The sequence below is a fragment of the Muscardinus avellanarius genome, assembly GCF_963383645.1.
Source record: "Muscardinus avellanarius genome assembly, chromosome: 3".
Classification (NCBI taxonomy): Eukaryota; Metazoa; Chordata; class Mammalia; order Rodentia; family Gliridae; genus Muscardinus; species Muscardinus avellanarius.
In genome coordinates, this window is record NC_137788.1 from 107,036,784 (window position 1) to 107,284,534 (window position 247,751).

Here is a 247,751-nt window from a genome sequence, read left to right on the forward strand (position 1 = left end):
CCCGGTTTAATCTCCGGTATTGTTTAAAAAAAAAAAAAAAGATAAAAGTGGGGCTTCGTCATCTTTGTATTAGGTTTCACCTCCTTTGAGACAGCCAGGTGGTGCCTAGTTGATTACCCTTCTCCTTTCATATGGTATCATGGACTTGTGGAGCTGAAAGGACCCTAACAGTTACCTAGGGCAGCCTCCTTAAACTTCTTGCAAGTTGCTATATCTGTATATACTAAGACTGTAATTGTTCTTTATACTTTTCTGAGTAAAATAGTTTTCTAATTAAACAGTAGTCAAGCTATGATGCCTTGCTGGGCTTCCGATTAATCAGAACTCATTCTACACACACAGGTGTGCATAACATGGTAGGGATTTGGGGGAGACGGCTGTGTTAGAGGTAAAGAGATTGCCACAGATACCTCTGGGCCTCAGCTCTTCTTTTTGAGAAGTCTTTATATTACTTATTCAGACACCTTGTTACAGGTTATTCAGATTTTCTATATCTTTGAGATGGTTTTGTTTTTATATTTCTATGAGTTTGTCCATTTCATCTAAGTTACTATGTCGTAGTTGCTGCCATTTTTTCCCTAGTTTCAGAGTTACAAGTTTTGTAGCTTGAAGATTTGCATCACGATCTTGTGAGTTAAGCGTAACACTGCAGTGTTAAGAAGTGAAGTAAGGAATTATAATGGTGTCATTCGTTGGACAGTATAACAGTAGTGAATTTTGATATCGGGTTCCTGAAGACCTAGCTGTGAAAAAGCAGTAGAGTAAAAAAGTGATGCAGTCGGTATAGTTTCCAAACCAAAACAAGTGCTAAAAGGGTTTCCTACATGAAGATGTCATTAGTAATTGGTCTAATGTTTTAAAAAGTGCCGTCTTTTTGTAGCTTTGCCACCACCTACATTTGCTTAGAAGTAGTTAAATTAAGGGAGTCTCTGTCTGGTATGTATTATCCTAATCAAAGGGAAAGGACATCTGTAATAAAATGATGTGTCATGTGAGTAGCTGAGTTTTTTTGAGCAAAGTATTTGAAACTCCTTAACCCTAAAGGTTTGAGGTCAGCAGATACATTAAAAAGTAAATTTTAAGCCAGGCATGGTGGCACACACTTATAATCCCCATGCTTGGGAGGCTGAGACAGGAGGATCGCACAGGTTTGAAGCCAGCCTCAGCTTCTTAGTGAGGCTTTCAGCAACTTAGTGAGACCCTGTTTCCAAATAAAATATCAAAAAGGTCTGGGAGTATTTGTAGAAAGCCTCTGGGTTCCACCCCCAGTACCACCAAAAAAAAAAAAAAAAGTAAATTTTAAGTCAAATAGATTTCTAGTCATTGAACCAGAATTTATTGCTATAGCCAGCCATTGATTATATAATGCCAAGATTATTTAATAAATAATATCTCTTGTAAATGATACAGTAAATTACCTAAAATAAGCCCATAATGCCATAAAGAAAAGCCTCATGGATGGTTTACTAGGAGTATAAAAGAAAATAATTGTATTTCCAATTGGTTAGAAAAGATATGCTTAACAATTTTGAGGCTCCATTACTACAAGTGAGATGCTTTGTGTATTTGGCATTAAATTATTTCTCACTGTCAGGTTTCATAGGTCATATCTCATGCCAAAGAAATCTAGCAAATCTCTAGCTGAGAACCTAGGACCTTGCCCAAGAGAGCAGTAGTGCCTGCCCCTGGGCTCAGGACTATCTACGGGGGTATACTCACCATCAGGTATAATTGAGAGGCTGTGAACAGGCTGGTGGAGACACCACCTGGGCTCCATACACCACCCACAGCCCATCCCCCTTTCTTCACAATTTGAGATGGAACTACATTTTTTACGGGATTTCTAACCAAAAAATAGTCCTGTATTTTTGGGATTTGGGGGGATCTGAGCAGCCCTGGTGTGGTTTTAGAATATAGCACATACGGGCTCAGCGGCAGCGACGGCCACGGTCACCAGGAAGGGGATGGGCCGGGTGCGATGGTGGCTGCCGCAGCGGTGTGTGCACCCCAACAGATTGCTGCACTGACCCCGGAGTCCTGCGACCTGGGCCCCGGGTGGGGATCAGGTGGGGCATGCCGGACCCCCTGATAAACCGGGTCTCTGGTCGCAGGACCCTGGGCCCCGCTGGACCCCTAGAAGAGCTGGGGCCCGGGTCGCAGGACTCTGGGCCCCGGGCAGAGTCGTGCGGGGCACGCCGGATCCCTGGAGAAACCAGGCCCAGGTCGCAAGGCCCTGGGCCCCTGGCGGGGGTCAGGCGGGGCACACTGGACCCCCGGAAGAACCGGGGCCCAGGCCACAGGACCCTGGGTCCTGGGTGGGGGTTGCACGGGGCACGCAAGACCCCCAGAAGAACCGGGGCCCAGACCGCAGTGCTACTGAATGCCTGATCCCACAACTTCCTCAAACCACACATACGGTCTTCTCTTATTTAAAAAAAGCAAAAAAAAATCGGAGAGGGGTCAAGAAGGTCAAGGCAGATGCCAGGATACTGGAGATGCAGACAAAACTTATCCAAATGAACTGGAACTTTTGGAAAAATTCCCCACGAAGGAGGACTGCTGCTTCTCTACATTCTCTGGAATCCTGGACATTACCTGTAAGGATAGAGTTTAGCGGAGACTTAGGAGGAAGGCGGTGTTGGAAGCAGTCACCATGATGGCGGTGGAGACTTGTATTCAGGAGAGGCAGAAATCTGATCCTACCAACCTTATTTTTTGGAGAAATTACACCAAATGTTGAATGCTACCATCACACATGCTTAGGAACGCTGGATAACATTCAGAGTGGAAAAAGAGCTTGGGAAAGATTTGAAATGGTGGAGGCACTGGCAATGGCAGTGGCCAGTCCTCAGGGGAGACAGAGATCTGATGCATTACACCTGGGACTTTTGAAGTAATAACCCCAGAGGCAGAATGCTACCACCACGCACCCTCGGGAACGTGGGACAACCTGCTGGGCAAAGAGGGTGCTCGGATTGGAGCCTGCCAAGGGGTGAGGCCGGCAATGGGGACAGTGAAGCTGGGATTGGAGCCTGCTGTGAGGCAAGGCCGGTGCTGGGCCTCTTAGGCCGGGATCAGAGCCTGCCGAGGGTTTAAGCTGTGTGCCAGGGCCAGTGAGGCCAGGGTCGGAGCCTGCCGTGAGGCAAGACCGCTACTGAGGTCCCCGAGGCCGGGATCGGAGCCTGCCCGAGGGGTTAGGCCGGTGCTGGGGCCAGCGGCCAGCATTGGAGCCTGCCGTGAGACAAGGCTGCTACTGAGGCCTCCGAGGCCAGGATCAGAGCCTGCCGAGGGGTTAGGCCGGTGCCGGGGCCAGTGAGGCCAGGATCGGAGTCTGCCATGATGCAAGGCCAGTGCCGGGGCCAGTGAGGCCAGGATCGGAGTCTGCCATGATGCAAGGCTGGTGCTGGGGCCCTCGAGGCCTGGATCGGAGCCTGCCATTAGGCAAGGCCGGTGCTGGGGGCCTCCGAGGCCGGGATTGGAGCCTGCCGAGGGGTAAGGCCGGTAGCAGGGCCAGTGAGGCGCGATCAGGGCCTGCTGTGAGGCACAGCCGCTACTAAGGCCTCTGAGGCCAGGATCAGAGCCTACCGAGAGGGTAGGCCGGTGCTGGGGCCAGCGAGGCTGGGATCAGAGCCTGCCATGAGGCAAGGCTGGTGCTGGGGCCTCCGAGGCTGGGATTGGACCCTGCTGAAGGGTTAGGCTGGTGCTGGGGTCAGCAAGGTCAGGATCGGAGCCTGCCGTGAGGCAAGGCCTGTGCTGGGGCTTCCAAGGCCAGGATTGGAGCCTGCAGAGGGGTAGGCCGGTACCCTGGCCAGTGGCCGGCATCGTAGCCTGCCTTGAGGCAAGGCCAGTGCTGGGGCCACTGAGGCCGGGATTGGAGCCTGCTGAGGGGTTAGGCCGGTGCCAGGGCCATCGAGGCCGGTATCGGAGTCTGCCGTGAGGCAAGGCTGGTGCTGGGGCCCTTGAGGCCTGGATTGGAGTCTACCGTGAGGCATGGCTGCTATTAGGCCTCCAAGGCCAGGATTGGAGCCTGCTGAGAATGTAGGTCGGGGCCAGCGAGGCCGGGATCGGAGCCTGCCATGAGGCAAGGCCGGTGCTGGGGCCTCCGAGGCCAGGATAGGAGACTGCCGAGGGGTTAGGCTGGTGCCAGGGTCAGCGAGGCTGGGATGGAGCCTGCCTTGAGGCAAGGCCAGTGCTGGGGCCCTTGAGGCCGGGATCGGAGCCAGCCAAGGGGTTAGGCCAGTGCAGGGGCCAGCGAGGCTAGAATCGGGGTCTCCCATGAGGCAAGGCCACTGCTGGAGCCAGTGAGGTCTGGATCAGTCCACCCGGTAGCCAGGCCACTAGTGGGGCCGTCAAGAGTGGTATCGGTACTTGCAATGTGGCATGCACATAGAAATAGCACAGAAAATAAAAACCTGATGCTTCCCCTAATCAGCAATAACTAGGAGGAAAGGGGTAACAGGAAGAGGTCGAGTTATAGAAAGGGCCCTATAGCGAAGTAATTAAGGTGACCAATTAGAGGGTATGGGATAGGGGAGGATGGAACCTCTTTAAAACTCAGGAGGTATGTAAACAAATGTATCAAAGTTAATCACCAAAGAAGCATGGGATAGAGGGAGGGGGAGGGAATGGGATGGGGAATGGATGAGGGCTAATTGGATGATGTGTACTTATATATCCTCTCAAGTCTTGTATTCCAATGTGATGTATGATTACAGTGCACCAATTAAAATAAATTAAAAAAAAAATATAGAGCCGGGCATGGTGGTGCATGCTTGTAATCCCCACTCTTGGGAGGCTGAGACAGGAGGATCGCGCAGGTTCGAAGCCAGCCTCAGCTACTTAGTGAGGCTCTCAGCAACTTAGTGAGATCCTGTTTCCAAATAAAATATAAAAGATGGATCTGGGAGTATAGCCCGGAGGTAGAAAAGCCCCTGGGTTCCACCCCCAGTACCACACACAAAAAAAGGAAAGAATATAGCACATACAACCTAATGTCACTGACATAGGGCCTGGCCATAGTTCCTCTCATTTAGTCCCTTACGTTGAGTGTGAGTTCGGCCCAGTGAACTGTTTCTAATGAACAGTACAGCAAGCATAATGGAAGTCTCGTCCAAGATCTGGTGATAAGACACTGAATTCCACTCTCCCCACTCAGGCTCTGTTTGCTTGCTTGTGTTATGAGCCACAAGGCCCTTAAGAGAGGCCCAGGAATTGAGCACAGTCTCCAGACATAGCCAGTGAGGAACTGAGGCTCTCAGTCCTAACAGCATGCAAGGAGTTGCATAAGGAAGCTTGGGGTCAGATTCACCCCCTCTTGGGTTTCTCACCCATAGATGTTGTGAGACAAATGTTTCCTGTTTTAATCAATAAGGTTTTACAATTTTGGAGTAATCTTACATAGCAGCAGGTAACTAACACAGTGTCTATAGAACAAACTCCTAACCTAGTTATGGTTCAGATTTCTCATCTATAAAGCAGATATAATAGTACCAGCTCTCAGAGTTGCTGTGAAGTACTTAAAGGAAATACAGAATATGTCATTGTTATTATATCTTAATCTTAGCTGCAATAAAATGCACAAAGGGACATAAAAGCAATATTAAGACATTTCTTTTGTTAGGTGGATTCCATGAAGTCACTTTAGATTGGTGCCAATAAGAACAATGAATTTTTATTTGAAAACTATTCCATAGTTTTCAGAATTGTCCAACTAGGCATGCAGATCACTGCATCTTGGTCTCAGATGACTTCTAAAAGTCATGGAACAAAGTCATCCTCAGAGCCAACCCTGCCATAATCTTGGTTTCAAACCTCTGGCCTTCCTGAACTGCAAAAGAATGTCTGTTTTAAGTCACCCAGTTTGTGGTAAATTGTTAGGGCAACCCCGGGAAATTAATACAACTTTTGCAATCAGTAAAGTGCTGCTGTAAAAAGACCTAAAAACATAGAAATATCTTTGTAATTTGTTAGTGGGTCAGGTTGGAACAATTTTGAGTCACATGATGGACAAAGTCTAGATTGCCTCAAAGAGGCTGTTGGTAAAATATAGACCTCAGGGCAGTTCCGGTGAGGTCTCCAAAGGAAGTGGCAGAAGAGTACAGCAAACTGGCATAAGAACTGTATTCTCATGAATGGAGTATTGGTAAAATAATAACATTCAAGAAGCTTCAGCTAAAGCCTCAGAAAGGACTGTGTTACTGGATGCTACAGGAAAAGTGATTCTTGCTATAAAGCAGCACAGAACTTGGCTGACTTCAGTTATGCTCTTGGTTGGAAAGTAGAACTTAAAAACAACGACATTGAATATTTAGCCAAAGTTTCCAAGCAAGGCAGAGGTGTGGCCTGGTTTCTTGCCTCTTGTAATAAAATGCAAGAGAGGAAGGAAATGCTCAGTAAAAAGAACCAGAATATGAGTATTTAGAAACAGCCTGTCCACATCCATATGGTGAAAGGAGCTAAGGCATGAGCCAGAGAAATCAAGCACGGAGCTAAAAAATCTGCTGTCATCTCATCAGTATCCATGAATAGGAACTAGGAATGGAGGTCATCTGGGGATCTGTGGAGAACCCTAGTGTCTAATGGCATGGATCCCTTGGACATCCACAGGAGACTGATTGGTTTGGAGGAGTGCTATGTCAGTAGAAACACTGCCAACTTCCCCTGAAAGAGACAGGACAAAGTGAAAGCAGGCTGTCAGACTTCTGCATTTTATAAGAAGGAAGGAGTCTACCTAGCCGGTGGGAATGTGTCCAGGACCAAGAGGGTGGAGCCAATAGCTTTAGGGCCTGGAGGATGGCATTGGAACCTCGATTGGCAAAGAGGGCACAGAACCACAGGTCTTCTTTCTCTGTCCTTGAAACCTCATGGAATTTACTCTGCTTAGTTGCAAACTGATGTATAGATTGGTTGGCACTTTTATTCCTTCTAATTTCTCTCTTGGAATAAGAAGATCTGCCTTACATTTGTCCCACCATTGTGTTATGGACGCTGACAGCTTGTTTTCTAGTTTCAGTGGTTCATAGGTTGAGAGGAGGCCAAGATGGGTCATACCTAGAGTCTCACCCACACTTAGATTAAGAAGTCTGAAGCTTTTTGAGTTCATGATATTTAGATATTTTGCATTTAGAGTTAATACTAGAACGGTTAAGACCTTTGGGGGACTTTGGGATATGAGAGTGTATTTTTTTTTCTTTTTCTTTTTTTTTTTTTATGGGTCTGGGGATGGACCCCAGGGGCATTCAACCTTTGAGCTACGCCCCCTGCCTTATTTTTTTATTCTTTATTTTGAAACAGGGTCTCACTAAGTTGCGGAGGGCCTCACTAAGTAGCTGAGTCTGTCCGCGAACCGTGATCCTCTGGTCTCAGCCTCCCAAATGCTGGGATTACAAGTGTGTGCCACCATGCCTGACTTGAGAGTGTATTTGAAATGTGAATTTTGAAGAATCAGAGAGCAGACTACTGAGTTTGTCCCTCCTAAATTCATGTATAATGTAACCTGTGAATGTGCCATTATCTGTAATAAATCTAAACAGGTGTAATCATATAAAGGTGAGGTTACTCGGGACTAGGCTAGCCACTAAGTAAATCCTTAAGGAGAGACACAGGGAAATACTCTGTGAGAATGCCATGTGAAGACATAGGAGTGATGGTAGGACTGCTGGCAGGCAACCAGAAGGCAGAGAGGCACAGGAGCAATCCCTCAGAGCCTCCAGAGAACCAGCCCTGCTGACACCGTGCTTTTAGACATTTGACCCCTCAGGATTGAGAATAAATAATTTTGTAATTGTAGCCCCAGAAAACTACTACAAGATGTTAGGCCTTTTTCTTGTTTTCTCACAGGCATGGAGTATTTTCCAAGAGCTGTACAGTATGTGAAATGGCTGTTGCAACTAAACGGCGCAGATGAGAGAATCTAGCTATGTTCTCTTATACCAGATGCTAATAAGATGTGCAAGATTGTAAAGCAGTTCTACTCTTAGTAAAGTTTTGTTTTAGCAGAACAGTTATTTTTGTAAAAAAAAATGGTATTTAATATACTGGGTTTTTTTTCTAATAGGTTTTAAATGTTTCCAGTTTTCCAATTTGGCAAATATTGGTAAGATATTCACCCACATAAAAGCCCTTTGGGATCTCCAGTAGTTTTTGGAAAATATAAAAGAACTCCTGAGCACAAAAAGTTTAAAAACTACTGGCTTAAATGTAAACTCTCAAGTCCAAAAGGAAAAATTATCTGTTTGTGTTTGTGCTAATGCTTTGGGGATTAGGACATTTTATTTTATTTTATTTTATTGTATTTTTTGGTACTGGGGATGGAACCCAGGGACATTCTACCTCTGAGCGACACCCCTTGCCCTATTTTTTTATTCTTCATTTTGAAACAGGGTCTCACTGAGTTGCAAAGGGCCTCACTAAGTAGCTGAGGCTGGCTTCAAACCTGCGCAATCCTCCTGCCTCAGCCTCCCAAATGCTGGGATTACAAGCATGTGCCACCATTGCTAGCTAAGACATTTTACTTTTGCAGTGAAGATCAGGCTCAAAAGAATGAATTTGAAATCATGTTAAGTAGGTTAGATTTTAGTTTCCACTTAAAATCATCTGGCCTCTGTTTTTTTTAATTTATAAAGAAGGAAAAGGAAAAAAATCTATTTTATATGTACGGTGAAGTAGATAACATATAAATGGGTTAACTATTACAGTTATTGAAACATTATTTAATCAGGCTAAGTGATTTATTGATTTGGGGTCATAAGAAGGGGGGGGGGGAATCCAAGGTCTGAGGCCTCATATGTGAATGGCTGACAATCAAATTCCCACTTACTACTTACTTACTGCACCTACCTAATGTGAAGAAACTTTACGGGACATGAAGACTCCAAGAGTAGAGGAAGAAATTGTAGAAATCCTCTGGACCATGGGATTTTCTTTTCCTTGGGGAAAATCTTCTGGTCTATTATCATACTGCCTGCCTGCTAAAACTGGTAAGATAATTATTAAGGACTCTGATTTTCAAGTCTAAATGATTTTTGTATACAAACCCAAGCAGCAGCCAGGTGTGGTGGCTCAGGCTTATAATCCCAGCACTTGGGAGGCTGAGACAGGAGGATTGCGCAGGTTCGAAGCCAGCCTCAGCTACCTAGTGAGGCTCTCAGCAACTTAGTGAGACCCTGTTTCCGAACAAAGTATAAAATAGGTTTGAGAGTATAGCCCGGAGGCAGAAAAGCCCCTTGGTTTCACCCCCAGTACCACACACACACACACACACACACAAAAAAAAAAAAAAAAAAAACAAGCAGCATTTGAGAATCAGAATCTTATCTCTGGCAACATTAGCTCAATTTTAGGTACCCTTCTGTCTAATGTAAATCCTACATACACAGGCTTAGGGGTTAAAGAGTGGATGTCAGTGTTTTGGAATCTCTTCTCTTCTCAGCAGTGTATGTTTCTCTCCTCCTGACTGTGACTGAGCTTTCTACAAAGAGCCATGACCATAACCAGGTTCCAAACCACAACAACATCCAGATTTCATGCTTTATTTGATGGGGAGAAGGATAGATAATATATTATATTATATAGCCAATGGTAAATGGGCTATAAATGATCATTGATATCAGAAATAGATTTTTTTTTTTTTTTGGTACTGGGGTTCCTGGAAGCCCTTCTACCTCCGGGCTACACTCCCAGACCTATTTTATATTTCTGAAACAGGGTCTCTTAAATCAGCACGGCTGGCTACAAACCTGCACGATCCTCCTGTCTCCGCCTCCCAAGCGCAGGGGTTACAAGCATGCGCCACCACGCCCGGCCTAGAAATAGATTAAAAAAAAAAAATCTAGTGAAACTCCCATTTTCCCATCTACCTCTGCCTGAGAGCCTATTAAATAGCAAGAAAACAGAACATGCATTTGCAGGATGCAAAATGATGTCACTACTATGATCAGCAGCAGCAGTTCTGGATCCGCACCTGTCTGGGCAGGTAAAAGAGCTTGATTTAACTCCCAGGAGAAAAGCAGGTTCTTTGGCAAGCTTTCTTCCATCACAGTGAAAGAACCCTGTCATCATTGCTCAAAACAAAAAGACAACAAAAAAGCTGTGCATTTGTCTAATTAAAAATCCCTCCTATCTTTGGTTATGGATACCATATTCTTTCATTCTTTCCTTTGATGATAAATTTTCTTGGAAGATTACCCATGCCTGTTGTTTCTGAATTTTTAAGACCCAGTCATTTTCTCCCAACCAAATCTTAACATTTTTATTTAAATCTGAATTCGTGAGCCAAGTGTGGTAGTGCATGCTTGTAATTCCAGTACTTGGGAGGCTGAGACAGGAGGATTACAGGTTTGCCACCAGCCTCAGATACTTTATGAAGCCCTCCATGATTTAGCAAGACCCTGCTTCAAAATAAAGAGTAAAAAAAAAAAAATAGGGCTGAGGTGTAGCTGGGAAGTAGAATTTCCCTGGATTCTATTCTTAGTTCAGTAAAAAATAAAAATAAAAATAAAAATAATTTGCTTTGGCAAATTTTTTCATCTGTGTCCATTTTTTCCTTGAAATTCTTTCAGGACTAGGCTAGCCACTAAGTAAATCCTTAAGGAAAGGCACAGGGAAATACTCTGGGAGATTCATGTCCTCCTGTAAATGGGTTCCACTTCGGATTTTCCAGTGTTTTCCTCACCCCCACATCTTTCATCCATGTCCCTCATTCACACCTATTGCTGCTACCCTGTAGTTCTTGTCCTTAGAACTGGCCTAATGAAGTAGACTTCTAAATGGTTCTTATACATATCAGTTCTTCTCCTTCAACGCGTCCTGCACAGTAACAGGGGGCTTATTTTATAGGGATATGCCCAGCATATCCACCCACTGGATCAAGAATCTTCGGTTAGACTCACTGGTGCTTAATAATGAAGTCTAAGCCAAGGATTTAAGATCTTCCATAATTTGACTCCAACCCACTTTCCCACTACATTTCTAATGTCCCTTACATTCTCAGCAAATTGAATCCCCTGCTAACCCTCCCACACATCTGGAACTTTCCTATTGTGATGGTTTTGTAAAATAGTATAGCAGTCAAGTGCAAAGACTTTATCCCACTACTACATTACATATGTCTTTTAGGATAGGGCCCAAGTTTTTATTTGTACAGATAATAAAATATTTCACATGGTATTTTGCAAATAATGGATATTAGCTATCTGTATAGTATATATGTGGCTAGAGACACCAATATGAAGGAATAAATGTGTAATTTAGCGAATAGAATATCCAATCTCTTTTTTTCTTTCTTCCCCCCTTAGATACTGGAAATTGAACCAAGGAACATTCTATCCTGAGCCATACCTGCAGCCCTATTTTATTTTTTATTTTGAAATAGGTTCTCATGAGGCTGCTGGGTATCTCGCTGAAGTTCTGAAGCTGGCCTCAAACCAGCAATCCTCTTATCTCAACTTTCCAAGTATTGGGATTACAAACCTGCTCCACCATGCCAGGCTTCTCAAACCTTTATAGTAAGATATTTCCTAATCCCCCATGAAATTACATTATTTTAGATGAGAAATTTGCTTTTTTATTATTTGATTAACGTTATTTTGATAGTGAATAAATATTGACATTTATTCAACCCCTAGTCACTCCTAATGTATCATATACCAGTTATCTTTCAGATTTAGTTGGATGCTTTAAATAATGAAGACACAGTCTTTATCCTAAGAAATGTACCTCCTATGGTTTTATATGGAGAACTAATGAAGATATAGAGATGCATTTGCCTCCATGTTCCCCTTCCTCATGTAGTTCCTGCATTCCTTGTGTTTGCTCAAACTGAACTTTAAAGGATATTTGCCTCCACGGGTAAGAACAGGACATCATGCTCAGTCATAATTTCAATACTGTGAGAGATATGTGCCGATCCCTTGGCGCTGTCCTCTCCAACAACCATGGCAAACAACTCCACCTTCAGCTCTGCCTGCAAACCAGCTGCCACCTGTAAGACACAACCTAGCCTTAGCATCAGGCAGATGCAAGTCCAAATCCCGATTTTCATACCAATTTGAGCAGGTTATTTAATGCTCAATAACCTTCAGTTTTCTAGTGTCCGTAAGTATTTGGCAGAATTATTTCATCTATTAGTTATATTGAATTTCATTGAGTAAATGGGACCCAAAACAAACCTTGAAGAAGCAAATCAGGGGCCATCTTGGAAAACCACAGGGAAACGAAATGCCAGGGTATTAGAAATGGCATTGGAAAAATGCAATACCCACAGCTATGCTGTCCTGAATGTCAGTTGTGAATTTCTATTCATGCAGATAAAGATTAATCTCATCTAAAATATATATATATTTTTTGCGGGTCTGGGGATGGAACCCAGGGGCATTCAACTTCCGAGATCTCACTAAGTTGCAGAGGACCTCACTGAGTAGCTGAGGCTGTTCGTGAACTGCGATCCTCTGGTCTCAGTCTCCTGAATGCTGGGATTACAAGCGTGCATCACCACGCCCGGCTTAAAATATAAATTTAATCTTAAAAAGAATCTAAGAGTCTAGATGAATCCCCTAATTTCCCTGCCCTGCCCCTTGGTCTGTAGTTGTAGTTGTTTTGGTATTGAGAATTAAACCCAGAGTTATTCTACCTCTCAACTATACCCCTGGTCCTATTTTATTTTCAAACAGGGTCTTGCTAAGTTGCTGAGACTGGCTTCGAACCTGTGATCCTTCTGTCTCAGCCTCCCAAATACTGGGATTACAGGCATGCAACCCAATGCCTGGCTGGTCTGTGATATTCTTAATGTACAGTGTGTAGCGACGCCAGTAGAGGGAGACAAAATTGGTTTAAATGCCAAAATTCTTAGGTCTGAAAGCCATAGGGAAAAGGCTTGTACCAACAAAGAGGAAACCCGATCTCTAATGAAGAAGAAGCACAGCAAGGCATGGGCTTCTTGCCTTGTTTCTTGGAAAGAACACAAGTCAGGAAAGCAAGAGCTGTTTATGTTTCTGAGCTGCCTCTCCAGGAGGTGGGTTGCAAAGCAGGCTTGGGAACAGTTATCTGGGCGGAAAAATAAATCAGAAACTACCACATGGAAAGCAATTAGATACAAATGGATTTTTTTTCCAATAGTTTTATAAATAATTGAACTTAAAAATGGTTCAAGTTTTTCAACCATGTGTATGTATGCATTCTGGAGAAGATCCAACAGCTCTGTTTCTGAGAACCAGAGCCTTCGTCCTCCAAGCCCAACAAGCCAAACAGGGCTGGGTAATGACGAAATCCAGCCTGAGGCGAGCTGGAATGCGGCATCATGCAGGTTTACCCAGACCCTGAGCAGATTCATTTAATGTTGGCAACTAACCAAGCTGAACAGTGGTTGGATTTACATATGGAGAAGCCTATAGATTATATATATATATATATATATATATATATATATATATATATATATTTGCTAGAGCCAAAACCTACTGTCAAAAAGAAAGGAAGAATAAAAAATAAAATAAAACACCCTAACAGTATAGAGTGAGCTTCAAAGAATACACACTGGGTTTTTAGTACTTACAAAGGCTGATCCAATGGTCATTTCAGCTTTTGGCATAATTTCCACTTTAGATTAAAATGAGATTTACTAACATCCCAGAACAGTGGAAGAAGATCTTGCTTTTATTTTTGTATTTTGCTTTATATTGTGAGGATTCTGAAGTATTGACATAAGACAGTGATGAATTATATCAGAAAGGTACTTGTGAATTTGTGGGCTTAATTCCAATATGTGTTTCTGTTTATAGTTCCAGCCTGTGTACTACTCTTTCCACTAGATCATGAGATATTAGAGTCAGTAGTACCCTAAGATGATCTGGTCTAAACTTTTCTCATTGACAGGTGGAAAATAAAGGCTCAGAGAATTAACTACCAGCATCAGGCTGTTTGGTGGCAGAGTCTCAATAAGAAGCCAAGGGCCTGTGCACTATACCCTGGTGATGGTCTTCTGTGTGAGAGTGTAACAACTGTGCAGCTTTAAGAGCCTGAGGCCCAGGAAGCACCGGGTACATGTTACTGGACCAGACACTCTGTAACTTCTCCCGGGAGCCCATGCACATTCCCATCAGTGATGAATGGCTCCTGGGCCCCCAGGCTTCCTACTTCACTCTGTTTCTCAATCACATGCATCTGGAGTACCTGCTGTGTGCCTGCTGTGTAAGCTCTCTGTGTCTTTTTTGTTTTTAGCATCCTCTGTACACTGACACTATCAGGATCATATGGAGGAACTTAGTGTGCTGAGTAAGAGAAAAGGGGTGCTAAGGCAGCCAATCGTGATTTTATTATGAGATGAACTTTTATTTACATCATCTTATATTTCTGAAACTATAAAGTAAGAATATATATAAGAATATATATTACACATAATATATATTAAATGTTTATATATTATATTATATATTCTTATATATAAAAATACACATATAGAAGACTTCCAGGAAGATGGCAACTGAGAAAAGCAGCATTTACAAGCCCTGCTAAAACTCGATCTCTATTGCCACAAAATCAGCACTTTTCATAGCCAGAAAACGCCATCAGCAGAGAAATAAAAAATGTAAACACAAGGGACAGAGAAAAAAAAGACTAGAAGAACAACCAGAGACCAGAAATCAAGCCCGCAATGCAGCAGCAGGGCCGCGCCGGCACCATCTTCCCTCATAGCACCAGGATCCAGAGAGGAAAGGTAAGCAAGGACCTGAAGTGAGCAGCTGTGGATCATTCGGGTGTAATTCAGAAGTTCTTCCAGCACAAAGAACGTCAAAAACTCCCAGTGGTCAAGCTCATCACGCATTCCAGAGACTCAGAATAGAGCTCAAAACCAGAAAAGAATTATGCCAGCCTCACAGCCGAGGGCATGGCAGTGGCACCATATTGCCAGCAGCTCCAGCCTCATGGCCAAGGGCGTGGCAGCGGTGCCATACTGCCAGCAGTGACAGCGAGTTCACCGCGCCCTTGACAGCTCCTGATCAACACGCACAATAACCATGAGTGAAATTGTAGCCCCTAAAGGAGAAATCCCTGTACTGCATGCCCAGGGACTTTGATAATCTCCCTGGGTCTAAGATTTTGTAGTCCAACCCAGTGAAGGAGTAGCGGTGGCAGAGATTACCACAGACTCGAGATACAGAGCACCCTAAGTGAAATCGTAGTGATCCAGGGAAGGCACAAACTTCTGAAATCATGGGAAAGAGGAACAACAAGAGCAATGAATGCCCATAACCCCATATTATCAGAACCTGATAACACAGAAATTCAGAGATCTCCAGAAGATGAAATCAGGACTATAACTGTTGAAATAATACAGGACTTTCGAAAAGAATTTAGAGAGAGTCTAAAAGACATAAAGGATGCAATCATTGAGGTAAAGGCCTCAATTCAAAGTATAAACAATTAGACCACATGGAGAATAGAATCTCGCTTCTAGAAGATGATCACTCCAAAAATGAATGCATAATTTATAACTTAGAAAAACAAATCAGAGAGCAGGAATCTGTCTGATTGAAGAAATATGGGCCCATTTTAAGAGAACTAACCTAAGAATAATCGGAATAGAGGAGGGAAAAGAAGGTGAAACCAAAGGTATCAACAATATCTTCAAAGAAATAATAGCAGAAAATTTTCCAAAAATAGAGCAAGAGATTTATACACAGGTCCAGGAAACTTATAGAACTCCCTTTAGACAGGATCGGAGAAGAGGATCCCCACGCCACATAATTGTCAAAATGGCCAATGTGGAAGCCAAGCAGAGAATCTTAAAGGCAAACAAAAACCCAAAAGGCCAAGTGACATTCAGAGGCAAACCAATTAGAATCACTCCAGACTTCCCAAACCGAGTCATGAGAGCCAGAAGGGCTTGGAGTAACATATTCCAAACTCTGAAAGAAAACAACTTCCAGCCAATAATTTCCTACCCAGCAAAACTTTCTGTCAAATTAGATGGGGGAAATATGAAGCTTCCATGACAAACAGAAACTGAAGGAATTTATGTCTTCAAAACCAGTGCTAGAGAAAATACTCAGAGATGAACTACAAAGAAGAAATAGGTAATACACACCAGAACCAGAGAAACAAGATTTTCCATCCAGCAGACAACTAAGCAAAGAAGAATATATTCATGTGTTTATTGGTTAAAATCTTTGCAGATTCATTATTTATTTTAGTCTTTTACCTATTTCTAAATTGTATTGTTTGCTTTTATTGTTGCTAATTTTTAGGATTTCTATTTGGAATATTAATATACCTTCAAATATAGCGTTTGGAAATATTTTAGCCCATTCTATCAGTAACTTTTAACTCCGTTTACATTGTCTCTGGATGTACAATATTTTTTTTTATTTTTAGGAAGTTTGTTTATTTTGTTGTTGCTTGTACCTTTGAAATCATATCCAAGAAATCACTGCCAATTTCAATTTTGTGAAGTGTTATGACCCAGGTTTTCTTCTAAAAGTTTATAGTCTTAAGATTTACACTTAGGTCTTTTATCTATTTTGAGTTAATATTTGTATATGGTGTTAGGTAAAGGTCCAACTTTCTTCTTTTTTATGTAATTATTATTTTTCAACAATATTTAGTGAAAGGATCATTATTTCCCTCACCAAATGTTCTTGGAAACTTTGTCAAAAATAACTTGACCATATATGGGAGAATTTATTTCTAGGCTTTTTATTTTACTCCACTGGTTTATATATTTGCCTTTATAGCAGTACTACACTGTTTCAATTAATATAGCTTTCTAAGGTTTGAAACCAGAAAATGTACATCTTCTAGCTTTGTTCTTTTTTGAGATTGTTTTGGGTATTTAGAGTTCATATTTCATGTTAAGATAGATTTTAGCCGGGCGTGGTGGCGCACGCTTGTAATTCCCGCGCTTGGGAGGCAGAGACAGGAGGATCGCGCAGGTTCGAAGCCAGCCGCGCACGCTGGCTTAGGAGACCCTGTTTCCAAATAAAAATGTAAAAATAGGTCTGGGAGTGTAGCCCGGAGATAGAAGGGCTTCCAGGAACCCCAGTACCACAAAAAAAAAAAAAGATAGATTTTTTCAGGAAAAAAAAGTATGATAGTTTCACCGTAAAAAAAAAAAAAGGAAAAAAAATCCTCTGGTAAGAAAGAAAGCAAAAAGAAATATTGACATGTCATCTCTAAGTGATCAAAAGTTTGATATTAAACAAATGAATCTGTTATGTGAGATCATCATTGATAATTTTGGATAAATTGCTATAATATTAGATGTCAACCACTAAGCCAAGCATGGGAAGGAGGGAGGGGGAGGGAATGGTTTGGGGTAGGGGCTAATTGGGTGATGTGTGCACGTATATCTACACAAGTTTTTTTTAATCTCATTATGATGTATGAATACAGTGCACCAATAAAAAATAATAAAAAAGAAAAAAATACACACACATATATTTGTATATAAATACACACACACACATACACACACACACATATGCACACACACACACACACCCCTAAACACCCCACTTAGTGCTAATGTATCAAATTCAGAACAGGGTTTTTGTTTCACTTTGTTTTTGTGGTACTGGTGATTTAAACAAAGGGCAAAGAGGTGTTCTAACTCTAAACCACATCCACAGCCCTATTTTATTTTTTATTTTGAAAGAGTCTCACGAAGTTGCTGAAGGTCTTGCCAAATTGCCGAGGCTGGCCTCCAACCTGTGTGATCTTCCTATCTTAGCCTCCTGAGTACTGGGATTATAGGCATGCACCACCATGCCTGGCTTAGAATATGTTATCATGTTATTTTTAAATGTGTGTGTTTTAGAGACCATTGGAAAAATGAAGCAGCTGATGAATAAATGCACTATTATTTCATAGTATGGCATTAAATACTATTCTCTAGCACATGCCAAAAGAGAAAAACAGATTTATATAAAATATAATGACTAGAATAATTGTTTGGTTTTTGGAAGGATGTTTTAGTTTTCAAAAAGAACTTACTTTATATTTATAAAGTCTCCATACATAGCTGCACATAACTATTGGAGCAAGTGAGGTGAGCTTCAGAAATGTTTCCATAGCTAGAAGTTTAACTTTGTTTATAGGATTTTTCCCATTGTTCTTTCAGGAAATGAGTTACTCAAACCATATATTTTACCCATACTGGGAGTCTTTTGCTTATGATAACAGGAAAAACTGGATTTACACATGGTTTTAAACTGAATGGGATGAGTGATTTAAAAGCTCACTTTTCTGAAAACATAAACACATTTACATGTGCAGGCTCGCGCACACACACACACACACACACACACACACACACACGCACACATCCCATGCCCCACACCCCAGATGGGACTTACAGGTCCAGGTTTATAAGTGACCTTCAGGCCAGTACTTGATGGGGGCTGCTTCACTCTAAACCTGTCAGGAAGAAAGATGGAAATAAATTTATTTCATAATGAAAAATCTGAGTAATTAGCTGGGTTATTGGAACTAGGGGTCTGAACCATAAGAAACTACCTTAATATTCAGCTGGGAGAAGAATTTGGGGCCCATTTTACAATTGCTTTCCCAACAGATTTCTTAAGCATAAAACAGGCTCCATCCTGGCTCCTGCCCTTGGTCGTTGGTTGCTGAGGGGCCGCTCGGGCCTGGGCAGAGTGTCCTGAGGATTTGGCTGGTGCACACGGTTCAGTGCAGTCGCCAACGTGAGCGCAGATGCTGGCAGCCAGATCATTAAGCTGGTGAATAAAGACTTTTGCAAAGCAGAGGAGCATGGGAGCCAGTCTTACTCTGTCTTGGAAAGGGGTTTGCATGCTCCGGGAGAGGAGAAACAGAAAGGGCTCAGAACTTGGAGAGCCTGGTGCTCACACATAGCACTTGTTGGTCTCTTTCCCTTCCTGTGGTTTGTGGGTTCCGCATGAGGGAGTAAATCGAAATGCTAAGGACAGCCTACCTCTACCCTGACCCAACCCCTCTCTTTGTAACACCCACTTGCTGTCTGTCCTGTCAGGTCTGAATTTAATAAGCTATGGGTGAAATTTCTAAAACTAGAATTCTCTATTGGAGGGATAGGGTAGGTCTGCATGAGTGAGTTTTATTAGTTTGAGCTTAATTATGCCTCTATGTCCACTTTATTGGAAATGACCTAACAACAACAACAACAACAACAACAACAACAACAACAACAACAACAACAATGTCTGAACTAGTGGCTTAAGTCTTTCAATAGGTTGTTGATTAGGAAGAAAACAAACATTATTCTTGAACTTGGGGATTTGCCTCAACTCAAAGGTGACAGTGATCTTTCAAATTCAATGACACTGCCATTTTGCTTGATCCGATTTCTAATCCTAAGACCAAAATAAAAAAGAGCTTGTCATATAATACTTTAAGATACTTAAAGAGCTTGCCATCATAATAGCTCTGCAGTTGAAATACTTATTCCCTTTTTATGGGAACTTCTTCCCCATACACATTATGCTCAAGTTTAATTCAAAACAGAAGACATTTTGTGACTGGGGCTGATCTTGGTATAGATATATTATATATTGATACAGTGGAAAGGACTGGAATCCCACGTGAAACTGGGACATCTTTGTTAATATAGTGGAATACTTCCATGTTGGCAAAGACAGACAAGCAGATGCTCAGGAAATCTGAGGTCCAGCCTTACTTTAACCTACAAGACCCTAAAACAAGTTAATCTATTCCTTCCTCCATAGTAGTCTTTAAAGTCTTTTCAAGCTCTAAAGTTTCACTGGTTTTTATCTAGAAATGACTTATATTTTGTCATCAAATTCCAGGTATAGTATCAGCTGCTTGATGTAGACTGTTTGTTATAATTTTTAAGTCAGATCTTCATAGCTAAAATGCTCCCAATGATTCTGAGGGTGTTTTTCCCCTTTTTTGCCTCAATTACATAGAAATAATATAATTAAAAGCACTTTCCAAGTCAAAGACAAAAATAATTTTAAGAGGCAGGAAGAGAAAATCATCAAGTCACATATTAAGGAATCCCTATTAGGCTATTAGCAGATGTCTCAGCAGAAAACCTGCAGGCAAAGAAATAATGGAATATTATGTTTAAAGTGCTGAAAGAAAAAAAATCTGCCAGCCAATAATACCATACCCAGGAAAGCTGTCCTTGAAAAATAACTGAGAAAGTATTTTAAGGACAAGCAAAAGCTGAGGGAATTACCACTAGACCTTCTTTAAAAGAAATGCTTAAGAAAAAATTTCAAATAAACACAAAAGGATAAAAATTACTATCACGAATACATACGAAAATATAAAACTTATTGATAGAAGAAAATACATAGTTAAATCCAGAATACTCCAATACCATAATGGTGGTATCTAAATCATACATGTTTCTGATATGAAGGTAAAAAATAAAATGGTAAGAAAATAAAGCTATAAAATTTGTAAAGAAATATACAACTTAAAAATATAAAATTTAGCCGGCCGGGCGTGGTGGCGCACGCTTGTAATCCCCGCGCTTGGGAGGCTGAGACAGGAGGATCACACAGGTTCGAAGCCAGCCTCAGCTACTTAGTGAGGCTCTCAGCAACTTAGTGAGACCCTGTTTCCAAATAAAATATAAAATAGGTCTGGGAGTATAGCCCGGAGGTAGAAAGTCTCTGGGTTCCACCCCCAGTACCACCAAAAAAAAAAATATAATAATAATAATAATAAAATAAAATAAAATAAAATTTAATATAAAACACATTTTGGGGAGAAAGGTAAGAGTGTAGTTTACAGTTTTCATATATGACAGAAGTTAAGTTGATATTAGCTTAAAATAATAGGTTATAAGATATTTTATGAAAGCCTCAAAATAACCACAAAACTAAAACTATAGCAGGTATAGAATGAATAAAGGGAATGAAATCAAAGCTTAATACTATAAAACTCATCAAATCTCAAAGGCAGGTAAAGGAGAATGGGGAGATGATATGTGGGATGAACAAATCTAGAGACCTAATGCACAACACGAGGATTATAAACAATAAAATTGTGTTGTGTATAGGATTCATGCTAAATCAATAGATGTTTGCTGCTCTTGCAAGCCCAAATGGGTAACTATGAGATGACGGATATGATAATTTGTGTCACTAAAGTAACATTTTTATTATTTATAGGTACCTCATAAAATCATTTCTTATATTTCTTAACTATACACATTTTTTAATGGCACTTTTCATATCAAGTACAAACAAATTGTCAAATGGTATTCCAGTTGGTGATTAATGTAAGAAATACAGTTTCAATTTTGGGTATTTGGAGCATTCGTATGACTCTTCCATTTTTTTGTTAGAGTATATTTGGACTTAAGTTGCTTCTACCAAGCATGAATAATGATTAACAGAGGACAAAGAAGCACTTCACATGTAGCTGGGGGTTGGTATATACTGGTTTGTTGAAAACAAATGAATGAATGAGTGAGTGATTGAATAAGGTAAAGATTCAAGGCATAGTTATAGCTTAATCAGTGTTCACAGATGGAGGCAGACAGGTCACAGGTAAGGGCCTGGAGCCCGCACAGGCTCTTGGTGGCTTGGCCTCACCTGCAGAAGTCCACTCCAATGTTCTTGAGCTTTACAGTGGTGGCATAGGTGTGTCCTTCTTTAAGCACCCCAAAGTTCACCGATGACGGGAGGAGATGGAACCCAAAGGGAGATGACTTTGCATTATTAATGGCAGCAGCTGCAACAGAGGATGTGTTCACTTTTCCTCCAACACAGTCTTGCACCTTTGCAGTAAGAAAAAAAATTAAAATAAAATGGTTCTCTTTGGGGTTCCCAAACTAGAGGATAATAACTGCTTAGCTAGGCAAAAATAAATAAATAAAGATGAATGGTTTCATAATTCTTTTAACATCTTATAAGAATAGGCATTTTGAGTTTTGTTTTAAGATTAGGAAGCTTGAGTTCAGAAAACTGAAAGAGAATTTGTTGAGTAGTAAGTGCGAAAGTTTAAAACCCAGATTTACTTGATGCTGTCAAACATCAGCTCCCCTCAGAATCTCCTGGAAGACTCCTTAAGGTTCAACTGCTGCCCCCACTGCCATAGCTTCTCATGCTGTGTGTCTGAGGGGGCTGAGAGTTTGCTTTACACAAGCCCTCGGATGTTGCTAATGCTGCTGGCTTGGTAATCACCTCAAAAACACTGCCTGGTCCCTTGTGAGTCCCCTAATCAGCAGCTCCGACATCACCTGGGGGTTTGTTAGAAGTGCACAACCTCAGGCCCCATATGACACCTAGTGAGTCAGGATCTGAGTCTTTACCAAGGGTTCCTGGTGAGAAGCACTCCTACCATGTATCAGTCATATACATTATAATAAATTCTGTGAAGGCAATGATCATGGTGTAGCATGGAAGTAAAAAGAGGATCATTATCAAAACTTGACAGTGAGCTTAAGGAAGCCTTCCTCTCAGAGCTGGGGGAAAACTTAATCTTAGAGGCTCTGAGGAAGAGGGGCTTGGTGCTTTTAAAGAACGAAGAGAAACCTACAATGACCAAGGATGAGTGAGTCTGAGGCAGAGTAAGGATGAAGGAGCAAATGGGGCTGTACTTGTGAGGTGGGGAGCCAATCATCCACTCATCACCAGTAATAAGGTGGTAAACTGGTTCTCCCAAAAGAGAGGACTTCCAGCATAGCTGATTTTAGCTGTCAATAATTTAACAACGGAGTCAGAAAATTCATCCCATGAGCCTATATGAACCAGATGCAGAAAATACTGCCTTGCTCTCCTAGCATGTATGAGGCCCCAGGCTTGATCCCTAGCATCACCAAAGCAAAGGAACAAACACACTACCTTAGTTTATGTATATGACTACAAGACCTCGTGGCGAGATAGTATATTCAGTAAATAGCAGGACCCAGGAGCTCAGTCTAATAACTTCAGGGAAGCCGACTTGCACACAGTGCTGACTGGCCCAGGAAAACCCATTCCCATCTGCTTACCTTTGCAAGAGGTTGAGACTTGGGCTTTGAACTCAGCAAATAGTGAGGCAACTTCACTTTTTCTTTCCTTGCTTGTCCTGCTACATCCTGCAGCAGTGACTGCGTTGGGATTTTTATGGTCAGACAAGATTCCGATTCTGTTGGGGATTAAGATTAAATGATGCAGCATGGACATTTCTAAGGCGTTTGCTGCAAAACCAGAGTCTATAAGAGCACAAACCAGCTTTGAAACTTTTCTTCTTTGCTTTTTAAAAAGAACTTATTTAGAGAAGTAAAGGCTTTCTATTAATTCTCATTTTACATTTTACAAAGTGATTTTACACATTACCTAATATTGATCCTCACTACAACCCTAGGACATGGGCATGGAAGATGTGGCTAGTATCACTTTCTAAAAACAAAATGTTAGGAAGTCAAGCAACTTGCCTCTGATGAACTAAGCTAACCTTAGGCCTCCAGAGTCCTTACCATTAAACCAACAAGATGGAGCACAAAAAAGCATTGACTCTGAAAGAATTCTTAAGACAAATGAGTGAGAAGTCTTAAGAATTAGATTTGCTATGATATTTTTAGTTCTAAAATGTGGTGTAGTACTTATAGATGAGTTAAGCCAGGAAATCAAACCTCTGGTCACTAAATTTGTTAACTCGCTCTTTTCCTCAGTTACATGAAGGAGTGAGCTGCAGTAGACGATTCATACAGCTGAGACTATTTGTATTGGCTCCAACCATTCAGGAGGTTGAATAAGAATTGTCTTTTAAAGCATTACATTTTAAAACCCTTCTCTGCATTCAAATCATGAAGAGAGAAAAAGAAAGGAACGTGATACTGCAGTGTCCATGAGCTGCAGGTGAGTTCACAGGCTTCTAGATCCTCATAAAACCTTCAGTGAGGGGTCCTGAGGGGATACGGATCTCAGCATGCGCAGCTCTCACCATTCCTTCCTCCACACGCACTCTAGTGGGTACTAGTTAATTGCTCATACTATTGCTATTAATGATAAATACTAATATGAAGTTTATCATGAGCTATACAGTGTTCTAAGCTTTTACATATCTTAACCAATTTAATCCTCACAACCCTCTCATGTATATACCAACGAGTATATCATTATTTTCCCTTTACAGAAAAAGATATGGAGGAGCTAGAGCAGTCAAATGGCATGCTCAGTACTGCACAGCTCTCACATAGTGAAACAGGATTTGATTTGCATGTAGGTAGAGGCTATACCTTAACTCTGCTCTATAACATACTCTATACTGCCTCCTATAATAACAGACAAATTATTATCCTATCGAGCCTACCCAAGAATTCAACAGAGAGAAAATATTGAAGGTCTTAGAGCAGTGGCTGGCCATTGGCTAATATAGAGGTTTTATTATGTGAACAATTGATATAGTTCTACTGGTTGGGCATATCATCTGAATATTCCTGCTGGGGATGAGTCACTTGAAGAACCTGTAGGGCTCCTCATTGCCATGCTAAGGCAGATTATGTTACTTATTTAAAATTACACACTTTCTTCTGAGCATGGTTTCCCCATAGGTGTTATATATTTCTGTACCCCCTATTGACTTTGAACATGGCCACAGGACTTGCTTTGACCAACAGATATGTATGTTGGGCATACACATCAACTGTTAGTGTCAGTTCTGAGCAGAGGCTGTGCTATGGTTTGGATTCACATGTGGTAGATGAAGCAGCCATGTTACAGGTAGGACTTGGTGGCTTGGGAAGAATCTTTGTAGAGTGGCCTTGGGGACTATATCTATCCCTTGCCCCCTCCTCGATTTCTTTCTGCTCCCTGCCAGAATGTCCCAGGGAAGTGCAACTGTAGCAAAAGCCATCCTCTAAATGGACTATCACCCCTGAGTCCCTCCAGAATCATGAGCAAATAAATCTTCCTTCCTCTAAAGCTGTGCATGTCAGGTGTAAGGGTCACAGCAGTGAGTGGCAGTATGCATTTCTCCTCGCCTCTCTGAGCTTTTACCCTCTGCAGTGAGAACGGTTCTTCCAGATGGTGATCACTTTGTCAGCGAGGTACCCTTGGAACACACCTGAACTTCACCAGCAGCTGGTGATGTGCTGGTATATGTTTTACAACTGCCTCTCCAGGGAACATCTGCCCTGGCTTGTATGACTTCCTAACTTTGTAGCATTTGCTGATTGCTCACCATGGTTGACTCAAGCTCTCAACTTCATGTCCCGTCGAGAGGGTGTTGGGAAGAGATGACACAGTCAGTTCTCAGGAGCCAAGGAGTCACCTCCAGCATGTCCTGCCTACTTGCTGGAGCAGAGCTGCCTCTGTGGCTCACAGGCCCCCCAGATGGTTGTATTAGGCTGCCTCAGAATTTGGGATGCTTGCATGCAGTATCATCATAGCAAGCACTGATAAACACACATTTTATTTTGCAAATCCAAACCTTCTCTAGTTGATTTTGGTATATTATCCAAACATTTTTTGTACTGTTACCAAATAAAACCTCTGATCTAGGTATACTACCTGCCTGTAATTTTTTCCCTCAATCTTCTGGATACACTCGTTTACTTGTAATATAATACATATTGGGCATCCTTAATCCAAAAATCTAAAATTTGAAATGCTGCAAAATCTGAACCTTTTTGAGTGCTGGCATGAGGCTCTTTTTAAAAATTTTCTATTCTTTATATTTGTAGTATAGTATAATCAAATCAGAGAATGAAGAGTCACAAAACTCATTTTCTAGCCCCGAATCAGTGTCAAATTTGCCATGTAGTTTTAGGTGTCACTTGACTTGTATAGGTTTCAGTTTCCTCAAGTAAAATGAGGGTTGCCATATGTTTAACCTCTTAAATATTAAAACACATAAAATTCTATTTATTCTTCAAGGCCACTTCGATGAAGCTTTTCCCACTGCTTGCATTAATTTATTCTTTCTCTGAACTTTATGATTAATATCACAAATTAATTTTCATTTATAGTAGAATCATATTTTTGTCCCTTTCCTTAATTTCTTCAGTGCTTGAGGGTATAGTGTCTTTTTGTTTTCAGTTATTTCTTTTTACTCATTCAAAGCTCCCCATTCTTTGACAGTTTGGACCATCAGGCTGGATTAGCTCCTCCCCTGAGTAGTTGTCACCTCTGCCCTCTCCATCATTCTCTATTCATTGGAGACTTTAACACCTGGTTTGGTCTTCTACCTCATCTTTCCTAGTGACATCACCAGGTGATCCAGTCAACATTCCATCATCTCTACTTCTCCATCCCTCTAGTTCTTCATCTTTCTCACCTCAAAAATTTCATGAGTTGTGTTTTTGACCTTGCTAACACCAATTACTTTGCTATGTTCCAAATCTTGGTTCCAGGCACCTCTTTCTAGATAGACCACCCTGTACTTCCAGCTTACTACTCTATCAGATCTAGTAGGTGATTATTTGACCTCACTGAGCCCTCTAATCAACACACTATCACCTTCCACAATTAGGCACTCCTTTCTTGTTTTGCTTTCCTGTTTATCCAGAAAAATGCTCGTACTTTATTAATATCTCCACTCCTCTGCAGTCATACAGGAACTCTCACCTTCCCAGTACCAGATCTATCAAGCCACCTGAAAATGCATCCAGAGTCTCCCTTCTCTTGTCACTATGGGTAAGGTGACCCAATTCCTATTTAAAGTCAACTATGCCCCTCATGTTCTCTCACCTTCTTTCAGACTTTGCTCTCCTACCTTTGGGTACCCCACTCTCCTACATCATTAAGTTCTCTTTTGCTATGGAGTTATCATTTGGAAATAAACATGTCCAAGTATGCCTAATCTTTAAAAAAATCATTTCCCCTTGATTATATATTTCTTTTCCATCTGTAGTCCTATTTCTTGAGTGCTGCTGTCATTCGTCCTAGGCCATTCTTCCCATCACCCACTTTGATTGGGTTTCCATCTCCTCTATGTCCTGAAACAGTTCTTGTCAAGGTCACCAATGATCGCCATCTTGTGCAATCCCATGGACGTTCTTTATCCTATGTGATCTTTCAGGTACACATAATCACTTGTAGCAATTTTTGATTTCCATACTTGCTATTTTTCTCTTTTTTAAAAAAAAATTTTATTGGTGCACTGTATTCATACATCATAGTGGGATACAAAAAACTTTTGTAGACATACATGCACACATCGCCCAGTCAGCCCCCATCTGATCCCCACCCCATTCCCTCCCCATCCCTCCTTCCCATGCTTGGTTTAGTGGTTGACATCTAGTATTATAGCAATTTATCCAAAATTAAAAATGATAATCTCACATAACAGTTTTATTTGTCTGATACCAAGCTTTTGATAACTTAAAGATAATATTTTAATATTTTTTTGCTTTCTTTCTTACCAGAGAATATTTTTTTCTTTTTTTTAGGTGAAACTATCATATATTTATATATTTATTTTTTAGAAAAAATCTATCCTAATATGTAATATGGACTCTAGATACCCAAAACGATCTCTAAAAAGAACAAAGCTAGAAGATATATATTTTCTAATTTCAAACCATATAAAGCTACAATAATTGAAACAGTGTAGTATTGTTCTAAAGGCAGATATATAAAACATTGGAGTTAAAAGCCTAGAGATACATTCTTCCATATATTGTCAAGTTATTTTTGACAAGGTTTCCACGAACATTTGGTGGAGGAAATAATAATCTTTTAACTAAATATTGTTGAAAAATAATAATTACATGAAAAAGAATAAAATTGGACCCTTACCTAATCCCATATACAAATATTAACTCAAAATAGATAAAAGACCTAAATATAAATCTTAAGACTATAAACTTTTAGAAGAAAATCTGGGTCATAAAACCTCACAACATTGAAATTGGCAGTGATTTCTTGGATATGATTTCAATGGCACAGGCAACAGAAGGGTATACAAACTCCCTAAAACATAAAATATTGTATATCCAAAGACAATGCAAACAGAGTTAAAAGTTACTGATAGAATGGGATAAAATATTTCCAAATGCTATATGTGAAGGTATATTAATATTCCAACTAGAAATCCTAAAAATTAACAATAAAAGCAAACAATACAATTTAGAGATAGGTATAAGACTAACATAAATAATGAATCTCCACAGATAACTAATCTTAGTTGTCTGTTGGATGGAAAATCTTGTTTCTCTGGTTCTGGTGTGTGTTACCTATTTCTTCTTTGTAGTTAATCTCTTTGAGTATTTTCTCTAGCGCTGGTTTTGAAGACATAAATTCCTTCAGTTTCTGTTTGTCATGGAAACTTCTTATTTCTCCATCTAATTTGATAGAAAGTTTTGCTGGGTAGGAAATTTTTGGCTGGAAGTTGTTTTCTTTCAGAGTTTGGAATATGTCACTCCAAGCCCTTCTGGCTCTCATGACTCGGTTTGGGAAGTCTGGAGTGATTCTAATTGGTTTGCCTCTGAATATCACTTGGCCCTTTGTTTTTGTTGCCTTTAAGATTCTCTGCTTGGCTTCCACATTGGTCATTTTGACAATTATGTAGCATGGGGATCCTCTTCTCTGATCCTGTCTAAAGGGAGTTCTATAAGTTTCCTGGACCTGTGTATCGACCTCTTGGTCTATGTTTGGAAAATTTTCTGCTATTACTTCCTTGAAGATATTGTTGATCCCTTTGGTTTCACTTTCTTTTCCCTCCTCTATTCCAATTATTTTTAGGTTAGCTCTCTTAAAATGGGCCCATATTTCTTCAATATCAGATTCCTGCTGTCGGATATTTTTTCCTAGATTAGAAACTATGCGTTCATTTTTGGAATGATCATCTTCTAAGAGCAAGATTCTGTTCTCCATGTGGTCTAATCAGTTGTTTGTGCTTTGAATTGAGGCCTTTACTTCATTAATTGCATCCTTTATCTCTTTTTGGCTCTCTCTGAGTTCTTTTCGAAGCACCTCTATTATTTCTACAGTTATTTTCCTTATTTGATCTTCTAGAAATCTCTGATTTTCTGTTTTATCGGGTTCTGATGTTGTGGGGTTGTGGGCATTCATTGCTCCAGTGTTATTCCTCTTTCCCATGATTTCGGAAGTTTGTGCCTTCTCTGGGTTCTTCCCTTGGGTCACTATGACTTTGCTTAAGGTGCTCTGGATCTCGAGTCTGTGGTATCTCAGTCACTACTACTCCTTTACTGGGTTGTATCGCAAAGTCTCAGACCCAGGGAGTCAATAGAGGCTGCTTTAGACTATGGGGGGGTGCCAGGTTGCACGTTCTCCTATGGTGTGATATCTCTGCCACCGCCACTCCCCCACTGGGTCAAGTCCCTGGGAGTCAGTACTGGGATTTCTCCTCTGGGGCCTGCAATTTGACTCACTGTTGTTGAATACGCAGATGGAGCTGTAGTGGACTCGGTGAATTCGCTGCTGCTGCCGCTGCCGCCGGTGGCAATATGGCACCGCTGCCACGCCCTCGGCCGTGAGGCTGGTGTATTTCTTCTCTGTTTTTGAACTCCGCTCTGAGTCCCTGCAGCGTGTGCTGAGCCCAGCCACTGGGAGCTTTAGATGCTCCCTGCGCCGAAAAATCTGCCGAATCCCGCCAGGCTCTTCTGCAGCGGCTCACCTCGGCTTGCTGTCCACCGCTCCTCTCTGGAGCCTGGTGGGCTGTTGAGTGCGTTTATCTGTAGCCATAGCTGTCCGGTGTGTTCGCCGCTGCCGCCGGCAGTAAGGCGCTGCTGCCACGTTCTCGGCCATGAGGCTGGCGTATCTCCTCTGTGGCTCTGAGCTCTGTTATGAGACCCCCTCCTCTCTGGGGCTGGTGATTTTTTTGTTTCTCTGGTGATGGTGTTTTCTGGCTATGAAAGGCGCTGATTTTGTGGTAATAGAGATAGGTTGTTAGCAGGGCTCTTAAGCCCCGCTTTTCTCGGTCACCATCTTCCCGGAAGTCCTCCGTATTGCTATTTTTCTCTTGCATCACTGGTTTCTTAACTGCCTTTATTGGCTCCTCCTCTGTCTAATGCTTTCATAATAGAGTTTTTCTAAGTGTTATGGTTCTCAAAAAGTAAAACAGGATCCTCTACCAGTAGCATCAACACTAACTGGGAACTCACCACAATTATAAATTCTTGGCTTCTCTTATGGCTTGGAAGTGAAGTGTACCCCAAAGGCACATGTGTTGAAGGCCTGATTCCAGTGTAGCAATGCTCAGAGGTAGCTTTGGGGAAGTAATTGGATCATGAGGGCTCTGACCTCATCAGTGACTTAATCCATTGATAGCTGAATACAAGGCAGCAGAAACTAGGCGGTGGGACCTGGTTGAAGGAAGTAGGTCACTGGGGGTATGCCCTGGAAGGGTACTTTTTGTCTCTAAGCTCTTTCTTCTCTCTCTTTTTCTTCACTGGCTGCCACAAGCTGGGCAGTTTTCCTCCATTGTATCCTTCAGCCATGATATTCTGTCTCACCTCAGGCTAAAGCAATTGAGCCAGCCAACCATGTTTTCAGAACTCTGAATTTGTTATCTTATAAATGCCTGTTTCCTCCTTTTAAGTTGCTTCTGTCAGGTATTTTGGTCACATTTGATGAAAAGCTGACTAACATCCTCACAACTGATTACATAAGCTGACTTAGGAATCAGCCTTGATGCTATTTTTTTTCTCACACCCACATCAATACCAGAAATCCTGTTGGCTCCACCCACACAATATTTCCAATTAACTTGCTTCTTGCTATCTCCATCTTGACGACCTTAGTCCAGGTCTTTGGCAACTCTCACCTGTACCACTTCTGCGGCTTTCTTCTGCTTCCACTTTCCCTTCTTTCCTTTCCTTGCCCTGGGCTTCCTACTTGGAACTGAACCCAGGGCTTTGCCCGTGCTATGCAAGAGCATTACCTACCTACATCCTCAGTTCTCCTTTTTGTTTTGATACTACACATTGAACCTAGAGGCATTCTATCTCTGAGCTACACCCCCAACCCTATTTTGTTTTTATTTGGAAACAAAGTCTTGAAAAGTTGCTGAAGGTCTTGCTTTAATCGCTAAGGCTGGCCTCAAATCTGTGATCTCCAATCTCACGTTCTTAAGAAGTGGGATTAAAGGCATGCACCACCATGCCCAGCTTCCCTCCTTCTTATTCTTGTCTCTGCTCAAATATCCCTCCCAGAGAGGCCTTCTAATCCACTAGTAGAATGATGCTCCTCTTCCCAAGTCACCCAGGTTATGTCATAACATTTATTATAATATGACTTTATCTAACTTGTTTGCTTATTTATTGTCTAGGTTTTCTCGTAGTGTGTACAACTTCATCAGAAGTCAGCCTCTTAACTGTTTTTTATTTTTATACCTAGGCACAGGCACAGGAGACATTTGAGTATTATTCACAGAATGAGTAAAACTCATGGAAGTTTAAAGTCAGGAAGGCAAAAGTTTTGTGTAGATCTCTCTTAATTCACTTATAAATGTAGCAAGATCCTGCTCTGTAAGAGATAACTGAGACACATCAGCAGATACTGGCATTCAGATAGAAGCATGCCCAGGGGGATCATGTTAGCAAACTAATCAATGCAAATTGCTTTCCCTCCCTCTTTTGAGCAACCATATTTAGTTAAATTAACTTCAGTGAAATCAGTATAACATGACTTCATTTGGTTTGACAATTTCTGCTATTCCAGTAAGGTTATATACTGTTTAGCCAGCTGCAGTGGTGCACACCTATAATCCAATTACTTGGAAGGCTGAGTCAGGAGGATCACCAGCCAGTGCATGGCTAGTTCATAACAAAATCATAACAAGATTTTGTTTTAAATAAAACAAAACAAAGGAGCTGGGGTAATAGCTTAGAGGAATAATGCCCCTGGGTTCAATTCCTAGTACCATGGGGAAAATATTATATGCTGTGTAAGAGAGAGTCCACATCTATTTCTTGTTTAGCACCAGAAAAAACAAAAGAATACAGAAATATGGGGAAAACTAAGACCAGTCACCATATTACTTGGCTGCTCAATAAAAGCTATCAGGTACCTGACTTCAACAAACTACATAAAGGCTCAGAACCACCAGAGATAAAATGAAATAATATGATAAAATAAAATAACAAATCTAATGGTATTTGTAACTTCTTCCCTTCAATTTGAGACTCAGTTACTCTCAAACTATTTTTTGAGATTTTTTTTTTTTATTGGTGGTACTGGGGTTCCTGGAAGCCCTTCTACCTCCGGGCTACACTCCCAGACCTATTTTTAATTTTTATTTGGAAACAGGGTCTCCTAAGCCAGCGACACGCGGCTGGCTTCGAACCTGCGCGATCCTCCTGTCTCTGCCTCCCAAGCGTAGGGATTACAAGCGTGCACCACCACACCCGGCTTATTTTTTGAGATATTTTACAAGTCTCCATCGCCCCAGGGTCTGTGATCCTCTGGACTTTTTCCTGGATCCGCTAACTACCTCAAGCTTCTAGTGCCATCTCCCATACTCCAGAAAGATATAATGTTTGGTTTTGAGAAACAATAAGATGAAGCAAATGACTGACATACCTTCAGCAGATTTTGTTATATTTTCACTTTGGTTCTGGCTAGTGGATTTCATGGTATCCTCTGGCTTTGAAAGACTAGGCATATTTGTGGATTCCTTTTCTGAAACTGGAGGTGGCTTGGAATCTAAAAACAAATATTATAAAATAGTATGTCAATGGCATGATGACTACTAATGCTTTTAAGAACAAACATTGAACAACATATTTTACAACATACAAGGTGATTTTCCCCATCTTCTTGAACAAGGCTAATGAAGAAGCTGTCAGGAGGCAGATTAGCATCATATGATAAAAAGCTTCCATTCACTAACAGGATGGTATCTGCAAAGTTCAATATGATTAAATAAAATTGCTTCCTTGTTATATTATAAAAAGGCTGAGTAAGTTGTCTTGACTTTCCCTGGTAATAGCAACTGAGATATGTTTCTGTTAAAAATATATTTTCATCTTAAATACATTCACTGATTTAGTTCTTTATTAAAAATATGTCTCTCTGAAATAGGTGTAATATGAAGCAAATTTGAAAGAAATGTATGTAAGATTGGGGAGACAAAACATTTTACTGTGTGTGTTCATGCATGCATACGTGTGTGTGTGTGTGTGTGTGTGTGTGTGTGTGTGTGTGTGTGTCCACTGCCTAGAGTTTTATGCTAAGGGTACTCCAAAGTCTCTCCTGTTTTCAAGGGGAATAGGCTGTGATTGATCACCAGTGTCTGCCCAGGATGCAGCAGGTCTGACTGGCAACACAAGGGCCTTTGATATGCAATCCTGATTTCTCCTCATATTTGCAAGTCATTGCTCTAGACTTAATCTTGGGTTTACAAACCCTGTTTGCAATTAGATGTTTTCTTTGGCTGTCTGCATTAAAGACAGCTGAACTTGCAGTATTGTATTATATACCAGAGACTTCCTCTATTTGGATATCTTGTTACTTATAGTTTATTAAGTAGACACACTAAATTTAATTTAATCTCTAAAGTTTTTACTGTATATCTCTGAAGAAGATAGACATTCTCCTGCATATCCATGACGCTGTCATCAGATAAGAAACTAACAATCATTTCATAAGGTTCCCTAATATATATTCCCCTAATAAAACTTGTATACTGTCTGTAAAATGCAGCTGTTTTTCTCAGTCTAGTATCCAATCAAATTTTACATGTTATATTTAGTTTTATGCCTTTTAAAGCTAGAAAAATGTGTATTCCTCTCTCTTCTCCCTTCCTCTTTTCCTTCCTTCCTTCCTTCCTTCCTTCCTTCCTTCCTTCCTTTCTTCTTTGAGGTACCAGGGATGAAACCTAGGGACCTTGTACCTCTGAGCTACGCCCCCAGCCCTATATTTTAGTTTATTTATTTATTTATTTATTTATTTATTTATTTATTTATTTTAATTTTATTTTATTTTGCGGGTCTGGGGATGGAACCCAGGGGCATTCGACCTCCGAGCTACAGCCCCTGCCCTATTTTTTATTCATTATTTTGAAACTGGGTCTCAATGAGTTGCAGAGGGCCTCACTAAGTAGCTGAGGCTGTCTGCGAACTGCGATCCTCCGGTCTCAGCCTCCCGAATGCTGGGATTACAAGTGTGCGCCACCACGCCCGGCTAGTCTTTTTATTTTTGAAACGGGGTGTCACTGAGTTGCAAAGGGCCTTGCTAAGTACCTGAGGCTTTCTGCGAATCGAGATCCTCAGGTCTCTGCCTCCCAGATGCTGGGATGATGAGCATGTGCCACCACGCCTGGCTTATGATGTGTTTTTATTTTAGTAACATTTACCTTTGTGAAGAGAATAGGCCCTGGTGCTGCTAGGAATTATTCAGTCAAGTGCAGTCAAGAAGACTAAGGACCATGCTAACAATCACCTGGGTGCAGATCAGATGACTCATCGACCGTTGTTCTGCTTGAGTCTTCATCTCTTTTTGCAAAATTAGGCAGCTCTTTAGAAAGCTTGTTCAGATAATCATACTTTAAGGGAAAAACAAAGGACTTAATTTAGACTCACACACAGTTACTAAAAGGCAACTGCCAAGAATATGTTCAATTGATGAGGGATGATGAAGCCATATTTCTGAAGATTATGAAAACAAAATTTTACAAACCTAAAGTTCTTTAAGAGACTGTTTAAATCTATAGTACACTTTGAAGGTGGTTTTAAGAGAAAATTTTATATATAGCACTGAGTGCCCACATAGGAAAAACAGAAAGTCACCAAATAACCTAATGACACACCTTAAAGATTTAGAAAAAGAGGAGCAGCCTAAATCTAAAGCCAGTAGAAGGCAAGAGATAATAAAAACTAGAATAGAAATCAATGACATAGAGAACAAAAAATACAAAGGATCAACAAAACGAAAAGCTGGTTCTTTGACAATATTGATAAGATTGACAGACCCTTAGGCAACCTATCCAAGAATAAAGAGAATTAATCCAGGTTATTAAAATAAAAAATGAAAATGAAGACATTACAACAGACAGCAGGAAAATCCATAGGCTCACTAGAAACTATTTTGACAATTTATGTTGCAATAAACTGGAAAACATGGAAGAAACTGACATATTTCTAGACACATTAACCCTACCTAAATTGAACCAAGAAGATATAGAAAACTAAACCAACCAATATCAAGCAAAGAGATAGAAACAGCAATAAAAAGTCTTTCACCATAGCAAAACCCAGGTCTATATGGATTCCCAGCTGAATTCTATAAAACCTTTACAGAAGAACTAAATCCAATGCTTCACAAGTTATTTCATGAAATTGAAAGAGATAGAACTCTCCTAAACTCCTTCTGTGAGGCCAGTATCACTTTTTTTTGGTGGTGGTACTGGGGTTCCTGGAAGCCCTTCTACCTCTGGGCTACACTCCCAGACCTATTTTTACATTTTTTATTTGGAAACAGGTTCTCCTAAGCCAGCGTGTGTGGCTGGCTTCGAACCTGCGTGATCCTCCTGTCTCTGCCTCCCAAGCACGGGGATTACAAGCGTATACCACCACGCCCGGCTCCAGTATCACCTTAATAACCAAAACCAAATAAAGATTTCTCATGTAAGGAAAATTACAGATCAATTTAATTGATGAATATAGATATAAAAATTCTTTTTTTATTAATTTATTTTTTAAATTGGTGCATTGTAGTCATATATCAATCACATTGGAGTACAAGACTTGAGAGGATATACAAGCACAAATCATCCAATTAGCCCTCCTCCAGCCCCCATCCCATCCATCCCATTCCCTCCCCCTCCCTCCATCCCACGCTTCTTTGGTGATTTACTTTGATACATTTGTTTATGTACCTCCTGCGTTTTAAAGAGGCTCCATCCTCCAGTATTGCATACCCTCTGATTGGTCACATTAGTTGCTTCACTATAGGGTCCTTTCTATAGCTCAACCTCTTCCTGTTGCCCTTTTCCTCGTAGTTATTGCTGATTAAGAGAAGCGTCTGATTTATATTTTCTGCGATATTTCTCTGTGCATGCTGCGTTGCAAGTACCGATCCCACTCTTCATGGTCCCAGTAGTGGCCTGGCTACTCAATGGACTGATCCAGACCTCGCTGGCTCAAGCAGCGGCCTTGCCTCATGGGAGGCCCCAGTTCTGGTCTCGCTGGCCCCTGAACCGGTCTAACCACTAAGCTGGCTTTGGTCCCGGCCTTGGAGGCCGCAGGAGTGAACTGGCCTCACGCCTGGCTCCAATGCTGGCCATTGGCCCCTGCACCGGCCTAACCCCTTGGCAGGATTCCAATCCCGGCCTTGGAGACCCCAGCACCGGCATAGCCTCATGGCAGGCTCCAATGCCGGCCTTGTTGGCCCCAGCACCAGCCTAACCCCTCGGCAGGTTCCGTTCCCGGTCTAGGAGGTCCCAGCACTGGCCATGTCTCACGGCAGGCTCCGATGCTGGCCTTGCCTCACGGCAGGCTCCGATGCCGGCCTCGCTGGCCCCAGCACTGGTCTAGCCCTTCGGCAGGTTGTTATCCTGGCCTCGGAGGCCCCAAACCAGCCTTGCCTCACAGCAGGCTCCGATGCCGGCCTCACTAGCCCCAGCACCGGCCTAACCCCTCAGCAGGCTCCGATCCTGGCCTCGGAGACCCCAGCACCGGCCATGCCTCACGGCAGGCTCCGATGCCGGCCTCGCTGGCCCCAGCATCGGCCTCACCCCTCGGCAGGCTCCAACCCCGGCCTCAGAGGCCCCAGTACCGGCCTTGCCTCATGGCAGGCTCCGGTGCCGGCCTCGCTGGCCCCAGCACCGGCCTAACCCCTCAGCAGGCTCCGATCCTGGCCTTGAGACCCCAGCACTGGCCATGCCTCACGGCAGGCTCCGATGCCAGCCTCGCTGGCCCCAGCACTGGCCTAACCCCTCGGCAGGCTCTTATCCCGGCCTCGGAGGTCCCAGTACCGGCCTTGCGTCATGGCAGGCTCCAGTGCCGGCCTTGCTGGCCCCAGCACCAGCCTAACCCCTCAGCAGGCTCCGATCCTGGCCTCGGAGACCCCAGCACCAGCCATGCCTCACGGCAGGCTCCGATGCCGGCCTCGCTGGCCCCAGCATCGGCCTCACCCCTCGGCAGGCTCCAATCCCGGCCTCGGAGGCCCCAGTACCGGCCTTGCCTCATGGCAGGCTCCGGTGCCGGCCTCGCTGGCCCCAGTACCGGCCTAATCCCTCGGCAGGCTCTTATCCTGGCCTTGGAGGCCCCAGTACCGGCCTTGCCTCAAGGCAGGCTCCAATCCCGGCCTCGGAGGCCTCAGCACCGGCCTTGCCTCACGGCAGGCTCCAATGCCGGCCTCGCTGGCCCCAGCATCGGCCTCACCCCTTGGCAGGCTCCAATCCCGGCCTTGGAGGCCCCAGTACTGGCCTTGCGTCATGGTAGGCTCCGGTGCCGGCCTCGCTGGCCCCAGCACCGGCATAACCCCTCAGCAGGCTCCGATCCTGGCCTCGGAGGCCCCAGCACCGGCCATGCCACACGGCAGGCTCCGATGCCGGCCTCGCTGGCCCCAGCACCGGTCTAGCCCTTTGGCAGGTTGTTATCCTGGCCTCGGAGGCCCCAAACCGGCCTTGCCTCACGGCAGGCTCCGATGCTGGCCTCGCTGGCCCCAGCACTGGCCTAACCCCTCGGCAGGCTCTTATCCTGGCCTCTGAGGCCCCAGTATAGGCCTTGCCTTATGGCAGGCTCCGATGCCGGCCTCACTGGCCCAGCACCAGCCTAACCCCTCGGCCGGCTCCGATACTGGCCTCGGAGGTCCCAGCACCGGCCATGCCTCATGGCAGGCTGCCATGCCGGCCTCACGGGCTCCAGCACCGGCCTAACCCCTCAGCAGGCTTTTATCCTGGCCTCGCTGGCCCCAGTACCGGCCTAACCCCTCGGCAGGCTCTTATCCTGGCCTCGGAGGCCCCAGTACCGGCCTTGCCTCAAGGCAGGCTTTGATGCCAGCCTCACTGGCCCCAGCACCGGCCTAACCCCTCAGCAGGCTCCGATCCCGGCCTTGGAGGCCCCAGCACTGGTCATGCCTCACAGCAGGCTGCGATGCCGGCCTCACTGGCCCCAGCACCGGCCTAACCCCTCGGCAGGCTCTTATCCTAACCGCGGAGGCCCCAGTATCGGCCCTGCCTCACGGCAGGCTCCGATGCCGGCCTTGCTGGCCCCAGCACCGGCCTAACCCCTCAGCAGGCTCTTATCCTGGCCTTGGAGGCCCCAGTACCGGCCTTGCCTCAAGGCAGGCTCTGATGCCAGCCTCGCTGGCCCCAACACCGACTTAACCCCTCAGCAGGCTCCGATCCCGGCCTTGGAGGCCCCAGCACTGGTCATGCCTCACGGCAGGCTCCGATGCCGGCCTCGCTGGCCCCAGCACCGGCCTAACCCCTCGGCAGGCTTTTATCCTGGCCTCGGAGGCCCCAGTACCGGCCTTGCCTCAAGGCGGGCTCCAATCCCGGCCTCGGAGGCCCCAGCACCGGCCTTGCCTCACGGCAGGCTCTGACGCAGGCCTCACTGGCCGCAGCACCGGCCTAACCCCTCGGCAGGCTCTTATCCTGGCCTCGGAGGCCCCAGTACCGGCCTTGCCTCAAGGCAGGATCCGATCCTGGCCTCGGAGGCCCCAGCACCAGCCTTGCCTCACGACAGGCTCCAATGCCGGCCTCGCTGGCCCCAGCACCGGCCTAACCCTTCGGCAGGCTCTTATCCTGGCCTCGGAGGCCCCAGTACCGGCCTTGCCTCAAGGCAGGCTCCGATCCCGGCCTAGGAGGCCCCAGTGCCGACCTTGCCTCACGGCAGGCTCCGATGCCGGCCTCGCTGGCCCCAGCACCGGCCTAACCCCTCAGCAGGCTCTTATCCCGGCCTTGGAGGCCCCAGCACCGGCATTGCCTCATGGCAGGCTCCGATGCCGGCCTCGCTGGCCCCAGCACTGGCCTAACCCCTCGGCAGGCTCTTATCCTGGCCTCGGAGGTCCCAGTACCGGCCTTGCCTCATGGCAGGCTCCGATGCCGGCCTCGCTGGCCCCAGCACCGGCCTAACCCCTCAGCAGGTTCTGGACCCGACCTCGGAGGCCCCAGCACAAGCCTTGCCTCATGGCAGGCTCCAATGCCAGCCTCGCTGGCCCCAGCATTGGTCAAACCCCTCGGCAGGTTCCAATCCCGGCCACGGAGGCCTCAGTAGTGGCCTTGCCTCACAGCAGCTCCGATGTTGGCCACTGGCCCCGGCACCCGCCTAATCCCTCAGCAGGTTCTGATCACTGTCTCTGTGGTTATTATTTCTAGGGTTCCAGGTGTAATGTATCAGATCTCTGCCAACCCTGAGTATTGGCCACTGGCATTGCCACTGCCTCCACCGTTTCAAATCCTTCCTAGGCTCTTTTACCACTCTGAATGTTGTCCAGTGTTCCTAAGCATGCGTGATGGTAGCATTCGACATTTGGTGTAATTTCTCCAAAAAAATAAAGTTGGTAGGATCCGGTTTCTGCTTCTCCAGAATACAAGTCTCCACCACCATCGTGGAGAACTCTTTCAACACCGCATTTCTCCTTGGTCTCCACTAAACTCTCTCCTTACAGGTGATGTCTGAGATTCTTAACAATATAGAGAAATAGCAGTCCTCTTTCACGGCGAATTTTTCTATAAGTTCCAGTGCATTTAGATAAGTTTTGTCTGCATCTCCAGTGTCCTGGCATCCATAAGGGCTTTCTTACCTCCTCTCCGATATTTTTCTTTATCTTTTTCTGTTCTGGGCCCGGTTTCTCCAGGGGTCTGGCGTGCTACTCGCAGTTCGGCCCGGGGCCCAGAGTCCCGCGACCTGGGCCCCGGCTGGTGTGCCCCGCACGCGACCCCTGCCCAGAACCCAGCGTCTTACTGGGCCCGGTTTCTCCAGGGGTCTGGCGTGCTACGCGCAGTTCGGCCTGGGGCCCAGGGTCCCGCGACCTGGGCCCTGGCTGGTGTGCGCCGCGCGCGACCCCTGCCCAGCTAGATATAAAAATTCTAAACAAAATAGTAGCCATGCACATTCAAAACCACATTAAGAAAATTATACACCACGACCAAGTTGGCTTCATCCCAGGCATGCAAGGTTGGTTCAGCATATGCAAATCAACACGTTATTCACCACATAAATAGAATAAAGGACAAAGATCACATGACCATCACAAGAGATGCTGAAAAGCATTTGACAAAATCTGACACCCATTTATGTTAAAAACACTGCAGAAAATCAGAATTGAAAGAACATATCTCAACATCATTAAGGCAATATACAATAGACCCAAAGCCAACATCATATTAAATATGGAAAAACTGTGGGAATTCTCTTTAAAATCAGGGACAAAACAAAGATGCCCACAATCACTATTCTTTTCAGTATAGTCCTTAATATTCTTGCCAAAGTAATAAAATAAGAAAGATTTCAAAGGAACTCAAATAGAGAAAGAAAAAATAAAATTATCTCTATTCACAGATGACATAATCCTATATTTAGAAGACACAAAAATTTCAACCAAAAGACTACTAGGGCTGACTAACAAATTTAGAAAGTAGCATGATACAAAATCAATCTAAAAACACCTTTAGCTTCTTTACATGCAAAATATAAATCTACTGAGAAAAAATCCAGAAAACAAGTCCATTTACCATAACCTCAAAACCAATAAAATATCTAGGAATAAACCTTACCAAGGAGTTTGCAAAAGAGCTCTACAATGAAAATTATAAAACAATAAAAGAAAGTAAAGAAGATCTTAGAAGATGTGAAGATGTCCCTTGCTCTTGGATAGGCAGAATAAATATTATCAAAATGGTTGTTCTACCAAAAGTGATCTACAGAGTCAATGTAGTCCCTATCAAAATACCAATGTCATTCTTCACAGACCAAAAAAAAATCAGCCACAAATTTCATAAGGATAAACAAAAGACCCAGGCTAGCCAAGGCAATTCTCAGCAATAAAAACCATGCAGGAAGCATCACAGTTTTTTATTTCAAATTATACTACAGAAATATAGTAACAAAAATAGTATAGTATTGGCACAGAAACAGATACATAGACCAATAGAACAGAATAGAAGATACAGAAACAAATTCACACACTTACAGCCAAATGATTTTTAACAAAGGCGTCAAACACATATGTTGGAGAAAAGACAGCCTTTCCAACAAATGATGTTGGGAAAACGGATCATCCCGTTGTAGAAAAATGGAACTAACACCTTACTTCTGACCCTGCATAGGAGTCAACTCAAAATGGATCAAAGATCTTAAAATTAGACCAGAGGCTTTACAACTACTAGAGGAAGGCAAAGGTGCAACACGCCAATATATAGGCACAGGTAGAAACTTCCTCAACATGACCCACATAACTCAGTAATCCCTATGATGGAGGGTATATCTAGCATATAAAAAGAACTTAAAAGACTTTACACTAAAAAAAAATCAAGAAATGAGCAATTGATCTAAATAGACACTTCACAAAAAAAGAGATACAGATGAGCAATAAATAAATGAAAAAATGTTCAACATCATTAGCAATCAGGGAAATGCAAATCAAAACTACCCTGAGATTCCATCTAACCTCAATCATAATGACAGTTATCAAGAAATCAAAAAACAATAAATGTTGGCCAGGATGTGGGGAAACAGAAACTCTTCTACACTGTTGGTGGGACTGCAAACTAGTTCAGCTGTTATAGAGACTCCTTAGAAAACTGGGAATGCATCCACCAGATTATCTGATTATATCACTCCTGGGTAGAGGAGGATACAAAGGGGCTGAAATCAGAGAACTACAGTAATATATGCATATCCAAGTTCATAGCAGCACAATTTGCAATAGTCAAATTATGGCACCAACCTAGGAGTTCAACAGATGAATGAATTAAATATTATGGAATATCCACACAAATAATTTTACTCAGCAATAAAATACAACAAAATTATGTAATTTTCAGGAAAATGGAAGGCCCTGGAGAACATTATGAAGTGAGATTAGCTAGTCACAGAAAGTAAGGGGTCAAGCCAGGCGTGGTGGCGCACGCTTGTAATCCCCGCGCTTGGGAGGCTGAGACAGGAAGATCACACGGGTTCAAAGCCAGCCTCAGCTACTTAGTGAGGCTCTCAGCAACTTAGTGAAACTCTGTTTCCAAATAAAATATAAAAAAAGTCTGGGAGTATAGCCCAGAGGTAGAAAGCCTCTGGGTTCCACCCCTAGTACCACCAAAAAAAAAAAAAAAAAAGAAAGTAAGGGGTCATATATTTCCCTAATATGCAGAAGCTAGGGAGTAATTAGGATACCAGAGGAACTACAGATAATGGAGAAGAAGCCTCAGTGGAGCCAAGTAGGTGGTCTGAGGAAAGAGTGAGGACCAATAAAATACCAATTGGCTTTGTGTACATATATACAAATATATATATATATGCAAATATATACATATATATTTATTTATATATATGGTATTTATATATTATATATAAATATTATATATAATGTTTATTTATATATTTATATATGGTATATATATTATATTTATATTTATATTATATTTATAATATATATACCAATGTCAATCTCAGTACTCTGTATGGGGAATGGGGGGATGAAGATTGGAGCAGGAAGGGAGAAACCAAGTACTATGTGTATATATGTCACTGTCAACATGATTTACATTATGATGTGAGACTACAACGTACCAATAAAGGCATTTTTTTAAAAAAGAGAGACTGATTAGCTGAATTTAGCTTTGGTTAATTGGTCATTATTTTTTATAATTTCTTCTTGGGACACCTATGGATACTTATAGCATCTGAAATTTTTGGACAATTCAGGGCATTTTCAACACATGAACATATTCACTCTGTTTCAGGGTTTTAGTGAACTCCCAGGAAGTAAGGGTGAGTTTGGATCTGGGGCTTCGGTGTGGGCTCCCATGGAAGAGGACAGCACTCTGCCCCTGGGGACTTCTAGGAACTCACCAAATCTCTGTGCTATCTTGGCAGGTGATGGGTGGGGAAACTTTAATGGAACAAAAATTCCAAAATGGATTTATCAAATAATGATCATTGATAGAAATTCACCTCCCCTCAAAGAGTTTAAAATACATGTTAGAGGATAATTAATGGTTATAATTCAAGATGGTGGTGGGGCAAGGAGGGGGAGAGAACAGTAATACATTGGTAGAGAGCGGTCACATTGGAGGAAGACCTGAAAATTAATTTTTCCTATCCTGTTCTTGTGTAAATGTGGATTTGAAGAGCATATATTAGTCAGATCCATACATTAAAGAATTGTACAACATTAGAAAAGACAGATTGCATATTAACATATGCAATCTATCAACTTTTATAAAGGGCCTAATTCAGTTGCTAATAATTACATTCACTTACCTGAGACTGATACAACTGGCTCATCTCAGATTTGAAGTAGGGTGGTATTACTCTGTTCCTAATTTCCTTTAGATAAATTTTTGTTTGCTCAATTTCCTCCCTGGATGATGTTTCCATAATGATGCAAGAAAAGACATAGAACATTCAAAACTGTTATTTGTGTGTACATTAACTCTAAATGCTATGGAAAATCAGTGCAATCATTGACAGGAAAACGGACCAAAACTATCTCACCGGATGCCTTTTTGGTCCACTGGTTTGGGTTCACTTTGTACTTCTTTTGCAATCCATCATAATTCCTACTTTGAAAATCAGACCCTCATCCAAGATAGGTAACACTGATGCCAGATGCTAATTTGATTTTACAGCTGGTCTCAAATGACTAAACACCTGACAATTGTTGTAGCCCTACGACCTTTGAACTTTTGGAGGTCCTTCAACTCTCTGAAACTTGAATGACAGCTGAAGTCTATTAGTTTGTATTAGTTCAGTAGTGGTGGCAACAACAACAACAAAAACAACAACAACAACAACAGCAACAACAACAACATAAAAATAAAAGAAACCTATGGGATAGCTTATGAATAATGCAGTCAGCAGTTACAAAATAAAATTAAAGCATTTATGATAATCCTGCTGGTTTTCTTTTTCAGTACCATATTCCATCTCCTGAGGAGGTGATACAGAGTGAAGGCCAATATACATTGAAGTCTCGGGGTAAGACTTATTACCCTATTTTACAGGCAATGCAATCAAGGCACAGAGAGGCAAAGTTACCTGTTCAAAACCATATAACTAATAGAGGGGAGACTGAATTTAAACCCATGTTTCTTGCCCCTAAGCCTGTGATCTCAGCAGTTGCACACACTGGCCAGCCATCAGTCACCCAACGTGAGAGCTGAAAGAAACTTTAGGTATTTGGCAGTCTACGCATCCTCATGTTTTATAGATAAGCCAGATGAATTCCTGAGTAAATTTTTCTGATGGGAAGCAACTGGCCAGCATAATACAATCTGTAAATAATCAGATTCTAACTGACTCCAGATACACTTCCTTTAAGACCAGTGCTCTTCTACACGATGGCATGTCTGGAAATCCTGGACAGGTGTGGACAACATATCATCTTATTTAAACAACTTTATATTCTTTTTATAAATATATTATTTCTCCTGCATTACTGGCTCCATTTATCAATCTGCAGCAGTCTGGCTATTGCTCACCACTTCCTTAAAACTGTTCTCAGAAAAGAATCAATAAACCTCCTAACTGATATGCACAAGTTCCCTCTTTCCTTCACATTTTCTGATTCTTCCACAGCTTTTGATATTCATTGACCACCTTCTATTCCTTGAAACACTCTCTTTCCTACACCCAATCCATTTTCCACATGGCTAACATTTTTCTTTCTTTCTGTTTTTAATTGGTGAATTGTAATCATACACCTTAATGAGGCACAGGATGGTGGAGGCATACATGCACACATCACTCATTTAGCCCTTTCCCAATTCCCACCCCATTCCCTCCCACTCCCTCCTTCTCATGTTTGGCTTAGTGATGACTTTAATATGTTTGTGAATGCCCATCATGTGCATTAGGGTGTTTCCCTCTTCTTTCTCCCATCTCCCTCAGTGAGGTCACCTTCTTTACTCATCTAAAGTTTCTCCTTTTTTTGTCTAGAGTCCCTCCTATGTCCCATTTTTCCCCTGACTTCCACATATAAACATTTTTCTTTCAATGACACACATCTACTCATTCATTTTACTTTCACTGGCTTGCCAGTTAATACTGTCTATAAATTAAATCTAAAATCATTAATGTTTCAAACATTTCAAAACTTGGATAACACGAGAATATGTACATATACAATTCGAAAGATATGATAGGACACAAAATAAAAAAAAGAAGTTTGCATCTCATATTGTTCCCTGACTTTCCTCATAGCCATAGATATGGTTTCCAGGTCACAAAAACTAGAAAAGATTTTCTGATCTTCTCCTGAATCAGGCCATCAGATCCTCATGGGAAAGGTCCCTTCTTTGTACCCAGAGGAAAGAAGCTTGCTTATCTCTGAAGACAGTGACGCAGAAGATCTGAATAAATAGGTCTTGCTAAGTGACTCCCAAATTGATACCACTAGCTTACCCTCTTTGTCCTATCAATCTCCATGGTTCTCTATTTTTCATAAACTTAGTACAAAAATATTCAGGTTTAATCTTTTCCTTGTGTCTTCATTTCCTTATGAGGCTGCCCATATCATGTAGAACTCAAATTTGTGTTTTTCTCTGATTAACTTGTTTTTTGTTTGTTATAGTGTCCTCAGCAATGAACCTGGAATGGGTAGACCAAAAGGTAGTTTTCCCCCAGTATGGATAGGATATTTTAGTTGGCCTTATACATGGGTGTGAGTCCTGAGAATTAAAGTTGTGTCTTGCTACTTCCACAACATATTTCACAAGTAACCTTGATACCTTACAGAAGAAGCATCTTCATCCTGGAATCATTCTGAAGGACCTTGCAAGCATATGCAACACTTTATGTCCTACTCTTTACAGAACAAATATATATGTGGCCTCCTTTATTTTTGGCAAGAGAGCTGGAGTTGGAATCCTCAGCCAGGACTGAAGGGAAAACAGATCCTCTGAAGCTTATAGCACATTCCTCTTGCCAGCGACAAGAATCATGGTTAACTACCATGTTGTGTAGACCAGAAACTTTGCAATTACTAGAAGAAAACTTTGGACCAACTCTCCAACATATAGGCCCTGGTAGAGACTTCCCCAACAAGACCCCCAAAGCACAGAAAATAAAACCAAGATCCAACAAATGGGACAGCATCAAAAAGTTACTTCTCAGCAAAGGAAACAAACAAGAGTCTAAAGAGAGAGCCTATAGAATGGGAGAAGATCTTTGCTAGACACTCCTCTGATAGAGGACTATTATCTAGAATATGTGAATACTATAAAAAATCTTAACACTAAAAAAAAAAAACTCAAGCAATACTGGGCAAATGAACTGAATAGCCATTTCTAAAAAGAAGAAATACAAATGGTCAATCAATAAATATTAAAAAATGCTCAACATCATTGGCAATCAGGGAAATACAAATCAAATCTACCCAGAAATTCCATCTAATCCCAGTTAAAATGGCATCCATCAATACTACAAATAATTCCCGGCATTTGGGAGGCTGATACAGTAGGACTGAGGCTTGCAGACAGCTTCAGCAACTTAGTGAGGCCCTTTGTAACTCAGTAAGACCCTGTTTCAAAAATAAAGTATAATAAATAGGGCTAGGGGTGTGCCTCAGAAGTAGAATACCTCTGGGTTCCATTTTCAGTACCACAAAAAAAGAATACAAATAATAAAAATCCTGACAGTGTTGTAGGGAAATAGAAATTCCCATACACTGTATAGAGGAGTGTAATTTAGTATGGATGCTATGGAGATCAGTGTAGTGGTTTCTCAAAAGACTAGGAACAAAAAGAGTAGTAAAGTCAGAATACTATAGTGATACATGCATATCGTGTTCATAGCAGCTCAATTCACCATAGTCAAACTATGGAACCCATTTTGGTGTCCATCAACAGATGACCAATGAAAAAATGTGATAAATGTGGACGGTGGAATTTTACTAAACCATAAAGAAGAACAAAATAATGCAATTTGCAAGAAAATGGATGAAACTCGAGAATATTAAGCTAAGCGAGATCAACCAGTCTCAGAAAGTGAAGGGTCTTATGTTTTCTCTAATTTAGGGAGGCTAGAGAGAAAATAGAAAAGAAAAAAAAAAGGATTTCAGATAAATGAGGAAAGAGAATAGTAGAGCAGTGGGAGGATATTGGGGAAGGGAGGTGGGGAGGAGAAAAGGTAGAACTGATAAAGCAAACAGTTCAAACAGTGCTATGTCCATATATGAAGGTATCACAACCAACATCACTAAAATATATGAGGTGGGCTTGGTTAGGAGGGCAGGATCCAGAGGGAAACACATCAAATGTGTGCATGTGTGATTATATAATTTTGTTCTTCACTATAATGTGTCATTTGCAATACACCAAGTTTTTTACGTGTAAAAAACAACTAGGTTCTGCATTAAGTCTCAGAATATTTATTAGTATATTAGAATTGCCAAATGTGTAAGGGTGCCTCCAATGCTTTCTTGCTTAGAAGTGAGGATGGCTCTTCCCACTGGCCAAATGGACTTCCTTAAAAGATAGAGATGTCATCACCAGAAAGCTCTTGAGAACCTGGACAGTAGGACCTCATAGACTAGTGAGCTCTTAAGATTCTACGGCTCGGGGATTTTCCCATGCTTCGGTATATATCAGGGTATAATTACCTCTTTTGCTCTAATTTTTCTTTCCAGAGCTTTGATGGGGCTGTGTTCCTATGTGAAAAGGGAGGAGGAAGAGAATGATGAAGAATGGCAATGCTTATAAACAACCAAAGAAAAGCCAGCTCTATGTGAATAATTGCTAGCACTTTGGGTAAGGGAGGCTGTGATCTACCCAGGTAGTCACTCATGGATCTGACCCTTGCACATTTCCATTTCCTTCATTGCTGCATGCCTAATACCAATTAAAGCATATTATTGGTTTAGCTTACCTCCATTTCTTTTCAAAGAAATCTTTAGCAAATGTATCCGGTGGATATCTTGGAGTGGCGGCCAAAGATTGGTTGAATAAATTGGTTAGGTGGGCTGCAACTTAAAAAAAAAAAACATACATTTTACATTTATCCCTACTTCTTTACAGCAGAGCATAATTATTCATCTATTCATCTAAGGTTTATTTTGTTTTTGTTTTTAGTACTTGAGATTGAACTCAGAGACATTCTACTTCCACTGAGCCCCTTTTTTTGGTAACAGTTTCTGGCTAAGTAGTTTAGCATCTCACTAAGTTGCTGAGGCTGGCCTGGAACTTGCAATCCTCCTGCCTCGGCCTCCCAAGTATTGGCATTACAAGTGTGTACCACTGCTCTGGTGTCATTTGAGATTTTTTTAAAAGAGCCTACATTGAATCTGTCAACTCTTTACCAGAATCTCCATAACTTCACTGTAACCACAACAGTGAACCAGACTACTTTTGTGACATGTCCTGAGAGCAAATACCCATCTAACAGTCAAAATGTGAAATACAGGGACACCTCACTTATTTCACATCATTAGAGAAGCTGTGCTCCACTTAACTGAATTCCCTCATATCTAAAACAGGAGATCTTAAAACAAATCAGTTATCACACTGAAATTGTTTTCCTAAGCATGTACTTGTTCCCTGACTTTAAGGGTCTTCACATAATACCATGGCTGTTTGGTAATTTGAGCGATGACTCTTAGAGTTTATTCAAAGAATGTGGTCTTGGAGGAAGTCAACAGGAGATTTTTAAAAAGTTGAAAGAAAGATATAAATAAAAACAGGAAGATAGAAAGAAAGAAAGAAGGAAGGAAGAAAAGAAAGAAGGAAAGAAAGAAGAAAAAGAAAGAGAAAAAGGTTCCACGCTCCATAATTATATGAGCTTAGGAAACATGGTTAACTTTATGCAAGGTTAAATATGTTTTATTACAGTAGGAGTTTTCTGTTCCCTTAATGTGCATCGTGACTCTGTAAGAAAATAAGACAATATGCAGCATTATCCAAACTTATTTGATCATAAAACCTGTTTTGGTGGAGCTACCTTATAGACTAGCATTTCAGGAAAGATTTGGGGGAATGTTGACCATATGACCATAACTACAATTATGAATATGTCAGGGACAGCTGCAAGTTTATACAAGGCTGTTTGCCTCTTGGGTCAGTTTAAGAAATATGTTTAGTTTGTCCCTCAGTACTGGGAAAGCTGTGCATTTACCTCTGTTGTACCTCAGCCTAGGCCAAAGGTTACAGGCTTGACTGCTACAGGGTAGGCTTGTCAGATAAAGTACAGAGCACATAGTTAAATTTGAATTTCAGATAAACAATTTTTTTAAGAGTAAGTGCGTCCCATTTTGTGGACATACTCCTACTAAAAAACTATTTATTGTTTATCTTAAATTTAGTTTTAACTAGGCCCTTCATATTTGTATTTGCTAAAGCTGGCAACTCCACCACAGGGCCACTCAGCCAAAGAGCCACCACAGAGCGTAAGGGCAGGAAGACAGGAGTGGTTGTGATGGACTCTTCTGTGATGCTCATTTTGAAAGGACAGTGGCCAATCACTTTCAACCAAATGTCATGTTGTGATAATGTGACATTTCAAGAGAAAAACTAGAAAAGCAACAACAAAAAATAGGTGGACAAGTCAACACTATGGAGAACACACAAAACATGTCTATGGCTGAATGAGCCCATCCTACCAGGTCATGACTTTCACCGTGTGGCTGAAAACAAAACAAAACAAAAAACAATACCATCAAATCTTCTACTGCTTGTTTGCTGTGAACTAGACAAACCATAAAACCAAGTTTGTTGTAACAATTTTCTAAAATGAAATCATTTCTGCTACATATAGAGTAGAACAGTGTAAGGTGGTTTTTTGTTCGTTTTTGCAGGTCTGGGGATGGAACCCAGGGGCATTCGACCTCCACACTATACCCCCCGCCCTATTTTTTTATTCTTTATTTTGAAACAGGGTCTCACTAAGTTGCGGAGGGCCTCAGTAAGTAGCTGAAGCTGTCCGTGAACTGCGATCCTCTGGTGTCAGCCTCCCAAATGCTGGGATGACAAGCGTGCTCCACCACGCCCGGCTCAGTGTAAGGTTATGATAATAGCTGTGTAGCTGCTCAAAAGTTCTGTGCTTGTGTATGGAGAGGTGTTGGTTGATTGTTTCCCTTGTATATCTAAGTTCTGTTCTAAAGAGTTAGTTTAATATAAAAGTCAAACGCTAGTGTTTTTCATTCAACATTTGAATGAAAGACACAGTAAGTTGAGAGGCAATCCGTGTTTTTCTTTTTTCTTTTGGTGGTACTGGGGTTCCTAGAAACCCTTCTACCTCTGGGTTACACTCCCAGACTTATTTTTATATTTAAAAAAAAATTTGAAAACAGGGTCTCTCAAGCCAGTGCTGCTGGCTTCGAACCTGCGCCATCCTCCTGCCTCCGCCTCCCAAGTGCGGGGATTACAAGCGTGCACCACTACGCCCGACTGCAATCCGTGGTTTTTAAGACTATTTTAATCTAGCAGAATGAAACACATAATTAAACTCTCACAGCACAACAGGACCAATATGGAAGCAGAGGCGTATATACAGAAGACTTAGCTATCTGATAAGAGAACGATTAATCAATGACTTTAAGATTCTTTTAAACTTTGTAAATATATTGCAGAAAAATATTAAATAACAGTTACCGTCAGTCATGTGACTTTTTGTAGTTTCCTCCATTTTAGGGAAAGACTGAAAAAAAAGATATAATTACTTGATGATTATATTACATGCAAAATTCACTTTGTTTGGAAGCATCATTTATGAGCTGAAATTGGCTTTATATGAAAACTTCTGTAAAGCTTTTTAGCACTAATATAACATTTGTTTGATTTTTTTTAGTCATTTACCTAATTAATTTCCAAAAAATAAAATTTCTTTTTTTCTTTTGTGGTACTAGGAATTGAACACAGAAGCATTCTACCTCTGAACTATACCCTATGACTTTTTACTTTTTGTTTTGAAATAGGGTTTCCCTAGGTTGCTGAGAATCTCACTACATTGCCAAACTCATGATCCTCATGCCTCACCCTTCCGAGTACTGGGCTTAACAGGCGTGTGCCACTACACCTGGCTTTTTTCTTCATCTTTTACATTTCATGTGTTTATTCATTCAACATTTTAATGAACGTTACTTTCTTTGAAAGACTAAATCCCCTTAGAATCTCCAGAAATCTTGATAATCAAAAGAAAATCCTGAAATGTATCTGAAAAATTAATTATGTAAAAGATTAAATTGCCACAGATATAAGGAATCAGGAGGAAGAAAATGCTTATGGAAGTGACAGAAATATCATCCAGCGGTCCTTATGGTGTTTTTTTCTGGAAGAATCTAATAACACAGTAGCCCACGTTCTAGTCTGTGGAACACTTCCTCACCATGACCAGCTTGAGGAGGTCTGCCGCATTGCCTCTCTCCTCCTCAGTTCTGGAATCCTTGACTGTCATTTCCTGTAATTCATCTTCTTTCTTTAGAATGTGGTTTATATAATCCTGGGTGGGTAGAATAAAATAAGTGGATAAAAATTCAGGAATAAGGTAAAAAAGCATCAACTCAGCCAACATCAATTTGAAATGTTACAAAAAGATGAAGAGTAAGTAAAATACTGCTCAATCAGCAGTTCTGCTCAATCAGCAGTTCCTAGTTAAGCAATCTGAAAAGCCTTTTTTTCTTAGTAGATTAATAAGAAAGGCCTGAAAAGTCTATAAGCAAAGCTTTAAGATCACAAGATAGAGCTGGCGGGGGGACCTCGGAGAGGCCCTGCATCTGTCTACACTGTGTTATAGTGACCTCCTCAATTAACCGGGCAGATTGATTGAGCCCTTTATCTATGAATGCAAGTTGTCTAATCTAAGCCCTTGCTTCTAAGAGAAATAGAATTTATTTTTTACTTGAATATCTGATCTATAAATAATGATCTTCTGCTGTATTGCTGGTGTTAGACACATAACCATAAACAAAACACATTTAATCTCTATTCTGAATTTCAGTTGAAAGTGAAATGTTATAGACATAATTGTATTAGTAATTCAGTAGGGGTTGTAATAGCCTCTTCTGTGATGGTCATTCTGAAGGGGCAGTGGCTGATCATCTTCAGCCGAATGTCACTTTATAAAAAATGTGATATTTCAAGAAGAGAAAAAGCTGGATCAGAGATAAGAGAAAAGCTGGAAATTGTGTGTGTGTGTGTGTGTGTGTGTGTGTGTGTGTGTGTGTGTTTTACTGAAAATTGAACCCAGGGGCATTCTACCTCTGAGCTATACTCCCAGCCATATTTTATTTTTAAATTTTGAAATAAAGTCTCACTAAATTGCTTAGGGGCTTCCTAAGTTGTTGAGGCTGGATTTGAATCTGTGATCCTCTTGTCTCAGTCTCCCAAGTACTGAGATAATAGATATGTGCCAGCATACTCTGCTAATTATATATATTATATTTTCTTAGACAACTTCCAAAACAACAACCATTTGCATCTATAAATAAGCATCAGATTAATATGTGGCTCTATCTTCTTTCCAAAGGTTACAAACCTAGCTTTTTGTATAGTAAGAAAGGAGGACTCTTTATAGCAATCATATATAAAAGTCTCAAATGTCTTTGGGGCCTCCTAATGATTCCGACACCTTCTGGGAATCATTAAGCATTTTCTACATCTCAAATTTCTACTGTGGAAGATTGACACTTGTGATGTTGCACTAGATAAATATTGGTAGAATTAGAGAATTTCTGGCCCCTTAGGAAATTGAGAAGAATAATTGCCCTATTCCTGATTCTTTTGGGGTCAGGTTACCTGGATTCTATTACCTTCAGGGAAACCTGCAGCCTCAGTTTCACCTCATTCTTTATGACCTCATGCTGGATAAACTGGCGCATCTGCAGTACTTTGGGGCCTTTCAGTATGGGGGCCGGGGTGCTCATTAGCTGTTTGGACCCAATGCAGAGGCCCTTCCAAATCTGAGTGCCAAATGGAGGTCCTGGAGTCTTTTTCTGTCAACAAAATAAAGCAAAAGTTTCACCAAAGCAATCAGAATGTTTAACAATAGACTATTCTGCTTTTTAACTGAGTACTTATGTCACTAGTATACCAGGAACCATCTGTTAGGAATATATTTATTTTTTAAAAGATCCTTGCCCTCAAAAAGTTCTGCGAGATAAGAAAAACTGACAATAAAACTGGGCAAGGTATCCTCTTTATGTGTGCTTCCAGGACTATGTATATTTTAAAATTATGTTACCTGGGGGTCCTACTGTATAGCAGTAGCCTAGTCATGGCAAATGTGTGTGATTGGTCCATTACATCTAAAGAAAGACTTAAGGCTTTGGAAGTGAGCTGTCTTTAACTTCCTGGTTCTGTGCTCATCTTGTACTAGAAAGATTCTTTGAGAAAGAAATCATCCTATAGGTTGGGAGATTTTTGAACTCACTCTAGACTGAGAATGCCTTTAGAGCCTTCCTAGGATTTATTGAGAAGAAATCTTTGTCTTAGAGTAAACTCATCCTTACACTGGATTTTTAGAAGTGGCAGGCTTTGTTGCCTTAGGTCCTGGAATGTGTCTTTTGTGCTTCATTTTGAAAGGTCTGGTTAGTGGTGACCACTCAAGAGGCTGAAGTTCATAGCATACACAGAATTTCAGAAGAAGAAAATGAACTTCATTTATTAATCCCAGACACTGCATATTTTTAATCATCACGCAGTTCTTTCAACTTGGATATAGTCTTGGATATAGTGAGCCATGTGGTCTGACCTTTTTGTTTTAAGCAAAGGAAGGAAATTGAGGTGCAGTGTGACTTGTCTCAAGTCCTACATTAATAAGTAGTAGGATCAGAGCATAAGTTTACGATTATTGCCACATCATCTTGTTGATTATAGTCATTAAATTAAAACATAGAGCTGGGCGTGGTGGCGCACGCTTGTAATCCCCACGCTTGGGAGGTGGAGACAGGAGGATCGCGCAGGTTCGAAGCCAGCCTCACTGGCTTAAGAGACTCTGTTTCCAAAAATAAAAAGGTATAAAATAGGTCTGGGAGTGTAGCCCAGAGGTAGAAGGGCTTCTAGGAACCCCAGTACCACAATAAAAACAATTAAAACATATACATAGATGGTCTTCATTATTGCTCTTGCTATTGTAAGATTTAGTGCAGGGCAGCAAAAATCATATTCTCAAAATATTATCCTCCTCACTTAACACCAGTACCCCTCTTTGATCATATCATCAATGGCTTTGTTGACTTAATAATTGAACACCTTATAATACACTGGGCACATTACATAAATTGCTCATAAAATAAACTGACAAATCTTGAAGATGCAGGAATTCATGATTCTTGGCCAAGATATATTCTTTTATTCTTTAAAAAACTAGGTGAGCTTCTCTACTTTGACACAGTCACAATATTTACTTTCTAACAATGCAGTTGCAAAACCTGTGTGTAATCCTTCTCATTACTTTTATATGCTCAGCTTGTGCATTTTTAACATACGAAGGGAAGAAGTCAGAGATGACAAGAGAGAATGGCATAATAATTGCAGATACCAGCAAAAGCCATGCTCTCCCGGCATCTGCATTTTCGCAGTTAAATAGGCAAAATCTCAAAGTGAGAAATAAGCCCCGAGAGAAGGTGTGCTCGCTGGCCAAAAGCATCTTTCCACTTTTAGATATTCTTGCATAACTATTATTCTTCTAGTATTCTTTTAACTCTCTACACGAATTGCTCCGGTGATGTGAGAACAGGACTATGAAAGAAATTGAGTCTGAGGAAATAAATTCTCTAATAATTTGTCTAAACTCCTTGGCTCTGCTCAATAATAATAAAAACTGGCCAGAACTCAGATGCTGTGATAAGCACTCCAGCTGCAGCAATCACAAATGGCCTCCGACCCTCATTCCAATCACTAATTTAGGTTAAGCTATTAACTCCGGTAAGGTAGCTCAGTTTAAGGTAACTCTGTTTACCCATGAGATCCTGCCTAGAGACAGAGAAGATAAAAACCTTGTGTGTGACCGTAAAGCAATTTAGTTGATAAACAACTTAGTTGCCCAAATACAATAGACTCAAGGAGAAAGATTGTTGACTTTTACCTCAGTATGAGCATTCATGGAGACAGAGAAATGGATTATTAAAGATGAGTAGGCTTTTAATAGGCTTGTTGTCTAAAGAAGAGTGCTCAGCAGTTAAGGAAATACATCTGACAATTAAAACCAAGAACTTTGTGGTGTTGTTTGTGGTATTTTGTCTGCAAAACTGTGTTGTGAGTTTGCTTAAGCTTTCAGATTTAGAAGATAAGATGCCAACACCTGAAGAAACTCCATCACATCCACCTGAATCACCACATCTCCCCACACTTGCTATATGAACTGAGCCCAAAAAGATGGAAAGTTCCAAGAAAGTTAAAGAAGATTCCCCGAGAAGCCCCCAAGCCTTGGGCATGCCTGTTTGGAACTGCTTATCTGCAAAACCTGAGAAAGAATCCGGAGGGAGTTAATCTCTCGAAGATCAACAGCCAGCTGAAGGACTAGTTTTATTACCTTTGTTTACATGTCATTAATTATTATTTCACAGTGATTACACCCACCCCCTTCTTCTCTTATTATTAACTTTACTGGTGAAGGGTATAAATTTTGGGGTTTTTTGTAATAAAGTGTCATTGGCTCAAGAAGCCTTTGTCCATCTCAGGTTCTTTTCCAAAGCATCGTACCTAAAAACTTAAGGAATTCATAGAGGGTAAAGAACCACTGCAGATAAGATTCTGCAGAATTTCACCTGCCTTTTGCCCCATCTTTCTGAAGCTTCCGACCGCGAGTGGACTTGCCCCCCACAGGACTGAGCCCGTCGGCAACAAATAATCAGTAGGCAAGTTCTAACATGATGAGGCTAACACGGGCTATGTATGAAGGACATTTTAATAGTATGGGAAGGTGGCCCAGCTTGAAATATAAAGCAAATAAATAAAATTGAAGTTAGCTATCTGAGTATATCTTCTAAAATTCTATTTCCACATCCATAAATGTTAGAAATCTTCAAATATAAAACTTCTTGAAGACATTAATCATTTACAGAAAGCTAAAAATATATAAACATGTGGGTAAAGACCTGAGTCTCTGGCCCATTGATAGATGGATATGCAAATGAAGTGATTTGTAGCTGAAATGTTTACCTCCACGGAAGGAAATGTCTCCCACGACCTTGACTGGAGATTGGGAGGAACAATTGTTTCCAATTCCTTCTTCATTAGCCACGGTGATGCTTCATGAAAAGGGCGAAGGACGGTGATGCTCAGGGCACCTGGTGCGAAGAGAGTTAGCAGGTGGTTGTTCCATAACATTACACCGATGAATTCAACAGGCATTAACAACTCAACAAATGCTTTTGAACTGCCTTCTACAGAAAAAGGATATCAAGACACCAATTATGTGTAAGAGCTTTACAATCCAATGGGAAGTTAGAGGCTGGTAGTCACCTTAACACCTGGAAACTGGATTTAAATCACCTAGAAGTACTCACTGACATTCACCATCCCTCTACAGCCACATCCAAGGCCTGGCAGCTCTACCAAGCAACTTTCTTGAGTAAATCTGCTTCCGTCCTCTCCACAGATTCTTCATTACAACATGTACTTCAAAAGGATCCTGTTCTCCTCCAGGGTAACAATGAGCCTTTCTGCCCTTGCCTGCTCCGTGAATGAACCTTCTGGCTATGTCTGTCCATGATTAACACTCTTCTTTGAGTTCCATTGCTCTTGGCTTTTTCTCTCCCCTCTGCCTCAACTTGCACTGTCTTCCTTCTCTGTACTTTGGCTCTGTTGGACTTTTTATCCCTCTGTTTTCTAATGCTTCATGATTTTTCCTTTGTGTTCTCCTTTCAAAGAAAGTTTTCCCTCCTACCTAAATAAATCCTACGTGTCCACTAGCTCTTGGTTCAAAGGTCTTCAAGGAAGTGTTAGAGAGTCTATCAGGTTTCTTGGTTATATATTGGCATAGAACAATTTTTCTTCAGAACCCTTAGCCTAAATTACAACCATATAACTGTAATTACATATAACTGTAATTACATATAACTGTAATTACAGTTATATGGTTGTAATTTAGGCTATGTATAGATGTATAATTATTGCCTGCTTCTCCCATTAAGCTATAAGCTTTATTAAGATAGGGCTTATGCCCCTTTTTGCTCACTACTGTATTCCTAACACCACACTAGTATTTGGCACAAAATGGATTGCCAAGTGATGCCAGTTAAATGAATGGTTAGCAGCAATTTGAGATGAATTCTCTGTATAACCTGCCAGAGCCTCCTACTCTCCATGTTCACAATGAACAAGGTGTATTACACTGTGCACATGTATACACCAAAATATTTAAGCACACAGAGATGTAGATATACTAATATTGCACACTAAAAAATCCCACCAAACAAAAAGATAAAAAATAGACACATACATAAACTTAGGCACAGCACAGCAGTGATACATGTCCCTAATCTCTAGTCACATCAAAGTTTTGAAATTCCTAAAAATAATATAAATTCCCAATAAATATAGCTTCTATAACTTATATATCTCAGATTGACATTCTAACTCACATATAAAATATATTTTCTTATTGGCTTTAATTTCACCAAGACAACGCCTTCAAAATGACCTCCCCAAATAAAAAGAACTTTTCATTTTTTTGTATTTTCTTACTAAAATTAAATAAACTCATAAATAAGAATGTAAGTATATAACTGAACAAAAATACTGCTATGGTTTAGATTTAGAATATCCCTTAAGACTCAAAAAGACAAGACAGCTATGTTGGGGGCAGGGCTTGATTGCTGAGAAGGACCCTCTGGGGGTATGGCCTGAGGACCTTTTTTTCTCTCCTATCTATCTATCATCTATCTATCTATCTATCTATCTATCTATCTATCTATCTATCTATCTATCTTCTAACCTCTATGATAGGAGAGCAGAACCCGTGCTCTCCCTCTGTGTCTCAATGCTTTGAGCTCCACTGATATAACCTGACAGAGACTGAACCTCTGTAATCTTCAGAACTGTAATCAAATCACTCTTCCTTCCTCTGAGTTGTGGTGGCCAGCTGTTGTATTTCAGCCAACATTTAGCAGTGACAATGTTGGCTAAAGTAGATACAAACCTGCATATGGTAGAACAATTCATACTCCAACAGTGTGCACAGGTTGCTGCTCATATATGGCGTGATAGCAACATAAATTCAAGCAGCAGTGTAAGTAGGTTGATGTGGAAGGTGGAATAGAAAGTGACCAAAGTGAAAACAATCAGGAAACTGGCATGGGGATAGGCTTTGTAGGAAGGGCATGGGAGCTGGAAAAGGGAGTTCCAGACAGCACAGATCTCTACCTGGCTGCTCCTGCACTGGCTCTTGGAGGACTACGGTTGTTGACTCTCCATAGGCCAAGGATAAGTATTCTTCTATGTCACTGTCTCGGAGGAGTTCCATTCCTGACCCATCAGTATAGATGACAAAAAACCTGTTTGAAGAAAAAAAAAAAAACATGTAATCACTTGAAGTCTTTAGCTTCCTCCACTTGGAATTGAGAATGAAAGTCATGGATTATTAGCATTTGCTTTTCACCTGGGGGCATGTTCACCGTAGATTTGGAGGTGGCTCTTTTCAAGGTGTATAGATGATAAACTATCGTAGCCCACGGTTTTTACATAGGCATCATCTTCCAGTATTTTTTCAGGTAGCGTAGTTGAGACACTACCATCAGCCATGACCTATGAGAGAAGTCATATAAGCAACTGAGAGAGGTAAAAAGGCTAGAACATATACATTTCTCTTATTTAATCTGGTTTTCATTCTGGTCAGAAAAGTGGGGATGTTTATGTGCAAGGCTGTGTTCACTTCAGCAGAAATTACATGATTAACAACAAAAACCAAGCAGAACAATTTTAATTAAACACACACCTAGAATGTGAAAACAAAGTGCAACATATTCAGAAGAAAGTTACTAGGATGGGAAGGGGGCTAAACATGTCATTTTATGAAGACTGGTTCAAAGAATGGGTGTTATAGTTAGACATAAAATGTCCCCTAAAGAGCTCATTTGTTAATATTCAAGGTTGATATAGTGGAGTCATGAGGGTTGTAATCCCAGCAGTGGATAAATTTATTGTAATAGATTTGCCTGGGTAATCTCGGTAGGCTGGTAGGGTGTGACTGAGGGGTGGGTTCTTGGGGGGCTGGCCTTGGGGATTATAAATGGTTTCTTTCCCTGCACTTCCTATTTCTTGCTCCCGGCCTCCATGATATGAGGAGCCCAGCCCACGTGCTCTTCCTCTCTCAATCTCCTGCCACCATTCCCTGAGATCCATGGTCCCTGGCCTCACATGGAATGAACCCCAAACCATAAGAAAATAAATCTTCTTCCCTCTAAGTTTTGTGGTTAGGTCCTCTTAGATTATGCTGAGTGGAACAATGGGGAATTTATAAAAATAAAAGGGTATTCATGTGATCATTGCCTTGAAATATTAAAAAGGCCATCACGTGGGAGAAGCTTACGTTCTAAATGGCAAGCACAGAGTCAGGGTTCATAGGCAAAACACACAGTGAAGCATGTTTAGCATCACCATGAGACGCAGTGTTCTAGCCTTGCTGCTGTCTACATCTGACACGCATCTCTCCAAGAAGGAGTGTGGTTCAGGCTGACAACACTGTAGGGGATGCCCAGGAGGAGCATCAACGCCTAGAAAAATGCTTGGCCTGGAGAACCCAGACATTTCAATCTGGTGGGGATCAGCTTTGTGTTTCCACTTTAAAAAAATCTGGATTAAGGCTTGTCTGCATACCAAAACAAAGTTAGGGATTCTGTGGTATGAGTCCAAATCTAAAAGAAATAAATTTATGCCCGTGAAAAAATGGAGGAAATACCAGTGTTGGGTGAGGAGAAAAAAAAAACAGCCAAATGCCTAGAAGAGAGGTGGTTGGCAAGCATTTTTGGTTAAGGGCCAGAAGTGAATACATCAGAATTTATAGACCATACATATTCTACTGCAGCTACTCAATTCTTCCATTATTGAGCAAAAACAGCCAAAGACAAATAAAGTACATTATTGTGTCCCAGTATTACTTTATGTATCTACACTGAAATTTGGATTTTTTATAATTTTGTGTCACAAACTATTTTTCTCTTTTGGATTCTTTTAACCATTTAAAATGTAAAACAAATGAACAAACACACAAACAATATTAGGTCATGGGCCACAAACAACAAGTGGCCATGTTTTGCCAATGCCTGAACTAGGGGTGAGGAGACTGGTTGTTTCCAAAGAGAGAAACAGAAGCCAGGCACAGTGGTGCATGCCTGTAATCCCAGTACTTGAGGGGCTGAGAGAGGAGGACTGAAGGTTCCAGAACAGCCTCAGCTACTTGTTAAGACTCATAGCAACTTAGCAAGTCCCTGTTTCAAGACAAGAAATAAAAAGAAGTGACTTCCAGGAAGATGGAGTCCTGCTGACACTCAATCTATATCACTGTGGAATCAGCATTTTGACAAATGAAAGAAGTCAGCATAAATCTGTACAGAGCACAGACAATTGAAAAGCGGCAAAAAAAAAAAAAAAAAAAAAAAGCTAGAAAGCAGATCAGAGAGCAGAAAAATACTCCACCTGCTTCCAAAGGCTGTGGCCAAGGGTGCCACCTCCCTGCGCCAGGACTGTGGGAACTACCAGAGACTTATGCCTTGAAGTGAAGTAAGTGGCTGTTGTAAGCCTTCAGCTCTTCCTGAGCAGACCCAGGCTATGACTGCAGCAGTGATGGCTGAGTTCACAGTGCCCTCCAGAGATCCAGAGCTGAGCTCAACAGCACCGTAAGTGAGCCAGACAGTCTTTAGGGAGACCCTTCCCACAGGAGACCACCCAGCCCGGCCACTGGAACTCACAAAGCAAGTGATAGTCTCCCAGGGTCTGATGCTTTGCAATTCGCCCTGATGAGAATGGGGAAGGAGTTTGCTATTGGACATAGCAGAGGTGTGGATTGAAAGAAACCCCTGGGGCCAATCAGGCAAAAAGGCCTAGAGTCCCCAGGGCTCAGGGCCCTAGGAGATCCTCCAGAGATCACCAAAGACCACACAATTGTGGTGAGAAGTCAGACCAAGCCAGCCTTAGCTGGGGATACTGGCTGTCTTCATAGACTGAAAGAGTCTAAAAGGAAGACCCATTCTGAGAGTTCAGAGACCCAGGTTTTGTAAGAAAGGTTTTGGTAGCCCTCGGCCGCCTGCACAGACAGAGACTGCAGAGGACAAGTCTGCTCAGTATTCATATATTTGTAGGGTTGCATTATTCTGTTGTTGTCTTGTTTTGCTATTTTTTGTGTGTATGCATGTTTGGTCTCTTCCCTACCCATTGCACAAGCCTCCTCCATTGTACATATCTACTCTCTTCTCTTTGTTCCTTTTCTATATTTTTCTTCTTTTCTCTTCTTTGTCTTGTATTAAATCCACTTCATATCACTATACTAAATACTCAACATTGGTTACTAGAATCCTACTATATATTCACTATCTCTAATCTCTATTATATACTACCTTACGAGACTTGTACTCTCATTCTTTTTGATCCTGTGACTTTACCTTTTTTTCTTTTCTTTTTCTTTTTTTTCAGTACTGGTAATGAAACCCAGGGGCATTCTACCTCTGAGCGACATCCCTATCCCATTTTTTTTTTTATTCTTTAATTTAGAACAGGGTCTCACTGAGTTGCAAAGGGCCTCTCTAAATACCTGAGGCTGGCCACAAACCTGGATCCTCCTGTCTCAGCCTCCCAAATGCTGGGATTACAGGTGTGCACCACCACACCCATCTAGCTTTTACATCATCATCACTTTCCTCCTCACTCAACATTTACCACTAAATACAAAACAACTCACCCTTGTGTATACCAGCTGGCACCTACAGATTGAGAGAGATCTATCAAAAGCTACAAAGATGCAAACTTCTGAAATCATGAGAAGGAGTAATAACTAGGAAGCAATGAGCTCTCACAACCCCACAATAACAGAACCTAACAACACAGAATTGCAGAGATTGCCAGAAGGACAAATCAGAAATTTAACAGTAGAAATTATACAGGACTTCTAAAAAGAATTAAGAGAAAGCCTGAAAGAAATAAAGGATGAAATAATTGAAGTGAAGGCATCAATATAAACTATAAGCAATAGATTAGATCACACGGAGAATAGAATCTCACTCTTAGAATATGATCACTCCTGCCGGGCGTGGTGGCACACGCTTGTAATCCCCGCACTTGGGAGGCAGAGACAGGAGGATCGCGCAGGTTCGAAGCCAGCCGCGTCCACTGGCTTAGGAGACCCTGTTTCCAAATAAAAATGTAAAAAATAGGTCTGGGAGTGTAGCCTGGAGGTAGAAGGGCTTCCAGGAACCCCAGTACCACAAAAAAAAATATATATATATGATCACTCCAAAAATGAATGCATGGTATATAATTTATAAAAAACAAATTGACAATATGAATTGGACATCAAAGAAATATGGGCCTATCTCAAATGACCTAACCTAAGAATAATAGGAATAGAAGAGGGAATAGAATGTGAAACCAAAGGGATCAACAATATTTTCAATGAAGTAATGTCAGAAAAATTTCCAAACATAGAGTAAGAGGTCGATACACAGGTACAGAAAACTTTTATAACCTGCTTTAGATAACATCTGAGAAAAGGTTCATCATGCCACACAATAGTCAAACTGACCAATGTAGAAGCCAAGGAGAGAAACTTAAAAGACAACAAAAGCAAAAGACCAAGTGACATTCAGAGGTAAACCAATTAAATTCACTCCAGACTTCCCAAACCAAGTCAGAAAAGCCAGGGAGCCCTGGAGTAACAAATTTCAAACTATGAAAGAAAACAACCTGCAGCCCAAAATTTCCTACCCAGGAAAGCTCTCTCTCAAATTAGACAGGGAAATAAAAAAGATTAACTGCAAAGAAGAAATAAGTAATACATGCCAGAGCCAGAGAAACAATAATTTCCATCAAGTAAACAACTAAGCAAAGAAAAACACTACCTTAAACAGAAGTTAAAACTCAAAATATGTGGAATTAAAAATCATCTCTCAATAACTGCACTGAACATAAGTGGCCTAAACTCAATAAAAAGACAAAAGGTAGCTGGGCATGGTGGCACATGCTTGTAATCTCAGCATTTGGGATTTTTGGGAGGTTGAGACTGGAGGATCATGTTTTGTGGACAGACTCAACTACTTAGTGAGGTCCTCTGCAACTTAGTCAGACCCTGTTTCAAAATAAAAATACATTTTTCCAAAAGTGATCTATAGATTCAATGCAATAACCATTAAATTACCACGGTCATTTGTCACAGACAGAGAAAAATCAGTTCTTAAATTCATATGGAACAACAACAACAAAAACCCAGAATATCAAAAGTGGTTCTCAGCAACAAAAACCAAGCAGAAGGCATCACAATACTTGACTTCAAACTACACTACAAAGCCAAAGTAATAAAAAAAAGGCATGGTACTGGCACAAAAACAGATACACAGATCAATGGAAAAGAAAAGAAGACTCAAACTTACAGTCAATTGATTTTTGACAAAGGGGCCAAAAATATACACTGGAAAAAAAAGCCTTTCCAACAAATGCTATTGGTAAAACTGGTTAACCATATGAGAAAAATGGAAATAAACCCCACTTTCTCACCCTGCACAAGAGTCAATTCAAGATGGATCAAAAACTTGGAAATCAGACTACAGACCTTGAAGCTCTCTAGGTCCAACACTTCAACACATAGGCACAGATAAAAACTTTCTCAACAAGACCCCAAAGCACAAGAAACTAAAAGGCAGATCAATACATTTGATTGCACTAAACTGCACAGCAAAGGAAACTGTCAAGAACCTCAACCGAGAGCCAACAGAATGGGAGAGGATTTTTGACACCCACTCCTCTGACAGAGGACTAATATCTAGAATATACAATGAACTCAAGAAACTCACCACTAGAAAAACAAATAACCCAGTTAAAAAAATGGGCAAGTGAACTAAATAAACACTTCATGAAAGAAGAAATTCAAATGGCCAATAAATGTATAAAAATGTTCAATATCATTAACAATCAGAGATGCACATAAAAACTACCACGATTTCACCTAATTCCAACTAGAATGTCAATCATTCAAAACACAACAACAAATGCTGGCGAGAATGTGGAAAAGTGGGAACTCGAATACACTGTTGGTGAGATTACAAATTAGTGCAACTACTTTGAAAAACAGTATGGAGGATCCTAAGAATGTGAATGAACTTACCATATGATCCAGGAATACCACTTCTGGGTACCTTCCCAAAAGAATAGAAAACGAGCTACCAAACTAATGCATGCGAATCTATGTTCATAGCTGCACAATTCACCATTGGCAAACTATGGAACCAGCCAAGATATCCATCAACAGATGAATGGATTACAAAACTATGGGATATGCACACAATGGAATTTTACTCACCCATAAAGAAAAGCACAATTACGTCATTTACAGGGAAATGGACAGAACTGGAGAACATTATGCTAATTGAGATTAGTTAGTCACAAAAAATAAGAAATCGTATGCACTTCCTAATATGTGGAATCTAAGGAGAAAAAGGGTCATAGTAATAACTCTAGATGAAGGAGGAGAAACCAAAGATGAGCAAATAAGGAAGCCTAACTGGGGATGGTGGGAGAGGGGAAGAGGGAAACTCCCTAATGTCAGTCATTAAGCTAAACATGAAAAGAAGAAAAGGGGATGGGAAAGGGGTGGGAATTGGGTAAGGGCTAAAGTGTTATGTGCATATATGCCTCTAATACCTTGTACTCCATTAAGACCACAATGCACCAATAAAAAAAAAAGTAAAAAGAAATAAGAACAAAAGGGCTGGGGGTGTAGCTTGGGGTAGAATGCCTTTGCATTCCATCTCCAAAATAAATAAATGAAGGAAGGAAGGAAGGGAAAAAGGAAGGTAAAGAGGTAGGGAAGGAGGAAGAAAGGAAGGAAGGAGAAAGAAAAGAAAGACAGAAACAGAAGAGAGAGAGAGCATCACTATAGAATAGCAGAGCACCTATCCAAACTCCCTGCCTCCCTGTCCTTGGCCTTACCCATACGTCTCACCACAGACATACTTGTGCCTAGTCATACACATTCGCTTGCTACCTGGTACTGGCTCTCACTTTAACCTTGGAACATACCATTCTTATGTCATTCTTTGTGGTGGCATTTTTATTTAGATGCATGCTAATATTTCTTTCCTTCTATTCTTTTAGGCTTAAACATTTCTACTATCCCAGTTGTTGGCTTGCCTTCTCTTTGGAAGGTAAAGATACAGAATCAAGGTACAGATACAGACATTCATGATTGCTTGCCAAAAGTATTGGCAGAAAGTGGACAACTCGTCCCAAGGCTAGAAAAGTCCACAGGGGTAGTGGCCAGTACCAAATATCTCAAAAGTAGAGTCACAAGTTCGCCCTCCATACTGACGATGCACTTTACCTGAAAAGAGTTTCCCTCAGGGTCCAGGACCTTACAGACAACCTCTGAGGTGTGCTTCATGATGTACCTGCTGGCTCTCAGCTGCTCCCGCTTTTGGAAGGGCTGGTAGATACTGCTGCTGGACTCATGGCAGTACGTAGCTGAACAATCCCTATCTATATAAAGACAGCCTGTGTTTGGAGGTAGCACCTGGAAGGGGAGAGACACAGTAGAGGAAACTTTTAAATTTCTTGTTCAACTTGAAAGACTTGGAAAATCATTTTAGGAAAACTGGTATCAGTAGGTCCTAGTCACAGACAGTGTTTCCAGGAAGAAGACGTTATCCAAAAAAGGACTCAAGGTTTGGGAAGGACTGCTCAAGAAGGAGGCAAACTGAATACTTGAGATATAATTTTTTTTTCTGTATCCTTATATTTATCTGCTCACTTTAATTGTCATGTCTAAGTAATTGCCCTGTGCTTTTTATTTCAGGTATTTAATACATTTTAACTGAGATAAACACACTTGGCCTTTTTCAAAATGTTTGGAATCTGAGCCAGTTGTGGTGGCTCACACTTATAATACTTGGGAAGCCGAGTCAGGAGAATTGCAGGTTTACAACCAGCCTCAGCTGAGACCCTGTTAGTGAAGTCCTGTTACAAAATAAAAAATAAAATAGGACTAGGGGTCTAGGTAAGAAGGAGAATGGCTCCGGCTCACCGTCATTAGTCACTAGGGAGATACAAATCAAACCACAGTCAGATATCACTTCACACTCACAGTTAAAAAGACAATCACAGGTGTTAGCAAGGATGTACAAAAATTGAAATCCTCACACAGTGGATTATTTGCCATCTGTTGTTTTCTTGGAGAAATTAAAACCCTTTGCTCATTTTTTTTTTTTTTTTGGTGGTACTGGTATTTTTTTTATTTGGAAACAGGGTCTCTTAAGCCAGCGCGGCTGGCTTCGAACCTGCGCAATCCTGTCTCTGCCTCCCAAGCCCGGGGATTATAAGCGTGCGCCACCACGCCAGGCCCCTTTGCTCATTTTAAATTTGGATTGTTAGTCATTTTATTCTTGAGTAGAGTTCTTTGTTTATCCTGTATACTAGACTATCAACTGCCATATGATACATGAATAATATATTCTGCAGTATATTTTTTTACTTTCTTGGTGTCCTTTGAAACACAAGCTTTTTGTTTTTTTAATTTTGTGAGGCTTATGTTTTGGGTATGGTATGTAAGAGATCATTGCTTACCAAGGACAAAACCATTTATACCTATGTTTTCATTCAGCATTTTCCTTCCCCACAACAATCTACGCTAGATGGAAAAAAAGAAGGGTTTTTACTCCCAGGGAGATTGGAGGAATAAATTGGCCTCAGCAACTTTCATAGTCCTATGTATTTGTCAGAGTGCAATCTTTGCCTGGCACTTTCTGACTTTGGATTTTCAGTGTCTGGGGACAGCCTGGTTCAATCTCCAACAAGTAAAATGCTGAAGGTAAATCATTCTCAGAGTAAAGGGCTGTAGGCTGATGCCGGGTGGTCAGGTATTTGTGCTTTGCAAGAAGGCAGGAGGAGGTATTAACCTTTGACATTCCAAGCACCAAGCTTTGCTTCAGCTGGGCCAACTGGCCTGCCAGGACCACACAGACCATAAGCCCTGAGATGTTAGGAGTGCACTGCAGGTGGGAAGGAGGGAGAGTTAAGAATGAGCCTAGAAATGGCAGGAGGTGCAGTGAGGCAGGTGGGGCTTGGCCAGGTCATCTAGATATTTCCAACACTCACAGCACCAGCACGTAGGAGAGCCTTAGTGAAAGCATTTTCCTTTATAAGCAGGGCAATGTTTTTCTGGAATAGGTTTTTTAAAAGAAGGTGAAATAGCCGGGAGTGGTGGGGTACGCTTGTAATCCCAGCATTCGGGAGGCTGAGAACGGAGGACTGCGGTTCGCCGACAGCCTCAGCTACTACTTAGTGAGGCCCTCTGCAACTTAATGAGACCCTATTTCAAAATAAAGAATAAAAAATAGGGCAGGGGGTGTAGCTCGGAGGTCAAATGCCCCTGGGTTCCATCCCCAGACCCACAAAAAAAAAAAAAAAAAAAAAAGGTGAATAAATTCAAGTCTAAGAAGTAGATTCTAAAATCAGGTGAGAAAAGAGAGCCATTTTTTTTTTTTAATTTAGTACTACCCAGGGGCATTCCCAGCCTTTTAATTTTTTGTTTGTTTGTTTTGAAACAAGGTCTTACTAGGTTACCGAAAGTCTCACTAAGTTGCTGAGGCTGCTTTCACACCTGTGGCCCTCCTGTCTCAGACTCTGAAGTACTGAAATTACAGGCACGTGTCACCATCCCAGACTTCCATCTTCTTTATTGCGGATATGTTCACTGCCCTGAAGCTGTGGGTTTTCTTAGCAGAATGGACACTTATCTTTAGCACTCCTCATCTTGCAGCTGGACCTACCTGGTAGGTTCCCTGTGGTTTTGCGATAATAGACGTTCCATCCCCCAAGGTGGCGCAGCAGCTACTGTCCTCACAGTTGGTGATGACAGTGGCGTGGTGTGAGCTTTCTATCCGCATGCACTTCACTTGTCTGGTGATAGTCCGAGGACCTTCGACTATAAGCAAAGCAAGGTAAGCAGATCGGATGGGATGCACACACTGAAAAATAGATCTCAGCCTGTGGATTTTGTGCTGGCTATCTGGGTTACCCATGGAAAAGCACAACTGGAAAATAGACCAGGAGCTGAGACCTCTGTTGGACTGGAGTGTAGCCTACTTTCTTTATCAATTTAGAATAATTTTCCCAGATAAATCTTAATATTTAATTTACATTATTGTTTGTCATTAGCCTTTTTATTTTGAAAGATTTTCAATTTCAAAAATTGGAAAGCATAACATTTGATTTAACCACCCACGTACTCACTACTCAAAATGTATACTTGATACTATTTTTGTCATATGTTTAAACTTTTATAATATGTGTATAAGAGAAAATTGCAAAAGTTGAAGTTTCTCTTTATGTCTAGATTTATTTCCTTCTTGCACTTTTACACTTTTATGTAAATACATGTGTCAAAAACAATATATAATATTTGTGTGGTTTACATTTATATGAATTATCTATTAGTCTATGTAATTAAATAATTATATGATTATGTACATGCTTCTTTTTAAAATATTGTTTTGAGGCCTCTAGTAATATTGATGTGTGTATGTATATTTATGTGTGTATGTGGTTTCTTATATCCACTATGTAATGTTCTTTTGTAGAAATTTACCACATTTTATTTTTCTGTTGTGTTATTGATGGATATTTATGTTTCCCCAATATTTTAATATAATATTAATTGTTGAAAGTAACACCCTTGTACCTATTTTCTTGTGGAAATATATGGGTACTTTTCTCTGTCCCCTAGATGTATGTACAAAAACATCAAAATTAGTGCATCACATGATACACATGATTTTATAGGGAGGAGATGGGAGATGTAACATCTCAGGAGATGGGAGTTGTACTTATGATGATGAATAAGTCTAGAGACTTAATGTGTATCAGGAATACTATAGTCAATAATATATCATATGATGAAAATACTCTAAAAAGTAGATTTTAGATGTTCTTAACATGATGGGCATATTACTTTGCTTGACTATAGTAATAATTGCACTCTATCAGAATATCATTTTGCATACCTTAGATATATACAATAATGAAAAGCCAGGGTTTCTGGCACTAAAGGAGTCATTGTTGAAAAGGAGGTCAGGGAATAACTTTTTATTCAAAATACTTTTTAACTGTGGGCAGGGCAGCTGGCAGGCGCTTTGGGTTTTTGTGCAGGTTCCAGTTAGTGCGCACCCACAGCTTCCTTTCTTTTTATGCTGCCTTTCTGATAATGAGAAATATGTTTGGACTTGAAGGAAAACCAATTCTAGGTCACCTGTTTATGCAAATCAGATGCCTTAAGGATCAAGGGCAACAGGCCAAATGGCTCATATCCAGGATGACTGAGTCATCATGTTTAGCTTTTAGTTTCCACCAATCCTGGCCATAGATCTTCAGTGGTAAAAATAAGAAGCACTATGACCATCCATCAGCCAACTATAGCTATTACCACTCCTATCTCTGTGGAGATGTACAGCGCAATAAAGGTAGTAATGTGCTTCCATTTTAATTGCAGCCATTATTTATGATGGCCAAGACTGGGAATCAATCTAAGTGTCCATCAGAGATGGATGGATAAAAAATATGGTAAAGATACACAATGCAATACTATTCAGCCTCAAAAAAGAAGACACCCTGTCATTTGTGGTAACATGAATGACACGGGATGACATTCTGGTAAGTGAAAAAGCTAGGAATGGAAAGATAAACACTGCATGATTTCACTGATATGTGGAGAATCATAGCTGTTAGGGGTCATAAGGGCAAAGGGTTGAGAAGATGTTGGTAAAAGAACACAAACTTTGAGTGAGATGGGAGGAATACATTTAAGAGCTCCATCATACCATGTAGTGACTATAGTAAATAATAGTATTCTGCATTTTAAAAATTACTAAGAAAATAAAATTATTTCATTGGTTGACTTCATTAAAATTATTTTTAGCTGGGCATAGTGGTATATAATTGTAATACCAACACTTTGGAGGCTGAGACAGGAGGATTCCAGTGCGAGGATAGTCTCAGCAATGAAGCAAGATACTCTGCAACCTAGTAAAGCACTATTTTAAAACAAAAAAGATAAAAAGGACTGGGGATATAGCTTGGAGGTAGAATGTCCCTGAGTTTAATGCCCAGTACAAACCAACCAACCAACCAACCAACCAATAAATTACTTTTTAATGTGTCTATTCAGTAGTCAACAATAATTCTATTTATATTATGCTAAAGAATTTTACAGTATTGCTATGTGCCTGTACAACAAAACTCACTTGTTTCTGGGTCATCTGGTGGAGCAATCCGATCTTCATAGACTTGGTAGAAGGTCGTGATTCTAGTCCCATCTGCATGGTCCACTATCCGCGTGCCATCTTTCTTTTCAACAATGACTACTTTGTCTTCTCGAGTTGTCATAACCTGAAGGCAGGGGCAGAAGGTCATCACAGGGACAAGTGCTGATCCCCAGTGCACTCATTTTTATGCTCCACTGAAGACAAAGATGGTACCATCAAAATCCTAGTTATTTATTTACAAGTGAAAAATTTACCTAATCTATTCAATGCACTGCTTTCAACAATCATTAAAGCAGGTGACACCCATATTTTATAGATGGGGATGTTTAGGCTTAGAGAAGTTTGAGACTTGCTTAAGGTCACTCAATAAGCAAGCACCAGAGTATAGTTGTAAATAAAAAGTTAGCATTAGAGCCCAGTGTGGTGGTGAAAACCTGTAATCCCAGTACATGGTAGGCTGAGGCAGGAAGATCAAAGGTTAGAGGACAGCCTCAGCAATGAGCAACCTAGTGAGACCTTGTTTCAACATAAAAAATAAAATAGGGCTGGGGATGTGGCTCAGAGTTAGAATGCCCCTAGGAGTCCCCACTATCCTCAACCCTACAAACACATAAAGTTAGAATCAGGACTGGGTTAACCCAGACCTGTCTGGGAAAATGCCTATGATTCTGTTTCCTTGGAAACCACAGAGATAAACGTGGTGTGCGGTAGCCTTTCATGCTGTGGAACCCCTGCTCTACATGACTGCCCAGGTGGGGTGAGCTGCAGGTTGGTTGTAGGTGCCAGGGGTTATATCATCAGGACAGTACTTGGAGGCTGCTTGGGGACAGAGGCTGAAGCATCTCTATATTATATTAACCTGCACAAACATGTGCTCCTATCTGTGCCACCGCTATGCCTGCCCTGAGTGGAGTTGAGTATTCAGGGAGTCAGGCATGTGGTTTGCTGCCCGGCCTCCCGGTGGACAAAGATGCTGACCAATCATGCTGTATTTTCTGTCTTGTACCCTCCCCTAAAGCTGAGTAGATATAGTTGTAGATGAAAGTCTATTATATAATCCTTCTGTTCAGGTGGAGAGTATTATTTTGGAAAGTGGACAGAGGGTCTGAGAAGGAAAACCACTGGATCATTTTGGACAAAAAAAACAAAGAGTAGTCACTTTGTCAACCCATTATCTTCAGATCTATTCCACTGCAGTCCAAATGAGCCCAAAATTTCAGAGTGCTGACCATGTGCTGGGTACTATGACAGGTGATGAGTACAGTGAGGAAGAAGATTAAAGTTTAACTCCTGGTTCTTTACAAGCTACAGACCAGAAGGAGGCTAGTCATTACTGAAGTTACTGAAAAGAATGGCCTTGGAGGAGATGCTGGGTTTTGCAGCGAAAGTTTTGATCTGGTCCAGCTTCCTGCCTAAGGAAACGATGCTGAGCTGGAGCCTGGTGTGCAGAGTCACAGCAGGAGCCAGAGGTGCTAGAACAGAGGACCCAGGATGGAGCAAGGAGAAGACAAAAGGCCAGGGACCACATCAGGAAGGAATATGAGCCATATTAATGGATTACACCTTTCTTCTGAGGGGTTTTAGTTATATGGATTAGACTTGAAACCATAGAAAATACAGTCAGACCCTGGTATACTATAGCAGAGTCACTAGTCAGCCGTTATGAAATCAAAGTTTGTGCCTCTTCCAAAATTTGTATGTTGAAACCCTAGACCCCAAGGTGATGGTACTAGGAGGTAGACCCTCGAAAGATGGTGGGAATGGGGTTAGCACCCTTAGAAAAGGGACTTCAGAGAGCTCCTGTTCTCTTTCCACCATGCACTGCTGCCACTCTAGAGAATCCTGCAGCCCAGAAGAGGGTGCTCACCAGACAAGGCCATGCTGACAAACACACACACCCTTGTCTCATGCTTCCAACTTCCAGAACTGCCAAAAATAAATTTCTGTTATAGAAGCCTTGTGAAATTCTAAACTCCTCTGAGTGTGTGTGTGTGTGTGTGTGTGTGTGTGTGTGTGTGTGTTCAAATCCTGGCACCCCGGATGTCTGGGTGACTCAGGCATGTCACTTAACTTCTCTGTGCTCCTGGATTCTCATTTACAAAATGGAGCCAGTACTAGTATTTTCTGAGGAAGAATTTATGTGGACTGCATGAGCTGTAGCTGCTTCACACTCAGCTGACCATCAAGTTAGTAATTATAACACTTGCTCTCTACTTAGTAGATATATTGGCATATTATTATTTAGACATTCTCTGGTCACCACAGGGAGGGATAACTGGGATAAAGTAACAAGGGTGTTTCTGAATAGCTAATAGTTCTGGATATTCATCTTCCCAGCTGTTGCATGATTGTCAGCTCCTGTGTGTGAATAAGGGTGTTCATAGTAGGGCTGGTCCTCTGAATAGTGGCTGGGACACATGTCGGGGCCCGCTCAGCTAGACCGGGATGGGGCGGTGGCTCAAGATGGCACCTAGGCATGTTGCCAAGTCAGAAGGCTCACGAGGCTGGCGGTGCCCTGAGCCCGCGCAGTGTGCCCTATCAGGCGCCCTACGGATGATCAGTGATGCAGTGCCTCGTGCTACCACCAGCCCGCCTATGAGAGGGTTAGAAATGTGCATGCCCTAGCTGTGGGAAGCTTGGGGTTGGTGGGGTGATGAGGGAGGGGTTATGATACCAATATATATTTGCTTGCTGTGCGCATTAAAGGAAGGAAGCATCATCAATAGACTCGGCGTTTGTGTGTTCTTTCCCAGGGCTCTGCAGGACAGAGCCTTAGGGACACAACAGACACAGATCCAGGCCTTACTAGGGCAGTGCTCATGCTCACTCCTCTGTAGCATGCGTCTATGGCAGGGATTGGAAAGAACACATCTGTTTTCAATTTTCTTTCATGTGACCATATCGATTTCTTGCATAGTGAGGTATGGGGGATCTGACATGCAATCTTGGGGTCCACAACCTCACTCTACCATTTGCTGTGTCATCTTGGGCAAATGACTTAACTTCTCTAGTTTAGTTGCCTCGTCTATAAGACACAAGCAATAAGAATCTTCTGTGAAAGTTGGAAGAATTGGTATGTGGAAAGTGCCATGAATAGGGCCTGGCCCAGTGAGCCCTGACTGAATATTGCCATTGCTACAAGCCTCTTACTCACTTACTGCTTAATTCAAGCTTTCATGTTAATCAGATTTGCATGGTAAATCATATAATTGGCTCTAGGGCTAAATTAAATATGAGTTATTTGAAATAACTACAACAAATAAACAAAATCACAAAAGGAAAACAACCTTCTTCAGATGATTTTGTTTTTTGAGTCTTAGAGAGAGAGAGAGAGAGAGAGAGAGAGAGAGAGAGAGAGAGAGAGAGAGAGAGCTGATAAAGTAAGAAATTATCAGATTATGAGTTGTTTGAAATAACCCAAAACAAAAAATCTCCTGAGATGATTTTGTACTTTAGATTCTACAAAACAACAACAAACAACAAAAACAAAAATTCTAAAAAGACAACTAACAAACAAAGTAAGAAATTTTGAAGTGTGTGGTGTGTGTGTATTGCTGGGGATTGAACCCAGGGGCATTCTCCACCCAAGATACACCACCAGCTCTCTTTAAAAATAGTTGTGCAACAGGATCTTGTTATTGGACTGAGTGTTTTAGTTGCTAAGGCTGTCCTTGAACCTCCTGTGATCCTCCTGTCTCAGAGCCCCTGGGATCCTGGGATGAAATTGTTTCAGAAGTAAGCAGAATAATAAAGGAGAAGATGTTTGGCTAGACAATGTAACTCATCTCAACAGAAAGCAGGCATTTTGCTTTTACTGCGGGGTGTGGTGGTAACCAGAGACGCCACCTAGGACAGTTTTCACTTTGTTTAGATTGTGCAGGTGCTGCAGAGCTCCACAGGAGATGTTGGAGGAGTGAAAATGGAAGCTGAAGAATGGAAGGTGTCCAGTTCTTAGTCACCAACAAGGGGCTATGATCTGGTCCCAGGACCTCATGGATGTGTCCTCTGGACCACTTACCTAACTTGCTGAGGCTCAGCTTCTACATCTGTGTATTAATACACAAGAGTATGGGACTTAATGAGATGATGTACATAAAAATCTAACAGAAAGCCTGGCACACAGAAAGTGCTATTGTTCATCCCAAGAGTTGTGACTTTAGACCATAAGCAAATCCATTATTTTCCACATTGTTAATTTGCCACTTAGTCTTATGGTACAAATAAAATCTTTTGCATAGCTGCCCTTGGGTGTTGACTTCCTGAGCTATTCATGAGCATGTCTTACCTTATATACTACAGGTTTTTTTTTTTTTTTTTTTTGGTACTGGGGGTAAAACCAAGGGGCATTGTACCTCCAAGCTACACCCCCAGCCTTAGTTTTTAGTCTATATTTTTGAAACAGGGTCTCACTGAGTTGTGAAGGGACTCACTAAGTAGCCGAGGCCATCTGCAAACTGCAGTCCTCTGGTCTCTACCTCCTGAATGCTGGGATTACAAGCATGCACCACTAGACCCGGCTTACTACAGGAACTTTGAATCAAGGATCATGGACACATTCCTTCCCCTTACTGTGAAGGACACAAAGTAGGGATAGAGCAAATAGCCACTCACAAATCTACACATCATAAGGAAACATGTGACATCACTAATAAGATTATATTTTAAAGTGGTATAGACAATTCATAACCTGCTTCTCACTTCAAAAATGAATATTTTGTTCTGACCCCATCGTACCCATGCACACATGCAAAACAAAGTTAGCATTTTATGATACAGTATGTTTGTCAAAAATACTACACAATAAGTTTAGATTTGGGAAGATGGACCCATCAATCCACCCATCCACAACAAATACTTATTTAAAATTTATAATTTTCTAGACACTTCTAAGTTTTTAAAAAATTTTTTATATCTCACTATGTTTTTTTCAGGACTCGAGTGGTTTAGACAATTGTGCACTAAGCAATTGCTTTCCATACCGTTCCATTGACAGGATCTGTGGCCTGAAAGGATAAAAACGGGGCCAAGTCTGCTATTCTTTCTAGTCCTTTGGTGCCAATGCGATTTCCTTTGGGCGTGGTTGTGAACCAGGTGCCTATGTGAACCTCCACTGGAGTCACTGTCTGGACTACCTCTGGGGGAGGGTCATGGATTTCACTCTTGTGTGCCATGGATGTTTGATTTTTGTGTCCTTTTCCTGTGGAAGTTCAAGTAAAATAACACACAATGTAACTTTACTACCATTTATGTACATCGTTCATATAAAGTTTTGATACAAGGCAAACTTATGGCATAGATAATACTAAGTGGTATTCATAGATTAGTATTATTTCTCAACAGGGAAAATATCATGTTATGAATATAACCTTAATTTGGGCACTCGAGCCTTTGGCTGGATCTCCATTACTTATAAACACACACACACACACACACACACACACACACACACACACACTCCCCTACCTCACTGCTGCTATTCTGTTAATTTCTGTGTACATTCTGTATCTTTCTATACCTTCCTGGCTTTTGGATTTGGGGCTCTGCATTCTGGCTTTAGAGCCTATCTCGTCTCCTGCACATCTGTCAAGCTTTAAGATTCCTCCTTTTGCCACTGAACTCTAGAACTGTTGTAAACTCATTTGCCATTTTGCCAATCATTTGTAGGCAACGTCTTTCTTCAAACTCGTCCTGGGGATCCTCACCAGCCAAGCATATCTATAGCTTCTTATTGAATTTGTCATGCAGTTTAATTACTACACTGACAATTGCCTGATTCCCCCCACCCCATTTCCATTCTCCCCTAACATCCATTGGGAAAAGGAAAATAGAACAGAAGATATCCTCATGTATATTTCAATCCCTCTGTCTATCAGCATAGATTTACTCCATTATTCATGAATAGCAGTGAGTAATTGGTAGATGAGATTTGCCAGATTTATTAAGCCTCAGGGATGACATAAACTCACACCTAGAAAGGAGGTGTAGGAAAGAGAGGAAAGAATCGTTAACTCCAAACTACCAAAATAATGCATGTGTATCTATGTTCATAGCTGCACAATTCACCATAGCCAAATTATGGAGCCAGCCAAGATGTCCATCAACAGATGAATGGATTACAAAATTGTGGGATATGTACACAATGGAATTTTACTCAGCCATCAAAAAAAACTCAATTACATCATTTTCAGGGAAATGGATGGAACTGGAGGACATTATGCTAAGTGAGATTAGTGAGTCACAAAAAATAAGAAATCAGATGCTTTCCCTAATATGTGAGAGTTAGGGAGAAGTGGGTCATAGGAGGAACTCTAGATGAAAAAAGAAATCCTATAGAGGAGCAAACAAGACAACCTAAAGGAGGAGAAAGGAGGGGGAAGAGGAAAATCTCTAAAACACACAATGTACTTAAACATATCGAAGTCAACCACTAAGCCGAGTAAGGGAGGGAGGGACGGGGAGGGAATGGGGTGGGAATTGGGTAGGGGTTAAATCAGTGATGTGTACATGTCTGTACACACAAGTTTTTCACCCCAATATGATGTATGAATATAATGCACCAATAAAAATTTAAAAAAAAGATTTCCAAGTTCAGGTCAGGAAATGTGCATCAGCCTATTTAATTGAAACTCAGTTAATAGAGGGAAACCAAAAAAGACAGACACATTAAGTTAAGCCTTTCCATTGTTCTAAGCTGTCACTGTGACATATTCACACTTCTAGAACACTGTAGTGAAAATGGTATCACTTTTAGAAAGGGCAGAGAGACGGTCCTCTAGACATGGTAGCAAACACTTTACGTCTTGGTTTTTCTTCTACTTCCTCCATTCTCCTCTTCTTCCTCTGCCTTGCCCTTGTCTTCTCATTCTTTTATCACCGAAAGATCCGGGGTACAGGATTGTCACCCCCGCAAAAGGATGCAAAAAAGACAGCATATTGAGGCATGCCAAGGTAGGTTTAGACGACTACTAGCTATGTAGCTGGAGGATGAATTCCAAGCAGATTTTGATTGTGAGAGCTACTGTTTTGGTAAAGTCCATCTTCACAGTATGTTAGAGATCTTGAGGTTTTCCTTTAGGTGGATATTTTCTAACACTCTGTATCCCAATATGATCTATAATTACAATGTACTCAATTAAAAAACAAAACAAATAGTTTTAAGAGGGATAGTGATATGGTCAAAAGACTAGGTGATTTTTTCAGGAAGGTGGAGAAGTAGTAGTAATAAAACAAGAGCAGCAGTTAGGAGGTTTTAAGGAGTTAGAAATTAAAAATGGTAGTAGAGACGAAGAAGCACATTTTGGTACCAATGAAAACTGGAGGGAGCAGATTTGGGTATGAAAGGATGAGGATGGAAATGAGGTGAGACAATATGAAGAAGAAATCAGCTCATATTCTGAAATATTAATCAATGGTCTTCAATGATTAAGTCTACAGGTCTGTAAAGTGAAGAAAACTGGCCAAGGATCAGGACAGAGGCAAGGGGACAGAAACAGGCTGAGCTGGGCTTTTGTTTTCAGTGATATCATAGACAAGATACCAAGAATTCCACTGAAAATAACTAAAGCTACTGGAAAACATCTTTTAATTGAAAGTATCTGTGAGGTAGGAACTGGAAGTAAAGTCAGCATATGCTAGGGTCTGGGTAAAAGTGGAACCCAAGAAGGCAAAAATAGCACTGAGCTTGGCTTTTGTCCTGAGGGTCTTTGTCCAGCTGGGAGACTGAGTGTTTTCTCTGTGCTATAGGACTCAGGAAAAGAAGCTGGAGTCTACTGGGTGTGGAGTTGGGGAACAATAACATGGGATCCTTCTAAAAGTCTGAGAATGCAAAGGGCTACATGTTCAGACTGTGTTAATAATAAACAGAAATAAACTCATGCTTTTTCCTACTTACCCAAGCACTGCCAGTCAAATGGTGCTGAGCTGAGAAGACAAAAGTGTCTAAAAGTTTATAACCACAAGCAGATTCTTATATATTATGTATAATATATAATATATAGGGCTTAATTGAAATTTTATATTGGTTTGGTGACATATACAGAAATCCTTTATATTAATAATTTAAAATGACTCAAAAAATTGGTTCCCCTATCACCTGCTAAAATCCTTTCTGAAACAAAAACCCTTTCTAAAGAAGTGCACTTTTATGCTACCTTTATTCAGAGCTACACAGTGAGAAAAAAATGGTCATCTCATAGTCAAAAGGACAAAATGAAGCAAGGAACTTATTTCAAATGAAAGACAGAATAAACAACAGGAAGCAGAATTAGACCCACAACATCTTAGATATTAGAATAGACACAGAATATCTAATGTATCCATAGTTTTGCTATTATGAATTGTTTGGCTATGAGCATGGGTATGAATATATTACTGTACTTCCATCAATAGATGAATGGATTACAAAATTATGGGAAATACATGCAATGGAATTCTACTCAGCAATAAAGAAGAACAAAGTTATATCATTCATAAAAAGATGGAAAGACCTGGAGAATATTATGTTAAGTGAGATGAGCCAAGTAAACAAAGAGAAAGAGAAAAGACATATTTTCTTGAATATGCTCAAGTTAGGGAGTATTTGGAGATTCCAGATGATGGAGGAGATCCTCGATGGAGCTAGGGAGGAAGGGTAGGGGAGAAAGAAGGCTGAGGTTCACTAATGAAAATGCTACCAGTGACTATGTATATACATATAAATATAACATTGTTAACCTGGACACTTGGTATTGGAAGGAAGGGAAATGGGGAGGCAGGGCGGGGGTGGTGGTGCACCAGGTACTGTGTGAACGTATGCCATTGTCAACATGATCTACATTATAATGAGATTATAATGCACCGATAAAAAGTAAATAGATTCCAGGAGTAAAAAGGAACCAGAAAAAATGAGTAAAGAGAAGGAAAGCAAAGCAATGAGAAGTCTTATGTTAAAAATGGAACAGGATGATCCAAGGTTCAAGGCCAGCCTCAGCAACTTAGTGAGGTCCTCACCAACATAGAAGACTCTGTTTCAAAATAAAAATAAAAAATAAAAAGGGCTGTATGACTCAGTGGTAGAGTGCCCATGGGTTCAATCCTGAGTAAAACACACACACACACACACACACACTCACACACAAACACACATACTGTAATAACTGAAGCTTTAAAAATTAGGATGCATATTTAATAAGAGAAAAAAATTTAAAAGACAGTTGAGGGATCTAAAATAATTATTTAGAATGAAGCAGAGAGATCCAAAGCAATAGAAGTAATAAGAGAGATTAAAAGGCCTTTAAATATGTTCAATGGGAAGCACAGAAGAAAAGGAGAAAGGGATGAATAGGAAATGATATTTTAAGAGATACTTCTTGAGAAATTTTCAGAATCAATGAAAGATGCTAATCTATAGGTTCCAGAAGCCCAACATATTCACCTTGGATAAATAAACAAATCTACACACACATAGTCAAATCATATTGAAATTATAATAAAATAAAATAAAAGTAGTTAGATTATCTTTAAAGCAATTACAATTAGACTGACAGCCAACTTTTTAACAGTAACATTGGAAATAAGGAATATAGGGGATCATTGTCAATATACTAGGAGGAAAATACCTGCAGACTTAGAATTCTACACTCGGAAATTATCCTTCAAGAATGAAGATAGCATAAAGACTTTTTCAGGGAAAAATAGGTTATACATTTAGTGGATTAAAACCTCTAAAAACAAAAGGCTTGAATTTAACTTTTAAAATATCCATCTGCATGCTGTTTGTAAGGGAAAAATTTAAACATAAGCCACAGAAAATAAATATAAACATGGAAAAGTTATGTTGGTTAAGTACTAAACAATAGCTCATGAAGTAATAGCTAAGCAAAATAGATTTGGGGAAAAAAGAGTCCTAGAATAAAATGCCACTACAAAATGATGAAAAGTTAAATTTACCATGAAGATATAATAGTTCTAAAGTTGTGAATTAAAAATGTTAGTGTCCATAAGTAATTTTATTGGAGCACAACCTAGCCAAAGCTTATAGTTATGTATTGCCCATGGCTACATTTATGCTCCAACGGCAGAGTTACGTAATTGTGACAGAGACCATATGGCTCACAAAGTCTAAGACATTTACTATTTTTTTCTTTAGAGAAAAGTTGGCCAAACTCAGATATAGATCTGGACAACATAACTAACAAGTTTTACCTAATGAGTATAGAAAACACTGTACCAAATAACTGTAGGATGCTTTTATATTTTCCAGTTCAGAATTTTTTTAATGAACTTGACCATATATGAGGTTATAAATCATGTTTCAATAACTTTTGGGCAGTTAAAAGTCAATTATAAAAACAAACAAAAAGTGCCATAGGTTTGGAAATATAGAAAAGTTTAAATAATTCAAGGGTCAAAGAAAAAATTACATGGAAATTATATAACATTTAGCACTAAAATACTAAATATTTTTTGTGAAAATTCACAAAATGAATGAAAACTCAATACATTACTACTACTACTACTACTACTACTACTACTACTACTACTATTTTTTTAGGTATTGAGGATTATATCGAGCGTTTTGCCCATGCTTGGCAAGTGCTCTACCACTGAGCTACATCCTCAGCCTGCCATAAATATCTTTAAGTGTTTAACCTTACCAGTAATCAGATAAATTTAAATTAACATAATAATACATCAGTTGTCAAACTGAATAAGAACCATAATATCTGGTATTGGTAAGTGTCTGAGAAAGTAGACATTTTAATTCTGTGCTCATGGTGGTGTATACATGGAAAAACCTCAGGAGAGCAAGCAGTCTTGCCATTTCAGTTATGGAAGTCATTGCTGATTGCTTACTAAACTGTTACCCACATTCCTTTTCCCCTAAAAGTTATAAGAACAGAAGCCAAAAATGTCAGATACTTGTTTTTCCAGCCAAGTCTGACCAATAAGATAGATATAAGAGGAGGTATACTGAGGGTTAGGAGATCTGAAAATATTTTTCCTTAAGAAAGAAAAACAATTGAAGAAGTGCATGTATTCACCCTATGCTTTCTGCTTTGGAAGTTGCAGAATTATGACCTCCTTCCTGGAGCTGATGTACCTTCTTGCAATTCTGAGAAAAAAGACCAAAAGAATTCCAGAGCTGTCTACTTAGAATCTCAACCTTCCAGTCTGCTCAATCAACCCTATGACAGCAGCCCAAGCTGTACAGTTAATGTTGTGTAAGAATATATAATGACACAGGGAAATGTTCATTATTTGTTACGAAGAGAAAGACTGTACAAAACCATATGTAGTTCTGGTATTGCAAGCATATATGTATATAAATATATCTGAACATATTCCCAGAAAAAGTGAGAAGTATTATTATAGTGATATTGAACACTTATTAAACACCTAAAGACAATATTAAACCAGTCTCAACCGAGAGGCTTCCATGGCTACCTTTCTTTGTGATGACAATCTCAGATGGTACTGTTTCTGATTTTTGCTGAGAAGCTGTGTCCCCCAAATCTCCATTATGAGGGCTTGCTGACGTTTCTGGAGAAGGATAGACAGGGCCTGAGTCGGGACTATGGCTCACAGTACCATCTGCAAAGAGAATCTAAAGAAATAACACAAGTTCTCAGCACGTTCAGAAGCAAGAAAGAGGCAGGATAACAATACACACTGTGTGTCAAACTGATATAAGTTAAAAATACTCCAATAAGGAAGGCTGACAGCTGAACTCCAGACTCGGCATGACAAAGTGTGTCACAGAAGAGGAGATTTGAGCTCAGAGACGTAGCATAACAACCAGCACAGTAATATGACTTGAGATTGTCCATTTACCTTCTGATTTGTGTCTTTTCTTTATTTCCTATCCTTTGCTGGGTTGAGTTTTTCCTCATGGCTCATAGTTATGCAGTTGGAAAATATACTTAGAATCTCAGTTTTTCAAATGACCATATTTAAATTTTATCATCTATTCAAATATCTCATTTCATTTATATCTATCTCTAGATATAAATCTCTAGATTTTGCAGATACATGTAACAGGCTGACTACGTACAGCTTCCTAATCAACTCAAAGAAATCAAATGTGTATTTGATTCTTATTCTTTTATAGGTAACTGGATCCCTTCAGAGAGTTTTTGGGATCTTCTGTCTGTGCAGTCCTAAGATTGCACGATGACATATTTATATGATCTTTAAAAGATAAATTATGTCAGACCTGATTGGTACTTGGTTGCCCTATTTAATCTAAAATAATTTGAAGTGTTGGAAAAATGTAATGTTTATTACTATTTGCATCCTATTTTCTTCTTCTGGAGATTTTAGTATATTTTTCCCACATCTCTAAACTTCTCTCTCCCTCATAATTTACCTGTCTCAGCCTGGCATGGTGGCACAGGCTCAGGAGTACTTGGGAGGCTGAGACAGGAAGATCATAGCCAGCTTCAGCTACTTTGTGAGACCCTGTTCCAAAATAAAGAATAAAAAATAGGGCTGAGGGTGTAGCTTAGAGGTAGAAAGCCTCCGAGTTAAATCTCCAGTGCTGCAAAAAAAAGAAAAAAGAAAAAAGAAAAAAGAAAAATCTGTCTTGTCTCACTCCTAGATCTTTCACATTTTTTTTTGGGGGGGGGACCTGGGGATGGAACCCAGAGGCATTTGACCTCTGAGCTACACCCTCTGACCTATTTTTTTTATTCTTTATTTTGAAACAGCATCTCACTAAGTTGCGGAGGGCTTCACTAAGTAGCTGAGGCTGTCCGCAAACTGTGATCCTCCAGTCTCAGCCTCCCGAATGCTGAGATTACAAGCGTGCGCCACCACACCTGGCTTTTTCACAATTATTTTAACTTCTTCTATGCACTCTTGATTTTGCCCCCTCTAGGATTTTTACTTTTTAAAATTTATTTATTTATTTATTTATTTATTTATTTATATTTTTAATTTTGGTGATACTGGGGTTCCTGGAAACCCTTCTACCTCCGGGCTATAAATAAAAAATATATTTTGATTTGGAAACAGGGTCTCTTAAGCCAGCGCGGCTGGCTTCGAACATGCACCATTCTCTTGTCTCCACCTCCCAAGTGCGGGGATTACAAGCGTGCGCCACCATGCCCGGCTTCATCCTTTATATTGAAACAGGGTCTCACTAAGTTGCGGAGGGCCTCACTAAGTAGCTGATGCTGTCTATGAACGCTGATTCTCCAGTCTCACCCTCCCGAATGCTGGGATTACAAGCGTGCGCCACCACGCCCGACTGTCATTTCATTTGCTTCTCTTTCCTTCTATTGTGATGCTCCTTACACATAGTTCATCTGCTTTTTCTTTGCAGCAAAGGAATATCCTTGCAGCCCCAGGGAATGCCCCCGTCACTCACACACTTTTTAAGTAGTTTACAGGATGTATCCTTTTACCTGTGTGGATCCATCCAACATGTACTTGATGACAGTGCCTTGACTAGTGATAACTCTGGAGGCCTCCTGCTCCATGGGTGGCATCACTGTCTTATAGAACTCATAGTGCTTCATCCTCTGGGGGTAGCTTTGACGGACCATGATGTTCCAGGTGGGTTCCTCATCTACAACATGGTGACCTTAAAATAACATCAAGGACAAAAATTAAACCTGTGACCCGGACAATGCTACGGGGCTGGGATTTTTATCTTCTTGCCTAATTATTGTCATCTTTTTCTGCATCTGAATCATAGTGTGGTTTCTACATCATGATAGAAGATACTATACTTAGCTCATGTCAGGGCCAGCTCTGGAACTCAAGTCCTAGTTTGGTGCCTTCTATTTTTGCATTTCCTTGGAGGTCTTCATTTAAGTGATATTTGAAGTCAATTACCAGTATCGATACTTCATAAATTTAATTTAAGAAGATCTACTTATATGTATTTATGAATCTGAATAGGTTAGAAGCCATGCATATAACCCACAGAAATAATAGACTATATAAAGTTATATACTGTTGATGGGAATCGAGGCTGGTTTTCTTCACTCATTAACTGCACATGTCTCGATCTACTTTGTGCTCACCGTCCTTTGTTTTGGTCAGCCAGCAAAGCAATGTACCTGTGGCCATCTGGGACAGTTGTTAAGGGCCCCAGATTTGCATCATGGAGCCACGAATGGCATCATAGCTCCACATAGGAGCTGGGTGACCTTGGGCAAGGTACAGAACCTCCTGAAACCTCTATTTATTTATTTTGTAAAATGGAGTAATTAGAACCTCCATCATAACATTTGAGTTTTTCACATATATTAAGTATTCAGCATTTGGTCATTAGTTTTGTTTGAAAATAGTTTGTGTTCATTTTCTAAAAGACATTTGCTTTATTGGTGGGAAAAAAAAAAACAATTTTCAATAATGGTCCCACTATTTTCTGTATGGCTGTTTGTTACTGCCTGGCTGCTCAATCCCAGCTCGCACTCACCTGTAGACTCCTGCCCGATGAAGGTCAACAGGAGCCCATTGGGGCAAGACACATTTAGACTTTGGAAGGTAGGAATGTATGGAGTCTCTTGTACAACAGGTTCTGGTTCTACTTCTTCCTGTAAATAATTTTACATGTGAATAATTGCTTGTTATTTCCTAAATGAACTATTGTTTACTTTGACTAAGCAAGGACTTGGTGAATTCTTGTGGTGTAACTTGTGAAGAGCTAAATGGGCCGTGCAAGAAAGCCTGAAAGGATGCACGGCTCCTTGGGGTTGTATAGTTTATATTGTGCTTGTAGGATGGTAAATGGACAAGTGAGACAGTTAAATGGTAGTACCAAACAAGTGACATATTTTTTTTTATTAAAGTGAATAGAAATAACTGGGCATGAATTTGCTCTGGATTAGATCTGGACGGTCCTCCAAAGGCTGATGTGTTGATGCCATGGTCCCTGTGCAGCTGAGTCCCAAGGTGGGGCTTTGGGAAGTGAGTGGATCAGGAGGGCTCTGGACTCTTCGTGGAGCAATCTATTGATAGCAGAATGAGCTATGGGAAGGGGGTGGAAACTACAGACATGTAGCATGGTTGGAGGAATTAGGTCACCAGGGTGCCTTGGAAAGACAGGTCTTGTCTCTGGCCTCTTTCTCCCTCCATCACTCTTTCTCTACACTTCTTGACTACCACAATGTGAACAGCTTCTCTCTGTCATGCCCTTCTGCTCTGCTTCATACCCAAAGCAATGGTGCTAGGCGACTATGGCTAAAGCCTTTGAAATATATATATATATATGAAATCATATATCTTTCTTCCTTTAACTTGTTTTTCTCTGGTATTTTGTCACAGTAATGAAAAGCTTACTAACACAGGATTCATGGAGGAATTAGAGCTGGACATAGGCCTTCAATAATGCACCTCCATCTAGATTTGTTTGGTGTAAGGGCAATGCTATAGTCTAAATACTGGTGTCCCCCAAGGGACCTTTCCCCACAATCCCTGGATTGGACATAATACCCACAGTGATAGTACTAAGAAGTAAGCCTTTGGGAAGTTATTAAGTCATCAGGGATCTGCCTTCATTACTGGATTAGTAGTGCTCTTATAAAAGAGGTTGAACACAGCTATCTGGTTATGGTGGTGCTAGCTCATAATCCCAGTACATGGGAGGCTGAGACAGGAAGATCACAGGTTTGTGGACAGCCTCAGCTACTTAGTGAGGTCTTCTGCGACTTAGTGAGACCCTGTTTCAAATTAAGAATAAAAAATAGGGCTGGAGGTACAGCTTGGTGGTAGAATGCCCCTGGGTTCCATTTCTAGTATTACAAAATAAAATAAAAGATAAGAAAAGAGAAAAGAAAAAAAGAAAAAGCCCAGCTGTGAGATACAGGTTCCTGAACACCGTGTGTGTGTGTGTGTGTGTGTGTGTGTATGTGTGTTACTAGGATGGAACACAGATGCTTTCTACCTCCAGGATACACTCCCAGCACTATTTTATATTTTATTTGGAAACAGGGTCTCACTGAGTTGCTGAGAGCCTCACTAAGTAGCTGAGGCTGGCTTCGAACCTGCGTGATCCTCCTGTCTCAGCTTCCCAAGTGCTGGGATTACAAACATGCACCCCCACCATGCCTGGCTCCTGAACACTTTTTAACCTACTTTTTTCTTTTAACAAGTTGAGAACTTATACATTGTACTTTAGTAGTAAATACCAAGAGTCATGACTTAACACTTTTTAACCTACTTTTTTTTTAACAAGTTGAGAACTTATACATTATACTTTAGTAGTCAATACCAAGAGTCATGACTTAACAGATTTTCCTCTATAGAAACTCTGTTTTGATCTGTGTTGTATTAGGAAATGTTTAAAGTCAAAGACACACACATTCTCCTTCTCTCTTTCTCCCTCCCTCCCCCCCCCACCCTACAGTGGGACATTCTTCAACCAGCAGTGGGCTATTCCTTAGTTTTAGTGAATTTTTAGCATAACAGTATCTATGTCTGAGTTTAACAATTTGGGTTGTTTTCATTGCATAGCTACAGATATTTGTCTTCCAGTTGTTATTTATCTCAATAGAACTTAATAAATTAATAAAAATAATGAATATCCAGGGGTGGTGGTGAAAGCCTATAATCCCAGTGACCAGAGAGGATAAAGCATGAGGATTGCCAACTTCAAACCCAGCCTGAGCAAGTTAACAACGCCCTGTCTCAACATAAAAAATAAAAAGGGCTGGGGTGTGGCTCAGTGGTAGACACCTTTGGGTTTGATCCCAGTACCAAAGAAAGAGAAACTTACCTAACCAAAAACAAAGACAGCCCAAAAAACAAAATGGGAAAAAGAGTAAACTAGTGCTCAGAGCTTAGAATTAAAATCTGAGTAATTTGTGTATGATAATGTCTACTGCAGTGGAAGTCTAACTTTTACGGAAAATTCTTGCCCATTCCAAGATGAAACAACAAAGAATGATAACACATCTGTATGAAAAAAATGTACATACTATGCTAACGTTGTTGGCATAAATTTTGATTTTTAAAAAAAGAACATTGAGGTAGAAGCAGAATTTGGGAATCTGTGGCAAGGTTCATTTATTTACCTTTATCTCTTCTTCTTTTGGGTGCTCTTCTTCTTTAAGGGATTCTTTGGGTTTTTCTTTGCCTTTTAATTTTCCTTTTGTTTTTCCTTGAGGAACAGTCACTATGACAGGAATCACTGTTGGGTTAAGTGCTGAAGGGATATTCAACATTGTATCCAAATTGGGATCCCTGTCGTCTATAACCAGGACAAAGGAAAAAAAAACAAGTAAATTAAGCATTCATACTTGATATGTTTGCTAAATAAAACATCTCAAAAGTTGATACAGGCTGGAAACAATTTTTCCCTTGCCAACTATGGTTTCTCAGTTGTATATATTTCAGGCAGTAATGTACTGCATTTGACAGGCTCCTAGTTCATCAATTTGAGAGGCTTAATATTTTAGTATGCTTGATCATCGAGTCATTATTTCACATGGACTTGCCTTCCTGTCTATGCTCTAAACTCCTTAATGATAGAGCAGCAAACTTCCCTTCATTTATTTGAGAAACGGACCATATAAAAAAAGCAAATAAAGGTCTGATGGACCATATAAAAATGCAAATAAAAGTCAAACTAATCTAAGTTCTGGACTCAAATAGTAGAATATAGGGACAAATTAAATGGGAATACCATAAATGGTAAAAAGTAAGAAAATAGACTATTTCTGGCTGAGATAATAAGCAGTTTTCTTGTAGAAGTTCTATTTTCTCCTGTGTTTTGAAGGATGGGTGAGGCGAGCTGGTGAGGGAAGAAGCTTATGGAGATCTCCAGTGTGTTCCATTTGTCTTGAATTCAATTCTTTTCTGGGTTCCAAGACACTACATCTCTGGCCAGCTTTTTTCTTAGTCTCCTTTATTGACTCTTTCTTTCTTGTTAATACTCTTAAATGTGTTTAGGTCCTAGGGTTTATTATGTTCTCAACTCTAGCTGTCCGTAATGATTACTCATGAAATTTGAAAAAAGACATTCTGGCCCCACCTTGACCTACTGGATCACACCAGTTCCAAGAAGTAATATTTGTGAAACACTCCACAGGACTGTGATACACAGCCAGGATGAGCACCTTTATTATATTTATTTTAGGTCTGGATGATCTTATTCATTGCTGGGGCTCCAAATGCCATCTATGTGCAATAGATGTTTATATCTTAAGGCATGTGTCATGGTTTGGATTTATAATGTCCCCCTACCCCTTGTGGAAATAAGGGAGCAATGTTGGAGGTGGGGCTTGGTGGCTAAGGAGGGGTCGCTAGGGGTGTGACCTTGGGGATTATATAAGATCTTTCCTTGCCCTGCTGGCTCCAGCCCTAGGATATGAGAGCAGAATGTCTCCCTCTCTCTTCTCCTCCTCTTTCTCTTCCCCCTCCCGCTTTCTGTTGCCATTCCCTGATTCATCTCATATGGACCGAGCTTCTAAAAATCTCTAAAAACTGAGCAAATAAATCTCCCTTCCTCTAAGCCATGTGGTCAGTTGTTTTGTATTACAGCAGTCAGAATGTTGGCCAAGGTGGTATGACCTTCCCTCCACTCTCAGCTCCAGATTCGTGTTTCTACTAACAGTGTTTAGCTATTTCCTGCTGTGGTCACTATAAATGCCTAGAAGAACTTAAAACTCTAGTAATATAGCTAGGCATGGTGGCACATGCCTATAATCCCAGATTATAGGGAGATTAAGGCAGGAGGATCACAGGCTTACAACCAGTGTGTAGTAACTTCGCGAAATTCTGTTTCAAAATGAAAAGTAAAATAGGTTTGGGGGTAGAGCTCAGAGGTAGAACAGCCCAGGGATCAATCCCCAGTACCAACAAGTAAATAAATAAGTAAATAAATAAATAAATAAATAAATAAGACATAAAACAATATTAATAACGATCCATGGGAATATTGTCTCTGCACAGTAAGGCAGATAACTGGAGACCCAGGAGCTTCATTAACACAGTTTTAAGGCCAAGTAGCATAGATGTTACTTTTTGGTTCTATAATGCTTTTTAAAAAAATACAGTGTGGTTAAATTCCCTTAAAATGCGTGAGATCCTATAGATTTCCTAATTGGTTTTTGGTAAAATGACATACTATTTTGTAGTTTGAAAGAAAATAGCTTCCAGTTGGAGAATTTGTTTATAGAAAACAGGGTAGGGAAATCCTTCAAGATATCCAGTGTATGGCTCCTTTAAGACTAATGTCCTGAAACACACACTGAGCAATTCCACAAGCCCAGGAGTCATACAAATATTATTCTGCAGAAAACCAAGAATATTCCCTGGAAAATAATGCTTTCTTTGGCACCAACAAACAGAATTATTTTCATGGGCTATTTAACAAAGACAATTGGAGTGTGTGTGTGTGTGTGTGTGTGTGTGTGTGTGTGTGTATGTGTGTGTGTGTGTGTGTTTATGGGTACATATATGATCTTACATGTATAGGTGATTACATAAAATATACAAATTATAAATGGCATTTAAAATTCAAAGCATTATTTTCTTTATATAGATTATATATGTACATGTATTGCATATGATATATATGTATGTATATGTATAAGGCACACACACATACACTCACACCCTTTTATCTACACCTTGTAGAAATATCTTTGAGGGACAAAACGAGAACACTCTTATTGACAAGTGTGCAGACCAAGGCTGGAGGTTGGGGCTCCCCAGCCTTGGGCGTACACCCTTTCTGTTGTGTATATTTTACCTGGTGCCAACCCGCTTGATCCGTAGTAACTTATTGAGAGGCAGATTCCATTTTCTAAGGTGGCAGAAAAAGATCCAAATTTGCTGACAACTTTATTCTCTTCATGTGTTTCTTCTAAAAGACAAAATCAAATAGAGAAAATTTCCATTCAATTCAAAAGAAATGGAAACAAAATGCTTTGGGAAGGTTGGAAATAAGGTCTTAGCTATTGTACTACAATAATTTTAAAATAATTGACTTAGCTCTTATCATGTACTAAGGATGTCAAAGGCAGGGAAGAGTTATAAAGATGAGAACACAAGACTCTTGTTTTAAGGGTTCTTGAAATGAAGAGAGTGTATATGGTCTAGCCAGAAGCAGATCGTTTATTTGGAAGATTATCCACATGGCTTTTTTTATTTTGTGGTCATGAGAACTGGACCTAGGGGCATTCTATCTCCGAGCTACACCCCCAGCCATTTGTTTGTTTTGTTTTGTAATAGGGTCTCACTAAGATTTTGAGAATCTCCCTAAGTTGCTGAAGTTGCCCTTAAACCTGTGATGCTCTTGTCTCAGCCTCCCCAAATACTGGGATTACAGACTCCACCATGCCTGGATATTTACATAACTTTTAAAACGAAAACCATTGAATCAGTCTCAGTTTCTCCACATTATAAACACATTCTTAAATCCCTACTTTTAAAATACCTTACTTCCTAAAACACATTTCATATAATGATAATGTACCAATAAAAAAGAAGAAAATGAAACATTTAAAAATTGCTCCAAATATAATTTTATTTTTTTTATTTTTTGTGGTACTGGGGTTCCTGGAAACCCTTCTACCTCCAGGCTACACTCCCCGACCTACTTTTTATATTTTTAATTGGAAACAGGGTCTCTTAATCCAGCAAGGCTGGCTTCGAACCTGCGCGATCCTCCTGTCTCCGCCTCCCAAGTGCGGGGATTACAAGTGTGCGCCACCACGCCCAGCTTCCAAATATAATTTTAAAGAAAATTTTTTACAACACATATTTTAAGGCATATGTGAAGAATTTATACATTTTAACCTGTTTTATTTATAGTTCACCATTTTCTCTATCATCATACTATGAATATGAGACAGTATTAACTTAAAATGTTCTAACCCCTGATGAGATAATTTATAGATTGTAAAACTCAAATAATCAATACAATAAAAAGATAATGTTTCATGAAAATGAAAATATAAGCTACATACTGAGAGAAAATGCTTGCAAAAGAATCATTTGATGAAAGATGTTTATATGAAGCATGCAAAGAATCTTAAAACTCGACAATAAGAGAACAAATAAGAGAACAAACATCCCAATTAAGAAACAGGCTAAAGACCTCTGCAGATACGTCACTGAAGAAAACATAAAAATGGCAAATATAAAAGTAGTTCAACATTGTATGTCATGAGTCAAGGGCAAATTTAAACAATGAGACACCACTGCACACCTATTTGAATGGGAGAAATCCAAAACATTGAGAATACCAAATGCTGGTGAGGACGCAGAGCAACAGAAACTCCTTCACTGCTGGGGAAAGTGAAAAATCCCTGTGGAAGACAGTTTGGTAGATTCTTACAAAATAATGTACTGTTATCATATGATCCAGGAATCTCACTCCTTAGTACTTGCCTAAGTGAAAGAAAAACTTTTGTGTATACAAAACGTGCACACAGATGTTTGGAAGCATCTTTATTAAAGATTTCTAATTCTTAGAAACAACCAAGTTGCTTCTCAGTGGGTTGAAGGACAAGTAAACTATCCAGAGAATGAACAATGTTTAAAAAATGAATTACAAGCCATGAAAAGGCATGGTGGAAACTTAACGTGCATAGCACGAAGTGAAAGAAGCCAGCTACAAAGGCTGAATATCATATGATTCCAAGTATATGACATAGGACATTCTACAAAAGGCAAAACTGTGGGCACAGTAAAGAAATTAGTGGTTGCCAAGAGTTGGGGTGAGGTTGAGGGGTGAATGAAAAGGCAGAGCGCAGAGAATTTGGGGCAGGAAAATGTCTGTATGAGGCTGTAATAGCGGATACCTTGGTACACAGAATGTACTATGCCAAGAGGAAACTCTAATGTAAACTATTACCTTTGGGTGACAGGTGGCAGTGATGTGTAGGTTCACCAACTAGCAAATATAATAAAAACTCAACTTCAAGTTCTCATTCATTGTTAATTCTCTGTTTAAAATAAACTGACGCCTCTGGGCATAGTGTCACACACCTGTAATCTCAGTACTTGAGAGGCTGAGACAGGAGGATCGCGTTTGAGACAAGCCTCAGCAACTCAGTGAGACTCTCAGCAACTTAGCAAAACCCTGTTTCAAAACAAAAAAAAAATTAAAATGGGGCCTGAGAGTGTTGCTCAGAGGTAAAATCCCCCTGGCTTGAATCCTCTGTACTACAATCAATCAACCAATCAATTGATACACGGAGGAATTGAAACAGAAGGCAATCAAGAAGACTGTAAGAGTTATAGAAAATAAACTTTTGTGAATTGAATGCTACCAAAAGGTAAAAGGAACAAATGAAGGAGAGCAAACAAATTTTAAAAATATCTCTGAGCTGAGCCTTGATTCTTATATTACAGGGGCTCATCAAATACTAATTCAGAAGTTATAACGCAATGCAATAGCAACTGCGAATCATAAAGAGAAAGGGATGATAGCACAAGATTCTGTAACCAACAGAGATGTCATCAGATATGCCCAGAGATACAAACACTGAGAGGACCTACTATCATACTATCATATGATGCAAATACTGAGAGGGCCTACTAGCATATGAGGGGGAAACTGAGCAAAACTAGCCAAACAATAAATAAACTAGAACAAAACCCTTTATAAAACAGAAGAGAGGAAAGCAAGCAGTGCCAAGCAATTATCACGACGTATTGCCGCCGTCTTCCCAGTTTATCTCTCCATGTTTTAGGTTTTATAGATCACATAGGCTTCATCCTGTATTCTTTGCTTTTGCTTTTTTTTTGTAGCAACATATTACAAGTGTGAAAACTATTCTCAGTTCATGGGTTATATGAAAACAGATCGTGGGTTAAATTTAGGGAAAAGTTTGCAGGCTCTGAAGAAAATTGTAGCTGAAATGAAAAAAGATAATCATAGAATAGAATGTTTAATACTAGTGATAACAATTGGATGTTTAACACTAGCGATACTTTTTTAATTGTGCAAAAAAGAAATGATTAGATATATATGATGATACATAATACACATACGTATATGTCATGGTTAGATAAAGAATGCACCCAATGAAAGCATGTATTAACTCAGGGTTGATCTAGTTAAATCATATTTAAAAAATTAATAGCAATGTATTTTCATATCAGAAAAGTCATTTAAAATTATAATTAATTCTTATCAAACATTGTCTTCTTAGCCTGGGTTGGAAAGTGTCACCATAACTAAAGTTATAAGCAAGATTTAGTTATTGATCTCATTACTAATTGGACTTGAAAACATTTTAATAATTCTTCATCTCCTTTCACAGCCATAACCCACACCACTTTGGCCAAGAAGCCTTGTGGGGCAGGCCAGAGATGGCAAGCGATGTTTCATGGTGTTTAACTAGTGGCTCTGCACTTGTAACTCTTATCTCTAAGTAGATGATGGCTCTCATGGCCAAATGTATGGTTGATTCCTTGTCTTTGACACCTAAGCTATTTGGTGCTACAGACAGAGCTAGGTGATGCTGAGAGCATAAGAAGAAAATCCCATCATTTGCAGGGAATTTTAGGGAGGAGTCAACTTCACTAAGAATCAATTAATGAGGACTGGGGTCCTAGAGACTATACTTGTGCAACTGCATAAACCAAAATTAAGAAAAGAGTGGCCATCACAAACTCAATGTTGCTACATAAAGGTAGCCGGCCTGGGTAGATCCTAGGATAAATGATCAGGACCTGGCTGCCCAAAGGCAGCAGGACCCAGTAGGAGGCCCACTACTGAGGGGCTGTGTATACAATGTATGTGCACCTTAACTTAGGGAAAATGTATATAAGCAAATGAGAATATTCCTCAGGTACCATTAGGCAGGGGATGCACATGTTTTGGCCAGGGGAGAGGTCTGGCCCGCTGTTTACGTACTTACCTGCCCTGCCACAGAGAGGCAACTGCTTATTTGTTTCAAGATTTTGTTTCTCATCTGTTTCTTCTTTCTCTTCTTCTGAAGAATAATCCTCTTCTTTCTTTTGCTCTTTCACAATTGCCTTTGGGTCTTTTAAATGGATTAGAAAATTGTGTTTGTCCTTTTTCACTTTCACTTTGATAAAAGTTGAGCCTAAGGAAGAACCATGGGATAGAGGTGGGCTGAAGTAGGAAGCCAAATGGGGCTTCTTGACTACAGGGTCATGTAAAGCCACAGAGGAGTCGAACCAGGGAGTAGAAATGCCTAGCAATGTCAGCATCAAATCTCAGACCAAATCAGAGAAGAGCAAGCAAACTGGCTGAAGCAACATACACCTATAACCAAATTTGTAATTCAATGAACATGAAAGGGATTTGTAACTTACGCAAATTATATTTGTATTAGTTACAGTTTTTGTTATACTAACTGTGAAATTTTTCTAATAAACCTTTCTCTCTTTTGCTGTTCTTTACAGCTCTGTCTTTTGTAATCCAGCCTTCTATTTTCAATTTTGATTAAGTTAATTTTTAAAATCGATAGGATTAGGAAGAAAATACTGTATTTACTATGAGCCCTCAAAAATCTATATGCATTGTACCTATATGCAAATCTTAATAAGAGCTAAAATATCAGCAGCAGACTTCTCCACGCTGTGCTCCAGAGGCTAGACCAGAAAAATGTGGCAGACTTGTAGCATGTGCTTGGTTTTAGAGATAACAGCATGTGTTGTAATTGACACTATTTGTTACCTATTATATCAATATTATATGAATAGAAATATATTAGTAACTGCTTGTTACAGTTAGAAGTATTTATTATTCTATTTTAATATGTGAATTTTAATATGTGAATAACTGAAATGGTCAAAATCAAGGTGTCTGAGCCAAACTAGGCTGGCCTATGCCTTGCATAGTCACTGACAATAAAGGAATGTGAATATTTTAAACGTGATGCATTAGGAATTGCAGTGGATATGCCAACTCTTTCTTCTGTCATACTCAGTAGTGCGAGGACCCATGATTATCTCAAATGTATTAATATCTATGAAGGCATTTACCAGTTGCTTTCAAAATGTACCTTTTTGAAATGTTGTCTTTTCTACTTCAATCTGCCCCCCATCAGAAGGATACAGGTAGTAGTTTATCCCTGAGATTTGGGTAGGTATATCTCCCATATTGTATCCTCGGAACTAGAAGAGAAAACATCATGCTTTGAGCATGGAACTGCTATTTACAAAAGTCAGCTTACTGGTGTTAGCTAACTAGAGTTGCTTGTGAGCTTAATTTCTTTGAAGCAAGATAGCTCTCACTGGTAAGCTCAAAGGCCAGAGTGCATATAATCTTCAGACATTTCTATGGTGTTATGACTGACAAAATTTAAAGAGGAATCTATGATTTTAAACTCCATTCATTAAAGCATCCTCATAACCTAGTCGAAGACAAATCATTGCACCATTACCAAGGCAGTAAGAAAAGAAATCAAGTTCTCATTTACCAGCGAATGTTCCCTTTAAAGTTAACTGATATGTTGAGGAATGCTAATGTGTTAGGGGATCATATATAAAACCCAGGTGGCCACCAGAGCTCTCTAGGTGATGCTGATGCATGCTAAAACTCTGCAGCAATTGCTGCAAAGGCTGTTACATTTCTTTTCACTTATTCTCACTAGGTTTTCCTCATAAACAGCCATCAGAAGGAGAATTAGCAAAAAGAAGGTTTTAGGAGGGTCTACCAGCAGGAAGGCAACTACGGGTGTGAGCAAATTCTACTATGGGAGACAAAGACAACCTGTGTCTGGCCCATCACAATTGTTTTACCTTTTTTTACCTACAGGAAACTTGTATGTCAAATCTCTATCTTTTTGCCCTAGTAATTTAGCTTTATGACAGTCAATAAAAAAACGAGCCTGAGAGTGTTCCTGTCTTGGTGACTGACTACAAAGAAGGCTCTAGATAGGAGAAAATGGAATCCGAGTTTAAGCTCACGGATATGGACAACTGGAGACAGCCTGCAGACACCTTTTAGAGAGTTGTCTTTACCGGGTAAACTCTCCTGGGTTGTGGTGGCAGGAGGGGCTCCTCTGATTCTTCTGGGATCTTTGCTGGTTCCTCTTTAATTTTATCCTTGAGAGAAAATTTTTTTCTTAAAGATCTACTATCTTCTTTCTCGACTTTATCCTTTCCTTTCTTTTTACCCGTCTCTTTACTCTTCTTCTCTGCTTTCTTTTCTTCCCTTAAGCGTTCCTCTTCTGCTAACCGCTCCTGCTCTTCTTTCCATGCCTGTAAATACATTTTTAAAGTTTAACAGGATTTTTAACAAAAACAGATTAACATAGGTTGCATTAAAGTTCACTTTGGAAACAAATTTAACATGTTTTTTTTTTTTTAATAGTGGTATCTCTGGCAAATCAAAATATTGAGCTGGAAACCTTGGCGTCATCCTCGAATCTCTATTTCTCTCATCTGACTCCTTCACACTAAATCCTGTCGGTTTTCCTCAGGGATCTCTCTTTGCTTCTGTTTTTTCCTTGCCCTTTGTTGCAGTTTCCTCAGTTCAGGTTTTATTCTTTTTAGCTTAAACCACTGAAGCAGCCTCATAGCTGGTCTCCTGTCTCCTTTTTCACACAAGACCGACCCTCACTTTACACCCTGAAGATGGTCTAGCAGCAGTATGGTAGACCAGATATTCAGAGAAATATTCCTGGCATAAAATATTCCAAAAATATGGGCACAACTTTTAAAAATAAATATTGTAATGCATAAAAAGGCTGATAGAAAGACGAGGCTATGAGAGAGCACTAATCCAAGGAGGTAGGTGATCACTGAAAACAGAATTTCCCAACCTTAATGGCCTAGAATCTGGATTTTATCCAATCATAGATCATATATATCATATATCATAGATCATTATATTTCATAGATCAGATAAAACTTGGGAGACCAGGTCAGAGACCTCTGAATAAAGCTGGGATTTTTGTTTTGAATAAAGGTCACCTCCACTGGATACACTAAGGAAAAAAACTACCTTTATAGAGGAGACTATGAGAATTCTTAGTCCTGGGCCCAAGTGCTCATCAGGGTGTGGGGTGAGAATCTTCCCTGAGAATTCCCTAGCCCTAATCCTGTCTTCAAACAGATCTTTGAGTAAAATACATATTCCTTTAAATTTTTATTTTAAAAAAGTTATGAGTTGATATAAACACCAAATGTACCCCTAAAGCATGAGAAAACAAGCCACTTTGAGCAAGAAGACTGGGGAAATATGATAAAAGTGTATCTGCAGAGACTACAGATATGGGAATTATGAAATAGAAAATATAAAATTAAGTTTGTAATATGAATAAGTGAATGAAAAAAGTACCAAAATTATAAGCAAGAAAAATGGAGTATTCAAAGTGGTGAAGTGAGAGCCAAGTGTGGTGGCGCATGCTTGTAATTCCAGAATTTGGGAGGCTGAGATTCAGGAGGATCGTGGTTCGTGGACAGCCTCAGCTACTACTTAGCGAGGTCCTTTGCAACTAAGTGAGATTCTGTTTCAAAATAAAAAATAAAAAATAGGGGTGTAGCTCGGGGGTAGAATGCCCCTGGGTTTCATCTCCAATACTGGAGAAAAAAAGAAAGAAAAGAAACAAACCCCCCCAAAACCAAAATGTTGAGGTGAGTGTGATTGTGGTTTTGGAAATGGAGTGGAACTTCTGAGAAGGCAGTCTTTGAGCAGATAATTCAGGAAGGTCAATGTATCAAAATCAGGAGTTATATATATTAAACCTGGCTCATATTGACTTGAAACATATTATTGTTAAATTTTTAGAAATTTTATAAGCCAGCTGTGAGCCATCATCAACTTACAAAAATTATTTCTCTTTTCTATGCATTAATCATGAATCCACTGAGAAATACAGAAAACAATTTCATTTGCAATAGCCACCAAAATAAATAACATACTTAGGAATAAATCTAGACTCTACAATAAAAATTACAGAACATTAAAGAAAGGAATTAAAGAATATCTTAGAAAATGGAAAGTCATCCCATGCTCTTGGATAGGCAGAATAAATATCAAAATAGCCATACTAGCAAAAGCAATCTGCAGATTTAATATGATCCCTATTAAAATACCAATGTCACTCTTCAACAAGATAGAAAAAGCTCCTAAAATTCATATGGAAAAACATAAAGCCTTCCTGACTAATAAATAAGAATTTGAAGATGTTGCCCCATGTGATCTTAAATCATACTACAAAGCTGTAGTAATTAAAAAAGCATGGTGAGCCAGACATGGTGGCACACACTTGTAATCCCAGCATTTGGAAGGCTGAGACAGGAGGATCACGGCTCATAGACAGCTTCAGCTATTAGTGAGACCCTTTGCAATTCAGGGAGACCCCGTTTCAAAATAAAGTATAAAAAAATAGGGCTGGGGGTATAGCTTGGAGTATAATGCCCTGGGTTCTATCTCTAGTACCGGAAAAAAAATTAATAAAAAGCCTGCATAGCAATTTGCACAAAACAGACACATAGGCCAATTAAAAAGAATAGAAGATACAGAAATAAATATCTCACACTTACTGCTAGTTGATTTTTGACAAAGATGCCAAAATATATGCTGGAGAAAAGATAATCTTTTGAAAAAATGGTGCTCGGAAAACTCTTTATCCATATGTGGAAAGACGGAATTAGACCTTAATTTCTCATCCTGCATGAGAGTCAACTCAAGATGGATGAGAGGCCTAGAGGTTAGACCAGAGTCTTTGCAAATACTAGAAAAGGGCATACAACCAACTCTCCAACATATAGGTACTGATAGAGACATTCTCAATAAGACCTCCAATGCTCAGGAAGTAAGAAAGGAGAATAAAAGCTCTGTGCAGCAAAGGAAAAAACCGAGAGTCTGAAGAGAGTACCTACAGAATGGAAGAAGATATCTGCTAGCTACTCCTCTGATAAAGGGTTAATATCTAGAATATTCAAAGAACTTAACACTAAAATTTCAGTCAAAATTAAGCAATTGAACTGAATAGACACTTCTCAAAAGGAAAAATACAATTTTCAACAGATATGTGAAAAAATATTCAAATTATCAATCAGAGAAATGCAAATAAAAACTATACTGAAATTACATTTAACCCCAGTTAGAATGGCAATCATCAAGAACAAACAATAATAAATGAAGATGTGGGGAAATAAAAATTCTCAGACGCTGTTGGTGGGATTGCAAATTAGTGTGGTCACTATGGAGATCAATATGGAGTTTTCTCAGATATACCACCCCCAGGTATCTTTCCAAAGGAACGTAAGTTAGAATACTATCATGATACATCACATTTATGTTTATAGCAGCACAATTCACAATAGCTAAATTATGCAACCAGCCTGGGTGTCCATCCACAGATGAATGGGTTATAAAAGTGTGGTATATATACACAATGGAATTTTACCCAGCCATAAAGAACAAAATTATTTTATTTGCAAGAAAGTAGATGGAACTTGAAAATATCATGCTAAGTGAGATTAGCTAGTCTCAGAAAGTGAAGGGTCATACGCTTTCTCATATGTGGAATCACAAGGGAAATTGGAAAACAAAAACAACTTCAGATCAGAGAGGAGAGAGTCCAGAAGAATAGTGGAAGGGGCTGTGGGGGCGGGGAGGCAGGGATGGGCAAGAGGATACTTCATGAAGGAACAGTTCCATTAATGCTATGTTCTTATTGAAGTTACTAATACTAGTCTCAATAAAATGTGCAAGGAGGTGAAAGGAGTGGGATCTAGTGGGATCCAGAGGGAAACACACCAAGTGCTGTGTGCATGTATGATTTTATCAATCCAAACCTGACTATGATGTATAATTACAATGTAGCAATGTAATTACATTAAATTATATAAATGCACAATGAAATAAAATATAAAAACAAAGGTAATAATACTCAAAGCTCACCCCTTCACAGTTTTTTTTTTTTACATTTCACTTGATTTGTGCCATTGAAATTACTTATGTCAATGGCATCTGTATTGTGGAGACTAGATTATACAATGGTGTGCACACAGCGCCTCCAACTCTATAGTCCACGGTGCCACACTAGCAACTTGAAATCAGCCACTGTGGGATTCCCTCCCTACATGACAGATGTCAGCAACTGCTACAAGTCAATGTTTGATTGATTTATTGCTGATTACATTAAAGGAAATGATGGAGAAAATGTTAATAGTGCAGAGTAAATGTGCAAATATGTTGTGTTTATAGCTGTTATACTATAACACAAAATCCAGGGAAATGTTCCTTCAGGATTCAAAAGCTATTACTTGATTCATCCAAGAAGTTTCTCCTGTCATTGACAAATGAGTGAGACATGCCCCTTAGTTATTTAACTTTTGTTAACACAAATGAAAATATGAATCAACATTCACATTGGAATTCTATTTGTCAATTGTAGCCACAGCTTGGCTAAGGATACAAAAAATTAACAAAAAAAAAACAATAAAAGCATATTGTAAGAATCAATTAGCTACATAGGACTTACAATAAAGAGTATTGTACACTTTATTATGGCTTTAAATTATGTGCTATACATATATCAGCCACATTTGTAATAAACTTATGTATGAATATGAATGTGTACCTTTATTTTTCTAGAAAGTGACTGTTAAACATTTACCATCATACTCTTAAGTGCTTCAAGGTAGTTACAGAGAAAAGATGAACTGTCTACAACTGAATGTCAAATTAGATGGACAGCCACAAGGTCAGTAAGGAAAATGTAGAACAATGTCTCGAGAGTGCTAAGAGTAAATTAAAAAGTCAACCAAGAATTTCATAAATGAAAACCATGGTTAGCGAATAGGGGCAAAACAAAGCCATTTTTCAGGTAAGTGAAAGCTGAGTTTAATAGAAACTATGATATTATGCTACAATAAAAACCAGATATTCGGTCTTCGTTCCTTGATCCTGGCACTGAGATCTTAAGTTTCTTTGAATTTCCTAAGTGACAGGAGCATTTTTGTTTTAATGAGGCAACTCTTGGCCCACTCTGAGACAGCTTCAGGATAGAGTGGGGGCAGAGAGAGAGGTCAGAAATTAAATTAATAATTGATTATACCTATATGAGGAACCCTCCATACCCTCCCCTAAACCACAGTGTTGGGGAGCTTCTTGGTTGGTTAATACAGCCACTTTCCAAAAGGACCACGCATCACAACGCTGCAGGACAGAAGCCCCAAACCTAACCCAGAGCAAACCAAACCAAACCACAGACAAGCACAAACCCTTGGCATATTTTCACATATGTGCTTGCATGAGAATACAATATGACTGAACTTTCTTATCTTGGGGGCTTAGGATATAGCCCAGGATAATTTTGAATTCTTATAAAAGCGTTTATTACTGTTATAATTTAAAATACAAATACAAAACCAAAAATCTCCAACAAAAATAAAGACTATACCATTTGTGAACAGGGCACTTCCCTGGATTGTAGTTATGTAAATATAAACAAGACACAGTTTCTCACAGAATTATCATCTGCTGGAGGAGATAGCTTCGTGGTGCTACAGTCCTTTCATTTTTGTTTCATTTGTGTCTGAGGGTTTAGCAAAAAAGGTCATTCCTGATTATTTCACACTAACTCCCCATCATGAGATAATATTGGATTAATGATTCATTTATATCACTTGTCTTTCCTTTGGATTACCTTGAGTGAGCCTTCTAAAATGAAAGGAATCTTTTCCTTCTCTTTTTCTTTTTCTTTTTCTCTTTCTTTTTCTTGTTCTGCTATTTCTGTCTTGCTCATTGTTTTGTTACCTATAATCAGAGAAAATAAAACTTCTTAGCAACTCCCTTACATAATTATAAAATAACCAACTCTCAGGGTTGGAGGGATCTGAAAGAATACCAAGTTCAATCCCCATCCATCCATCTCTAATTTCTCTCTTTCCACCCCCACAGTGGACATCTCACGTGGTCTAGACCACTTTGGTGATGTGGTCCTCAGTCTCTGGAGACAGTATATTCCACTCTCAATGTGGTGACATGTCACATCTCTGATTGAACTGAATTTCTCTTCCTAAAGCTATTGCCTCATCAATCTTAGTTACCTCAGCACCACACACTGCATCTCTACTTTTCCTTCCATATGGGAGCTATTCCTTCTCTTGCCATGGTAGGCATTCTCTTTTGAAGTTTTCTGTCCATTCTGATTTTAGAGGACTATAACTGCATGTGATGCCTACCGTGTGCACTGGATTCCCACATGAACATCTTCGGGATTTACAGAAGCATCTAGATATTAAGTTTGGGTTTTGTTCAGTAGTGTGTGTGTGTGTGTGTGTGTGTGTGTGTGTGTGTGTGTGTGCATGTGTGTGGTGCTGGGAATTGAACCCAGAGGCAGTCTATCTCTAAGCCATGCCCCTAGCCTTCTTTCTATTTTTTATTTGGAAACAGAGTCTTGATTAGCTGATGCAAGCCCCATTGAGTTGCTGAGGCTGGTTTTGAACCTGTGATCCTCCTGTCTCAGCCTCCCAAGTACTGGGTTTACAGGAGTGCACCACCACACCCAGCTTCTTCAGTAGTGTTATAGAGAAGAGGCAGTTAACTTAGCATTTTTCATGATAATAGGCAAATATTGCCCCAGATCTAAGCTCTAGAGGGTAGCTTTATATTTATTTCTTATAGAGTCTCATCCATTTTTTTCTAGTGTTTAGAACTTTCCTGGGGGCTGCTCCCAATTGGAGGTAGCTGAGTTATGAATTATACATTTAATTGTAAAAGAGTCATCAACTTGGTTTAGGTTTTACTTTAGAATCAAGCGATGTACAAAATCCTTTGATAATTAAAAGAGGTTGCAAAAGTTTAGGAAATTATATAGCTTTATTCTTTTATGAAAATCACTCTCAACTTTCATAACTAATGAATATTATTGACATGAAGTCCATTTCTTTTGCAAAACCCAGTGAAATGTCTTTATTTTCCAGATGAACTGCTTTACTGGTTCATTTCTTTCATTTATTAATTATCTTTCTAAGATTATATTTCATTTCTCTGTTACTCTTCCCCCCACCCCCCATAGGCTTAAAGCCATGGGAATTGACGATGACAAAAACAAATATATGTATTGATCCAAGATCATGTCAAGTCCCTGCTAAAGGTCTTCAGGAATCCCCTTTCCTTTTATTGGTAGATTTCTACTCCTAGGTAGTCTTGGAATTCTTTTGTTAGCCCTTATAAGGAAGGCCTTGACTTAATCTTGCTGTTGAAATCTCTAATTATTCCAACTAACTCTGAATTTATCACTTATTTTGTCAACAAATTTTAGATATCTGAACCCACTAATCCTACCAATAGAGACATTTGGGATTTCCATAACACAAACCATTTGAGCTCTATAACAGATCAAATCTAGATTTGACCGGGAGTAGGGTCAATATAAGGACTGTGTTATCTTACACAAACATTTCAATATCTTATCATATCTGGGAGACAGCCATTCTATTTATTAGAAAAAGTGAAGATTCTCAGGAATTTCATGGATGACTTTTTAATCTTGATGTATTTCTTTTTGATTGAAATTGGAAAAATTAGAATGCCTTTGGAGTATGTTTTAGGTATAAATGGAACTGACTACTTACTTTTAGATTTTTTGAGGGAAAGAATTTTGCTAGAAGAAGCAGTTTTGCCACCAGTGGAAGATTTCAATTCTACATCAGCTTTGGCCCTATTGATTTCTTCAGCCATTTTAAGTTCCTGATATTTAGCTTCTTCTCTTGTGATCCAATCTTGAATGGATTTTGCAACAAGTTCCAAATAATTCCTAAACAAATAAAAGGAGAGTAGATGGCAACAGAATTAACATTAGAGTAAATAAATACTTAAGATATGACCCTGTACATAAACGTTTCAAAACCTACCCAATACCTTACGCAACGGAATTCAATATACTCCAGATCTATTTTACTCAAAGTGGTTGAATACAAATATCCAGTGGGTGTATGAAAAAAATGCCCAACTTTATTCATTATTGACCACATATAAATTTAGAAATGAAGTGTTTACATTCAAGGATTAAATAGCTTGCTAACACCAGGAATTGAGAATTTGGAAAAATGGTCACTCTTGACACTGTTAGTTGGTATGTAATATGGTATTAATGTCTTTTTAGGAAAATTCTTATGGCACATTGGAAACTATGTGTGTGTGCGCGCACATTACTTGGGATTGAATCCAAGGACATTCTACCGCTGAGCTACACCCCCAGTCCTTGTTATTTTTTCACCATTGAATATGATGTTAGTAATGGGTTTGTCACATATGGCATTTGCTATGTTGGCTTAGATTTTTTTTTTGGGGGGTGGTACTGGGGTTCCTGGAAACCCTTCTACCTCTGGGCTACACTCCCAGACCTATTTTATATTTTTATATTTTTATTTGGAAACAGGGTCTCTTAAGCCAGCACGGCTGGCTTCAAACCTGTGCAATCCTCCTGTCTCCGCCTCCCAAGCGAGGGGATTACAAGTGTGTGCCACCATGCTCAGCATGGCTTAGATTCTTTCTACATCTATTTTTTTGAGATGATCCTGTAATTTTTCATCTTTGTTTGATAGTTTTTTTCTTTTTCTGGTAGTGGGGATTGAACTCAGGGGCATCCTACACTCAAGCTACACCCCCAGCCCTATTTTATATTATTTATTTTGAAACAGGGTTTCACTAAGTTGCAGAGGGCTTCACTAAGTAGCTGAGGCTGGCTGAGAACCTGTGATCCTCCTGTTTCAGATTCCCAAGGACTGGGATTACACGCGTGCACCACCATGCCCAGCTGGTTTGATGGTATTTTGTTAAAGATTTTTGCATCTATGTTCACCATGAATATGGCACATCATGTTCTTTTCTTTGATTAAGATTGGTATTGTTATTATGTTTGGTAGAGTTCACTAACAAATCCATGAGTCTTGTCTTTATTTGTTGGGAGGTTTTTGAATATTAATTCAATCTTTTTACTTTCTGTTAAGATTTTCTATTTCTGTGACTCAGTCTTGGTAGACTGTAAGTTTATAGAATTTGTTTATTTTTATTAGGTTATTCAATTTGTCTGTTCCTAATGATTCACAGTAATCTCTTATAAGTTTTATATTTTTATTGTGTCTATTTTAATGTCTTCTCTTTCATTTCTGATTGAATATAATTTTTCTGGTCTAACTAAAAGTTAACATATTTTATCTTTTCAAAAAACCTTTTAATTTCATTGCCTTTTGTTTTTCTAGTTTCTTTTCACTTATTTTATTTATACTTTAATTTTTGCTTTCTTTATTTGCTGATTTCAGCCTTACTTTGTTATTTTTAGGTTCCTTAGGTATAAAACTGGAATGCTTTTTGAGAGCTTTTCCTTCAAGCTAATGTTTATTCCTTTTTAAATTTTTTTTTGCTACATTCTATAGGATTTGATATGTTGTGTTTCCATTTTTGTTTGTCTCAAACTACTTTTTTTTGTTGTTCAAAAGTGTGTTTTAATTTACAAATAATGTAAATTTTCCAAGTTTTCTCTTATTGATTTATATTATCAATAATTTATATTATGGTGGATGAAGAAAATGTTTGATATGATTTTAATCTTAAATTTGTTAAGACATGTCTATCACATGATCTATGGTGGAAAATGTTCCATGGACACTTAAGAAAAAACATGTAGGTGGAGATTCAAAATGGCGATTGCGGGACGCAGCACATCTCAGTAGCTGAAACAAATAAAGTTCAACTACTGAGAAGGCAGCATCTTAATAAAGAAAACAAATATATAGCTCATGACCCAAAACAGATCCAGAAATCATGGTGGAAGGAATCCAGTAACTCTGAACTGTGAGATGCACTGCAAAAAAGCCCAAGTGGGTGACAGACCTGGTGAAGATGCAGTCAGCCACTGGCACCATCATGGGCCCCGGGCCCAAACTGTGTGTCCCAGCTTGGCAGCCCCAAGAAATTAAAATAAAAATCCAAGAGTTTGAAAGCTGCCATAGAACCCCAACATCTCAAGCGGCGACTGCACCCAAGCACTTGAACGACACCGTTTGCTCATTAGAGGCAGCACCCACGGTGGCACAGCAAGACCTTCAGAGACCCAGAACGGGACCAGATAACCTTGTGTGCCAGAGAAGCCACAGGACCTAGCGGCACAGTGAGCTCTCCGGAGCCCCAGACCAGGGCAGCCAGGTAACAGTGTGCACCCTGATGAGCCAGAGGAACCTGCATGTACCCAGTGTGTGCCATGGAACACAGTGGTAACCGTGTGCACCAAGTATGCACCACAGGACCTGGAGGGCTAGTCCAGTTAGAACCTCCAAGACACAGGAAAGATGCTCAAGGCATGATACCTGCACAGGGCCACAGGAGGTCGCTCCAAGACTACATTGGACACCCTCTGCCCCTGCGGGTAGGGAAGCACAGGCCTGAGCTCTAGGAGGAGAGTTCAGAGGTGCAGACTACAGGCTGGAAATACACAGAATCTGGGACTTGTACAGAACTCATTAACAGTGACTCCAGATGCCCTAACACCTAAACACAAAGCTGTCAGAGGCGAGAGAGGGGTCCAAATACTCAGAGAGTGGGTTCAGAGGCTGACAATAGGGTACAGAGCAAATAAGAGTCATTGGAAAATACCTCAGAAGCTACCACAGCAATCAGACATTCAGATATTATACGGGCCCGCCCCATACTCATAAATTAGTAGGACTTGGTTTTTTTTTGTTGTTGTTGTTTGGTTTTTTGTTTTACTTTGTTGTTTCACATGTTTGCTAGTTCTTTTTCTTTTCTTTTTGTCCTTTTTTTCTTTTTCTTACTCTTTTTTTCTCTTGTTTTTTGTCTTTGATGTATAATAGCTAGCTTTTGTATCTTGTTTTGTTACTTTGTGTTTGTTTGTTCCTCCCTCCCACTCCTTTACAAACTTCTTCACTCCATAGCTTATCTATTCTCTTCTCTCAAAACTATTTTTTCCTTTACTTTATCTCCTTGTTTAATACTCAAGGTATTTTACATCTCCATACTTAAATATTCTAACTACAAGAGTCCTACTATCTAACCTCCCATTCTCAACCAGATACTACCTTATTATACTTAAATTCTTCCTCAATCTAATCATATCCTCTACCTTATCTGACTCCTGCACCCATCACCCCAGCTTCTCCACCATCACCCAACCCTCACCATTGGAAAAAGTACTGCTTACCTGCTGACACTTCTACTTCATGATTTCAAAGCCAACACTAGGGAAAATACTTAAAGAAATAAACAATAAAGAAGAAAAAAGAAGTAAGTTATAGAACTAGAGAAGAGATGAAGTTGATCAGCAGGGCATCTAAGTAAAGAAGAAATAATATTATACAAAGCAAGCACCAGCAAATTCAAAAGATGTAATATAGCTCCCTGCATCTTTTCAGATCATAATGGAATGAAAGTAGAAATCAACAACAAGAAACTTAAACTATTTAAATACATAGAGATTAAATGATACACTATTTAAGGACAAGTGGGTAAGATTGGAAATTAGGTGAGAAATAAAGAAATTTCTGGAAATAAATGAAAATAGAGAAATAACTTACCAAAATCTATGAGACACTTTTAAGGCAGTGTTAAGAGGAAAGTATATAGCATTGAGTGCCCACATAAGAAGGACAGAGAGTCACCAAGTAAACAACCTAAAGGCACAACTCAAGGACCTAGAAAGACTGCAACATCTAATCCCAAAGCCAGCAGAAGCCAGAAAATTATTAAAATCAGAGCAGAAATAAATGAAATAGAGAACAAAAAAAATTTAAAAATCAACAAAACAAAAATCTGGTTCTTTGAAATCACTGCCAATTTCAATGTTGTGAAATTTTATGACCCTGGTTTTCTTCTAAAAGTTTATACTTTTAAGATTTACATTTAGATCTTTTATCTATTTTGAGTTAATATTTATATATGGTGTTAGGTAAGGGCCCAATTTTATTTTTTTCATGTAGTTATTATTCTTGAACAATATTTAGTGAAAAGATTATTATTTCCTTCACCAAATGTTCTTGGAAAACTTTTCAAAAATAACTTGGCAATATATGGAAGATAAAAACAAACAAACATATCAAAGTTAATCAGGAAACCAAGCATGGGAAGGAGGGAGGGGGAGGGAAGGGTTAGGGATTGTTTAGGGGCTGATTGGGTGATGTGTGCATGTATAGCTCCACAAGTTTTTTTTTTTTTTTTTTATCCCATTAAGATGTATGACTACAATGCACCAATAAAAATATTTATTTATTTATTTATTTATTTATTTATTTATTTATTTATTTATGGTGGTACTGGGGTTCCTGGAAGTCCATCTACCTCTGGGCTACACTCCCAGACCTATTTTATAGGTTTTATTTGGAAACAGGGTCTCTTAAGCCAGCGCGGCTGGCTTCAAACCTGCGCGATCCTCCTGTCTCTGCCTCCCAAGCACGGGGATTACAAGCGTGCGTCACCATGCCCGGCTTAAAAATTTTATTAAAAAAAAGGAAAAGATTAATTGGATTGACAACCAACCTACCCCAAAGAAAGAATCATCTCAAATTATTAAAATCAAAAATTAAAAAGAAGACATCTACACGGACAGTAGGGAAATTGAAAGGTTATCAGAAACTATTTTGAAAATTTATACTCCAGTAGACTGGAAAACATTGAAGAAAGCGATAGATTTCTAAGCACATACAACCTACCTAAACTGAACCAAGAGATATAGCAAGCCTAAACCAATAGCAAGCAAAGAAATAGAAACAGTAATAAAAATTCTCCCATCAAAGAAAATCCCAGGCCCTGATGGGTTTCCAGCTGAATTTTACAACTTTTACTGAAGAACTAATACCAATACTTCACAACTTGTTCTGGGAAATTGAAAGAAATGGAATTCTCCCAAAGTCTTTCTATGAGGACAGTATCACATTAATCCTCAAGCCAAATAAATATACCTCAAGAAAGGAAAATACAGACCAATATCCTTAATGACCATAGATACAAAAATTCTAAATAAAATACCAGCTATATGCATTCAAAACCATATCAAAAGAATTGTACACCACAACCAAGTTGTGTCCATTCCAGAAAAGCAAGGCTGGTTCAGCATATGCAAATCAATGCACGTTATTCACCACATAAATAGAACAGAGAACAAAACCCACATGATCATATCAATAGATGCTGAAAAAGCTTTCATCAAAATCCAATATCTATGTATGTTAAAAACACTGCAGAAATTTGAATAGAAGGAATGCATTTAAACATTGTTAAGGCAATATACAATAAACCCAAAGTCAACATCATATTGAATGGGGAAAAACTGCAAGAATTTCCTCTAAAATCAGACAAAGATGCCCACTATCTCCATTCCTTTTCAATATAGTCCTTGAGACTCTTGTCACAGCAATAAGACAAGAGAAGGAAATCAAAGGAATTCAAATAGAAAGAGAGGAATTAAAACTATCCTTATATGTAGATGACATGATCCTTTATCTAGAAGACCCAGAGAACTCAACCAAAAGACTACTGGAACTGATTAACCAATTCAGCAAAGTTGAAGAATACAAAATCAACCTAAAGAAATCAATTGCTTTTCTTTACGCCAACAACAAATCCACAATGAAAGAAATAAAGAAAACAACTCCATTCACTATAACCTCAAAACCAATAAAATACCTAGGAATAAACCTAACCAGAGATGTAAAAGACCTCTACAAAGAAAATTATAAAACATTAAAGAAAGAAATTGAAGACGACCTTGGAAGATGGAAAGATCTCCCATGCTCATGGACAGGCAGAATAAATATTATCAAAATGGCCATTCTGCCAAAAAATGATCTATAGATTCAATGCAATTCCCATTAAAATACCAACAACATTCTTCATAGACCTAGAAAAATTAGTCATGAATTTTATATGGAGAAAGAAAAGACCCAGAATAGCCAAAGAAATTCTCAGCAATAAGAACCATGCAGGAAGCATCACAATCCATAACTTCAAATTATACTATAGAGCAATAGTAGTAAAAACAGCATGGTATTGGCACAACAACAGGCATACTGACAAGTGGCACAGAATAAAAGATATAGAAACAAACCCCCACACCTATAGTCAATTAATTTTTGAGAAAGGGGCCAAAATCATACACTGGAGAAAAGACATTCTTTTCAACAAATGGTGCTGGGAGAACTGGCTATCCATTTGTAGAAAGATGGAACTAAATCCTTACCTCTCACCATGCACAGGAATCAACTTGAGATGGAGGAAAGACTTAGAAATTAGACCAGAGACTGTGAAGTTATTAGAGGAGGGCATAGGCTCAACATTCCAAAATATAGGCACAGGCAGTAACTTAACAAGACCTCCAAAGCTCAGGAAATTAAAGCAAGAATTAACAAATGGGATGACATCAAACTAAAAAGTTTCTTCTCATCAAAGGAAACCACCAAAAACCTAAAGAGAAAGCCTATAGAATGGGAGATCTTTACCAGCCACCACTCTGAAAGAGGGCTAATATCCAGAATATACAACATTCTCAAAAGACTCTACACTAGCAAAACAAATAACCCAATCAAGAAATGGGCAACTGAACCCAATAGACACTTCACGGAAGATATAAAAATGGCCAATAGATACATGAAAAGATGTTCTATATCATTCGCCATCAGGGAGATGCAAATCAAAACTATACTAAGATTCCATCTGACCCCAATCAGAGTGGCAAGCATAAAGAAATAAAATAACAACAAATGCTGGTTAGGATGTGGGGAAAGAGAAACTCTTTTACACTGTTGGTGGGAGTGCAAATTAGTTCAGCTGCTATGGAGATCAGTGTGGAGATTCCTTAGCAAACTGGGAATAGATCCACCATATGATCCAGATCTACCACTCCTGGGCATTTTTCCAAAGGGGTTGAAATCAGAGAATTATAGTAACATATGCATACCTATGTTCATAGCAGCACAATTTGTAATAGCCAAAATATGGAACCAACCTAGGTCTCCATCAACAGATGAATGAATTGCAAAATTATGGGAAATACACACAATGGAATTCTATTCAGCTCTAAAGAAGAACAAAATCATGCCATTCACAAGAAGGTGAAAAGATCTGGAGAAATTTATGTTAAGTGAGATCAGTCAACCACAGAAAGAGAAGGGACATATGTTTTCTCTAACATGCCCAAACTAGGGAGCACTGGGGATACCAGAGGGATTCCAGATAATGGAAGGGAAATCTCAGCAAACCTAGAATGGAAGGATAGGAGAAGAAGGCTGTGGTTGATTAATAAAGGAGTTACATCCAAATATGTGTAAAAGTATGAATATAGCATGGTTAACCTAGACATTCATTGTTGGGAGGGGGAAAGGGAAACCAGAGGGGGAGAGGGCACCAAACACTGTCTAAATGTATCATTTTCAATATGTTCCACATATAAATAACATTTTAAAAAAGGAAAAAAAGATGTATAATGTTGCTGTTGCATAGACTATTCTGTATGTATTATTTAGTCTATAGTTTTGCTAAAGTATGCCGTTTCCCTATTGATTTTCTAACCAGATGACCTTTTCAATGTTGAAAATGAAGTCTTCTAAGAGTACTTGTAGTATTGCCCACTTCTCTTTCAGTTTTGTTAAGATTTTTGTGCTCTGATATAACAACCATTTACACTTGTTATATTCTCTTGGTGAATCGACCTTGTTATCACTATATAATGTCCTTCTCTGTCACTTGTGAAAGTTTTTGAATTAGAATCTATTTTGTCTGACAAAAATATAGAAAATGTTATCTGACTGGATAGCATGTCTTAGAAGTATAAACTATAGGAAAAATGTGAGTCACAGTTAAATAAAGTTAAAACTCACATTACTATATAATTTGTGGGTTACATAGGAAAGCATGATGGAAATTAGAAATTAAAGATAATAAAAATTACTATCAACATCCTATGGGATAGTTGTAAGGGGTAATTTAGGGAGAGATTTTGCCATAAGTTCTTATAAGGCAAAAAACAAACCAAAAGCACTTCAAAAATAATGGAATAATTTTCTACTATAAGAAGCTGGATAAAGATCATAAGAATAGTACAAGGAAGTTAAAAAGATGAAATAAAATAGTTGAGAGCAAAATTAAATGAAATAAAAAGAAAGAAAAGATAAGTAACATTTGATTTCTTAAAAAATATTAATAACATTGGCAAACTTTTGGCAAGATTGATCCAGAAAAATACATGGGAATCACAGATTAAAAACATAGGAAATAAATATAAAATAAAATATAAATCCACTTTATAACAATAACCTTGAAAATAGATGAAATGGTCAAATTCCTAGAAAAATATAAATTGAAACTTAATCTAAAATAAATAAGAAAATCTAAAGAATCTATTGATCATGGAAGAAGTTGAGTTAGTAAACATCTCTACCGGCTTTGGTGTTTTTATTTGCAAGTTGTATCAAACATTAAGAAAAATATATCTTAATCTTCCACGAATGTTTTCAGCAGATAAAATATAGAAATAAAAGAGAGAACATTTCCCGATTAATTTATTAGAACTCTATAATCTCATTATAAAACCAGGCATGAACACTTAAAGAAGGGAGAATTATAGCTGTATCTTGTCTATGAATATAGACACAAAAATCCTAAACAAATATATTAATGAAGCAAAATCAGCAATTTCTAAATATAATATAATGGATATATTTGGTTTACCACAGGAAAGCAAATATTGCTCAACATTAGAATATCTCTTAATAAAATTTAGCAATTTCACAGATTAAAGGAAAAACATAAACATTTAATTTGATGAAGAAAAAAATAAGTTAATATTACTTCACAATCCCATACAATAAGCTCATAAAAAACTAGTAACAGTTTAACCTGATAAGAAATCTATGTAAATCCTAATTATAGAATGTTCCAGATACTTCCTTATCTGTTAGAAGATAATAACTCTCTCTCAAAATTATATCAAAAATTTTATCCATTAAGTCAAAACAGGAAAGAAGAAAGTTATAATTTGGGGCAACAAAAAATAAAACAAAGTAACCCACAAATTAATAGTTTGAGTTATTGGCGCAGTTATTGGCAAAGCTAATACACATATTAATTTTTAAAAAATCTGTTGGTGACTTTAAAATATGTGTGTTTTGTATATATACAACTGCTACTGCATATCATGCAGATCTTGAGAGAGCTCGATCAGGGGATCCACAACGACATAGATCCCCCATGAAGTATGTCTAGCATTCCTTTCTTCATAAAATTATTTTAGGATTATTTGGATTAATATGTATAATTGGAATTTTATGTATAAACATTATAACTAAAACTGATGGGCAACGGCTTGTGAGAGACTCAGACAGCAAGGATATTTTCCCAAGGATGAAGGTATTGGTCAAACAAATAATTTAAACTGACCTTAGTTAGAGCCACTGTATAAGATTAAGTTTGAGACAGCCTTGTGAAGTGAGACAAAATATACTATGTCCAGCACCCTTGCCCTAAACTTTATAGAAAATAATAATTTCTACTGTCCTTGGCAATCCTGCTTGCATGACTATGCTCTTGCTTTTCTGCCAAAAAATAAAGTATAAAAACTGTAACAAATCCTGAATAAAAGGGAGAAAGATTTGATCTCATGTGTCATTCTTCTCTCATTGGCCTCAGTTTCCCCCTCATCAACACACAAACCCCCACTCTGCTAGGGCTGGACCCCGGCACACAACCTGTTGCCTCATTAGGTTGTAAGCCCATTTTGTATTTTTTAATCCCTTAGGACTAAACTAGTAATATACAAATAGTAAATACCAAATATACATAACAAGTATTGAAAAAAATAACAAAATGCCCTTGTAGTTAATGAGGAGAGAGAAAAGTTCTAAGAGAGCAAAAAAATAACTAAAAACTGATCATTAAAAAGAAATCCACTGATTTCTAGAGTTGTGTTGGCTGGAAACCTGACTGCTTGCTTTGGAGATCGCTCAGTTGCCCAGCATTTGAATTTTCCCAATGGGGTGGTATTTGGGTAGGGGTTAAATCAGCGATGAGTACATGTTTATACACACAAGTTTTTTTACCCCAATAAGTTGTATGAATATAATGCACCAATAAAAAAAATAAATTAAAAAAAAAGAATTTTCCCCAGATGAAGTGAAATTACTCAGACCAACAGGCACAATGTTATATTGTGTAGTTATTATTTGAAATCTTTCAGAGATGTCATATTAGAGTCTAAATAAATCAAATTTAACTTAATAACATTGCCACTAGACTCCATGAAGGCAAGAATAATATTTGTCTTCTTTAGTGCTATAATTTCCACACCTATCACAGGGCATGGTCTCAGACAAGAAACTGAATTAAATCCATGAGATTACATAAATGTTTTCAGTGAACGGGCCCATCTAATTAGGCTTAGAGACTAAAATCTAAGTAACAAAATAACTAAGAAGCTAACTGAACTCAACTATCTAACTCAACTAACTCAATTGGTTACCTGAATCCAACATTGGAGTGAAGAGCAATACTCCAGTGTTCACAATGCAGGCGTTGTGTATTCATTGGATTATGAAAAACTAGAAGTAAGGAGTTGTCTTGGGTATGGTAGTAGGAATCAACACACCGATATTGTTGATGAGCTTCTTGAAGAACCTGAAAGTCAAAATAATTGCATTGTTGAGATTTTTCCCCCTCCAAAAGCAGCATCTTCTGCTGGGAAATATCTTTGCCCTTCTTCTCTTCCTCTAAGTTCTATGTTGTCAGTCAAATTAGGACTTCCAGAGGATTCTTTCCTAACTGTGAGAGCAAAAAGATACATGGTTTGTGAGGTATTTCAGCAACTCACAATTTCCAGGCATAAAGGCATTTTCTAGAAGTATTCCTTATTAGGTTACTAGACAATACATCTAGCAGTTACTGATTTTGTATTTTCTGTACCTTCGTCTAGATATTTAACTTTATCACCAGTAAAACCTCCAGATAATTAGGGGCTGCATTACAAGTTTAGATATCTCTGCTCTAAACTTATATGTTGAAGCTCTAACCCCTAATGTGATGGTATTTGGGGTGGGATCATTGGGAAATGATTACATTTACATAGTGTCAAAAGGCTGGGGCTCTCATAGGGGGAATAAGTTCCCTTATAAAAAGAAATACTGAAGGGTTTGTTTTTTTTCCTCTCTCTCTCTCTCACCTCTCTCCCATATCTGTCTTTCCTCTCTTTCCTCCTCCTCCTCCTCCTCCTCCTCCTCCTCCTCCTCCTCCTCCTCCTTATCCATCTATATCTCTATCTATCTCTGTGCCATATGAAAATTTAGAGAGCAGGAGACATTTGGAAGCCTGGAAGTGAACCCTGACAAGAATACAACCATGCTGGCATCTACATCTTAATCTCTTAGCTAAGAGAATGCTGAGAAAATAGGCTTCTCTTGTTAAAGCCAGGTATTCTGTGACAGTCTTTTATGGTAGCCGGAGAATACTAAGACTATTTAGCATAGCTAAGATTATTTTTTTCTACCTCAAAATATTAGAGCTTTCTTCTTTTTTTTTTTTAGCATAATTGGGGCTGACAACACAGAATTTGTAAGCTCTGGTGCCAGAGCTCATACCAGTCTTTTGGCTCTAACTTTTACCATTTCACCCTCCAACCATCGTATCATGCTGTATTTCGCCCTCAGCAGACACTTCGATAGTAGCCACCAGCAGAGGGGCACAGTGGGCAACTGCTTATCTTGTTTCCTTTTTACTGCCAACCAACAATAAAATAAATTGACTTTTCCACAATAAAATAAGTTGGCAGCTGTGGGCAGCTTTGGCTTCCTTACCAGTTGATCTGAAGACACGGGATTGCATATTATGTTAGGAGAAAGCTGTTTTGCTTTCATTCCAACACAGGTAGCATCACTAAAATAACACATTTTTTTTCCTCCAATTTAGATCCTTTTATGGGTGCTTTTAGAGTGGCACTTAAATTTTTGTATCTGTTTGCTGAGAGTCAATACAAGATGCCTACATGTGGCAACTATTTTTACAACTAAAAAATAAGATATTTAGGGTACCATATATTATTTTTTGAGAAGTGAATTACTCTAAGAATATAATCCCAGAAAACAAATGTGTTTATGATGAATATATGTAATTTCTTCTGTCAAATAAGAACTCTACAATCTTTCTGTTCTCATATTCTCAGAATTATAGCTGCTGTCAGTCTATGTTTGAAAAATGTTCATAACATATCTTCTCCTTTTTACTCACTGATTTTTGTCTTTTAATATGTACTGATAGAACTGGTTTCATTAAATTGTTAATTTCACTAAGAATGAGGACCCCCAAAGTGCCAGGCATGGTGTATTGGGAAAACAAAAATGAACAAGAAAGATAAAAATTTCCATTTAATTTTCATTATGATTTTGATAGATTATTCTGGAGTTCAGAAAAAATGATAGAACATCTGATATACAGAGAATTACAGTAGGGCAAAAGACTGAGAGCAGACTGACAGGAGGATGCTGCAAGCAGGAGGGGATGGTAGTTGGAAGAAAGTAGAGAAAATGGGCAGATTAATTTAAGGTCTTTTAAAGAAGTGGTTACTCCTAGAAAACATACCCCCTTGACCATTCAGAGTAGCTAGGCCATTGTCCCTCCTCTGCCCTAGCAGGAGGGAGGATGGTTATTTATAGAAGGTGAACCAATGGGATTTCAAGAACAGATAACCATAGCATGTATGTGTTTAACACATTGAACATCACTATGATATATAATTGCAATGAACCTAAAGCACCCAAAATAACCCCAAAACACAATACACAAAAAACACCAGAAACAGGGGACTCTGTGGGAGAAGTACATTCAAGAAAAGAAAAGGAAATTATAGAAAAGCCTAAGTCAGTTTTGCCCAATAGCAATATAAAGCGAGCCACAAATGTGAACTATGTAATTCTAAACTTTATAGTGGCTACACTTTAAAAAGTGAAAACAACTGTTAAAATTAATGTTAATAATATGCTTTAATTAACACATAAATGATAGCATTCAACATATAATCAGTATAAAATTATTAATGATTATATATAAATTTTATTTAGTGTGTATAGCACTTATAGAGCTACAAGTATATAGTACATAGAAAACTCGTAGCACACCTCATTTTATTATTTTTTTATTGGTGCACTGTATTAATACATCATAATGGGATAAAACTTGTGTAGACATACATGCACACATCGCCCAGTTAGCCCCTACCCAATCCCCACCCCATTCCCTTCCCATCCCTCCTTGCCATGCTTGGTTTAGTGGTTGACATCTAATATTATAGCAATTTATCCAAAATTAACAATGATAATCTTACATAATAGATTCATCTGTCTGATATCAAACTTTTGATCACTTAGAGATAACATTTCAGTATTTCTTTTTGCTTTCTTTCTTACCAGAGGATATTTTTTTTTAAGGTAAAACTATCGTACATTTTTTTTCAGAAAAAGTCTATCCTAACACAAAATATGAACTCTAAATACCCAAAACACTCTCAAAAAAGAATAAAGCTAGTAGATGTACATTTTCTGATTTCAAACCTTATAGAGTTACAATAATTGAAATAGTGTAGTACTGCTATAAAGGCAGATATATAAACCAGTGGAGTAAAATAAAAAGCCTAGAAATAAATTCTTCCATATATGGTCAAGTTATTTTTGACAAAGTTTCCAAGAACATTTGGTGAAGGAAATAGTAATCTTTTCACTAAATAGTTAAAAGATAATAATTACATGAAAAATAATAAGATTGGACCCTTACCTAACACCATATAGAAATATTAACTCAAACTAGATAAAAGACCTAAATGTAAATCTTAAGACTATAAACTTTTAGAAGAAAACCTGGGTCATAACACTTTATAACACTGAAGTTGGCAGTGATTTCTTGGATATGATTTCAAAGGCACAGGCAACAAAAGAATAAACAAACTTCCTAAAAAATAAAAAATATTGTACAATGTAAACAGAGTTAAAAGTTACTGATAGAATGGGATAAATATTTCCAAATGCTATATCTGAAGGTATATTAATATTCCAAAGAGAAATGCTAAAAATCAGCAACAATAAAAGCAAACAATACAATTTAGAAATACAATTTATTGCTGATTAGGGGAAGCATCTGGTTTTTATTTTCTGCGATATTTCTCTGTGCATGCCATGTTGCAAATACCGATCCCACTCTTGATGGCCCCAGTAGTGGCCTGGCTACCCGGTGGACTGAGGAAGAGGTCGAGTTATAGAAATGGCCCTATAGTGAAGCAATTAAGGTGACCAATCAGAGGGTATGGAATAGGGGAAGATGGAGCCTCTTTGAAACGTAGGAGGTACATAAACAAATGTATCAAAGTTAATCACCAAGCAAGCATGGGATCGAGGGAGGGGGGAGGGAATGGGATGGGGACTGGATGAGGGCTAATTGGATGATATGTGCTTGTATATCCTCTCAAGTCTTGTATTCCAATGTGATATATGATTACAATGCACCAATAAAAATAAATAAAAAGAAATACAATTTAGAAATAGGTAAAAGACTGAAATAAATAATGAATCTCCAAAGATTTTAACCTATAAACACATGAATATATTCTTCTTTGCTTAGATGTCTGCTGGATGGAAAATCTTGTTTCTCTGGTTCTGGTGTGTATTACCTATTCTTTGTAGTTCACCTCTTTGAGTATTTTCTCTAGCACTGGTTTTGAAGACATGAATTCCTTCAGTTTCTGTTTGTCATGGAAGCTTCTTATTTCCCCCATCTAATTTGATAGATAATTTTGCTGGGTAGGAAATTTTTTGGCTCGAAGTTGTTTTCTTTCAGAGTTTGGAATATGTTACTCCAAGCCCTTCTGGCTTTCATGACTCGGTTTGGGAAGTCTGGAGTGATTCTAATTGGTTTGCCTCTGAATGTCACTTGGCCTTTTGGGTTTTTGTTTGCCTTTAAGATTCTCTGCTTGGCTTCCACATTGGCCATTTTGACAATTATGTGGCGTGGGGATCCTCTTCTCCGATCCTGTCTAAAGGGAGTTCTATAAGTTTCCTGGACCTGTGTATAGATCTCTTGCTCTATTTTTGGAAAATTTTCTGCTATTATTTCTTTGAAGAGATTATTGATCCCTTTGGTTTCACCTTCTTTTCCCTCCTCTATGTTGATTATTCTTAGGTTAGGTCTCTTAAAATGGGCCCATATTTCTTCAATGTCAGATTCCTGCTGTCGGACTTTTTTTTCTAAGTTATAAATTATGTGTTCGTTTTTGGAGTGATCATCTTCTAGGAGAGAGATTCTATTCTCCATGTGATCTAATTGATTGTTTATACTTTGAATTGAGGCCTTTACTTCAATGATTGCATCCTTTATCTCTTTTTGACTCTCTCTGAATTCTTTTAGAAAGTCCTCTATTATTTCTACAGTTATTTTCCTGATTTGATCTTCTAGAGATCTCTGAATTTCTGTGTTATCAGGTTCTGATGTTGTGGGGTTGTGGGCATTCATTGCTCTATTGTTGTTCCTCTTTCCCATGATTTCAGAATTTTGTGCCTTCCCTGGGTCACTACGACTTCACTTGGGGTGCTCTATATCTCGAGTCTGTTGTAATCTCTGCTGCCTCTACTCCTTTACTGGGTTGTATCTCAAAATCTCATACCCAGGAAGTTAATTGAGGCTGCACGAGATTTTGGGGGTGCTGGGCTGGGCGTTTTACCACAGGGAGCTGTGGTTAGGGTGTGGTATCTCTGCCACTGCTACTCATTCACTGGGTTGGACTGCAAAATATCTGACCCAATGAGATTATCAAAGTCCCTGGGAGTGCAGTACAGGGATTTCTCCTTTAGGGGCAACAGTTACACTCACAGTTATTGTGCACACAGATCTGGAGCTGTGGCAGGGCACGGTGAACTCGCTGTAGCTGCTGGCAATATAGCGCCGCTGCCATGCCCTCGGCCATGAGGCTGGTGTATTTCTTTTCTGGTTTTGAGCTTTCTTCTGAGTCCCTGGAAGTCGTGATGAGCTTGACCACTAGGAGTTTTAGGCGTTCTTTGCGCTGAAAGAACTGCTGAATTACACCCAAATGATCCGCAGCTGCTCACTTCAGCTCCTTGTTTACCTTTCCTCTCTGGAGCCTGGTGCTGTGAGGAAAGATGGTGCCGGCTTGCTCTGCTGCCGCATTGCGGGCTTGATTTCTGGTCTCTGGTTGTTCTTCTAGTCTTTTTCTTCTCTGTCCCTTGTGTTTACATTTTTTATTTCTCTGCTGATGGTGTTTTCTGGCTATGAAAAGTGCTGATTTTGTGGCAACAGAGATTGAGTTTTAGCAGGACTCTAAAACGCTGCTTTTCTCCATTGCCATCTTCCCAGACGTCCACACACCTCATTTTAGACTATTTACCTTTTTCATTCTCTGAAGCTTCTTGTGACTAGTGGTTACTGCAGTGGATGATGCCAGCTGAGACAGTGAAGAGAAGAAGCTTTCTTCCCTTACCACTCATCTCACAAAACCAAGGCAGGCAGGCTTATGTCTTGCAGACAGATTAGATTCTCCCCCTACAGAATCTAAACAGACCAAGAGTACAGACCTAATACTCCAACAGTGATGGGTCTCCCAAGGAAATCATCAGCCAATCACCCAACAATGAAGTCATTTAGCGACATTCATGCAGCACTTAGTGACTCCCCCTACAACATGTACATTTTTAGCTCTCATTATTAATAAGCTAAAAATATTAAGTGTTATACTTTAACATGAAAAATGGGGACAAAAAACTAAAGCCCCTTTCCTAACAATGACAGAGAGAGAAGAAGAAGAAGAAGAAGAAGAAGAAGAAGAAGAAGAAGAAGAAGAAGAAGAAGAAGAGGAGGAGAGGAAGAGGACGAGGAGAAAAAGAGGAGGAAGAGATGAAGAGGAGGAGGAGGAGAGGGGATGGGGTGGAGAGGTGAGGGGAGGGGAGGGGAGGAAAGGACAGGAGAGGAGAGGAAAAAAGAGGAGAGAAGAGGAGAGGAAGCTGGGGAAAAACAGAGCCAATTCAGGAGGAACGCAACTTCAAGGGATTTTAATATACTCATAGAGGCAAGAGAAGATATTGTATCAGAAATGTGAAAATTATCTAATAAAAAGGTAACTTGGAATTGTAAATAGAGCCTTAGGAATTTAAAATGTCTTGATATATGAACTGTATGGAAGCTGAGCAATATTTCCAGATAAAAAAGACAAAGTGTTGGAGATGGAAGGAAAAGATAAAGGAATTGAAAGCTCAGTCTAGGAAGTTCAGCACCTGAATAATAGAAGTTCAGGGAAGAAAGAAGAGACAATGGAAAGGGGTAGGTATCAAAGAAATAATTGTAGAAATTTCCCAGAATATAAAAAGGAGTTTCTAGGTTTTACTGGGCTCATTAAAACAATACATACAAGAAGAATTATGCCAAGATGAAATCAGTAGGAAATCTAGAGCACTGAAACAAATCTTACAACCTCCCAGAGAGAAAGAAAAAAAGTCAAACAATGCATCCGAAATAAAAATAACTTCATTTTTCCTCTTCTAGATCAGACTTGGAAGCCATAAGACTTTTGAGGAACATATTTAAAATTTTAAAGAAAAATTCTTTTTAATTCAGCATTTTATGCAAAGCCAAACTTTCAGTCACTGCAAGGGTAGAATTAAGATGTTTGCAAATACCCAATGCTGCAAAAATTTGCTTGCTACATATCTTAATTAAGGAAGCTAGTGGAAAAGGTGGTCCTTCACACAAAAGAGGGTAACCAAAGAGAAAAGAAGACATGTGGGTAAGGAAGCAGAGTATGTAACTGGAAAGAGGGGCGATGGATGCGATGGTAAAGGGAGGCTGTAGGACCACAGGTGCAGCAAGGCTGGTGTGTATGGGCAAAATATCATTAAGACAACAAAATGGATAGGTATCTATCTATTATACTTGAATGTAGTAAGAGGAAAGTTTAGGGCTGAATTAATGGTAAATGCATAGTAAATTACATAAATGGGAGAAAAGGCAATTACTAATGTCAAGGACAATACAGGGAAATATAACCATAGAATAATACACAGCTGTGAACAACTTTTATATAACAAATAACATAAATATTGAATATCCACACAACCAAAAATTATGATATAGTTAATAGTATCAGGGAGTGGAGATGTGCTAGATTGGAGTAAGAGAGAGAGTGAGTGAGTGTGTGTGTGTGTGTGTGTGTGTGTGTGTGTGTGTATGAGAGAGAGAGAGAGGAAGGGAGAGAGAATATGAATGTGTGTATATGTGTTAAGACGGGTGGACAGAGCTTGTTCCCAATGAAAGTTAATTGATAATGATGGGGCAAAATTAAAAATAAAACTAAAGTAAATCTACTCGTTTGGAGATAACAGAGCTAGGTATCAAAAGAACCAGGCGAATGCTCTGAAGATTTTTGCCTCTGGGAGTTGAATCATGGTCGGGTAGCAGGCAGGAGGCTGCTATTTTTTTATACTGAAATTTTGTAGAACTTTCTGGCTTTAAAAATACATCCTGTGTATATGCATGTTTGTCTCATTTTGAGTCTCACTGGCATATAATTACTATGTATGAATTAAAATATAAAAATGTGACTGTAAAACTTTGATAGAAAATAAAATACGAGTTAAAAAAGCAATACGAAAGGAGTAGAGGTTTTGTACAAAACCTAAAAAACAACCAAAAAGGTTAGTTTTAGGATTCCTTGTTATTTTGTGTTGAAAACACAAGTTCTCCAGCCAGATTTCCTGGGATTTTTATCCTTCTCAATTTAGCAGTCACATCAACTCAGCAAAATCTGCTGTTTGATCAAGAGGCTTCAGTTTCTACATTTTAAATAGTTTCTACATGATAGGATTATTATGAAGAATAAATGAGCTAAATAATCGATATTGGCCATTGCCTACCACACGACAAATGCTTACTCAGTGTTAACTATCATTGTTTCTCTTGACCTATTAAAACTGAAAATACTGTGAAATGTAATGAAAGCTAAATGAAATGGAGAGATAACATGGGAAACATGAGGTTGATTCCTGGTAAAGCTTTATTTTTATTTCTAGAAAATATATGCCTCAGTCATGTATATTTATTTATTTTTAATAAAGGTTTTTACACCTCCTTTGTAACTATTAAATACTTTGTAAAGTATTTTAAATTACTTTGGAGATTTCCTGGGAATGCATACTTCCATCTGGGAATAAACTCATTTTGTAGTTGAAATAAGTGGAAATATTGATCTGAGAGGGTGACCTAGGAGTGAGCTGTTCTAAATCACAGCCGATCCCCAAGACCTGTCTGACCATCTCCTGGTGAATCACAGCCCATAAATACCTGAAGCAGTACTTTCGGCTTAAAATGTTCAGTAAAACTCCAGTCCATTAGACTGCGTTGCTGTGTTTTCTTTATGTCCTCTAAATTTGCTTCCACCACCATCTTCTTGGGTTTCTAAAAGGAAAAAAAAAAAAATAGAAACATAGTTTCAGCTAAATTTACATCCAAATGGAGCCCTCTTGGACTCTGTCAACAAACCAGCATGCACTCCATCTAATTGGGGGAAATCTGCATATGTATAAATCCATATGGCAACATTTTAGGAGAGCTGCTGCCAGAAAGAGTATGCCTTTGGCTTTTTTCTATGGGCAACATAATCTAAATATTTTTATTGTTAGGTTATACTCTTCTGAGTCCTGTTAGCAATTACAGGAAGGTTTTCTGAACTCACTTCAAGACGACGTTAGTTCTACATAGCTGTATGGTCAGCAGGTGTTTGTGAGGTTGCCAAGCCACGCTGTCTAGAGAGGAGCAAGGAGCTGGGAAGTTTTGCTTAATCTGGTGAGCAAAATTAACTCCTTTCTCTCCAGTTGCAGCTGATCTGGGGATGCCTGAACAATCATTCTCCTCTAGCATCAATATTTCCCTTTTAAGTCTCTTTCTCTCTTTCTCCTCAGTCTGGGTCACAGTTTTCTCAGATCATCTGACTTGTCACCCACACGCCTAGGAAAATAATTCCTTACCTTCTCCAGAGAGTCAGCCTTTGTGACTGCTCCATCTTTGATCTCATGGCTCGTTGTCTGCTCTGTAAATCAAAGACACCAACAGCCAGTTGTGTTGTGTCCGGGCTTTGTTCTTGCTTTTGGTCAGTGATGGGCCCTTTTGTTGCCCATATGATCTATGTTTTTGTGCTGAAAAGGTAATTCCTGAAAGGCATGTTTCCTGCCTCCAAAAGGGTGTTTGTGTCAATAATTCTAAATCCAGGCTACTAAGAAAAGTTATATTAAACTCCATGAAAAGAGCACAGCTTCTTATCTGTTGTTACTAAATCATATCAGATACTCTGCTTTAAGGTCATATATCATTCACTTCTAACAAGGTAGAATGTCTTTAAAACTGCAAGTATTTACTGATTAAACTAATGCAATTGCTAGCTGGACATGATAGTAGTGTAAGCCTATAATCCCAGTATTTGGGAGGCTGACACAGGAGAATCACAGATTTGAGGCCAGCCTCAGCAACTTAGTGAAAACTTGTTTCCAAATTAAAAAAAAAAAAGATTTGAGAGTATAGCTTGAAGGTAGGAACCTTGAGAAAGCTCAATTTCCAGCTTGACAAAATATGAAAACAAAAACAACTAAGTAAATTCCGTAGTAGACATCATTCATTTTATGCTGGTGACCATCACAAAGCCTTCCCAAATTCCTATGGGTTTTATCTGACAGATGACAATTAGGTCAGGGGCAGGGGATGTGTGGACAGGAAAACTACCAGACCAATGCACCTCTTATTAGAAATTGATATGCGGAGCATGGTGGCACATACTTGTGAATCCCAGCATTCAGGAGGCTGAGACAGGAGGATCACTGTTCACAGGCAGCCTCAGCTACTTAGTGAGGCCCTCTGTAACTTAGTGAGACCCTGTTTCAAAATAAGAATAAAAAATCGGGCTGGGGGTGTAGTTCAGAGGTAGAATGTCCTTGGGTTCAATCGCCAGCACTACAAAAAGAAAAAAGAAAAGAAAAGAAAAGAAAAGAAGAGAAATTGATACCATTTTGCCATTTTGCAGGGCTTTTCTTCCACTCATCAATCTTTTAGTTAAAAATATACTTCTATTGATGCACTGCAGCCTCACATCATGGTGCAGTTCCGAGTGAGAGTGACATATGTGCACACAGCACTTGGTGAGCCTCCCCGGACTCCCTCCCTGTTCCCTTCTCTTCCCCATACAGGATATTAAAATTGGCATTGATAATTTCACATATGTCCATAACGTCAATAGAAGTGTTTCCGTCATTAATTTTCCTTCCCCCCTTCCCTCGGTTCCCTCCACCTCTCCACTGGGGCTTCTCCTTCATTACTTAAAGTCCCTCTGGCATCCCCATCACTCTCTGACCTCCGCATATGCATCACTTTCTGTGACTGGCTGATCTCACTTAACATAATGTTCTCCAGGTCCATCCATTTTCCTGCAAATGACATAATTTGTTCTTTACAGCTGAGTAGAATCCCTTTGTGTCTATAGCCCATTGTTTTGTAATCCATTCATCTGTTAATGGACACTTATGTTGGTTTTATGATTTAGCTATTGTGACTTGTGCTGCTATAAGCATGTATATGCATGTATCACTATAATATTCTGATTTTTTCCCTTTGGAAAGATACTCATGAGTGGGATAGTTGGATTGTATGACGGACCCATTCATTAATTTAAAAACCATTTAATGAGCACCTACAGATTTGCAGATGGAGTTTAAGATAAGTCAGATGATTGAATAGATGGACTTTGGGATGCCATACCATGGGCTGATATGACTCATGAACATTAGTGTTCCTTGTGGCCAAGTATACTTATATGATGATTGGGATTGTGATATCACTTTTGGTTATGAAGCAAACAGGCATCTGAGAAGTCTGGAAGGGAACAGATTTATGCATCACCAGAAGAAAAGAGTCCCATGACAAATAAGTTTAACAGATAAGCAGACGTTTTTACCGTGAATGTCTCAGAAGCTGTAATTTGCTCTTGTGATTGTGGATGTCTACTAAAGATATGGCTAAAACATACACTGTAGATTTTTCCAAATTTGACCAAAGAAATGGAGTATGTGTGGCAGAGTCGGTCTCATGGAAACACACTTGATACTGCTGAATGGCAGAGACAAGCTGACTTCTCGTTCCCCTTAGAACAAGCAAGAGCATGGTGTCCTACAAAGCTGTATATCTAAGTGCTGGGCTGTCTATCCACCTGCTTCCCATCCGCTCCTCCTGGCTCTTCCCACTTCCCACCTGCTGTTTTGCTCTGTCCTGAAGAATTTTCACTGTTTTCTCCCTGCCAGTCAGGCTTTGTTTTTAGATATTTACCGGTTTCAAAAACTCTTGCCACTCTCTCAAGAGCATTATGCTTCTTACTCCACTGTATTTTATTTTTGTGGGTGGCACTGGGGATTGAGCTCAAGGACATTCTACCTTCAAGCTATATACCCAGCTCTATTATATTTTTATTTTGAAACAGGGTCTTGCTAGGTTGATAAAAGTCTCACTATTTGCTGAGGCTGTCCACGAACCATGATCCTCTGGCCTCAGCCTCCCGAATGCTGGGGTTACAAGCGCGCGGCACCATACCCGACCACCCTACTTTATTTTTAACCATGGCACTCATCGGTGTCTAACACTATTTATTTGCTTATGGTCTGTCTCTCCACTTCAAATGTAAATTCCTAGAGAAAGAAAGCTATTTTTCTTTTTTTGTACTAGAGATTGAACCCAGGGGTATTCAGTCTTCAAATTATGTCTCCAGCCACCCCTACCTCCTTTTTAAATGTATCTTGAAACAGAATCTTGCTAAGCTGCAGAGGGTTTCACTAAATTGCTGAGAAAGGCTTCAAACCTGTGATCTTCTCATCTCAGCCTCCCAAGTCCTGAGATTACAGGTGTGGGGCACAACACACACCCAGAACTTTATTTCATTTTTCTCTTTTACATTTTTTATTGGCACATCGTAGTCATACGTCTTAATGGGGTACAAGATGGTAGGGGCATCCATGCATACATCACTCATTTAGCCCTTTCCCAATTTCCCCCACCCATTCTCTCTCTCTTCCCTCCTGCTCATGTTTGGAAATTCTCTAATGTACATGATGTTCATCATAAACATATCAAAGTCAATCAGTAAGCCAAATATTTTACTTTTCTCATTGCACCCTGAGCACCAAACCTGGGGAGAATTCAGTAATTTTTTTCTTTTGCTTGAATGAGAGAAACTATATCTCATATTAAAATTAGAAATAAATGGAGAGAGAGAGAGAGAGAGAGAGAGAGAGAGAGAGAGAGAGAGAGAGAGAGAGAGAGAGAACTCAGAAATATAGAAGAAAAACCAGGAACAAAGGTTTATTTGGCTGTATTCATAAAAGCTAACCTTTCATTCTGTGGCAAAGAGGTCCATATTTGGGCTTCTGGAAGGAACACTTGATTATGCCCACCAAGGATGGGACCATGTTTTTCTTTCTTTCAGGAACACAGCTACTTACATTTTTACTACTAGTGCCATCTTGCCTTTGGCTGGTGAAAGTGACATCAATAACGTTCCATTTTGATTTAGAGGAAAACTATAAAGCCAATTCAGTCCAGCATTTATATAAATATATCCATTTAAGAGAAAACTCAGGCCAACTATAACTCTAAATAGACCATGATGTCCCTTGTGTCCTTAAAGCAATTGATATGAAATCTGTGGAATAAAAATTATTCTATTCTGTGGTCTGCCAGATTTCTGAGAGATTTGATATTCCCTCTTGTGTCTAAGGGTCCAGCAGAAAAAGTCTCTGGTTTAGAAAGTATGTTCTAAAAAATTATGCATCTGTTATTTTGTCAAAGGAAAGAACACTCTAATACTAATCTGAACTCTTTATTTAATAGTGAAAATAATTTTTTTCCTTTCTGTCTGACTTCTGCCTTCAACCGCATAATCCTTTGACAGTGTGATTCAGTAGTTTTTGACACATCTGGAAATGGATGCTTTCTTATCCCTTTGAAAAACAGCTTTCCTAATCTGTTTTACTTTAGCGATAACAAGATCCCTCTGCAAAGCAGTTACTTTATTAAAAAAACACCCAACAAGCATAAAGGGCACATCTAAGCCTATAGCCTCACGGTTATCAACGCTCAGGTTTTTCATAAATATCCAATAGGCCCTGTCAAGTTCAAAAACAGTCTCAGATGAAAATTCAGTGTTTGTTAAGAGAAGCACAAATATTCAGCCCTTCATGTTCAGAAACAGGCGTATAAATGCATTTGATGCTCAAGTGGTTGTGTAGGAAATACATGAATGATTTCTGCTTTGTTTAAGGAGAAATAAAGTGGCTGCTTTTGAAGTACAATTCAGACTTAGGAGAAAAAAAAAACCATAAGATTGACAACAACAAGAACAAATCCTCACACAGAGAACAGCTGCAGCGAAACACCAAGGCCCAGTGGCCCTGCTCCTTGCAGAGGGCTCTGGGGCTCCAGGTCCAGGTCAACCTTCACCACAGAGTGGCGCTTAGGCTCTGAGGGTCTGCCCTCAAACTGCTTGGTCTCTAGAATCCACTACCCACTGTGGCATTTTAGCCCCGAGGATTTAGGAAGTTACAGTGGTCATCTGTTTTCCAGCAGCACACAGAACACCAATTTATGTCCTTTGACCACCAGATGGCAAAAGTTGCTTGAGGAAAACTCTACACCAGCTGCTCCGAAGGGGAACAAGACAGAACAACACAGAAATAACGTGAGGCCTTACGTCTCCCCTGGCTGCTGCTGATTCCTATGAACTCAAAGTGGCTTCTTGGTTGTATGTTTGTATTTCCCGGGGTGTACTAATGCCATGACAGCTCCTGTGAGCTTGTTTTGGCTTTCAAAAAACATTTTTTAGTTTTTGAGATCTAGGTTAACAGATGAGGCAAACATACTGATGACAGAGAAATAAGAAATCTGCTGGGAAAAAAGGGACAGAAGGCAACAAAATCAGATGGAGAACCACTATGGAGGAAATATTATGAATGGTTCATAACTATTAGTTAATAATTAAGTGATTAGATGCATCACAAAGAGTGTCTGGGTACGAGGGAGCACTAGTTCAAGGTTAGGCAGCCCTCCTGCCCTGACTGCCCACGTGGACAAGTTGCACAAGTTTTTACTTGTCTGTAGAACTGAGACAACAGTATCTTACCATCTTATCATAAACCAGCATAGTGTTTGTAATATAGCAGGGCGACTATTAAATCAGTTCAATTAGCTTCTTCCCTTTTCTATCAGCCTCAGACATCTACAGATAGGCCCCTGCTTTTCTAATTCTATTCCACTGATTACTTCCTCCTCCACCCTCATCTAGATGAAGGAAAATGGTAAGATGAGCGTTAACCAAAACTGATGTAATGCCTATTCTCTTGTGGATACTCACCACTTATTTTCAAATGATTTTTAAGATTAGAATAAACAACACAGAGAGAAAATTGCATAAGACAATGTTTGGTCTAATGAAAGAAAAGCCCCAAGCCAGGCGTGGTGGTGTACGCTTGTAATCCCAGTACTTGGGAGGCTGAGATAGGAGGATCCAGGCTCGCAGCCATCTTCAGCTACTTAGTGAGGCTCTCCACAACGTAATGAGACCTTTTTATTTTTTAAATAAAGAATAAAAAAATTGGGCTGGGGGGTGTAGCTTGGAGGTAGAATACCCCTGGGTTTGACCCCCAGAACTACAAAAAAAAAAAAAGAAAGAAAAGCCCCAGCACCTCAGGCATCTGATGTGTCTCCTTTAGTAAGCATAACCTCCAATTTTAATTTTTTGTGGATTGTTTGGGTTTTCTACATAGACGATATTTACAAATATGATCGTTTGATTTTTTTTCCTCTTCAAATCTGACACTTTTATCTCCTTTTCTTGCCTGAGTGGGATATGATCTCCGACACAGCACGGAGCGTGGGTATTTATGGTGACATCCTTCTGACCACAAAGGAAAAATCTCCACCTTTTCATCTTGATGCGTCACACTTATCATCATAAGTTTTAAGGGATTGAATCAATGTCCTCGTGTTGCTAGCTTGCTTATTCCCCCACTTTACAAACTGTAAATTTAAGTACTTCTGTCTCTATTCAATTAATTATATGATTTTTCTCACTAATGTGTTAATTAATAAACTATATTGATTTTACAGCATACATATTTTTCCTTCTATTCCTGTTAGAAATACAACCTGTTAGTGAGATATTATTGCTTACTATATTTTGGGCCAGTTTTCTTACATTTTACTTAGACGTTTTGCATCTCTATTCATGAGTGAGCTTGTCTTATACTTTGTATGTTGCACTATCCTTGAGAACTTTATTATGACCTTTAAATTTGCTTCATCTAATTTCAAAGACAGGAGATCTTATTGTTCTATTTTCTAAAATAATTTTAAGACTAGAATTATTTCTTTTCCGAGTGATCTAGTAATTTGCCCGTTTCAAATTTCGTAAAATAAAGTTGTATTTATCCTCTTTTTTAGTTTTGGTGATATGATTATTTGTGTCTTCTTTTTTGTGATTAGCCTTGCATAAAAGATTCATAAATTATATTAATCCTTTCAGCTAATTAAACTTTGTTTTTGTTCTTATTGTATCTATATCTTCCATTTCATTAATTTGCTCTTATTTTTATTCATTTCTTTCTTCAATCTTATTTGTTTTTATTTTGTTCATCTTTATATAACTTGAGATTGATGTTATGTAGTCATTATTTGGGCTTCTATTTATATTTGTTAAAAGCTACCAACTTCTCTTGGAGTTATTTTGCTTTAGATATGCTCTAAATTATTTGATGCTCAGTATTTTCATTATTATTAGTTTGAAATATTTTCTAATTCCACTGTAACTTTTTCTTTGACTTAGGTATTACATATATGTACTTTTCTTAGTTTTAAGACATTCAGTGATTTTTTTCATTATCTTTTTATAATTGATGCCTACCATAATTTCACTGTGATAGGAGAACATATCCTATAGAGTTCTCATTTGTAGAGATTGACTTTATGATTCTGTATACAGTTAATTTTTAAAAAGTAAATATATTTGTGACCTCCAAGAAGCTATGGCATTACCTAGGCTTTAGGCATATAAATAATTGCAATGAATTGCAAGAGATGATAACTAAGGCCATAAAGGAAGTGCAGAGAGGCATTTCCACATGGACATACCTAACGAGGCTCCACAGAGAGGCCACTGAAGCCTAATCATAATAAAAAAGAGGACTCTGGGTGAAGCGTGTTGTGGGTGGAAAGGCTCAGGGATTGAAAAGCCCAGGAACTTGGAGGAAGTAGCACAGAACAAGTGAGGAAAAGGGAAATGTTGGAAAGAGGGTTTGGGAAGCAGTTATTTGGTACTACTGGAGAAGCATGTAAGACAGACCAGGGGGTTAGTTCTATCAGACAGTAGCAACTACTGAAGGTCGTAAGCAGGGAAATAAAAGGAGTAAATGTTAGGTAGGTTGACAGCTGAGCATATGGTAGCTCAGGATACATTTAGCCAGATATCCTTTTATACTTCTATACCTCCTAATATACACAATTCGTAATGCTGTATTCTAAGCCAAGTATTGTGGCACATGCCTGTAATCACAGTACTTGGAAGACTGAGACAGGAGGATTGTAGGTTCGAGACCAATCTCAGCAAGTTAGTGAGACCTTCAAAATTTAGTGAGACCCTGTTTCAAAATTAAAAAATAAAAAAGGTCTGGGGATACACATCAGAAACATAATGCCCCTGGGTTCAACCCCCAATACTAAATTGACGATAATGGTAAGAATAAATAATAATAATAATAATAATAATAATAATGATATACTTTATAATTAGAGTAATGAATGACCTGAGCCTGCAAGGGAGAGAAGAAGGGAAAAGATATTCATTGAACATTGATTTTTGTACCAAAATCTGTACTAAGCTTTTTATTACGTTATCACAGGTAATTTTTTCATACAGTAATGATGACTGAAATGCTAATGATGAAAGTTTCCATTACATTCTTTGCACCAAATTTACTAAAATATTAGTAATCTAATAGACATTAGGATGTTTCAAAAACAGAGATTGAAGATGATAACTTACTGAATGTCAGCAAAAGCTTAATTAACCAAATAACTTAGATACTAGTTTTCTAACGGATATAAACAGGCATTTAAAGTTAAATGGCACATTTTGAATCCTATTATTTTCTTCCTTCTTTGTGTATACCTTTTACAATAGAGTCTTCACAAGAATTTTTACTTACCCAAAGGCTCTGCTTGGGACTGAGTCCTCATGCTGGTTTCCTGCTCTGACCGCTCTTGATTATCCATGTCTGAGGATTTCACAGCGCTGGAGTTGGAAGGCTTCGCTATGCTAGCATCAGGCTGAGAAGGAGATGAAGAATCTCTGTGCGTCTCATTACTGTTCACAGATGTGGCCCAGTTCTGATCCATAAATAGTATTTTGTCTTTGCTGTTAGTACCTAGCCAGTGTAAAGAGCACAGTTAGATAGAACACTAGGCAAGTGGACAGTCACAGAATCTGAGAATCCGTCTCATCCCTTCCATGAAGTATACCTGTCTTCTGTGTGGCCTGCTGGGTGCTTATCTTCAAGACGTATTGCTGCCTTATCTGTTTAGCAAATCTGGCAGGGTTGTCCCATGGTATGTGGGACTTCTCGGCACTGGTGCCACACATCATCCCAGAAGGCTCTAGATGCCCAGCTTCGTCCACCTCAGAGAGCTTCAGGCTCTCAAAAGTAAACACTTTGAAGGCTCGTTCTACTTCATTCCAGCTCAAGGATTCTGTAAGAAAGCAGGATCAGTGCTTCTAGAGATGCCCTTTTGAGTGTGTGATATGGGGGCAAAAGAGAAGCAGTTCAGGGATCTATCCACTAGCATGACAAGGGAGTTGTGCCAAGATGGTTGTTGACCTGACTTTAAAGTGGGCCCCACAAGTCTGCAACCACTGTCAAAGGTACCTAAATACAAGCAAACTACAGTCAAGTGGCAACTGACCAAGGGAATGCTCCCAAACCGCTTTGCAGTTTAGTCAACACGAGGTGTCCATAAGCGTGGACTTTTCAGGGACTTAACCATACTGATAAAAGCATTTACAACTTAGTTTTGAAGAAAGTATTTTTTGATGCTATTTTAATTTAAGACAGGGAAATGATTCACCTGTGTCGAAACTGGACTATTATATTCAGTAGGTTTCTCTGTTCATTCCAATTTATTTTATATGATGGCAATTAAAATACTAACTGAAACAGGAGTAAAGGAGAGTTTTCCTCTCACCTACGTCAACTGCCACTTTCCAGGATTGCACTTCATACTTGATCAGCTTTCATTTGGCTTTAGTCAATGATATATTCTTTATGGCCTGCGTTTGGTCCATTTACTCACTGGTTACTGTACGAGTGAGCATTGGGGTTAGTCAGGTGCCTAAATTTCAAAGACGAGCAAGATTGCATTCTGACACTTGAAAATCTCAAGACAGAGGGTTGGGAAGTAGGGACTAACCCATGAACATAGAAGTCAATGAGGAGAAATAAAAACAATTGTGCCAGAACAGTGACTCAGGGGTTGCCTTCATTTTCTCCCCAACAGAGATGAAGAAAGCAGCACAGGTTTTTTTTTTTTTTTTTGACAAAACAGGGGGTTCAAGAGACAAGGAAGAGGCAAAAGCCTCTCTGAATTGTTAGGGTTTGGATTTGGAATGCCTGGAACCTCCTATGGTATACAAGGTAGCCATGTCGGAAGTGGGGCTCAGTTCCTGGGAAAGGGCCCCTGGGGGCACAGCTCTCTCCTCTCCTCTTCTCTTCTCTTCTCTTCTCTTCTCTTCTCTTCTCTTCTCTTCTCTTCTCTTCTCTTCTCTTCTCTTCTTCCTCTTTCCCTCTCTCTCCCTCTCTCTCCTCTCCCTGCTGCCATGCGCTGACACAAGCTCCCTGCTTCTCTTCCCATCATTATGCCCCAAGAACCTGCAGTCTCGGTTCTTGCTTGGAAGCTAGTCTAACATGGACTGAACAAAATCTCCAGAACCAGGGGCAAATAAAGCTTTCTTCCTCTCAGTTGTGGTTGTCAGGTATTTTAGATTGTGGTAGTTAGAATACTGACTGAAGCAGGAGTAAAGGAGAGTTTTCCCAGACATTCATTATTTTTGCAAATATTGTTGGAGCCCCTTCTAGATGTCAGTAACTATAATGAAAGCTGGGATCAAAGCAGCAATCTCCCTGCTGTCATAGAATAACATCCATACATATGTGTAAAGTAGATCAGAGATGACAAGAAAATAAACCAATTTAGGGGGTAAAAAGTGATAATGGAGAAGAAGAGCTTCTATTTTATATGAGATATTTAGAGAAAAATCCTTGGAACAATTAAGCAAAATTCTGAAAGAAATGGAGGACCAAGCCCTATGGAAGTCTGGGAGAACAGTGATTAGAACAGGAGAAATAGGAGGTGCAAAGATCCTGAGGCAGAAGTGTAACCGACACGTTCAAGGAGGTACCCTGAGCTCAGCATAGGTGGAGCACAGTAGAACAAAGCAAGTGTAGTGGACAGGGTGGATTTTAGTCTAAGTGAAATGATGGATTGCTGCTACAGGATTTTATGCTAAGAAGGTATATAATAATATTTTAGAAGGGCTGTTATAGTTGTATAGATAAAAATGTGAAAATTTGCTGGGCATAGTGGTATTCCCAGTACGTGGGAGGCTGAGACAAAAAGATCACAGGTTTGAGGTCAGCTTCAGTAACTATTGAGACTCTCAGCAACTTTGTCAGACCCTGTCTTAAAAGAAACAAAATAGGGCTGGGAGTGTGGCTCAGAGGCAGAATACCCCTGGGATCGATACCCGGTACCAATAAACAAACAAAGAAACAAACAAATAAATAAATAAATACAATACAAAGGTGAACACCTATGAACCTATGAATCAGGTGGCAAGCTGTTGAAACAGTCCATACGAGAGGTGATGGATACTGACCTATGTGCTCATGAAGTTTGTGTTGGATTGATTGCAGGGTGTGGATAAGAAAGGGGATCACTCCAAAATTCCAGTAGGAAATAGTTGCCATTTAGTGAAATAGGGGTATTATGGAGGAAAAGATTTGGGGGTCAAGATTTTTATTTTTGGAGTGTGTGGTGATGAGAACTGAACCCACGGCCTTGTGCATGCTAGATAGGTGCTGTACCACTGAGCTACAGCTGCAGCCCAAGAGTTTTATTATGAACCTGTGAAGTATGAGGTGCTGAAAGAAAAAAGGGGAAAGAAGGACAGGCAGGAGGCCCAAGGGTCTGAGGTAGGGCAGGTAAGCAGCAGACCTGTGAGGTTTCAGCAGTGGCCGCAGAAAGGAGAATCCTGAGCTGAAGGTAGAACTGAACTGCAGAGAAAGAGGATCATATCACAGGGCAGAGAAATGAGGTGTGGCAGGGTACAAGCAAAGGACAGCTGTTCCCAGAAACATCAGGCAGGGAGTGGTTTTGTAAACAACAGACATGGCATACCCTGGCCCACGAGGCTGTGCCCTGCATGTAGTGTGATGGTATGCTAGTGTTCCAAAAGTCTTGACTTCTTATATTACTAAGACCTACTAAAAAACTGAAAATGGAATAAGCAAAACATCTGGTAACTTGGTTGAGATTAGAAATGAGATGGGAAGGAAGAATATGCACATGCTTTTAATTTTTTCTAAAATCAAATGTTTTCCTACCTAAGAAAGATGTCCCTGTAATATAATATGCCTTCTTGTAAGCAGAGATGGAGCTGCATATTATCACAAATGAGAAATAGAATTTGCTTTGGGAACTGATTGCCTATCACAAAATCCCAATGAACTCTGAGATGAGAAGTGATTCTAGATATTCTTAATGACGCCTCTCCCCACTGTCCTCAGAGAGCAATGACATGGCCCTTTCTCAACCGGCACTCTCTGCAGCAAGCTCACAAGGGGCGCTGTTCATCTCAGAATCCCCAGGGCTAGGGCTGATTTGTGCCATGAGAAGAAGCTCATAAGCGCACATGATCGATCCCCTCACATCTCTGCTATGGTTTCCATCCTGTCTTCTGCTCAGTCCTGCAGTGGAGGGTGTTCTGCTGGGGTCAACTGGCCAGAATTTAGTTTTGACTCTGCCACTGCTGTTACAATCCTGGAACAAATGATTTAACCTGCCTGGATCTCAGTTTTGTTTGAAAATAGAGGTAGACTAGATTTGCTCTGAGGTCTTTCAGTTAGAACATGTGATGGTTCTAGGATTTCTTTTTCTTCATGGAAACTCAATTTCTGGATATGAATATTGCTCTCAGATTCCATCTGAGGATGGGATTAGATAAGAGCTTTCTCCTAAATCACGCTTTCTTTTTATGCATAGCAATCCAAGAAAGTGTGCCCATTAGCTTCAATATGGTGAATATTCCTGCCAAATTCAGATGCTCTACACCTCTTTCTCTCTTCTCTAATTATAAAATATAGAACTATGGAGGGAAACAAAGGGAAGAGATAGAAGAAAAATTCCTCAATATAACATTTCTTCACAAAGAAGAAAGCTACTAAAGAATCGTGGTTGTTGTTGTTGTTATTATTATTATTATTATTATTATTATTTTTGCAGTACTGGGGATGAAACCCAGGGACATTCTACCTCTAAACTACACCCCCAGGCCTGTTTTTTATTCTTTATTTTGAAACAGGGTCTCACTGAGTTGCAAAGGGCCTCATTAAGTAGCTGAGGCTGTTCTCGAACCACGATCCTCCTGTCTCAGCCTCCCAAATGCTGGGATTACAAGCATGCGCCACCATGCCCTGCTAGTCGCGGTTATTTTGGTAAAAACACTTTGTAAAGAGGTAGAAGGACAGAGTGTCACTTTATAAATACTCTAAAATGGATTTGGAAAGTAAATAAATACGGGGAGAAATGGACAAGAAATTCAGATAAATCAAACTACTGAGAAGAAAAATCTGCTGTCAAAAGAGCCTCTCCTATCCTCTGGGTTTTCCTTCTCTGATCCAAGGCACCATTTAACCTTTCAATTAGTGAGAAAGTAGCCAGTTTCTGATTCGAATATCAAATCTCTAATATGTGACCAGCTACAGCCACACGATAGTATGAATATCTATTATCAGTCAAATGGGAGCAAAACCAATTTCCCACTTAAGAGGTAGGAATCTGATTGAAGCTGTGTTTCTTCCTCTTTGTTCTTTGTTTACTTAAAAATTTAAAAAATATATGAACCATTACTCCTCTTAAGTGGGATGAAGTTCCCTTGTCACCTCCAATGATGTCTGGGAGGATTATACTGGGAGGAAGAAACGAAGGGGGTTGTTCAGTGTAAACAAAACCCAGAGCACTTAATCACAGCATGTTCTGTATCACAGCTGTCATCACAGCTGATTCTTTGCACCAGGTAAGGAAGTCATAGTCCAAATACCCACCTTCGCCTCTGAAAGGTCTTTCAGCCATCATATTTCAATTGCAAATAACAGTGCAATTGAAAGAGACTCCTGTGACCATTAATTAAGATGAATTTTTGAGACAGGAGGATTGCAGGTTCCAGGATAGCCTTGGTAATGCAGCAAGACTCTCAGCAACCTAGCAGGACCCTGTTTCAAAACAAAAAAGGAAAAAAGTAAAAGGGCTGGGAGTGTAGCTTGGAGGTAGAATGACCCTAGGTTCAGCCTCTAGTACCACAATAAGTAAACAAACAAACAAACAAACAAAAGCAGCATACTCACCACTGGTACAGAAGTGCATGAGCTCGTGAATGGTGGCTAGACGTTTAGTGCTGTTCCACGGTGGGGGCAGAGGGAACTGAAGGAATTCCCACAGTGGCAGCTTGGACTGCATCTCCTCCTCAATTTGAACTGGGTCAAAACTCTTTTGGTCCTGACCAAAGGAAAAAAGAAAAAAAGAGCAACATGACAGGAGACATTAAAGTAAGCTGTCAAGTGCCTTATGCATATGGAGAAGGCTAAACTTGATACCTTCACTCTCCTTGTTGGGGAACAAGGGAAATCAGTGGTAATTGAGGAAGACAAACCTGGTATTTTGCTGAAGGTCAAAAAAGCTAGTTCTCACTTTGCCAGAAGTTCCCGGTGCACCCAAATGACTGATCTTTCATTCACAGTGACAGACTGCCAAAGCCTCATCTATATTCCTCTCTCCCTTCTGAGAGCCTTTTCTGGCCTCCACTAGTTTCTTTTATACCAGCAGATATTTAAGGCAAATAACTCTAAGGTTGTAATGTAAACTAGTGGTTGTCACAAGCAATTCAAAGATTAATTGGACCATTACACGTTTTCTCTGATGACATGACATGATTTCACTGATACCCATCTCTATTTTCTGAGATGCCGCATAGGAAAGGGGCACGCATTTCATGTGTAATATTTTACTAGCTTGGTAGAGTTATCTCACTGAGATGAGATTCCTTCGATGGATGTGTTACAAATGCTCTTCCTCACATCGTTGATCCTTGGGTGCCCTGACTGTTACCTTTAGTGCGTACTTCTTGTGGGCGTGAGCATCATGGTAGTTGAGGAGGAGAGGGCCTGTGGGCACCGCTTTGTATTCCCTTTCTTCTTCGGGCAAGAATATGTCATGGAGATTCTATTTAAATTAAAAATGTGGATTTAAAGAGAGAACATATTCCTTCGCAAAGTATGAAAATTCTTTGGTTATCTCATGCCAACTGACCTTTTTCTCCCTCTCTGAGAGGCACAGAGAGGGAAGGATAGACACGATGTGAGCTGCGATCCTGTTGTCCAACCCATCTGCCCTGGGACACGGTTCCACCAGACTGGGGGGCACAAGATCCTCTTCAGTTGCCACAACCTATTGAGAAAAACAGCCAGTTTCTTATTGTTCCTCATGTATTTCCATTGTTCTTAATAACAAGATGTTCCTACCACTAAAGTACCAGTGATCATAGGGAATGCCAGAGAAGTATCAGTGAACACCCCAATAAAAGAAAAAAATGTTCAGTCATAATCCATGCAGTAAAGTAGGAATCATTAAACTAGATAACACAAATTCAAATGGTAAGCAATCACCTTCACTATGGAAAACATCAAAATAATAACTTAAAATAAATATTCTTTCTCTTAGAGTACTGAAGACAGTGTTCATAGATATCTGCCTTCCACATGCCAGATGCTATTTAGGGCAACCTCACACATGCCCTCATTTAGGCGTCATAGCAATCTTGGGTAGACATTATTTCCCATTTTATGGAAAAGAAAAATAGGGTGAGTGGAGTTAGATGCCTGGTGCAGGTCTTGAGGCTGTTGAGTAGAGGAACTGGGGTCTAGGCCAAGTCCTCATTCTTTCTTCAAGAACAGAAAAGTGTAAGAAAATGAGACCAGCAATGATAATTGTCTCCTTTCTGTGGGGAAAGAGAGGTCTGAAAAGTTTAAATGCCTTGTTCACTTTTACATGGTCAACAAGTGAGAGACATTGAAATATAATCAAGGTGGGTGCCCGATTTATAGCTCTTCCTTTTTACTTTAAGTCTTATAATCACCCTCATGATCTTATGTCTTGTGACAAGGCTTCTAGACCTGCACTAATGGCACTTTGGATGGGTAGTCGTTGGCCACGGGCATCATCTGGGGCACTGTAGGATGTTCTGAGGTGACCTTGGCCTCTACACATTAGAAGAAAATAGCCCCCCTCCAGTTGTGACAAACAATCTCCAGACATTTCTGAGTGTTCCCTGAGAGGCCAAGTAACTACCTGTTGACCTTTTTTATTCTACTCTAGGATAACAAAATACTCTTAATTTTCTTTCACAAATTATAGAACCCGACTATCAAAAACGTCACTGTTTCCACTTTCTATCTTCACATCTCATGGGCCCACACTCATCACAACTAGCATCTTTAGGAAATGTTAAACTCTAATGTCCTGTCCTGTAAACGGCCATCTCAGTGCTCCTATGCTTTAATTGTCCATCCCTTTACTATGAAGTCTTTATTCATTCTACACACATATATTGGATGCCTTTCCTAAGCCAGCCACCAAGCTCTTCAACTGTCCTAACGTAGTAGATGGCCAGTAAATGTTTGCCTTGAGTTGAATAAATCAAGAGTGACTAAGACAAACACAATTATACTACAAACTCTACATGGGTTTTGAGCTTTGACAAATATATTGACATAATAAATTATGACAAAATAAATGAATTGTTGTGTCTGGTCTCACAAAAATCTTATGGAATTAAAAAAGGCAAATATTAGTGAGATTGGTTAGAATGAAAGGCAGTCAATAAAAAGAAAACATTTGCCAGGCGTGGTGGCGCACGCTTGTAATCCCCGCACTTGGGAGGCGGAGACAGGAGGATCGCGCAGGTTCGAAGCCAGCTGTGCTGGCTTAAGAGACCCTGTTTCTAAATAAATTTTTTAAAAGTATAAAAACAGGTCTGGGAGTATAGCCTAGAGGTAGAAGGGTCTCCAGGAACCCCAGTACCACCAAAACATAAAAAATAAAATTAAAAAATTTTCTCAGGTTACTGAGATGATAGATTCTGAAAAGAACTTTAAAATAAACACTTATGAACAAAGAACAAGAATTTACTACATTTATGAATAAAGAAAAGAATAGGCAATTTTGAAGAGCATTTACAAATTAGAAATATTATTGCTAAAACAAAATTTCAATAATAGACTAGACTCCACTAAATAAAGAATTGGTAGGAAATTAAGCTATAATTTCCAAATGGACAAAATTATAGAACATTTAAAGAGAAGGAGGAAAACCCCAAAGTTCCAACACCCATCCAATCACAACGAGGGTCAATTTGATAAATATACATGGAGTGTCTCCTATAGATTAGCTATGGATATTGTGTGTTAGCCATTCAGCAGCGAATAAGAGCTTAATTAAGTTCCTGCTTCCATGGAGCTTATGTTCTGCCAAGAGGAAAAAGGCAAGAAATAATGCCAATAAATACATTTCAAAACAAACTTTTGATAAGGAAATGCAACAAAGAGGTCATAGGGAGTGCTTTGCGCCTATTGTGAAGCTTTTTTAAATCAGGTGCCACACTGTGACTGCCATGGGAGGTTGGATCATAAGATGAGTCCACCAGGCAGATCTAGGGAAAGCAAGATTACTAGAGAGAGAAGGGGAAGTTCAAGTTAAAGGTAGAATTAAGTAATGGGCATGAACAAGAAAACAGAGGCCTTTTGTTACGGATTGAAAGTGAAACGTCCCTTGGACCTCAGACCCTGGAGGCAGCAGAGCTGGGTCCCTGGGTGTGTGGCCTTGGGGACTGCATGTCCCTCCCCTTCCCCTAGCTCTCCCTGCTTCCTGCCATCACGCCCTGAGCACCTACAGCCCTGGCTCCTGCTTGACAGCTGGCATATAGACTATATAGAGACGCTGAAATTCCCAGACCTGTAAACAAATACACCTTTCTTCCTTTTAGTTCTGTGTGTTTTGGGTATAAGAAGATCACAGCAGCAAATAATGCTGAAACACTTCTGTAAATGACAAGTGTGTGTGTGTCTGTGTGTGTGTGTGTGTGTGTGTGTGTGTGTGTGTGTGTGTGTGTGTGTGAAAGAGGAGAGATAGAGACAGACAGAGAGAGGGAGACTGAGCCAGCAGATCAACGGGCATGTCTGATATTTTTGACTTTCAACATCCAGGATTGTGAGTGCAGTAAATTTCTTTATAAAGTCATCCAACCTCCAATATTTTTGTTATAGAAACAGAAAATAGACTCTTACATATAGACATAGCCTTGCACTGTCAGTTTTAAAGAGAAAGTCTTAATGACTGCAAAAACAGGAAATAAAAGATTTTAGACCTGCATCAGATTTCTTATCAGCAATATTAGAAGGAAAAAGAAAACGGAGCAGCCGGGCGTGGTGGCGCACGCTTGTAATCCCCGCGCTTGGGAGGCGGAGACAGGAGGATCGCGCAGGTTCGAAGCCGGCCGCGCTGGCGTAAGAGACCCTGTTCAAAAATATAAAATAGGTCTGGGAGCGTAGCCCGGAGGTAGAAGGGCTTCCAGGAACCCCAGTACCACCAAAAAAAAAAAAAAGAAAACGGAGCAAAATAACCAAAGTCCTTTTCCACACAGGTGGACTAGGTTCAAAAGTCATTTGTACCACCCAGGAGCATTCTACCTCTGAGCTCCACCCCCACCCCCACCTCTATTTTTCATTATTTATTTTATTTTATTTTATTTTTTGTGGTACTGGGGTTCCTGGAAGCCCTTCTACCTCCGGGCTACACTCCCAGACCTATTTTTATATTTTTATTTGGAAACAGGGTCTCTTAAGCCAGTGAGGCTGGCTTTGAACCTGAGCGATCCTCCTGTCTCCGCCTCCCAAACGCGGGGATTATAAGCGTGCACCACCACGCCCGGCTTCTTCTTTATTTTGAAACAAAGTCTCACTAGGTTGCAGAGGACCTAACTAAGTAGTAGAGGCAGGCCTCAAACCTGGGATAGTTCTGTCTCAGCCTCCCAAGCACCAGGATTAAAAGCATGTGCTATCATGCCCGCTAGAAAGGATATTTAAAACTGCATTTAAGTGAATAATATAAAGAGCTTTGTATCATATTGAAAACCCAAATAAAGTGGACACATTTATATAAAAAACTCATGATTAAAATTAGTTTTAAGAAGCTTGGAATGGTGGCACATGTTCGTAATCTCAGTACTTGGGAGGCTGAGACAGAAAGATTGCAGGTTTGAAGCCAGTCTCAACTACTTAGTGAGGCCCTTTGCAAATTTGTGAGACCCTGTTTCAAAATAAAGAATACAAATAGGGTTGGTGGTATATCTCAGAGAAGGTAGAATGTCTGTGGGTTCAATCTCTAGTAACACACACACACACACACACACACACGCAGACACACAAAAACACACAGTAGTCTTATGAGCAGAAAAATCGAATTAAATCTGTAAGTACAAATTACACTTTACAGATAGTTGAAGGTCATTCACCACTCCACCAAAACATCCCTGTCCTATTCTGTTTCCATTAAAATACTACTAGATAGTTTTAAGAATATGCTCTATCAGAACTTCAAGAAATGTTAAATGCTCATAGGAAAAACAAGAATGGAAGCTGATGATAATAGCAAACTTTAATCTGTTTTTTTTTGGTGGTACTGGGGATGGAACCCTTCTACCTCCAGGCTACACATCAAGACCTATTTTATATTTTTATTTGGAAACAGGGTCTCTTAAGCCAGCATGGCTGGCTTCGAACCTGCGCGATCCTCCTGTCTCCGCCTCCCAAGCGCGGGGATTACAAGCGTGCGCCACCACGCCCGGCCAAACTTTAATTTTATCTGAACTATTCTAATTTTCTTTTGCTGGTGCATTGTAATTGTACATGATAGTGAGACTCATAATGCCACATCCATATATGCATGCGCCATTATTCGGTCTGTTTTCTTCTTCTTGCCTCCCTTTCCCCTGCCTCCTCCCTCCCCTGGTCCCCTTTCACTACTTTACTAATCTTTTTCCTAGTTTTCATGAGGTCCCTTTTCTTACTTCTCCCTAGCTTCCAAATGTAAAAAGAAAAATGTGGCCCTTGATTATCTGAGTCTGGCTAACCTCATTTAGTATGCCATTATCCAGTTCTATCCATTTTCCTTCAAATGACATATTTTTTATTCTTCTTTATAGCTGAGTAAAATTCTATGATGTGTATATAGCACATTTTTTTACCCAGTCATCTGTCGATGGACATCTAGGTTGGTTCCAAAACTTAGCTATTGTTAATTGTGCTGCTATAAACATGAGTATAAACGTATCACCATGGGAATTCCTATTTAATTCTTTTAAATGCCTATTTAATTCTTCTAATTCTCAGAAGATACTGAGGAGTGGTATAACTAGATTTTATGGCGGGTCCATGAAATCTTCTAATCTTTATAAATGAGAATGTTTTCAGGTATTACGATTTTAAAGTAGTGTTAAAAATGGAAGCAGAGACGGAGTGGCTTACAGTTGCCATCTGGGAAAAGCCTTGGTGGCGGTGACACCCACCTGCTCCAGCATGCAGTGCAGTATAAGGGGGACAGAAACGAATTCCTCCGGAATCGGATTCAGCAGGTCATTGTAAAATCGCATGTCTACTTCCGTGGTGGTGATGAAGGCCACTATAATACAGAAAGCATTATTGCCCAATTAAGATGTATTTTCCATTTTCTTCCATCAAGATTTCATGCATGAATTTAAACCCTGACCACACATTAATAAATGTAGAAACTGCAGGTGGAGAAGGAGGTGAAAGCGATGCCAAGGACAGCCATTATTCCTTAAAGTGCCAGCTCCGGATACTGGCCCCCTTCCCCCGGGCAACATTTTGCACATGCCTGGTGGTGGAGCCTGTGGCTCTTCACTTTGTGCTTTCTTCTTTCCAGGAGTTGGAGGAACATGTAAGGCCTAAAAAAATAATAATTAAAAAGAAACAACTGACATGTCCAGCTGAGAAGCGCTTTCATCCAATCTGATATGAGTCTGAACAGGATTCTGAGACGGTATAATCATGTTCACAACACAAAATCACTTGCTAACTTCAGGTTTTTGTGTGGAAGGAGAGAAGGGACTGGGTGTGGACACCATTCAGTTTTTCCTAACACAGCCATGGAGCAACTGTGGGCGATGGGAGATGGTGCACCCATCCTTTGATGGCACAAACATTCCTTTTTTTTCTGGATGACTAAGGGTCAGACCTCTCTCCCCCTTACAATTTTTCAATGGTTCTCCATGGCCTTTAGGATAAAACCCAATCAAACTCATTAACTTGGCACCAGAGGGCATTCCTGGTCCGCCATCCATGCCTCCCCCTGTCTCACTTGGCACACGAGTCTGGGAGCACCGAACTCCATCATGCTCCTGGCTTGTGTCTTAACACTTTGTTCCTTCAACCTCCACATCTTTGTTCCTTTCTTGAGAGTAACAACGTGCCCCTTTCCTCCATCAGTTTTTCCCTGGGGCAATTCGTACTTAGCCTTCAGCGCATCACTAATCCTGGTGTATTTTCCTGACTCTTCTCTACACTCTATACCTCCTCAAAGCAGGCAAGGCACCATTTAGCACTGCTGCTATTGCAGCCTGAGCTGACCACCCTCCTGGCATTTAGCATGCTATGTTGAAACTGCCGTCTACCTGACCACGCTCCTCTTTAAAAAAAAAGTTACCCTTGGCTTTTCCAGCACCTTGCACCATACGAGCACAGAATAGGCACTGCATAAATGCTGTGGTTACTTTACCAATATCCCCTGTGGCTGTTATTCAAGACACCATGTGCTGACGTGTGGCTTCCACCCCTACCTTTGCAGATGTCGTTTGCAGAGTAGGTTCATAAAGTCCCCACCACACAGCCCTTTAAGGCTCTGCTTGGGGCTCTTTTCCAGGTTCCCACTCTCACATATTACATCCTAGAAGGCTGTGCTACCTCCATAGAAGTATTTATGTATTTTTCTTCATGTACTTTATAAACATGAAAACCAAGTTGTTCAGTTAATCATCCAGTTTTCTAGAGACATGTGAGCCTGTGCCTACCTCAGAGATCGATAAGGATTCTAAGATATATTTGTCACTAAACACTTGTGGGACATTAATAAGCTGCATGCTTTCCAAATAGTGCTGGTGCTGCCTCTTCCAATCCAGGGTGTCGTACATCAAGCAGGCAATATTTTCAAAAATATCGGTGCCCAATTCCAGCTACAGGTGAGAGAATTAATGGTAATGGTTGTTAGTTCCATACTTTCAGAAACAGATACATGGTTTCTGTCTACCTTACCAGCTAAGCTTCTCAACTATTTTATTATTTATTTACTTATTTATTTATTTAGTGGCACTAGGGTTTGAACCCAGGGATATTCTACTTCCAAGTGACACCCCAGCCATTTTTAAAATTTTTATTTTGAAACAAGGTCTCACTAGGTTGATGAGAGCCTCACTACTTGCTGAAGCTGTAATCAAACCTGCAATCCTCCTGTCTCAGCCTCCCAAGAATTGGGATTACAAGCATGCACCACCATGGCTGGCTTCTTAACTTTTTAAAGGAAAGCCAATCTCTGAATCCCTGAGCCTCGGGATTTCAGCTATCGTGACCAGGTCTCCATCCATCAACCATTCTCATCCACCACAAGGCAGACTGTCCCACCTCAGAGGCCTTATGTCTGCCCTAGTAGTGGAAGAAGCTAAGTAATGCTTCATCTAAATAAAAATAACTTAGCCATAGTTTCTGCAGTGTGATCTATATGTTTGGTATCTCAGTTCCTGAAACAGGTTAAGTAATCTTGGTTTCTTAGTCAAAGACAAGCATTTCAGGACTTCTTGCCTGGCTCTGCAAGGAGCAGAATGGAATAACTCTGTGTCATCCATCCACGTATGCCACCGGCACATGCAATCAATAGTTCTTTCTTTCCTTCATTTTTTCCTTCCACCTGTGCTACTTTTAGGGGAAACCACTAAGAAACCCCAATGGGCCATTGCTCCCCTACTACCCACATTTTATGACCTGGCAAGCAAGTTATAGATCAGATGATACCTTTATAATTGGAGCTTTCATTTCCAGCAGTGGGAAAGCACTATGATTGTTGTGTCTGTCAATTTTGGAAGCAAAGACGGATTAAATAGGCTCAACCAGTGTCTGAGTTGAAGAGGTAAGGTGGAATGGGAGAGCTGCTTGTGGGGCCAATGAATCATAACCTGGCAGAAGTCCAGCAAAGTGCACCGGCTCTGCCTATCACACCACACCTGTCCATCTGGCTTCACTTGGTATTCCTTGCCTAAATTCCGGCAGAAAAATGCATTTTTGTTTATATTTCTAGGAAATGCAGTAAAGCTTCTGCCCAATGATCCCTCAGCTTAACCTAGCTAATTCGTTTTAAGATCGAGCAGCAAATGATATACCAAAGGCTGGCAAATTATTTCAGCAACCAGGGTTTAACTTGAAGCATTGCAGATGTCTTGTGTGAGCAGTTAGCACATCTCAGTGGGCATTTATTTGATGTAAAGCTTTCATTACCTTACTTCAGCAGAAATACAGCATGCTTGTTTGCAGCCAAGGTTGTGAAAGCTTTCCTCCTTCCAGAGGGGAAGGATGCTTTGGCCGGCTTCTAATCTGGTGATGAGGCCATTATCCACATAAAGAGAGGAGAGTGCACCGCCACGCGGTTGCTCTGCTTCCACTTGAAGTAGCTTTATCCATTTTTATGTTTATTATGTGACTCTAATCTTAAAATGAACATTCATCTTTAGTACTAAATCCAGTGGCCTTTTCTTTGGGGATTCAGCTTTATCACTGAGCCATTTTTGAGGCCCTCATCCTCGGTGGTGGGTCCTACGCCATACCTTGCAGAGGCGCCCCTTGGCTCTAGGGTCCGTGTTACTGCGGTTGGACTCACACCCAAATACTGACATGGCTACGAGGCTCAGTGCTGACTCGCAAATTGACTGGCAGGAGATCGCTGCCAGCTGGGCACAGCCCAACCAGCTCTCTAGAGAGCGGAATACTTCCACTGGTGCAAGCTGTCCTCATGGCCCAACTGGACAATGGACAGTAATCTACTTCCGAAGCAGGAATGTTCTGCCATAATTAGTATTTCAACTAAGGTTGGTCATATTTTTAACACAAGAAAATTTATTTATTTACTTTTTTGTACTACTGGGATGGAACCCAGGGGCATTCTACCAGGAGCTACACTCTCAGCCCTATTTTTTAATTCTTTAGTTAGAAACAGGGTCTCACTGAGTTGCTAAGAGCCTCAGTAAGTAGCCAAAGTTGGCTTCAAACCTATGAAATCCTCCTGTCTCAGCCTCCCAAGTACTGGGATTATAAGCATGCACCACCATGCCTGGCTGATAATTTTTATTTTTGTACTGGGGATTGAACCTAAGGGCATTCTACCTCTAAGCTAGTTTCCCTGTTTATTTTGAAACAGGGTCTTGTTAAGCTGTACTTTTTTGTTTTGAAACAGGTTCAGGCTAAGTCGCCGAGACTCTAAGTTTCTGAGACTGGCACTAGGACATATGGCACCTCTATCACTGCTTCTCTGTTTCATGGTTTTGGTCTTGTCTGTCTGCAAGCTTCTTGATAGCCAAGGACAGTGAATTCTCTGAGGAAATCCCTGCCAGTTGTTGGGCCAGGTTCAAATCATCCTCTTAGGATGTAGCTTATTGGCCAAATGTACTAAAAATAAGATTTCTTTTGGTACTGGAGATGGAACCCAGGGACATTCTAACTCTGAGTTACACATCCAGACCTATTTTACTTTTTATTTGGAAACAGAGTCTCACTAAGTTGCTGATAGCCTCACTAAGTTGCTGAAGAAGCTGTCTTTGAACTTTTAATCCTCCTGTCTCAGCCTGCCAAGCACTAAGGATACAAGTGTGCACAACCACACCCAGCTTAAAAATAATATTTTGACAATAAAAGCAAGACCTTATGAAAACAATACTTAGCCGGGCATGGTGGCACATGCTTGTAATCCCAGCATTTGGGAGGCTGAGACTGGAGGATCGCAGTTTGCGAACAGCCTCACCTACTTAGTGAGGCCCTTTGTAACTCAGTGAGACCCTGTTTCAAACTAAAATATAAAAAAAATACGACTGGGGTGGGTGTCGCTTGAAGGTAGAATGCCCCCTGGGTTCCAGTCCCAGTACTGCAAAAAATGCATTTACATATACATGTGTAATAATATGTATGCATGCATGTAATAAAATTAAACTCAATAAAATTTACTATTTTACAAGTAATGTATGTTAATGTTCTAATTATTGCTTTGAACACTGTTAAGGTATGAAACAAAGCTATGTGTCACTAGACAAAGGAATGACTACTATTTATCTTCCTATGTTATATCCTCTCTCTCTCTCTCTCTCTCTCTCTCTCTCTCTCTCTCTCTCTCATACTGGTGAGTGAAATCCATCCCCCTTTTAATTTTTTTTTTAAACGGAATCTCACTAAGTTACTGTGCACTGGCCTGGAAGCTACAAACCCATCTCAACCTCCCAAGTACTGAGATTACAGATGTATACACCCCTCCCATCTTACTCTTTATTATTAATTCATACTCTAAAGGCTGCAGAACCAGACTGTCACCATCACTGGGCATGCAGTGTTATCACTGACTCAAAGACAAAAAAGCCTAGCACGAAATGTTGTAGTGATTGCTCAGTACATATCATGCAAGGAATGAACAGCATATTGGACTCATGTCACCTAAAAGCCGCACACTCTCACTCACACCTGTACTTACCAGCATCTCGTTGTCTGACCAGTCAGAGGGAAAGTCAGCTGCTTTGACCATGTACTCAAGCCGGGCAACGTCAAAGAGGTTTGTTTCGGGTTTCTCATTATTCAGGATTGGTTCCAAGTACTTCCAGAAAACTTCAAGTTCTTTTATGGCAGTCTCTTTCTTCAGTTTTTCAGCTTCTATCTCTAATAATAGCAACATATTTAACTACAAAATGAGAGAATTCAATCTCTTTCCACTTTAACTGGATATAGTGATGCATATTCATTGCAAAATGTCTGTATAATACCAGAAAATGTAAGTAAATTTAATTTTTAGAAGTTTTAGAAACCACACAATTATGAAATAAGATTTTACTTCTGAAGTTGATATTAAATATGAGCTCATCTTATACCTTTATTTTATAGTTGAGGACCAGAAAAATGCTAAGATCTTGGCAGTTAAATCTGCTCAAGATTTCCATCACCCCTAGGATGCATAGGACCAATTTTTTTCCCAAATCATTTTTTGACCACATTTGTATTTGCTGCATAATTGATTAAAATATAGTTAATTATCTTCTTCTTACATTGCTAAAACCAGACTTGGTGGATGACTTATTCTTCTGTTAATTTGTGGTCACATTAAAATAGCTACGGTCTTCTCTGGGAATTTGCACTCCGACTAGAAAATAATGACATGTTTCCATATAGTTACACTTAAAAGTTTGCTTGAAATATTTGTTTAGTACATCTACAAGTAAATAGCTTCTATCATTAAGATCTCATTATTTTATTATAAAGCCTATTTTTATAGTAATTTACTTTTGTCCATTACATATTTCCTACTTGAAAAAAAAACTATGCAACATTTTCTCACCAGTTTCAATAATACATTTTTTAATGATATTCTCAATGGTCAGGAGTAGCTTGGGTTAGAATCTCCACTCTTTTACTTGACAGCTGCCTCTGGTCTGAGAGTCCTTTTTGGCAAGATGGAAATAATAAAGATATTTCCTAGGGTTTTTGCAAAAACTACATGAATCAGTGTCCTTAGGGCCCTCAGTGCCGAGCCTGGTCCTGATACATGTGCCCAGTTAATGGCAGCTATTACTATTGTCAAGGGTAGTGATTTCTAACTGGAAAGCAATTTCATAAAATGTGGTGTTACAGAAATTGGAGTGCGGCAGCGTAAGTTACAAAGCACAGTGGCAGCATTATTTTTTTAATTAGTGCATTGTAGCCATACATCTCAGTAGCAAACCTTATTAATAAACAACATAAAAGCAACACATATGGCAGGAAGAGCTGGGATTTCTGGAAACAAAGGCTTACACTGAATCCCCATTGAGCCACTTAAAGTGCATAGTAGATTTTGTTTCTTTCTTGCAGAGGTATATCTAGCACAATTCCCTGAGACAAAGACCCAAGGCTCAAGATACCTGCATGGCAATGTGTTTGGGACTTCATCTTACATCTTTGTAGGCAAAGGCCAGTAAAATAAAGCACCACCTATGACTTATCACAATATTTCAGTAGCAGAGTGGGGCAAGAATCCAGGGCTAGCTAGATTCATTTGGTGGCTTGTGGTTTTTCTAAGAACTGATTATCAACAGTGATCTAACTAGCCCATGCATTGGGTAAAAGTAACAGATCAAAAGTTTCTGAGAAGCCGGGCGTGGTAGCTTGTAATCCCCGCATTTGGGAGGCTGAGACCGGAGGATCGTGGTTCGTGGACAGCCTCAGCTACTTAGTGAGGCTCTCCGCAACTCAGTGAGACCCTGTTTCAAAATAAATAATAAAAAATTGGGCAGGGGTTATAGCTCGGAGGTCAAATGCCTTTGGGTTCCATCCCCAGACCCACAAAAAAAAAAAAAAAAAGTCTCTGAGAAATGTGCTTGGATAACCAAGTCTTCTGACTTGCAGTTTGTTTTCTGTGGCTACACAGGGATATAAACACAGAGTATGATTTTAATTTGCAAAATTTATGACTCTTGGCTGATACAAGCAGAATACATGGCAAATCAAAGTCTTGAAAGGATTTAATAGTGTATGTAGTATGTGACTCTGTTTTGGACAGCAGATTGTATTTGGATTTTAAGGACAAGCAGTTAATATTGAAAGACTTGGTAAGTTGTGAGGCCGACTGCATACCTTCTGGCTGAAGAGAAACTTCCTGCTGCTGGCTAACTGCTGCCAGGTGTGTCTGCAGAGGTGTGTAATTCTCTGAAGATATTTTAATCACGCTGGCTATGGGAATTCCAAGCTCGGTCATAATGGCTAATAGCTGAGGATTGTTGAAGCCGACAACAATAATGTAATGCTGGGCACCATCGTCTGGCTCATCATCTGTTCAAAATACCATAAAGAAGAGCAGCCATCATTGTGAGAGAGAACAGGTTGCACTCAGCCAGTTCTGTGGCCATATACATTATGTATGCATTTATAATCCCTCTGGCTTGCCAAAAAATGGTCCAGTTGGCTGAAATGCAGTAGTGTTGACTGTTTTTCATTATTGCCCTTCCAGAGGACTGTGGCCATTTTACAAAATATTAAATCACTTTCGCAAATGAGACAAAGGAGTAACAGGAGGACAAGCATGCATGGGGCCTGTGGTCATGGAAAATGTGTGCTTGGGTTTTGTCAGAGTTTAGCCTGTTAACTTTTTTTTTTTGGTTCTAATCTCTTTTGAGCAACATCTGGCTTTACTCCTGAATTACAAGTAGCTGCAGCTTTGTGGTATTTTATAGGTAGAGGTGTTTACAGGAGAGGGAAATATTGAATATGGCCATGATCTCTACCAAAGTCGATGGATATAATGCACTTATGTCAATGGATGTGAATACTGAGTACCGATGATGCAGCAATTATGTATTTATTACATTAAAATTTAAAAAATGCATATTGTGAATTTTCCTAAAATTTCTTTCTCCTATTTTACCCTGGTTATACTATTTTATTAATATTAAATAATTAGCATATCTTAGAATGTGATAATCTGGGAGATGAGGACCAATGCTAAACTTCAATATTTACAGTGCATGGTACATAAAAATATTACATTTTATAATAGCCAATTGTAGTACATTTGCAAATTGTAGAACAAGTCCACAACCTCTCATATTTTAGGTAATTATTTTTATGCTGTTACTGATCTAATCAGTGTTGATGCCACTTATGGAATCTGCATAATTGCTTTTAAATCTAATGTATTTAGAAATTTATAAATCAAATAATAAGGAATATGAAAGCTCACTACTATCTCATTTAAATATGATGTAGACCTAGAACTGCTAAAAGAGGCTATTAATTAAAATAATTAATAAGATACAGATAATAACAGGTGGTTTCATTTGGATTCAAGAAAAGGCAGCAATGAATTACTTGTCATTGCCTTTGGTCAATCATTTTCATGCCAATAATCTACAATTAAAGAAAATTCTAGCTGCTCTTTTTAGGACAAAATGATAATGGGAGAAGTTGGAGTCAGAAACTTCTGTGCTCTGGAGGGGTCTCAAATTAAGTGGCCTGATTTTATTACCACTGCATTTCACTGGCGACAATAACCCCTTTTTACTTTGCTTTATAATTACCTCCGATTATCCTTTATGTTCCTCAAAACATAGCAAGTGCCTCAGTTGCCCAATCGGCTCACTATCTCATCTTCCATTTGCACTATGTAAATGTGCCTCGTGAGACACATGGTACATAAATATTTGCTAAAAACACAAATAAACTACAAATAGAAATATTTTCCTCTTAGAGTAGCATGAAGAGTGATTTGTGGTTTTATGAGGAATGAAAAGGCTGGGGAAAGTTGAGCATAATATTCTAGGAAGGGTTTCTTGCGTTTTGTCATGGGAGGTAGGGGGAGACGGGCAAAGCCAGCACTGGCAGCGGGCCCACTGACCAATGTAGCGCTTGGTCTCGTCCTCTTCTCCCCTGCGTTTCAACTCCGTGGTCTTCTTCACTGTGGTGCTGGCCTCGGGCTGGTCCTTTCCCTTTCCTTTCGGGGCCTTGGCATTTGGGGCCTTCTTCTCCTTGGGGGATTTTGGTTTCCCTTTATCCTTTTCTAATTTAAGTTTGTCTTCTATCACCTGGGAAGAGAAAGTACTTTCTTTTTCTCAAATCATACCATGAGCAAACAATGGCTTTTCTATTGTCAGGTAAAATAATTCTTTATTCTTTATTTCATTACATCACTCAGTCTTTCTTTCTTTCTTTCTTTCTTTCTTTCTTTCTTTCTTTCTTTCTCTCTTTCTTTCTTTCTTCCTTTCTCTTTATTTTTTGTTGTACTGGGGTTCCTGGAAGCCCTTCTACCTTCGGGCTACACTCCCAGGCCTATTTTATATTTTTATTTGGAAACAGGGTCTCCTAAGCCAGTGCATGCAGCTGGCTTCAAACCTGTGTGATCCTCCTGTCTCCGCCTCCCAAGCATGGGGATTACAAGCATGTGCCACGCCCGGCCATCACTCAGTCTTTTAATTATTTATTTTTTTCACATAATTTTTCAAGCCAGGTTAGTGGAGATTCCAGCCTGAATCTAAGTTGTGATAAGGTCCACCTATGCATGAGGACTGGAGGAGTAGATACCAGGAACTGTTTGCACAAAGACCCTTACGGAGAGAATTCATCTTAAAGGAAAGCCCAATTTGGCCTACTAAGCCATTTCAGTTGTTTAGAGGTAGGGCAGGAGGATAGTTCTGAGTACTTTGGGGTGTCAGGTGTTAGTTCATCTTTTAGATGAATACTGGAGAATCTCTGAGTTTCAGAGAGAGAGAGAGAGAGAGAGAGAGAGAGAGAGAGAGAGAGAGAGAGAGAGAGAGTTGGTGTTGATCATTAAAAAAAAAGCTATAAGTAAAACAGAGAAATAGAAAAGGGAAGAACAGTTTTATCTTTCTTAAAATCACCCTGAGAACCGGGCGTGGTGGTGCACGCTTGTAATCCCCGCGCTTGGGAGGCGGAGACAGGAGGATCGCACAGGTTTGAAGTCAGCTGCGTTGGCTAAGACACCCTGTTTCCAAATAAAAATATAAAAAAAAAATAGGTCTGGGAGTGTAGCCCGGAAGTAGAGGGGTTTCCAGAAACCCCAGTACCACCAAAATCACCCTGATATTGCTTTTTATAGTTTAAGTAATATATTGATCATTTTAAAGTGTAAGAGATTCTTTTGGGTACCTAACCCTGTTTTTATTATAATCCCACTTAAAAATGTACAGACATAGCCAATGGCGGGATCAGCAAAATACACTAGTTGGTGAGAAGAATTCTTTACTCATGGCTCTGGGGCCTGGCTAGATCATCATGTACCATGTAAAGACCCAATATTCCTACCATCTTTTTTCTTTCCAATCACTGAAGTCGATGTATGACATTTCATAATGTAATTATGTTTTTAATTCATGTGTTCATAAATACAAATTGGTTATGCTTATTAAAATAATATGGCAATACTAGATCATAAGATGGCCATACGGAAGATCTTGAATACACATATCTTAATATTTTTCCATACTCGACAAAAACAAAAATAAAAAATAATTACAACTATTGTACCAACATCTTGGACTCTGATGTCTAATTCCCTAAGGTCTTGAAAATTAACATTGAAAAACGTTAGGAATAGGAATAGTAGAAGACATGATGTTTTGGCAGTCTGCTAACAAATGTCACACAGAGGGAAGAGGAGTGTCTCTCCCATCCGCTCTACATGATTTCTGGCTGTTTGAGGCTCCACAAGCCCCAGTTCAGCCCTGGCGCCAGAGGATGTGTTCCCAGTGCCCATAGACTCTCTCTGTGTGTCTAGCACCTATGGATCCCCTGGTGGCCCAACCTGCCACCCCAGCACCTGGTCCTCAGCAGCAGAGGGAAACACCTTTGGAGGCTGTGGTGCACTCCCAGCTGTAGGTAGAGAGAGGTACAGGCTATGCGAAGGCTCCATTATTTCTATGAAACAGAGAAGTTAAGTGTGTACAGAGCATAGGCGAGTGGTAAAATAATACCTTAGAAAGTCTAGAGGCAAAGACAAAGAGGATACATTCCAGGGGAAGAAGTTCAGGAAACCAGCTCCATGACAGAAGGGAAAAGGATAGTTAGAAGGGAAGGAAGGCATCGCCTAAGTCAAGCTTGCCAGACTTGGCATGTGTATCCAAGTCCATCCTTTGTGATGCAAATGAGGTTCTCTTAATAATATAATATTAGTTAGATCAGAAGTTTCAGAAATTTATGGGATACCAGAACACATTACTCATCTATTTGTTTAATGAATACTTTTATGAGCTTCTATTTCGGCCCCAGGTTTCCTCAAAAGCAGAGGCTGCAGGTGTCACTCCCAGCCTCTGGTGTGGTGGAGGCAGCAAAGAAAGCACAGGTGGGGTAGACAGTGTGAAAGGGCCGAGTACTGCCACTTCCCTTTGCACCAGATGCAAATTGGTCTCTAAAACAGGACTGGGCTCTGCCCCCGTGAGCTCACAGCCTATGGAAGAAGAAAGATAGGAAGACACAACAATAAATAGGTAAAAGGATAACACATTTTTAAGGGATGCTATGAAGGATAAAACTGTAGTGATACAAACAACACCGAGGAGCGCTCTCTCCTAAGCTGACACAGGAAGGTCTTCTTGGAGGAGGTAGTGTTAGAGCCAAGACCTGAAACGTAAGTCATCATTCAAGAGAAAAATGGGAACAGGTGAAACGTGTGTGAAGTCCTCAGGCATAAAGGAGCTGAGTATGCTCAAAGAACTGAAAGGAGAGAGAAGGGCAGAGGGGAGAGAGTCCAGAGTGAGTGTGAGAAAGAGACCATGGGCCAGGTCACCCAGAGTTTGGAAGGTGGGGGTGCCAAGCTGCTATTTTATTAAAAATGCAATGAGAGAAGGCTTAAAGGGCTTCAGGTGGGGCAGAATTGAATTTGCAAGACTAGAAACCAGAAGACCCAAAATAAAACTCTAGTAATAGTCCAGAAAAGCCCAATACTGGCTCCTGTTAAGGTGTTGTCAGAGTGGAGGGCAGAAGATGGACTCGAGATCTGCTTGGATGCTGAAACTGCAGGAGTTGAAGGGTTAGAGAAGAGCTACGAACCCAGAGGCACATCCAAGTCCATGCCCTGGAGTTTGGTTTGAGCAACTGGGTGCTTGATCATGCCACTTACAGAGCTAGAAAAGATCGGACGAGAAATGGTTTCTTTTTAAGGTGGGCTGACTATGAAGAGGGATCATGTTACCTGTGAGATGACCTTGTGACGTCGAGGAACAGCTGAATATACAGTCTCTTCTCCAAAGAGATATGTGGCTGGAGTTACAAATTCAAGTGTGGGCAACACGCAGGCAGTAATTAACTGGATGGAGAGTGGTGAGTCACCTCGGGTGACAGGTCTTGAGAAATACTAGAGCTGAGCCCGGGGTCACACCACGAGATTAACACTTATTGATTGGTATAGGAGAAAATGCCAGAAGAAGAAAAAAAAGAAGTCGCTAAAAGGTAGGAAAAATATATATAGTGTGAAGCCAGAGAACTGAAGGGCGACAAACCAAATGTCAGCAGTGGTGGGTGACAGTAATAAGAGGTTATGGTAGGGTGTGGAGGTAGTAAAAAGGGAGGAATTCATGGCAAGCAGACCATTTATAGGGGGACCTGAGAAGTTGGTTGTGAAGGGGAAGTAGAGCTCTGAGTCATTTAGATGAGTGGACAGGAAGGAGTGTGAGGTCAGGTACGTGTGCAATGTATGTGTATAAAGTCACACAAAGGAGACATATTTGAGGACTGATGGAAGGATCCAGGGCAGAGGGGACACTGAAGATGTGAGAAGGGAATATCTTGAGGTGGACGGTTGGGATGAAATTGAGGAAATGTGTCAATGACTAAACATTGGTAGCAATTTTCCAGTTAATAAGAGCTGCAAGGAGAGGATGGCTGGCTAGCTGTGGATGCGATAAAAAGAAGGTCTTATTGCTACGGAAAGAATGTTTCAATTTTTCAAGTGAGGCAAAGTCAGCAACTGAGATTGGACAGGTAGGAGGTAGGAGATCTGAATAAGGGAAATAAGGGAAGAGTCATCTTGGAGAGTGGGGAAGCAGATATGTTAAAGAAATGTAGCAGAACTTTGCCAGTATTGAGCTTTCTTGGAAATATTGGATGTTACCTTAAAAATAAGATCAGTCAGCCAGGTGTGGTGGTATGCTTGTAATCCCAGTACTTGAGAGACTCAGACAGAAGGATCACAGGTTTGAGGCCAGTCTCAGCATTTATTGAGGACCTCAGCAAGTTGTTGAGACCCTTTCAAAGTTAAAATAATATATATATATATATATATATATATATATATATATATATGTATATATAACATAGGGCTGGGGATGTAGCTCAGAGGTAGAACACTCCTAGGTTCAATTCCCATTAACACACACACACACACACACACACACACACACACAGTCTGTTGCATTGTGTGAATGCCTCCAGTTATCTTGTGGATTGCTGAGTTCATCCTGGGAGTGTTTTGGTTGACATTTTTATCAATATATTCCAAAAGAATGACCACACAACTTTGAAGAAGGAAGATTTATTTGCTCAGTTTTTGGAGATTTTGGTTTCAGTCTATTTGAAGACAGAGTCTGAAATTCAGGGCATGGTAACAGAAAGTGTGTGTGTGTGTGTGTGTGTGTGTGTGTGTGTGTGTGTGTGTGTGTAAGAGAGAAAGGGAGAGAGAGAGAGAGAGAGAGAGAGAAGAGAGAAATATGAATGAGAAAGTGTACAGGGGAAACAGGGACCACATATAATCCCAAAACCACATCCCAGGGCCCCCTTTTTGAGCAACCAAGGTCTGTTTCCAACATTGTTACCTTGTTTCTATTGGGGGGTGTCATTCTACATCCAATACATGGAGGGAGAGGAAAGCAAGGGACTTGAAGGCCTGTAGAGGAATCACTGTAAGCATCTGGACTTGGGAGTCTCACCCAGATAAATAGCAGGGAGGGCACTGAAAAGAATCCGGTGGGAACCATGGATTGGAAGTTCTGATATAGTTGAAGAAATGTTATGGTGCAGATATTAGATTATAAGTAAGAGGAAAGGAGAAGACATTCCCAGGATTAGAGAACTGGAGCTTCAAGAGATTGGTGATGACCGGATTCACAATAGGATCAGGAGAGTTAGTGGCCTAGGTAAAGTGAAGAAAACGACCATCAGAGAGCTAAGAGCCAGAGAGAAGAGCACTGGTCACAGCAAAAGGACAGCCAGAGAGGAAGGGAATGGGGTAGAGGATGTCCTGAGAGACCGACAGGAGGGTCTGGGTAACTGAGAAGGTTCCCTGTGGTCAGGTGGCCGCATCGGGGTGTCAGGGTTATGGATCATTAAACTGACTGTTCTAATTTAGAGTTGAGGTTGTCTACATAACTCTCTGATCCCTTGACTTCTTATATGTTTTAGCCAAGGTTAATGGGTCTGTCCTATCAAACTGACAATCATATTTACAGAAGTGAATTAGCAAAAGGCTATTCGAACCATGGCTATCATTACCATCATATTATTGTATCATTATATTCCTATTTGCCGAGTTTCAAATAACAGATAATACATCTTCTTACGTCTCCACAATCAGTTTCAATGGGGAGAGCATTATTCTCATTTTTATGGAGGAGGAAACTGAGGCTGGGGGGAGGACAGTTTAATCGAGAGGCTAGTTAGTAAATGGCACAGCTAGCCCAGTCTTGCCATATCACTCCTACTCTTCAATGGGTCCACTGAGCCCAGGTCAGTGCCCCGGAGTCTGATGAGCCTGTAGGGCCTGGAAAGCTTCACACAGGGTGCTCCAAAAGCCAAGCCTGGGCCGTGGCACATTCATATACAGTGCCCACGCAGCTTCTCAGTGCACAGCTGGCCTCGCCCCACAGAAGCCCCAGCTTCACTAGTGACATTCAGCAGGAACTTTCACAATTGCAATTTTAAGTAAAATCACAAGGCAATTTTATGATCTGTAAAAGGAAACCAGGTTAGATTCAATTGTTCAAAGGTTTACCTAGAAGAATAAACATCTATTTGTGGTATACACTCATTGATATACCTTGTTATTCCATAGATACTTGCTGAGTATCATAGAAATTTCCCCCTATGAGCTTTCCTGAGATCCGAGATAGAGGAGGGCTGATCATGACTAAATAGTCAGAGTAAGCGATAAACTCCAGTGGCAAAAGCTAGTCATGCCTATGAGAGATGCTTTTAGACATCGTGTGTGTGTGTGTGTGTGTGTGTGTGTGTGTGTGTGTGTGTCTGTGTGTGTGTATGTGTAGGGGCATTTTACCCCCGAGCTATATCCCAGCCCTATTTCTATTTTTATTTTTGAAACAGAATCTCTCGAGGTTAATGAGAGTCTCACTACTTTCTGAGGCTATCACTGAACCGGTGATCCTCCTGTCTCAGCCTCCCAAGCACTGAGATTACAGGCATATGTCACCATGCCTAGATAGACATCATCTTTGAAATTCAACCTTATAAAAATCTATAAGATGGATACTTTTATTCTCAGCATATAAATTAAGACACACATTTTGTCCTAAGCCAGTCGCTATGGTAGATAGACAAAAGCTGGTTTGATTCCAAACGCTAAACTCTTCTTCTGGCTTTCTCCCTGGCCTTGGCCCCCGCCTCCAGTACTCCCTCTCAGCCTTTGCACACCTGTCCGCCCTCTGGCTCCTCTGGTATCTCCAGAGGACTCTCTTCCCTCAGCTGGTATTTCTGCTCCCCGTCCTCTTTTCCCACTCTCTTTCTGCCTTTGTATTCTTTAGCAAGGCCAAACTTGGGAGACAGGAGAAAAGTATCTTTAAACTATACCCATTAACACTGATAATGTGAACTGACAATGTTAATTTTCATTAACATTAATTGCCACTGTTTACCTACCTCACCTTCACAAAAAGTATATTTTGCGCCCTCTCCCTCACAAAAATAAATTTTAAAATTATCCTTATGAATTGTGGTTCATGTCTTTAAGTATCATTTTTTGGGGGTGGTACTGGGTTCCTGGAAGCCCTTCTACCTCCGGGCTACACTCCCAGACCTATTTTTAAAATACTTTTTATTTGGAAACAGGGTCTCTTAAGCCAGCACGGCTGGCTTCGAACCTGCGTGATCCTCCTGTCTCCACCTCCCAAGCACAGGGATTACAAGCGTGCGCCACCACGCCCAGCTAAGTATCATTTTTTATTAAAAGAATAGTAGTCAATATTGAAAATCTTAAGAAATATGAAAGATTATGCAAATCACCATAGTTCTGTCACCTAGAAAAAATAAGTAAAGGTATTTGAGGCATTCTTTCAAGTTAATTTTATGCATCATTTTATAAACATAATTTCCATCGTTCTCTCTATGTGACTTGAGTCTCGCATTTCCTTTGTACAGTAACGAGTCTCCAATCATTAGAATTTCAAGAAGTCTTTCTATGTAAAGAATTTTCCAGGTTGAGAAAGGATTCACTAGCTCACAAAAGCTGTATGGAAGAGAACGGAAACTCCTGGGTCCTCCTTGGCTCCAGGTGCAGGTGGGGATGCAGGTAGTATTATTTATGCTCCTTGCCCTAACAAGTCCTCTTTCTTCCCATGCTGAGCTAGGTGGTGGTCTACCTACTCCTCTTCCATGTCCGGTCTGTTACCACTCCTCTCAGCCTCATTTGAGCTGACCCAGGAGGTCTCTCTGCACTCACTCTCTGGACAGTGATTGACTGCTTGACCCCTATGATTCTATTTTGGTCCAGAAGTGAAACCTTTCCTATCAAGCCACAGTTATGAGGAAATTGCCTCCTATCTTTCTTCCCTTTTTCTCTCATTCTGAACGAGCCCCTCCCACTTTTGGTTCTATGTCTTGAGATTAGAGGTAGGAAGGGAGTGAACCAGATCAGGCCAACTATTTTCCAGGCTGACTGTCTAAATCATAAACTACAGTCTGTCCACAAAACCTCCGTCTCTGGCCTTTCTTGCTTCTGGATAACATAGCATGTATACTTCCATCCTACAGTCATCTGCTCACAACATAAAAATCTCAAAGGAAGGCCCTGCCAACCGAAGACAAAAATTTTGGAGTCGAGTATGCCAAAAGTCCTCTCTACTATGTTGGGAAACACATGTTCCCCAGCATATGAAGGGAGAGTCAAGTTCATTACTGAATACATTTTCTTTAAAATGCACTATGCACAGAAGCATCTGGATACCTCCTACTGTGAGAAGGTTTTGGAGAGGCACAGGCATTCTTAACCAGTCAAACTAAATAGCAGATGTGGGGGCTTGTCCTGGCAATAACTAAAAGTAGGGTTAGCATTCCATATGCTTAGTCGAGTATCAGGGGACATCTACCTAGAATCGTTAATTCCAAGTTGTTTTCTTTTTAAAGGGAGGGAAAAAAAATCTCCTTCTCTGTAACAAGGTAATCTAGTTATTTGGTACTTCAAAACATTTTAGATTATATTTTATTTCTAAATGACTTCTTGATGTCAAAATTCATATGCAATCAATAGATATTCATTTTTCTAGTCTTCCCTATGAAGGGGGGTCTAATGGTAAAAGTCAGTGGAAATGATGGTAAAAAGCTGAACTTCATTTTATTAATTTTTTTATTGCGGTACTAGGGATGGAACTGAGGAGCATTCTACCTCTGAACTATATTCCCATCCCTATTTTTCATTCTTTATTTTGAAACAAGGCCTCACTAAGTTTCAGAAGGCCTCAGTAAGTAGCTGAGGCAGTTATGAGCCTTGTGATCCTCCTGTCTCAGCCTCCCAATTACTGGGATTGCAAGCATGTGGCACTACGCCCAGCTCATCTTATTCTTATAGTTAGTGATTGATCTACATATTTAAGGTCCTTACAATGTTATTATTGAGATGGGAGAGGGAGGAAGACTTAAAGAGGGAAATACTTAGATGGACATGATGTACATACACAAAGTTATCAATGCCAATCACAGGGTCAGGCACGGGGAAGGTTGGGGGGAGAGCGAATGGGGTGGGAACCGGGGGAGAACTCAGTGAGTGCTGTGTGCATGTGTGCCTCCGTCACCCTGAACGTCCATCAAGATATATGATTATACTGCACTTAAAAAACTCAAAAAAAGCATACAAATAAGAAAACATGCTCATGGATATCCTAACTAACTCGATTACTATGGTTTGTGAAAACCGGGGTCTTTTCTGAGCACTCTTTTGGTTCTCTTTCAAGATATCACTCTTTCTCATAAACAGCCTAGTTTACTGGCCTCAGATGGTGAGAACCCAAGAGGTGGGCTGCGAGAAAATGTATGGGGTTAAATAAAATTGAGAGACAGGTTAAACAATATTAAGCAGATTTCTTTTCACAAAAATTTTTAATCTTTAATCAGCCACTGGGGCTGTTAAATCTCAAAGATTGTATGTAACACACAATGATTTCCAAGTTCATTTGACTAGGGGCCGGGTCTAAACAATCATAGTGATCACAGAACTTGCTTTGGAAGCAAAAGGTTATTTTTTTTAGGTCAAAGTAATTTGTTATTATAAATCTATGCTAAGGAAGTTATTCAAAATATGAAAAATTCCATATGACAGAGTATATAATTTATTCTATATATATATGAATAGCTTAATGTTCAACAATAAATGAATTATTGAAAAAATTACAGTAATCAAGAAACTCACATAACGAATAATGATAGAGGTAGAGAGTATGAATAGATAAAAATTATGATATATTTTAACTAAAAAAAGCTGGATTAAAATATTTTATAATGATTATAACTATGTAAAAAATAAATCCATAGAAATAAAGGAAACATTAAAATATTAACATTGATTGTAATAGGGTTATGATATTCTGAATGGTATGTTTTTCCTTCTCTATACTTTTTTAAATTACCTTTTACCTTACCCCACTCCTTCTCTTTTCCATACCTCCACTGCATAGAAAATATAATGTATGAAGTTTAATTAAGAACTTGCTTCTCTAAAGATGTGCTGTGTAAAGAATATAAGCTTCAAAAGTTATTGGTTTCTAGTAGTAAACAATTCAATCTTTAAGCCCCTGCACAATGTTCTGAGGTGCTTCACTGTCATCTTTAGCATCTTTAGGGTGCACTTGCTAGTTCAAGGAATCAAAGCATGGCCATGCCTGTGCACGGTGGTGTTGCAAGGGGGCTGGTCTGGTATGTGCCTCCTGCAGGACCCTGTGCGTCTCTGAGAGATCTTAGCACCAGATCAGGCAATGCAATCCTACCTCGCTATCCAGAACAACAGAAAAAAAGCACAAGCATTCTTGGGATAATCTCAGAAAATTTCATTCAAAGTGATCCCTCAGAACTGGGTTATTTCTAGGCAAGGCAGGTAGATGTTAAGTTAGGGTCCACCTTGGGCATCGGTAGCTCCTTAGCTCGAAGGCCTTCATTGATGGTGAGTTTTTTCCTGTCCTTGACAGCTATCCCCACATTTAACCTCAGGATGTTGTAAGCAAAGTAGTTAGCAGGACCGGGTGGCTGTCAGTAGATCACTGGGCAAAGCCATCAGTCCTATAAGGAAGCATCTCTAGGCAGCACCGTACTGTTTGTGAACCCAGAGTGCCATGTCTTGAATTTTGAAACCCACTTTGGAGAGGTATGTGCAATAACGAAAAGTTCAGCCTTCGGAGTCTGACAAGTTTGGATTTGAACTCCAGCTCCATCACTGAGAGTAGCTGTTTACCTTTGGGAATACTTTCACTTTTCATACCCTCAGTTTCCCCATCTGCATATTGGGAATGATTCTCCATAACTCATCAAATCATTTAAAGGATTAAACAATATACCATGTGTCAAGAGTTTAATAAAGTGCCAGCCGGTGGTAGCAAACAATTATTACTGGCCACGGCAACTATTTGAAAATACTACTCTATTCTAAATATCTGTGTCTCTTTAAAGTTTTCTATCAGTCCATAAAAAGCTTTCACTAATGAAAATCAAACCTGTCAGGAAAGCACAACTCTGTTTTACGCATAAACCAGCCAGGGAGCCTTTTATTTCCCCCTGAATTGCTGGGTTTCGAAGCTCCTTAGATCCAACATTCATGCTGGTAGTATCTGCATGTCGATAACCCAGCCTTCAAGCATTCCATCCAGTTAGTGAGGCAAGTTATCCCTTTCCTGAAACCACACGGGTCCCTCTACACTGAGTTCCTGATCTTCCTCTGTTTGATTTCTTAAAATAGTTTCTGAAGATTTAAACCACAACCGAATCAGAACTAACCAGTCTGTAATTTCCTGGTATGTCCCTATGGCCTTTCTTTTCAAACAAAACACACACACAAAGTGGCATAGCATTGGCCGACTTCCAGTGTTTTGGGGTTTAGACTGGAGTGAGCTGGAAACTGTGCAAGTCGCTCCAATTTCTCTTTGTTTTTCTTCTGGAGGAGGCCCTGGGCTGTTTGTAGCTCCATTATATTCCATTATCAGGTACTTTTTCTGTGTGGTACTGGGGATGGAACCCAAGGACATTCTACCTCAGTTCTATTCTTTAGTCTTTTTTTTTTTTTTTTTTTTTTGAAACAGGGTCTCACTGAGTTGCAGAGGGCCTCACTAAGTAGCTGAGGTTGTCCGTGAACCGCGATCCTCTGGTCTCCTCCGCCTCCCGAATGCTGGGTTCACAAGCGTGCGCCACCACGCCTGGCTTATCAGGTACTTTTAATTTTTAGTTGTTTTAAGAAAAGTTTACCAAGTACTATCTGTCCATAGTTCTTCATATCTTCCTTCTCTTGTCTTAATAAATTGTTACGGATTTTAGTAAAAAAGAATGTAAGGCAATTCATACTATGTACTTAACCTAGAAAGAGGAAGAACTGTCCTTTTATATAAAAGACATGCAAAATCAAAGGAAATATGGACTGCTTTTTTGAATTCATAAATTAGAGACATAATATATTCAAATTTGTAGTAATACCTATGTGAATGTTCTGATTTCTCTTAACTCAGAGGCAACTAACTCTAGTTTGGTCAGTCATTTAAATAACTAATAATTTTTTTGTATTGTAGCTGTTTTCCATCTATTTTTATGATCAAATATTTTCTTTTAGGCAAATTGTTCATATTATTGAAATATTTTGTTTCACAGTGAAGTGTTTTGCTTTTAAGTATGTGTTCATATTTAATATGTAACGTAAAAGTTGGAGGGAAAAAAGAAAAAATATTGGTGAAAATAAAAATTCATTAAAGTATGGTTGAGAGCAGAAACCAAGCAATTTATCTTCAAATCGTAAGGAATATTAAGAGAATACATGTGCCTAGTATATTGTTTCTATAAATGTTTGTTTCAAAAAATGTTTGTTGGATTGATGAATTAAGAACAATACTAAACTAAAAAATGAAAAATACATGTTAAGAGTGATGTAAGGAAAAGTTATTTCTCAACAAAATGCCCTCTTAATTAAAATTGTATAATAAAATTTTACGTATAATAAAATCTAATTTGGAATCATTTGGGGAGAGATAGATTCAGAAGTTCTGAAATGCTGAAAAATATTTATAGAAATAGAGTATATTTCTCCATATTATATATATATATATATTTGGAAGTTATTGACAAGGTGTTTCCAAATAAGTGTTTTTAAACAGATTCAACTTATTTGCAATTAGAGATCAGAATTTGTGTCTCAGAAATTCACATGCTAAAAGCTTTAAAACTGTTCTTAAAACATTTTTGTATTTTGTATATTAATTAGCCAGCCACCTTTCTCCTAAAGCAGAAAGCAAAGCAATTTTCAACATAGCCCAGACTAAAATGTTTTAAGTTATTAACATAATTAGAGTCTAAAGTAATGTTTTTCCTGTATTTGGCCAGAGAAAGTATTATTTATCATTTATTTTTAAGAAAACATTTATTGGATGGAACAGGATCGAATATGTAATGGCACATCACATTTGTTCCATTGGAGAAAAAGGATAAGAACCTAATTATACTAGATACTTTGGCTCTCATTTTTGCCTAATGTTTTCTGTTATTACTACTGAGGGTATTTTTAAAGCATCCTTAAAATTCAAATTAAAAAATTAAAGACAGAAGATATAGAACATGCTTTGCGTTGTACAGATGCAAGCAGTATATTGAAATTAGCATTTGAAAGAAAACAGCTATTGTAAACTTTATGCTGAAAGTGAGAAGCTGCAGATACAGTCATTCCCCGTGGAGCAACCGCAGAAATCTCATCGGGGCTCAGGGAAGAGAACGTGGCTGAGGAACGTCCTCTTTTCTTTTCTTTATTCATTGTCTAATGCACAGCATGGCGTGGGTTTTACTACACACTTGCACTTCCTGTTTATTTTTCTTTCTACCCGACTTCTGGCTGACAGGCATTAACCTCCATTGTTCCAACTGACCTCGGGCAGTGCTGTTGAAATGAACACAGATTACATCATTCTGCAAACAACTCCTTTCATCTCACTTTTACCAATTACATTTTCTGGAGAATATTCTATTTCCAATCAGTTTTCATCAATTTATTTAGCACCTACTCATATGCTTTTAACTCAGGGGATTTGGGGCTGGTGCTTTGGGAACCCCAAAAATAAAGAAGATATTAAATTAGATTATGTAATTTTTGGCTCCTCATTGCTCAAATTGTTCTCTTACATTTTTATTTGCCATTTAGCATTTATGCCCCAATTTCCTAGGACACTAAAATATCAATAAATTAGTTAAGATTCTTCTACCTCTTTATAATCTCATAGCATTATCATTATAGTTCACAATTCAAAGAATTACAGAGAAAAATGATAGTGTGAGAATATTTTATATCATTGTACACTTTAAAAAATGTTTCTAAGTTACCAGGATATTTACTTATTTTTACTTAAAGTCTGTAAATCAAATCAACAAACTATTCCTATAATAAACAATTACTGATTTATAATAGGTGACAAAGACTCTTTAACATGCCATTTATAGGTGCTGTGGGAAAATACAAAACACACAGAAGCTGCTAGTATTTTTGCAACACTCATAACCTATTTTTTTTAATAATCTGGACTCCTATAAGATACTGGAATTTAAACAGGCAAGGTGTTTCTATACTAGTTTCAAATTTTTTCTTTTTTCTTTTCCAGGTCTCAATTTCCCTGAGTATTGCTCCAGGTACACAGCTCCTGTGCATGATGGGAACATCTTCAATGGATGTAAACTATATCATCAACTGTATCTATAAGAGAAGAATTTCCTGTGAATAATATGTGCCACTCTATTAAGATACTATATGTGGAATTTCTTTGAAAACCATAATGCCATTGCAAACATTGCAAACATTAATACAAAGAGGTATTAATACTATTATTTTCTATACTCATTCTGTCCAGAACACAATTCCAATAGACGCCCTACATTTGGGAGTCTTGCAAAGGTAAGTTAATATATTGGATATGTTTACTTGTTTCTTCTTCCATTAGTTGATTTTGCATCGTCTCCTTAAAATAACAAAGAAGCCACTTATGTACAAATCCAATTCCTACACACATGTGTATTCATGTCCCTGCATGCACACACACACACACACACACACACACACACACACACACACACACTACACAGAAGCATTTGATGTTCCAAAAAATTTTCCGTGTGATTTGGAAAATAAGAGAAGCAATTTTTTTAAAGTAACGATCATGAGCTGGGCGTGGTGGTGCACGCTTGTAATCCCCGCGCTTGGGAGGCTGAGACAGGAGGATCCCACAGGTTCAAAGCCAGCCTCAGCTACTTAGTGAGGCTCTCAGCAACTTAGTGAGACCCTGTTTGCAAATAAAGTATATATAAAAAAGTGAAGTAACGATCATAGCAAATGGCTTGAACCTGGCAACACTTGGCTAAAAGTATTTAAAATATTTTTTCTGATGCAAATGTGAATTTTTTTTATTGATCTCTACAGGCAAATTAAATGAAAAACCCACATATGAAAAAATAATCAGATGTACGACATGAAAACAGGAGTGATGAATTGCTATTCAAATGGTCGCTTTATTATTGAGGTGCAGATGTGCCTACTATTTTAATATACACTCCTACTGAATATCATAAACTAACTTGCACAGAGTCTGACCTGAAGAGTCCCTTCCCCACTTTAATATTTCCTTCTTCTGACTCCCTGTCTCTTTCCTGGGTCCCTTGCTTATTACAGATGTATAAATATACTACCATAAAGACAATCTTGAGTGCATGCCCTTAATTTTGTCATTTTCATATGTAGGAGGATTTACGCTGAGTGGAGTCATTGTAATTCTTCTTTGATCTTTGGCTGAGAAGCTGCGGTTGAAGCTACCTGCCGTAGGTAACACTTAATGCGAGCTTAAGGAAAGAGAAGAACTCCTGGAGAACCGGCTCTGATTTATGCACCACACGCCCGCCTTTAAAATGGCCACATCATACAGTACCTTCTTTTCATTTTCCCGCCGCTGTTGGTCCTTAAGTTTAACTTGGAGAAGTTGAAATTTTAAGAGTTTCCCGATCAGTGGTAAGGGTAATTTCTCTCCATTATCCATAATTGATTTTGCTGCCACTAACACCTATGAAGAAACACAAGTGTTAGGAAAAGTGACATTTTTGTAACCTTTGGCACGGTCTGTCAGTGATGAAAAGAGGAAAGCACACTCTTTATGTTTTGAACAATTCATCTTAAAAAACTGCAAAGATGCATGCCCCCAAATGCTCCAATCCAGGGAGCATTTACTCTTTGCTCTCAGTAGCTTAGGTTGTCTGAGTATCAGCTGCATTTTCCAGTAGGGCAGAGTGTACTTACACAGTGGCCTTAGACGCAGACTCCCAAGGAAGGGCAGAAGGAAGATGACCAGGTTCCATCTGGGGATGACTGACAGGCCACTTGCATGGTACAGAAGGTCTTTTGTTGTTCAGCATAGCTAGTAGTCCAAACTGTCAAACTTTGACTTACTAGGACATTATACATTAAAGAGGGTTTTATAATAGTGGAAATGACTATGTTAGCAGTCTTTTATTTCTTGGTGACCAAATTCAAGTGAAAGATAAAAAAGCTGCTTGACACAAAGGGGCTACATGAATGTTCCCCCCCAACAACTTAATGTTGATCCCGTAGGTATGCAGCCTAATTGGGGTGAAATAAGGTTATTGAGTTTTCTTTGGGTGACGACAGCCACTAGGCACATACAGCTGTATTGTCCAGATGTGTGGCACTGACAGCCTGCTTTATGACTGCACTTTTTACAACTTGTTTCCCCTAAATTTCACACAACTCCCTAACATCTGGGCCCTTTCCCTTGGAGCCCCATAACCACTTTATTTACTGCAAAAAAATAAAATCACGTAAAATATACTATAAAAGTTGTTATGTGTTTCTCTTTATTCGTGTTGTCTCCCTAATAAAGTTCACCTCTGCCTGAAGGACTGTCATAGGAGTAATCTAGTTACAGTATTTTTCAGCTTTCGTTTTTTAAGCGAGCATCATATTTATTTATAACCTTGAGATGAATTAGGTGTTACTAAAATGTTCTGACATGTTGCTATGTTGCTTTTCTCCCCTCACCCCCTTGAAGCAATCACTCCTCAGGCACATATGGTGTCAATTTCTGGCCGGCGGTCTCAGACAATGACCGCTCGCACTGCATCCCTGGGCTGGTGTCTTGTCTGAGGTTTGCCCCAGTTTTTAGTCAGGGCTCACATGGCTGGTCCAGTTCCTTCTACTTTCTCCTTTGCCAAGGGAAATAGCTGAAGGAGAGAGAGGTGTGTATTTGGTTTCTAGCTGCAGAAGGCCCTGAGGATTATTAGGTGCCAAAATGTAACTGGACCTCTTAGAGACCACATCGGGGTTTCCCAAGTTGCATCGCAGAACAGCAAAGCAGAGGAAAATGTTTCTTTAAAGGGGTTCTTTTTTTTTTTTTTTTTTTTGTCTTAAAGTTTCTTTAAAGCCGCCTTTGCTAAAAGCCAAAGGAACAAGCCACATGTGGAAGGTTCTGTGTGTGTCTCAGTGAACGGTTTTTGGGAAGCAGGATCCTCTGCATTTTATGGCAGTCTGCTGCTGCTAAAGGGATTTCTGGAAAGGGACATGATCGCTATGACTGCTGGGAGCAGAGAGACTGACGGCACACCTGTGAAACCTCACCGTTTAATGCTGACCAGATCCAAGATGGAAGGGAATCCTAAGGGGACCACAGGTCAGAAGCGTATCATAAGATGAAGGCTCTGCCCTGGGTGCAGCCCAACAGTAGATGTCAATGCATGGCTTGAGGTGGATCTTTTCAGTACAGCTAGGGTGTGCCGACAATCAGGCTGCTTTGTGATATCTGACCCCAAATATTCAAAAGCAGGTTTTTAAAGCTCACAGCAGCCTCGAGTGTAGTGATTCCCTGTACCACAAAATAATGACAGCATTGAAGGAAAATCAGCGGTGGAATGGGTTACCCAACAGCAGAGTACACATGGAGTCTTTTTTTCTTCTTTTTTCTGATAATCTGTAAGAACCAGATGTTCCTGTGCCAGGGAGGGGGGGTTGACTGAAGCCTGCAGGAAGTCAGGTGATGGATGGGACATTTCCAGAGATGCCTTCTAGACTTCAAGAGTCTCTGAATGTTACTCTACCATGGAAAAATGTTCTCAAGGCACACAGAATGTCCCCACAGATGAGTATTTTGCAGGCCTTAAAGGATAATTGTCTAAAACTGTGTGTAGAGTTCTGGATCCAAACAAAAATCGGATACAGCTTCAAAGGGCTGTCCTTTTTTTATCTGGAGAGACGGCTGAGGGAATTGTCACTGGTACGGGGCACCTGTGTCACAGAGTGAGTGCAGGGAGCCCATGTGGAGGTAGACTCAGTGCCACACAGGTCCAGGCACAGTCTGAGCCGGCACATCGCACCACCAGCCAGGGCAGAGCCCAGGGGCTCCTGTCCTCCCCGGGGCTGCTCCAGAGAGACTTGCCTTCCACAAATGCCACTTTTGAATGCTACTGTGAGTCCTTGGGATAATTAGTAAAAATGAAAATCTAACTTAAACTCAAAATCCAAGACATTCATGGTATGTGGGTCATCTCCAGAGAGGCGAACAGAGGAAGATGTTTTCAAGTTAACTTCTGTTAAAAGTGCTTTAATCTAATAGCCTATAATTCATAATTTCACCCAGTCTACAGCCAGTAGTTGGGTTTTGGATGAAAGGCAAATTCTCAGAGGACCTTTGTGTGCAGGAGGTTTTTAAGGGCATTAAGAACTGAACGAGAGGAGCCAGGTGTGGTGGCGCACGCTTGTAATCCCAGCATTTGGGAGGCTGAGACAGGAGGATTGCGCAGGTTCGAAGCCTGCCTCAGCTACTTAGTGAGGCACTTTGCAGCTCAGTGAGACCCTGTTTCAAAATAAAGAATATTAAAATAATAGGGCCAGGGTGTTGCTTGGAGGTAGAATGCCCCTAGGTTCCATCTCCAGTACCAAAAAAACAACACCCATCCCTTTCCTTACTTGTATTAATTTAAATAAAAAATCAATTCTTCACCCTGCCACCATTACAAAGGCTATTTGTCCACATATCTGTGGTCAATATGTGTGTATATTCTTGCGTGTGTGTGTGTGTGTGTGTGTGTGTGTGTGTGTGTGTGTATGTGTGTAGAAGGCAAGCTAACAAGGGCCATAGGCATTGAGAGAAGGAAGGGATGGGAGAAAATGTCAGTGGGAGCTGGCAGTGGATGGGGAGAAATTAGACAAAAAGTTAAGCTTGCAGAACTAGGCAGAAGAACAGTCCTAAGTGGGTTAAAGCTTGAGTACTCATCAGGCCAAAATATCAAGTATGTGTGCTGGGCATGAGTCAGAAACTCAGAAAAACATGAGGTTTATGGGAAAATGAGATTCATTAAGAGGGAGAACACTGTTGCTGGATGAGGCCCACGGGTCCCCAGCTCTCTGCAGGTCAGGGCTCCAGGCAGAGGGGTTCGCTAGGACAGGAGGGGTTCCAACCCTAGTGATCAAAGTTGTTCTGTTTGTTCAGTCTCAAAGAGTGTGATTGAGGCAGAAAGACATGTTTATTGTGTGAAGATATTTGCTTTGGGGGTGTAGTTGCTCTTTTCTGTTAGAAAGTTTGTGATTCTGAACACACTAAAAATATGATATAGCTCAAAGACTTACATTATATTTACCATTTAAAGATTCAATCCAGTACAAATAAAACAAAGGAGCCAAATTCTTTCCTTGCCTGATCAGGCCAACACACAGAATTAGTGCTCTTCCTCCCTCTTAACCATTGCTTTTCACTGTAGTACCTGTCCACATTAGTGAGCACAAGCGTCTGCCTGCCTGGAACTTAGAAGTCCTCCACACAATCCCATGAAAACCAGACAAATGGATGCATGATGGATAGATGGATGGATGGATAACAGATGGATGGATGATGAATGGGTAGATGGATAGATGGGGGTGGATGGATGAATGCTGGATAGGTGAGTACATGGCTGAATGGATGAGAGGTGAATGGATGAGGGATGGGTGGATGATGCAAAAATGGTGGATGGGTAGATGGATAAATGAGTAGGTGGATGGATAGATGGGGGATGGATGGGGAATGGATGAATGCATGTATGAATAAATGAGTGGATGGATGGATGGATGGATGGATGGATTGGTGGATGGGTGAATGGATGGATGGATGGATGGATGGATGAGTGGGAGATGGGTGAATGATGGACACATGTATGCATAATGGATTGGTAGATGAATGAATGGGTGTAAGGATGGAAGGATAGATGGATAGGTGGTGAGTGGGTGGATGAAATGGACTCCCATGAGGTTTTCTGGCTGTTTTCCCTGGTAGATTTCTAAATAAGCATTGCAGAAGCTTGAAGTATTGTTCAACTTGCTGCACATTTAATTCCAGGCAAGTTCTCATGACATGCAAAGATTCTGAATCTGCATTTCTCTTGCCTAGAACAGGCTTTGCAAATGTAATGGTGGAAGAGAGGGCAAAGTGTGGCTGTGTGAGGCAGAGAGGGAGGGTGATAGAAGAGCAGTCATCTTGGGTGGGGAGCCGTTCCCTCTGGAAGCTTCCAACAGCCACCAACCAATTCCCCTAAAATAATGTTTTGGTTTCAGAGCCTTCCTTGGAGATCCATGGTTTGTTGCAGTAACTGTAATAATTCAAAAGCACAATTCAGTTTGTTTGGATAAGTAAAGATCTCAATTAAGAGGGGCAGACTTCATTACCTAGAGCTGATTCAGTCCAGACTAGCACAGAGCTCTACAAACGGGCTCTCCGATATCTATTTTAGGGGAAGAAAGGGTATTGTACTTTTTGTGTGACTCATTTTTTAACATATGATTGGTTCAATAAAGGAAGAGTATTATCATTTTTCATCATAGTAAATGTCTCAGTGGTACAGAAGGAAGCACTGTGAAGGGAAAATGTCCCTCCACCCTGGCCAACCTCAGCAACTTAACAAATTCATGTTTCAAAATAAAAGGCAGGGGTTAGGGTATATAGCCTGGAGGTAGAATGCCCCTAGGTTCAATCCCCAGTACCAATACTCCCCCAAAATACAACATTTAAGGGACACACACACACACACACACACACACACACGTATATATTTTTTACATTACTGGGGATAGAACCCAGGGGCATTCGACCTCTGAGCTATACCCCCAGTCCTATTTTTTATTCTTTATTTTGAAACAGAGTCTCACTGAGTTGCAAAGGACCTCACTAAGTAGCTGAGGCTGTCTATGAACCTCGATCTCAATTCTTCTGTCTCAGCCTCCCAAATGCTGGAATTACAAGTGTACACCATCATGCCTGGCTCACACGCATATATACATATATATACATATATACATATATATACACACACACATACGTACATACATATATATACATATATGTATATATATATATATTTAAACACAAATAGGAAATTATGGAAGGATACACAAGAATTGGTTGGTAATGATTATCTCTAGAAAGAGGGACGGTAGAGGGGTTGATTCATTTCATTGCCTGGAGCTGCTGTGATACCCCAGAGACAGGCTCTGGATGGAGCATGGATGGCAGGAGCAAATGTAGGCCAGTGGGTGGGTGGGAGGCCGAGGCAGCCTCTCCTGGGGCAGAGGCTAAGGAAGCCCTGCTTTGTGGAGTAAGATCTGGGACCTGCCTGTGCAAGCACGTGGAGGCACGTCGTGTGTGATTATTGTGTGTAGGTTTGCACATATCTACACATATATGTGAGCACAAAATATACGTGTTCCTGTGCACAGCTGCCTACGGGATGATTAGGATTACTAAAAATGCCCCGAATCTAAAAATCACTGTCAGTAACTGATATTTATGCCAACTGAAGATTTAATAAAAAGAGAAGACTAACTTTCTACTGGCACTTTAAAATGATATTGATGACTAGCATTTCTATCAATCTTCAGAACAAGGTATAATGTTTATCATTAAATATTCATCAAATGAAATATGTCCAATTTATCTCATCATCATTAACTGTGTGACTCTATGTTCCATCTGCAACATTCGTTTTTAGTTAGCATGACTATTTGCTTATGCATTCTGATTTTATCTTTTATCTCTTTTTTGGGGGGCATGTGGGGATGGAACCCAGGGGCATTCGACCTCTGAGCTACATCCCCAGCCCTATTTTTTTATTTTTTATTTTGAAACTGGGTCTCACTGAGTTGCAGAGGGCCTCACTAAGTAGCCGAGTCTGGCCACGAACTGCGATCTTCCAGTCTCAGCCTTCCGAATGCTGGGATTACAAGTGTATGCCACCACGCCTATCTTTTGTGTCTTATTTCTGCTAATAACATCTAAAAGTAGAGAAACTGTTGCCCCATTGTGTGTGTGTGTGTGTGTGTGTGTGTGTGTGTGTGTGTGTGCATGTACAAAATTGCCAGTGATTAGAGTGAAAGGCTGCTTCCCGTAGGTGTTTTCTGATTCTGCTCACTTTATGGAAAGATAGGAGAAGCAAATAATTGAAAAATGTTCTTATTTGAAAATTCCTTCCATGAAACGCTTTTCATTGGGAATTTGACGAGACAGTTGCTGAGGACGTTAAACGATGCACAGTGCAATGCAAAGGTGCATCTGCATCTGTTCCCAGTCTCCCTGGACATCACCAGGTAGCTTTGGACGGATTCTTTAGCCTCTTTAAATTTCAGAATTTTAAAACTTGCCTTTAATGGTACATTGTATTTAGAGATCATAATGAGGTTCAAAGTGATACAAACATCCGTGCACACAGGTTTGGTGTGTTTCCCTTCAAATCCCATCCCGCTACCCCACCCCTCCCCATACAGATGAATGAGATTGTTAGTGATACTCTCATGGGTGGACATAACATGTGAACCGTTTCCTCCCTCAACCCTCCTTTTGCCCCTCTCCACCTGCCTCCCCTAAACCCCTTCTACTATTTTACTGCTCTTTCTCCTCGATTATCTAAAGTGCCTTTGCTTACTATTTTCTCTCTAGCTTCTACAACGAAAAAAAAAAAAAAAACAAACACATTCTACCCTTGACTTTCTGAGGCTGGCCTATCTCACTTAGAGTGATGTTATATACAGAGAGTCTTCTCCGCAGGGCTGCTATTGATGTTTTGTCCAGGTAATTATTTGCTATTGGAGGTTTTCCTATGCCTTCCAAGATATTTATTGCATCCCTAATACTGGCCCAGCTGAGACTCAATGAAGGAAATGCTTCAATGGACTTGAGATACATACACAAATGTATCAATGCCAATCTCAATGCCTTGCCACGGGAGGCTGAAGGAAAGGGAACTGGTGGAGTGCTCACCGAGTATTACGTACACGTATGTCTCTGTCACTCTGGACTTCATTATGATGTATGATCATGATTACAATGGAAGCTAAAAATATATATATTTGGACAGTACCAAATGTTCCCTGGGGGGCAAAATTGTCCCTTGTTGAGAACAGAAAGATCTACAGAAAAAGCATGTGAAAGGTGCTGATCTCCTAAGATGGTATTAAGAATCAAATGAGATGGCCTGCATGGTCGGGCCTTACTGAAGTTAGCTCTTACTGTTACCCGGACATTCAGGACAGAATTGGAATTCTTGAAAGCCTTATGGCTGAGGGCAGGAGAGAAGAGGAAAGGACTGAGGAGCATTGTGGCAAATGAGACAGTGACCTGGTTTATCACCAGCTGGTGGTAGCCTGGATGCTCTGCTCTCCGATTCTTTGTCTAACCTGATGGGGACAAATCAAAATCCATTTATAGAAAGGCGGAGCTTAAAAAGAGAAGGTGAAAAATGTATTTTGTTGCAGTGCACTATAAAATGCAGAGGAAGTTAGCAGTAAAAATCATTCTACTCTTAATTTCTTCCAAAAGGGAGGAAGGAGGAATCTGGGGAGCGCGTTCACACTTTGATGGCCTCCTCTCTGACTCTCCCTTCTCTCTCCCCTTCTTCATTCCTTATGCATTTATTAAGTGCCAACTGTATTTTAGTCATTGCACTGCTTGATCCTTTATGTGTCTAGTCTATCCAAATCACATTCTTTAAATAATGAATAATTTCCAATGAGGCCTAATTGGAAAAGCAGCTGGAAGGATCAGGGCAGCTGTGAGAGAAGGTAACAGACAGAAATAGAAAAAAGAGTGAAGAAAAACCACAAGTGATGGAAGCGTGTTTTCTCACTCAGAGTGGAGGAAAAGAAAATAATCAAGCAATATTACACTGTCCATACATAAATTCAAAGGTGACAGAGACACAGGTTCCATATAGATCAGGCTGTCTGTTAACGCACATGGAACGATATGAAAGTGTTCAGACTACAGCCTGGCGAGAAGTCTGTAATGATGATAAATACCCATAGCAGGTGACTCCTAGATCATTTTCAGCTGTCCATAATTAAACTGGTATCCATCTCTCGGCAATGTCAAGGCTGTAAAACAATTCCAGTCATTGGACCCCTTACATCTGCGCTGAAATGAAATAATATTTGGCAGTAACAAGGAGTCACTGAAACTAAATAAACAACTCCTTTCAAGACTACATAAAAGTTGGTAACATAATAACGTTTGACAGGGATTAAGACCTCTTTGGGGCTATAAGGAAGTTTCAGAAGCAGCAATAACAAATACATGGAAGGTAGAACAGATCTATGCTTTAACAGACGTGCATAATTTGAAATGTAATGAATCTCCCGAGGGAGACGTGTATTTGGAACATCTAGTGTATGTACTACACGTCAAAAGGCACTCTGCTATTTTGGAAACATTTGTTAGGCTTACCCTTTAAGGGAGGGAAAAAAAAGCAAAGCTTCCTGCTTATTAAGGACCAGTGTATACCTGCAAAATGTATAAAGGCATATAAAAATGCTATAATAAAATATGAAAAAATAGCATACAAAGAGCTTTAGATATGAAGGGTTTAGATAATAATTAGCAATGCATGATTCTATTACCATGGCTATATATTACATACACATACAGAGAGAGCTATCTATATATTTACTATATATATTGATGTATATATATAACATTATTATACATGTCACTATTGATATATAGATCTCTATACACATACATAGATCTATATGTATTTATATATTGAGATCTATCTATAGACATGTGCACTGAGATCAGTATATGTGTTTCTATGCCTGGATCCGTATAGAGCAATCTACCCTTTGTCTTCTGTGTCGAGTTCATTTCCGTGGGTCCCCAGCTGCTCTTGCCTTTCGGAAGCCACCCTTGGTCTGCAGCGGCCGGGACCAAGTTCCTTCCTCTGAACAACCCACCACTTTTTCCTGTTTCCCAAGGATTTAGTTCTCTCTTGATTGGATTCGTGTACAGAGTCTGTCTCCTGCACCAGCTTGGAGGGTCAAGTTCTTCACTGCGTCACCTTCTGAAATCCCTTCACAGAAATGTGCACATATGCAGACAGAGTCTAATCACTCATGAAGTAAATATCAATATGGAATCTAGAGCCACTTGTTGCTTGGCTTGAAGGCAGGTATTTTTCACATTCACGGCTGCAGTGGCAAAGCTCTGGGGGTGGATTAAGTAGTCGTGGATTCTCAGACTAAGTAACACAAAAATGGCTACACAGCTTGTACTAGACAAGGACAGTTTGAAGCACTTTACTTTAACTTATTGAACCCTCACCTGGTCTTCCAGGTGGATACTCTCATCACTCTAGTTTATTAGATCAGAAGCCATAGAGGCCTGGCAAACACACAGATAGTAATTGGTAGAGGTGGGACTTATTTATTTATTTATTATGCCGTACTAGGGGTTGACTCAGGGGCTTTCTACACCTTCAGTCCTATTTTTATTTTTTATTTTGAAATAGGACCTCACTACTTTGTAGAGTGTTTCACTAAATAACCAAGGCTGGCCTCAAACCTGTGATCCTCCTGTCTCAGCCTCCCAAGTACTGGGATTACAAGAGTGCACTACCATGCCTGTCTACATTGGGAATTTTCATTCCTTAGTTGGAGCAACTAAATTCTCATCTTGTGATCCTGTCCCTTCCCAGTCTTCAAACCCAATATTCAGCCTAGCAGCAAGGATTGAAGCGTTTTAGCCTATGTTTTTGTATTTAAATATTCTTGCTACTCTTACCAGTTTTCCCCTATCTAGTGCCTCAAATGCCTAAGCTGCTTCTATCGGGGACCTGAGACTCGGACCCCCAGTTCTGATAGCTCCATCTGTCTCTGTCTCTCAACTTCCATCTTGGAAGCTACCCAGACTGACATCACCGCCATCTTGTAGGCTATTTCTCCTTAAAATCTGCCTTCAGGCTGAGACCAGTGCCTGATGCCCAGCTGTCACTGAGATGTCCAAATGTAGCTGGTCCCTGAACCCCTGCCCCCAACACTGGAGGGCTGGAGGTATCATTTGCCATTTGGTTTGGATACTATTAGGGTTTGGATCTGGAATTCCCCAACAGCTCATGTTCTCAATGTGTTAGGATTCAGCGGTGGGGCTTCCAGACAGTGGTTGAATCATGAGGACTCACCAATGGGTTAATCCATTCTATGGGTTAATCTGGCTATCAGCCTGGAAATGAACAGATTTTTTTAAAAAATTAATCAGTGATTACCAAGATGTGTTTCCCAGACAAACTGCTTCAGAATCACCTGGTAACTTGTTAGAAATGCAAATTCTGGGCTCCAACCCAGAAGTGCTGAATCCCAAACTCCAGGGGTGGGGCGCAGCAGACTTTAACCACTCCTTCAGTGATTTTGATGTACTCAAGATTGGAGAACCACTGCTCTTCGTACCTGGTTTCTTTTGTGGCCTTTAATCCACCCAAGTTACCAGTGTAACTGGCATTCCTTATTAACTCTCAGTTATGTACATCTGTATTACATCATCATTATTATTATTATCATCATTATCATCATCATCATCATCATCATCACCACCATCATCATCATCATCATCAGAATAACCAAGCTATTCACTGCAGAGAACAGCTTGAGGGTGGAATTTCTACCTTTGTTCTGCTAGGTAAAGAAAGTGTTTAGTGTGCCAGTCCCAATTTCTCTTTCTCTTAAGTACTGCCTTTCTCTACAAGTAGCAAGCAGTTGCTGGGTTCTCCATATTGATTATAGATGGTGTTTTTCCAGCATGTTGTTGCCACTAAATTTTTCATCTAAACTTAATACGCCCATAAAGAGGACTTGTTCTTTGTTTTTCGGTCCTCCCCTGATGTCTTTGATACATGCGGGATCTGCCTCATGACTGACTTCTGGGATACCCTTTATGAGCACATGTATGCCGCAGTTTCCTGTAGGACGAGGGGTGTGTTCAGGGACTTGGTACTTTCCTAATGGTGATAAAACTGGGAAGTCTCTGGCATTCAGCACAATGGTTCACCCTAAGTAAGTTCAAGATAAGCCATACCAAGGTTTCAGATTGACGGTGAGAATGTCATTGGCCCAACTCCATCCCCTTGGTCTGCTTTCCCCATTCCCTCCAGCTCACCCACAGATGGCCTCCCCAGAGCCTGATGTTCACCCCAGTTTTTGAGCTAATCCTATTAGAAACACAGTGATACTAATCTTCTTGCCAGATGCTTGATGTCATTATTCTCTGATTCAGTACCCAGTAACCTACTAATATTCTAGTATGGCATACATTATTTTGTATATGCTCCATGATAGACCCTGTGCTAAATACGTTTTTCCTGGGAGTCCAGGATGAATGTATTTGCCCAGAGACGAGGTGTTAAAATAGTGGTATTGATCTTTACATATAGCACCATGATTCTAGAATCTGCTTCTCTAACCAATGAAATGTTTGCTTCTCCTAAATTCTAGAACTGACTAATAGTTTGATTATCTCCTTTCTAACTTCTAGAATTGACTATTCTCTGAACTGCTTTCCTATGAGTCATGAGCTGGGCCATCATCCTAGACCCTTCCCTAGGCTCTGAATCCCTTCTGCGCAGACACTGAGCCCAGCATTCCCGCCGCTGGCTCAGGCTTCTCGCCAGGGCTTTCGATGCCATCGAATCAGCTCTTCTGTGGCTCAACCACATCTCCAGTCGCTTTCCTTTCCTACTGCTGCTTTTCAGATGCAGATCCTTCTTGGTGTGCACAAGTGTGGTTCTAGCCTTTGCACACATTATTTCCCCAGCTTGGGGTCTTCCCCACATGAACACACAGTCCCTTCTTCTCCTTCAGATTGTGAACTAAAATTTACCTTCTCTGTTTTGCCTCCACCAAGCATTCTACTTACTTTAGTAACTTTCTTTTCGTTTTCCACCTGTGTCTCCCTTTTCTCCTGAGCCCCATTCCCAATAAACATAATGTATCCATCATCTTTTCTGATGCAGTTAAAAACTAGACCACACAAAGGCATTTGCTTTTATCTAACACTTTTAATTCATCTGAATCCCAAGCTTAAAACACAGTAGATGCTTAGTAAATAATTACGGACTGAATTCAGACACATGGCGGTTATGTAGCACGGTTCGCACTGCCTAATTGCAAATTTTACCAGTCCTTGGATTCCCTCCTGTTATGAGTCACCCACACTTGGACTTCCTGGTTGGCCTGGATCAAATCCCAGCCAACCAGGGTGCGCTACAGCATCCATTCACTCTTACACAGAGACTTGTTCTCTAGTTGGACTACCTTGGTGGTGACATCTTGGCTATATTCTTTTTACCTCCAGTTGTTAAGCCATTCTTAGTTATGTATTAACTTGGCTCATAGTTGAATGGTCGTTTACACAGACTTTTACAGAGCACCCACTGCACTCCCAGTACTGGAGATTCAGAGACAAAAGTGGCAGGCAGCTGGCAACGAGCTCTCAGTTGATGGGGAAAATGACCCCAAGGTACACGGGCCACTCATGGCAACAGACTTTGCTGATGAGTGGGGTGCCCTGGCCCACAGGGGCCTCGTCCTCACTGAGTGAGCCTGCATGTGTTGCCTTGAAGGTGAGTCCCGCAGGTCCAATAGTGTAGCTGTGACTGAGGTGAGGTGCTGTGAGGAGGTGGTGTGAGGCCAGAGATGATCTATTTAGGAGACTGGAAAGTGGTTGGGATGGGGATGGGGATGGGGTGTGGAGTGGAGATGAAACAGATGCTGGAGGGAGGCAACCAACAGCTGTCTCTAAGGGCTTGAATAACATACTACAGCCGGGCGTGGTGGCGCATGCTTGTAATCCCAGCATTTGGGAGGCTGAGACTGGAGGATCTCGGTTTGCAGACAGCCTCAGCTACTTAGTGAGGTCCTTCGCAACTTAGTAAGATCCCGTTTCAAAATAAAGAATAAAAAATAGGGCATGGGGTGCCCTATTAGCTCAGAGGTAGAATGCCCCTGGGTTCCATCCCCAGGTCCACAAAAAACAAACAAACAAACAACACAAAAAAATCATACTAAAGAAATTTGGATTTTATCTTGAGAGTAATGGGGAGAACTTAGGGTTTTAAGTAGATAAGCAACATGATCGGGTACATAAAAATCTCCTTATGAATTTGTGTATTTTAGTTATTTTTGGTGATTATTCATACATAACAAAAAGCCTGACTTTCTTAGACTTCCCAGTAGCCTATGGCAAATCTCAAAACCTTTGAATATAGCTGGGTGTGGTGGTGCACCCTTGTAATCCCCGCGCTTGGGAGGTGGAGACAGGAGGATGGTGTTGGTTCGAAGCCAGCCATGCTGGCTTAAGAGACCCTGTTTCCAAATAAAAATATAAAATAGATCTGGGGGTGTAGCCTGGAAGTAGAAGGGTTGCCAGGAACCCCACTACCACCAAAAAACAAACAAAAAAACAAAAAAAATCCTTGAATATAAAGTTCAGAGCTGCCGCCCTGGACCTTCCTCGCCAGCTCTGAGTGGCTGTGAATGCCTCCTGGCACCAGAGGCCTGTGTGCTTATCAGGAGTGTTCTGCTGTGTCCAGAGGCTGCAAGACAAAGGTGGCAGGTCCCTGTGGGCAGTGGGCAGGCAGTGCCCGCCTGGATAAGTAGGGGGTGAGCAAAGCAGGACAACCTTCTGGCTACTTCTGGGTGGAGGCAAGGGGGAGAGGGGTGTACGTGGAGAGTTTGTGGCAGGGAGGGTAGTCCTTTTTCTGGCCCTTTGAGCAGCCTGTGGACAAAGGGAGGCTGCTTTTCTCTGAGGGCTCAAATGGGTCCATGTGCTTTTTCAGAACATGCATCCTTGGGCTCTCCTAAAGACACTCCTGCTTCCCATTACTGGGGTAAGGGGCTGAAATTGGCACTTTTTTCAGTACTGGGGATAGAACCCAGGGGCATTCTACATTCGAGCTACACCCTCAGCCTTATTTATTATTCTTTATTTTGAAACAAGGTCTCACTGACTTGCAAAGGGCCTCACTTAGTAGTAGCTGAGGCTGTCCTCGAAACGTGATTCCCCCGTTCTCAGCCTCCCAGATACTGGGATTACAAGTGTGTGCCACCACACCTGGCTAAATCAGAACTTTTAACAAACTCTCCAGATGGTTTTGAGACATGCCACTCAGAAACATTGGCACAAGAAAGTTACAAGAGGTTAGAAATGGAAATGGAGGAGCCACCTGGAGGAGCTCCCTCCAGCATCCCTTCCCTGACTCCCTGCCCCCACCGCCACGGGCCTGCAAAATGTCCCTTGAGGCCTCTCCCACGGTTGAGCCTTTACTGCGTAGCTGTCCTTCTCTGGACAAAGGCTCTAAGCTCGTGCAGGCCTCAAGGGATGGCTTGATCTTTTGGTATTAGCCCTCTCCAGGACCGAAAATCAGTTTTGAAATAACTTAAAGCAAATATTCTTCATCCTGAATTTCGATAGTAGAGAGTCCCTGCGATTATTGCAGAGTCTGAAAACAAAATTACATAATCATTTCGCTTTAATGGATTCCATACTCACAAAACATCGCCAATAAAAATAGGATTAAATGTCCGGCCTTACAACTGTTGCTTATCAAATTGAATAGGATTGCCAGTACAGTGTTGAGGAAGGTGTGGCTAAACTGGAACCGCTAGAAGGAATGTGAACTGGCACATGTTGTCTCCAGTGCATTTTGACGATATGTGCGGAGAGCTTTAGAGAGATTTATATACTTTGACCCAGCTATTCCATTTTATGACATTTTTCATAAGGAAACAATCAGGGTCATAACTATTGGTAAACAGTCTAAATTTAGCAAAAGGGGGAGTGGTTAAGTACATCATTGAATAGAAACATGCTTTCTATTATCACTGAATATGGATTTGGGAAAATGCTAACATCATAATATGTGGAAAGAATATGACATAAAACGTATAGAATTTCTATTTTATAAAAGGGGTGGGATATTCCGCAGACACCACTGAAGTATCTACTTACCACATGAGCTAGGCTTTGTCTGTATTTTCCAAATTTTTCTACAATTAACATGCATTGCTGTTAAAGTAGCTAATGAGTTCAATACATAACTTAAATGCTAGAAATTCTTCCTGCACTCTATTTCTAATACCTACACCTTCCTGTTCAGAATTCTTCAGTGTTCTCCAGGCCTCCTTAGCAGGTCTTCTTATGGCCTGGCCTTGACCCGCCTGCCAAGCCTTCTCCCTGGCTACTCCATTCACTCTCCTTCCTTGCACAACAGGGATGCCCACTATTTGGCATTTCCTGTTCATACTATGCCTGGTTCTGTCTGCCTGATTTTGGGTGAGCTGAGTCTTTTGACTAGAATTCCTCTCCTTCCTTACTTCATAAAACTATTCATTCAGCTTAACACCTGGAAATTGTTCATTTTCTTAACACTTTTCCCTCAAAACTTGAGAAAGATCTAGGCACTGCTCTGTGCACTCCTGGTACCTGTTAAAACTTTGCCATGATACAGTAATATGTATGCTATTTCCTTCTCTTTCTCTTGTTTTTTATTAGACCAAAAGCAGATAGAAGACTGGAATTAACTTCATGATTTATACATGGTAAATGACCAGTTAAAATATGTGCTGGATAAAAGAACTGGTATACAAATTGCACAGACTTCAGCAATGTTACGCCTTGTAAAAAGGCACCATATGATGGGCAGGTGGGCTGATATCCAGCCAACCCTCCTGTCCCAAGCCAGGCTTGCTGAACGGCTGGGAGAGGGACCAGTGCTGGTTCACTAATTTAGCAAATGACTGGCGTCATGGAAGTGTCTACTGTGCCAACGCTAAAGGAGAGCTGGAGTTACCAAGAAACTGGCTCATCGTCTTGAGAAATGAAGCTGATGTGCTCAGTTATGGAGCAAGGTAGCTATGCTTTGATACAGAAACCCAAGATAGTAACTTCTTAAAGTTCCATCTAGCTCTACCCTGAGTTTTTGTGTTTTCTTAAAATAACCCTAGGTCTCACGTGTTTCTAGAGAATGTAGTAAGTTAATTTCTGCCCATTCATGATTCTATTTTTCCTATCTAATTTGGTTTGTAACTTTATGCCAAGTGGTCAGTATTCTAAATAAGGATGATGATTTCGCATGAGGAATCGCATGCATGGCTAGTGAAACCTAATCCAAACTTCTGAGGCCAGATACCTGCAAACAGAGCCTGCATTTGGTACTGTGCTTTAGAAATCCTAAGACAAGCCGGGCGTGGTGGTGCACGCTTGTAATATCCGCACTTGGGAGGCAGAGACAGGAGGATCACGCAGGTTCGAAGCCAGCCATGCTGGCTTAAGAGACCCTGTTTCCAAAAAAAAAAAAAAAAAAGCATAAAATAGGTCTGGGAGTGTAGCCCAGAGGTAGAAGGGCTTCAGGGAACCCCAGTACCACCAAAAAAACAAACAAACAAAAAACATGAAAAAGAAACTGTAAGACATTGTTCAGTGAGTCTGAATAACAGTCTGAAGCTGGTTTAAGTTAATTGTCAGCTTCTTGACTGCAGGGACTGGGTAGTGGAGAGTTTGATGTGATGGAGTGAGCTGGGGATTTGTAGTCAGAGTGAGTGGGATCTGCCATTGGTAGCTACGGGCAGTGGGCCATGTTTAAAAAAAAAAAAAACAAGACAGGCAAAATAAATCACTTAATTATAATACTGACTACTTTGCAGAAAGTTATAAAGCAATAAGTCAAATTAGGTAAAGAAAAAAATATGAATGGGCAGGAATTAACGTAGGGTATTCTCTAGAAGCACATGGGACGTAGGGTATTTTGAGAAAAGAGACACGGCCAGGGTGAGACTTGATGGAGCATTTGGAAGTGACTGACACCTTGGACTTCTATGTCAAAGCAGATCTGCCTGGCTCTGAACACTTTGGCCTCCACTTCTCAAGCTTCTGAGCCACAGTTTTGCAGTAACTCCAGCTCTGTCCCCCTTTAGCTTGGCACTAGAGCCTGTTGGAGACTCTTCTCATTTGCTGCATGAGAAGAGTAACCCTCAATTCTGCCTCACAGGGCTGTGGTTGGGATCACAATTTGACACTGGATATTTATTTTGTACTAAAAATAAATGTTCCAAATATGAAATATTATTATTATTGTAGTTTTACGAGTCCCAGCAAAGATCATTGCCTGTTTGAGGAAATAATCATGTTCCAGAAAATATTGACTCCGAAAGGACTGACGGAATGGACATGGAAGCAGTTCAGTTTTAACAAACTTGCTCGCAGTTAACAGAGGTTGCTCCCAGTGACTCCCCTCACCACCCTAAGCCCTGGGTCTTGCTAATCTCGGCCCCACTCTCTCTGTATACATGCACATTCCTTCAACTTTCTGCTTTTATCTCTGGTAAATAAATGCAAGTTGAGAGCATAGTGGATATAATGGGCTAACATTCTGAAAATGCAATTTCATTTGAATTAAACCTGGGTTTTATGGACATGGTGTCTGAATGCAACAGGCGGGTGCAGGCTATTTTTGGACAGGCAGAACTTCCAGCACCTCTTAAATCACATCACATGGCAATTGCCTGCCCCACCTACACACGGGCGGGTCTGCATTCATAAAGCAGGACACTGGCCCAGGGAAAGACTCAGAGACTCTTTTCTCCAACTGATGACGAATACTTGTCTCTGCTTTCAGAAAGCAAAAGTGCCACATACAAATACAAATCTTAGCAAATATCTTTTCCTTTGCTTACTCCAATATAAGGGAAAAGTGTGTGTGTGTGTGTGTGTGTGTGTGTGTGTGTGTGTGTGTCCCTCCAGTGACTGAAGAATCCTGAAATGAACCTCTATAGGAAAGCCCTGCTGATGTTCCGTGGATGGTTCTGTATGGGAAATTGAAACAAGTTGGCAGGAAGAAGGATTTTTTCTGCTTAATTCAAAGCAGACATTTTACTAGAAGAAAAGCAAATCAAAAATTTGCTGTCAATCCTTGAAATTTTATTAGTTACAAAGAGTAATATATTAGCCCTCATGCATTAAATCCAGAGAGAACCTGTCTTTTCTTTCCGTCCGCCTCAGTGGTGAGTACTTGAGCAGACGAGGTGGCGGCAGGCCCTTATGTCACTTGTTACTGCGCTCTGCTCTGCTTCTCTGCAGTTCCAGGGATAATTCAAATGATAATAATAAGACTTGGAAATAATCTAAATAATTAGATACTTCTTTTTTGTGTGTGGTGCTGGAGCTTGAACCCAGGGGCATTCTATCCCTGAGCTACACCCCTACCCTGATTTTTTATTCTTTATTTTGAAACAGGGTCTTACCATTTTGGAGAGGGCCTCACTAAGTAGCTAAGTGGCCATATCTGGGATCCTCCTGTCTCAGCCTCCCAAGTACTAAAAGGATCATCTAATTAAATATTTCCTGATGTGAGAGCATAAATCCAGATAGATGTTCTTCTTTTATTTTAGTAAAGAGAATTGAACCCAGAGGCATTCTCCAAGCTACATCCCAGCCCTTTTTATGTTTTTCTTTTAATTTTGAAATACAGTCGTGCTAGATTTCTGAGGCTGGTCTTGAACCTGTAATCCTCCTGTCTCAGACCCCCAAGTACTGGGATTTCAAGCATGTGCTATCATGCCTGGATTCCTATGAGTTTTGGGTAAATGCTGCATGAGGACAACAATACTCTTATTAACTTGGGGGTGCTTGGTACGGCACAGTGTCCTGCAGGGAGACCTCCTTGCTCACCATCAGAGTTCTATAGATTTCAAACAGAATGTGATCCAAATAATTAGGAATTTAAAATATATACTTTAAAGGAGAAGGCTGTTGAAAATATTCAGGTTTTCACTGTAAGAATTTTTATAGGATTGTTTTCCTATGTTTCTAACTACTCAATGTATAATTATATTTTTGTGTATTTTTCTGAATGTAAGATAAAGATCATGTTTTAGATCCCTTACATTATTGTGCTACTCTATATGGTTTGAGGATGTTTATGACCAATCAATATTTATGAAACACAAGAATGAATGATACATGATAATATGATAGATGATAAATAAATATATTTATATCTATCTGAAATTCATTTGTTCAGATTAATATTGATCAAATGCCTCACAGTAGTTTTCAATAAATATAAATTAATTTCTGTCTAATAGTTAACTCTCCCAGCCTGTCCCCACATTTAGCTGGTTATTTTGTCTTCCTTTCCTTGTAACCAAAAATCAAGGAAAGAGTTAGAATTTCATGAATAGAGGTCATACTAGAAACATGTAGAAGCACGAAAATTGTTACCATACTTCAATTTCAGCTATGTTTTCCCTCCTTCTAAGGAAACAAGGCCTTCTATATCTCTGCTGCATCTCTGAGTGTTTTGGTACGTGTTCTCCCCTCCCTCCCTCCTCTTCAACATACCCTGTCTGGGGACCATTATCCTTTTGGCTGAAAGTTGTGAACAATAATGAGGTCAGCCACAAAGCTCAATGAAGAACAGACTCAATTATAACCCATGGCTTAAATGCGTACCTTTTACATCAGGATTCCTACAAGGTATCGAGATGTCACAGAATAACATGAAACAGGTATATTGTTTGCAAAACTTAGGGACTATGGGCTCTTGAGGAGAGAGACTATGCCTAAGTCAATTCGGTGCCCGTTATTTGGCATGTAACAGAAACTTAATAAACACGCTGAAAGAGCTGGAATGATTACCTGCTAATATTCTTCAGCTCAGGGTTACTTGAGAGACAGAGAGGGAAATACAAAAGGTAGATAGTACAGAATAGTTACAGGACAGTGGGTTTGGCAAACAATTGTAACCTGTGTTTAGAGCAAAAATATATTTACAATGTAAACCATACATGTACATACACAGTTGAAATCAAGTAAATTTCTTTGCAAACCACTGGGTTATCACCAGTGATTTAAAAAAAAAACATTGTATAAAATATGTAACCAATGAAGAAAAAATGGTAAGGACCCAAACTTCTAGTAATCTGCAAAGTACTACTGAGTTACTATTATAAAAAAAAAAAAAAAACGGTTCACTATTTACTGTTTGTAGTCATTAACAATGATTTTCATTAGTACATAATTAATAGGTTACTTTTCTGGGATGACAAAAATTTCTACAATACTTTGTATGACAGCACAGAGTTAGGCAAATGAGAATTCAAAAAATGAAAAAGATACACATAAAAAAGGACTTTTCCATGGGTCTTCAGCACCTCTCAGCTATATTAGTCTAGTCCAAACTAGACTTTCAAACTCCCCCGGAATTTAGTCTTCCTTCAATTGTCTCTGGGTCTGGAGACAATTTTATTCAGTGTCTGGAGGCAGAACTGTGAGAGTCACCCCTGGTTTCCCTCCCTCAGCCTTCCCCTACCTGTTGGTACCAATCTGGCAATTCTTCTTCTAGCTATTCCCTGGACCTGTATGCTCTTCTCGTCTCCATCTGGATACCCCATGGCCTCCTAGCTGGTATCCTGTCCCCTTCTTAACTTATTCCTCATTTGGCAATCAGAAAACATTTTTTAAAGAGTATAGATTATATCGCTCTTCCTTTATTTACTTTGATTGTGTAAGACCCCCGCAGAGGGGAGACCCTCAACCAGCCTCGGGATAAGCGACGACAGCAAGAACACACGAGAAATTTTAACCCTTGATGCAAAAGCAAAAGGCAAGAGTTTATTAAGGAGCCAGTGCACTGGGGCCGACTCGTAAAGGAGTTCGACCCCGAGCACCTGAAAGTGTGGATATTTATAGGGAAAAGACCATCAGTTAGGGGGGTTTGGGCCAAGTTACTTGCATTTACAAAATGTTACAAAATCATTTGAAAAAGTACATTTTGTTAGATAAAACACTAGGTGTAGTGAGCAGGTTCCCGGCACAGGGCGCGCGCTGACCCGGTCAGTATAGATAAGATGCTAGGTACGTTCCTGGAATGGGGTGGGCTTATTGCATATTTCTCATTCTTAAGCTATGCTTCTTAAGCTGCAAGCTGCAGTAATATACACTTTTTCTTTTTAACTATTAGCTGGCTGTTTTAACTATTAGCTGGCTGCTAGGGCTTGTGATTTTTCTTCTAAATGGGGCCTTTCAATTGCACTATAATCACAAATAAAAGTGGATTGATTTCATTGCCCAGGACCTCCTCTTCACTCTCTGTACCTATTTAGCCAGGTGTGATGGTGCATGCCTATAATCCCAGCAGTTGGGAGGTTGAGACAAGAGGATTTGAGGTTCAAGACAAGCCTCAGCAGCTTAGTGATTCCCTATTTAAAAACTATAAAGGCAGCCAGGTGTGGTGGCCTGTGCTTGTAATCCCAGCATTTGTGAGGCTGAGACAGGAGGCTTGTGGTTCGCGGACAGCCTCAGCTACTCCTTAGTGAAGCCGTTTGCAAGTCAGTGAGACCCTGTTTCAAAATAGAGAATTAAAAATAGGGCAAGGGGTGTAGCTCAGAGGTAGAATGCCCCTGGGTTCCATCCTCAGTACAAAAAAAAAAAAAAAAAAAAAGCTTCTTTTTTTTCTTTTTTTCTATGCTTTCCTATAAAGTAAAAATGCAAATTCCTTTCTGTAAATCGGGCACTGACCTAGCTCTCTCTCTTCTCTTTGTGACTTTTCACTCCTTTTTCACTACTCGGTCAGGCAATACTCTTCCCATTCCTGCCTCAGGGTTTTTGCACATGACGCTCACCTGAATATTCTCCCCCCACACACATTCTTTCCTCTTTTCATTTGGATGTTTCATGTAGTTCGTCCCGCTATGGTTTAGATACAGTTTGCCTCCAAAGTCCATGTACTGGAAGCTTAGTCTCAGTGGGGCAATGCTGAGAGGTGGTGGAACCTTCCAGAGGTGGATCTTTGGGAGGTGCTCAGCTCTTTAAGAGGGACTGACCCGCATCTCCTGCTGTCTTGTGGTGTGGTCTCTCGCCAGGATAACTGCCTGCACCAGGCTGTTTGGAGCCTCCAGCCACCAGGCAGGAGTCAAATAAACTTTATAAAGTCCCTGGCCGCAAATATCTTAATACAGCAATATGTTAAATAGAATAACATAATATGCCAATACTCCTTTGTCTACAGTATTTTCTCCTGTAATTCTCTCTAAACTGATTACAGCAATTTACAGTTATATAAGCATTTTTTATATTGCTTGTTTGATTCTTTTCTTTTTGCTTGTTTGATTTCTGCTTGGTGCCTGCCTTCTCCATTCAAATGTAAACTCCGTGAGGGTAGAGGGTTATATCTGTTTTATTCACCAAGATAAATCTTGGTGAATAAATTGAATTGGTATTTAATAGATCATCAAATATTTATGGAGTTCATGAAAATTAAACATATTTTAAGCCTTAGTCACTGAGTGTCATTTGATGAGTTGGCTAAAATTGTGTATCACCTGCACTATGAATCTAATATTTTTGTATAAGTTGATTATAAACAAAGTCTAAGAAAATAATGTATGCCTGTTTCAAGATATAGAATTAGAAAAGTTACAAATTAGTATACTTTTATTTTTAGATGCATGTTGAAATAAGTATATATTTAATGAAGTAAAACATTTTATTCAAAACACTCCCAAAATAATTTTGTGGGGCTAGGCATGGTGGTGGATACCTATAGCCCCAGTACTTGAAAAGTTGAAGCCGGGCATGGGGGCACATGCTTGTAATCCCAGCACTTGGGAAGCTGAGACAGGAGGATCACACAGGTTCAAAGCCAGCCTCAGCTACTTAGTGAGGCTCTCAGCAACTTAGTGAGACCCTGTTTCCAAATAAAATATAAAATAGGTCTGGGAGTATAGCCCAGAGGTAGAAAGCCTCCAGGTTCCACCCTCAGTACCACCAAAAACAAAAACAAAAACAAAAACAAAAGAAAAAAAGTTGAGGTAGGAGTATGGCAGCCTCAGCAACTCAGTGAGACCCTGTTTAAAAATAACAAATAAAAAGCACTGGGGGTATAGCTCAGAGGGACAATGCCCCTAGCTTCAATCTCCAGTATTATTCCCACCAAAATACACACACACACACACACACACACACACACACACACACAAATAATCTTGTGATAAATGAATGAAAGAACAAGAACTTTTAAACGAATGTGACCTGCCTTTTGCGAGGGTTAGAGTAAAGCAAGTCTTCAGCTATTAGGAGAATTAACACTGATTTCACTGGTGACTATAAACAAATCATTCACATTTCTTGGGTTTCCATTTCTCCATTTATACTATGGAGATAAAGCTAGGTATTCTTTTTCTTTTTTCTTTTTTTTTTTTTTTTTGGTACTTGCGATTGGGGATTGAACCCAGAGGCATTCTACCTCCAAGCTATACCCCCAGCCTTATTTTATTTTTTATTTGGAAACAAGGTCTCACAGAGTTGCTGAGGATCTAACTAGATTGCCGAGGCTGGCTTCAAACATGCGCTCTCCCTGTCTCAGACTCCCAAGTAGCTATTTTCCTCTATTCACATGAAGATTTAATGGGAGGGTCGGGGATATAATTGGTGCTATAGTACTTGCCTACCATGTGTGAAGGCTGGATTTGATTCCCCAGCAGAGAAAGAGGGAGGGAGGGAGAGAGGGAGGGAGGGAGGGAGGGAGAGAGAGAGAGAGAGAGAGAGAGAGAGAGAGAGAGAGAGAGAGAGGATATTTAATGAGATAGTGGTTAATTATGCTTTTATTTTTAGGGTGTTAAGTCATATCCCCTATGTGACTCAACAAAGAAAAAGGATGTGCATTTTCTTCATCATGTTCATAAAATCTAGTATCACAGAATAGTGTAAATTCCATTTGACCATTGACTAAACTTTTTTTTCTCCCCTTACTCAAACACTGACCCAAACATATGGGCCAAAGCCACTCATCAAAGTGGCTCAAAAATACCAACTGCAATGACCTGGTCCCTTCAGGGTCCACAGAGGAGCCTTCTTGGCTTTTTACTTCAACTTGAGTTGAAGTAAAAGAAAGAAGCATATCATGGTTCTCCTGGGAGACTTAAAGCTTAATTCTAGTTAGCAGCAGTAACTTGTTTGAGACACGTTAAACCACAACAACTTCTAGGATGTAAATTATTTATCCTCAATGTGTGTGTGATGCAAGTAGAAGGAAGAGAGATGTGTGAGTCCATGAGTTACTCAGCCTGTCTGAGCTCCAGGTCCATCGTGTCTCAGTGCCTCCTAGCAGACTGAGAAGAAGATCCAATTAGCATATTTATGTCACATATACATCTATATGCATAAGTATGTATATCCACCGCTCAAGACTTGGAATAAACAAAGTGTTCGGTAAATAGTAATTGATATTGTCACTGCATGTAAACATGCATTATTCACAGTCTTAACTACAGGAATAAAACGATAGTGTTTTTTTTTACTCCTTCCCCAGCATCCTTCTGATCATGGTGGGTATAGAGTATTAAGAGAGGCCAGGACCTGGAGGAGAAGCTGTGGTGGTCACACTTCATGAGCTGAACCTTGTTTACTCTTGTGGCTGGTCCTCCACTGATATGTCCTTGAATTCTTGACTGGATTCCTGCCTTGCCCACTGCCCAAACATTCTACTCAGGAACCCAGCCCCTGTGTGCTGTGAGTTTCCTGCGGCTGAATCCCAGTCTCCTTGGCATCAGACACCACACCTCCTGTGTCTACCCCTCAACCCCTCCCTGAACTGCAGACTATTTATCATGTGCACTTGGTCAGCTGCCCACGCCCCAGGGTAGAAAGAGCTGGGATGTGAGTGAGATTTTTTTTTTTAATGCCTTTGTTAGAATTGTACTTTTCTTTGAAAATAGAGATCTGGGTTACCCATCCGAGAGGCAAACATACTTGTGCCCTGGGAGCCCATTCCTAAAGCAGTGGAGTGCTGACCTGGTGCCCCTTTCTGACTAGCTGGGGCTGACTTTCTCTGCTGGCCTCTTCCAGCCTCCTCCAGGACTTGGAGGCTTAGGTTGTTAACGAATCTGACTGTGCTTTCTCCCAACTTGACAAAATTCACTTAGTTGGGGCTCTTCGTAACCCCTTTCTTTATAACATTGTCTAGCATGGTTATTTCCCTGCATCTCCCCTTCTTTGGGTGAAAACAGCCTCCAAAGCCCATATTTTGGCACAATAACTCCTAGATTGTTTTTATAGTCCCAGAGTAGCACTTCTTTGTTACAGCTCAATATTCCTAAATTGTGTTCCAAGGCTCGTTACTTTACATTTATAAATATCAGGTTGTATTAATTGGTTCCAGCTTTAAAAATGTTCCATGGGAGGTTATTTTCTGCTATTTTGATAGCGGTTTCCAAACCTGGAGGGCCAAGACCCCAATGTGGGCCATGTCCCCTGGCCATCCCTGAAGGACTGATGTGCAACAGAAAAGATACTCAGACTCTCTGGACCTCGCTGTAGTCTTTGAAGACTGCGCTGTCCATAATAGCTTCAAAGAATTTCAACAAGTTCCTAAGACATGACCTTCCCTTTCCGAAAACCACGTTGGCCAGGCTTGCCTTAATCAAGCTGTGCTTTTCTAAGCATCCTTTCACTTGATCTCCTGCAGCAGTTTTTAATACTTTCCCTACAAGTGAAGTTAAACTAACTGGCCTGTAATTTCCTGGTGTGTCCCTAAGCTCCATGAAATAACGGCATTAGGTTGGCTACCTTCCAGTTCTTCCAGAATTTTTTTGTTTTGTTTTAAAATGCAGGATTGAAAAGGCCAGAGAACGCTTCCTGTCTCCCTTCTCCTTCCTTTCTTCCATGACATGCTGCTCTTTCTGGTCCCCATAGATCTGCCATTTTAATAACTTCAAACCTCTTAAATGTTTTCACATATTATTTGTTCCTATCTCTGAAGTATGAGTTTTCCATTTTTCATTTTGACAAGGGCCACCCTCGAAAATCGGGGCTTACTATTTTATTGAGTAGACTGTTAATTTGAGGCACTGTTTAAGAAATGAGCTTCATATTAGGAAACTGGAAACGAGCCGCAAACTAGACTATAATTAAATCGGTGTTCTTGTGAGTTATTAGCAGTACATGTTGGGAAAATATGTCTGGATAGCCAGGAACTGGGAACTAAAAAAACGAAATGAATACATCTAGGCATACAAATACGAAACACTGCAAAGTGTCTTAGAATATGATGAAATGAATAAGACTGGGATTCGTGTGCTCCCTGTATCTTTTAAAGAACCATTTGGTCTATTTTTTCAAATCTCATAATGGAAAAGTCTTTTCATATTTAGTGGTCTCCCAGTTGCAATAGGAATGATTTTATCAAGACATAATCATTGAAATGTAAGTTCCTATTTTTGCTGATATGAATAAACAGGAAAATTAATAATCATTTGTATTTGTAAATTGTAGCATATTGCATAATTTCTTTGTCCAAGTTCTTTATTCTATCAAAACTTTGAGAACTGACTCTTTTAAAAATAAGTTAGCCATGGACTATGGTATAAAATTCCTTTTTCTTTATAGAAATGTTAAAGGTCACTCAGAACCAACTGGAATGTCCTGATGAGATATCTCAGCATACCACAGATCCCACAATTCTCCCACCTGTGGTGAAATCTGATGCGTAGTAGGTGAACGTTCTAAGCTGGGTGTGCAAAGTTCAGCCTTGACATTGTGATTTTGAAATTTAAATTAGAAAGAATAAGCTCCTAGTGGGTCAGATGCTCGCTTCTTCAACCCAGGTGACATCAGAGGTACTGGGGCTAGAGATTTTCAGGCTCCACTCCATGCTTCTCCCCATTTTCTGGCCTTTGTGCCCCCTACTTGGAAATGAGCTTCCGTCCATAGGTGGGTTGAGGCCAGGTAGGCCTCAGAATTTAGTACATACTCATTCCATCTTCTCCTGTCCCAGGACTTTACTTGATCTGCTCCTTTTTCTTAGAATACCCTTTCCTACACTTGAATGTCAAAATCTACCTGTCCAGGGCGGACAGCTTTGAGATGGTGAAGAGTGCTGGGGTTGTGGAAAAGTAGACAAACTTGAGATTATGTGTTTAGGTTCTTTTAATCTCTATTTTAATAATTTCTAGTTAGAAGCTGGGCATTGTGGCATATGCTTGTCATCTCAGCATTTGGGAGGCTGAGACAGGAGGATCGTGGTTCGCAGACAGCCTCAGCTACTAGTGAGGCCCTTCGCAACCCAGCGAGACTCTGTTTCAAAAACAAAGAATAAAAAATAGGGCTGGGGGTGTAGCTCAGAGGTAGAATGCCCCTGGGTTCTATCCCCAGTACCACAAAAAAATTTGAATTAGAAAACCTCCTACCTTCTCTGTGCCTCCATTCCCCTACGTATAAAATTGGCGTCTTTATATTTACCTTTAGATTTGTGATATGGGCTAGTGGGGACAATATTTTTAAAAGATCAAAATTATCAGGCCCCTTTCTTTACCCTTGAAATGCCATCTTCTCCATGAAAACTCTGTATCCCAGCCTTCCTTCCACCATGCCCAGAAAACAATTTTACTTTCCTTTAAATTTCCCCCAATGCTTTGCTGGCCCTCAGGTATTTCACTAGTTTTGCATTGAGTTATTCACTCATTCAACAAAAATTTAGCAAATACTATGTACCAGGATTGTGTGCATATAGCTTTTTCTGTTTTGTCTCTAATTCTTGAGTTTCTTAAAGTTCAAGTCTTTAACATAGTCATATTTCCTCCTCTCTTTCCATTGTACAGATAGTGCTTGAGCTAGAATGTACTTGTTCATCTTTGGTGAAATGGGTCAATATGAAACATCAGTATACCCATTTATATTCTCTTCCCATTACTACCCAATCCCTCAGAGTAGTTCCTGCTAGAGAAAAACATTTCCAAAAAGAGGAGGTGAATGAGGCAATGAGATGCCTCGGTGTCTCTGTGGAATTGCATTAGCACAAACCTAAGCAGGTTTTCAAAGAACTGTGGTTTATAAAGCCAGAATCTCTTGTATATACAATATCATGGCTAGATGAAATTCTAAGGTTTCAGGGGAAATTACCCAATTTCAAATGAGGCTGTGTATACGCGACACCAAGCCATCCAAATGAAACCTTTAGCGAACTGCTTAGGAATGCGGTCTTTGCTGGCCCACACTGTTCCAGCCATCACTGGAAACATGGAATGTGGTGGTTCTGACATTATTTTACTACTCATGGATGCACTGCACTGCAGCAAAGTCTCCTTTTAATTGGCGGTTCCTAATCAACCACAGGCTGGGAAACGTGGAAGCCAAGTTGGTTAATTGTGTTTAAAGTAAGAACAACCAGGCTCTGATTTAAAGCCAACAAGAGCATCCTACAAGCAGAAGTAAATATAAGCATGCAAGTGCATGGCCCTTACAACATTCTGAGTACAATATTCTGAGTAATCTCTCCCCAAACAGAGGTCAAAAATGAAACAGGACTCCATAAATCTCCACATAACAAGCAATTTGTGTTAGATTTTCTCTTTGCCCCTATGGTAGAGTTTCCTTGAGAAGGAAAATGTAAGATTTCCCAAATAGGCTTCTAAGGCATGTACCTGTGCCAGGTGTGCTGGTTGGCTAAAGGCCATGCAAGACTTTGAATAGAAATAGACTCATGAGAAGGCTGTGCACATGGCTTGGAGGTTCAGAAGTTCCAAAAGATCCTGGCTCTTGGGTCTTCTTGTCTGTGGCCACCAATCCCAACTAGCTTGGTGCTCTGTGAGCATTACCGGTACCATGCAAATCCACTTGGGATTAGGTACCAAGTGATGGAGTTCCTGCAAAGGTCCCAGTATGGAGGAACGGAGCCCGGGAACATGCTCCTCTTCTCCAGATGTGCGATCCGTGCTCGTCTGATGCTGACCAGGAGCCTATGCCATCGGTTTTGCGTTATCATTTTTGCTTCAGCGATTGATGTTAATGAGTGTCTGGTACACCCACAATCCCATCGCAGTGGTGCTCCACCCTGCTTTCCTTTCCTTCTGGAACCATTCAGAAAAGGGTGTGTGAGCGGGTGTGGGAGGTTTAGTGGCCAAATGCTCCACTGGAAGAATGTGGGAGAGCCAGATGTTCAAGGGACCTCCCCAGAGTGAAAAATAAGCAACCAGGAGTCCCCGCACATGTTGGAGAGGAATGGGAAAAAATGGCTTTCTAACTGAACTCTGGGTTTGCAGCATCGTGCTAGCCCACATCCAAGCCCAAATGCCTGTCCAGATTAGACGTCAAAACGAGCCTGTTATCATCTCTGATTTTTACTGAGCATCTTTGAAGAAGAAAGAATTCTTTGGGGGGCTAATTGATCCCAGGCCTGAGAATTGAACAAGAATTTCTATGGTCACTTCAGAAGAAAAATTCCAATACTTTAAGTCCAGGTATCACAATATGTTTCAACTGAAGTGCACACTTTCAGAACATCATGGCAAAAGATCGAAAGTATGTTGCTCAACTCCAGTGGTGCAGAGTAAGTTTGCATGGTGCTGAGAGCAGTACAGCAAGAGTTAATGCCATAAAATTCACAGTACTGTCAAGTGTGAACAAATCCAATGAAACTCCTTCAGATAGGGCTGGAGCGATGCTAAAGAGATCACTACAGAATCCTCCCAGAGCTGAGGCACATTAAATGCTTTACTAGACGTCAATGAAAGAAAGTGCAAAGTTGACTCAGAAAGATCCAAAAACTTTTATGATTCAGGTCCCCAGAGCCATAAAACAGTGCTTGACAAATTGTGATATTCTAATTAATCAATCACTCAATTTTTATAGTTTCTTGTAAACTGCAAGTTAGATATCGACAAAGCTGGGTGAGAAATCCTGTACTGAATGTGAGTTTGAAGTCCTTTGCACAAGCCAGACTTTGGTATCCAGCAACTGCTAGAAATGGACAATGTAAATCTAAAGAAACTCTGTTTTCACATTGATTAAATTAGGATGCATCCGGGTATGGTGACCCATGCTTGTAATCCCAGGACTTGGGAGGCTGAGACAGGAGAATTACAGGTTCAAGGACAGCCTTAGCAAGTAGTGAGACTCTTAACAACCCAACCTAGCCAGACTCTATTTCAAAATAAACATAAGATAGGACTGGGAATGTAGCTTGGAGGTTAGAATGCTCCCAAATTCAATCCCCAGTAACACACACACACACACACACACGATTGTAAAGTGTGCACATAATTCACAAACTGACAGAAAATCATTACAGCTGAGGCTCTGTCTTATACAAGAAACACTCTCATGTTCCTTTGGTGAAACCAACACTTTGGGGTACCCTAATAATAACTCCCATTAATACCATCACATACTTAGTAATTATCGTAAAAAAGTATGAACCACACTTTTGTATGTAACAGTTTCTAACTTCTATTTTTAATTGAATGCGGTGATGATATAAACAATCTGGTATCATTTTATTCAAAAGGATAATTTTCGTTTAAAAGTAGGCAGATGTGTATGCGTGTGTGTGTGTGTGTGTGTGTGTGTGTGTGTGTGTCTCCACCAATGGGAATGAATATCCTCAGTGAGGAGCAGAAAATTAGCTTAAAAATTGAATTAAACACACAAAGTTCTGTGTGCGTGTACGCTCGTATCACTTTGAACCTCACTCATGTTATCTAACTACATTGTACCAATAAAAGTATATTAAAATGAAGTAAGCACATAAAAGTGTATCATGTTACTGCTTCAATTCTCATTTTCTAAAAATTACTAAAAATGTTGATGCACATTTTTACCTACCTCATAAAATAATGGAGCATTAGTCCCTGCAAGTTTTTTGCCTCTTTTAGGTAAAATACTTTCAAGAAGTGCATGTACTTCATTAATCTGTAAGAAAGTTAAATTTATTCATAATGAAAAAGAGAGGCTGACTTACCAAATACTAAAGTAACTTTCAAATACCCTGGTGACTTAAGCAGTTGGGGAATTCGGCAGATAGGATGTACTAATCAATTAATTGGGATACTTAGAGCTACCTAGGTAAGCTGTCAGTGATTGTGTGGGCATATGTCACCTGACAGACTCTATTATTATTCTCCTCTGACCTCTGACAGCTGTGATGCACTGTAGACCTAATTTTCCAATTAGGTATATACTTCCCAGGAACCTTATTTAGTCTAGTCTTTTGTTATTATTCAATCTTTTATTAAATAATTCCTCACAGGGTGCCTGGCATGACCTCAGAAATCTTTCCAAATGAATGAGTATTGATGGGTGACATTAATGAGCAAAAAAAAAAAAAAGAAAAAGAAAAAAAAAAAAGAAAAGAAAAGAAAAGAAAATGACTTCTTCCAGATTAAACAATGTGAATCTATTCTAGCTGGATATTTATTGAAAATAATTCATCAACATTTCCAAAATGGTTCGAGAATTTGATCATTGGATTTATTTTGTAATTTTAACCTGTTATTTTAGTCAAAAGGCCTTTGGTTTGTGGGGGATATTGGTGTTGAGGTAGAAAGAGCCATGTACCTGGTGGAGAATGTCTTGCCATGATACTATGCTGAAGAGTTTCCTCTGAGGGACCTGGACCGCGAGGCTGAGGGCTCCAATGAGAAGGTTGTCCTCAATCTGGTTCCCAACCACAAAAGCGATGGAGGCCTTCCAATCGTTCTGTTACAGAATCAGACAGAATTAGAGGCTAAATGTTGCCGACTGGGTAATTTTGTGTTAAAGGTTTCTGCTGAAACACAAGATACTTTTCCTATAAATCTTACCTTAAAGACAAGGTGGTGTGTGTGGGTATCTGACTGAAGTGGCCACAAAGCGGCAGTATTGGGCCAAGTTTCATGCAACTAGACCAAAAATAGTGTTCTTGACAAACCAAATCGTTTTTTTTTTTTTTTTTTTTTTTTTAGGAAGAATTTTTTTAAGTGTCAGTTTTATAAGAATGCGTTCCAAGAATAATCTAGTGCTGGAAATCAATAGTTCCTTCCTATGTCACAAATAAGTATTAAGATTTAGTCTTAAAAGCAGGAATCTGTTTTGTTCCCTGGTTCATCCTAAGAACCAAATAGGACTAGGAATATAGAAGGCGCTCAAATAATAATTGTTAACTGCTGGGTAATGTTGGATGAGTTGCCAAATGAGAACTGGAACACAGATTTTCCTCCAAATGTAACACAAGAATATTATTGCTAATTCGCAAAGGGGGTTCTTTCCACTTCTAAGAAAAAAGCCAAAATATTAGACTTGGACATGAAATTTCGCATCAAACAATTTCAAGAAATAAGTTGCTAAAGACAATGATCTCATGCAGTAATTCTTTGCTCTGTGTTTATTATAATTACAATGTCTGTTGGGAAGAAGCAATTCCCAACAGACATTATTATAATATTGAGACTGAATTCGGTGAACTATCCATTGTGTGGTGTGAAAAGGAGGCCTACTTATGCTTTTAGACGATGTCAATCTTATGGGGAGATGGAGCATACATGACGTAGACATTTGGAAAGAAAGAAAGATCATAATAAGGAAGGGCAGGCCATAGTCACATGATCTCTCTGGGCCTTGGTTTCCCCCATTTAAACAAATAAAATAGAAGGTTTGGATGAGGACAACAGCTAAGCTTCCCTCTGACACCACTACAGATCATATTTAAAGCTTATTCTTGGTGGATGCCAAAGCAATGTCTAAAAAGATTTGAAAAGGTCACATAAATTTAGTGAAATGCATAATTCTGTGTTGTTCCCTCTGGTTTCAGTCCAGCTCGTAATCAGGCCTTTGACAGAACGAGGTTCTATCTAGGTGGGAGAAAAGACCTAGTGCAAATGCCTTCTCACCACCAGACACTGATTGTCCATAAATGCTTCTTGGTTTTCTCCATGGAAACCCATTACCTAACAAGACCCATGTAGTTTTCAGTGCTATCACCAAAACAGAACCACATGTGAAAGCATAAAATGGCTATTTTACTTACAAAGTGTGTGTTGGGTACACATTTGTGCATGCAGCCAGGTGTGACTCCATACTTCTTAAACTCTATTGTTTAGTTTAAGATTTTTTTTGGTCTTTTAATTTGCCATAGGATGACAAGTGTCTGTCTTTTAAATATTCTGGTTCTGGAAGGTAAGTATGATGTTTCTAATATATTATTTATAAAAATGTCTGTGATCCCACTGCCTTCGGATCTATCATCTGCTCCCTTGTCAAAGTGACATCTCTAGACATCATTGAAGGAGGGAACCCCTTTCCTTCCCACAGTACAGTACACATGGTTCCTGGACAGGCGATACCGTAAGTTCTTGGCAGTTACACTCTCCATTGCTAAACAATTTAATGACCTCCTTTATCCCCTTAGCCCATTCCTCACTCAAGTTTCTCTGTCAATATTGAAAACTAACGGTGATAAGAAAAGGCTGCCCTTTGGCTTTTTAAACAATTCAGAAAGAGGGCAGTGTAGACTGCCACATACCCAACTATTTCAGACAAGGAAAAAAAAAAAAGAATGGAGGAGGAGGAGGAGGAGCAGGAAGAGGAGGAGAAGGAAGAGGAGGGGAAAGAGGAGGAGGAGGAAGGGAAAGATAATGAAGACAATGACTAACAACTACTGCTATGAGCCTGGCATCTGTTATATCCTCAAATCCCTAAGTAACCTCACGAAATAGGTGCACTGATTTTTCATAGATGGAAAAAACAGGCTGGATGAATATTTAAATAAACCAACTTCTTCAAGGTCATCTAAGTAGCATCTTATGGATACTATATACAAGGTTTAAAACTCTGTGATCATTTCAGGACAGTTTTGAGAGTAAGTCATGGAATCAGAATGCCTTTTCTTCCTTTATCTTTTGCTTACCTGCCTGCCTTTCTTCCTTCCTTCCTTCTTCCCTTTTTTCCTTTCCTTTTTATTTTTTTTAGGCACTGGGTATTTAATTCAGATGCATTTTGCCTCTGAGCTATATTCCATCACTATTTTATTTTTATTTTAAATCAGGGTCCCATTAAGTCACTGAGGGTCTCTCTAACTTGCTGAGGCTGGCCTCGAAACTGTGATTCTTCTGTCTCAGACTAAGTACTGGGATGACAGGTGTATTCCACTGCATCTGGCTAAGAATGCCTTTCTATAATCCTTAACTTGTATCTAATAGACTTCAGCCATATTATCACTATCCTATATTACTAATAGATGAAGATGTATAGTACCTGTTAAAAAATATGTTGAGTCTTCAAAAGTAGATTAAGTCCTTAAAACATTATAACTTTTGAAGGATCAGAGGTTAAAGAATGTCTCAAGGTTCTTTCTTAAGAAGCCCAGTGCTCTTGTTTATTCATTTCAAGATGCATTTTAAAACAAGATTGATTGTTCCTCCAATTCCTGGCACTGAACTGAAGGTTGTAGAGCCCCCCCCCTCCCAAGGCCATCTTGAAACAATTCTCCTGAGCTGGAGCAGGTCCAGATTTTCTCAGAGCTTTCTATGACATCCACTGGCCACATGTCTACCTGTGAAGGATGCCAAAGAGTCCAGAGAGGGCCCTGTTACCCATCCACACTTTCTTGTCCACAATACCCTTGCTCCCGAAATTGGGTATATTTGGCAAAACAGAATTCATGGAGGAGTTTGTCATGGTTACAGTTTGGTCTTGAGCACCTCTCCAGACCCCAAGTTCCCATGAACTAGACAGGTAAAAACAAGAATGATGCCAACTGAGAACACCTGCAGGGAAGGAGGCAGGCACTGCAGTGTGCAGCAGGGGGCAGCCACGTGCCAGGGAACACGTCTGGCTCCTCTAAGGAAGAACAAGTCATTTCCCTGGTCTAATTAGAAAGAATTGCTTAATAAATGATGCTTTGCAAACATAATCTTTGAATCCTTCTTTTACTGTCCCAGATTAACTATAGGTTCCAAGTTCCTACCAAATGATAACAGTTGTAAAAATAGGAAATTGCTTTGGGAAAAAGCAGACAAATTAGATTCAGTAAAGTATTGTTTAAAAACACCCCTCCATGCATATCATCCCAGCACACACACTTTTTTTTGTGGTAGTGAGGATGTAATCTAGGGGTATTCTACTTCTGAGCTACACCCCACCCCTATTTTTTATTCTTTATTTTGAAACAGAGTCTCACTGAGTTGCAAAGGGCCTCAATAGCTGAGGCTGTCCACCAACCTCGATCTTCCTGTCGCAGCCTTCCAAATGCTGCGAGTACAAGTGTGTGCCACCACGCCTAGCCCCAACACACAATTTAAGAGTCCTTAAACTTAAAGCTAGAAAGAGAATTGAGCGCAGAGGAAATCAGTGCTGACCTTGGGGAGGAGAAATGAAAGCACCGTGTGCGTGAGCCTAAGAAACGCACCTGTGAAAAGAAACTGCACTGGGTGTAGTCAGTGGTAAAGGAAGAGGGTTTTAGTCTGACCTACTTCAAACAACTTAGGAAATAGAGTCGGTCCTCTATAACTGGGAGGCATGTATCTCACACGATTACTGCCGAGTCTTGCCCCTTGGAGTTATTGATAAAGTCATTTGAAGGGTGGAATGAAGTCATGTATGGACACAATCCATTACCTTTTATTTGCTTTACCAGTCTCACCTAATTTGAAGCCTGGCAGGAGGGCGTCTTAACCCAAACACTTCCATAGTTGTCTCCTAAGGCAAGCAAGTATTGGCGTAAAAGCAGAGAACCTGGCCCTCTCACACAAACCTCCTGTCCCAGAGACACAAGGGAGATTGAGAATTATTTTTCTTTCATATCTTGCAAATTCTCTAAATTTTACTTCGACATTCCATATTCTAATGTAATTACAGAAACCCTTTCAAAAACAAGTGAAAAGTTGCTTTTGGACAATGGGGTTGTGATCGCTTCCTTCTGTTAGCACAAGTAATCGGCCCATAGAGGAAATGGGGACGGCAGGGTACGCATGCTCTTTTCTGCTGCCTGGCAGGCCCTGTGGCCTGAGGGCTGAGAGGAGAGTCCCACAGGCCTCTGCCAGGCTCTGGCCCCGGGGCTGAGGAGCACCTTCATTAGGACAAGGTGTGTAAAAGCCTCAAGTAAAATCCATGTGACACTTAAGAAGTTGGGTTTTCTTAAGAGCCATTTAACACTGTGCAGATATGCAAACCTGCCCTGCATGTCAATACTCTACTGAAAGGATAACCTTTTTGTTAAGTAGATTTACTGCCAAATGGATAGGGATTTGTGAATGTCTTTCTCATACTGGGTTTTTCCTTCCAAAAGAGGCTTGGATCTCCATCAGCAAAGGAGTGTTAGCATGGGCTTCTGGCCAGCAGAAGAAATATTTTTATTACATAGAACTGGCTGCTACAGTTGTATCTGTTATAAAAGGAGTCTCATTTAAACTAAGCTGAAAATATTAGCTACATTAAGGGCACATGTTGTCATATAATGAAGAACAATAGCTAGGTGTGGTGCTGCACAGTGTAATCCTGGTACTCCAGAGGTTGAGAGAGGAGGCTCCCAGGTTCCAGATTAGCCTCAGCAATTTAGCAAGACCCTCAGCAATTTTGTGAGACACTGTTTCAAAATTAAAAAAAATAATAAAACAGGGCTGGGGTTGAGGCTTGGAGTTAGAATGCTCCTGTATTCAACCCCCAGTACCACAGAAAAAGATAGCTAGAGGGGAGGGAGGGTGGGAGGGAAAGAGAGAGAGAGAGAGAGGGAGAGGGAGAGGGAGAGGGAGAGGGAGAGAGAGAGAGAGAGAGAGAGGGAGCATAGAGATGTGCACTTTCTAATACCCTTTGTTAAACAGTACTTGTTATGGATTCTAATTATAAATTCCCCAGAACTTATCATAAAAATTGGTTTAATCTATTATAATCATGCTGTTAAAAGTAATTCTTATTTAGGATTGGTTCTTGTGGCTGTTACACTTTTTCAACAAGATTGTAAGCTCTTAGGTCAGCGATTACATTTTCTTTGCTTCTGTACCTTGTGACACACAGCCGTGACTGACCAGGACACAGAGTAGGGCTCTGTACGGGAAGGCCTGGCGACTGGCATCTTCAGGTCTCAGAGTGCACTTGGACACTGAAGATTCTGTTCATCAGGATCCCTAACACTAGCCTGGAGCCGGTCAGGGCACTGAGCACAGTTTGTTTATTTATTTATTTATTTATTTATTTATTTATTTATTTATTTATTTATTTTAGCAGGGGAGCACACTGTATCTGACCAGTCAAGATTCACACCAGGGTCAAGGATTTGGGAAACTGGATACTGTAATCAATCTTTTACTTAGACAAGTTTTCCAGAGTTTCTCAGACAAGCAATCAGATGGGAAAGAAGGAAAGGAGGTGGCTGGTCCAGGTAGGAGAGCGAGACTCACACACAGCGTCACTACAGGGCCACTCCCTCCTTTCTCCTTTTTCCCACTCTCCTGTCTCCCATCAAACCAGGCTTTGATGACCTGCTCCCTCTTCCCTTCTACTGGCTAGTGCTCGGCCATGACTTCTGTGATTCCTTTCTCTTCAAGGTACCTTTGGCATTCTCATGAGCTTCATTTATGGTGGAAGAATACCAGAGTGTGGTGGGGACAGGAGAGAGAAAGGACTGAGCTGTGTGTAGCGTGCTCTGTCTAGGTCCAGAACTCGGGGAAGGGCTGTGGGCCTGAAACTGCCAACAGCCTAGCCTTCCCCAGTCTTCAGGCTTCCATCCAGGGATGTGCTGCTGCTCTTCCTAAGTCTGTTAAAGGAGAATGCCTTAATGACTGCATGTCAGCCGCCATGGGACTATTTAGGGCAATGGCAAATTCTACCAATCAGAGCTCTCTACCTGGAAGACAGGTTATTAAGCACCAATCAGCACCACCCAGGAAGAGCTGCATATTTAACAAGCACTCAGAGATGATTTTGATTGCAAAGGCCAGGGCTATCTCTGAGAAAATACTGAGGGGGACAAAGGAGATTCTCTCCATCTATTTGTCCACTCTCCCCACCCCCACCCCAAAACATACACCCTGCATCAGTGTGCTGTGTGAACTGGTGTTTAAACGTCTGCTAACTTGCCTCACGTGTAACTCCAGCTTCAGTGTTATTCTTCAGATTGAAAAACAGCCTATGAAAAGCAGTTGACAACTGGGCATGGTGGTACACTCCTGTAATCCCAGTACTTGTGAGGCTGAGGCAGGAGGATCACAGGTTCAAGGACAGCCTCAGCAACTTAGTGAGACCCTGTTAGAAAAAAAAAATAGGGCTGGGGGTGTAGCCCAGAGGTAGAACACCCCTGGGTTCAATCCCCAGTACTGCAAATAATAATAATAATAATAATAATAATAACAATAATAATAATAATAATAATAATAATAATGATAATAATGACAGAAGCAGCTGACATGGTAAGTCAGAGGGACCACTCTGAGAGAAGCAAGGCAGCCTACTCCAGGGCTCACCATCCCTCCTGGTCATTCCTCTACATTCCCACTGAGACATTTGCACTCAGGGATCTGGAGGCAGCCGCTGTCTACAGGTGACAAGGCCCTTCACACTGCAGTGGTCCTGTGGAGGAGCATAGTGAATGAGAGCCTGGGCGCACAGGGCAGACTGCCTGGATTCCAATCTCAGTAGACCAGCTGTGAGTTCCCCCAGCCTCAGGTATGAATGAAGATGGTGACGATACCTCCTTCTAGAGGACTGTTGTGAAGAGTGAATAAGGAAACCTACAGAATGCACTCTGAGTTCAGCGCTATGAATAATAATAATAATAATAATAATAATAATAATAATAATAAATAATACCACCACAGCTGCACCCTGGCTATTATTTGGAGGGGTGGTGTTTCTGCTCTTGTAATTATTCCTTACAGACTGATTCAAGTGTGGACATAGCTGATGGGCGAGCCAAGAAATAACACCAAACAGAATATCCATAGCCATACTGTTAAAAAACCAACAATATAAATGACTCTCAATGTGTAAAATAATGTCCTCTTTGATAATAATAAACTTGTTAATGGACATGTTTCTAAAATAGTTGAGGTCCTTGGAAGAGAGGACTGAAATCATGAATGCACAACACCTGAAGTTCCGTTTTCAGGAGCTGTGGGGAGAATGTGAAAACGCCCTGTGTACGTGTCAGAGACATTGACATGGCCATAATAACCAGCCTAATGACAACCGCACCAACCACGAGGTCAGTGAGAGGAGGCGACACCGGCTGCCCAGGATGGTGGTAGGCAGGGGATCATTTAGGAGACTGAAGAAAGAAAGCAGCTCTAACTAACTTCCATTTGAGACAGGGATCTGCTATGTGCTTAAAAGCACAAAAATGGGTCACTTGTTTACTAGTTGAATTGCAAGTATAAATCTGTTTAATATTGTGGATCTAGACCTAAAACAGAGATGCCACACAAGCTTAGTTCTTAAAATAAGAACACCAGAAAAAGAATAAAAGTTAAATTTTAATTACATCCTAGGTGTACCCCTTTCTCCATTTAAAACAAGCTCCCTGGCCTGCAGTTGTATACTATCTCTCCAGGGCCCTCGTAGACCTTTCAAAGTCAACCAGCCCCTTCTCTTGGGGAGAATAAAATGTACTCACAGCACTATCTATTCAACTCAGGATCCTAACAGTTGATTCACTAATTAGATAAGTAAATGTACCCCAAAGATTTAGTACCTTGGACCATTTTAAAATGCTTCTCTCCAGCCATCTGCATTTCCAAAAAGGAATCCTAGCAATTCCTGGGCCAATTCAAAGGAATGTTTGGCTAATGGTGGTATTTTAGGCAGTGAGCTGGGACTATGGAAAAGGTTCTCCTAGAATTGTACACCACCTACACAACTTCCTCCTTCACCCATGTGTCTGGCATCAAGTAGCATCCAATAAACGTTTCTTGAACATAGCAGCCAAAACCACACACTAATGAGAATTTTTATACATGTTTAGCAGGGGAAGGTCCACTGAGTACGTGGCATTTTATCAGCCCCGCTCAGCACTATAGAAGAAACTCTGCTCTGTATCACGGAGCATCTGAATTAGAGAAAGAGTTCATTCCCTTGACGTTTAGACAACACTGCACATGTCTGATAGTGAATGATGAAAACCCAGTAGTCCAGAAACAGCTTTCCTCTGTATTCATATATGATCTGGCTGGTTTTTCTTCATTTTCATAAATATCAAAAGTGATTTACTAATAAAATTATTGAAGTTCAGGCATAAAGGTGCAGGTCTCTGAAATAGTGTCAAATTCTGCCTCTGTTAGTTTCTTAACGAAATGACCCTGGATTCACCTTTGCAATTCTTATAATGTCTTAAAAAGTGCACCTGATAATACAGATTTCAAAAGAAATTGTAGGCCTTAATGGACAAATATACCTAGGATTGTTTTGTAAGTTGTAAAGTTCCATGGGAAAGTAAGGTATTAATATAGACAAGAGAAGTATTTGAATTTCCCATAGAAAGTTCTGTAAAATTATGGGTTACAAGAGGTGATGACTTCTATAATTTCAAATTTGGATATGTCCATGTGATCTTCCTTGGACCCCTCCAGCCTCTGGCGTGGGCTATTTGGTTGTTTTTCTTTCATTTTTTTGGAGAGTCCTTGGCCCATCCCACCAACCTAGCACATGAGCCTAATTCAGTTTTGCTCCATGCATCAGAGAGTTTTAAGACAGCTATTAAAACACCACATGGAAAAGCTTTGCAGGGAATTCTACTCCACAGAGAAACCACAGAAACCACTACACACCTTAACTATCTCCCCACCCCCAACTGTTGGCTAAAATTACAGCTCCATTATGTTTGTATGATCCAACCAGTTTTATTGCTTGGAGCAAAATCTGAGGTCCAAAATGAACTTCAGAACATAAAAAGTAAGGCAAACCTCAAAAGGAAACAAGCTTCTTTGGGTTTTCAAACAAATATTACATATCAGAGACATTCTTCTAACAGAGGAGACCAAGAAAAGCCAAGAGGAGTCCTGCTAATTGCTCCACAAATGTAAAATTGGAATCAGGGACTCTCCCCAAAGAAAGGGGCTCTCTTTTCATCATCGTCTATTAAAAGCTATAACTTTCATCAACTTCATCCTCAAACATGAGGCCTTCTTTGACTTTCCACAAGTCCCCTCAACGTTGAGTCACTATCTTCCACATTAAAAATTAGGACAGATTTTAAAGCCTCAGTCTTAGCTTTTTACTCACCCTACAGTAGACCTTCTTTCTATTTGTTTTGTTACCTTTCTTCATTTAATATGTCATTTCTCATCTTAGCATTGTGGTATACTCCATGAATTTGTTTTCTCTTGGCACTGGCTACACAAAGAAAACCAAATAACCTACTGATTCTCTTTATAATGATCCATCCATGCCATGTGGCTGCTGCTTGGTTAATTAAGTCACATGAACACCTCATTTTCTTGTAGTCAGTGCAAGTGTCCTCATTTATCATTTATTTACTTCAATTCCACTGAGTTTAACTTCTGCATCTACAAAGGATACAAAATGCAAAGGAAACAAAATACCCAAAACTACTTCTGACTAGCACAGGGTGCAAGAGTGTTCTGGTTACAAACTCTATCCAATTGGCCCCCAAGTTCAATAAAATGTCCAATAAATAATAATATTCTAGCAATAAAATTACAACTCACATATTCTCAGTAATAACTGGAAACAGTACAAAAAGTTCTTTGTCTGACTACCTGTTCTGGTTTTTATATCTGAAAAGATGATCACCAAATTATGGTGCAAAACCCAAGACCTAAACAAAGATGATCCAGGCAATGCCAGATCTTCTAAAAAGTTGACCTAGAAAATGGAGGATGCAAAGATGGATAACATGACAGACATAAAGTGAACTAAGTATGTATATTTCAACTCAAACAGATCTTAAAACACATGTTGAAAAAAATGGCAGAATTGGTTAGTATGTGGAACCTTGTGTGGTCTTATTTTTGCATTCTCCATTTTGAGAGCATTGCATGCATCATAGTTATTAACTCAATATATCTAGGATGAGGTTTGAGAACTTTCATTTCTTGTATGTTTCCAAGTGCTGTTGGATGTTCCTGGTCACGGGAGCATACTTTAGAACCACTGGTGTCATGTCTGTGGTCTCATACTATCAAGTTGTAGATGATAGGAATACTGTGTCATTGTTCCTTTTTCACTAATGCACCCTCTCTTTTCTATATACTCTAAGCAGTTCATAGGACCTTAGCTTGATATGGAAGAAAATGATGTTTTTCAATTGAATTTGATTACCTGAAGCCACAATCCAGCCAATATGAACAATTTTTCCTACTGGATTAATTTAAAACATGATGTCAAACACAATTGCTCATTATGTCAAACACAACTGGTTTCTAATTGTGTGCTCATGTGAATAAACTTTCACTTAAGCACATTAAGTTAGAAGACTTTAACAACTTTTCCTGGAGGCTAAAATTCAACACAGAGAGGAAACTTTTAGCCTCTTTATTTTTTCTGGACTACAGCCTCCTATAAAATAATAGTGGTTAGAGAGGGGGATGATGTAAATATACAGATAAAGCAAGGAAAATTTGTGGCTTAAGAAGCTGAGACAAACATTCAGCAAAACCATTCTTTAAGAAGTAAAAGTAACTCTACAAAATTTATGTCCTGAAGGATAAGCTGAGGTCCTCTGAAAATAGGACTATGGAGGGCACAAAGGGACTTCATGTCCCCCTAAATTCTGCTCCACATGACCTAAATATTTGGTCTCTAGATTTGAATGTTCTTAATTACTGAATAAAAAAGGGACTCAATAAAAAAATGTCTCTAGCAAAACAGTTACCATTCCTTTAAATTGAAAGAATACATCCTACTGGGCCAAAGAGTCATTGTTACCTAAAGTAATAGATCCACAATTGTTCCATACAAAGGTTGACAATATGACTGGAATTAACCATTTTCTTTCACAAACATTTCCTTAGGTTGGTGCCAAATTAATAAGATATGCTTGATGAGTTGAACAATAAGCATTTTAATGCTCTTTTATGCTTTAAAATAATAAGTAAAATAGTATCTTTATATTTGTTCAGGATCCTAAATATTTGATGTGAAGACAGAGGTGGTTGAACTCAATTTTCTTAACCTCAACTAAGGAAGGAATTGGGAGGTTTCCTTCCTATTTCTATTCAACATATCCTGCCTGAGACATTGTTAGAGTGTGCCACCCAAGGCCACATACTATAATCCCATTTATCAGGAAATGAATTAAAAAAGCAAAAAGAAAAATGAGAGTGAGGGTTGAAGACAAGAGGAAGTTGGATCATAATCTATTTAAACATTTATAAAGCATTTAACAAGTTTCTGTACCAAAAATATTGAGTTACCATAGAAACTGAGGAAATATTTGTCATGGTTAGGATCTACCTTAAAGACAAAGGTGAGTTAATTGGGCACTGCTCTGTATGGAGAAGAGTTAGCAAGCAGTGGGGCATCCTGAAGATCATTTTTGGGTGGGGCTCATTAACTGCTCTTACATAAGATAAAACAATGAACTACACAGCAAAACCTTCAAGGACAGGGTTTAGTGCTTAGAGATTTTGTTGTTGTTGTTGCCATTTTTATCATTTTTTTTGAAGATAGAAAAATAAAATATGTGACAGGAATCCTTGATCAAGATGACATAAATAGCAAAAGATTTGCCTGACTCACAGGCCAGTTGGTTTCTACTCCCCCCTTCTCACCTGCCTTCCTAAGGAGATGTGAGGATGATACAGTTTTGAGACCACAGGTAAGCAAGGCAAGGAGATTTCACAAAGACTTTGAGAAAGCATCTATAAAAACCAGAGTGTCAAGCCAGGCATGGTGATGCACACTTGTAATCCCAGTACTTGGGAGGCTAAAACTAGAGGATCACAGGTTCACAGCCAGCTTCAGTAACTTAGCGAGGTCCTCTACAGCTTAGTGAGACCCTGTTTCAAAACAACGAATAAAAGAAGGTTGGTGTGTGCATCAGAGGTAGAATGCCCCTGGGTTCAACCTCCAATACCATATATATCTTTATACCTGGAAAAAGCTGTGCCAGTTTTACCCAAAAACCTAAAAAAAATCCAATGGCTGTAAATATTCACAAAATGGCAACTTAACTTGTGACGGAGACAAAGAAACTTTAGTTGTAGATTAACTACAACAAATTTAGGAGGGGGGAAATATACTAGAATTAAAAAGACTGATGAGTGAACATCTTCACCAACATTAGTAAGAAAAACAAATTGGTACAATCCTTGGAAAATTCTAAGGTAGTAGTTAGTAAATCTAAACTATAGCTGACCTGTGACCTAGCATTACTAGTCTTTAGTACCTGCCTAAGAGAAATGAATGTGTGCTCAAAGAAAAACATTTACAAGCATTTTATAACAGAATTATGTGTAATATCTCAAAATGAGAATGACTCAAATGTCAATCTGTAGAAAAATGCATCAAAAATTCATGGTGCATTCCTATGATGGACTAGTATTAAAATGGCATAAAAATAACATGCTATGCATATGTGCTACAACATGCTTGAATCTCACAGGCTTTGTGTTGACCAAAATGAGTTCATTGAACAGGTAAAATATGTGATAATCTTAAAAGTCAATAGTTTTAATTCTTAGGCAGATAGTTATAAACTGGAAAAGGCATAAGGAATCTTACAGTAGATTCTATATCTTAGGTAGATTCTTTATGAAATGGTCCATATCTTCATCATGGTGCTAGTGGATTACAGATTGTATACATATATCAATATTCATACTTCCGGGAAGATGGCGACGGAGAAAAGTGACATTTACAACTCCTGCTAACAATCAATCTCTATTACCACAAAATCAGCACTTTTCATAGCCAGGAAACACCATCAGCAGAGAAATAAAAACTGTAAATATAAAGGAGAGAGAGAAAAAGAAGGCTAGAAGAACAACCAGACACCAGAAAAGAAACCAGCCCACATTGCCATGGCAGAGCCACACTGTCGCCATCTTCCCTCGCAGCACCAGGCTCCAGAGAGGAGGGGGACTCAGAAGAGAGCTCAAAACCAGAGAGGAGATAAGCAGGCCTCAAGGCCAAGGGCGCGACAGCAGCAGCATACTGCCGGCGCCGCGGCCGCGGCGAGTTCACCAGACCCATGATGGCTCCAGATCAGCGCACTCAACAACCCACCAGGCTCCAGAGATAGGGAGCTGAGGTGAGCAGGTACGGACCAACCAGGTGTAATTCAGCAGTTTTTTCAGCGCAGGGAGCATCTAAAGCTCCCAGGGGCCGGGCTCAGCATGCCCTCCAGGGACTCAGAACAGTTCTCAAAAGCAGAAAAGAAATATGCCAGCCTCTGGGACACTTTGAAGGCAGTATTAAGAAGAAAATTTATAGCACTGAGTGTTCACATAAGAAAAACAGAAAATCTTCAAATCAGTAACCCTACGACACACCTCAAAGCCCTTGAAAAGCAGGAACAATCAAACCCCAAAGCCAGTAGAAGACAGGAAATTATTTAAATTAGAGCAGAAATTAATGAAATATAGTATAAAAATACAGAAAATCAACAAAACCAAAAGCTGGTTTCTCGAAAAAATAAACAAGATAGATAAACCACTAGCCAACCTAACTAAAAAAAAGAGAGAATCAACCTCAATTATGAAGATATGAGATGAAAAAGGAGACATTACTATTGACAGTGTAGAGATCCAGAGGATTTTTAGAAACTACTTTGAAAAACTATACTCCAACAAAATGGAAAATCTGGAGGAAATCGACAACTTCCTAGATAAATACAACCTTCCTAAACTGAGTCAAGAAGATATGGAACACTTAAAACAACCAATAACAATGAAAGAAATTGAAACAGCAACAAAGAGCTTACCATCAAAGAAAAGCCCAGTACCAGATGGTTTCCCAAGTGAATTCTATAAAACCTTTATAGAAGAGCTAACCCCAATACTCCTCAAACTATTTTGTGAAATAGAAAAAACCGGGACTCTCCCAAATGCATTCTATGAAGCCATCATCACACTAATACCCAAACCGAATAAAGACAGTTCAAGGAAGGAAAACTACAGGCCTATATCTTTGATGAACTTGGATGCAAAACTATTAAATGAAATACTAGCAACACGCATTCAAAACAACATAAAGAAAACCATACACCATGACCAGGTAGGGTTCATCCCAGGGTTGCAAGGCTGGTTCAACATATGAAAATCAATCCATGTAATTCACCATATAAACAGAATCAAAGACAAAAATCACATGATCATTTCAATAGACGCTGAAAAAGTATTTGATAAAATTCAACATCCATTTATGATAAAAAAAAACACTGCAGAGAATTGGAATAGAAGGAACATATCTCAACATCATAAAGGCAATCTACAATAAGCCCACCACCAACATCATATTAAATGGGGAAAAACTTAGAGAATTACCCCTAAAAACAGGAATGAGACAAGGATGTCCATTATCCCCACTTCTCTTCAATATGGTACTAGAGACTCTAGCAAGAGCAATAAGGCAAGAAAAGGAAATCAAAGGAGTACAAATAGGAAAAGAAGAACTCAGACTTTCACTATTTGCAGATGACATGATACTATATTTAGAAAACCCAACAAATTCAACCAAAAGGCTTATAGAACTGATCAAAAAATTCAGCAAAGTATCTGGATACAAAATCAATCTTAAAAAATTAGAAGCTTTCCTGTACACCAACCACAAATCCATTGAAAAAGAAATTCAGAAAACACTTCCACTCAGGAGCTCCCACAAAAAAATAAAATACTTAGGAATAGACTTAACCAAGGACGTAAAAAATCTCTACAATGAAAATTATAAAACATTGAAAAAAGAAATCGAAGAAGATCATCAATGTTTATGGATTGGCAGAATAAATATCATTAAAATGGCCATCCTTCCAAAAGTGATCTACAGATTTAACACAATGCCCATTAAACTACCAAGATCATTCCTCACAGACATAGAAAAATCAGTCCTTAAATTTATCTGGAATAACAAAACCCCCAGAATAGCCAAAGTAGTTCTCAGCAACAAAAACTATGCAGGGGGAATCACAATATCTGACTTTAAACTATACTACAAAGCCATTGTAATAAAAACAACATGGTACTGGCAAAAAAACATACATAGACCAATGGAGCAGAATAGAAGACCCAGAAACAAATCCACACACTTTCAGACAATTGATTTTTGACAAAGGGGCCAAAAACATCACTAGAAAAAAGATAGCCTCTTCAACAAATGGTGTTGGCAAAACTGGTTAATTCTATGCAGAAAATTAAAAATGAATCCCACTTTCTCATGCTGTACAAGAGTCAATTCAAGATGGATCAAAGACTTGGAAATCAAACCAGAGACCTTGAAGCTCCTTGAAGAGGGCATAGGTCCAACACTGCAACACATAGGCACAGATAAACACTTTCTCCACAAGACCCCACAGGCACAACAAATTAAAAGGTGAATCAATACATGGGATTGCATGAAACTGAAAAGCTTCTGTTCAGCAAAGGAAACCGTCAAGAAGCTCAATTGAGAGCCAACAGAATGGGAGAAGATTTTTGCTACCTACACCACCGATAGAGGACTAATATCTAGAATATACAGAGAACTCAAGAAACTCAACACTAGGAAAACAAAGTATCCAATAACAAAATGGGCAAGCAAACTAAATAGACATTTCACAAAAGAAGAAATTCAAATGGCCAATAAATGCATGAAAAAATGCTCAACATCATTGGCAATCAGAGAGATGCAAATCAAAACTACCCTGAGATTTCACCTAACTCCAACTAGAATGGCAATCATTCAAAACACAAACAACAACAGATGCTGGCGAGGATGTGGAGACGTGGGGACTCTAAGACATTGTTGGTGGGATTGAAAATTAGTGCAACTACTTTGGGAAACAGTATGGAGAATCCTCAGAAGAATGGGAATAAATCTACCATTTGATCCAGCAATACCACTTCTGAGTATCTACCCAAAATAAAGGAAACCAAACTACCAAACTAATGCATGCATATCTAGGTTCATAGCTGCACAATTCACCATAGCCAAACTATGGAACCAGCCAAGATGTCCATAACAGATGAATGGATTACAAAACTCTGGGATATGTACACAATGGAATTTTATTCAGCCAATAAAAAAAACACAATTACATCATTTTCAGGGAAATGGATGGAACTGGAGGACATTATGCTAAGTGAGATTAGTCAGTCACAAAAAATAAGAAATCAGATGCTTTCCCTAATATGTGAGAGCTAAGAAGAAATGGGTCATAGGAGGAACTCTAGATGAAAAAGGAAATCCTATAGAGGAGCAAACAAGACAACCTAAAGGAGGAGAAAGGAGGGGTGAAGAAGAAAAATCTCTAAAACACACAATGTACTTAAACATATCTAAGTCAACCACTAAGCCGAGCAAGGGAGGGAGGGATGGGAAGGGAATGGGGTGGGAATTGGGTAGGGGTTAAATCAGTGATGTATACATGTCTGTACACACAAGTCCAAGCCCCCCCCCCCAATTTGATGTATGAATATAATGCACCAATAAAGTATTTTAAAAAATTCATTAGACTGTACATTTAAGAGTTCTGCACAATTCACCATAGCCAAACTATGGAACCAGCCAAGATGTCCATCAACAGATGAATGGATTACAAAACTGTGGGATATGTACACAATGGAATTTTACTCAGCCATCAAAAAAAAAACTCAATTACATCATTTTCAGGGAAATGGATGGAACTGGAGGACATTATGCTAAGTGAGATTAGTCAGGCACAAAAAATAAGAAATCAGATGCTTTCCCTAATATGTGAGAGTTAGGGAGAAAAGAGGAGCAAACAAGACAACCTAAAGGAGGAGAAAGGAGGGGGGAAGAGGAAAATCTCTAAAGCTCACAATGTACTTAAACATATCGAAGTCAATCACTAAGCCAAGCAAGGGAGGGAGGGACGGAGAGGGAATGGGGTGGGATTTGGGTAGGGGTTAAATCAGCGATGAGTACATGTTTGTACACACAAGTCTTTTACCCCAATAAGTTGTATGAATGTAATGAACCAAAAAAGAAAAGAGTTCTATTTGTTTGCCTTACCTCAATAAAAATAAAAAACGATGAAGGCAGAAAAATAAAGGAGGGTGATTTGGGTACAGGTAATTTGAAATAGTACTGCAATTGCTTTGTTATTCCTCCAATTGAGTGTATTCCTGGTAGTAAGTTCCAAAGAGAGTACTCTTTACGTCTTGACCATGAGGAGTTTACACTTAAGAAGACAAACCCAGTAAGACTTTTAATAAACATGTTAATTGCGGTCACCGAGTTATATTAAATCTCATGGGTGAATGACAAATTGATCATAGGAAAAGGAAAGTCAGTTTCATGGAGTACTTTAAGAATGGTAAGAGGACCAATAAGTGGCATCAGGGAAGAAAGGATATGCCAAATAAAAGGTCTTGTACATCTCAAAGCACAAAACTGCCTAGCAGGTCTGATTTGTGTAGTTGTCTGGAGAGATGAGCTTCCGGGCAGAGGAGAGCTGAGGAGGCAAGGATGGAACCAGGGAAATTGTGAAGGGCCAAGAAAAACACTAGGACTTGAGACTGAAGCAGGAAATGACAAGGCCATATTAGTGTTATAGGAAGACGACCCGGGTGGTCATGTAGAGGGTATATAGAGAGAAGAGAAGGTGGTACTATACATAGTTGCTGGGCAGGCAGGCATAGGTCGTACCAAGCTGGTGGAGACCTGAAATGCATACTGGTTGGTGAATGGTATAAAAGTAACTGTGCTAAGTGATAAAAATAAGAATGTAAAATGTAATATACACTTGTTAGTACAAGCTGATTATGGTAAGATACCGCTGTGGTTGTTGACAACTGGGCTCCCCAGCCTTGTGACTTCTGTGGGTCTTGTCTATGCCATGGTAGCACCTATTGTGTATTCTCACCTTCTGAAGAATCACTATTAATCATCCCTCTCATCTATTGCTTCTGACTTGTTTAGTTTTTACTTTTAATTATAGTTCAATCCAATATTTGTCTGAGTAATTTTTAGTATATATGATATGTAATACTGAAGGACAGGTGGCAATGACTCATGTGACCATCTCAGGAAGGATTATTCCAGGCAGAGCAAGAGCAAAGATTTTCAAGTGGCAAGATGCTTCCTGTTGGGTATACGGATCAGCAGAAAAGCCAGGGCAGGCTGAGTTCAAGGGTACACCACAGGAGGCAAAAGGTGAAGTCCAGTGTCCTAAGAGGCTGAGGGCACAGAGTCTTTTTGACCACAGTAGAGTATTTGAAATAGGACAAAGATATCTCAAGAACCACTGCTGCTGCTTATGGAAACTAGATTTCAAGGCCAAACAAATGGGAGTAAGAGACAAAGTTCTAAATCTCTTGAGCTATTTGGTAGCTTGGGCAAGACACAGCTGTGGGGCTTGGATTAGGGTGTAGCAGTGGGGCGGTTCTAAGAGGGTAGAACTTAGCTACATTTTTGGAGGTAGAGCCAACCGAGGATATACTGAAGGGTTGAATGTGCAACGTGGATATGGAGGACAAGACAATGCATGTGAGGTTTGGGGCCCTAGTTATAGTATTGGTGAATGGTAACACCTCTCAAAGAGAGGGTAAAGACTTGTTGCAAAGTAAGACTGATGGGGAAATTCAGAATTTGCATCTGAATGTGTGAAATTTCAGTTACTATGTGCTGGCTGCCTTTCGGTCCTCTTAACAAAGTTTTTAATATCTTCAAGGGAGGCATGATCAATGTTATGATTTAGAAATAAAATGTCCCTCAGAGAAGCTCATGTATTGTCAATGCAACAATATTCAGAGGTGAAATCATTGAATCAGGGCTCTAATTTCATTAGTGGATAAATCCACTGAAGGATTAGTAATTTGAATGGATTTACTGGGTGGTAACTTAGGCAGGTGGGGTGTGGCTAGTGGGTGTGGGGTGTGGCTAGAGATCCCTGGGGGCGTGGCCTCGGCAACTATATATATTTATGCCACGGGCCTCTTCCTGTTGTTTGGGCTCTGCTTTTTGGCTGCCATGGGATGAGTTGCTGCTCTTTGCCACACATCAGGCTGCCACACTGTCTGTCTTGGAGTTGGCAGTTCATGGACTGAGCCTCTGAAACCATGAGTCCAGATAAACCTCTATGCTGTTCATGCCAGGTGTTTTGGTCACAGCAATGGGAAAACTAAAACAATTACCCACTTTGTTTTATAGGTGGAAAAGTTAAGATTTTCAGGTCATCTTCAACTTATTACCATGACCAATAGGTTTGGAGCTCTGAAGTGAAAACAGGCCAGGGGGCTAAGGCAGTGACACATTACTGCGTGGGCTTGATCCAGTCAGTATTTGTCAATGACCACTACATGCTTACCATTATTAGATACTATAGCGAGGAGGAAGGAAACTTGAAATCAACTTTTGCTCCCTTCCAGGCATTTGCATTGCTCATGATGTAGATACAGTAGATGACATTGATATTAAAATTGTTTGGCAACAACTCACAGTAGGTAAAAATTGACTTTAATAATCACTGTAGCAGTTTAGGGAGAAGACAATAGTCATTGAGGATCATAATGGTGTCTTTTGAGCTGTTTTCTGGAAGATATAGGGGAAGATTTTAATGAGGAGTTTAGTGGAGGCAGGGAACACTTCAGGCTAGGACATTGCATGGATATAGTCAGTATATACCTGAGGGTATCACTGAGACCTCTGGACTGGAGTAGAGGAGGGTCAAGATGAAAGGGCAGAGAAGGCCACACTGGGCAGGGCTGAGAAAGCTGGGCAGAACACCTTGAATTTTATGCTGTTGGAACTGGGAGCCAGTGATGGTTTCTATGGCTAGGGCTGAGCCATGCAACATTCACCATCTCCTAACTAACATTTTCCTAGAATGTTGCCAGGCTCATGTTGGCAATACTTTCATTTTACTTATGTTTAATATTTTTCACTTGCAATAAAAATGATCACATATAACATTGAGGTGGATATTTTGACATACTAATTCCCTTCAGTTCCAAACTCATTCAAATAATATATTTTTGTCCAAGAAGAGAGAAATTATAATGTGAGGTTATGAAAAGTCCATTTCCCTCTTAACATTCTTCCTAGCAACTGAGTTGTTTACATTGGCTTTTATTAAAACAACCTTTGTGTGAACTGGCAATTTGTTTTGTAAATATCAATGAAAGCATATTTCAGAAAATATAGTAATAAAAACCAACCCAATTTCAGAAATATGCTTGCTGCCAGACATCAGTCTTCAGCTCATATTATGAGTATTTCCAGTAAGTCTTAAATACACATTAACATGAGAAATAGCTTACTGTTTAAGATCAAAAAAGTTGAAAAACCCTTCACTGCCTCTCAAAAATTGCTCAAGGGTTCTAGCCAATAAAATGCATTTCCCTCTTTGATAAACTACACTTAAAATGATTTCAAGCACTTCAATTCAACTGAACATTTTTTTTTCTTCAAAACCTACTTGGATTCAGCTTATCATCATTCTAGTATCTCTAGATTTTATAACTTTGTGGATTTAAGAGGTCTGGGATATTATATACATAATATTAACCTTAATATACCCATGTCCACTTTCCAAACCTTTATAAGAATTATAAGCTTTGTTCGAGGTTCTAGGAACTTTCGTTGCTATTTTCCATGCTGCACAGCTCAACTATTGTCACCAAGCTGCATTTAATAAGAGAAAAATATTATTCTTCAACTAAAGGAGAGACTGCAAACTAAACTAAATGTTCTAGAAAACCTGGATGCCTCGGTTGGCAGATGAGATACCTCTGCTAAGTGAAGCAGAAGCATCCGCAGCTCTTCTCAGGGAACCAGCACCATCTTAAACAGCTGCTATGATGCTTCTCTTATGTAATGCTTTCTGCCCTCTCCTCTTCTCTTAGAAATTATTTCCTCATTCTACTAGCTGTCTTGGTTTCTAAAATGCAGGTTACTTCATGTTTCAGGTAAATCAGTGAATTAATTTAATATATGGCTTACATGCATACCATGAACCTACAACCAGTCTCGTTATGGTGGGGGTATATATAAAGAGTATAATAAGTGATTTACAGAAGTTTCTTCTCTGCAAAATATGAAATGAAAGCAGATAGTTCAAGGCACTGTGTAACTGTATAACTAAATTATAAGATGGAGCCCTGGTGAAGGCTAAACATGGGTTAGGGTCCTAGGAAAGCTTGCTGCAAAGCATGCTTATTAAGGACCTAAAGAATCCACAGAATAAAGATCAGAGAGGTGGAACCCCATTCCAGCAAGGAGCCTAATATGAGTGAAAGCAAGAGGAAACTCATTTCCTGAAGGCCTACTAGATGCCAAATGCTACAGACTGATCTAGAAGGAAACATAACTGCTGTGTTCATGTAAGTTTGTATCACTCTGAACCTCATTGTGACATATAATTAGAATGTATCTATAAAAGTACATAAAATATCATCTTACATTAACAGCAAGCCTTTAAAGTGGACATTATTATTATCTCCATCTGACAAAAGGAGAGAATGGCTCAGAGAGAATATGAAAGTTGCTCTAGTTCAGCAGTTCTACAGCTGAGAATCAGGATTCAATACCTCTATCTGGCTGGCCCCAGCAGCTTTCTGGCATTCTTCTGCAGCTCACAAGCCTTCCAAGGTATAAGTGATACAAGGGGACTGCCTTGCTTGTAGCAATTCAGTTTGATGACTAGATAGAATCTTAGCAAGTTCCAAAGAAGGCAGTCTGATTACTTTGTTGAAAGTGATTATAGATGGTTGCTGTCAGTTTTTGAGCTGGGATTTAACATAGTGTAAATAGTGCTTAAGAAAGAGAAACTCAGAAAATGTAGGTGATTTGACAAAAGGAATTAGGCAATTCTATAGAGAGTAGAAACAAGGGTCTCTAAAGATTCAGGGTTTGATCTCTAAAAAAGAAAAGGAGATTAGGGAGGAAGAGACAAAATGAGAAATGTTAAAGAAAAAATCAAGAGGACTTAGATGCAGGCTGGATATGGGAAAAGAACAAGACCGGTAATGTACAGATGAGGTTTTTTTTTTTTTTTTTTTTTTTTTTTGTGTGTGTGTGTGTGTGTGTGTGTGTCTTTTTTTTTAATTGGTGCATTGTAATCATATATCACATTGGAATACAAGACTTGAGAGGATATACAAGCACACATCATCCAATTAGCCCTCATCCAGCCCCTATCCCATTCCCTCCCCCTCCCTTGATCCCATGCTTGTTTGGTGATTAACTTTGACACATTTGTTTATGTACCTCCTGCTTCTTAAAGAGGCTCCATCCTACCCTATTCCATACCCTCTGATTGATCACCTTAGTTGCTTCACTATAGGGCCCTCTGATTGATCACCTTAGTTGCTTCACTATAGGGCCCTTTCTATAGCTTGACCTCTTCCTGTTGCCCCTTTCCTCCTAGTTTTTGCTGATTAGGGGAAGCATCTGATTTTTATTTTCTGCGATATTTCTCTGTGCATGCTGCGTTGCAAGTACCAATCCCACTCTTGGCGACGCCAGTAGTGGCCTGGCTACCTGGTGGACTGATCCAGACCTCGCTGGCTCAAGCAGCGGCCTTGCCTCATGGGAGGCCCCGATTCTGGTCTCGCTGGCCCCGACACCAGCCTAACCCCTCAGCTGGCTCCAATCCCGGCCTTGGAGGCCCCAGTAGCGGCCTTGCCTCACGGCAGGCTCCGATGCCAGCCATTGGCCCCGGCACTGGCCTAACCCCTCGGCAGGCTCTGATCCCACCTTCAGAGGCCCCAACACTGGCCTAGCCTCATGGCAGGCTCCAATCCTAGCCTCGCTGGCCCCAGAACCGGCCTAACCCCTCAGCAGGCTCCAAAATGGCCTCGGGGGCCTCAGTAGTGGCCTTGCCTCACGGAAGGCTCCAATGCTGGCCACTGGCCCCGACACCGGCCTAACCCCTCGGCAGGCTCTAATCCCAGCCTCGGAGGCCCCAGCACTGGCCTTGCCTCACGGTGAGCTCTGATCCCGGCCACGCTGGCCCTAGCACTGGTCTAACCCTTCAGCAGGCTCCGATCCCAGGCTCGGAGGCCCCAGCACCGGCCTTGCCTCACGGCAGGCTCCGATGCCAGCTTCGCTGGCCCCAGCACTGGTCTAACCCCTCGGCAGGCTCCGATCCTGGCCTCGGAGGCCCCAGCACCGGCCTTGCCTCACAGCAGGCTCTGATTCCAGCCACGCTGGCACTGGAACTGGCCTAACCCCTCGGCAGGCTCCAATCTCGGCCTTGGAGGCCCCAGCACCTGCCTTGCCTCATGGCAGGCTCCGATGCCAGCCTCGCTGGCCCCAGCATCAGTCTAACCCCTCCGCAGGCTCCGATCCTGGCCTTAGAGGCCTCAGTAGCGGCCTTGCCTCACGGAAGGCTCCGATGCTGACCACTAGACCCAGCACTGGCCTAACCCCTTGGCAGGCTCTGATCCCAGCCTCGGGGGCCCCAGCACTGGCCTTGCCTCACTGCAGGCTCCAATGCCAGCCATTGGCCCTGGCACCGGCCTAACCCCTCGGCAGGCTCTTATCCTGGCCTCGGAGGCCCCAGCACCAGCCTTGCCTCATGGCAGGCTCCAATCCTGGCCTTGCTGGCCCCGGCACTGGCCTAACCCCTCATCAGGTTCTGATCCTGGTCTTGGAGGCTCCAGCACCGGCCTTGCCTCAAGGCAGGCTCCAATCCCAGCTTTGCTGTGTCCGTCGCCGGCCTCACCCCTCGGCAGGTTCCAAACCTAGCTCCCTCTTCGCCCAACCAATTGTCCCACATTCTCGAGGGTGCATGGTGGTAGCATTCTGCCTCTGGGGATATTATTTTAAAGGTTCCAGGTGTAATGCATCAGTTCTCTGCCTCCCCTGAGTACTGGCCACTGCCATTGCCACTGCCTCCACCATTTCAAATCTTTCCCAAGCTCTTTTTCCAACATTCTTTTTCTGAATGTTGTCCAATGTTCCTAAGCATGCGTGACGGTAGCATTCGACATTTGGTGTAATTTCTCCAAAAAAATAAGGTTGGTAGGATCCGATTTCTGCTTCTCCTGAATACAAGTCTCCACTGCCATTGCGGAGACCGCTTTCAACACCACCTTTCTCCTTGGTCTCCGCTAAACTCTCTGCTTACAGGTGATGTCCAAGATTCTTAACAATATAGAGAAACAGCAGTCCTCCTTCACGGGGAATTTTTCCATAAGTTCCAGTGCATTTGGATAAGTTTTGTCTGCATCTCCAGTATCCTGGCATTCTCCACAGCCTTCTTAACCCCTCTCCGATATTTTTCTTTTTCTTTTTTTTTTCAATAATAGAAGACAGTATGTGTGGTTTGAGGAGGTAGTGGGATCAGGCACTTAGTAGCACTGTGATCCGGCCCGGTTTCCCCATGGGTCCAGCGTGCTCCACATTACTCCGCCCAAGGCCAAGAGTCCCGCGACCCGGGACCCGACTGGCATGCCCCGCACGACCCCTGCCCGGGACCCAGGGTCTTACTGGGTCCGGTTTCTCCAGGGGTCTGGCATGCTATGCACGGTCCGGCCCAGGGCCCAGAGTCCCGTGACCCAGGCCCTGGCTGTTCCAGGGTTCCGGTGTGCCCTACGTGATCCCTGCCTGGGACCCAGGGTCTTACCATGCCCGGTTTCTCCAGGGGTCTGGCGTGCTTCACGCGGTCTGGCCCAGGGCCCAGAGTCCCCCGACCGGGCCCCGACTGGTGTGTCCCATGCGACCCCTGCCCGGGACCCAGGGTCTCACTGCGCCCGGTTTCTCCAGGGGTCTGGCGTGCTATGCATGGTCCGGCCCGGGGCCCAGAGTCCTGTGACCCGGGCCTCCTACAGATGAGTTTTAGTGACTGAAAATTATAGTGTCAGAGACGGACATAGGAAATTTGAGAGATGGTGGTAGTCTGAGACTTCAGTGAATTAGGATTTTTTTTGATGTTGTTGTTCTGGTACTTTTTTTTTCTGGTACAATCAAGGAATGTGGCATACTTCAAGGCAGCAGAAGAAATGATATTTCTATACTCTTTTGGAAAATAGGAAATAATTTTTCCTAATCAGGAATGTATATATTTTACTGGTAGAATATTGAGCTACAAACTCAAATATTTCTATTTATCCTATTTAGATGATCTCAGATAAAAGCCTAAGAACTGAATGTATATGTTATTGTCTCTCTATCCTCCAAATGTAAAAGTCAGAGGATAAGAGATTTATCTAAAATGAAGGCTGATCACACACCTTTAATTTTAGTATTTGAGAAGGTGAGGTAGGACGACTGCAAGTTTGAGGATAGACTCAGCAACTTAATGAGATCCTGTTTCAAAATAAAAGAAAAAAAAATAAAATGGCTGCTGTGTAGCTTGGAGGTAGACTGCTTCTGGGTTCAATTCCCTGTAGCCCCCAAAACGATGAAGCTTGATATTTCAGATAAACACTCTTTATGTATTTATTTATTGGTTTTAAAAAATTTGATCTTAAGTTTAAGTATAAATCAAATAACTTTCAATAAATATTTCTATTCTAATAATACCTACCTCATAGCACTGTTGAAGGTTCACATAAGGAATTAAACATGTAAAATGCTGTTTAAAATTGGAAGGTCTACATAAAATGCTGTAATTGTCACCCTTATACTAAGGGGAAAGTATGAACTCCTAAAAAAATCTAGGGTTTAATTTTTTTTCTTTTATGGTACTGGGAATTAGACTGGGGAGTATTCTACCTCCAAGCTATAACCCTTGCCCTTTTTATTTTTTGTTTTGAAACAGGGTCTCACTAGGTTGCTGAAAGTCTTGCTATGTTGCCACAGCTGGTTTTGAACCTGCAATCCTATTTCAGCCTCCCAAGTACCATGCTTGGTGGGCCTATTTCTTAATTTGCCAAATCACTACATGTCATTGTGCCAGACCTTGATACTCTTTGGTCCTTAGTTTTGTAAAAGGGGCTGAGAATCCTAGACTCCCTGAGAGTGTCCATCTCTGAATGAGCACTACTGCAAAGAACAGTACTGTCATGCATCACACTCGTGTGTGCTTGGCAGTCTCTAGAAGTTAATGGTATGCAAATGTTATTCCTTATTTGAAAAGAGGGAAGCATACACTGAGAACTAATCGTAGAAAGTAGGTACAAGATCTATGTGTCTCAGTAAGGACTTCAATATATCACAGCAGATGTTTTCCAATATTTCAAATATGTAGCTCTATTTGTTAAGGAAGAGTTAGAGGCTTAATGAAGGAGTGAAACCTTGATAGACATTAGACAATGACAATGAGGGTATCTGACCATTGAAGTTGGATACTGGAGGCCCGAGATCATCATCACAAAGTGAAATTAATGAATACTGTAGCCATGAGTTGAGCTGGGTTCAGGGGCATTTGGGTTGCCACAAATGTTTTACTATGCTTCTAATGTTTTCTGTGGTGAGTCACAGTAAGAAACTAAATACCTGACCATGTCAATAGTTAGTCTCACAAGGTACAGCTGCCTTTTTGCTATAACATAAAAGTGAGGCTTGAGGAACAAATGAAAATAAATACTGTTATCAGTCTGAAAATATGAAAGCATTTAATGATTAAAATTAACAAAACTCCAAACCAAACGCTACTATTGAGATACCTAAAACAACCCCAATAAACTTCCAGGGAATCTTAGTATTCTGGAAAACACATTTGGGGACATGAATTATATAATATCTTAAAGGAAAGAAGAAAAACTTTATCTCTGGTTTGTGAATATTCTCTATACTAATATGAAATATTTTCCCCTTGTATTGATAAAGAAATTTTGACCATTACACAGAATTCCAATTGAAACATATATAAGCCTGGCATTTTGAAGCCATAAGACATTATTGGATGATATTATTTGTGAAATCTGTACACTCCTGGAAGGAATGGCTATGCAGTTTGAAAAATTATGAATTTTTTAATAAATTGCCATGAAGGAATTGTCATTGCTCTTCTCCCAGCATCAACTGTCATACACCAATCTCAATATCCTCTCTGGGGAAGTGGAGGGAGGGGAAGATCACCCACCTGTGAGTACTGTGTGCATATGTGTCCCAATCACTCTGAACTACATTATGGTGTGAGACTGCAATGCACCAATAAAAGCACACACACACATATTTGTATAATATATACAATACGCTATATACATAATATATATTTAAAAAATCAGAAGTGACTAAAAAGTATCTTAGATCAGAGTAACACCAGCAAAACTTATTTAAGGTATATACTGTGCTCCTTATCTAAAATAATTGTTTTCCTTTATCTTACCTGTCCAAATTCTACCAATATTTAGGGCCCAGATAAGTTTTTGCAAAGTTATCTCCTGATTTCCCTAGCCCACATTCATCTTCCTGACCTCATCAATTACTGCATAGTAATAGATGACCTTGTATTATTTGTTGTCATTTTACGATTTAGAACCAACAAAGATATACTTAAAAACTGACAATTATTCAAGAAAGGACAGCCCAAATAGTGATATAAGATAAATTTAATAAAATCAAATTATGCACCTATTTATTCATGTTAAAGACTAATGCAGACCAGCATAAACCTACGTTTAAAGCTGTGGCTGATCTGCCCTCCTCGATGAGTTAATTCTAAAAACCGAGCTTGTGGGTGACTGGATGCATTATTTTCTTGGCTTCTGTCCTCAACCACATATACCTGGGCAGGAGTAAAAACTGTATGGAAAAAATGTTTTTCTAAGAACTAAAATGGTAACATTTTTGAGCATACACTCTATGCAGAGAACTTTGCTAATGCTATTAATAAGGACTTTAGCACCCATAGTCATCTTTAACCCAAATTTAGAGTCTATTACACCTGAGGTTATGGCATTTTTCTGAGCATTGAACTATTTGGGTATTCTGGAAATTTTCTTTTTGTATCAGACACAAAACCAAATTGAGAAAAAAAATCAAAGGTTACAGAGGGCAGTTACATTCCTCTTGCAATAAGAAAACATGTATTCCAAAAAAAAAAAAAAAATGAAGAAAATTGACTTCTCTCTTTGTAATAAAGACTACATATTGCCTTGAGTTCAAATTCTTTCTTTTAGTCCCTAAGATTTATTGAAATTATATTGTTTGAGTAGGATCAAGAGAGCTGAATATTATTTCAGGTTTTCAAGCCATAAGAAAAAAAAAAGCAGTGCCTTTAGGTTTTCCGTCAACTAGGAAAATTATAGCTTCATATTTGCAACACTAAGGCTAATGCAGTGTCAGCACCTCCATCAAACTCCGTTGTTCAGCAGTTTATAATTCAAGCAGAAATGTGTGCTCCAAGCTCAACTTGGCCCACATAATCTCAAAGAAAATGGGAAAAATTATTTTGGCTGGTCCTGGCTTATAAAAGCAAAAGAGAGGAGTGCTTTTACAAAGTGCTTTCAAAAACAGCTTTTGAGAATTTGAGACTGTAACTGGGAATTACTGAGTTGACATCCTTCATTCCTAAAGTTATAGAAACGACCCCAAATTCCATGATGTCACACCGGCCTCTGTAGTATCATAGCTATTTTGGTGAAATTCTTCATCGGGACTAATTTCATCGGGACTAATAGTAACAGGGTTACTATTCACAGAGAAAATCAGTTATACTGGAAAATAAGGATAAACAGATAAAAAAAAAAATTCTCATGAGCACAGTACACGACCTTTAATCCATTTTTTCCTTTAAGTACTAGCTCTCTGGTGCAGCATATATACTTATAACGTGGAAAACGTTTTTCAATTTTTTAAAAAGTAATTCATAACAGGAGGGGGAACTTTCCAAACGCACCCATTCTCTTCTCAAGTGCTTCGCTGGACTTAGAAGCAGCAGAGCGTCCATGTGGATTTCCAGCTGCAAGTGGCAGAAGCCTGGGCTCTCACTGGCTGAAGGTGGGTGGGGGTGAGAGGGGGACTCTTCCAGGTCTGGGGACCAGGAAATCCCATGAGGCCAGTGGGCCGTAGATAGCCCAGTGCCTTTGCAGCACCCCTTGTATGAGCAACCCTGTTACTCTGGTCTCCTACACCTTCAAAATGTATTAAAACTTGCCAGGCGTGGTGGCGCACGCTTGTAATCCCCGTGCTTGGGAGGCTGAGACAGGAGGATCACGCAGGTTCGAAGCCAGCCTCAGCTACTTAGTGAGGCTCTCAGCACCTTAGTAAGACCCTGTTTCCAAATAAAATATAAAATAGGTCTGGGAGTATAGCCCGGAGGAGTAGGAAGACTCTGGGTTCCACCCCCAGTACAATATATATATATATAATTAAAACTTTAAGAAAGTCAGCCTTTTCTACCTGTAGAAGACTCACTTTACATAGGTGATTGTCTGAGGCGTGTTTTCCCTGGCGTTTATTAACTGGGCCAGCCCACAGAAGAGATGACAAGTCCTGCCCTTCAGGAGATGTCAAGAGGAAGCCAAGAGTCCCCGAGGACAACTCAACAGGACCGCGGAGTGACCTCTGGACTCTGCTGAAAAGGGCCCTCCTCCCCTCCCCTGGACGCACCTGTTTCCACCTTTTGAAATTGCACTCACCTGCCTTCCCTCCCTCCTCCTAACATGTACTCTTTTATTGTGCACGGTCTACACTTTAGAGCCTGGGTGGTTTAGCAAAGTCGACCAGGAAGAGCGGGGTTAAGTGCGACCGAGTTTGCGGTGGCTTTTGGAGCCGAGGCCAGGAGGACCGGCCTGGCCTGGCCTGCGCGGGGTCTGACCCGGCTTCGGGCTGTGTCGGGGCATGGAGGACTTAAAGGGCTCCGGGCTCACCTGATTCAAGTGTGCGGCTATGAGCGAGGGTTCCCATATCTTAGAATTGGTGCCTGCAGTCCCGACTTTCTCTTTCTTGGGTGCCATGCAAAGGATCAGAGGAGCGTGGCCTTTGAAACCCTGCTCAAGCCTGGCCTAAGCGTCCCGCTGCCATAGTAACCGAGGCCACGCCCAGTTCCTGAATGAAGGTGGCCTCCCTCCCCTAAACCAGTTGGGCTCTTGGGTCAACTGCTTCTGTCGCCATAGCAACGGATTTTTCTCGTGCAGCTGCTTGAGGGCGGGACTCCCGGGATTCCCGGGTACATTTAAGAAGTTTTCAGCAGCAAAGTTGCTCTACAGGGGAGGAATGGAGGAAGCTGGACGCGGGTTACTCTCTGACTCGCTTCGACCCTCTGGTTATTCTGGGAGCCCTCACTGGTCCTGGGCACTGTCTAGAAGAAGAACATCCCTAAAATCCTACCTAGGACTCCTCCGCTAAGATATATCGTCTGGTCCAGTAGAACTTAGAATAAAGTACTGACCCTCTCAGGAGGTAGCTTACTGCTATTTTTACTAGTTTAATCTGTTCCAAATGCTTCCGTATGTGAAGCTAAATCAGTCTCCTCTTGCTCACCTGCCAGCATCTGCTCCGTTCTGCAAATTTGAGCCATTCTCTTCTACCTGTGGATGGGATTGAGGCTTTTCTATATTGGCTTCTCTACCTAAACAGCTCTCGTTGCTTTCAACTGCCTTCCATTAGTAAGGAAAAGTTTCCTTTCTCCCTTTTTTCCACCTAGCACTTCATAGCTCAAAGTATTTTAGGTAAGCAAATTCTTTCAAATAAAAATGTATTCACAAACATCGAAGTCACTCACTAAGACAAACATGAGAAGGAGAGAGAGGGAGGGAATGGGAAGAAAATTGGGGAAGGGCTAAATAAGTGGTGTGTGCATGTATGCCTCCGCCATCTTTCATCCCATTAAGATGTATGACTACAAGGCACCAATAGAAAAAGAAAAAAATTTTAAAATAATTATAATTGGTTATATATGTCTACCTAAATAAAACTGGGGAAAAAATTCCAAAGATTTACAGAATTATATTTACTGGGGAATGTCAGAACACTGTAGTAGGAATGAGCAGAACATTGTGATTTCGAGAATGTGTGTGCAATCGTAAATGATGGTCATATTCAAAGAGAAGCAAGAAAAGTATGGAAAGGCCAAAGTGAGGAAGATGAAATCAGGTATTTTGAAACAATAATCGTTGGCCATATTAATAACAGGAGTGATCTGGGCGTGGTGGCGCACGCTTGTAATCCCAGCATTCGGAAGGCTGAGACAGGAGGGTTGTGGTTCATGGACAGCCTCAGCTACATATGCCCTTTGCAACTCAGTGAGACCGTTTCAAAATAAAGAATCAAAAATAGGGCTGGGGGTATAGCACGGAGGTAGAATTCCCCTGGGTTCTATCCCTACTACCAAATAATAATAATAGTAGTAGTAGTAGTAGTAGTAGTAATAATAAAAAAAAATAATAATAATAACAACAACAACAACAACAATAGTAACAGGAGTAGCATCAGACTGAGGTTGAACAGACATGCTGAGTAGCTGTCCTTGGAGAAGGGCTGTTTGTGTGCATTTACAGTGGCGTCTGAAGGCTGGTGGTTCTGGCAGAGTCTTTTGTGATAGTTATCAGGCAAGCATGTGTAAGAACCCTTTCTTCCTCACCTCTAGCTTTTTTTTTTAACTTGTTTTTCCCCCCTTAGGGTTGACATAAGTGATTTCATTTTGATTCTGACATTTATATTTCTTTCACATTTACTATACATATTTTTAATTTAATATTAACAACAATCTAATCTCAAGGTCCAAAGTGTGTGGTTGATGGTAGCAAGCTTAGAATCCAGGGTTATCTGAGTCATAAGTCATGGGTGACTAATCTTTATGCTACCATTATTTTAAGCCTGCCCATATAAAAGATATTTATTGGGGGGGAGGGTTGGCTATTTTTGCATGTGGTGTTGTGATTGAATCCAGGGCATTCTACTTCCAAGCTATACCCCCAGCCCGATTTTTAAAAATTCTTTATTTTGAAACAGGGCCTCACTACGTAGCTGAGGCTAGCTGTGAACTCAAATCCTCCTGTCTTAGCCTTTCAAGAACTGTGATTACAAATGTGTGCCACCACACCTAGTGGGTCTTGATCTAAAAAACAAACAACCAAACAAACTTTTTTATTTCAATGAGACAGATTTGAGAATACCCACAGGAAAAGCTCAAAATGCAGTGCTTCTCCCTGCCTAGCTATCCCCCAGGCCCTACCCTGTGCCTCCAGCTGAGATGTTCCTGTTATTCCTGTGGGTCTGGCAGGACAGAGGTGAAGCTGTGACCTCTATTCAGTACAACTTTACTGATCTTCCATGAGGGAAACATGTTACAAACCTTTAAGTTGTTTTCTTTGAGGAAGAAAGTGTGGAAGGTTGGGAATGGAGCTGGCAGATAGTGGCTGTAGTTTAGATCTTGAATGTTTCCCAAGGCCCATGTGTCAAAAGTGTGGTCTTCAGCTTGTGGTGCTTTGGGCACTGGTAGAACCTTTAGGGGCCTGGTGAAAGGAAGTTACATTACTGGGGGCTTGACCACAGGGCATTATTGGAACCTGGCCCCTTTCTGTTTCTCTTTTGTTTGCCATCTGCCAAGAAATAAACAGCTTTGCTCGGCCTCGCTCTCCTGGCCATGATGTACTGCCTTGTCTCAGCCCCCAAATTCAGCCTGGCCAAGTGACCGTGCAATGGAATTTGCGACATCATGAACAAAATAAGCCTTTCCTTCTTATAAGTTGATTGTCTCCGATAGTTTTTGTCATAGTGATGGAAAGCTGGCTAACACTATAGGGACTAATATCTTACATAGTCACTAATATCTTAGTTAATTTGTGGGGCAGTTCTTTTTACCTGTTGCCCATAATTTGGACCCAATGAATGGAATTTTTTTCTCCCACTCAAATCTTGTAACATAGATAACCAAAGAAAAACATAATTTCTAGAAATAGTCTTTCTTGAAAAAAAATTTCTGAAAAATATGATTTCCTTTCTTATTATAAGATATTAAGGTGTTTATTGTCTGGAAGGGAATAGATCTATGAAGCCTAGCTACTATTCACATCTGGAAGGCCTCTCTTCTTGTCATGACAACAAAATGACCGTGGCTTGGTGACTTTAGAGGAATATGCCTGAGAAGGGTTTTCCTGAAAGTTTCCATAGCAACCACTGCTGTAGCCACTGATTCTTTTTCATAATATTTTCTTCAAAAGTTAGTTCACCAATATTTTCTTAGATTATAAGGGGAAAATTATCTTTGTATTATGGCTTACAACAAAGGTAAATATCTTACAGACAAAAAAAATCTAAGTATCATTGATTACATCACTCTGAACTTTGATCACAATTCTTCTCATAGTTTTAAGCTGTTTTGGGGGAAAATAAGCCAGTGTTTTCATTAGAAATGTAGTACAAAGTTTGTTGGCATTTAAATTATGCTTTATAACAAGTTTAACTAGATGTTTATGTATGCCATGCTACATTACTAATTTTCTTTCTTCTTGAATATAAATACACACTTCAAAATAAAATTTCCTATGTGCAATCAGTCTAGCCAAATCACTAGCAGATGATTAATAAAATAGGTTGCAGATAAGAGAAACAAAGAAGGAAAAATGGAATGAGACAACAGTAAAATTAAGTGCTATTTTAGAACAGTAGAGAAAATGCCAGTAGTTGCTTCTTAAAAGAGACAGTTATCCAACCCCAACTTTTTCAGGAGTAAAATGTTTGTTTCATTAATTGTGGCAAAAATTGTCCAGGTTTTCATGAAACATTTCCTTTCTTCGTTTTCCTCCTGTGAAAATTAGACATTTTCCAGGGCTCTTTATTCTTAGATGTGAACAAGTTTTAGCCAATGAGACACAGGTGGAATCATGTATCACAGCATCCAGATCCAGACCTGGCCTTGAGGAACATCTCCCTGGAATTGTTTACGCTCTTTCTCCGTCTGTCCAATTATCAGGGTGATATTGAAAGTCTTGAATCTCTGAATGGTTGTTGTGCCACAGAGGTCTCCCCTTCACCTTTCTTTCACCCACCACCAAAGGCATTTATTTGCTGGAGGCTATAAAATGGGTCAATACTAAACTTTATTTTTCAAGCTGCTAAGATACCAGAGCATGTGATAGCAGTTGGGTTACCATAACATCCCTAACATTTTTGATAATGTTCACTTGAAAATCTAATAGTAGCCAGTCTTTGGAAAACTGCCTGAGAAAACAAGCTGGTTACTTTCAAGTTGGCAAAGCATGGCTCCAGCTGCTGTGAGGCGCAGAGCTCTCGTCCCTGTCCTTTGGAGAGGACATTTAGTATCCCTGTCAATCTTTTTCATCCTTTGCCTTCTTGTACAATACATTCATTTGCTTCCTTATCCCATGTGTAGATTTCTTACTCTCAACAACTGGTTTGCAAATTAAATTAATTCATCAAACTAGTCTGCGATGTCACATACAGTTAGGAAACTTTTTGCCAATTTTTTCACAAGACAAACCCACAAAAGCCATCACCTAGGTATCTGTATACATACATTATAATTTTATCAATGACTTAAAGGAATTGAGTGTCTTAAAAGCCCACAATAAAGATTTAAGAAGGGAAGAATGCACTTCTAGTATAGTCTTTTACAGTTTTTTTATAAAGTCCTACAAGAATAAATTTAAATATAGAAACATTTTCCAATATTGATTTAAGGAATTTAAAATAAAGGTTTTATTATAGAATACATTTTGTCCAGTATTGGTCTTTTCATTATTCTAGGGAAAGTGGTGCTGTAGATAATTTATGATGCAAAATGGGAAGACATTATACAGTAACCAAATTTATGGGGGATTTCATCATAGAATTGGTCTGTTTAATTTCAAAAAATAGGTGTGAATGACAATGTTCATAGTTTTAAGAAGCAAAGGCCATTCAGCTAAAAAAAAAAAAAGACCTTACCAAGAGCAGGGGAAAAAAGTATTACCATCTGTCATACATTTATGCTTTCTTGGTGTAATAAATTGTTTCCCCCACTAAATATAAGTTGAAACTTTATAAGCATATACTTTACTACATAAATTTTCCCATATGTCAGTGACTAAAACAAAACTATACTATTTGGAGAATTTTCTTTCACACTGGCAGGGTTACTCCTGGTTTGTTTGACTTAGTATTTCCAGTATGATTTCACGTTTAATATGTTTAGTTTAAGGACTGACTGATTAAGGGATGCACTGTTTCTTTAGGGTACTCAGGATTACTGAATAAGTTATTTTTTCAGGTTTTATACTTTGATGTGATGGTATTCAGTTAACTCTTACTCAGAAGTGAAGTCAACTATATTCCTTTTCATACATGAAAGCGTAGCCAGTTAAGGATGTATTTGGTACTTCGACTGTTAACAGGTCTAATCAGCAGCTATGGAGCAATTTGCATCTGGGCCAGGATTCCAGATATTCAAAATCCATTTATCTGTAGCAACCAGCTTGCCTTTGGCTAACACGACCTCACAGATATCTACCAATCTCTCCAGTGGCATCCTATATCCAAGTCCACTTTTGACTCTATGTATGTCTTGTTCACACTGTGATTTCTGTGTTTTTAACAGGCATAGTAGTAGTAGAGTACAGCCATGCAGTGCCCTTGGGTCTTTACTCTGCAGAGGGCTAGACCTCTTTCAGCTACGAAGTCCAAAACATATGGAGAATATTACACCTGCATTCAATGCTCAGCCGTAGCTTCTTACTCAGTCTCGAGTGCAATTTAAAGTGTTGACTTTAATCTTTAAAGCCCCTCATTGTTTAGAAGCCGGTTACTCCAGATATCACATCTCTCCCTATGCATCATCATGGCAATTAAAATCAGCTGCAGTTCTTGAAGTTTGCAGTCCCAAGTGAGTTGCGGGGAGCCTGGGAGTATATCGTTTTCTAAAGAACTTCCCTAAGAACCCCCCTTGTCAGTGATAAAAGCAGTTTTTGGAGCTTAGAGTTGGGGACTTGAATGTCTTGTTATATATGTGTAAGTCTCTTAGACCATAATTTAATGTTGTTGATTTAGTTTTTATGTTTTTTTTGTAGCCAGAGAGTTTAGAATACCAAATTTATTTTTTAATGAATCAGAAAAATCACAGTCGTACATCATTAAAAATAGACAAAGCTAAAATTCATCTGTTTTGTATTTGTTAGTGTGGGATTTTTCACTCTAGTGTTTTCTCACTCAAGTTTGTCTTTGAATCTAACTTTAACTATCTTCAGTGAAGGGATTTGCCCTTAATCCTTTGGGGACCATGTCAAAAACCCACAACTCATGGCAAGTCATTTCTATAAATGCTTAGCTAAATGTTTGATTTCTTAATGTTTTATCACATGTCTGTTACTTAGAAATTTTTGCCGTGTAAAACACAAACTGTCTTCCTGTTGTGTATAAAGTCCGACAGCTGCGGTTCAGGTGGACCTATTTCATTCTAATACACTACACCAACCCATGTCATGCCAGACTACAGAACAATCCTTTGAGAAGGAAAGATGGTTGGTAATGGGGCTTCAAGGAACTGATACTACTATAGATGAATATAGATGATGGCTTCCTTCTTCCTACTTCTCAGGCCTTGTCCAAAAATGCAGGGTGACTTTCAGAGAAACTCGTCTCCGGTTATAATTTTGTAAATATAAGTATAAACGTGTATATTTATTTTTTTATACCTTACCATGTACACCAATACATGTTTGCATAAATTACTTTTGCTTTTGCTGGCTTCATTTTCTGTGTAATATTCTAGTGTGGAGGGAACCCTGGTTGAAGCTGCCTGGAGAACACTTACCAAGATAGGGTTTTGTTTAGTGAATCCAAATTGCTTCATTTTCTCTTATATTTCAAACTCATAGACCATTTATCTACCCAATAGCTTTTAAATATTCTTTCTTGGGTTTCTTCTGCTCTCCAAGTACAGAGTTTTATACCATATTCATCTCTCTATCTCTCTGAGAATAAGTTCATCCAATTAAATATAATTTTATTCCATGGCTCATTGGTTGGTGCTGCCTTTGTAGGAATGGGAATACTAGGAGAAGGTTCTAGAGGCGGGCAGGTGAGGAAATTATGGCTTTGCTCTTAGGTATGTTCAGTTTGTGTATCCTTGAGATGTCCATCCATGGATGGCAGGAGATTTGCATGTGTGAGCTTGGTTTTCCAAGCAGAGTGGACAGGTCGGAGTCACCTGCATGTACTGTATGTAGCAATACAGAGCACGGATGGGTTTTCCTGGAAACCACTGAGTGAACAGAGGAGTAGGACCTGGAGCTAAGCATTAGGAGACCCTGGCTTTGAAGAGGAAGATGGGCCTGTGAGCGATTGTGTCTGTGAATTCCAGAGACATGGTGAGGTCCTTTCCAGGATGAGGAGTGGTCTTGAACGCTGCTGCGATGTTAGGTGAGTTCGTCTAAAACGTGCTTGCTCAGCCTGGCGTGGTGGCACACGCTTGTAATCCCCGCGCTTGGGAGGTGGAGCCAGGAGGATCACGCAGGTTCGAAGCCAGCTGCGCTGGCTTAAGAGACTCTGTTTCCAAATAAAATATAAAATAGGTCTGGGAGTGTAGCCCAGAGGTAGAAGGGCTTCCAGGAACCCCAGTACCACCAAAAATATAAAAAATAAATAAATAAATAAATAAATAAATAAATAAATAAATACAATGTGCTTGCTGGATTTAAGGAGGAGAAAGTCACTTAGGCAAATAAGATCAGCTGCAGGGCTTGAAATTCGCAGTATCAGTGAGTTGTGGGCGCCTGGAGCAGATTGCAGCTAGTCTGCTTTAAAGTCCTTGAAAAGTGACAACCGACTTCCTTTAAATGCTGTTCCTCTGCTGACTGTAATATTTATGCTTCCATTTTCACACAAACTCAACTTGAAGAGTGGATTTTCAAAAATTACATTTTAATTGTTTGATGTACAGGAAATTCTTTAAAAATTATCTACTGTACTACATATTTTTTGTTATATAGGTTTTTTATTTCAAAAAACTTTTTTTTTACCTTAGATAAAAAGGAGCATTGGTTTCTATGGGAACTGTAAAGAAATATTCATATGATTCTTTTTAAAGCTTTTAAGAAGTTTAAGAGGGGTTTCATTGACTCTAAAGAAAATTTCTAGTAAGAAAAATATATTAGGAAATCTAACCATGTTTTGTGAAAACATCAGTCAGTATAAAAAGTAAGAAGGGATTATGTGATATTGAGGGGAAGGCTCTGTCCTGCAAGTCTGTTCTCCTTTAATATACATTTTCAGAAAACCTCTAACAAATGTTCTACCTGGTTTTTTTTTGTTTTTTGTTTTTTTGTTTTTTTTGGTGGTACGGGGAAAAGCCAGGGGCTTTTCTACCTCCGGGCTATACTATCAGACCCATTTTGTACTTTATTTGGAAACAGGGTCTCACTAAGTTGCTGAGAGCCTCACTAAGTAGCTGAGGCTGGCTTTGAACCTGCGATCCTCCTGTCTCAGCCTCCCAAGTATTAGATTACAAGCATGTGCCACCATGCCCGGCTAAATGTTCTACCTTTTAATTGATAGAAATTTATATAAGGAAAGAATAGAAGGGAAAAGATAACACTTTGGGTCAGATATTAGGATGCCAAGGAAAATTATAAGGAAAGTCTCACTTAAAAATAAAATCATGTCAGCCAGGCATGGTGGTGTATGCCTGTCATCCCAGTACTTTGGAGGCTGAAACAGGAGGATCACAGGTTCAAGGCCAGCTTCATCAATGAGTGAGACCGTCAGCAACTTAGCTAGAACTTGTTTCAAAAAAAATAAAAATAGAAAGGGCTGGCGTAAGGATGTTAGCTTGGAGGTAGAATGCACCTGGGCTCAATTCCCAATACAAGGAAAAAGAAAAAGAAAAAGGAAAGAAAGGAGAGAGAGAGAGAGAGAGAGAGAGAGAGAGAGAGAGAGAGAGAGAGAGAAAACAGAAAGAAATAGTAGAATGAAAAATAATTTAATCGTTTTATCCAACGCACAAGTCAATGAGCAGAGCGTATACTGCTTCTATTGGTGATGTTTTAGGCTCCTTTCTGTTTCACTCTGTTTCTGAATGAATCTATTCATGTTTTCCACCATCTCCTGTATGGGAGCCAACTGTTTCGAACGTTACCTACCCAAATAACGGCGTCATGGACTCTTTCTTAGATGTCAACTCTCCACTATATTAAACAAAACACAACTCCATTCTTTGTTTATTATGCTTTCATTGTTGCGTTTTATTTTTGTAAAAAAAGAAAAGAGCATCAGTATCTTCTTTATGTACCATAGTCCTGTTTCCTTCGGCTGGAAATAATATTTAGGCATCTATTTTTCTTCACAATCAAGTTCCCACAATTTGCCAATCGTCCACATTTTAAAACTTTTATGATTAATTTTGCATAACCATATATGCTTCACCTGAGTTATATGTCTTAATCCTCTATCCCATGACCATTTTTCCCTTCTATACTTCTGGGTCATAACCATGGTCAATTTATTTCATTAAGTAAATTCCTCCTTTCACTGAGGTTGTTTTTATAAAGCTTAAGTTGCTCACATTTATGTCCATCGTCTCCTCTCTCCCTTCCCTCACTCTGTGGATATTTGAAACCCCATCGAGCTACTCATTATCAGAGCTTTCAAAACTCTTCCTAACCTTAGCTGTTTATCTGGTCTTATGCCATGTTCTTTACACAGCAGAGCCTTATTAAAAGCAAAGAAATCAAGTCATAGACCTAAGAGGTACTTCCAGAGAAGATCTTGTGCTGAGAATACATCTTGCTTTCTCCTGGCTGTGTGATGACCTTGAGAAGATCCTTGACCCCTCTGTGCTTCATTTTCTTAATAAAATGGGGATAACCATATTGGCATTATAGGATTGTTGTGAGCTTTAAGTAGTTAGTTGCTATAGCTGCTCAGAACAACTCATGGCTCATACTATGCCTTGATAAATGTTAGCTATTTTTTTTTTTTTTTTTTTTGCGGGTCTGGGGATGGAACCCAGGGACACTTGACCTCTAAACTATACCCTCTGCCCTATTTTGTTTAATTCTTTATTTTGAAACTGGGTCTCACTGAGTTGCAGAGGGCCTCACTAAGTACCTGAGGCTGTCTGTGAACCATGATCCTCCAGTCTCAGCCTCCCGAATGCTGGGATTATAAACGTGCGCCCCCACGCCCGGCTCTAGCTAATATTTTTAAATAAACTTTATTTTAGAATACTTTTAGATTTACAGAAAAGTTGCAAAGATGGTTCAGAGTTCCCAGATACCCAGTACCCATATTTCCCTATCTTTATGCCTTAAGTTAGTATAGTATATTTGTCATACTAATGGTGTTAGGGCTTTATTAACCAATAGTTATTTACCTACTATCTCTCTCTGTTCCAGAATCCCATGCAGGGTACTACACAACATGTATGATTCCCTGTGGAATTTGCCCCACAAGAGACTCAGCTGCATCGTTTAGTCGAATGCTTGCTTGATCTATCAGTTATTAGAAAGGTTTATTTAAATTTCTTACTTCAAAGGAAAGCTTGTATGTAAATCCTTTCCTGAGGTTTTATAATAGTTTGCTTTATATCTCTTGAAGTTGTGTTATTTAGTTTATACAGTTTGATTTACTGTATGCCCACTGTGGTATGAAATCTGCCACATCACAAGCTCATTTTTTTTGCTTATGAGGAATGATTTTTGTCCTAAGCCTGTTTTTCTCTTAGTAATAAAACTACTCAGCCTTTCTTTTGGACAAATTTTTCATGTGTTTCTGTATTAAATCTTTTTATATTCTTCCATTTTATTTTATTATTTATTTATTTATTTATTTATTTATTTATTTATTTTGGTGGTACTGGGGTTCCTGGAAGCCCTTCTACCTCCGGGCTACACTCCCAGACCTATTTTTTACATTTTCATTTTGGAAACAGGGTCTCCTAAGCCAGTGCGCGCGGCTGGCTTCGAACATGTGTGATCCTCCTGTCTCTGCCTCCCAAGCGCGGGGATTACAAGCGTGCGCCACCACGCCCGGCTATATTCTTCCATTTTAGATGTATGTGTTATTATAGCAAACAAATTGTCATTAGAGTACAATCTAAGCTGGGTGTGGTGGTGCACGCCTGTCATCTGAGTACTTGGGAGACTAAAATAGAAGGATCGCAGGTTTGAGGCCAGCTTCAGCAACTTAGCAAGACCCTCTTTCAAAAATAAAAATAAAAATAAAATAAAATAAAAAATAAATAAAAATAGGCCACGGGTATAAGTCAGAGAGTTATACACTGGGTTCAATCCCAGTACCGCAATAAATAAATAAATAAATAAATAAAGTCTAGAAAGCTTTGTAATTTAGATTTCGGAGCAGTTATTATTACCAAGTTATTTCTACGATGTTAGTATAACTCTTGTTCTGCTTTTTCTAGCTATTTTTTTAATGTTTTCCCTCGTTTATTTTCATTTTACTAATTTTTTAGTTTAATGAGATTTTTTGTTTGTTATTTTATTTTTATTATCTAATAGCTTGGATATTATATATTCTCCAAGTATTTTTTTATAGATTAACTTAGGAAGTTTAATGTGCATACTTAGTGTTCTTCCAAACAAGAACTTTAAACCGCTTTAAATGCCACCAACCTCTACTGGTTTGTGTGCTACTTTGGGTCAGCATTTGGTTTCGCTTTATTCTTTCTCCAGCAAGATACTCAGTGTTTAGATGCTAAGATATTCCTGCCATTTGGCCAGTCTTTTGCACTCCACTTCTTTGATTTCAGATCTTTTCTTTTATATAATTTCCTTTCTTTACACAATTCAACTCATAATTTATTTTAATGAAAACCCATCAGAGCTAAAATATTTTAGTTTTTATTTATATGAAAACTCTCCACATTACTGTGTTATTTAAGATAATTTCTTTTGACATAGAAGTCCAAGCTGACTATTACTTTCTCTCAGAATGTTGAAGAAATTATTTGCGAATGTTCTGGCTTCTCTTTTGTTGACAAGTCAGCAATAAGTTTATTTCTTATTGCTGTTAATGTAGACTTAATGTTCTGTCTGTCTTTATAAGAATATTCTCCTTGTCTTTTGTAGTTTTATTAGGATATACATAGCTATAGATCGTTTTTTATTTATACTGTTGAGAGTTTATTCTTCTTTCTGAATCTGGCAATTTATACCTTTAATAAAATCTTGGAAATTTCACAGATGTTGTATCTTCAGGTATTTTTTCATATCCATTTTTCCCTATTATTTTCATTTAGAATTCCAAGATATTTGTTTGAGCTTCTGACTCTAGTCTCATATTTATTACTTCTCTTTCATATTTTTCATATCTGTTTCTATATACTTAGTTTTTTAATTCATTCACTTAATTTCTACTTTACAAATTTTTTCTTCATCTATATCTAATATGTTGCTTAACATTATTTTATTTTAAAAGTTTCAGTCATTGCTTATTCATGTGATTCAGTTATTTTTCAAATCTACCTGATGATTTAAAATTTTTTTTGATTTATGTAATACTCTCTTTTTTAACATGATAAGCATACTTACTTTACAGTCTCATCTGGTAATTCCACTACCATTTGAAGCATGAGGTGTTTCTGAATATATTTTTTGCTTTTACTGTTATTCAAGGAGCTTGGTTTCCTCGTGCATTTTAGCTGTAGTGGTAGTAGTAGTGTTTCCTGTAAGTTTATATTAATGAACTAGTTAAGGCCTGGAATAAAAGTGTCTTTTCTTCATAAATATGCTAATTCTCTTTCTTTCTTTCTTTCTTTCTTTCTTTCTTTCTTTCTTTCTTTCTTCTGGTACTGGGGTCTGAATTCAGCATTATTCTACCTCTAAACTACACCCCAGCCATTTTTGTTGTTGTTGAAACTGTTTCTTCCTAAGTTGCTGATGCTGGCCTTGAACCTACCACCCTCCTGTCACATGCTCCCAAGTGCTGATATTATAGGCATGTACCACCACACCTGGCTGTAGGTACTCATTCTTGACTTAAAGTGCTATTGGTCACAAACTATCAACTTGTGGGAGGGTGGGCTTGAAGTCTGAGGAAAGACATTTCTCACTGTCTTCCAAAGCTCAGACAAGTACGTTTCTTGGTTGTCACCTTCTGTGGAGTGTGTCTATACCTCTGCAGGGGGCCTCTCTGTCCCACAAAGGCGTGCTCCTTTGGGGTCAGCTGTGTGTGTTGTGTGTTGTGGATCTCCCATCTGGGAGGTCACAGCAGGTCTCAAGTTCCCCTGCTCTCATCACAGTTGTCAAGGGGAGGCTCACAGCCACTTTGATGCTTCTTTGTCTTTCTGCCCTCCTGCTTTCACTTTGACTTTTGGCCTTTCAGGGTTTCCCTTTTATCCTTGTCAGCCCGATGGTATATTTTAAACTATAACTTTAGTCCAAATGTTAAGGAGAAGGTTGTTGTGTTTAGTTCGTTGTGCTGTTAGAAGCAGACATTTCATAGGCAACTGCTATTGCTTGGATGTTGTTTGCTCTTGAAAGGTTCCTGTGGTGGAAGTTTGGCTGCTGTGTGGTGGTGTGAGGTGGCAGAACCTGGAAGAGGAGAAGCCTGGGAGAAGGTAATCCGGGCACAGGCCTCCACCTCCTTGAGTGGACTGAAGCTGGCCTCATGGAATGGGTTGTGTCTCAAAGGAGTGGATTAATTCTGGGGAGAGCTGGTTGTTATGAGTGAGCCGGCTCCTCTCACAGTCTTGCCTCTTTTTCTGGTGTATTGTGACATCCCAGGGGGCCTCACCTGAATACAGCCACTGTGCAGTTTTGGCCTTCCGGCCAATAGAATTACAAACCAAATAAGCCTATCTCTTTGCTTTATTTATTTATTTATTTATTTATTTATTTATTTATTTATTGGTGGTACTGGGGTTCCTGGAAGCCCTTCTACCTCTGGGCTACACTCCCAGACGTATTTTTACATTTTTATTTGGAAACAGGGTCTCCTAAGCCAGCACGCGTGGCTGGCTTCGAACCTGCGCCATCCTCCTGTCTCTGCCTCCCAAGCGCGGGGATTACAAGCGTGCGCCACCATGCCTGGCTACCTCTTTGCTTTATATAGCATCAGATATTTCCTTATAGCAAAGCAAAATGAAGTAAAGCATACATTCCTAAATTATGGCTATGCTAGACAAAGCAGCTTTAAAATTGAAACGATAAAACTATTCTACGGCATGTAACCTCCTTTCTGTCAAATTAACTATCCCCACAGTTAAGAATTCCACTGACCAGCTGGTGAAAGCCTGATAGCTCCACTGCAACATTTGCAGCTGCACATGTATTTATGTCGCCTAGGAAACCGTACGTTTTAATGTGAATCAATTTGCATAAACTTCTTTTTCCTGTGCGTGCACATTAAAAATGAGCTAATTCTGTCCATTGTGTTTCAGTCGGGATTCTCATTGCTATGATTCAACACCTGACACAAAATTTGAGGAACAAAGATTTATTTGTTCCATGCCTGGAGATCGCAGTCTATGTATGTATAGCCCATTACAACAGTTGCCAAGCAGGAGCCGGGGCTGCAGGTCCTCAGGGCATGATGGTGGGAAACAGAGTAAGGAGAGGAAGTAAAGACCATATGTAGTACCCAAGGCCACATCCCAGAGAGCCACCTCCGGCCAGGCCCCGTCTTCAGAGGTGACACCCTCAGGGACTTGCCTCTGAGCATGAAGCATGGATGTTTCGAGGGTCCAAGGTCCAAGGGACATTTTATTTACAAATAGTAACAAATAGAAACACTTGAATACAAAGGAGGGGACCCATGTAGCATGGCAAAATCTCTAAAAATTATGGCATAGTAATAGTCTCAGGAAAAGCCTAGGTAATGTCTTAACCCCAATGCCTCCAAAGACTTTGAAAACTTGTACAAGACAAAATGCTAGAGAAAGATCTGAGACTGAGAATGAATAAATCTTTTGAGCATGGACTAAATGTCATGGCAGTCAAAGACGTTACCACACGAGAGAGGGGCACTGAGCACTTATGGGGGCCCAGGAAGTCATCTAGTCAGGTCACATGTTAGTAAACAATAAGCTGTACAAAGCCACTTGCTGTGGTAACAGCAGGGATCTGAGAGGTGTGTTGGAATGGACCCACACCCAAGGCTTTCTCCTTTCTGCTGGTGCATGGTAAAAGATTTCTACATTTATTTTCCTGTCAAACTTCCTTAAAAGAAACCCCTGACCTTTCAGGATGTGTTGCATTTCTAGTATCCACTGAAATTCCAACATAAAAGGATCTGTTCTAAAAATGTTCTGCTTGTAACCCACAATTATTGTAATAATTGTAATATAACTAAGAAGTTCTATTTAGCAGGCCAGGAGAGAAGAGGGGCTGAGAAATCCCCACTCCTTCCAAGTTAAAATTCACAATTCCCAATTTTACTTGAAGGGAATGTTTTTTATTTAATGCCTTCTTTTAATTCTCACTGGAAACTTATGATAGGGATTTGTTTAAAAAGAGGACATGTACTTTACACAATTTAATCATTGCTGATTGAAACTCAAGCTGAGACAAGTATGGGTGCTGAAACTGAAGAGATTCAGAATACTGAGTTCAGCTAAAATATCTAATCTAGAACGCTGTGGTTCTGAAATTAAGAGTAATCTCCCCTTCTTTATGCACTGCATATACTGTCACCATGATTTTGGTTAAAATCACTGCTCTGATCATGGTTGACAGTCACAATGAAGAAACACTTCCTTGTGAGTTCTTAGAGAAGGTAGAATCACCATATCAGAAACCAGATTACTGGTCTTTGCTTCAGCAGTTATTCCTAAATATACCATGAAAAATATCACAAACCCATGGTAACAAAAGGAGGACGTAAGAATCTTTGATAAAATCAACACCAGCTAGGCATGGTGGCACACGCTGTAATCTCAGTATTTGGGAGGCTGAGATAAAAGGATTGTGGCTCCCTGACAGCCTCAACTATTTAGTGAGGCCCTCTGCAACTTAGTGAGACCCTCCCTGCTTCAACATAAAGGATAAAAAAGGGCTGGGCGTGTAGATCAGAGATAGATGCCCCTGTATTCAATCTCCAGTAACACACACACACACACACACACACACACACACACACACACACACACCATCAACATCATCACCATGTTTAGCCAGTATAAACACCAAGAAATGGATGGTAGCTATTATAGTTTTTATTTCATTATACTTATTGCCCTTACACATAGATGTCATTAGTAACTTGTAACTTGTGCTGAGGGTGACCAGTGAACACCAACTCATACATGTAAAACATCTATGGCGGTTTCTATTTTGTTTTGGTAATTAATGCCTCAGTGTCTTCTCCCATATTAAGTTGAAATCTCCATTCTTCTATCTACTCTTCTGATCTCTCACCCTTCACTAAAACCTTTCTTACGTTTTGCTGCTGATGCTGCCTCAAGGCCAGGAAACAGGAGTCCTCCCTTGCTTCAGTGTAGGAAAGGAAAATGATGGAGATTTTACAATCCTAAACCAACATTCAGAATGAATTTCTCTTAGAGAAACAAAGTCTAAGTGGCAGCAACTGAAATGATGGAGCAACATTCTGGCCTATGAAAAGTTCTTGGGACTCTAGTAATAAAGAAAGAAAGAGTGAAGCTGTGTGGTGACATATGACTGCCATCCAGGACTTGGGAGGCTGGGACTGCAGTTTGGAGGCCAGTCTCAGCCATTTAGAGAGACTCTCAGAAACCTAGCAAGAACCTTTTCAAATCAAAAATTAAAAGAGCTGGGAGTGTAGCTCAGAGATAGAATGTACCTGGGTTCAATCCCTAGTACAAGAAGAAAGAAGAAAGAAAAAA

The 247,751-nt window shown here is 40.0% G+C and overlaps 1 protein-coding gene across 1 annotated transcript; it reads right to left on the reverse strand.

Moving 5' to 3' along the window:
• Positions 1-8,838: 8,838 nt before the first annotated feature.
• On the reverse strand, positions 8,839-230,952 carry SPAG17 (sperm associated antigen 17; the record flags this gene model as incomplete). Its single annotated transcript, XM_080691512.1, has 48 exons — positions 8,839-8,969; positions 11,827-11,980; positions 18,348-18,408; positions 21,558-21,742; positions 22,958-23,094; positions 32,436-32,558; positions 34,296-34,398; positions 43,280-43,379; positions 47,619-47,666; positions 47,885-47,984; positions 50,602-50,647; positions 51,335-51,448; positions 52,758-52,940; positions 56,110-56,237; positions 58,315-58,445; positions 58,550-58,695; positions 65,474-65,662; positions 67,917-68,071; positions 70,386-70,530; positions 75,386-75,603; positions 81,831-81,990; positions 83,792-83,970; positions 84,814-84,931; positions 87,410-87,585; positions 90,091-90,204; positions 94,214-94,402; positions 95,327-95,438; positions 96,288-96,527; positions 101,933-102,042; positions 103,866-104,047; positions 114,752-114,906; positions 123,610-123,723; positions 124,293-124,354; positions 132,555-132,773; positions 132,868-133,095; positions 138,024-138,174; positions 138,784-138,897; positions 138,985-139,122; positions 144,296-144,408; positions 144,625-144,694; positions 145,817-145,978; positions 149,524-149,705; positions 151,653-151,847; positions 153,409-153,595; positions 168,890-169,021; positions 199,907-199,993; positions 200,639-200,779; positions 230,866-230,952. The coding sequence occupies 48 exons, from the start codon at positions 230,950-230,952 to the stop codon at positions 8,839-8,841; spliced, it is 6,714 nt and encodes a 2,237-aa protein (XP_080547638.1).
• Between the last annotated feature and the right edge of the window lie 16,799 nt (positions 230,953-247,751).